Source organism: Pyrgilauda ruficollis, unplaced genomic scaffold, assembly GCF_017590135.1.
Source record: "Pyrgilauda ruficollis isolate IOZ18807 unplaced genomic scaffold, ASM1759013v1 scaffold19, whole genome shotgun sequence".
Classification (NCBI taxonomy): Eukaryota; Metazoa; Chordata; class Aves; order Passeriformes; family Passeridae; genus Pyrgilauda; species Pyrgilauda ruficollis.
The window spans coordinates 9,650,716-9,904,591 of record NW_024518095.1 but is presented as its reverse complement, the minus strand read 5'-3'; the positions used below and the strand labels follow the sequence as shown (position 1 = coordinate 9,904,591).

Sequence of the window (253,876 nt, the reverse complement as noted above, 5' to 3'; positions counted from 1 at the left end):
TAAACATCAGGGAGATAATAACTATATGGCATTTTATCATAAAGCTTGTAATGTTGTTGTTTTAAAAGAATGCAAACATAAATACCATAAGCAACCATGCATTCAACACCATGGGTACTTTATGGATAAGACATTATCCATTAAGAGCATTTGCACTTAGTAAATTTAAAATGTTAGGTGAATTTGGGTAAGGATGACTGCCTTTATGAAATCATGGTGGCTTTTAGATTTGTTTTAAAATACAAAACTGCATTTCCTTTGGCATTTTACCTTTGGCATTTTAGGTTCCTCAGTCTTGGTGGGAAATTTTTGTTCCAAGTACACAAGTGCCTTTTCTGTGCTGCTCCTTTAATCCCTGGATTTGCCATACAGTAGCTACCTGATCTTAGCACTTGGTATGTTTTTCCATGGGTATTCTAATTTTTCTCTCATAACTTAACTCTTTGTATCTTTTGGTATATTCTTTTTTCCCTTGTTCTTCTAGAAATTTAAGTGGTATCTGTGAAGTGTAACAACATCCATATAACTATTTGCTGGCTTTTCTCCTTTCTTAAAAAACCTCAAATATTTATATGAAAAAATTATCTCATACACTGAGGAATGTACTGCTGCTGACAGTTGGTTTGTGACACTTAAGAGCTTACCGAGGTTTTGAGAGGAATTGAATATTGGTAAGGATATTGAGACAATCTAATGTTCTAGTTGCACCGTAAAAAGTTCTGTTTGTCTCCAACTATGAAAAGTGAAACTTTGTGGGAATTCCACATGTAAGAGCAATGGTGGGCATTTGGATACACATCCATCTGATGTATCCCAAAATAGCCCAATCCTCCATGCAGTGAATTTCCACCTAAACCTGCAGGTTTGCAGCTGTGCCCCTACTGTCTAGCAGTTGGCAGCCCTTCAGGTATGGAAATGGATGCATATGTTTCACTTGGCATTCTTTGAGCAGGCAGCCTAATTCACACCCAGTAGCCATGGTCTCTCTTGCTGGTATCTCAGGAGGGATTTCTGTTTAAACAAAACTGACCTTCAATTTCTGCATTCACTGGAGACATTTGATGTAATATTAAGCAATTGGCACGTTTTAATAATTGATTAGGAAATTGTAACATCTTTTATGCCACATAAAAAGAGAATGTTTCATTTTCTTATTGCTAGACCTTTCCTTGAAGTGAAAGTTGCTGCCCCCAGTAAAAATTCTTTTTAACACCTTTAAGTTGGGCTCATTTTACAGCCTGAAGTACCTGAAGGTGCTTATGTCGATAAAACCAAACCCACCAGGCCTTCTTTTAACAGCAGCAGAAGTTAAAATGTCTTCAGAAGAATTAGAGGAGCAGATTTGAAGGTAAGGTCTTAAGACTGAAAGTCCTTGTTTCCTTTTGGGCTTTGGACAACCTGGTTTAGTGAAAGGCATTCTTCTGCATGGCAAGGGATGGAGGGAACTAGATCATCTTTGAGGTCCCTTATAACCCAAACCATTCTGATTCTTCATTGAAGAAAATTTGGCTAAAAAGACAACATCCAGCATTGTTTCTGAGTGATTGCCTTGGTAGTCATTGGTGGACTTCTTAGGGAGCACAGCTGTCACTTCACACTGCAAGTGCTGTAGTATAGCAGAGAATAGCAACAGAAATGTCTTAACTTGGATTTTCTACTGGTTTGGACCAAAATATGTAAAACATGCTTAGCAATTAGTTGTGGAGTTGTAGTGGATGTTGCTAATGGAGGAGCCAGAAAACTCTTACTTTTGTAGCTGTATTTTAGGCTTTCTTCAGGAAATCTTTCTGTGGCTATAATTACTGAGAGGTTAAACTGAACTTTGGTAGTAGTTGTGTAAGTTTTAGAAGGAAACTTTGAGGTAAGAAAGGCCATCTTTGGTATGTTTAGTTGATGCCTTTGACACTTAGTTATTTTTGTGGTAAGCTCTTTGTTATCTACAGATAACAAGAGATAAAAGCTTTATCTATACTGCAGAGATAATCCAAGTCTACCTTGATTTTTAATTAATATGTTGTAAATGTTAAAATATATTAAATAATATAAGAATCAAACTTTATTTTCAGATCTGGAATTCCGTTAATAGGGGAGGTAATGAAAATGTATGTATATTTTGTGCTACTGCTCTGCCTCTGCCATTTTCTGGTAAACAGAACCACTGTTGAAAATGAATGGGTTTTATAATTGATTGTCTTATTGTTGACCTCTTGAGGTGTTACAGCTGATAAAATTTATGCTTTCTGGAATACCAAAATGATTCACTTAAAAAGTGGCAGCAGCAAAAATGAGAACTCAGTCTCCTCTTAGTCTTTTAGGGTGGGAACTCAAGCAATTTTTATGGGTTGTCCTTGATTAAATGACCTGAAGATATTTAGGTATTGCAGGCTCATTAAATGAGCTATTGTAATCTGCAACAAAGTAGGATTAAATGTTGTCCTTTCTTGGTATCAGTATTTTCTAAGAATGCTAACATAATTTAAAAGAAAGACAGTGTTTTTCTGTTACACAAAATTATATTTTAGACATGTGGAGGTTGATAATTGGCATCTTGATATACTCTCCATTAGTATTTCGCCCTGCAAATCAGGTTTTGTAGACAGGTAGTGGAATGAAATCTTTGTTTTTCTCTCTCAGAAATGTTAATCTCTGCTTTTGCCTGAAGGCTCTTTATAACAATGATGCAGTTTAGAGAGTTTAAAATTTTGATTGCAACAGTGTATGTGTGTTTACAGCCAGCTACCAAATATATTTAATGGGTGGGGACAATAAAACTGCTGAAGCTTTGCAAGTTGAGACTCTCTTGAAATAACTCCCATATTTCTCTGTGAAGCAATTATAGAGAAACTGCTAATTGTTCCCAGCTGAATCACTCTTTCTTCTCATTTAATTGCTTCAGCTCACTATGGTTTGTAGTAAAATATCACTTAAACCCTCCTGTAATTCTGTTGCTTTGGCTTTGTATGAGAAGTGGCATTTAAAAGAGTGGTCACTTTCAATTTTCACTCTCCAGATTCTAGGATTTATAAGGCTATATATTTATTTAAAGCAGGGAGAAAACGAGAAAATGTGTGGGTTGAGACTATGCAGGATTGAATATTAGGGAGAGGATATCTTTGTGTAAGGATGAAGAAAATCTAGTTTTCTCCAGCATTTTTTTCACCTAATTTTCAACAAGGAAAGGATGACAAACTGGATATTTTATAGAGATCTAGAAGTGGTTCCAGTTATCACTGCAGTACAGTTCAGTGTTTTTATGAGAAAAATGTAATCTCCAGCTTTTCATTTGCTCACCTTTGCACAGACACTTAAAAAGGAAAAGAATATGACTTTCTACCCTTGAAGAAATGCAAATGACCATCTTTACCCAGGGCTTAGATCATATCTTTCCTAGACTATGCTGGGCTGTAGATGAGAGGTCAGAAATGTTGGACATTGATTTTCAAATACAATGTAATTTGTAGTATGCTATGGTAATGTTGATTAGTATGGTTAATATTTTGGGGGATGGCTAGCTCTAAGCATTTAGATCTCTAGCAGAAGCATAACAGAGATGGTTCTCAGGATAAGATGGGAACCACTTGCTAAAGGGTCAGGACTGTGTAGAGGAATTCTGATTTCCCTGTATCTGAGAGCCCTCCTGCTGCATTTGCAGAATTAAATATAGAAAATTCTTCCTTAACAACTGCTGAGATTTATGAAAAAGAAACACTCCCCCAACAAAATACTACCTGTTTTTGTAGTGTGCCAGATAGTTGTATGCAAGTGTTGTGGAACAAAATCATTTTAAAAGTCTTTTAAGAAGCACATTGAATATAATGTTACTGAGTGAAGTAATATAGTACATCTTAATGTAATTTACTGTGTCTGTGTAAAACAGTGATGCTTTTATGAATTTTTTTAAAAAAGCCTAGAATCAGAGGAAGGTTACACTTCTGGGTGCACTGGATTGTAAAAGCCCAGAACTGGATCTCAAGAAAGGTGCTTCTTGTTTTGATTGAAGTGACTGGTGCAGCTCTGCGAGCATGCTCTTCATTCAGCTCCCTGTCAGCAGTCTTCACTGAGAAACTGTGTGTAGGAATCACATCCTTTTTATTTGGCACCCTATCCACTGAGTTTACCTGGCCTTTAGAATGCTGCTAATATTGTAGCTGAGGCAGTTGAGAGCAGGAGGAGTTGCCCTGGCTTCCTTCTGTGGGAGTGTACTCCAAGATTTGGAAGCTACTCCTGATAACAACTGTGTGACTTATTCCATTGGTAGAAGAAATCAAATTGCTCTTTGGGGTTTTAATAAGAAGTGAGAATGTTCACTAATTCAGAGGCAGCAGTGACCAGCAGGTGTCCACAGGGCTGCCTCTGTAACACAGAGCCTTACCACTTTCTGAATTTTTTATGAGGTCCACCCATAGAGTTGTAAATTGACCTTAGATGAGAGGTCAAAGTATTCAAAGTAGAAACTAAGTCCCATGTCCAAAAGTGTTACTTAAAAGGATGAATAAAGCTTATGTCTTTGGTCTGTCTGTTCTGTGGGTAAGCAAAGATGCAGACCTTTCAAGGCATTTTACTTTGGTATTTTTGTCTGATCTATACATAAATAAGGACTTGAAACTTTTCAAGTCTGTTATTTCATGACCTTTTTTTCTTGAACACAATTGAAATGTATTTTATGACTTTAAACAAAGATAAACAGATCTCATTTGGCTACTTGACGATTCTACAGTAGACCAGTGCAATTGTCCTTTTTCTTGCTTTCATTTTCTTTAGTTATCTTTTGCTTTACTGATAACTCTTTGAGATTTTTCAGTGCTTAAGCTGAAATGTAGTTCAGTTTACATTCTAAATCTAATGAAGGTTATCCCAGCAGATGATTATTTATCTCTGCAATTGGAGTGTTCTGTGTATTTTACTCATTTTTTAATACCATGGAGTCAAAACCACTTAACTGAAGGGTTCAGGAAATGCCTTTATCAATCCTGCCAAATACTTACTTTTTGAATCTATTAACAATCTTTTCTGACCCTGTGAGGCTGTCAGAGCTGTGTGATTATGGAAAGTAAACAGCTGAAGTACCTGTGGAGGGAGCAAGATTTAGAGGTAAGCACTTTCTGTGTGTTTTTTTCCTCTGTCAGGCCATGCACCCCATATATTCTGCTGTCCACTATGCTGCTGCAGCTAGACAGCTGAACCAACATATTTCAGGGCAGTATCATTAACTGTGCTGATACAAAGACCCACTGGACAGGATGAATCAGCTTCCATTTATTTGCAAATTGGCAAAATGTCACGTTCTTTTTCTGCTCTTCCACTATGAAACTTTTATCCGTCTTTCCCACTGCTCTTTTGCAGATAACAGTGTGTGCAGATATTCAGAAAGAGGGAAGTTTTAAAGCAAGATACCGACTGATTTGTCAGTTGCCGTGTTGGGCACTGAGGCGGTGAGACACAGGATGCAGTTCACTTAGGCGTTGGCACCAAGGAGGATTTTCCTCCTTGTAATCTGGCAAAGTGCCATATCTCCTCACCAAAGAGATGGAAACAAAACATATTTTTCCTCGTCATTATGCAAGAATTGAAATAATAAACTGTTTTGAGATCTTGGCAAGCATCACTTTGGATTTTAATGGACTTTAATAATCTCTTAAGTAAAGTAATAATTAAATCACTTTTAATTAAATTGCTTCTTACTACATGGCTCTAGTATCCCAGGCCCAAGATGGAAAGCTGCAAGGCCAGGGTAGGCAAGCCTCTGCTTTGACTTCAGTGTCATATGGGCAAAAGTTGGCTGTGTTAGTCTTTTCTCCTTCTTCTAACTCTAATTTTATGAAGTTTGACTTCATTGTCGGTGTGCTACAGTATTTTTTGTTTGTGTGTCACAGCAAGAATTTTGGGTGTGTCAGTGAGAGACGGGAACAAAGGTCAGGCTGGATGGCAGGTAGGGCTTGTGGCTGGTGAGTATGCCTGCAGGGAGGATATTTGTATGAGATGATGATATTTGGCTTGGGAGGGGGAGTGACAGTGTTCTTTGGTTGAAGTGTTGACATGGCAGTACTTACCACAGTAGCTAGGCTCTGTTGAACCTGTGGAAGATGTTTAAAAATAAGTCCTCGTTCTTACTGATTGTGGTTTTTCTTTTATTTCTTTAGTGCAATAAAGAGCAATAGCTTTGGGGTGCAGGGGAATTAGAAGGGGACAGAAGAAAGGTCAGAGTGTAAAAGCACAGGACATTGCAAACAGGCTCTAAAGCAAAATGGTTACAGTAAATCAAATATGAGAGGAGGGTGGCTGGAGTCCTCTTGCCAGCAGACAGGCTGTCCCAGCACTCAGCAAAATAATAGCAGTCAACCAGAAAGGCATCCAGTCAACTTGGAAAGGCATCCAGACTGTGGGCTGTGAAAGGTGAGAGCTGGGGGGTTCTTCCTTTTCAGGCAGATAAGTTTTAAAAGCTACTGCTTTTGTTGGTTTTCAGTTGATAAAAAAAATCTGTATGCTGTTACCAAGCCTATATGATCCTTGGGAAATGTGACAAAAAAGGCTTAAAGTTTACTGTGTATTTTCAGTTATATTTTGAAAGTGTGTTTGGCACATGTAGTTTTTACAGCTTGTATCAGTGATATGCAAAAATAAGGAAGTATCCACAGGCACTGGAAGTGGCTCAGCAGTAGCAAATTCTGCGGAAGAGCTCTGAGCTCTGCTGGGCCTGTCCTTGAGTTGCTGTGTGGGTGAGTCTCTGATACTGGCTGATAGCAAGGTTCGTTCAGTGAAGCTGCAAAAACAGGGGAGTTTGCAAGCTCTGCAAAAGCCAGGAAGAATTTAAAAGTACATTAAGAGATTGCACAGTGGCTGTGGTGGTATTTTCTTCACTAAAGGAAAGGAATAATGCAGCAATGAGGAGTAAGGACAGGGCACTGTGAGCTCTAGAGACCGCTGTTACTAGCAGTAATAACCCATTCCTTTGAATCATAGCAAGGTAGGAATAAGAAACTAAAGAGTAGCACGGAATGAGCTAAGCAGGGTGTGATGTCTGTGCTCACTGTAGGAAAATCCCATGCCCTGAACACCTGGGCAGCATGTAGTCCTTTGAAAAAATCCTTTAAAAGGAAATAGAAATGCCATTGTGTTACTCATAGTGCCAGGTGTGTTGAAGGAAACACAGCTTACCTTTTGGTTTCTGGTCTGATGAAGAAGGATTTTGATTTTATTTAAGAGGGACTTTTTTTTTCCTCTGAAGGGGATAGATCTTCTAGTGTAAGTTTTCCCACAAGAACTCAACTTGGGAATTTACTGTGTTTTCTAACTCATGTTCAAGAGAAGTGATGTTTTAGCTATCTAGATACAATAAACACTTTTCATTCCTTCCCCTTTCAATTGGGGTGAAATGGTAGGGAAAGGATTTGAAGTAATTGTTTCTTAGAAGGGGAGAGGTGGATTTGGTGGTCCTTGCTAAGACTGTGATTTAATGGATTTTGGTGTTACCGGAGAGCTGGATATTTTGGAAAACATGCCTGTACTTTGGTTGGCTATTCTGGAATCTGGTTTGTAAAATATATTCCTAAATTACTAATTAAAACCAGATGCAGCACAAGATTAATTATTCTCCCTATACTTTCCCTTGTCACCATGCAGTCCTCCTATGAGAGCTGTATGCCAGAAAGCCAGGAAGAGGGCAGTGTCACTACAGGCCAGTACATTTTACAGGAACAAAACCTAATTCCCAAATTTCTTCACAAGTGTAACCATGTTAAGTAGAAGATCTGTTCAGGATTTCATAACAACTTCAGTAGCAATTGAAGAAAACTACATGGAAAAACTACACTAGTAAAGCATTTGTGTTTCTAGCTCATCTCTCTGTAAGGTTTTCTTTCCTTTTCTGTTAATCTAATAGAGATATAACTGTACATTCCATTTGTTCCTCTTCAGTACATTTTTTTTTCTCATTTTCTCAGTTGTTGTTTCTTTTCCTAAGTGAAATGAGTGGAGTCAGCTTGACAGAGCTAACCAGCTTTCTGTAGACCAGGGGCATGTGATTTGTGGCCTATATTTGGGAAACCACTGGTATTAAGTTGTTCATGAAATCTGCTTCAGCAGCATGATGACTAGAGAAAGATGTCAGCCCTCAGGAGGGACCAAGCTGGATGCTGTGCTAAGGAGTGGGAGAGAGAAATTCTGTAACTCACTTGACCAGTCTGCTTAAATCACTCAGAAGTGTGGTGGAAACACTGATCACCCTGGACAATTAATGGCAGAGTCTTTCTGATAACTATTTGCCCTGCTTTCTGCTTTGATGCTGAGAAAACAGAATCCCTATCCAGTTTATTGCTAATTATGTATATATTGCTAGATTACGTGAACAGGTGAGGCAAACTTCATTTTGAACCAGCGTTTCTGTTTTCAGCAGCCTGGTTACTTGTTAGAGATATTTAGATCTCTCAGTCAAGATGTTTCAGGCAGCTGTTTCCGAGAGGCAGCTGCTCCTCACAGACCTTGCCTGCCCACTCTTCAAGGTGCAGGATAGGGATGGGGCTGGTGGGGCTCTGAGCCCTGCTGAAGACAGAAATTCACAGAATTCACAGAAATGCTGCTGGGCAGCACATGCTCATAAATTCACGGTGAGTCTGGGATCAGAGAATTGTAGTGTGGGAAGCAGGCAGCTGGGAAATCGGAAGCCAGTTCAGCAATCCAGTTTTTCAAGAGAGAAAATGAGCCAGCTGCGAGGGAGTCAAAGCAGAGGACAAGGCAAAGAAAGGGAAGAAAACTTGATGCCAAGCTGCTGCCTGCCGCTGTGATCCCAAGCTTGCTTCCTCTCCTGCTGAGGCTGAAGGGGACACACCTAAATGGAGCTGGAGTGAAAAGCCCTGTCCCAAAGTGAGGGAAAAGAGACCTAATGGAAGACCCTTGTGACTGCTTGTGGTACAAGGTGAGGTGATTGGGAGCTGTGTGCTAAGTGTAAAGGGCTTCCCTGCCTTGAAATGGTGAGAGACCAAGGCACCTGGTGAGGTCCAGGTGTCCATGTCAAGCTCTATTTGTAGGGAAGGTTTCTATTTATGTTCTTCTGAAGTGGGAAAGAAAGACTTCTTTGGCTGGGGTCCAGGTAATCTTACAAGGCCGGAAAAGACCAAAACCTCCTGGAAATCTCATGCATGGCAACATTAGGTGTTGGAAAGTTACTTTTATACATGTTACATATGTTGCAGTGTCTCTTGGAACTGCAGTTTAAGATAATTTTTGTATCTCCTCTGTATTTTTGCAATCATAAGAGCTACTCTTACTTTTACAAGCAGTATACAGAACTATGAGAGCTATGTAAAAAGGGGACAAAATAGTGAGACAAAAACAACTACCAAAAACCCCATACCTAAAGGAGCCTTCATTTAAAGATTGCAGACTGCTTTTTAATTGAGGCACTCGCAAGTTTTCCTCAGAAGGAAGAGGTGGGACTTGCCTTGTTTTGTCCAGATGATGACTCACATGCCAGTTTAATTCAAAGGGGAATAAAAACTAATTGTCTGTCTTTCCTCCTATACAGAGCATTTTAATGTACCTTGATTTCTCAGAGTATATTTCAGAAGATAAAAGTTGAACAGTTCCACGTAGTCTTTAGAGGCAGAACCTGAAGGTGTGCAAGGACACAAAGTGCTGCTCTCCCAGCTTCCAAGTTCCACAGGAACCAGAATTTGGTTGAAGTCATGTCTCTTGACCAGTCTGTTTATTGTCTCCCATTTTCAACATTCTTCCCTTGACCTGCAGTATTAGTTTATGAACTCCATTACAAATTCCAGTACTGCAGGTCAGTAGGTGGGTAGAGGCTTTAAGTAATTCCAGGCTGGTTTGGAGGGGGGGTAGATAGGGTTGTGTACTGAATCAGACTCAAGTTAGGTGTGGTCTATCTTGGTTTTACTCAATTGAAGTAAACCAAATAACAGGAAAATATCCTAATAATTGTAATTGTCATCAGCTTCTCTGAGATATGGACAGTCAGTGCTGAAGTCATGATTACAGGAAACTAAAACATTCATGAAATTGCAGTTTTGGAGCTGAATCTGTTCTTGACCTTTACATGAACAGTAATTTCCAGGATAATTGAATTAGTATATATTTATAAATAATTTTCATAACATAACTCATTGCTAAACAGTACTTGTGAACTGTGAAGGCTGTGAACATTTTAAACACAGTCCTTTTTTACTGCAAATTACTGCTGCAGGTAGAGGTCTTCAGATCTATATTTGTAAAGAACAGGTGAACCAAAAATCTACTCCCCCATACCCTGCCTTTTACTGAAGACTGGGACAGAAATTTTTTTTTGTTGTGCTGGGGAACATAAAAGGACAGAGGCTCTTAATTTGAAATCCAGACTGTTCTGTTCATCGGTTTTATGTAAACTTGAAGCATTTGTGAATTAGCAGCTATAAGGGAAGAAAGTCCATCTCATAAGGGGCTAAACTTGCTGTTCCTGCAGGAGCAATTATAATGTAAAATTAAAAAAAAAAAAAAAAAGTGAATTTCTATCCATTTGGAAATAGACACCACAGTGTTGTTACTGCTCCATTTGTCACCCCACTACTCAGGAAAGATTATGGATGGGTATAAGGAAATAGAAAACAAGTAATAAAAATCTATTTGAGTTATGATCTTTTGTAGCAAGGGCAAAAGCCAAAGAGTAGATAAACACTGTAATGATAAATTGTAGGTCTACAATATACTGAACTTAGTTGTCTTTTTAGTAATCAATATCTTCTCTTGAGCACCTTGATGGGAATCTGCTGACATAAAAACTGCAGCACTCAAACACAGTTTGCTCCATGTTTTTTGGGTTCTAATGTATTGCATTAAAACCTTTTCAGTCACGATGGAGCTTTTAATACCTAGCACACAAACTTTAGCTCCAAAACATTGTTATAACACATACCAAGCAGATACCATGCTTGATTCCAGAGGGGTGGGTGGGTTTGTGTGAGCATGCATAGGTATACCAGGCATGTGTGCAGGTATGTTGCTTTGAATAAAGATTCAGGTCTCAGTGGAATGGTTCTTTTGAAGTATTAAAATAACTATTAGTAGATGAGAAATTTATTTTTACTTTTAATTTTGAGATATAACAACAGCAGAGCAGAAACTCTGCTTTCTTTTTCTCCCAAAATTTCTCCCTTAAGCATGAGGTATGGCAGGGTATTGGCAATGACACCTCTGCCTTTGCAGTGCTTTTCAGATGGGTGTTTTATTTCTGTGGATTTGGTTTCCTCGGGCATCTTCCCTGCTGCTCCGGCCCCTCGCTCATGGTCCATGGCTGACATCTTCTGGTGGCATTTCCGTACTGCACGGTAGCCTGGACGTGCAGGCTAATAATGATGAACATTTTAGGGCCCTGAAATTGTCATCCTAAGGTTTGTTTCATAACCCTCCGAATCGCTGCTGGCATGTTCTGCTTCATCACGTTATTTACATATGCAAAGTCTCGCTCAAATTTTGTATTTGCAGTTATTCCTCTGGGTTTCCTTTGCAGAATTCTTGAGTTTGATGATATTAAAAAAAAAAAAAGGGGGGGGCAGGGGAACATTTAAACAAATAAGTATCAAAAGAAAAGATGCATTTTAAGTGTATTGTGAAGTCAATGAATTTTAAAAATGCGTTTGGCCTCTAACCCACAGCTTTGGGATTACTGTCATATAACAGCAAAGCCTCATAACAGCACAGGCTTTGGATTCTCAGAAATATAGTTTCCTTAAGTAAAAAGCTTAAAGCAATGGCTTTTTGGATGCTAGACCAGTGCCTCTGATATTTCTCAGGGATTTTCTGAGCTTCTGTGCACATGTGCACAAAGCAGTGGGAAGGTAGGTATGTGTTTAATTTAAAAGAAGCTGATGGTTTTGTTTACAGGAATTGCATTCTAGTCCTTCATCTCCATTCCTCTCTGCATTCCTTTCATTCAGGAACTCAGACTGTTTACATGGTCTGCTTCCCTGACATTACACTAAAATCTGGATAGAAAGATGATTTTTCCAAAGAGGTCTGCATGGGAAACCCCGCAGATGAATGGGGAGAGCTGGTGGGAATTTAAATATTGAGACTGCCAGCATTAGAATGGGGTGTTTGGCAGCATTAGTGAAACAAAGGCTGTTGCTCATGCTCCAGATGTCTGCTTGCTTCTTAATGTGCTTGAGGATATGGTGTCCTTGGGTCTGGGACATGCCATAGCCACTTGCTGGCTGTGTTTGTTCCTTGAATTTGTTCAAAGTAAACAAAACCTTCTAGAACACTTTCTCCTCCCAACTCTGACTTCTTGAGCAGGCAGTCCCAACCAGAGCTGTGTGTGGTTTCCTGTTCCCAGCAGTGCCACTGCTGTCCTGCAGTATGAGGAACTTCAGGACTGCTGGCACTGTCCTGAAAGAGCTTTCCCATGATTTTAAGTTAGTGAGGTATCCAACCTCGTTCTTCCTTTGGACCACCCTTAACTTTTGAGTGCTCTCCCTGCATGTGTTAGCCTGAATGGACAGAGCTGCCTGTGGCACTGCTGCGTGGTGTCCATCCCTTGATGTTGCATGTGGACTTCAGAGCTCCATATGCAGTACAGGCTGAAGTACCCTTCCAGGCACTTTCCTTGTTGTACCAACAATCTTTTTACTTTTTTCCCTTAACTATTTGCCTTCCTGGAAGTTTTCAAATGCCTTGTGAAGATTATTCAGAACACACCCATCTTCTGCTCCTCACAGAAACCTGAGGCTTTCTCTTCAGACAAGGTCTTCCTGAAATGAGACTAATTACTGAGACAACAGAGTTGTGGGTGAGCATTTCAAATAACCTTGTCTGTTTTCACATTTTTGTGCTGAGTCTGGTTTGAATACAACCTACAAAGCATTAAAAGCACTGGCTCTAAAATCCAAAGCTGAGATAATGCCCTCACCTACTAAAAGGATAATCCATCTCCTCTCTCTTTCTGTTAACTATGATGTGGTTTTGATCTGATTGATGTGACCAGCACTTAGCCAGGCTTTACAGCTCTTGCCACAGTCTGACATTACATGAACTTGAAATTAAGAGAGCATGCTGTGCTGAAGTGTAGAATGGGGCCAGCACTGAGAGGGTTCCTAAACCCCTGCACAGTCAGTTCAGAGCTAAGTGCCAGAGCAATGCTTTGTCCTGTGCAGGGCTGGCTTGTCAGAGGGCAGCTCTGAATGGGTTGGGAGAGTTTTCTTTTGAAACTGAGGCATTAAACTGAGGTGGCCACTTAGAGGTCTCCAGTGATGTCTGAATTTTCATTCAGTTCTGGAGCTCATTTAGAGAACTGTGCTGCTCCCCAATGCACAAACCTGCTGCTTTGTGCATGGAATTGTTTCATTGATCAAATGTCTGCTGTGTATACTTGGAATTAAGCAGCAGCTACACTTAGAGATAACTGTATGTGGATACCTATAGTCAGATGTCTCAGGCCAAATCCTCACCCTCACTAGAAAGTGATCCTCTTTTTTTCAGCATCCAGAAGTACCAGCATTTTCTAAAGAAAGTCTATTGCAAATTGCCCTCCTGGACAGGTCATTTTAGTTTGTTGCAGTCAGTAGGTAGCCCTGTCAGAAATCCAGTCCTCTTTCTTTATATGTAAATCAGATATTAAAAACAATTTGTAAATATAATTGAAGTATTCTTAGTAATTGTTTAATAACTTTAAAAATATTCATAGCTGTAGTCCCTGAACACATGTCAGTTCAGCTCCAGCATGAACTCTAGAACTGGAGAATTTCCTTGGAGTTGTAATCCATTAATTTCTCTCAAACTACTCAGCAGCCTCCTGAGCAGATTGAAAAATATTCCACCTTCCTTATGAAAGATGAATCTGTGGTCAGGCAATTTCCATGACTGCATATGTAGATATACAGTAAATAAATTTCTCTTCAGTTTTTTGCATGCTGTATCTTACGGGTTTTTGTCTATTTACTACTGGGTAGGAGGAAGAAATATAGCAAGTTGTTGATTTGAGTGACTGCTGAGATGAGTGAATCTTAGTCCTCACTAATTGTTACTGGCTGATTCTGAATACCATGTATTTTATACACCTGCCAGGTTCAGAAACTGCATAGCCCTGAAACAGCTAACACACCTGGGTTGCTCTTTTCCTCATCTTCCACAAAGTGGAGCTACTGCTGCACTAAGAGAAGGGAACATGGAAAAACAATTTAAGCATAAGGAAATAATACTCTGCAGTGAAAAAATAAAGATGAAGCTTGACAGCTGAAAGTGAAGGAGAGATAATTCATCAATCTAGCTTTGCAATGCTCTAGATCCAGAAATCATAGAGGCTTCTCATCTTAATCCATCTTGAGTGAGCAGTGAAGTGTGTGTATGGCTTGTACGTGGCACACCCTTGCTTTACCATGGCACAAACCTTACTGGGGATGTGTTTCTTGTGGGAGACAGTGGTTGGTTTTCAAAACTCTGGTTTCATTTACAGGTAGAAACGTGTGGTGGCATGTGCCACGCAATGAGTGGTGGTGGCTGGTTTGTATGTAACCAGCCACAAGATACTGTGCAAGCAGCTTGGTGAAATCTCTAGAAACTCCTCACTGACGCTTTACAGCTGAGTGAGAGGGTCCAGATATTCTTGAGGTTTCAGCTGTGTCAGGACCAAAACTAATCACTGCTGCAGCCTTGTGTGGCCCTGTGTGACCTGAGGTCAGGTAAGTGGCATTGAGTTGCTGCCTACAGAAGTATAATAATGCTTACCACTTCATTACCAAAATAATTGTTCAGATATGATGGGCAAGGTTTATACCACACATTGAAAATAATTAGGGAATTAATGGCCTTGTTATTATATAACTCTGCTGCATATTACCTACAAAACTGCTTTTCTCAAATTATCAAAGAGCAAAATATTTTAGTTTCCTACTTACATGGAACAGAGGGAGCAGACACATAAGTTACATAGGATTCCCTGAAAAAAGGCCAGTGAGAAGTAGAACCTGATCATCACAATGTAGCATTCTGCCAGTCAGGCCATTAAGTACTTAATTAGCTTCTAAGCACACAAGAAGTTCAATTAACTAGGATAGTAAACCTGACCAAAAAGCAGCTGTAGTTGTGGTTGGATTCTGAGAAAATTTTGAAAATGCAGCTGTGGACTGTAAAGCCGAAGAGACAATACATCCAGCCATGGGGTGTAGAGAAAGGCAGTGTTTCTCCCAATTTTTATTGACAAACACATGTATGATGAAGGTGAGAAGCTTGAGGGGTGAGAGATAGTGGCTGGTGGAATTGTGGGACTGATAAGATTAATCAAAGAATAGTTTGGGTTGGATAGCCTTTAAGGGTCTTCTAATCTGACTGCCCTGCAATGAGGGCATGGGGTACAACCTGACCTTGAATATTCCCAGGGGTGGGGTATCTACCATCTCCCTGGACAACCTGTTCCAGAGTTTCACTACTCTCATTGTAAAAAATTTTCTTCCATGTAGTCTGAATCTATCCTCTTCCAGTTTAAAACCATTACCCTCTCCTATTGCAGCAGGCCCTGCTAATGCCTGTCCTCATCTTTCTTATAAGTCCCTTAAGTATTAAAAAGCCACAATTAGGCCACCAACTCTTTTCCAGGCTGAACAATCCAAATCCTCTCAGTCTTTCCTTATAGGACAGGTTACTCATTCTTGTAATCATCTTGGCAGCCTCCTCTGGACTCCCTCCAACAGGTCCATGTCCTTCCTGTGCTGGGACCCAGAGCTGGAGGCAGCACTGCAGGTGGGGTGTCCCCACAGCAGCAGCATCCCCTCCCTCACCCTGCTGGCCACGCTGCTTCGGATGCAGCCCAGGACACAACTGGCTTTTTGGGCTGTGGGGGACCATTGCCAGCTCAGGTCCAGATTCTCATCTGTCACCATCCCCAGTTCCTTCTCAGCAGGGCTGCTCTCAATCCCTCCATCCCTCAGCTTTTACTGGGGTTGCCCAACCCAGGTGCAGCACCTTGGCCTTGTTGAACTTTATGAGGTGCCCATGGGCTGATTTCTCCAGCTTCAATCCCTCTGCAGAGCATCCAGTCCCTCAGTTGTGTCAACTGCACCACTCAGCTTGGTGTTCCCTGCAAACTTGCTGAGGGTGCACTCAATCCCACAGTCTGTGTCACTGACAAAGATATTAACCTGTCCTGGTCCCAGTGCAGACCCCTGAGGGACAGCCCTTGTCACTGACCTCCACTTGGAGACTGAGCTGCTGACCACCACCCTCTGGATGTGACCATCCAGCCAATTCCTCATCCACCTAACAGTCCATCCATCAATCTCTCTTCAATTTAGAGAGAAGGATGCTAGATATCCTTACAGTACAGATACTCTGGCTTCTTGCTGTTATGTTAACCATAAACTTCTGACCTCTCTCCCTTGAATGCCTTTTAGACCAAGTGGGGAGGAAGAGGCTGGTGTAAAATCCAGTTCTGTACAAGCTGAAGTCAGGTGCTCCTCATCAGGACCTTCCTTTTTTCATCCTGCAAAGTCTGCTGAAGGGGAAGACCTGACTTTATGTTTTTGCTACACACACTGTACTTTTTAAACATGGGAAAACTACCTGCAAACTAAGGAAGTAGCTCACTGCTCCTTAAAAAGCCCTTGGTTTCTCTTATGACACCTTGGGCCAAGTCTGGAGAGTATTCTCCAGGCAATCTCTGGGAGCCAGGTGCTATGAGTCAGTTATTTTGTGGTATTATCCAGATCAGTGATTTCCAATGCAGGATTTTTCCCCCCCTTGATAAGTACCCTGTGGCTGTGTTACCAGACTTGTTGAATCATGTTGCGTGACAAGGAAGAGACCATGTTGCTGCTAATAAGACCAAATTCACTCCATGGATAACTGTTTTAGATAATTAGCAGGATAAAATGTTTTCATTATGTTTCAAGTACTTCAGATGAAAGGACACAATTCTTGCAGGATTTTGAAAATTACCTAGCTCTACTAACCATGTCACAGTAAGTGGCTGTTCTACTATGTGGGAAACATATTGTTAATGAGATGAGCAGGGAATGGCATTAATCTTTTTTTTTTTTTGTTATTAAGGAAGAGTATAGCAATCTTTAATGAAGTGAAGATCCAGATGCTTTTGAGTAAGATGATTTGGCTGATGGTAATATATCTGTTTATCAAATTATGTCAATGATAATTTCAGATTTGCCGTGTTAAAAGCTATGGACCTTTAAGGCCTTTGCTATGGCTTCAGAATTTAAATAGCTGGCATTTGCAGCATAGCAGTTCTCAGATGCCCAGACTGTGGACCAGAAGTGTGTGTTTTACAAACCCTAGGGAAAGTGAATAAGGCAACATTGTGGGTATAAATGAAAGAGGAATGTGGTATATGCCATGTATTGCACTCATCAAGGAATGGTGTATTACTGCTTACATGTGGAGGACACCTAATGTGAGGTGCTGGGGAATACAGAGTGCCAGTGCCTACCTGTATTTAGCAGCTGCTAGTCAAGGAACATGCTGTGTAATTGTGTGGGGATGTGAAATATTTTGTCATGAAGGAGCTCCTCATCTATCCTTGAACATATCAAGAGTGCGAGAGGATTTATGGAGCTGTCACCCAGGAGATAATGAATGCACACACAAACAAAAGAGTGAAGACATTACAAAAATGTTACCCAGGCTGGCAGGAGAATGAAGGAGTTGCCTGATAATGCTTTTAAGTTGCTTATTCTTTTAATGCATTTTAAAATCTAGATTGCAGTGAATTTGACTTCTGCGTCACCTGTATTTACATTCTGCTTAATGTTTGCTGTCTATTTTGTAGACATTAAAATGTAACTTCTTCCTTAAGATAACTGAGAGTGGGTATGGGATAGTGGTCTAAACAAGTTTGCTCCTCATGAGATGCCTTAAAAAGAGAATGTGAGCCAAACCAGCCTAAGCCAGGTCATGAGCAGGGGCAGTCCTCTTGGCACATAATCAGAGATGTATTAATTCTCCTAACTTCAAAAAAGGCTGGGAGGAGACTGGTGAGACTCACGTGCAGCTCATACCGATTGTTCAGCTGCCTGAGTTAAAATGCAGTGGGTTTCTGTTATGATGCCAGGTGGGGTGAGTGTTCTCCCTGTCTTAGGGAAAAGGTTACAGGAGGCTTTGTGAAGGCACTTGAGATGATGAAAGTTGTGGTGGAAACTGATGGTGAAAGTCATGGTTGGAACTGGTTTATAATTTCTGGTGCTGGGGAAAAAAACAAAGCCCTTTGTTTCACCCAGTCCATCATATTTCTTCTCTATTAAAAGTGCTACTACACTTCTTTGGAGTGCTGGTGTGACTGTTCATTGATTATTAGTTGCAGAATATGATCAAGAAAAAATATACTCTACATGTCATAGGTACAGAACATAGGTTTTATGCTGGGGGAAGTGAGTGAAGCACTGTAGCATCCTTGTAGTTTATATTCTGAAACAAGTATTAACTGGTTGCAAAGGCTTTGCAACTCAGTGTTTTTTCTTGAACCCATGTTCCTAAGAGATTGTTAGGAGTTGTTGGAGAGTAGTTGAATAAACTGTAGAAAGTTGCCTAGGCAGAAGTACAGCAAAGGAAGCATCAAGAACAATCAAGAAGGGAACAGCTTGTACTCAGCTGGGTTAGGGGACACAGTAAATACAACATAATAGCAAACATGGGATCAGAAGTTCAGTTAGAAGAGATCTCGTGGCTCTGTTGACAGAACAGTGACATGGGGAAAGACAAAACCATGTAAGACCTTATGGACCTTGCTATATGGCAAGAGAGAGAGAGATTTGGTCCCCTGATCTGCAAGCAATTTCTCTTTCTTCCTGTATTTTTGCCAGTTTATTCTTCTGTGTTATCTGTACTTCAAAAAATGTCAATTGGAGAAGCGTGCCTGCTTTCATGGTTGCTGTCATTGCATTACTAATTACTGCAGATTTAATTATGGTCACGGTGCTCAAACCTTTCAGGCAGCTATTTGTCTATGTTAAATCCAAGGAGTGAGAGCATTAACAAATTCTCCTCATGACTGGGCTGGAGTGGGAAAGCTAATTCTTTGTGTTAGGAAAAATGCTCTTTTTGGAAGCATAGAGCAAAGCAACAATGATAACCTGAATCTTCTCAGGTTTTTATTCTGGAGACTTGGAAGGCTCAAAGACAAGGCACTATGTGACTTAGGCAGGACTCATCTTTGCTCTGGTACAAATCTGTAGCTATCTGTATACTACTTTTTCTGTAGTATAGCAGAACTCTGGATAGCTAGGATTTACTCACTAGCCCTACATTTCTTTTTGCTGTTCACTTATATTGTCTCCATAAATGTCTTCCCTCAAGCCTGGATCTTTTTAAATTTACTTTTCAGAAGTTCTTTCTGCCAAGGACTCCTTTAAATCCTTTTTTATACCCCGTGTTTCAACTGCAAAGACGTACCTGATTCTGCTGCTGTGGAAAACTTTTCACTCTACACCAGACATGACGGCTCCTAATGGGATAGTATTTTCCAGTTTTCCAACAGGTATCTTCCAAGGCTTTGATCTTTGAAAAGCACTTTGAGATGCTTGCATGAAGGGTATGATGTCTCAGTGGCAGCAGTTCCAGTCTGAAGCCAGGAAGCATCCTGGCGTCTGTATAAGTACTGGGCTAGGACACAGAGCATGATCTGTCCATGTGTGAAGTCTACAAATAAACATATTCCAGAGAACATAAATGAAGGCTAAATATGTGTATCAGGATTGTAATTAGAACATCTTTTGTGTACTCCCAGTTCATCAGAAGCTTTCATTACCTTGTTAGAGACTACTGAGAAGACAAATCTCTTCCTCTGGAAGTAACTCTTGTACAAAAAAAAAGAGGTTCTGCCTTCATTTGTCTTAGTGGCTTGATTAGCTCTCCTACTTTCTCATTTGAGATCATCTTTAGTGATATTTTTGGTACTACTGTTCAAAAATTTCTCCAAAATATTTGGATGATCAGTAACATTTGAATTGAAATGCCTGTCTTGATACTTGATTCTCAATATATGAAATTAGAGATGGCCTCGTAATTTAGATTTGTTCCAGCTGAAAAAATGTTACACCACAGGTAAATTTTGCCAACTCATTCACCTGTTTTCTAGATCACTAATAAATGTTCATATGAAACAATGAACCTCTTTAGCACCTCACCTTTAATCATAGACTATATTGAAATTTGACCATTTAATCTTCATTTAATCCATGAAAAGGACTCTGTGAGTCACTCTGATTGCTTAATTTCCTTGATAGCATTCCATCAGAGCTTTTGCCCATTAATCAGTGTCAGATCATGGTGTATTGCTGAAGAAGACAAATATAGCCTGAGCTCAATCTGGAAGTCTTAAATGACAGATCCATGTTATGGTTTTGGAACAAATTCTTGGTGCCAGTGGGTGCTGCTGCTCCTTAGGAAGGCCATGAAACCTCCTAGGCTAAGGCACATGTTTGTAAACATAATGGATAGAAGAACTTTCCCTGGGCTCAGGGGGAATGCAAGCAAACTCAGGTCTGTGCAGGACTGTGGGATAATCTTGATTAGGAGAGCAGAGACTGTTTTGCCACTTCTGTGCATTGGCCTTTTGTTTATGAGGAGAACTGGTGTCAGCTGCATTTGGTGCTATAACAGCAGTGCATCATCGCCTACTGTGTGCTCTCTTTGTTGTAAGTAAAAGACACTGTACAAAGATCTGAAATTAAATGTGAGCTGTCAAACTGATGAGATTGGTTCTGTCAGAAGATGAAACTCTTCATTTGGTAAGGTAGGTGTATTTTTTTTTTTTTTTTTTTGCTAAATGGCTGTTCAAAATCTCAGCATGTTATCATTCACTGCATGCAGAGGAAAAAAAAGACTGTACTAGCTGTACCCTCCACCTTCACCCCAGAAGCATGGAAGAACTATCTTCACTTCCCCAGTTTATTTGGCCTCTGTAAGCTCCATGAAGGACATCTGGTTCATCCCCTAGTTTGTAGAACTTTCTTTTTTATCTTGAACACAGCATAATCTTGACATGCATCTCTTTGTATGGGTCATGTCAGTGACAAAGAGCTACACAGAGTTAGCGTCCTCTGTACCAGTTTGTCATGTGCTGTTGGAACTACTTTTTGATGCAATATTAAAAGTATTCTCTGTATTGAAGATAAAGATTTGATACATATAAGGTAAAGGTAATGAAGGCTGTTTAAAAACTTTGGTATTATGTACAGAAAACTCCTTTTTCATACTTTCTTCAGTGCCTAGATGAGCAACAGTTCTTGAACGGATACTGAAAAGTGGGGCTGGATGTGCATTTGGTAGGTTCATGTTCTGAAAAGCAGGTCACTATGTGTAAAACTGAACTGGCAGCCTGGAGTGGAAATGGTAAAGCCTAAATAAATAAAACAGGGCTGTTAGAGTAATAAAAAATAAACTGGTTTAATTTTTTGCTTTGCACAACTAACAGGCAATTAACTTTCATTGACTCATGATGTGAAAAGCGATCGAGAGACAGACACTTTGGTAACAATCTGACAGTTGGGAAGAATGTTTTCCTTGACAGTTGATTAGGGGTTAAATGAGCTGAATAAAATTGGTAATTTTTGCTGCTTTCCCCACTTAGTATAACAGCTATTATATGAAGCATTTTTCCTTACATTAGTTGTAATGACTGACTTTAACTGATTACTCCGTTGAAAGAACTGGTTTTGATTGACAAAGATGTCTTCTTGGTATTCCTAAAAGCTGCAAAAATGGCTGGTGCTTATAGAACCTGAAATACCTTCTCCCTGCTGCACCTTTCCCCCATAGTTTAAGCACTTACTTAATGATCTTTAGTCTACAAGAGGTTTAATTTTATGGTCATCTTAGAAGTAGCACTTGGATGTAGGTTAAAATATAGCATCTTGCTCCGAAGGAAAACTTCAACCACAGCTTTAGCACAATTGTCTGGGAGAATACTGATGTGTAGGAAACTACTTGGGAGTTTTTGTCATGGTCATGTTTTGATAGAGGATGATGGTTTTTGAGGCAAATAATCAGGCTCCTGGGTAAACAAGGTAATAGTGCTTCATCTGCAACAGAGGTGGAGAATTCATCTACTGTAGCGCTGCTGGCTGTGACTGTCTTACTGATGAAAGCAGCTTTTCACAGCCCCTCGAAACGTGCTGTGCTGTTTCACTTGTGACACTTCAAAGTATGTGATTGTGTGAAAATCCTGGAGTGAATTGTCTTTTCAAAATTTTAGATCAAAAGAGAAATACCAGAACATCAACAGGAAATAAAACATTTTTATTGAATATCTGTGTAATATGTATGTTATTTTAACGACAATTGGAAAACTCTACTGTGGGGAGTCACTACACAAAGTGAAACAAAATATAAACCACCTCATCAAAAATGAAGGTAAAATACGGCTAAAGTTGTCAGCTCGCGGGCCACGAGCGATATGGCAGGATAAAACACCCCAAACATTTCTACAAGATACAGAGAAAACCCACACAGAGAAACACTCAAGCAGGCAGTAAATATACACAAAGGCAACTAGGATCTTTCTACAGCATCAGATTCTAATACTTCACACAGCTTTGTCAGAAAGGTACATGTGGCTTCTTTGAGGATGAAAAATGTCATCTTGGTCACACGGCAGGTTCAGTCTCTGAGAATCATTGTACCTTACAAACCAGTTCTAGGGTGACGTTCAGTCTGGCAGTGTAGGAAGAGAAAGCATTAAGAATACCTTAACACAGTAAGTCAGTCCTGGCACTTTGAACCTGCAGCTATCCTGAATGAGTAACTGAAAGCTGGAGACCATGAAGCTCTTAGGCTGGAAAGCTGACTGTCTATTTCTTCTCTTTGGTGGGGTTTGGTCCTTAAGGATAAGATTTTAAAATATTCCAGCTTGATGCTTTGCATGTATGTGCCTGTTTCTATCAGAAAATGTCTCGCTTGTGTTTTTTCTATGTTTCATGTAAAAAAGAAAGAAAATGGATCTTGCTATTCTCACTTTTGGAGGTGGGGAGAGATACAGGCTTTTGTTCTCCTCCCAGTACTTTGCTGCTGCTTTTACCATCAAAGTACTGAAAACCAGGGATGCTTGGCCATCCCTGCACTGACCTGTGAGACTGTCACACCTCTCCCAGAAGCAGAGCCTTGAGGGAGGCTGTGGAATTCAGTTTGCAGTGCACAGTTCTCCGATTACATTCATCTTTGTTAGACACAGAAGACTGATAAGAACATTAATGGTTAATTCTCATGCCGCCCTCCAAAAGCAATAGCATTTCCACATTTCTAGGGTAATTTGCATTGCTGAAAATAATGACCTCTTCAAAGCATTATAAATATATTCACAGCTTGGAAAGATAAGCGAGGGGCCTCCCAGGACGGTACATGAGCTAGAGGTGATGCCCTGAATGACTTGATGAGATGGTGCAGCGGAGGTGCCATGCTGGGGAGCTGTAAGATGACTCTACGGGAAAGCAGCAGGGGCGAGGGCGCTTGGAAACGTAGAGTATTGCACAGAGCTTGACAAAATGCTGCGTGGTCAACCCATTCACTAGAGCATCCTTGTCCCCTGCATAGCTCTCCAGTTCTACATTGGTCCGTAACAACTGGAACTGCTTGTGCTATGCGTTCCTTCGGCAGTGCAGTAGAAGGGAATGGCAGTATTATTACAATATCACTACGGAATAAATTGATTGCTATCCACTGAGAAAACTACATTTCTAAGCACACACGGCAGTCACAGTGATACACAGAGCAGTCTTTCAAGACTCTTATGGAATGACTAATAGCTTCATAATAGTGCCATTTACTACATAATAACATTTAAAACATTTAAAAACTCCTCCTGAAACGAGCATCTAGTATACAGAAGAGGTTGCTTCAGTTTTCTAGAACTTGTTCTTTGTTTTCACTTTTTTTTTAAAGGACAAATTAAAACTTAAGTATAAATAGTATATAAAAGGTCACTAGCTGTTCTCTTTTGGCTTACTTTGAAGTGCATTTAGAACTATGGCTAAATTTTGTCATCTTCTGATGGGATTACAATACTGTCTGTTTACCATGAAACTATTTTGTATAATAAACTCACACGGCTGTGTCTAAAAAATATTCTGCATTCCTTCTAATCTGAGTTAGTATCATAAAATATTTTGTTACAAAGTCTAATGTGCAAACTCATTATAATGTGAAATTGTGGATGGAATTCACAGTATGCAAATTTTGTATAAAGGTGATAATGGAGAGCTACTCTTGTTTTCGTGGCAGCATTTTACTACTGCCGCATTTCCCTCTTCCCCCTCCCTGCACTTCTGCAGTGGTCTGTCTCTGTATGTTAGATGAAATTGTTGCCTCCTGTGGAACTGCTTCCTCAGCTTTGAATCTAAAGCCATTTCAGTCTGTTGTGTGTTTGCTTTGGAATATATACAAAAAAATTATATCCTGGCTTCTGGCTACATCTCCATGAGATCAACCATGGAACTGCTCAGATCATGCTAAGTTGCCTGTGAAAGAAGTCTACCCAATTGGATTTGACCCTCCAAGATTCACTGTGGACGTGAAGTGTGTTATTAGGATGGTCCAGTTGAAAGCTCAGATTTAAGTTGTCCTTTAAGATGTCAGTGTAACACTACTAGTGCCTTACAAGTTGGATATTTTTTTTTTCTGGAATGCAGACGATACAATAGTTACCCTATAATATAGTATCAGCTCTCCTATATCTCAGTCAATTTACATAATTTAAAATAGAACATCTTATTAAAAACATCTAGATATACACAGATTAGGAAACGCTTACAACATACAAATACACAAACTAGAAATAAATTCTCAGCATACTGATGTATATATACAACTGTGTGATACAATAAATAATTTCTGTCATGCTCTATCTACACATCATATTGCTTAAAAGAAGAGTAGATCTGGGGCGGGCAGTGGTGAAATGAAGCGCCTTTAAAAGGCTCTCTACATTTAAATTTGTGCAAATTAAAATGGGATTTTTAAAGTACAACTGATCTGTGTCAGAACACATGGCTGGAAATGAAAGGACCCATATTACTGAGGTATTTACAGATACTGGCTAAAGAGCACTATGTGGGCAAATGCAGAAAGGCTTCTTCGTCTTTTTCTTCTTCATAATTTAATTTAATTTAATTTAATTTAATTTGACTTAATTTAATTTACTTCTTGACTGCCAGCATGGCATCTACCTCCTCCTCGGGCTGTAGGGTGTGCCACTGTGCGATGGGCCGCCGGGGGTTGGCCAGCATGTCTGACCAGTGCCGCAGCTCCGCGCCGGTGCTGTTGTAGCCCACAAAGACCTTCCCGATGGCATCGTTCTTGCCAATCTTGTCATAGTCCAAAACAGTCACAACAATTTGCACTTTCTGTAGTGAGACAGAGAAAGAGCAGTGAGCGTGACAGTAAGGGGAAGGCTGGCAGGGATGAATGTGGGGACAGCCAGCCACGGAGAAGTCATGAAGGGGGAAGTGTCTGACAGCTGGAGTAGATTCTAGATTCCCCTAATGAGAGGCAAATTCAAACTTTTGTTTTTGCTCCTTGTGAGCCTTCCAAATAAAATCAGGTTTACCACCTCCCTGTTAGCTTGAAACTTGCCCCCTTGCACTGAATAGATTCATATGGAAATTGTTTTCCTTTAACAACTTACAGGTGAGTTAATTCAAAAGTTGTGCAATTTTACACACCCTTATTTTTTAAGTAAATAAGTTAACAACTAACATTCACAAATAGCTCTATGTTTGCAATGCAAATGTACTCCATTCTGTTAGTTGTTTTTCTACTTCTTAGCAACTCTGACCCATCCATCCAGTATGCTAGTCAGGTATTTTCAGATAAATTTAGAAAGCCCTTATGGTTACTACACACACGTGTTCTTGTCTCTATGCACATGTGAGCACTTGTGCCCATGTACAAGCATGTGTGTATACTGTGTATATTCTGTGTATTTACAGAGAAATCTAGGAAACAGGCTGGCTGCTTAAGGGAGCTGGAATGGATGCATAAACCCCTGGTGTGTCAGGGCTCTGACATGGGCACAGCCTACGACTGAGCTGATGCTGCAGTGCCACTTCTGTAGGAATGGTGACCTCTGGCAAACAGGGTTAAACAGGTCCCACATGGTTTGTGTGAGCCCATCTGTCACAGCTCGTAGACAATTTTCCATCCATTTAGGCTGGGGAACACTGGGAAGTGTTTGAGCCAGGCATTTATGTTTGTAGTTGTGTGCACATACACACAATTCCTCTCTTTCAGGTCTTTAATAATTGTCAGAAAAGCATAAACAGCTATGCCTTCAGTGGAGTGGTGTTCTCCTGTAACACCACTTGAGACTTTCACTCTTATTTTACAAAACTGTAAGCACTTCTCCTTATAGAGCTTTATTTTTAACAATGAGCATACAGTTCTTTTCCTGATTCCAGTGTCAGCTTCCTGAATAGAAGGAAGAATGCCCTGAAACACATTTCCAGAAAAAAATCCTCTATTCTCTAGAACGGGGCTTTTAAATTTAAAGCTTTAAGTATATCTACAATCTAGACCTCTTACTAGAATGATTAATATCAGGGCTTGTAATAGGATTATCTTTTAGAAGTAGCAAGACCAGGGTCATGAGGTTTATTTTATAAAGTCCATTTCCTTTCAGGACTGTACAGTTCACTGAGCCAGAGAAAGAGATGATTCCAGCAGGCACTTAAGTATTTATATAGTTGCTGATGACAAAAGTATAAATCAAACTCAAGATTTTCCCTCCCCTGAGCACTAGCAATAAAAGGCAATATTCTGAAGCAAGTATTTCTAGGTGCCAGAATTACATTTGTAAAAGTGAGTGTTGCTGTTTGCAATACACTCACTTTTAATGGTACCTCCCCAAATGAACAGTTATGTTTTACAATACATGGTACATTCACAGATGTAAAAAGTAAGCATGAGACTATTTTTTTGCACTACAAAAAAAAATGCTTGCCTGCTGTACCTAGAAGCTTGGGGATAGTTATTACTATTTTTTTTTTTTTAATGTTAATCATGAGACATAAATGAGCACGGTAAATGAAGGATCCTTTTCCTTGCTCTACAAAGACGTAAAGAACAGCCAGCTCAGATAATTAACTTGGAGATGATTCTCCCCTTGTGATCTCTGGACTAAACCTACAGAGAAATGTGAGCATCACTTTGCCTTTGTACCACATATTAAAGGAGCAGCTGCATGGCAAAACCCAAGAGGTGCTAGTAGAAAGAACTGCCTCTCCTAATAAACACTTGGATTAGCAGTTTCCATGGTGTGATTAAGCCCTTTGGACTGAGAGGGCCTGGAGACACTGCTGCCTACAGAGGCAGTCTGTTCTGCATGTGGCAAAACACGTGCCTGATCTGCCAGTAGCGACAGGATTTGACTTCCCTGTGGTGTTCTCCCATTACCCTTGAAGACATCACTTTATTCCTCTTAAGAGCCAGAACCCATAGTCACTGTAAAATTGTTGAAAATGTTAACGTTTGGCTCCTTTAAAATTACACAGATGTACTGCTATTGACCTGCTTTCCCTCCATGACCTCTCTTCGTTCTCCAACAATCAAGAAACTTGTATAACCATTATTTTTTGACAGTGAAAGTTTGCTTAATGACTTTTATATGAATAGCACAGGTCACAGTGACTCCTACCATAGTAAGTCTAAATAACATTTAAAATTAGTTTTCCTAATGATGAAATCACTTCAATATCCATCATGAAGTAGTCTAAATGTAGTCTTTTATAACTAACTCAAAATACATTGGTAAATGACCAAAGTCCATAATTGCAGATTTAAAATTGGGGCTATATAGTCAAGTGGATAGCTAAAAGGTAATTCTAATAAACTTATTTAAAAAAAGGCAAAAATTTAAACCTCTAAACCACAATACTTTAAAAATAAACTACATGCACATCAAAAAATTACTTTGAATTAGAAGGCAACATGGTCAAGTACCAAAAATGTGCCCTACCATGCCGAAGTTTTGATAGGGTAATTTGGAGGTAACCATTCCACCTCCTTAATCCTATCTCTATTTGGGAATAAGATAATCACTAGTATGTTATAAGTGGCCTAAGACTGCCACTTGATTTGATTAATCTCTTTTTGCCTCTGAGTCTTTGATCCTTGTTGTGAAATCTTCCACAAGCACACAGACCAGCTCTCATTAAAATCAACAGAAATTAGCCCCCACTGGATTTCCCACTTTTTGACTCCTAGAATCCATAGACACCTGTACATGCAGCAGGGCACGAAGAAATTCTAAATGGACCACTCATGCATCCAAGTCACTGCGCCCATGCTTCACCTTGTCTAGTTTTATTATTTTTGTTAGTGCCAAGTCAATGAAATGCAAGCTACTTGGAAGGTAGGCCTTGGCTCCTGGGCTGCTCTCCAGCCCAGTTGCTACCAAAATCCAAGATACACAATGTGAAAACCCATACCAAGCTCTCATCTAATGAAGAGAGGGCTCCAAGTTTTGTCCAAGCAATTTAAACACATTAAAAGTTTTAAACTACAAGTTTAAAAGCATGGCACCTAATTTATACTATGACCTCTCTTACAATCCACAGCATGTGTATTCCCAGATGTTTTAACTTATGGTCATTTAAACTGGAAGGCCCCTGAAAGGACCCTTTCCCCACTCAGCTGCACCCAGAAAAGCTGTTTTTTTAAAATTGCCTAACATCTCCACAGTCCTGGGGCTCCGTGGCCAGGTGAGAAGCCAGCCTGCAGTTCTTCTCCCACATGCCTCCTGAGATGGTTAAAAAAAAGCTTCTCTCTTGAGATAAAAGACAGTTAACATCAAAAAAAGTTAATTCTCTCTCATGAGAGATGGTTTGCCTCCCAGTAGCTCAAAGATAAGCGACTGAGTCCCTGAAAAAAATTACACAATGCTTTGTCCTGGTATTTTCCACTACTACTGCAGGTGACTTCCACCTCACTGTGCTGACTTCTGAAACTCTTAATTTTAGGTACTGAGCTCTGGGAGTAGCATCTGGACAACTGCTGGAGCTCTCCTGAGGAACTAAGAGAACAGGTACTGCAGTACTGACCCCTAAGATTCTCAAATGCCTTTTTCCAAGGGACATAGGAATCACTGAAAAAGTTTTCAAAGTGTAGTGAATAATTCCTGAAAAAAGCTGTGTATGAATTAGGTTTTTACTTTAAATGGTGGCTGCAGTGCTTTCAAAAAACAGGGCAAATAAATGCATAAGGAACACAAATTTATCTGATAATGCCAGTGTATTATTTTAAATATTTTAGGGAAAAATGTTATATATAGTTTTTCTTTTATCCCTACACCTTTTGGCTGGCACATTCCTTCACTATCTCCCTGTGGACTTTTTTTTTCCCCAAATCCATTTCTGTTAACAGAAAATGTCAGTTATGCATTTCTCACTGATGAATCAAAGCTTCCTAAGTACTTCACATTTTATCATTTCCCTCTTGAAGCAGTCACACTCATCTAATGTAGCACAGGGCTGGCACCTAGGTGCTAATGAAGGCATGCACATGTGATAATTAAGAAGATTCCTGTTAAATATTTATAAGGGCTGAGAAATGGAATGCAGAGGAAAGACAAAACACTGTTTGACATTACCTGAATTTGCTCGAATGGTACTTCAAAGCTGAAAGACTCATTGTAGTAGGGATTCAGAGTGTTCTTTTTAATTGTAGTCTTTTTCTTCTTCAGCCTCTTTCCATTCTGCATCAGATGGATCTTCACATAGGGATCTAAGCATTCAAGAGAAGAGGTAGAGCTAAGAAGGAGAGTTCAGTGTGTTTTCTACAAATTTTAATCCCATAGATATAGGAGTAGATTTAAAAAAAAAAAACCCAGAAACAAACAGACAACATTCACAGCTCATATTTAAACAAGTCCTTAATTTCTACTATAGAAAAACTCCTGTAGGATTGTGAAGTATTCCTGATGGGAAAAGGTACAAAGTATTTATTGCCTTGTCTCCTTAACATCATGAAGGTGGAGTAAATTCCACCTAACTTTGTTCCACAGCTTATTAACCATCCTGCAAGCATTTCCCAGCAATGGTTTGTGGGGTGGTTTTCCCAAGACCGGTGCCAAATGCACGCAGCAGGTACAGAGCTGGCATGGCCGGATGCTCTACAACCACCTGGCAACTATTCCCATCACTCCTTGGGCAGGTGTTGCGCCATGGTTTTCGTGTCCTCTGACCTCCCTGCTGAGCTGTGACTGACAGGGTCCAGCAGGGTCCAGCACTGCCTGGCAGGAAAGGACACTGTCCCTTCAATACCAGCCCTCTGCCTCAGTGCTGCACACAGCCAGAGTCCATGGGGGCCACGGTGCTGGTGTAAATTACAGATTGGCTTTGCCATTCTCTATTGAATTCCCAGTGTCATTTCAAATGGCTTCTGGTGGCAAAGGAACAGACCTCATTTGGTACCTAATCAGGTGTTCCTTGTGTGAGCAAAACTTTCCTGCACATTTCAGCGCTGATGAGGTATCTTGGTGATGGTAATTTCAATGGAAGCTTTGCCTGCTTAAAAGAACAGCACCTTTGAGTGAGTCCTTTTACGAGAGCCATGTGGCTGTCTGGAGAGTGAACTAACACTCTTCCATGGAGCTGGTAATTAGAAGTACCCTCACTGAGTTCAGCTATTTTTCTGTTTAGGCTTACCCTGAAGCAAAATTTGAGGCATCTCAAGCTCATATATTTCAACAGCCTGTATGGTACTGTCACCAAAATTTGGGTAGGTACCTCCCTGGCTTTAGGCAGCTGAACTTTGATGTAGATCAAGGCAAGCTTCCCTTGAGTGAGCTGGCAGGAGGTATATAAAATGTTGCCAGACATTAAGTCACCTGCAGCATAAATAGGGAAACTGAATAAGGCAAACTATCAAAGAGAGGGCTTCTCCTTTCCCTCCTGAGAAAAGCCTAGGGCTACAGAATAAGGACAAATGAACACTCCACTTAATATGAGAAAACCATGTTTTATGATCCTGTAATGAAATTAATTTTTGGAAGAGTAATTGCACTCTTCTACAGTCAAAATATGCCTTTCTCTGGAAGACCTGGGTGTTCAGGACAATTAAGCTACTGGAGTCACTTGATCACAGTCTACAGTTCCTCTGAAGGAAATCTAATTTTGGTAGTAGATTCTTCGAGACAGCAGACAAGGGTATAAAAAGATCCAGTGGCTGTGAGAAGGAATTTGGAAAATTCTAACTTAGGAATAGGCACATATTTTAGAAGTAAGATGGAAACAGCTGGAGTAGCTTCTCCAATGGTGAACTTTCTGTTACAGAGGGTTAAGACGCCTTCTCCCTTAAAAGACTCAAAGTTCAAACAGAAATTGAATCGGGGTAGGTTTATGCTTCAGGCAAGATGGGATTGTAAGGGTTCCTTGTGGCTGCACAATTTATGAATCAAGGAGTATCATGTGAAGAGCAAAATGCTAGCAAAAAGCCAACAGAGGTCTATTTCTTTTTCAATACTGAGTTCAACATCACTGCACACAAGGTTTTGAAGATGGAAAGGAGGTGAATCTGGAATTCTTCAACATAAGCTGGTACTTGAGAAAAGCTCATCACTTTCCCTGATGCCCCATGCAAAATGCAAAATGATTTGTGCTAACTTCAAAATGATGGTTTAGGTATACCTAATACATACTAAGAAAGTTTAGTAGTCAATGAGTCAGTAGTAAAGTGTTAAGAAATGAGAATGAGGTAAGATGCTGTAAAAATATAATTTGAGTCACCAGACTGGAAGGCTAAACAGTACAGTAATATGTTGTTATTAAGGGTATTAGAACAAAATAATTTATTAAAATAAATGCAGGTGATATAAGCCAGTTCTTTGCTGATCTGTGCCTTTGCACAGACAATATACACAGGTTTGATGATTATTCATATGTCCTTAAGGAACTGTACAGTAAGATTTATAAAGGGATGCAGAAATATTCCTATATTGATAATAAAATCCATATTTTGGAGAAGAATATTTTAAAACTAAAAATCAATGTATATGAATGCTTCTACATCTGTGAATACATTCTCTTTAAATTATTTGCTTCAAGTGACTTTCTATAGTTTCTATCTTCGTGCTTGTATTACAACAAAACCTGACCTAGACAACTCACAGCAATGGGATAAGACCCACAAGACGCATTTCTGTGGTTTCTTTTTCATGTCCTGATCAGTTTCTTCTGTTTGTCAGTCTAGGGAATTGAGTTAGGCTCAAATGCCAGTTGTTTAGAGAAAAGACCCAGTGGTGCCACTGCAGTGTAGAACTGAGTGGCAGACGTACCAAGTGGAGCACAGAATGGGGCATAACACGGTAAAAGAATCCAATTTTCTTTCATCTGAGGGTAGAATTGTCATGCTAATCCAAACAAAATTTAACTGAAACCATGTTCCTTCTTTTCTTGTTCCACAGGAAAGTATTATGTAAGTCTACTCATCACAAACATTTAAAATCAGAACAGGGTGTCCAGCTTAAGTAAGTGGGCCATTAAAGGTTTTGGCTGAGTTTATCCTCATTGGATGGTATATCCACTTCCTTGTTTCTGAAGTATCCTGATCCTAACTAATTCTCCCCTCTCCTCATTCTTCTGTGTCCCATACTTGAGCCCCTCCACCACTGCACTATCTTCAGTTACATTCTCCCATGTTCCACAGCGTTAGCTCCCCCAACTCCCCAGTAATCTGTTTGCTTGCACGCTACACAAAAATCCTGATACCTAAGCACAGACTTTCTTGTGACTTCATGAATAAATCTCTGAAAGAGACAAATACTCTTCCACTAAGTAACAGAAGCTGAACTGCTTGGAATCAATTAGTGGAAGAAGGGATGATAATCAAGAGAAAGCAGAACCTCTGGGAAGTGCCAGTCTCCAGTGATTTTTGTGAGATAAGGCTTAGAGCTAATGGAAACGTCTTTCCTCTCTACTTGCAACATAACCTCAGTGCTGGCCCCATTAGTCATTCTGAGTAATACTTTAACATGTAAATAGTCTCACTGAAGAACAGAGACTAGTAAGGATGACAGAACTGATATTACAGCCCTGCAATGATAAATTGCCTGTTAAATGCCTAGCCTGGTCATAAAGGGCAATGCCAATGAAAATAAGTATTTCTTTTTATGTACCCTGGATAGTTATCTCATTCCAGAGTAAATATCTATCTTTAGTTAAATAGATTGCACCCCAGAATATTAATTTCTCTCCATAGGTAAACATCACTGTATTTTTAGCCAGTTTGATTCCTTTCAAGTAAACAGGGATATAGAATCACATTACATCCCTGGGTATCCCTGGATGGATCACGCTCATCTATCTGCAGGAAAAGATGTTGCACCCAGATGTCCCTCTGCTGAAGGAGAAAGAATAGCTTTGTGTCCCTTGCTTAATAATCCATTTTAACCAGTGTATGGGACTAAATAAAATGGTGTGATTTATTCCCTCATTAACAGTCTAGCCAAGAGTGCTAAAACGATGTCCAGTTCACAACTAATTGTGCATTGTGGCTCTCACAGTAATGTCTCAGTGGTGGCTGGCTGAACTGCTTTTAAACCATGGAGAGGACAAGCTGACACATTTTGTTTTCCTGAAGTTTGCAGTAAGATGCCAATACATTATTTAATAAGTAATCGATATGGTATGTAATACCAAGATTTCTACTGTAATCTGGACCATGAGGCATAGATTTATAGATATTTATACATATATGTATACATACACACACACACAACTGGAACTCTCTTAAAATAATGACTACTTACAAATATGTTGTAGACAAGATGCACTTAGTTGGTTAAGAGATTTTACAAAAGAAAACCTTAAAAGGAAAAAGTACTACAACTCAAAAGAAGAAAATTGGCAAGACAATATGTCAGGAAAAGGTACAATTTGAGAACGGCTGTTTTTCAAGGGTTTTCAAGGTGAAAAATGTTAGAGGGGTAAGTAGCTAATGAAAAATCATTTTCCACATAGGTAGAAGAGAATTCAGCAAGCAAATTTCCATTTCTATGGATCTTCAGAAAAAAAGCATCATTGGAATGGTTTTACTACAATGGCTTGTTCTGAATGCAAACAGAAGGACAGTGCCCATCTTTTTTTAAATAACATGGAGGCTTCTGAAATCTAATCATAATATGAAAAGTAAAGCACCTAGAAGATGATAAATTTGAAAAATGCCACAGAGATAGCACTGAAATTGATTGTGTGTGCAGTTACAGTCCCAAGGCTGTGGGCAGGGGGAGCTTAATGGTTTAAAGAAAAAAAATCCCACGCAGGTCTGTGCAGAGAGATCAGAGAAAACCCTCTACAAGCTTTGAGAAAGCCTAACATGATTAACAGGAAAAAACATGAGCCAGAACAAACTAGTCACAGATACACCTGAATAGTTTCATATGACAAAACACTGTAATAAAATGTTCTCAACTAAAATGTAGAAATGGTGAAGAACTACGGTGCCAGAACTGCCTCCAGCTGTATTTTTGTCTTCAAAATGTTCAGGATAACTGGGTGCTCATTAGCACGTGTTTTTTCCCATCAGAAGAAAATTTATGCACAATCCATGCCAAAGCTCAACATCACTGACATTTAGAGCAAAAGTGTCAGCAGACAGTGGAGTTTCCATTCCAGGAAGCAGAATGAATTAATGAAGAGCTTGGAAATTGATTCAAGAAGTAAAGAAAATGAGGTTTGGAAATGCAGCTTTACAAATAGCTGTGCAAATGCAGTTAGGACAGAGGTGGCATGCAGGGTGCATTGTTGGTTCCAGGCTAAAGAGCCACTCTCATCCTGCAACACAGCAGCACGGTGGAAAGCCAAGGGAAGACCAAGCCAGGGGCTTAGACCAGAGCTGGAGCAGGGTCAATAGTGCATCCTTAACCTGTTCCCCTTTTGTGCAAACAAGCTTCAGGTGAAATTCTCTGGGCAGGCAGTGGGGAGAGCAGCCATTTAATACAGGGAACAACCTTATCTTCCACAGAGACTGTATCTGGGATGGAGGCTGGCAGCACCGGCAGTACCTGCATGCCTCTGGAGAGAAGCAGCAGCACAGGCCAGAGCTGGGCTATGGAAAGCAGCAGGGCTCTAAGAGCAAAGAAAAACAGGAAGAACTTTGCTGGGAGTTCCCACAGATTTGCCAATTTTTCCCAAGAACCATGGGACATGCTCCCTCTGTGGGCATATAAACCCTTCCTCCCGAGGGACGGGACAATTCACACGATGCCTGGCATCCAGGCCATGGATAATTTCCCCTGACTTTTTTCTCTTCTGTTCATTCATGTTTCAATGAGAGTGGACAAAAAAAATCTCTGAAATAACGAGTTTAGAATGATACTGGATTTTCTCAGCTAGTATTTTTTCATATTAATGGAAAGCTTTGAATGGGAAGGAAAGCCAAAAGGGGAAAAAACAATATATGGTACAATGACTAAGAAGAAGCACAAATATCTTCTAGACTGCATAAAAATTATAGTTTCTATTCACTGACACAAGCAATTGCGCCTTCTATCCTTCCTCCGCAAATGAACAAATTAAATTTAGGACATAATTTTTAAGGAGCAGCTAATGTCCCAAGAGAAATATTGGAAAACACTCTCACATTGGAAACAGTTCTGTTGGCATAAACAATATTGTTTGTAAGGTTTTTTAAATCTGATTTCCTTAAAAATACGACTTTTAAAAAAAGTTGATTTGCTACGTAATGTCCATTCTTCAGCTAATGCTGATATTTTGTTACTCTCATCACACTTTCCATAACCCACCACGCTGTGTGTTACTCGATGTTATGGGCCTAGTCTTTATCAGCAGCCAGGACTTGAGAGGTGAGTAGCAAAAGGTTATTTGCTGTAGGTTCCTGTGCAGTGTCTATGCCAGCCCTGACCCCAGCAAAACACATTTTAAAATCCCTTTTACTAAGGGGGCTGAGGATTGAGTGGTGGTGACTCTCCCAACACCAGCCAGCAGGTGCTGGCCATGGATGGGGCTGAGAAGCTGCACGCAGTCCAGATGGGCTGTCAGAATGGCCATGAGAGCTGTCAACAGTTTAACCCTAAAAAGCTCCTATCACACTTGCCAGGGTCTGTCTGTGCCACGGAGAGGTGCCCCAGAGCCAGTGCACACACACACACACAAAGCCCATGCCCATCACGCTACTTTGGGCTCGTGTGTCGCAGTGTAACAGGTGAGTTTGGATTACACATTTCCACCAGCATCTTTAAAAAAAGATACTGTAAGACTGGGTAATTTATAAATGTAAACACTTTTAATTTCATATTCAGTAATATTAGACAGATTCTCATAGGAATAATGGAGTCCAAGAATCCATTTATAGTGGATAAGAAGGGGTTGATATTTATAAAAGTAACAATAGCCTGCCTAGAATGAAGAGAGTTAAATGGAGAGTGTAGCAAAGCAGTCTCAAAATAACAACTCTTCGCTGGTGTGCAATTATAAGAACGTCAAGTTGCTATTGAAATGCTGAATTCAGAGAACCAGGGGGCTTTGGGAAGAAGGAGGTGCTGTAAGACTGTCAGCCAGCCAACGATTCCCTCACCCAAGAATCCCAAACTGAGGTTGCTGAACATGTAGAGCTGACAGTGGAAAGAGAAATGTTCATAGTGGCCTAAGGGCTATTCAGCCAGCCCATGAGTGTGCAATTCCACCCACAGTGCTTCCAACTGGAACACAACAACAAATGTTACAGTGCCAGATGGGGAAAGTAGCTGAAAATGGGAGGAAAAAAAAAAGAAAAAAAAGGCAAAAGTCTTATTTAAAATCAGCACAAATTAATGCTTGTGAATTTATGATTAAGTTTACTGCCCGAGGAAGGACAGCTGATCTGTCTGTTGTATCCAAGGTGTTAATTTCAGCACAGTTACACACAGGCAAAAAAAATATTTTCATAAAGCACAACAAATGTAGGTTGAACCAACAGGAAAATGCACCTTGAGTTTTGGGTAAACACAGAATACTCTTGTGGAAAAGCAACGCAACTCAACCAAGCACCTTGTAAATGTGATTACATGGAAACTACATGCATCAAAGCAGTAAACCTTGTTCCCCTGTACTTGCACCAAAAGGGGAGGAACTGACTGCTCATGAAGCTTGAATGTAGCGAGGAGGGGGAGAGACCATGGCATTGTAAAATTTTAACACAGTGGAGAAGGGCACCTGCAATCCTAGATAACAAATAAAGAAATAAAAATGCATATTGCAATAGCATGCTTGTATACAAGTAGGAAGAATACAACAGCTGCTAAGATGAAGTAGGTATTTATATAAAATACTGGGAAGGTATTAATTTGAGTTGCTGATACAGGCAGACTCTCCACGACAGGAATCCAGACTGGAACCAAAGCAAGCCTGGCAATACCTCAGGCAGCAAATTCCAGCAGACTGCTGAGTTAGAATTTAGGTAATGCCTTTTGATGATGTAGAGAAAGAAAAAAATGAAATTGATGGCAGTGAAAATACCAGAAGATAATACATAGAGGCTTAGAGAGATTCGAAAGACTGTCCTCAAGTGAACTGGGGAGGAGGGAAGGGGGAATACACATGGACAGCCAGAAGAGTGAAGAGAGAATCAGAAGCACAGATTACAGAACACCCCAAACAACCCAAGTTAAGAAGCAGTTCTTGTGGGATGTCTTAGCTGAAAACAACAGGGCACATAATGATGTTCTGCACCGGGCTGTCAGTGAGTGCCTTGAAGCCCGTGAGAGCTGGGCTGGTTTGGGGGCAGAGCTGCCCCAGCTCACTGAGGCACACACTGCTGAGTGAAGGCCTGTTTTTGTTATTTCCCTGTGCCCAGAACCCCAGCCATCACAAAGACCCCAAGCCCCAAATCCTACAGCTGTGAGGCAAAATAAGTCCTAACCTCAAACTTCACTGAGGACAGATAGGCATTCCAGTATTACTGGGTAATAAAGAAAACCACGTCTGAGTGAGTGTCAGTATTCATTCCAAGGAATTCCTCAACCCTGAAACACAGAGAAAGTCTGTCAAAAACACAAGATGGTCTAACTAGCATATTAGCAATTTACTGTAGCATTGAATACAGCAAGAATAGCATTGAATATAGCAAGAATAGACATTTGTAGTCCCAACTGTCCAAGACAACATTGCCACAGAAATGTTTTATAGCTTCACTGACAGTCAGCATGGCACTACTGTGCCGTGATTGTCTTTACATGGAAAGAAGTGAATATACCCTGCTAAGGGGTAATCTGTACTCTTCCACAGAGGGTTAGAAGCAACACATTCAAAACCAGGCAAAGCCAGTTATAAAGGCTGTCTCAGGTCAAAACCACCAATGGTCATATTGCTTAACCAATTTTCTTCAAATGCAGCAAACCCAGTTATGTCCCTGTATTCCAGCCACACCCTCACAGGCCAAAAAAACATTAGGCGAGCTGGGAGGAGAAGGAGAGGATAGAAAAAAAAGAAAAGCAAAGCAGCAGGGAGTTTTATCTACCTGTGATCGAAAGGGTAGGAAACACTCAATTACCTTAGCTCATACAAATGAGTCACCAGAAAAATGCAAGCCATTATACCACAAAATAATTCTGATGCTTTTAATAAAAATCTAGCCCTGCCACTTTGTAAACAGCTTCTCCCACCCGGGTAAGCTTTCAGTCCCAGACAATGTGAAGGAGACGTGTCTTTTTATTTATTCTGATGATTAAACTAGAAATAGCATAGAACTAATACTGCAGGAATGCTGCAGTAAAAAAGGCATAGAAAAATAATGTTACAACATCAGGGTAAAGCACCCTGATCTGAACTCTTCACAGCTGAGAAACCAGCCATAGTTATGCTTTATCAAGATTGATATTTATTTTAAGAGCATATAAAGACTTTCAAACTACATTTCATTTATCAGTGGCTACATGTATAAAAGGATTTCATCAGTATCCAGTCCTCAGTCTCAACTTGAAATAATACTCAGTACTTTTTCTACCAGCGAAGTTTATATAAATCCTAGTTCTCATTTTGTTTTCATTATTTTGCTGTTGGATTTGAGCTTCAAGGAAAAAAACCATAAATGGAAGGAAGAAGGTACATGAATGCAGTCTTGCTTTTAGCCTACAAAACATGCATTAAGAATTATTTGGAGAAAACAGGCAACAGCTCTCTTTCCCCTCCTATTCCTGCCTCCCAACACATCCAGTGTCTGTTAAGTGGGATTTTGAGAATTCATACAGACTATTTGTGGCACCTAATTTTAGCGTGACTTAGGGGATCTAACTCTTTACTGCCTCAACACACAGACCACCCATCCCATATATGAAACCTAAGGCAATACAGTTAGGGTTTTTTTTAACCTCTTTTAATACAGAGGCTAGAAGAAACCTTTCCCTATTTCCTACTCAGAGCCATGGTTATCTGATGGGTTTCCTGGCAGTGAGAAGACTCCTAGAACACTGCAAGGCAAGAAATGCATCTGCTGAGGGAGTGGAAAGGGCTATTCTGCATTATGCTTCCCAATATCGTTGGGAAAACCTGTTTTGTTTTGGATTAAATTTAACCACAGTAAGAAAAAAAGAGATCAAAGCAGATTTTATTGGGATGGGAATATCTTTGTCTTAATCCCATCATGAGAAGTTACAAGATAGGCTAAATTTGTCAGCAATTTCAACTGAGCTCAGCTAAATTACATCTGTTTTTCAAACATGACAGCTCAGTGAAAACCTATTTTTTAGAATCCCCAAACCCCCCAGGTTTTAGAAGCCTGAAGGTCAGATTTTTAACTTGAGTACTTGCAGAGGAAAGGCTGGGAGGCTGCACGCCTGCTCACATTCCTGTCGATTGCGCATAATGAGAAGCAGTGACCTGAAACTTAAGGCAAATCTTTGGACAAGAGTAACATTGAGATTATGTTTACTGAAGAGTCATGGAAGTGCTGAAGTCCTTGGGAGAACAAACTGTTTACTTTGTTTTTTAACTCCAGACAAGTTACAAGAAAGAACAAAATGAGGAGTTATTTAAGAGCTAAGATTCAAGGAAAAGAACAAGTGTTCAAGGCCAACACCATCTGCACAGGAACACTCTGCTGCTGAGAACATTAGTCCTGCTATAAGACAAGAGGACGAATAACTTGAAAAATGGTGCCATCAGGTGAAAGGTGGAAGCATTTATAATACAACCAATAGCTCATGTCCCAAATTCTTCTTCAAATTGCCCCAGTCAGTTAATGGCACAAATGAATATTTGACTGACATGTTCACCACTGATTCTACACCACTTTAGTTTAATAGTCAGTCCAACAACCTTTCAGAAATCCAAGGGTGCATGATAGTTTTCAGCTCAGATACCTGCAACAAATTTCTACAGCAGACAGCCAATTTGGTACAAAAGTGCTGGAGTGTGCCTCGCTGACAAACCAGATTGAATCTGGGCAGCTCAGCATATTTCTGCCTGCTGCTCCATTGAACAAGATCTTGATGCAGTCTAGTCAGTGGATCATGATCTGTAACAAAATCAAATAACTCAAATCCAAAAAGCATATATGAATTTCTGAAACCCTTGGGCTCTTCAGAATTGAAAGAAGGAGTATTTGAAAAGACAAGCTTGAGTCTTTTAGTGGTTACTAGATGAGGAGGAGGATGCTAGAGGAGGGAAACTGCTGTTTTTATTTGTAATCAATAAATGGAAACCATAGTAAAGTGGATGGCGCTTCTTCCAAGCCAAGGTAGTACTCACTGTATAAAACAGAGAACATAAATTATTTCAGTAAAACTAAGCTCACAAAAAAGTACTCTTTTCAAGCTGCACTCATCAAAGTTACAATAGATTTTCAGAAGTATCAAGTACTTGTAGATTCTCTGTTTTCAAAGGCACCTAGCTCCTGTTAAAAATCACTGGTATGAAGATGAAGCAATCAATTCCCCTGGAATCCCAGGCTTCAGCTTTCCTCTGGAAACTCCTATTGAACATTTCTCTGCATTAGTCAGTATCTAGGTGACAATAGGCTTTTTTTTTTTTTTTTGCTTGTGAACAAAGACAGTCAAGACATTCACTCAGCAGCAATAAGAAATAATTTAAATTCTTTCTGTTTACTGTATATGCCACAAATGGCAATCAGCAAGCAGTGATATTAAACTTGTGGGTTTCAGATAGACAAAACATTCTCCTATTAAAAATGAAGATCAAAACATTGAAAAGAATGTACTAAGGAGAACTGAGATTTTAAGTTAAAAAAGGGCCCCATTTAACAAACAATAAACCTGCTTTTCTGATACTTTTAGGAGAGAAGGAGAGAAAGGGGGAGAGAGAGGGAGTGCCTCCGGTTAGCTTGCCATTAGCACAAAGGAAAACAATTGCAGGGCTTAGTGAGGATTGAGCTTTAACAAATACTTATCACAAAGTAATGTCACTGCACACTATTGTTCTGTATTTGGAATGAAATTAATTTCCAACTCCACATTAACCTTTTAGAGATCCTGCTTGGTAGAAGAATTTAATCCTTTGGATTTTGGTATGTCACCAACAAAGGCCATTTCTAAATTTGGTGTGTTTGATAAGACTATTACCTGAAGAACTTTTATTAAAGGGAAAAAAAAATCAGTTTATTAACAGTGGGTATTTCAAACCACTGAAAAGTTTAGTGTTGAATCAAATAGGCAAGAAAAACAAAATAAAATCTAGGTAACCCTAAGTTTTTTTTCAATTCTTGTAACATATTATTCTTCTGTCCTATTATTAATCCACTGATACTGTGACAGCATGCTCTCGAGCCATACACTAACATAAAAAACATTATTGTGATGAAGTAAATATTTTCTAAACTTTGTGAAAAACAGGCCTTCCAATGTGACCAAGAAAGACCATTCAGCTGGGTGATGGGAAACAATCTGTAGCCTTACCATGAAGTAAGGGAAAAGTGGTGATTTAGACAGTAGCAAAAGCAGGAATTTCAGCACATGTGGGGAAGCCCATTTTCTGGTCCTTATTAGTATTAATGCAACAACTGTCTTTGTTTGCCTCTGCAGGACTCTCTCCCTGCTGCATTCCAGGAGCTGAGAGGAGCCCTCTGGAAGTCAGACAAAATCTGCTGTCGCTACCATATTAGGAATCAAACCGAGTAGCAAAAGCCTCCGGCTGAGCGGAGATAAATCAGCAGGGAACGCGTTTGCCTCCCAGCCAAATGAGTAAAGCCAAGTGATTGAGGAAACAAAGTAAATAACAATTAAAAAAAAAATCCTGAGCAGTAGGAGTGACTGATTCCTTTTTACTTTTATCATGCTTCTTACTGAAGTATTGGTCCAAACCAGATTTACAGATATGAGCACACCCTGTTCCCTATATTTCTTTATTGCTGTGGAGTGAAATAATCCCAAGATGCATATCAGTGATCAGCTTCAAATGTTTTTAACACATTCTTTTTGGCTGGAAAGACAGCATTAGACCTCAGTGGAATTTAAATTGCTCTTGACACAAATTTTGGTTTACAGCCAATCTGGTCCTTCCACCAAGATTTCCCCTAATCACAGACACAGTCACTCTTCCACTTGTGATCAGCCTTGCTGTAGTCCATAGAAAATCTCACCTGAAATACAATGTTTGCTAATGATTCAGCTCTTTCTAGAGGCAGAACAGAGGACTTGCTTTTACATTTTGTATATGTGCACGGATCTATTCTGAGCATTCCCTATTAGAGAAGGTCTATAAGGTAACTAATCTATTATGGCATTGGCAAAGAGATGCAATTCCATGTAGGTGTGATTGAAATCTATAGATTTTGTACCTGCTGTGTGTGAATGAGAGTTAGATCTGCAAGGCATGCCAGTTCATAGCCTGTAAAGGTGGGAAAGTTTTACTTTGCATGGCATGGAGTCCAAACTCAGCACGATGAACTGTCCTATGAAAAGATCTCTGTCTCTACTCTCTGCACTGCAGCTGCTGTGAGATAGTGGATGCTCACAAGATGCAGGCACTGCAGATGCCATCCCAAAAAAGAGGAAGGACTGCTGTGCCTGTACCCATGTGCCAGCCCCACATAGAGGCTGATGTGCCATATCCCCTCCTGCTCCTCAGCAGCCCAAAGCACACCCATCCCACCTCCTCTCATACTGCACAAGTACACACCCCACTGCAGGTCAGGAGGCTTAAAAAATCATGGTATAGGTAAGTTCAGGTTTCTATTTTGAACTCCAGAGAATATTTCTTCTTAGTACATTATTTCACAGAAGGAAAACAGTCTGAAGAGTAAGAAAATGTAACAAGATGGATACATTGTTAAGCCATTGTTAAACAACACCAGCATTTCAGCCTTGGTAACCTTGCACGTCACTTGTGATTGCTGTCTTTGGTTGCAATGGGTAGGAAACTGTCACATACACACATTTTTCTAATCATCAGCTATTATGCTCCCATGGCAACCCTTTTCTCACCCAACCAAAATAAATGGGGTGGTCTCCCCACAGATCCTAATGCAAAGTGCTGCACAAATAGTGGCAGAAATAATATTTTGCCCATGGAAATATTACCACCTCTTTTGAGAGGAAGGTGGTTGCTGAAAGGTGGTAGGCTAACAATAAAAAAGAAGATTGCATGTATTGCCTTGCATTCATTCAGGGAAAGAAAATTGGTAGGATTCTGTCAACCAGCAGGTTGTCTCGGTAAAAATAAAAATAAGCAGTGGCTGAGGGAATGCAGAAATAACATGGTACCCATGGCTTCCTACAGTTTTTGAGACAAGAAGAAAGCTTCAGCTTCTTAATTATACAGTGCTCACCCTCTAGCATATTGATTTCATTGTTATATTTTCTCCTTTCTTGGTAAGACGCTGTGGTTGAATGCTGTTGTCAGCCCTAGTGTGTTGTTTTTCAGAAAGCCTGTCTTAACTGCTCAAATATCCAAGGACTATATCAACATTAGCAAATAAAAACTGCGTATAACACAGCTGAAGATGCACCAATATACTTGTATTCACCCTCAAAATCCAAGAAGGTAAAGCAGAAGCTTATGGGTCCTGACATCAGCCAGTGGTATAAGACTATAAATATTCACAGAGTGTCACACCAGTAAGCATTTGTCACCAGTGGGAGCCTGGAAACTGAACTCAGGGGCCTGGGAGAGCCCTCTGGCTGAAGGTAAATTCAGGCTGATTCACTAAAAGGCATTGTGCTGGCACCCAGAGGATGGAATTGGATAGTTCAGCCTACAATCACCTTGCTGCTAATTTGAGTTCATTTTTCTTTTTTATCCGGAGTCAACAAGGAGGTTGCATCCCATTTTCTCAGTTATGTTTGTGTCTGATAAGAAATTCTGGTGTGCTGGAGAGAAGTTTAAGGGCAATAGAGAATGCTGGGGTTTGAAGCTCTGTCTGCTTCCATTTCAAGTTATGGTTTAAAATTGGTATCTGTGCTACCAATTGAAAGGAGACAGCACAGACAGGCAGGGTGGAGTATTTAACTGAGATCACACTTTGAATTAAGTTCACTAGATTTTCCTTTGCAAGACAGTTACCACATATTTTGCCATAGACACTGCTCATCTATAGAGAAGTACTGTTCAACCTAAGGAGTAACACATTTACAGCAAAAGTTGCAGGTTGCACAGAAAAACAGTGAAAAGGTGTGAAAAATTGAGCTTTCATACTGCTAAAAATTCCTGTCAATCAACTGTTCCTCAAACCTGATAGAAGATAAACTCTGAGTCTTACTGTCACACATTTGGTATCTCAATGAGGTTTTCACAAAAGAATGGCTTAGCGTGCCTTTCAAGCTCTAAAGTGAGCTCTCTTATATAAATTTGCCTACAACATGTTATGCAGTGCTCTGCAGCATTTCAGATTTATTTTTCCTAGCATCCCTGTCATTCTAGCCATAGCAAATTCCAGGCAGGGATCTAGGCAAAACCCACAGAAGCTTTTCAAAGGCTTTTTATTTTCCTGCTTCTCCTTAAATTATCAGCACTTTTTAAAACAAACTTTTGAACTTGCCATAAACATGTCTCTGTATGTTAAAGTACTGTCCTTCACCCAACCCCTGGCTGTGAAAATACAGTAGATTACAAAAAGAATTGACACGTACTTAAAAAAAAAACCCCAAACCCCCTATACTCCAGCATCATATGTTTTACTTTTTGTAAGTAAAGAGGTGACTTTGCCAACCATTTCTAAAGGATTAAAAAGCCTGCTGTGTCATCTCATATATCTTCGTTCAGTTTCTAATGCAGCCAGAGAACACAAAGGCTGAGAGAAAACCTTTTATCTTTGCAGTTATCGACTAGGCCAGAATACAGTATTAGGAACCTTAGAAACTTTTAGCTAAAACTTCTTTGCTTTGAAGAATGACTGATCTCCTGAGTGAAGGAAAGCAGTCTACCCTCAAAAAAGGTTGTTATTATTATCCAGAAACCTAACACATTTTAGGGAAAAATTGTTGGGGGCACTTTGAATGACAACCTATTTTTCTACAGCATTGACACAACAGTCCAAACTTTTTTGGATGTTTCTAATCACCTTATACACCAGCTTTGGAAGAATTTTAGCTGCCTTCAATAATAGGACTTTTAAATAAAAGGTCTTCAGTAAGGCCTTTTATTAAAAAAAAAAAAAAAAAAAAAAAGTGTATTTATCAGAAGACAAAGGCAATTTAAAGGAATTGTAACTTCAGTGAGAAAGTTAGTGTTTTGTCCTGAGGCTCTTCATCCAAGATGCAGCTGATCTTAAAGTTACGGTTTTCCAGCAAATGCAGGCAGAATCCTTTTCTCCTTACAGCCTCTTGCTCATGCACCATGGCAAGAGCAAAGTGTAAAGTCAGAGGTAAAGGCTGATATTTAATGCCAGAATACTGCCCCAAACTAGATGCCAAGATCTTTGCATAGCAATCATAGAAAATACTATACTCTTAAATTTGAAACTTATATATATATATATTTATATATATATATATAAAATCTATTTTAAAAACTTTTCTATTTGAATATGATTCCTGGGGTTAGGTTTGCTTTTGCATCCATCTTCTCTTTCAGTATGGATCAGAATCTTGACCTTATTCAAAGGCACCAGTCTATTTACTGACCAGGGGTAACCCACTGAAGAATTCTGGCATTGATTGATAGTCAAGCCAGCAATCAGCTCCTGCAGGTATTCCATAAGTTGAGAAGTGAGACTGCAAAATCACTGCATGGAAACTTTAAGAATATTCACTGCTGCCAACTCTGGTGATTTTATCACAATTCCTGAGATATTGAGTATATTTCTTGAAGCTTTAGTTTCTCAGCATTATGTTACCATCAGGGATTTGCAGCTTGCATTTCAAATAAAAAAAACCCCAAGCCTTCTCTAACTCTCATGGCCAGAAATAAAAGTCTGAAAGCATTGAATCCAAAGCTTGAAATCAAAAGTAATTTATTGAATTAATATACTTAAAGTATATCTATTTTTAAGTCAAGAGCAAAAATCTGGGAACCTAGGTTTGGCAATGTCACTACTATTTCCTTTTTACAAACAGCATGCTCTGAAACTGAGCTGCTTGTGACCTTTTTCTTATGTATTATTTCCCATTGCAACCATTGTGAACTTGCAGTGATAAAAGCTTTAAAAGCATAATTGAGAAGGGCTTTTACTTCTAGCTTTGCTTGACATTTTTCCCAGGGAATTTAAAGAACGGAGTGAAATCAGAATCAATCAAAACAAAGTCTTCAGAAAATTCACAGTGTCCTCCTTGGATCACTCACATACTGAACAGAGGAAAACATCAGAACCGACATGGAAACCCAACCAGAACTGTACTGGTTGACTCTGTCAGGTCAGCATGAACTCACTCAGGTTGCCACCATTTTGGTAAATATTTTTCTAGCTACTGCAATCTGTATTACACTGTTTTTACTGTTGGGAGATTTATCACTATATTTTCTATAGTCCTCTTCCAGCTCTAAGTGCAATAGAAAGCTCTTTTCTCCAGTGTTATTTAGGTTTCCTCCTGGAGAGAAAATAAAGCAATTTAGAAGACTAATCAGACAAAAGTAGAATTTTGAAGTGCTGGACACAAAAAACTCTCCCTGCAGTTTCCACAGCAAAATAGCTGTGCCACGTAATTCTCAGATGCTGCTGGTTTATTTTGCTTTAGTGTTGTTGAAAAATCAACCTCTGAACTGAGCAAGTGTGAAAGAAGGGTGACAAGCAAAGGGAATGGGCACAAGACAGCACTGACTCAGACATGACTGGGGGCTCCTCAAGCAGGTGGTCTCAGGGGTCATGAGGTGAGCAGCACCTGGGTTGTGCTCCTCCTGTGGATCACGCAGGAAGATTCTGTCCTTCTCTACTGTTTAGTAAGAGACATGGGGAAGAAGCATGGGAAAAGCTCTGACTGCAATTTAACTATCATCCCAAAGATTCCTGACCAATCTGGTACCCTCATGCAGATGTGCAGCACCTGTAAAAATCTGCATTTTTCATGCTGAACTATAAACCCAGGTTTCTTGCCCTGTTTTATTAATGTGGATTAACAACTTGGATCACATTCATCATGTTTCTCCTGCTTTCTCTTTATGTTCTAACTGCAGAAGGTAACTAGCTCATACCTGTTTATATTGTGCTCTATAAAATTGAATCAATCTCTTTAAGAGAGACTTTCAGGGAGCAGTAAATATCCAGATCATCATTTTATTGAATTGATTTACAGCACAGGACATTTGAATTCCATGGATTGTTGCCATGGCTGCAACCTGACTGAAGACATTTCCTTCCAGAATTCAGCAGACAAGCTCCTTTGTTTATTTTTCATTAAATTTTATCTGTACATGTAAAAGATAAGGGGCAGCACTGACCAGTCTGTTCTTTAGCATGCATGTACTCTATTTCACCACATTATTACTGCACTAAGATAGTATCTTCTGGCCAAACTAAAGAGGATCTTTTAGAAGGACAACAAACCAGATTTATGGACTTCTGCTTGCTCCATTAGCTCATATGCTCCAAGTTGGTTTCACATTAAATCTTGTGGAATTACTCTCTTATTACTTGTATTATCAACTGTCCTCATTGCTCTGAGGGCCTTTGATAGAATTTAAAGAAACCCAACAAACTCAAAAATCTCCTAATAGCTACATCTGAAAGTGATACAGTCTTTCTTCACGTAAGGATTCTCAAAGTTTCTGCTTATGTGGTAGCATTCACACATGACTTAATTTTCACCATTTCATGCTAAGTACTGAAAACAGCACAATAACACAGCTATTGCAGAGCACAAAAATTTGATTTACTAACTGAGAAAAACTTTATAGTTGAGCAACATTACATTCAGTAAAAATTTACAGAAGTATTCACAGCTATTACAAGCTACTCATGCCACCATAGATTCAGCTTGGTACAATGATGATACCAGAATATACTAAGCTTCCTTTAAAGAAACTAACTTTTCTTACCTGTTGATTGCAGCAAGTTTTTCTAAATCATATTTAGAAGAAACACTGCAAAGGCTCTCTCTATCTTTGTGGTACTCTGTAGGTTTTCCCAAGAGTAGAAACCTTGGTAGTAATGAGTTTCAAGGAAGCTGGAGTTTTGAGGAGCCCAGAGGAGGCTAAAGCTAGCCCTTTTTATAAACTGTTGTCTTGATTTCTTAAACATTTCTGTAAACATTGTAATTTTCACAGAATCACAGAATATGCTGAGTTGGAGCCCACAAGGATCATTGAGTCCAACTCCTGACCCTGCACAGCACTATTCCCAAGAGTCACATCATGTGCCTGAGAGAATTTCATGCCATTCTAGCCTGTAATGGAAATAAAAAAAAAATATTTTCCACAATCAGTGTTTGACAGTCCTCCTCTGGCACGATAAAGTAACTCTATTTTGCACAAACGAGGCATCCCAGTTGGATTTATTGTCAATTAAAAATGCTGCATAGAAAAACACTTAGATAACGTGAGAAAGAGGAACTGGCTAAGTCTGTTGCAGACTGAGTTATGGCAGAACAGGCACATGGGCAGTGCACACGAGGTGAGTCAGTGGGACTTTTGTTTGAGTAACAGCTCTGCATGGCACACATAAAGTAAAGGCAGGCACAATTACAGCGTTTATGCTTGTGGAAACACAATTCCTCAGCTAGTGCTCAAGAGACAAAGACCACTGATCAGTGAAAATTATGTGGCACTCTCCTACAAAAGAAGAATAAGGACCACGCTGTGTTACATATTTAGATGCCAGCCAGCACCCTGCTATGTCCCGATCCCAGGCTCAGTCCCCAGGCCACAAAAACCAATTGTGCTGCCCAAAGTGCCTTTGAAGCAACCCCAGTGAGAAACTGATTCTAACAAGGCAAAGACAAGGAGGCACTTCAGACAACATCAGATAATTTAAAACTCTGCACAGCTCCCTGCTAGAATAAATGGGCACATCTTCGTCATCGTTGGTGAAATTTTATCTGTTCAGATAAGCATAGAATTAGGCCAATAATGCCCTACCAGACTAAATTATGTAACTACTTATCTGTAAAGGTTACTTTTGTTATCTCTTTAATGGAATTATCTCCACAAAAACAGTTATTTAGCCACTTAGTTACAAAACCATGTAGGAACACCAGAATTTCTATCATCAGTTTATGATTGTCTTTCATTATTAATTCCAATTGTGCTATATAGTGATAATGAATCACAACAGGGGCACTGCTTCAGATATTGCAGCACAGTATATCCACCAGACCAGAACAACTACCTGCTGCATCAGGATAATGCTGACACACTTTTGTCTTTTTTGCTGACTTTTTTAGGGTTTTTTGTTTCCTGTTTATCTGCTCTCAGCTTCCTAATCTAAGCAAAACAGATGATAACATTTTCCTCTTTGATAAAAGCCCTTTTTGAATTAGTCTGCCTGTCAATAGTCAGGTCCACTAGACACACCCAGACCAGCAAGTGGAAAGACATACTTGATGGAATTTGAAAAGTCAACCCTAAACACACCACCCAACATCTAAAATACTGGGATCACTCCTTGAACAAATTATGTGACATACTCGGTTGTTCAAAATAATGGCATTAACTTTGTTTTAGACCTGGTCACAGTGCTTTGCATTTGGCTAAACTGTTTACATCTGTGCTGAATTTGTGTAGAGCCATGCCTTTACCATCCAGTAGCATTTTATATCATCTTTCACACACACCATCATGATTGAACAACTCTTTCACTGAACTAGAAAATCAGGTTCATGTTCATCCCGAGACCAATTCCCTAATAATGATTTTTCCATCTTGCAGTCTGAAGTTCAATTTAAGGACCAAGAGCAAATGAAAAGTGTATTTTCCCTCATGAGAATTTGACTTGTTCAGATCAAAACATCAACATAAATATATGTTAGGAATGTACTGTTCTTATTTATATGTGAGTTACTCTATACTTGCTCCTTCTTTCTCACTTGAGGAGGATAGTCCATGTCCCCTTCCAGCATCTAAAAACCCCACCTTACCTTGCACCAAGGAAGAAATTTACTGTTGAGACTGTAACCTCTTTTTTGCAATCTACTGCTCATGCGTATTAGGCATGACAGATGCTGCACACACTTTTCAGGCCCTTACAGCGACAGCTTCATGTCCATAAGAAGGCTGCTCAGGTCTAAAGTCAGCAGTGCTTTCCACAGTGATAGAGCCCATGGATATGTACCTCCTACAATATGTAAGATATGCTGCACATCCATATATCTGTATGCATAGAGAAAGGCACTGCGCCTGCTTACTGTCAGGAAAAAAAATAGAAAAAGATTTTATGGCACTTTTTTTATACAGGAATCTGCTAATATATGGGCTGGCTTTTATACTGATGTAATTTTCTTGGCATGTCATTTTTCAGAACTAATGATCATACAACTGTGACCATAAAGTGCTAAATTAACATGTTCTACAAAATAGTTTAATTTATCTTTGAGACTTAAGTAAGTACTTAAGGATGCTGAAATTGAACTACTTTGAAATATTCAAAAAAGCCCTAGTCCTCAGCAGAAACAAACAAACAAACAAAAAAAGTGATTGTTTTCTATACTTCCACAATAGGCATGTTACAGCAAAATGAGTATTTTTATAACCATTTTAAATGCTTAAAGTGAGAGCAGAATGCGATGGCATTTTCAGAATGGTTAAAATGCTCCTTAGTTCATGAATATTCTCAGTGGCAGAGCACATTAGTCCAAAGACTGTTGTTATCTCAGTTGTTCTGGTACTCTGAGACCCTGCTCCTACCTCCAGCTATCTGCCATAGAAAGGCTCAGGTTATTGCCCTGCATTTGCTAACACGTTCTGCCCTCTCAGGTGGGCAGTCAAGGATCTGCCTGGCACAACAAGCAGAGCTGTGCGAACAAAAGGAATTACCAGCTATTTCCTAATCTCCTTTCTCTTGGTCACATAGTAATATGAAATTCTTATTCTCTATACATGGAGGTTAAGTAAAGATTATAATAATTCTTAAAGAGAACATCTTTCTCTTCTGTTGGAAATTTTACCCATGTATGGAAAATAATGAGAAGAGTCCATTGTAGCTGTTCTTGATCCATGTCAGATCTAATGATTGTGGATTTTGCCTTTTTCTGTTGTGCTGTTGTCTATTTGTTATTTATTTTTTTAATTATTGGCACTAAGCTCTCAAGTTTTTCTTATATAGGACTGGAAAATATGTTTTTCCCTAACTTTCAAGATTCTTCTTTTGCAATGTATGCTTAGCTGGAAAAACGCTCTGTTTAAACTGATGTTCAAAAGTTTCCTTGAAGGCTCATTTTGAGACTGATGTCATTCCAGAGAGGGATTGCATATATTTTAACACTGATAAAAACAAACACAAAAATCCATACTGCTTTTTTCATCTGATGGATATTTGTACTAGCACAGCAATATTTACATGACATAGAAGTCAGAATTTACTCACAGATGGAGGCTAGTATTCATGACACTGCTGGCTTCCCATCATGAACTGTCTGAGTTGGAACCTGATCCATGACCAAGACTACTGTGCACAAATAAACAATAACATGATCACTGCACTGAAGAATCATAGGCTGAACTGTCAGAATAATGCCAACTACTATCACATTGCAGGTTTTGGGTTTCTTATAAAGAAGACAAAATGTTTTTATTTTGCACTCCAACAAAAGCATTTATTAGCAGCTCTCAGAGTTATGCTTAGCTTAATTCAAGTTAGGCATGTAATATCTGTATTTCAGACTGACCTCACTTTTTGAGGATAAGAATGAGTTGGAGAAGGAGAACAGCCAAACACTATTTCAGAATTTTGGTATTAAGCACCCTTTATACAAACAAAATTTAAAAAATATTGTCTGGGTAAGCCACGAGAATGTCATGTAAGTGTATCAGATAAAGTGATGTCCTTCTTTCACACCTGCCATGAAAGCAGAATAAACATGATAGAGGTATTTATTACTGTTCCAATTCTGTGATGATACTATACACTGGGGTATGTTAAACTAGCATGATAAAACGTGGGCATAGTTCTTCAAAATAAAAGTATTTTTATGCAAAAATTTTGTTTTCTTTCATCCACAAAGCAATTAATAAAGTGATAAAAAAGTATGCAGCCAAAAGTATTGAAATGTGGTATAAACTGGCATCATTATTGGGGAAGCCATAAAAAGGAGAAAAATAAGAAGAAGTGCTAAAAGCATTACAAAAATGGTTGCACAAGTTTCCATAAAACATGCAGCTAGACAAAATAGATGGGGAATATAGTCACAGGCTTGATTTTTTAATACTTCTAAATCAGAGATTTCCAGTTGCTCTGTTTAAATGCCATCAATACTTGACAAAGTAAAAGATTGTCACTTAACAAAAAATTCTGCATCCATGCTTGATAATTTGATGTATATGCATATCACACAGATGCAAAGTCTTCTGGGATTGGCCACAGATGACGCAGAATGCTAATTTAATATTGTACAAGGGGAACACTTGTTCATTTCTTCCAGGATGTCTTGGTTATAAGAACTACAGATTATTCTGATTTGGGAGCAGTGTGGGAATGAAAGAGGATGACACCTGTTCAGTACCACTCCTGCAAGAGGTTACTCCCACACAGGGGATTTGCATGATAATAGAAAAGCAGTATTTTCAGGTTTTATTTACTACAGAAATACCTATACACTACAGATTACTGACCACAACACTGAGCATAACAAACTGGAACCCACACCTCTGCCCACATTTTCACTTGTCACAGCTATCACTCTTTTAATTTCCCTTCCATTACTGCTACAACAACAGCTGTGCTGCTATATGCATTTTCTGCAAAGTTATACATATTGCATGACTAATCATTTAAATAATGAAACATCAGCTTCACAATATTGTTCCTATTTCTTGTGTGATGTATTCTCAGGTACCCATGATAGACCAAAACACCATCCTGGCAGTGAAAGTTTCCTTAGATATCTCTAGCATGATTCACTGGTGTTTTAGGTAACTGGAAAGTTTGAAAAATTTTTTCTAGTCATTTCACTAAGGGAATGTTTGGCTGATGCCCCTCAGAACTACTGGATGACTCACAGCTGCCTACCTCCGAGAAGCAGTTCAGCAGAAATTACTGTTCTGTTTCTATAGCAAACAGAAAGGACCGAAACTGATTTCTCCTGGAAAATGTAAACCCAATGCACACAATTTCAAAAAGTCGTGACACTACCTACTCTTAAAATGATATGGTTATTTTAAACCTACACTAATGCTAAGGCAAATTTATTTTGCCCTCCCCAAAATAAATGGCCATCTTGCATGTCCAGATCAATAGCAGCTCCAACACTTCCAGCTCAAACCAGCCAAGATCTTTAGTCAGGACTGTTGCTTCACAGAATAAAAATGAACCAGAAAGCTAGAAAGCCATTCTAGAGTTTGGGGAGGCATGTGGATTGAACCCTCCCTTAAATCCACAGCTTGGCAGCCTGGACTGCAAGGTCTTCTCTACATGTCCTCTGGGAGAGAAGGGAGGCAAGGGCTGCAGGAGCCTCATGCCATCCTTCTTGTTATTAGCTTTCCTGTGGGCTTGCAGAGCTCCTCTTATTGCCAGACTACAAACACATTCACTCCATGGCTGTAACATTTTCTGTCCACAGCATGTGAACAGACAGGCAGGGGACACCAGCTCTTCAGCTGTGTGGTGAGCATATTTTCTGTTCCATGATGGGAGAAAGATTGGAGAATTTAAGCCCTGGTGTGCTCGCGTATCAGGTGAATAGTTCCTCATTGCTGCTTCAAATTATAGACTTCAAGCTCTTTAGAAGAGCTGTGAACATGTGAAAGCTGCAATGCAGTTATTTTTCAGTTTTCCAGCTATTTCTGTATTTCACTTTTTAAATTATCTTGTTACATAAAAGAGCTTATCCCCACCCACTACTCAGCATCCTTCATTTCGTATCCCCCTCTCCCCCAACTTATTACTAAATCTTTTCCCAATTTTTGCCTTTTTTTTGTAACATTGGGCTATTTTATTTAAGACACCTTCATATATATCATTAATCTCTAAAGATTTCCTGTATAATTCATTTTATTCAGGTTAAATATTTTGGCTGATTTCAAAGAGTTAACAGTTAACAACTTAGACTGATGTACAAAGAGTCTCTTCCACACCCTCACGTCCAGTTGACTCCATGCTCTGCATAACTAATAATAAATGCCCAAAAATGTATGCATTTGAGATTAATCTGATCGATCTATTTATGCAATCCAATCAATCTGTTTGTCTTTAAATATGTTTGTATGCTGTTATTGGCATTTAGGTACCTCCTAAGACTAAAATTAATGATACTCACAGAGACTTTTCAGGCCCCAATTACTTGTGTGCCGCAGCTGCCACTAAACTGAGTAAAGAGTCTGTGTTGCAGTACAGAGAATGGAGACAATGTATTGTGATGTGGATGCCATTCCTGTGCATTAGCATAGCAGCTGAGAGTATGAAGTGTTTATACTGTGCTAACTTAAAAGAACCAGCTTCATTCCCATGTAATACACAACTAATAATTACACTGAAAGGCTGCAATTAAAGCCCTGTCTGAAAGCTTTTCAGACCTACAGAATCCCAAACAAGAAATGGCCAATGTCAAATAAAGATTAAAATAAAAAGAATTTGATAAAAACCTTAATTAAAAGTGTGTCAGAACAAATACATCTCACTTTATGTCTTGAAGCCCATTAAATTTTAGCATGACAAAGTGCCACTGGGCATGAATGTCAGAGCTTCAGTGCTGCTAGAGACTCAGTGACAGTTTCCTCAAAGCCCTCCTTGGAAAACTCCCCTCCTGTAAACCTCCCCTTTAGCATCCTGTCTCTGCAGCTGGCAGGGAAAGTGACATCTTAGAAAGTGTACCTCCAAAGCACTCAAACCCACAGGTAGCCAGGGGGAGGTGGCAGTGAAGAGACTGGTATTACTGCTTCCCAGCCCCGGACACGCAGAATGTGCTACCAGCACCATTTGCATCAGCTGGGGGCTGCTGTGCAGCTGGCAAAGATTAACAGGAGTACAAATTCTGGCCTTTAGTTTTCTGTGTGTTGAGACTCCATGTGCACATGAGTGGCCAACCAGGGCTGGCTAACCACTTAAACAGACCCTTGTTCTGCTCCTGTTTGGCAGGAGAGGAACATTAAAGTGAACCAGCAACAACCAGGGCCAAGTCCAAGCTATCTTGAGTAGACACTATGCTCTCTCCTCCCAAAATTTAAAGTCCCTGCAAAATTCTCTACTAATTTCCCCTACTAATAAGTTTCTTATCTCACCCTGAGTTCAGATAGGACACACTTTTTCAGACGTATATTTTGGCCACTGAGTAGGAAGATAAGAAGACCATAGAACCTAACTGCAAAATACATGCTCCAAAAAACTCTAGCCATGTTAGGCAGAAAATACAAAAAAGCCCAAACCAACCAAGTTGTCAAAGAAAAGTGGTTTTATTCAGACAGGTTTTATTAGTTGTTGTTCAAAATTAAGAGACTAACACAATGGAAAATGATTGTAATTTCCATACCTTGGTATTTTTTCAAAACACAAGGGATATCTTCAAAAATTTTTGATAACAAAATGTTAAATAATTCTGTTCCCTATCATAAAAATCTAACAGAAAGGGAATCTAGAAATCAGTGGCAAAACCCATAGAGAAGAAATCCAAAAAGTCATTACAGCACTATATAATTACTTGATGATTTTATAACTGTGTGTGTCAGCAGGAGCAAGAGACTGCTCTTCAGAGACAATTCTATCACAACAAGGCTTACAAAGATATTAATGTAAAAGCTTCTCATTGTCTGAAAATCCTTTGCCATGGCAACTTAAAATCAGCTGCTTCCAAGTGATTTAAAAGCTTAACCATCCATGCTAACCCTTGTGTTTCAGACCTGGTATTTCAACCACAACTGTTACATCTTCTGAACAGGTGTATGCATTATCTCTACAAAGACCTGCACGATGAGCAGGTCCATTTATTCTACAGGTAATCATTTTGGGTCTCATATATGGCAGAAATTACTGTATCAGGAATCCTGCTTTCAAATCACTCAAACTCTTGCACATGCACTACAGGAATGGCTGGGGTGTTGTTTTTTGCATTACAATGAAGCTGCTTTTCATCAAATTGTATTTTCATGCTGCTTTGAACTTGCTGACAGCATTGATCCTCTTATCATCTTCAAGGATATCTGATAAGAATTATCTGATTCAATGGAAATTTGAGACAGTTTCAGCTACAGATGTATCAAAATTTTCCTTGAAATCTACAGCTGCTCCTCCATTAATTCAGTGAGGCTGAGTATGAAGGATAAGCTGAAAAAAATTCTGTTTCATATTTGAACTGGGGAATCATGTACCTCAATTTCTGTGAATATGAAAACCTGAGGAGCAGATTTTCAGCTGTGAGTTTTTAAACTTTGTTGGCTACTGGTTCTCCAGGCTTGCACTGAGTGTAAGCAACTTAACCTCCCTGATAAAATACTTGCCTCTATGTATTTGATAAGGAGTATTTACCATTTCCTCTTTGCCCACTATATTCCTGATTCATGATCAGGTGATGGCACGAAGAAAGAATATTTAGAATTCTGCTATGGGGCTTTTATTATTAAGTTTTTCAGGACATAAGCATGATCAAACTGACTGGAGATCTTAAGTAGAGCCATGATACAAATAATACACCACAGCCTCAGGTAAGAAAGGGATCTGAGCACAGATGAAAAGAGAAGGTAAAAACAAGGAAATTCAAGACTACTATTGTTATTACTGCTACATGGGCACACAAGAAGTCCCTCTTAGTTGAACAATGGCTCTATACAACAGGGGGCAGTCCAGTTCCACACTAGAAATGTGTGGAAATGAGTGCAAATAAAGGCAGAAAGAAATGCTCTCCAAGGTCAAACTTAGTCCAAGACCTTCACATATGGCCAAAGCCCAAGGTAGTAGTAAATCTGTGGAGAGACAACTTTAAGGCTCAAAGTAGCATTCAGAACAATGCTGGCAAACTTGGGTACCAAAAAGAGTAAATGCAGAAAGACCTTACATACACAGGTGAGAGGACATAGCTGTTAAGTGTTTTTCTGGGAACTGTTTTTCTTAAGTGTCCAACAACACACCACTGCATCTCCCACAGAATACATTCACTCAGCGTGTGAAGGTGCCCTCACCCTCCTAAACATTTAGGGACATGGAAAAGTGCATGCTTTAGATCCCTCTGGGATGCACCCTGCCTGGCTCAGCTTATCCTTAGCACAGAGACAAACTGAGAGGTGGAGACTGAGCTCTGCACAGAGAACAGCCTTTGCCTGCTTGGCAAAAAAATGTAGCTGTCCCTGCAAACAGAGAAGGTCATTCTGAAGACTAGGTTTTCATGAGTAGAACATGCACCAGGAAAGCAGTAACCCCAGTCCTATTTCTACTCAATATGAGGTAATTTAATACTCCACCTTCTCTGAGAATTTCCTATCTTACCAGGGCAGTCTTGGCAGGTGACCAGGAAATTAAACCTTCTCAAATCTACACACAAGGAAATAAGAAGGTGCCTGGAACAAGGGCATCTGGCAGGCTATGTCTTGACTTTTCAAAGCACTGCTTAGGACACTTAGGCTGACGAGGACAGATAAAGGTCTTGAATCTAGGAGATTTTATTCTCTGGGATGATACAAGTATTTTATGGTAGAAAGTTCTGAGTTAAAGCCCACTCACAAAGCATACTCCAAAGCAGGAACCAGAAAATACGATTTCTTCAAAGGTTCAGAGCAGAAACTAGTACTAGATTAGTCACATTTCCATGCCACCCATATCTCCATTGCCTCATGCAACTGCATTTGCAGAACCATTTTGAATACTAACATTTAGAGACTCCCTGAGAAATGCTAGAGGTACTTCTCAGACAAAAGGAGTTTTTCCTTTTGTTATACCTTAGAAACTGAAGCGTGCTTACTAGTCTAAACTCTCCTGAAATTATTTTTATCATACGGTTCATTGACACCTTGGAATCAGCCTTTGGATGAAAGGGCTCAAGGGAATGAGCAATATGCACATTTTTCTTCTGAGTGTTCCTTTTCAAATTTGGTTATTCAATTCACTTGACAGAGGGTTACATTCCCATGCCCTCTCTCATCTTCCTATTAACTGCATATCCAAGAGACTCAGGTAAGTATTAAGCCCTAAAATACCTATTAAGCCTTGAGTATTAGAAAATATTTTTTGATTTTAAGTTTTATAATTCACTGCAAAAAAAATTTGCAGCTTTTTTGTGCTGTCAGAGCCGTGCAGAAGAGTTTATGTATAACTGGGACACCAACCTTCTGCCTTGTAGTTTATTAAAACTTGGCCCTGAACTGCTGATTCATGAAATGATGGTCCTTCTGACTGAACCAGGAAAGCTTGATATAAGTATAGTGTAAAATGCCTTTGAAAGCCTAAGTATGGATGGGATTTTCAAAAGTACACAGCTAAGCTGAAGTTCTGTCACCCAACAGAGTTTAAATTCATGCATTGTCCTCATTTGAAATAAAAATAATAGCTGAAATTTTTGCTCGCAAGTCCTGTCTTGCACTCCATTACCTTTAATTGATTAGTATGCTATCTACTGAGCTTCATGGCTACAACACTGGAATTGGAGGTCTGATATCAGCACATGCTGTTGATGTAAAGTTTGAAAATATGCAGCTGAACCAACTTTAATGCTCCAGTTTACTGGAGGAGGACTTCAGAGCTGAAAATGCAAGCTGTATGTGGATTTAGTGTATGCTTTTCTACATAGGTTTGTGTTTTATGTGACATTGTCTAAACTGTCTTCTGTGATGCAGTGATGGCAACTCTGCATATTTTATGAACCCCAAATTTTTGCCTTCTTGGCAGCTCGCACGCAATTTCTCCCAAATCCTTTTCACTGTCATCATTAGGGATTTTCCTCATCTTTATCACGCAAATATGATGAAGTCATTAAGTGATATACTGTTTCTTCTATGCCTTATTTATTCTGATTAGTTTGTGAGACACTAATTGCTGCATTTTTTCTCTTTACTACGGCTTGCAGATCACTTAGGAATATGTGCTATTTAAACTAGTTTATTACCCCCATATAAAATTCACATAGAAATTGTTGACAAGAAATAAAACTCACAGACAGTGATAGGTAGTGTGTTTTGTTCCCTAGGAGCAAAAAGGTGACATTCATTTATGCACAAGCAGACCAAATATCCAGTCAATACAGAGCACTCCAAAAATAGCCAAAGCCTTTACTAATTATGTGGCCATGAAATGCTTAAACAAAAGAGCATCAGAACATGCAAAAATCTATCACCCTTTATATAGTAAAACAGAAACTTCACCTAATGGAAATCCACCAGACAATCTGAAAATATGCCTTATTGGAATGTTGTGAAATGGCAGAATCTAACTTCATGTGTTACAGCCAGTTTTCAGTTCTTCAGATACGTGTGCAGTTTGAGAAACAAGGAGGAAAATAAACACTCAGTGTATGAGGAGAGATAAAACTGGCAGATGGAGAAGCTGGCCTTTGTGCTTCTGAGAATAAATAAAAATCAATAGAGGAAACCAAGGTTAAAAATACAAAACTGGGCACGAACATTTTGCATCTGACCAGAACGCTATCTTTCAATGAAACAACACTAGAATTAATACAGAACACTATTGTACCATATGGATGCTTGGACCTCTGCCAAAAAAACTGCACCACCTTAACTTTACTAAAAAAATTGACTGAAATGAGTTACAGCAAGGCTACCAGTCTTTCCAATACGCCAGACACAACCCTGATTAGAAAAATATACTTTGCAGTCCAGTAAGATCAGCAGTGGTCCTGAGTGCTTGTAACTGAATCTGACCCAAAGGTACTGAAGGATTATTTAATTACTGTATCACACTTTAGAAACCCTGGCCAGTAACATAAAATTTGGTCACTATTAATGAGAAATTGTCACTAATCATATTCAGAAGCAGCTCAGAGTTCTTCTCTCTGGTTGTAATAAAAATTTGTTAACAGTATTTTAGACAAAAAGTCCAAGCTCCTCCACTTTCCTTAGCAAGCTTAGCACAAGACCTTTGTTTTATCTATAGACGGCAGTGCTATCAATTTACTTACTTCACTCTGTTATCAAATACAACATAAACAGCCATAAACGGCACGTAGAGCATGCACTTATACAATGCATCTCATTTAGTATGCCTGATTGCTGTAAGTCAAATGAACAAAAACCCCACAACATTCCCATAGGGTCCTTCAATTTTGAAGCTTCTTTCACGGAATTTTAACTCAATTTCAGGGATATAATTGAACTAACAATCTGTTGTCTCAAACAGGATGTTCTCTGCTTGATATTATGCAGGGCTGAACAGATGCCAAGGCAGATTAGAATGCACCTCAAAGTACCAGTGAAAAATGACTGGGCTGTTCTGAAAGCAAGAGGCGTGTGCTGGATGGGTCAGGCACCAACTGTCTGATGCCTGTCTTCCCTTCCATTTAACCTATCAGGATTCAACTGTGCTGGAATTGTAAACAAAGAGAAAATACAGCAAGCAGAATGTAAACAAGAAAAGCCAAAGTGCTTATCCTCCAAATGCTCTGCATAAAGCAAACCTTACACAACAACAAAATGCTTGGGGACTATGCTTTTTGCTGAAGACAGATGCTGGCAACCAATACAGACAAAACCTGGTTTCTAAAATCAGGGTACAGCTTAAGATATTCAGAGTTGGGAGAGAGAGTGATGGAGTGATTTAGATTATTGGAATGATTGGAGCAGCTATCTAGAATAAAAAAAAAAAAAGTTCCTTTATACAGAGATGAAAAAGAAAAAAAAAAAAACACGACAAGAAAATGAGAATAGATTTATATATGAATCAAAGCATGTTTGTCACTGGATTTGCAATAAAATAAAATACATTTTTTTCCTTTGTTCCCAAGGAAACACAGTGTAGGTAATAATTTTGTGTTCTTTGAGTGCAATTACCAGCCTGGTGACTGACTGCCACCTTTCCATACCTTTTTAGCATATTGACCAGGCTCACAGGCCTCTTGAAGACATTAAATTCCTGTAAGTTTTCTGAAAGCAGGCAGCCCAATGGAATACAGAAAGCCAACTAAGAATCTCTGTATGAGGTGAAAGCTCCAAGATGGTCTCACCTCTTATTACACCCCAGAAAATAGACATGAGAAGAACATACTGTGGATGTTCAAACTGTGGAAAAAAGTTTCAATTGAAGCACATATTTTATTAGGCATCAGAATACCCAGTCACACTCTAAAATTAAAGGAAATCATGCTTTATAATTCCATTGCTCACAAAACTGTATTTGAAATTACCAGAAGACTACTGTTGGCCTTGGGCTTTTGCCAGTTTTTAATGTAATAGAACATTTCACAAATGCAAAACTTCCCTCAAGGCTGAAAAGCAATCAAGTCATATCCTCTGGTACCTCATGGAACGTGAAGATGAGGACCATAATACCTAGGCTCTACAGCAATGGGTATTTCATTATATCACAGATGCATTAGTTATACAAAGGAAAGTGTGCATTGGTATATGTGAAAGATGTGCTTGTCTGAGTAATATAATTTATAAACAAATGACTGTCAATGCATTGTTGTGGATTCTCTTATACTACTTCATTTTGTTGTGTGAAGAACTAAAACCTTGATCAAAGAAATGCAGTCAATCCCCAGATCAGACAAAAGCAACATCCATCTCATACTTGAGTCTATTTCTTGACTAATTCATGTCAAAGAACTCAATCAATGTAGGAATCACTCTCTTGCTGTGCCACAGGGACTACCAGACACAAAGCAGAGCATCAGATGAAAAGATTATTCTTATCAAGTGCTGGTTTTCTGACCAGAATCCAGACAGTAACTTCCTGAAGTAGATGTTCCTCAGCAGTGGGGCAATACAAATAATCTCCAAGAACAGCTGAGCCAATCCCTGATTTCCACCACCAAAGAAGTAGCTTGGCCCAAATTCCTTTAAGCTTGCTTAGCCCCAGTGAAACCTCTCTCAGAAACACCTTTGCTCCCACAGCTTTCCAGATCCAGATCCTAAACACCTCATTTCTAAAGTAACATGCACTTCTTTTAAATGAAATATTTTGCCCCATTATTTTTTTATCCACGAGGGAGCAGCCTGAATTAACTTAGCTTCCAACCAGCTGAAACAATTTGTAGCACAAGACTTGCTGATGCTGTCACATCCTTACATAAGCATTTCTTCACATCCCACATAGTCAGGGCTTCTGAACTTAAAAAACCCGTTTTGTTGCGAGCTCTCACAATCGCTACTTTTAGCATCCCTCAGATGTTGATAAGCATGTGATGGTTTGCTGATGGGAAGCAACGGATACAGCTGAGTACTTCAACTCTGCTTCCTGGGACTGACTGCAGGAATCATCCCCCCTCAACAGTGCTGGAATCAGACTGGCCCTGGAGCCAGGTGCGCTGCAAAGAGAAGAGGCTCAAAAAGAATTTAAGATGCTTTTTTCTCACTAGGGCTCAATCAGGACATTATCATATTCACTTCACTGGAAAGGTGGATTTAACCTGCAGACCTGTAGATGTAAAGGGTTCTGTGATACCACTGGGAATCTGGAGAAGGAGAGCCCATGAATTGGGCGTGATAGCTGGGATTAAACAGAACCCCTTACTTCTCTGACTTGAAGATGTTCCTACAAAGACGCTGCTGAGCTGCAGAGATTACATTTGGATCCCAAAATGCTCATACTTATAGCACAAGAATTAAATTTTGGATCTGCCTACTATAAGATCATGCATAGCTTTTATTAGATAATACATAGCTTTATAATATAGCTTTATAATATATATCTCTATTTCATTTATGACAAACTCATACATGAGAGATTACATTGAGATGAAATTCGCGACATCAGATCTTAAAAATTCTGTGTTCTGCTTTCACAAAACAGAGAGAAAACAGAGGACCTTTGCAGTGGATGGGATTTTTTATGACAGATTTCTTTTTAGGCGTATTTGTAAGAAAATTTCTATATGTTATCCATTCCACATTGGTCGATTGTATTATATAACATTTGAAGATTGCAGTCAAATAAAGAGGTTTTGTCTGTCAGTACATATGCTATCTCATCTTTGTTTTTGTCTTTCCTTAACTAGAGTTATATATTTTATTTTTCAGTAATTATTTCATTAACATCTGATTTGATGGGATGCAGCAAGAAGCCCCTGCACGGAAATTACTTTGATTTAAATAGAGTAAAAAATGTTGCTATTTGTAAACTTGAAGACAGCTGAGCAGAATTGAAAGGCATTCATGTGGGGAATGAGGAATAGCATATTCATCAAGAAGACAGAAAAAAGATAACTTCATAAACATGAGAGGACTAGAATAACGGCACTAATAACCACAAAATGTCAGGAGTTGTTCCCTCCATATGACCAATTTTACTATTTTATTATATTGGTGATAGGTGCATGAGTTGAGAAAAACACTGCCAGCTCCATCTTATCAACAAGGTTGGTATAACAGAGGAAGAAAACCCGGTTTTGGCTCCAAAAATAATCACAGTTAAAGCAGTTAAAAAAACCCCACCATTCCTCTCTTCAGCTTTGTAAAATAATTGTTTAGCACCTCAGCTGTCTTAAATCAGAATCTAAATAAAAGGCTTACTTGTGTAGATCCCTCATTCATACCCAGCCTTACCCTCCCCTTCAACAAATCTGCAGATTTCACAGAAGTGACACATACATGTTAATCATGCTAAAGACAACCCTCATGAAGAGGGGACTGTGCTGACTTTCACAGCTAATAAACAAATAGACAAAAGAACAATAGCCAGGAATAAAACCCAGATAATTTTCACTTCCACCCACATAATTCCTTCTTTGCTGGGGAAAAGTGGTATTTCTGGGCTTTGCTTTTTCACCTTGTTGGCAGGTGATCTCCAGTTAATCAAACTGCTCTCCCACCCCACCTCCCCCCACCCCATGACTGTCTCAAATACAACAAAGCGGCTCTAAAGCAGTGTGACCTGTGCTGGAAGGGAAAAGACTCCAATGCTGCCCTTCCAACCTCATCCATAGCATCATGGAAGAGAGAGTGAGGAATGGAATATTTGGAAAGAGAAGCCCACTGAGATTCATATCACTCTCCTCAGAGACACAAATGGCACAATGAGAAAAACTGAATGTTGGCATCCCAATCTCAGCAACAAGATTCTACATCTCATCTGTTACCTCAGGAGGGGTAACGGGACCTTTTTGGGGAACTGCATCAACAGAAGAGAGGGGAGGACTTGACTTTCACCTTTAGCTAGGTTTTGGAAAATAAACTTTGGAACTGGCAAGGGGAAAGCTTCTTTTTCATTTTGCCAAATAGCATCTCACAGCTGCCACTGGAGAGCTTCACTTGCCAAATGTGCAAACAGATTTGAACAGCTATGACCCAAAAAGGATTTATGTAAAGTTATTTCGACCAAGATCTACAAACACCTGTTTTCTTATCTCTTTTCTTATGCTGAAGCACATGCTTTCTCCATTGTCATGGATATTTTCAGCAGAGTACCAGGGGAAATGTGCAGTTACCTTCTTAGTATACAACCCCCGCTCCTTTCAGGAGTAATCCAGGATCAAGGGTCTAATTTGTGAAATGTTTCTTTCCACTGACGTGCACATAAAGGAGTTACACACTGGAAACAGAGGCAGGAGGTCTATAACCAGCAACAACAAAACTAATAATTTTTCTACCCACATGGGATTAAACAAACAAAAGACGCATGTGGGATTTAAAGTAATGTAGAAACTTTAAAACTGTTTCTACTTCTTCAGACAGTGCCACAAACTTCAGCAAATCTCAATTTCATCAACAGCGCTCACAAAACACTCACCATGCTGTCTTAAAAACCTGTATGACTTTACACTGTTGTGAAAAGGAAATAGCTTCATTTATACCTTTCTTACTTTCTCTGCACATTTCAGCACTTATCTAAACTGTATTTATAAATATGAAAAGGATATTTTCTTTTTTTAGTTTCTATTTTTTTTCTTAAAGCCCATTAAAAAAATGTAGGCTGCAATTTTCAGAGAGTAAAAAGAAATTAAATTTACTTGTAAGAGAAGTGACTAATTTCCCTGAGGATTTTAGAATCTATCCACAGTATTTCTACATCCGTTTTACAGCCACTCACATTGCTGTGAAATTCTTGAGGAACTTGAAAATCTAAATCATTAATTACTTATATGAAAATGAGACTATTAACACACACATCTTTACACTTGCTTTGGGACTGTACAACCAAATAAAAACTTACTATAATTTAATCACGAAGAAACAGGCATACAAACACAAAATGCATTGTTTAGATGTGGCTATTGAAATAAAAGAATAAGAAGTCTTCATATTCTTTGTTTTGGGGAAGGGAAGTAGGAGGAAATCAATAGAAATGCCAGAAAATGATGACTGTTGACTGGCAGAGTCCAGCCAGCTGGGTGCTGACCACCTGTAACTTTGGTCAGTGTCTACATGAAATAACCTTTCCTTTCTCAAGTCAAGAGGCTATTCATACAGCTATTGAGCCAAGGCACTTTTTCAGCACAGTGATTGCCCTAAGGTTTCTCACAGCAATGCCCACAGGTTTAGTACAACTCTCTGACCATCAGAAAGAATGGTCTTGTTTTCCTCGTTTTCCTCACAGTAGAAAAAAAAGAGCAGAGTAATTTGCACTGTTTCTTTGTATGAATCAACAAATGTGACTGTTCATCTAATACAGTATATTGTTGTGTGCAATAGTTGTAGCTATAATGCAGTGCAAATTGTGAACTCACTACAAAATGGACAGTTACCTGACAATTTCCTCTTAAGACTTTCCAAAATGCCCTGAAATAGGAGAGTCTGTGTATCCTTTAGCATAGCTTCTATGATGAATACATTGTACTTTAGAACATATGTTGATTTTGGCGCTTCCTTCTTCAGCTTTTAAACTGAGGAAGAAGATGGCTTGATGAGCTGGGATTAAAAGAAACAACTCCTTAATACCTTAATGATTGAGGAAGGACCGCTTCAGGCAACTGTGCATTTACTGCCCAATGTTATGGAAGATGCCACCAACAAGAATGTTCATTAAGTCAGGAGAGAAAGGTTTTAATGTGATGGAGATTTGCTGACTGATGCCATCACCACTGTAGGAGCCCACAATGAATTCACTGCAATGCTGTGTGACTGCTTTGTGAGCGTGAGAGATGCACTGCTGCAGCCACCTGCTGTTGGAAGTTCTGCTGGTGCAGTAGAGAGACTGACATGTTAGATGATGTAGAAATCCTCCACACTAAGTACAGATCTTAAAATATTTGTTGGTACTGATCTCTGCTGGATTTCTTAGGATTAGGCTAGTTGAAAATACAGCTGTGGTGGTGGCTTGTTGTTTATTTTTACTTTCACCTTTTAATAAGGCTGTTTTCCCTTAATACTTGCTGAGTTATACTTACAATTGGGCTTATAGCTAGACCATGACACTAATGATGTATTTCTTTTCCCATAATATTGCACTCATGTTAGTCAGCTTTTAAGATTTCTTATGTTTTCAATGAAGTTATTAAAGTGACTGCCCTGGCTGCATAACAAGCATTCACTTGGTCTTCAAAGAGCTGGTCTCTAAACAATTTTTAATTTCTCAATTCTTTCAACTAAGACATTGAACCAAGCCTTTTGAATCTGAATGCAATCTTTCGCATTGCAGAAAACTAGCTGTATTCCTGCTAGGGAACCATTTGGTCCCCAGAGATGGTTCAGAGTATTTACTTGGCAGACACAAAGGGGTGCTGTGTATTTTCTATTTATAACTCATAAATGCTGAGATTAGCATCCACACATAATGGGCCTGATTATGGGCTGCTTTCTTTTCACAACTCTATCTGCAGCTTTCTGCAGAAGGAAGAGCACATGGATCCAATGACAATCCTATTCTCCTTGCAGCTCTTTCTAAGCATTAATTTGCACTAAATAGTACAATTTAGGGTCCGCTACAGTGTCTGTTACTTGGCAACAGTTCCTAAACTCAATATCTGAGCCCATTCCAGCTAGGGCATCCACTACCCATTGAAACTGGGAGTGGTGAGAGGCAGCAGTGCCGAGGACATAAGGGAATTGCTTGCTTTGAGAATACATTCCTGGTAAATACACTCACTAAAAACTAAGCATACTAAAATAATACAAAAAGAACAAAATCATATTAGTTTTCAAAGATTTTTAGAAGGAATAAACCATACTGAAATTAATCCTGAAAAGATGACAACATGTATTAAGGCGTACACTTACTGAAAGCTGACTTCTTGATACAAACCAGTTTCTCACCGTAATATACAAAACCACTGAAGTTCTTAAAAAAACCCAAATCAAAACCAAAATAAGGCACTTAAGATGGGGTCTGAGTGGCCAAACACCTTATAACAATAGTCTGTCCAGGAGCCAGCCCCAGCCACTCTTGAAGGTTTAGAGGGAAAATGCTTTTCAAGATAATCACGTAATTTATTTCAGTGATTGGCTTAATCAAAGCAGGGGAAGCTGATGGAAGTTGCAATGAAAGTCTTTATTTTATGTTAGGAACAAAACTGAATACAAATAGAGGGTATGGCTAAAGAGATGGAAATCTATAGAACTGCTCATACAAATGTGTGTATGTGTTTCAGATTTTTGCCATGTAGTAAAAAGAAGCACCATATTTATCCCACAGATCACATTTAGCTACTACTCAAGTGTACTGAGGGTTACAAAATCACTTTCACTTTAAAAATTAAGTTAAAATTACAACTATAAATAAGATTAAAATGAATTTAGAATAGAGTTTTGTATTATTTAAATTGGTATCTGAAATCAGTATTACGTTGATTTAGATGAATATCTCATAGGGGAGCTGCAGACAATTCCTGTCCTTTTCTGAAGCAGAAGGGATCATAAACCTAATGAAGTACCGTAACTAACAGGCAACCATTGTGAAATGAATGGCACTGGCAAGCTGCATTGTGCCCTTATAAGGAATTAGTTGGATTATGTATCTAAGGACTGTTTGGAGAGATTAAACCACAAACTGGTTTTGAAATCTTCCAATTCTGCAAATCACCAAAAACCAAACCAATGGAGTAACTTGGGAGTCTAAGTTCCCTGTAAGACCTAAGCTTCTAAGTCTCACAGACATTTTAGGTGAAGTATGCTTATAAAGCCACCGAAGACCACCAAGTTCAGATAAAAAAAATAATTGCTTTGTATCATTAATTCCTACACATCACCTTCCAGATGTCAGATTCATTAGCAATGCATTTGAATATAATTTAAATAATTACAATGCCATTTTAGAATATGCATAATAGCTTGCCAGAGGCCCTTGCTCACCAGAAGTAATAATTTCCACTTGTTGCAGTGACTTGATGATCTCAGGCTAAATAGTTTCATTGTTTGAGCCAAGCTTTGCTCTAGTCACAGCCTGACACTGAAATTATGTTTAAGACCTGGGAGTTGATTACTCAGATGAGTGATATGGTTTTGTAAAAGTAAGTCTAATGAATTTGATGATTAGTTTGTTGCCTTTTATTGTCTGTTTCCAAAGTAATTTATGCTTGGCTTTTGACTGCTAATGAAATCTATGAAAAATGCTGGTGATAAATGCTTTTATAAAGTTTTTTATTTTTTTTTTAAAGCAGCTGTAGTAACCATTAAGTATGATATAGATGCTGACTAGGAGGATTAAGGTTTACCAGCTGAGGCCCTGTAAAAATGCTAGGAAAGGTAGTGCTCTCAATATACTTCAATCTCTCTTGCTTTGGGTACTTTTGTAACAGGGCTCTCTCTATCTGCATAACAAAAATACACATATTAAAAGAAAATCAAGCATGTTTTAAAGCCAAATTGACCACAACAGATGGATTTAATAAATTTATGTAGAGTGGTAGAAGTTCAGATGAATACTGAACCACAGTGACTGGTTCTTTTTATTGGGGCTAAAGATAATGTAAATACTGAAACCTCCCACATTGCTGAAGTGCAAAGGTATGGCAGATATTTACTAGCAGCAGTAATGCTTGAGATGTGGAGAGAAGCAGCCAGAAGGAAGCCACAAAGCTGCCCCCACTGGGCTGTGAATGCTTGTCAGTGCTCCCTCTGCAGGAGCCAGGCCCTGCTCCTTCTCTCTGTGAGGCAGGTAAACTTCACAGAGGCATAAAGGATGGGTGCAAGAGAGAAGCAGAACCCTTTCCAAACGTCTGGATTCTGCTTTTCCAGCATCTTATCAAAAATAGAAAGGAATAACTAAAATATATATCCCAAATTTAAAACGACAACAAAAAAGGTATTTTTTGCCTATTTCTGACAAATTGCTAAGATTTGTTTCCCCCATCTGTGCCAATTACAGCATTTTCACCTCTTGTTAATGGTGCTGTTGAATATATAGGTAACACTCAGTTAAAGCTCACATTTGATTGTTAACCTTTTCCCACCTTCCTTGTCATGCTAAATTTTCAGTTTTATAATATGAAAAGATATTTTAGTATCTAGAGAATGTAACAAAACTAGGGGGAAATATTTGCTAATCAAGATAAAATCCTGTCACCTTTGTTAGCACTTAGAGTAGGCAATATTTAGTGTGAATAATGACAACAGAATCTCAGCTTGATTTCCAAAGTTGTTCCCACATAATTTATTCAAAAGATAAATTCCCTAATGAAAGATACTGGATCTACTTTAAACCAACATTATTCCATCTATAATTACTGCCCCAGGAATAACGTACTAACTGCCACTTATCACTGTCAGTGACTTTTGAATTCCTGCTACAACTATGGTATCCCATTGGGTTTGTTTGTCTCAGAGAGAACATGATGTTTCAGGTTTGGCATGGCCCTAAAAATGGAGAACAAAACCTCTCTTTCCCTAGAAATTTAAATGTCCTCTATGTGCCTCAGAACACAGAGGAGATTAAGTCCATTCATTCCCTCAAAGTTATTTCCAACACAATGAACTATATTTTCCATCTGAAGTTTGTAGAAGCTCTTCAGTTCATTAATGTTTCCCCTGCCCCTCTCTTTCGTTCCTTATAAGCTGAGTACCCATTATCTATCACACTTCTTACAAAGTTTGGAGAAGAATATAGATGCTCTGGCTGTCAGAGCTAGCCTTCAGTCAAAAATCCCCATGCTTTGTCATTATGAGAATCTAATCTTTCATTAGGAAACCATTAGGAGTACATGTGCTTATGAACATTAATTTGCAATTTGTTCATTATGAGTGTTAGGGAAACTATCAGTGGTGTGTCTTAATCGAGTGTCCATTGTGGACAAGAAAAGGCTAGGCTTTATTGAGTAATGACTACAACAACACTTGTACGTCCTTTACTTTTATGTCTGCTGCTGTGCAGAGGATGACTTCAGATGCAAGTAAAACAAAAACCAAAAAATAACTGGTTATTGACAGAAGACTTTGTTTCCCCACACTATGGCAAGGTCCCCCAGTTACTCATCAAGAGTGGTAAATAAAACCTTCACAGTTGCTTTTATTAAGTTCCCATTTCTGTTTATTTTGCATATAGCTATTACCTTGTGCTAATATTATAAAAAAGTAAGAGCAAAACACTTTTTTTCTTGTCACTTGGTAAATCAAAATGAGAAATTACATCATCTATGTGTTAATGGCAGCTGTAAAAGTTTTCGCTCCTAGAACTGTGCTGGAAATAGCCTCATTCTCAAAGGTTGGTAGCAACTGTTTCTTCTAAACAGAAGGCATGCAAACCAAAATTCTCCTGGAAAGACCTCACCTTATAAAGCATCTTGTTATTTAATTTGGTCTCAACTAATTGGCAATCTATACAGTAATTTGTGTCCAAATTCCAGAGGCAGCAGAGAACAGAAACCTACAGGGAGCTGCAGAGGGTTGCTGGGACACGTCCCAAGTGCCTCCCTCAGAGGTGGCACACACACTGTCACACACACAGCGTGCACAGCCTCACCCTACGGAAAGGCTGCCAGGGCTGTTGGCAGCTCCTGAGCACGTTGGATGTATCAGCCTCTCTGCCCACCACACGCACGAGAGTGACGTTTTGACTTCTGGTGTGCACGCAAATGCAGCGCACCTCTAACTCTGCAGTGTAAGTAATCACACCTGAGCCCTTCAAATGCAGAAACAATCTTCCTAGCACCTCAAACAGTAGTCAGCACGGCAACCTGTGGAGAGTTCCTCTGTTACCTATTATCTGCAACAATGCAGTGAAATGCTCATATTTTGTGAGATTAAACAGACAATAGGAATTGTAGTCAGATTTTTTTTCTCTGCCTGAATAGTCTGTATTTATCTCTAGGCAACAGGAGAGAAGGAAAGTACAGAGAGCTTGCACTGTCATCTGATCGTGTAACACTTCAGACCTTGTCTTGGAGCGGAATGCAATGTCTTGTGATTTTTTTTTTTTTAAGCTAGAATTAGTTCTGATATACTCAGTCACGACCTAACTTTCAAGAAAACATAAACCACATCTTTCAGACAGGGAGCAAGAGCCCTTACCTTCTCAGCCAAGAGACTTCCAGCAGAAAACTAGTTGATTTTCTGCCTTTACAAGCCTGCAAAATCTTCAAGGAGATTTTCACACACATACCTGATAGTCCACCGACATCCATCTTCTTCAGGTTCTTTGCCTCCAGAATGACGACAGTCAGTTTGCCAGCAGTAGGCACATAGCGGAGGGAGAAGCAGATATCACCCAGCTTCTCTTGCTGTGAAGGCAAACAAGACATGATGTTTTACTTTAATGATTCTTTTTACCTTGTGAAAAATGCAATTTTGAAAGCCCCGCAGGAAATTAGCAGGATTACATCTCCAACTTGTACTGCTAAAGAAAACATTCAAATGAACAACATTGATAAAATTACCACAAATGTCCAGATTAAATCCTTGATAACCTCAAGTCTCTTGCAGCAACTATCCTGTGTACAACCAAATGACAAGATATGTGCTTGCCAGAAAGTAAGTGATACTTCTCACAATTTCACCCCTGACAACAGGGGTCCCACAAATACAGTTTGCTCTTTAAACTTAGCCAGGATTTTTTTGTTTTCTTCAGGCTGCATTTCAGTAGAAATCTGTTAAGAAACATGCACACACAGCTACTAGGGTGTTTTCTATGAAACAGTAATATGGATCTTTCTCATCACACTTTGTCACAAAAGCAAAAAGTATAAAAAACACACAAAGTACAAAATATGCAGTATAAAAAAATACTTGTCTCCTGTCTGTTGGAATGGGAAAAAACCAGGCAGATAGAGACCATGAAAGGACACAGTACATCCCTCCTCACATAAGGAATAGCTGGAAGGATTTGGTTTTGCCTTCCAGCCCATCATCTGAGATCCTGCCAAATGCAGCCTTTTGCAATTCAACGCTTAATATTTTCCTAACAGTCCTGGCAAAGAGGGAAAAGCTGAATGATGTTCAGAATTACAGGAACTTTGTTTTAAAAGGATGAATAAGAGATAGGAACTTGCAGATGAGAGAGGGAGGATATTGCTTATAAACGATGAGTTGGATGATCCAAGCTGCTTTCCTCCTTTTCTTTCAAGGCCCATGGTATCTCTAGGGGGGTTAACAAGGATGTTTGTGAGACAAGAAGGATGAGCTTACACCAAGCCGACCAATAAAAAATTTCAGACAGCCACGCTTCTCTTTCAAAGGCATTCGTTCTTATGGCATGTGTCTACTTCCACAATTTTTTCTGATAGTAAAGTATAAAGTACATTTTTGTGATCATATCTCTTTGCTTCTACAGTTTTCTTAGAAACAACTGAGAGCAACTTGCTCACTTGCTTATGGATGCAGTGGATATTTCCTACAGAACAGACAGTCCATGTGCAATGGACGTTACCTATAATGATTCTAAGCTGATTATTTCAAGTTGGGACTGAAATCCAGGGATGGTAATAGATAGTTCCCTGCCAGACATAATCTCAGCAATCATCAGTGATCAGGAAACATACAGAACAAGCATAGTTACATGTAGTTAAGAAATGCTTAGACAGAACAAACAAAATAGCTTGTGATGTTAAATGTGTGTTCTGTATAAAAACAATGCTGTCAGAATGCACTTGTGCCAGTATCTTGAAAACTTTTGGTGTCCTCCTCACCTCAAAAGGATATGGTAGAATTGGGACAGATTCCAAGAAAAGCAGCAGGAATAAGTAAGAATATGACAGTTTCTGCAGAAGGAATATGTAAGCAGATTAGGACTCTTCAGGTTGAAAACTGAGTAGTTGGGGAAGAGACCTCTATCTGACCCAGAAGGGCTAGAATGATGTTATTACCTTGTTCAAAAGGACTGACACAAATATAAAAAAATTTACTCATCTCTAGAACAACCCTAGATGTCTTTCAGAACATGGACTGCACTGGCATGAAAGAATTTAATATTCCTCCCTGACTGCATATACTGTCCTAAACCCCAGCACAGATTCAGATCGTGAAAATACAGATTTCATCCATGCCTGGCTTTAGCTGAGCTTTGAATGGCACAGTGACAGCAAAACATGCTCCTGTTCACCTGACATTTGGTTTTGCAAGTCCATTTTGGATAGGGTAACAGTGGAGTTGATCTATCACTTGCAGGTTGTTCAGAACAAAAGAAATCAATTGCTTATTGATTTGTGTTATCATGATCACAGGTCACCCAGCCACCTGGTGTTCTTCACAGTCACTGCTCTATTACATTGTAGAGTTGGCTTAAATTTGCCTGTGGATTCATGGGGCTCTGTGAGGGCTGAAACAAGGTATATATGAAGGCTTATTTCAGTCCCTCCATCTTAGAGATCTCTGTACCTATGTATGACCCAATATTCAAGGGCTCTGCCTCACCTCCAGATTCATTAGGCAGAGCTTTAGTTGTAGCAGCATAGGAACTTCTGTCCCCTTTTAAATCGATACCATGCTTCTAATTGTTCCTTTCAGTGGATATTTGTAAGGGCTTTTAGGTTTTGTTTGCTTCAATTTTTAGTTGGTTTTTTTAATATTTGTTTGGTGGCTTTTTTTTTTTTTTTTTCCTTGAATCTTGTGTTGAGACAAGAGTGTGTTTAGAAAGCATAAAATAGTGTTAGGATTGTTGCTTCTGATCTGAGTGCATCAGCAGTAGCTGAAGGAAGTACTTTACACTCAACAGCTATTGCCACGGAGACCATCACCTCTCACCAGCATTTATCTGTTTGTAATCATGTTATGTATGCTTCTGTGCAAATACTGTAATTGTCTATACAGAAGAGTAATTTTAAGAGGGCATTTAATGTTTTTTAGCCTCTTTTAATGTAATTTTAGCTGCTGGAAACACAAAGAAGACAGCATCACGCAAACAGCCAGTTTTCCATAGATCACCAGGAAGCCATAGGAAATGGCAGCAGACTTTGGGCTAATTCCAGTGAATAACCTGAAGTAAAAACGTAGGCACCTCATTAGATGCTTCCAGAATCAGGTTTAGCACTTCTTTTGTTGGTATGAAAATCTATATCAACTGAATTTCTACAATACCTCTTGTACTTGTAACCTTTTCTCTTCACATGACTGCAACACTTTTTTTTTTTTTTTTTTTTTTTTTTTTAAATTCAAAAAGTATTTGTCAGGCAAGGCACTGGAAGTGGCAGCACTACAATGAAGCTAAAAAACCCAATCACTAGAGGTGTGGTTTGCAGGAGATAATTACAAACCCCTGCAGGGCTACGCGGTACAGATGAGTACTGCTGGTGTGGTGATTATCCCATGGAGATGCCTTATTGTTATTATTAATTTCTTTCAGCCCTGTGTATAAATAATTTATGTTAGTAAATTATTTTGATCTCTGATGGAAACTGTAAGTTAGTGTTAGAAACTTCCAGCTGGGAGTTTCATAGTCATTAACCTATCCATGTATAATGCTTATACACCAATCAAAACATTCTCTCCATCTAAGCAACTTCATAACTTCATTACTTTTAAAGAGGATGCAATGGAGCAGAACATAAATGACAGAGACAATGCTGCTAACACTTCTTCAACTTAGGAAAGGCTATTTTTAGTCCTCTTGAGAACCTGGACTTTTTAGAAATGACTCTTAAGTGGCTCCTGCCTGTTTTGTGCTTCTTCTCCTACTTGTCAGTAATCATGTTTGCCTTGACAGGACACTTTCCTAATGAAAATGCTTTTTGTGCAGATAACTCTCATTTGTACTGCAAAATCTCTAACAGACATATTATGTCATTAATGTAAACATTCTCTACATTTTTGTGGAACATACTATGAGAGAGTTGATGCTTGCACATCTCTTAGTAAAACAATACCAAAATAACAAGCCACAGCACCATATGCTTTCCCCTAATTAGATATAAGACTCAAGACCAATCACTATAGGAACAATATAAACACAGTGAGGTGGGTTTCCAACTTTGGTACCTGACTTTGATTGTGAATATTTGCGTAAGCCTGAGAGACACACAATATGATGTGATTTATGGGCAAAGACCCCAAGTACTACCATCTTACCCTAATCAATACTTACAATGAAAGCTCATAACGTTCATTGTTTAGTTTTCACAGCTACCAAAACTCTGGTTTTAAATCTCTGTGGAGAAAACAGGGACAGCATATTTGTGGGTTATGAGCTAAATTAGTGTCTTCCAAATTCAGGAAACCCAGGTAAACTGTATTGACAGAATCCCTAATCCCAATCCCACACTGATGGACTTCAAACAATTTGCAGGCCACCACATGCTGTCTGCTCATGGAGATCTTGAATCCATCAAATCCCTTTTCTTAGCATGTGAGGCATGATTACACTAAGCCTCAAAAGGTGCCACAACAATACTAGTGACAGAATCACAAGGACGCAGAAATTGATGACAGACTGCTCCCAACTTCAATTAAGCCACAGTAGCAAGCGGGTACAATTAGCAACCTGTACACATAGCTGGGATCTAGAATTATGAAAGCATTGCTCCTCTACCCATAGAGCAAAATGGGATCACACTGGGGAAGGGCAATAAAGAAAAAAAAAAGGGTGCCCAACAAACCAGTAAACATAAAATTTTATTGCTACCACAGCTGTCTGATATTACTAGTTCCAAAGACACTGAATTTTTGATAAATACATGATTAAAGAACAAAGCAGAACATTTCAAACCTGCAATAGGCATAATCAGGAAAGAAAAAAATCTTTTTCTCTTATATTTGCAAATCAGGGTTGACATGACCCCACAATATAAAGATGATTCTGCCACAATTAGGCAAAGGAGTGGGAAGTGAGCAAGAAACTCCTAGTCCTCAGTTTGTAGAAGCAGCTAGAAATAGATGGTGCAGCAGGGAAAGATAAGGAAGGGGAAGAAAAGCTGGAGCTAACATGTGCCCTTATGACACATTGGAGACTACGACATGAATATGTATGCACACCAAGTACCACTGTACCCTAAAGTCTTTTGGGGTACACTGCTTTTGGGATAAAACACCAAGAGTGGAGAGGGGAGGCAGAGCTCTCCCAACCCTTTCAGGCAAAGGCTTATTGCAGAAGTACCTGTTTCAGACTTGCAAAATGTTATCTATGCATCCAGTCAATTTAAACCTAAGGGCTTTAACAACTATACCATTAATTTGACCAGCAGAGTAATTCCTTTGTTGTCTGAAAAAAGTTCATGCCCATGAACACAGCAGCCAAGCTGGAAGTAAATAAATGCTAAAAGCCTCTGGAGAGAAGGCAGAACCATCTTCATGATTGTACCTTTAAAGAAACTATTTTAAGACAATAAAATATGAACAGACAAGTGCCCTACTGCATGATTCCTTACTCTATGATCAGTCTGTGTTTTGTCTTACAAAACGGAAGTACAGAATGTCTGATCAAAAGTCTCTCCTCTTTGCTTTTACTAACTTTTTCTTTCAGAAGAGTCTTCATAGATTACACTCTCTTCAAATGTGCACACTTGGCCACAAAAGGAAGGCCCTGATAATGTAAGTGCAGTTACAAGACATCTAACACATAAATCAAACAGAAAAGTGAAACAGGTTATAGCATGAGACCTTGGAAGAAACAGAATTCTCAAGGCAAAGAGCCATAGGGCTCGCTTTGGACCCTGTAGAAAAGGGACTAACAGTGACAACAGGCTAAAGAAGATATGGAAAGGAAACTGATATCAGGCAAAGAAAAAACAGAAATAGAAGTAAAGGTCCATGAGGCGAATTTTAAAAGGGAGAAGTTCTAGGGCAGATGGTAAAGGTCCATGAGGCAAATTTTAAAAGGGAGAAGTTCTAGGGCAGACAGAATACTCTTTCAAATGAAGTGAATTCATTAAAGCTATTGGGAGGTGGTATCTGTAGGCATACAGTCTGTGCCTACATGCTGTAAAGTATAAGTGAGAAAGAGCCAAAAGAAAGGGTTTAATTGCATATTGCTTTTGAGTGATTTCCCTGCCACAATTCTACTCTGACTCTTTGTGATACAACCTTTTTTTTTTGCCAGCACTATTTTTTACCTTTGCTTAAAAGGAAGAGACCTATCAGGATCTTTCTCTGGAAAGAAAAAATCTACTTATTTCTCCTTCTTTCCCCCAGCCCCCTCTGAATAGCACTACTTGAAAAAGAAATTTGTGACACATCTCTGTCCTCTTATTGCAATATATATATAAAAGCAGTGGATTGCATTTTTTTAACTGCCATAACTACGTAATGTTCCCCAACATAATGGTAAATTTGACTTGAAAGCAATTTGGGCAATAAATTTGAAGCAACCAATATCATTAAAAAATTAACAAACTAGGTTTTGTCAGCTTCCTCCTTTTAGTCCACTTATTACATTTTTTAACTATTTAGAAAGAGCACTTCAATTCCTGCTTTCTAAAAACCACAGAAAATGGAAAGAGAAAACACTGTTATTATTAGTAGAAAATGACACTTCACAGTCATCAGTTTAAAAGCATCACAATCAGACGCCTCTTGCAAAATGAGAAGTGCTGTGGCCGAAGGCAGCTGAAATCAAAGACTAGCCAAACTGCACTCTTTGATTTCCAGACAAGAGACTGTGCTGCCAAACATATCAAGTTCTTAATGAAACAAGAAGGAAATGAATTTCTTAAATAAATGAGAAAGGGAGGAAAGAATGAACAGAATCATATATGGCTGAATGTCATGGCCTGGTTTTTGGTAACTTTTTGCCTACCCACAAACGCTTGCAGCTGGCTGCTCTGCTTTAATGATTGCATGTCCCTCTGTTTTGCCACTTGGCTTCTCCTTAGCTCCTGCCTGATCATATTTCTAAATGTCACTCACGTCTATGCAGGCCAGTGCACAAAACAAAATTAATTTAACTGAATGGCACACTAATATTATTACTTTTGACAGCATGTAAAACTTATTAACTACAGTATGTCACAAGGCTAGTCTTCTAGTGAGGAGTTTAAGTACAACATTGAAAGGAAATGTAATACATTTGAAAGACTTTTTTTCTTGGCTTATCAGACATTGTGAGAAGTCAAATCACAAAGCTTTTCTCTAATTATTAGAATATTATATATGCACTGCAGTCACTCTACAGAAAGTCATTGTCCTTCTGTGATAGGGTAATAGGAACCCACACTACAGTTCCCCTGCTTGATTTGAAATTTCCTGTAGTAAAGAGCATCTTAATACTCAGTTAATGTAGTGTCTACTACCAAGCGTGTCTTAGTTTCCAAAGGTGATTTAATTAAAAGCTTTAGACTATGAACTGGAATTACATCATACATCCAAAAATACATAGAATCAGTAGACAATTGTAAAGAATTGCAATTAAGAATCAAAGTAATTACCGATTTCTTCCTTGTAAGATGTATGACTGCATGTGGTACTGCAGGAAAACCTGGCACGAACAGAGTCCTTGCTACAACAATCATACATTATTGGTTACTCCAAGACAGAAACAAGCTGATTTGAACAAACCAGTAAAAGTGGGAATGATTGGCATGATGGAATGACTAATCATCTATGGCTGCTGGTAACTACAGCTGAAATTCATCAGCACCAGGGAAAGACTATCAGGCAAAATCACTGCTGCCATCACTGAAGCCATATAGTATTACATTTATATTTGTTCTGCAAAAACTATAAAGAGAAATTCAGTGGAATTCATGGATTACCTTCACAGGCATTACCTTCTTCCCTTTCCTGAAACTTCAACAAACTACAAAGACAATAAGACCTACTACTAAGACATTAAATAAATGTTGACTGATGCCCTTTCTCTCCTCTCTTGCTTGCTGAAGCACCATTTCAGCTTTCATGTTCCTCCATAATACCCCCTAGCACTACCTCCAGCTCCCTTCCATGACCTCCTCACAAACCCCACAGCCCAGAGCAGCCTCCTCCAAAATCTCCTAAGTTGGCAATTAGGAAAGAGACAATACATAGTGGCATTGTTTGCTGGCTAGCTAGGGGCAGGCCAAACAGAACACATGATGACCTGCCATGTGCTCAGGAGTTTCCCTGAGCAGGGTAAGAAGCTGAGGATCCATCTTTGTTAAGACACTTCATTCCTTTAAACTTACAGAAATTTTCTTACCTTGCTCTCCAACTTCCAGGGCAGCGTGCAACAGTTTTGCACCAAAACCAGATTGTGCCTTTATTTTCACACAAAGACAACTTAGCCACACAGAAAAACAAGGATTCCCACTGCACTGCAGCAGTGACCTTAAAAGAGCTGCACACTAAAGACTGATATAGCAAGATGAAAAGGAACTGGATTTGCTAATGGGAAAACCACAGACAACTGATCTAAGTTGACAGCTAATAGTGAAGACTTATAGCAAGACAGTTCTACAGTTCTCCATCTGTAATTTATCAAGGTGAAGACTTTTTTCATGTAAAATTTCACCCCAGCCAATATAATCTTTTTTTCCCATTCATTGCTTTTATGCACACACAGGCCTAGAAGTCTCTTTCTGTATCACTGTTTTTCATTTAGAAAGTTTTCTCACATTGTCCTATTTTTACTGATTTTTGTACTGAAGATTTTTCCAGGGCATTGGAATTGACTAAACATGAGGTAGGTAAAGGATATGCAGCTGGAAAAGAGGCAAGCTGAAAAGCTCAGAAAAGCTCCTGTTGTAGTGCTCCCTAGTTTGAGGGAAGTCAGAAATATATGAGAGTAAAATACTGTCTCAGATAATTGCAGTATTTTTGTCTTTGGTTCCACTTGAAATGAAGAAACTAATGCATATCTTCTACTACAATGCCTTGTATTATATTTCTTAAGTTCAGCATATTAAATATTTGTATTCAGTTCAAGAATGAGATGCTTCAAACCAGTGCTACATATTCAAATCTACTGACTTACCCTTACCAGGCTTATATCCACTTCTTAAACTAACCATTCAAACCTTTATTTTTATGAAACTACTGAAAAATGTTAAAGTGTTAGATAAATACATAGTGGCAAACTCCTCTTTTGTTACTGAACTTCTCACTATTTCACTTTGAAAAAGCCTCTGAACACATTCTTTAGGAAGACAAGGCAGCTCATCAAAGGTCATCACAGCAATCAGAACCACACACTCGATTGTATTAATCTCTTCAGTAAAGAGTTCATTGCAGTTAGCTAAAAATCTAGGACAGAAGACTGCACTTATCATAAGATTCCTGGCTCAATGATGTTCCTTTTTAATAAGTCTTAGACCACAAGGGAAATAAGGCTGAAACATTTTACTTGTCTTACTCAAAAAAGGCCAAATAGGATAAAGGTGGTATCTATCAGTCATTTGTGTTTTATCAAACACAGATGAAACAAAAGAAGAATTCGTATAAGTTGTAATAATGTTGATTTAAAGGATATAAAATATCATGAATGTGTAGTCACACTGTTTTATGGGAAGAAAAAGGTACTTTCAACTAAAACCAGATTCCCTCTTTGGTAACACTGGAAATTTGCTTGATGAAGGAAGCATGAACATTTTTTTTTCTTTTTTTTCCATTCAAGGTCTACTGCTGTTTTTATAGGTGGGGAAGATATTTTGTTGACAAAGGAGGCAGGTGATATAACAGTAAATAGTCATGCAACAGGCTAGTCAGAAAGAAAGTGATTAATCAGTTACCTGTAACCAGTTACAGTGAGGACATTTTCATACAGCCGAAAGCAAATTTTCTACAGTCTAAGACAAAGTACTCCAGACTTTTTATAAGTATCTTCTGAATCAGGAAAGGTATCTTACAAAGCAATACCTCCTGCTGAGGATTCAGGGTCATAAGCTACAGACTGTTAGTGTAATGCTGTGCAAAACAATCAACAGTAGATATGATCAGAAGAGGCTGGTGACTTTCTCTGCCTGCCAAAGAAATAAAGTATACTCCACACAGCTCTTGAGTACATACATTTTTTTAGATGCTGAAAACTACAAAGAAGGTAAAAAGACTCTTACTGGAAAAATGAATACCTGATTTTGAAAAAAAAGAAAAGATTAATTTCTGCAGCTTTCTGAAAAGAAGATTGGACATGACTTGATTACAGAGAATAAGTAATGTAGAGAAGAGAAAGGATCATGTATTAAATTGCTTGAATCTACTGAAGAAGGGCATAACAAGAATCAGCAACAGAATAGAATCCAGTAACATCCAAGTAACAAATAAAGTACACATTTTAAAGAGAGATAGAGTATTGCCAAAGCTATAAAAGGATGTGTTATTTTCTTCATTTACTTCTGTCTTAAAATCAGAAACTTTCAAACTCTTTGGTCTTAAAGGCCCTCTAAGAGTTTTCCAGTGGAGGTGCAAAGCTGCCTATAACAAACATTGCTGAGCGCTGAGAATCAGAGCGTCTAGCTCCTTGCTCCAAAACCAAGCAAGCTCTAACTTTCAAGCTTGTAAGAGGTTTCCTTGTGCCACTTTCCTCCCAACTTGGCATTGGTAAAACACTATTAGCTCCAGGATGCTGCCTATTTCCTAGACTAAGTTCAATTATAGGACATTCTTTGAAATGTTCCTTGAGGACCTAGGAATCCTCCAGATTTAGGGCAAATAATACCACCTTATTTAGAGAAATGTCTAAATTAATTGATAGGAAACTAGCACTATTTATAAAGCAAACAAAGGTTTTTTGAAATGGGAAACTTTTTGCAGAAAGAAAATTTTAATGTTATCTAATATAAATGACCCACATGTCATAGAAAACTTGTCTGCTCTAAAAAATCACAGAAAATTAATGTTTTTCCTGATAATTAATGTGCAAATCTGAGTGAGTAAAACCACTTTCAGCATAATCCATTCCTAAAACTGGGCTGGGCATTAACAGACAGGAGATGTCAGCTGCAGACCTCAGGGCACTCCTACAAAAATGAGCTGCTGCCAGTTTTGAAGCTGAGGCTCCACTCATCAACAAGAGGTCCTCCTGTTAATTTTCACAGTTACTGAAGAAGATATGGAAAAACAGAGGTAAAATAACTGGATTTAAGACAACCAGAAATAATTTAAGTAGCACCTAATATAAAGCATCTGATGGGAAGCTCGGGTGCTGTCTGCCCATTGCCCGACATAGCACTGAGAAGCTGCAGTGCCATGTTCTACACTGGGGGCATCAAAAGCAAATTGTAAACCCCACTTAACAGTAATCGTACAGGGAATAACTTGAGTCAGAATTTTATGGCAAGCTCTTTGGCTGAGAAGACATCTGAACTCAAGGTCAGCCACAAGTGGAGAAATGCAAAGAGAAGGGCTCTCAAATGCAGTTGCCTTTATCAGTGTTACTGGATGCTGCAGTACTTCCCAGTTCCATTCTGCTGGAGGCAAACACATGTGCCCGACCAAGCAGCAATAACACAACGCTCAACTCTCTCACTGCTAGTTAGGACAATATCCATGTCACTGGATTCAGTTTCAGGTACATGTTTTACTCTAGATTTAGGCCAGCAAGAAGCACATACAGAACACATCTGGATCCAAAAAGATATCGGAAATGGATTTCATCTGTGCATTGAAGATGGTAGCTTAAAGTGAGTTGTGTTCTGCTTTAATGAGACAGCAGTAGTAATTCTGTTGCAGTGATGACAGTCCAGCCCTCTACAGAAAAAAATCATACTCTGAAAAGTCTGCTAATGGAAGGGACAAAACAACAGCAGTAGCCCTCCATCCCTCTAGTGAGTAAGCCAGCCAAGCAGCCCCTGAATGCTTCTCTAGTTATGATGGTGACAAGCACAAAGTAAGCTGCAGAAGGCCACAGGAACGGAAGAGGAGAGATGTACCGGTGTACTAAACTTACCCTGCTGTGTTACCTACTAACAACACATGAGCCACTGTGAGGGATTTCTTTGGCCTTTGGTAGAAGATTGACTTATATGACAGACAGAACAGGAAACTGTAGAACTGAGTTATCTCTGTCTGTCGTCCATATAGCCTAGAAATAAGACCTGGTATACTTCATAAATTCATGTACTCTACCTCTTGAAACACTAGCATAAACTAAACAAAAGTCTAATACCTCTAAACTAAAAAGACAGTCTTATGTTCTGGATTCTAACTGTGATTAGGGCATTTCGTGCTAATTCCTGCCACAGGTACAATGCAAAGTGCTTCAGATACCAGTTTAAGCTCATTGTTGAACTAAAATGAAACACAACAGGCTCTGACAAGAGGTTAAATGGTTACTATGGTAATCTATGACATGGTTTAAATCAGTGTTTAAAAGGTGATAAAGGAAAAAAAAAGAAAATGGCTAATCCCTTTCTCTTTGGACCACTATTCCTAAACCTTTGCCTCTACATGGAGTGGACACAAAAAAGCAAGGATATTGGAGTAGTATACATCCCCTCCTCAACCTTCTAGTGAAAATATTGTTGTCATCTTTGTGAGACCTGCTCTTCCTTTGTGACTGTAAAAATGCTGCTCTCTGTTCTGAAGGTCTTTCTAATGACACTGTATTTTAACACAGCTGCTTTGCAGCTTCCCTTAGCTCCTGATCCCGGTTTATAACAGCAATCAGATAATGATTTTTGTCACTGCTGCTTTGGAAATGTAGGGGAGAAAGGGAAATGAGGTATTAACCTGGACTACCATGAAGCTTCTGCCTGGAATCCCAGTGAGGCCATTTCTGCCTCTGGATTATGCATTCACTGATGTTGGTAGTCAGAAAAATAAGTCAGCACATAAAGGTCCAGTTGGAGAACAATGCTGAACAATTCCAGATATAGCATATTCTGTGGCTCTTTCACTCATCAGCTGGTCCTACAGAACCATTTTCTCTCATTTATACTTGGGAGTACTCCATAATTAAGTCTAAGAATTCCTGGAATTCCTTCTGCAGTCTGGATCCAAAATATCTCTTCATACTCTAGCTACAGATGAGTTTGATCCCTTCCAGTACCTTTCTCAAAACTCTATAAAAACACTATTCAGAACATTGCTTTCCAATTGCCATTGAATGTGGCTGTGTCTTTGAACTTTAAAATATCTTCTGCTTGAGCAATAAAATCCCACACAGTAATATTAATATGTGGAGGCTGGGAACTTCCCACTATTCCTGCCTTCGGCCTTGTAATTTTCTACAAGGTTCCTAGCAATATACTTTGTCTGAAATAAATATTATTATTATTTTGTGTATTATGGGTCATTAGATACTTAGCACCAAGTGTAGGATCTACTATTTCAGCAGAGTTTAACCTCAGGATGCCCTTCTCCACACGAAAGGAAAATGGTAATAAGAACGTTTTTGGCAAATAAGCAATATATGTTTTTTCTGATCTCAGAATGAATACTGTCCAGGAACAGAAAAGCCCCAGAAGAGCCTGGATTTAACACTATCAATGAGCTTCTTCTTCTTTTATGCCGTCTTCTGTATTTGAATTTAATATCTGTAAAGCCAGACAGTTTGAGATTAATCAAGACAAGATCCCTTTTGATTTCAAGTAAGCCAATTACATTATTTTTATTATAACACAAGAAAGTGACCTCCTAAGGCATCTCTTCCAGAGAGGGAGTTAAAAAAGAGAATACTCAACAAAGCTATATAGTGGGATTGCTAGCACTTTGAGTATGAAAGGTGAGAAAAAAAAAGCATGATTCTAATGAACTGAAAACAGTACCCTTACAGCTCCACTTGAATCATATTGTTTTACCTTTAAAATCATTTTAGCACCTTCAATTTCAAGATGAAAAACAACTGATTAACTGCTGAAGAATTTTAAAGCAGGTTTGCTGATTCTCAAACTTCTGAACCTCTGTTTTGTTCCCTGTCTCAGTAAGAAATTCAGTTCCTTGGCAGGACAGATGCTTCACTTACAATGTTGAACAGGTGTTGAATGATCTCTGTTTACTGCATAAACTCTTCACAAAACCTGAAAATTAAAACCTCCTTAAGATTTAACACTTTAAAGTTTTAATTGGGAGTAAGAAGAAGTGAACTTGAGAAGATGTAAACACCATGAAGAAAACATAGTGCTCCAATATAACATGCAGCTAAATAAACGAAATCTCACATTTTAAAATCTGTCTGACACTCTGACAGCATCTCCATAGGGATAATGATACTTTCTTTCGCAAAGCACTGTGCTATCTGAAAAGCTGTAAAAGAACTAAGTGTTATTACCAGCGATGGGAAAGGCCTATTAGATCATCTGTCCATTGCTCTTGCAACTATAACAGAAAATAACAGTGATTTGCTGCTGTAATTTGACAGTGACTTTTGTAAAAATGTCCTTTCCTCTTAGATCTCTGCAAGTTTCAGTTCCAGAGAGTCAATGAGCTGGGTGACTCACTAACTTTCTGACAGTCTCTAACTTCTATGAAGTACAACCAAGATATTAAATACATATGTTTCAGGCCCACTTTTCCACCTCCTTCCTTCATCTTTTACTTTTGGAAAAGGCAGGAAAGAGCAATCCTCATGAACAGCATGGTCAAGGGTCACAGAACTGCTCCTTCCATCTGCAGAACGTTTCCCTCTCATCCCTTTCCAAGGCAGCATCCTGCACCTCTCCCGCTGGGGGCTGTGCATCATGTAGGAGTGACAGTGGTGTTTTCCAACAGACCTCCCACTCAGAAGCCTTGTATAAAATATACCCATCATCACCCACTGTGGTATGAGCATGCATCCATCATGTAAGCTAACCATGGTGGATGCCTGATCAGATAATGCAGCATCTCATGCGACGGCAATTGTGAAAGATCTGCAGAACTCTTGGTGGTGGATACTGTCAGGTCAACAAAGATCCTTCTCCTTATGGTACAACACTCTGCTTCTCCACTGCTTTCAAGGGAAAGAATTGTTTCCTGCTCTTCCTTATATTTCCTAAAATTTCTTGGCATGTCTGCTACAACCAGTTTTCAATTTAAGTGCCAATATAACAAAATGTCTGGAGGGAAATCAGCTGAAGTATTCAGTAGATGACTCTCAGTATGATTCACACTGCTGTGAGCAAAGAAGAGGTCTGTCTGGCCTTCTGTACTGGAGTGATAACAGATATTGGATGCAGTGTGTACTCAGATAAAGTTAATAGCAATGACATCTGGTAGATGACAGAGAGGAGCAAACTCTTGTGATCTGCTTTTTAACACTCTGTGCCCAAACCATTATATGTCAGACTTGGTAAAAGTGAATAACCTTTCAGTATCTACCACTCCTCCCTCCCACACTCTCAGTCAAATGAGGCTGAAGGACTACTAGACACAGGGACAGCAGATCTAAAAACAGCCAAGGAAAAAGGATTCAACGTATGCAGCTCATTAGTAGTAGCCTCCTCAATATTTAGCAGACACTGCACATTCCCAAAGCCCTCTCACAGTCATAACAAATGCTCACACAAAGGCTTGTACCTTCAAAGTGCTTCACCAACATAAATATATTAATAAGACCTTTCCCAGAAGAGAATGCAGTGTCAGAGAGATGCCATTCAAGTGACTAGGCTGTGAGAGATAGAGCTTACATTATTTCATTAAACCTTCATCCTCCGTCTTCAATTTTAAGCCCATTTTAAAAAAAGGACAGAATGTACAGTGGAGCTTTATGAACAAAAAGAAGAGTAACTGCTTGTAAAATTGTTTTGCCCCCTATGATTGAAGTGGTAATTATATTGTAATTCTGTGATGTGCATCAACTGAATCTGACATAAACTAAAACCGAGATTTTTATATTCACTTTGACTGATGCCACCTAGATAGCTCTTTCAAAGTGACTAGTGACAACTGCCACTGATTCACTTTGGTATACATCTTGTCTAGGGGTCATAATTAAAACATTATGGATACTTTGGCAACTTATACTTAATTTCATATTTAGAATCATAGTTAGCACTAGGTTGCTGAGAACTGACAAACTTGCCTAAGTGTTGTAAGGGCAAGAAAGGAAATAAAGCCTGTCATTCTTCAAATATTGCAAATCTCATGCAGATGTGCTTTTCAAGGACAAACTCATTACACAATTATAATATGTGTAATAGTCAAAAAAAGATATTTTATTAGCAATAGGTTTACATTTGTCATAAATTTTTGGATGAAATACAGTTGCTCAGGTTTTAATTTGTTATTTTAGTAAGCCAGACCGCCATATAATATTCATGATCACTACCAAGAGACAAACATGTTTCTACTGCTACATATCTGATATAGGTAAATCATGTTGGCCTTCCTACACACAGTGTTGTCTTTTCTAATTCTGAAACCAGGGTACTTCTTGGTTGCAGCTGTATCTGCCATGAATTCTGCAACATCTGCTGGGTCAGATGACAATCCCTTTACACAGGTATGATCTCTCCCATCCCTACTTATTACCACTTAAAATACACTAGAATTTGCTTGGAATCTTTTCTGTGGAGCAGGGACTGGAACATCAAAGATGGTAAGGTACTTGAATCAAATACGAAATATGCTGGAATATGCATGACATTTCATGTGAAACACAGCTCCCAAACTTCTGACAGATGCACCTCTCCTGGTTCTTGGTAGAGATTTCTCTTCCGAACTGGGCTAAGCAATTATTTGAATCTGGCTCAACATATATATGACAGAAGTAGAGGTTCCATAATAGAGCAGAATTAAGTTTGGATTAAATACACTTGTCTAATGAGTAAGTGGTTTTTGTAGAATCACTTTTTATTTGTACAGTGAGCTTATAAGCTGTTACAAACCAGCTACACATAGTATATAGAAAATTAAGATTAAAATGTCTCCATATACCCCAAGTTATGATATTTTTTCCATATTGACTGGATACCTTGCATGCTTGAGCATTGAGATGCAAAAATAAAACATGAGACCTCCTGTAGTATGAAAAAATATTTAAGGAGTTGGTCTAAGCATAGCTTTTCATGATGCTTTCATATCATCATATTGCCTAGCTCGTTATAAATAAAATGGCCATGCTTTGGTGGCAACTTCAAAAAGGTTCCATCAAAAAAGTATAAAAATAACAGTGGTTTTTCTGCATAAACAGTACCTGAAATTTGAAGAAAGGTGAGGGCAACCTAGATTTCATCTCTACAGCAAACTATTCAAAGCTCTTGCAATACTCTTCTAATATCCAAATACTTCCAGAATGATTTATTTTAATTATATCCTTCTGTTTTAATAAAAAGTATTTTCCAACTCCGAATGCATTTCTGGATGTAGCTCACACACTCAATATCTGTTTCAAGCAAGGTTTTAATCATATTGTATTAGTAGGGTATGAATTTTATGAAAGCAATCAAGTGACTGCATCAGGTCTTACTGTGGATGTTAGCTAGAACACTTAAGAAGCAACTTTCTATGCAATAAAGCAGATGAAACCCCACACTAATCTGTAACATGTTATCTGTAAGCTGCATATAGGGATATCATTGTTTATGTTCTAAAGTCCTAAAGAAGGCAAAGTGACAATTCTTTTTTGCACAGTTTGGCTTATTTTGTGTGTTTTTAAACAGAAAAGCATAAAACACTTTGAAAGTACAGATAGTAGTGTAATAAAAGACCAATTCATTACTTAATAAAATTTGGAACGATTAATACACTCCAATTTCACATTTTCAGCTTTCTAGTATGCTGGACGCTTAAAAGAACAGGGCCCTTGAACAAAAAACTTCCTTTATCTCTTTTTTTCATTTTCATATTTAACTCTGAGAGTGGAAGAAAAATGCCCCACATAGCAGGAGACTGATGTCACCTGCAGAAAGAGAGCCCTGCAAATATTGCCACTATGAAACAATGCCATGCAGAACAGTCTCAATGTAGCAGTGGCTTTCAAATCAATAAGCAGTTGAAAAAAGCCATCTGAAAATACAGTCTTTAAAACAAAGACTCAAAAAGGAAGACTGAAGTCTACCATTTCTGAAAACCTGAGAAGGCTGCATGGCTCTGCATTTGATGCTGTTTTCACCACTTTTAGTCTAAATCAATACTCAGGTTTTCACCACTTGTGAGAAGGGAAGATTTCATTCAGAGATTGTCCCTTTCATTACAGAAACTAAGATTTGAATCCAAAGCACTTCATTAGCTGAATTAGATGATGAGAAACTCAAACTCATGATTATTTCTCCTCCCACCAGAGAATTAAAGCATGCTATGCACTCTGAGTGGGCATGTGCTGTCTACCAATCAAAAGAAAAAAAATGTAAAAATTAGGACAAAATAGTCTTACAATAAGCAAAAAGTTGGATGCATCAGTATGAACAAGCTCATAGGATGCACAATCTGATGATGAAATCTTTCCAAGAAGTGTCTTGTGTACATATAGCACTATACCTAATAAATAATGAATCCAAGGAATGTTGACATTGAGAGGAAAATAAAAAAGGTGATAAATATTTGAGTAGGATGCCATTCCAAGGTTTTTGTAAAATTTATAGTTCTAATCAAAGGATATTATTGGATAGCAGTTCAACAGAACTGTAAGGTATTTCAGTGAAACCCTACCATTATCATCAGGCACAATAAGATGTCTTGAGATGCAAACCCCCGAGAACCACCAAGAAACCTAAATGCACACCACTTATAATCAAATGCAAATTCTATGTACCCAAAATGCACCAATTCAAGAAAATGTCAAACTCATGAAAACATTTTTAATATGTTGCATAAAGTGTCAAAAAGATTGACTGAATTAGCAGAGGAGAATGTTGCATTCAGTGAGTATTGGAAAAGACGCTTATTAAAAATTTATCAGGCAAAGAAAATCTGAGAAATGCTGATAACAGATGGGAGCTGTCTTGGCAAAAAAAAATATTGCTAGTTTGTCTGTTTTTCTAGGTGAGGTGAAAAGTGTTCTGGGAGGAAAAAAAGTCTGATTTTTCTTACCTCTTCTTTCTCTGCACTTTGCAAGTCCCTCCACTCCTCAGTGACATGACCGAAGTCCACTGTGTTCATTGCAACTTTATATTCCCCAATGATATCATGTTTGGAGAAACGATCAAAGTCATAAACTGCCATCACTAAAGTTTTTCCACCCAGCTCAGAGTATGGCACCTGCAAAGACAAGGAAATGACAAACTCTGCATCTGAGACAATAAAGATTGGTCCACTACAATGCAGATCTATTTCTTTGGTTTATCAGCTGTCATCTCAGGTAAATTGAACTGCAGAGAAAATTATGAGGTGTATTTGTTTCAGAGTCACCAGATGCAGTATTTCTTGAGACAAGGCTCTGGCACTCAATAGAACAATGTGGCAGCTCACTCATCACTCCTGGGTTTTTCTCATTCTACTTCAAATCATTTTGTGGGTGATGAAACTGAAACAAGAAGCCAAATTACTTGCACTGAAGACACATGAACTTTTCACACAATGTTGTTTTTTCCTCAATAAATCACCTGTCATCGCTTAGAGATGGCTAGCTCCCAGACTCATGAAAAAACCAGAACTGGCTTACTATATATGAAACAAAGTAATTAGACACTGGATATGTCTCTTACAGTACCAATACCTATTACTTACCAAGGCATATTTTTCAATACTAGATCTTTCACATGTTACACACTAAGATGCTTTTTAAGTCACAATGTGTAACTAGAAATTGTGGTGGCAGAAGGCCATGTTCTGACTAATTCTCCAGCTGTTCTCATGTGGTTCCAACAGATGCTGAACGAGATGTTTACGAGTCACATTTTTAATATTAGGATGGAGACATGCAGTTCAGGTAAGCTACACCTGAGTCGCTGTCGGAAAAGGTCTGATGTAGGAATTGTTTGGATTTATATGAACACTTGGTCAATCTGAGTATATCCTGCAAGGATAAATGGTTTCCATAGGATTCAGTAAATACTTTATTAATTAGAAAGTGAAAGCGTGGCATTACCATTGGCCTTGTTAACCTCCATGTTCTTGTCTGCTTAAACCCTAGAACTGTTGTCTTTTGTTACTGTTCAGCTTCCATTTGCTTATTAAAATACTAAGTAACAAGAAGTAATTTTCCCTTTACATAACATCTTATATAACATTTAGAATAAGCCTATCAAGTTGAGAGCCAGATCTAGCTTCCATTATTGAGTCGAATAGTTTCAGTGGTACATGGCTGTGTATCTTAGTAAATACTACAGCAAAATCTATTTTCCATTTTCTAAATTATCTGTAGCTCCTAAAAAGGGCAAAGGTATGTGAAAGGAAAAATTCTAAATAATGTTAGTTTTATTTTTATACAGCCTGGAAAACGGGAGAAGAAAAATCTTCTGAAGTTTATTTCTGTTAGTTTACAGTACCACTTAATGGATCCTGGTCACTTAGAATACAAAGACTACATTCATCATTATTTACTTTTCCGTACTTGACCTCAGTAAAGCTCATTTTAGCTACCTCCCTTTCTAAATGTTTCCTTCATTTATTACTTCTAATGTAGCCTCAGTCTCCAGCTTTGTTCTGGGCTATCAAGGATGGCCTCAGTTCTTGTGAAGGATTGCTTCCTCTCCCTGCTCTCTGCTCAGATGTAATCAGTCTCTTGACTTAAAGCAAGTGAGACCTTGGTAAAAGGACACGTATACAGGAGTGTTTTTCTGGCACAGATGTGTCACTCCTCTAGACATGAACCCTGTTCCCACTTTGGATCTGAGGAGGAACACCTCCCTCTGCCAGGCTGGTGCATTGCAGCTAGGACTTCTTGGTTCCTTTTGGCACTGCAGTGTGGGTACACAATTTAGACAGCTGCAGTTTGACAAACACTTGCACCCTGGAACAGCACCATGGATGTCTGAGAAAAAGAAATGAAAAAGGGAAGGACTAAGGTTCAGGGCTCAAGATGCAATGCAGCAGAAACACAAGTCAACTCATTCCCATTGGCTGTACTTTGGGAGGAAGGCAGGCAGCTGTGCCCTGCGAGAAGGCAACAGCACGGGCCTGGGCTGCCTGGTGGGCAGCGCTGCCAGACGGATGGGAAGGATGCCAACAGCAGCTGTGCACCACCTGAAGTGGGTCACAGGAGCAAAGCTCTGCACAAGTAAATGAGACACTGTCAACAGTGCCCACAGAAGTTGTTATTATAGTTGCAGTTCCAGTTAAATGGTCACTGGAGTCCTCAGAACAATGACAGTACTTGGTATGCTTTGCTGGTTTTCTCTCAAGTACAGACCACAGACCACAGGGGATGATCAGTACCATATTGAGATGCACCTAAACACACTGTCAGGTCTGGCATGGAAAACAAACTGTCTTCTGGAGCATAAAATTTAAATACTGAAGATGTGACTTACAACAAGTGGACATTATAGTCCAGAAGTGGCTGATCTGATTTATAACTTGTGTCTTCATCTTAGATGACAGCATTATTTGTTCTTTCTTTGCTTTTGTGAGCTGCATAGGAATACGTAATTTAGAACTCTGTTCTCTGTTAAATATTCTCTTAGGAAAGCTCAAGAAAGAAATAACTCCCCACAAAAGATTACTTTTATGAACATCTTCAAGGAAAAAATAAGCTCATATATGCAGTAGTAGTTGTGGCCTACAGGGATATCTTTCTCATTGAATGATTTCATAGCCTGAGTCTTTCACTGCTCCTGTCTTTAATCTGTAGCTGTCATTATAAGATTTGGGCACAAAGAGAAAGGCCTGAAGTAACAGCAGAGGAATGTATATAAGGAGAAGCCCTGTGAAACACACTGTACAGTATTCCTTTATACTATTTAACTGGGGTTTGAATTTGGCCATAGTTTTAGAAAAACATTATTAATAGATACTATTGGAACAATGTAAATACTGCAATGTAAGGCTTACTTACATTTATTTAATTAAACCTGAAAAAGAATTTATTTTCATACATAAAGTAGCATGGCAAAGAACTGCTATGATGAAGTCTAGCAAGATTAATCTGCCATAATGCCCTTCACCCATTTACTTCCCTTCAGTTTGAATTTATATTTCAGGAAATGTTATCCTGAATTTAATAAATCTGATATTTAAAGAAAACACTGGTCTAGTGAAATTCATATGACATTTGTCAAAGTGCCACTGTTTTCTGAATTTCTTGTACATTTTATCCAGCCATAAAACATGGATCAGATTGTCATCTATAAGGATAATCAAAGTGCCTAAAACCAAACTGTGCCTTTTAAACCTATCTGACCCTGTATTATATAGCAAGATTGAGCATCGTGGCTTTCTACAACATGAAAAATCATTTTGCTGTAGTTATCAATTAACTAAGACATGTAAATTCATAGCCAAGCATGAGATACAAAGTGGTTAAATTAAGAAGTATCAATAATTATTAAAAAACTACCTTGAATGTAAATTGCTCATTGAAAACAGGGTTAAGCGTCTTTCTGTGGACTTTTGTTTCATACTTCTTCTTCTTATCAGGCAGCAGGAAGACTTTCACATAGGGATCAGATGTACCACCCATATCTAATGCAGGCAGTTCAGCTGCTTGAATAATCCCAACCAGAAGCTGAAAAGAGAGGAAAAAACAGCAGAATGAAATTTCAAATAGATATCTATAAAAATACTGTAACAGAGGAATGCATATGCAGACTCTATTTCTGGTCTAGGAGAAACTACCCTCGCTTCTCCCTGCCACCCCCCCACTTTAAGAAAGGCAAATGAAGCAACACTATTGACTTTAGAAAAGCAATTATGGCAGATGCAGACTGTACAAAGGCTGTTTTAAAGCAGAAAAGAGGTTTTCAAAGGGCAGCTGATTACAGCTAAATACAGACTTCATCCTTTTAAAGACTGCAATCAAATAACTTTCAATTGCTCTCTCCTCTTGTGCATTATTTTTCTATGCTGAGCCCCATGAATAGAAATCACATTATTAAACAATCAAGAATGTCTAATTTTGACTACAAAATTTGTATTCTAAACCCCCAACACGTAACCTTCCCCCAGCCAAACACAAAAGGTGATAAAATCAAATGCAAATTCTCAGGCAGAGCTTGACTGAAAACAAATGAATCTTGCAGTCTTCCTTATATTTACATTCTCTTGCTATGTACACAAATTGGCCCAGGTAGGAAACTAAGGACAGCATTTTCAAAAAATATCTCATGAAAATGAACCTTTGGTAACTAAATCCTAATAATAATTTGTAATCTCATTGCAAAACAGAAACATTTTATTTTTAAATCTCTTAAACACTTCAAAGATAAGACTGAAGCACAGATGGAACTTGTAAATGTCTTGGCTGGTTTTTTGTGTTATAAATGAAGGCTTATGCTAGGTTAACATATTATGTTGTTATGTTATGTTATGTTATGTTATGTCATGTCATGTCACGTCATGTCACGTCATGTCATGTAATCTAGACACCCCGACTGCATGAGGCCTCATCAGCATAATGCAGCTGAGAAAAAGAAAATATTTTTAATCTTGTTTCATAGATACAAAACTAAAGTAAACATTGAAGTGTTTCTTCAAGATCATTCTGAAGACATTAGGAACTGGGAATGAAATCTAAGAATATTTTCTTCTAAATCAATGCTTCAATCACAATATATTTGCTTCTCTCATGGATGAATTGTTTAAGATTGGAAACAGGAACTCTTATCAACTGGAATACAGAACAATGTAGTTAATCTGTGAAAGAAACTTCTGGATTCTAAGAGACTCCTCAAAGTTGGACTTAAAAGTTGGACAGTTTTAAATTTACAGTATGGCCTGCATGCTTTCCCACTGATAGGACTCTTAAGTTCTATGAAACATTTTCCTTTTGCTGTATGAAACTATTCTTTTGTGTCTCATTTTTATTCTAGATGCATCAGTTCATAAATACACAAATAGACTCAGGATCCACACCAAGTTTTTCACATCAAAGAGTGAAAAACAAGTCTATGATTTTTAGTTAACATAGTGGAAAAAGCAATTCAATTCCCCTTTACAATTTCTCTCTCTAAAACTGAGGCACAGTGCTCTGGAGAGTTCACTGGTCATCTTGTATTCTTAACCCTGTGCAATATATTAGCCAAATTTTGGGACTGTCATTTCATGCCATTGCACTATACCAACTTAAATGAATCCCCTCTCCTACTCTTTTACATCATCTATCCTTTGACAAATTTTAAGCTGCTACATAGTTTAGAGCAGCAAAACAAAATAGAAATCCGCAACTCAGATAATTTATTATCTTAATTAAATACAATACAGACTTACAGATATGTAGCTCCTCCATCCTATTTTCCTTTGTAAAATATGGCTCATAAAATCAACATACCCTTTAATAAAATTCACGCAGAAAATTTGTTTTCATAGTCTAAGAAAACTGAAATCCATTTTTCAGAACACATTTGCAGCTTTTCCTTTCCCCCTCATTAAATCTTCTGCTTCTGAAGGGTCTACACTTCATACTGATTTCATACTGATTTCAAGGGGGATCAGTGTGACTTATCACATGGCCCAGCAATTTGCTCTGGGAGTTGAGGAAAAGCTCCTTTAGCAACAGTTTCTTGAAAGGCTTCAGAACTCTTTTTAGCTCTTGCATTGTAAAACAAGCACTGGTAGTCAGAAGATTGTTGAAGTACAGGCAAATACTGTTTACTATGCCAGGCCATAGCTGTGTATAAATACCTTCCTGCTAATAGAGAAATTTTTCTTGATTTCTCTTATTGTCTTTGCCTTGCAACAAGTAAGGGTATCACGCTCTATGAACAGCATCCAATAAAGAATATGAATGTGGAATTTATCACAAGTACATATGGAGGGCAGTTCAGGTGGTGAATAGGAATTAACTGGGATTTATCTTCAGTAGTCATTTCTTTCCCTAAACAGGAAAGAACGATGTGATTTTGACTAATATTGTCAAAAAATTAAATGCAGGATATGTGTTCTCAAGTTTACTGAAAGATACACAGTAGAAGTGAAGAACTCAGATGAGTTGGTGTGCTTTGGGCCAAAACTGATCACAGTGAATTTTAATGTGAGGCTCTGAATTGGCTTAATTGACAAAACTGATCCCTGGCAAAGAGGCCAGGGAGGGGAATAAAATATGTTCAGCATGTGGCCAGACCTGTTAAGCTGGTCAATGCCAGGCCTAGACATTACAGTGTCTACTAATTCTGAAAACTTAAGTATGCCAAAGTTTAGTCTTACTAGCTTCAGAGCAGAGTACTGAAGGAGTATCAGTCCTTAAATTCTTGTCCAACCTTCCTGTTTTTTGGGGTACAGACCTTTTTATTTGAATTTTTACTCCAGACTAGAATTTTGGGCAGTGTACTTTCATGGAGAGCAACTGAACCTGATGCAGTTAGTTACCACAGCAAAGCAAACACCTGATGAAGTGAGAGAAAGCAATCTTACCAACCTTCTAAAAGACCCAGTGAGAATCAACTTACCTTTAGGCCCCTCTATTTTTCCTGCCATTTGTGTTTACTTACATTTTAAATAGTTGAAGGCTGAAACTAGTTTTAGTGACTGCATGCAAACTCTGTAATTTATGTGGATTGACACTGGTTGGTGATGCTTTAATTTAAGTTATTAATAATCATTAGGTAAACCGGATATTCAGTTTTTGATTAAAGGTGTAATATAAAGTCCAAGTGCATCCAATACCAATTTAGTAGTATGTCTGTAACGAATTTTCTGTCTTACTTTCTCCATTTAGTCCATGCAAGTAGTAAGGATTTGGGAAATATCTACTCTAACTAAATGTATTACTTCATTCTCCACTTGCACACACAGAAACAAAATATTACAGGTTGGTTGTTTCAAACCTGATTGTTCTGGAAGTCATAATCCAAAGAATACTGTATTTTCCCTAGCTTCTCAACTTCTTTGGCTTCTTCCTTCTCTTCCCCATCAGTCAGCCCAGTCTCAGCATCATCATCCTTAAGAGCCTAGAAAGAAGAAATGTAATATTCATAAATGAGGCAAACCGTTAAGTAGCAGTTTAAAATAGACACGATCCTCAAATCTATTTTAGAGCCATTAAAAGCAAGCAAAACAGCAGAAATTCAAATATGCAGTTTTCATATATATCTCTACTTTCTGAGTTGCTCAATAAGATGTTATAAATCAGCAAGCAAGCAATGGAAGTAGGAAGAAAGCTCCTTGGACTATAACAAGCAAGGATTGTTATAAAACCTGCAAGTAGAAACAAAATATCATCTCGATGTGAAGAAATAGTTCTTCTGGGCTCAGACTGGCTCTTAAAGAGGCACAAGGAGGCAAACATGCTATTAAATAAGCCAAGTCACGCATTCATTCAACTTAAGAATCTTGGCAATGTCAAACCTGGTTGTACATGCTGTGCATTGTTTGCATTTGGCAACACATTTCTGTAGGACTACTGTGATAAAGAGCATGTGCTGTGGATGAGCTCTTTCTACAATCATATGCCAAACATTTTTCATGTTTTTTAGAATGAATATGGAAGCAAAGTTTCCACCATGCCATTAGCAAATGCATGTTCCTCCTTTTCCCTCCCTCCCGAGACCAATTTCCTTTTTATTCATTCTCGCAATAAAGCTTGGCTGAACCAAATTGATTGCAAGTTGATTTTAGTTTGCTTAGAAAGAAACACAAAAATAAAGAAATACAATACTGCTTGCAAGCTTTGTCTATTGCATATAACCTATTTTTTAAAGGACACAGCAGTTATCTTAGATTTTATACATAATTAAAATACTAAATGATGCAAATTTTTTTTCCTGTACCAGAAAGCAGAAGTATTTTCACTGCGTAAAAGGTAATTCATACATATTAAACCATATGAACCATAATTAACTACGTAGATCTTGTTCTTGCAGATTCTTTCCTGGGTAAGTGAAAAATAGACGAAAGTGATGAGGCAAATAGTGAAAAAATGTGAAAAATGTGAAAGTAAAGTCGAGAGTGTGAAAATAAAGAATCAATACTAAGCATTCATCCAGAACTATTTGCGTGTTACAGCAAATAGAGTAGATGTCTGTAAGAGCCCTATCTGAATGAAGGTTCTTTCTGTATGAAGTTTCTGCTTGCACAGACAGACAAAGTGCCAGAATAAAATGTGTTCTTTGTTGCAATGTAATTTTTCTGCAATTGTGGTTTTTTTGTGTCGTAGGAAACCTACAGCATTTCTTAACAATAGGATGCTGCTGGAGCTCTCTGAAAAGGTAGCAAGGCTAGAGAGTAGTTATGTACACAGCTGATAGTGGTTAAGGAAAGAAGAAACATGAAAGCAATAACATTCTCACTCAGCCTTGAATACAGTGAGGGCCACGCAACAGTTGTGTGGGTTTGGAAAGAAGGAAGATTCATCTCTCAAGTAGAAAATGTTCTTCTCCAGAAGCCAGATCTAAATAAAAAAGGTCAGACTCAAAACTGTATGATACTAAGCAATTATTTCTCTACTTTTGAAATTAGCTTGAAATTCTGTTGGCATAGCTCAATGAAACCAATCCAACAGCTTTGATTTTTGCGAGCTGAGGAGCTGGGTTTCATGTAAATATCTGAATGTTAGTGAATGATGGACTCTCTACTAGAAACATAAATTACACCGTACCTGAATGAGATTGCGGGGGAAAGGTCAGTGAGAGACAGAATCACCTGTGAGACTGGAAGAATAGTATTTTTTAAACTAAACCATTTCTATTTGGAAGGGCTGAACTGCCTGAAATGAAATTTGGTTTGGGACATTTTATCACTGAGCTCTTAGTAAGTTCCTTGTACCAACATTTTTGTTGGTACAACCAGAAGTGTGACACTTGCAAACTGATAGGCTCTCTGGAAGACTATACATAGGATTTTCAGGATATGGAGTGATATGATTATGCCAAACACTCTTGCTTTTGGTAATAAAAATAAGCTTAAGGTTTTGTGGTCATAAAAAAAGATGTGACTCACTCCATCTGAAGCAACCAGGTTTATTTGAGCCTGGAAACAACAGGAAACAACAGGAAGTCAGAGTGGGATGTTAACTCCAAGATCCACTGCTCTGAATCATCCCAGTATGGTCCTGAAAGAGGACTCCATGATAAAAGTGTGATATACAGTTCCAGCATATTATTGTTTCTGGGACTAATACTGGACTTTCTGCTTTTCCATCTGCTTTTGACCTGGATTTTCTTTGAGAAGAAATATCCTATGGCCATGCCCCAGGGAGAAAAGTGAGAAGGCAAAAAGAACATTATATGCTAATTTCCAAGTCACAGGAATTTGTAAACAGTCCATCAAGGCAATAGTTATATATCCATACTTTCTCTGGGAAAACTACATTCTCTTCTGCAAAGCTTTTCAGTCCAGATGACAGAGCTGTGGGTAGCTCAATGTGAAAAAAGTTCTTACTGTGACTACAGAAAATATAATGGGAAGCTAACATCTCTCTTGCAAGGGAGTTTTGAAGTGCAGGCAGGAAACACTCTGTGGTTAAGAAACTCATCTCCACAGGTTATGAGAAGCCTACTGGAAAGGTGAAAGCTATTTCCATGAGAGATGGAAAACATTGTACATTATTGACATCAGCTGAGGTGCTACATGATTCTTCTTGACCTTGACTCAGAAACACTGAATCACTAAGAAAAAACACTGAGAAAGAAATAGTGTTTTGATGTGGACAAGTTTATGGCACTGGGGGAGGAAAAAAAGGACAAATTATTATCTCTAAAGCAGTCTGTAAATAATAGTTTTTACTGTTAAGAGAGGCATTTGCCTTCAAACTAGAGGCTAATGCTTCAGGAAGAAGCTGAGTCAAAAGAAGTACCGAAGTTTCTCATGTTTGATTTAGCTTCTGAATTCCAAAGAGGAAGAAGAATTGGTTTGCTTCAAAGTACTTGGAACACCCTACAGGGATTTTAATTTTGTATTGAGATTCTCTGAAAGATCAATATTTAATGGAATACTACTACAACCCTCAATTTATAGCATACTGCATCACACTGTATTGAATCTTACTGTTGCACTGCTACAATCAATTAAAATAAGCAGCTATATTTTTTAATTAAAAAATAAAACATTTTTAATTATAAGCAAGCTTTTTTATCGAGCCTTTTCAACTGATAAACTGTAATCAGAAAGACTGGATTTAGATGATGAGGAAGGTAAGCCCTGCCTTCACTACCATCTTCTTTAACTTCATGACATTTAAAATGTTTTTTTCTGTGAAATATGCAACATGGAAATGCATAATTACATTGTGCTGGAGACTGGATTTATCTTTTCTAATTTGAGTTGACCATGAATTTTACTCAAGCATTTTCTTCATTTCTGCATTACATATGCAGAAACACACAACAGTAAAACATCTACTCCTCTCAAACCTGTGTAAGTAGCTGAAAAATAGGCTTATATGTGAACAGGTGTAGGAATGTACCAAGAAAGTGTTAATCCATCACAAACATTTCAAGGTGATACATCTGTGTCTACTGAAATCAGAACCACTACTCTGCAGCACTTCTTACAACAAAAAGTCCTAAATTACAGCAATTTGAGATCCACTGTTCAATCTGCTGGTTTTATCTTCACTTCCATAATGTTATTAAGACTGGTCCTGCAGCCTCCTCCTTTCTTCTGAGTTGTTAAAGAAAATGCCTAATTTCAATTCTTTTGAAACTCCACACCCTGTAGTAGATTTACTAGATTTTTTTACACTTCCTGGGTTTTTTCTCCCTCTCATTTCCCTAGCTGACAAAAGCCTCTCTCTGGTGACACTGCATCCTAGCACTGCAAACATCCCTTGCTTTCAGCTCAGTTCCACCAAAACCCCTGCACCTTGTCACCAGGCTTGCCCCACTACTATCAACCAGGAACCACAAAAGAGATTCTGGGGCTTTAAACAACTTTACTTTAATCCCTTCCCAAACTATGTGTAGAAAATGAGAGTCTGCAAGGGCGGTTGCTCTGCTGGTTGCCTCCATATTCCACATGTGCAGAAGCTTCAGGAAAGCAAAGTGGATATATAGAAGACTCATGTAACAAAGCTGCTGGGGGAATAAGTGTACTTTCTTGCCTCTGTACTGAGAGGCAGAGGCCACAATCATGACTGAGTCACATCTTGTTAATGACTAGTTTATGTTGCAAACCGCTTAAAATGCAAAGTGTCTTTCACTTTTGTATATAAAGAAATGCTTTCATTAACAGCAGTTTTGGGGTTCTTTCTGTTTATGGGGTGGCCTATAGCCTCACTTTTAAGGAAACAAGTTACCATGAAGCAAGAAGGAGAGACATTGTGAAGCGAAACAAAACACTGACTGCAGCCTGTAAGTTTGTTTGCTGCATGGTGCATGCTGCTTTCCTGAGTTCCATTTCCACCTGCCCCTCCATCATTTCTTTTGGAATAGTGAAGGAAATATTGTTTTAATGTTTGAATGGTGCCCAGTCCTCAGGCTTGTGCAATGCCTGGTGAGCTGGAAAAAGAAAACAGTAAGATTTTGTAGCAAGAATGTTCTGTGCCATGTTCAACAATGAATTTATTAGAAAGGCAATTTTTCCTCCACAACTAGAAATGACTGCTTTTCCACTAATGGTAGTACACCTCTTATCATTATCTTTCCCATTCAAGAACACCATAATTCTGATCTGGCCAATTTTTATCCCAAGAGAAAACAAAAGCCTTTAAAAAGTCCCATCTGGTTCCCTATCACAAAGCAGACAAGCCTGCAATTGTAATATGTTCTCTATCAGAGTCCCTCAGAAGGAAAGGCAACATTTCATTCATTCAGCATCTGCTTTCTCTCCATGAATTAATTTAAAGAGCATGTTGAGCCTGGGTTTCCAGTGGCTGCGCCAGGCTTTGGTCATTGTGAAATCTACTTTGCCACTACTGCTGTAAGAATGTCAGCCTCAGATACCAGCAGTGGGCCACACTGATGCACACAACGAGAAAAATCCTGCTGGGTTCAGCATGTGATGCCTTGACTTGCTTGATTACTCCCTTGCTTGTTATCCAGCTTTTAAATGGTCTTCATTGGGTTATTCAAAAGGTTTTCTTTCTTTAGGAGCTCTATGACATGAGGTCATCATGTTCAGCTTAAGTGTTTGCTGAGTTGTTTGGGTACTAAAATAACAACTTAATCTGGTGCAACAGAAAAATACAGAAAACGCTGCAGGTATTCAGTGTAAAATATGAATACATTCGTTTTAGTTGGAGCTTTTAAGCTCACAAATCAATCTGGTTTTGATGTTTTATAAACCCCTATAGCCAGTGTTTATAGGCTGAAAAAAGATGAAGCTGATCTCAGACCTGGGAGCCTATTTTGGAACTTCATCCTGTGGGTCAGGGTGTGCTTTGAAAGCAGGGTCCATGTGTGAACCAGAAGTAGCAGGCACTCCTGCAAGCGCTCTGCCCCAGCTGCCATATGGCAGGCAGCGCTCGCTGCGCCGAGAGCAGGCTGCGAGTGGGAGGCAGCTCCAGGCTGCTTGGCCAGTGCATGCTGCTCCACCATTGTTCTTCATCCTCCCCAAATTAATGGCAGTAGGCCAGATGGAGGCATGCTTCGGGACAGAGCTGGCTCCTTGAACTGGGAGGACCATTCAGAGTACTACATTTATTTGTGTTTGGAAAATCTGTCATACTATATAATTAGGACTATGTGCATTTGATAGTGAAAATTAACCTAAATACAGCCAGACATGATTTACTGACTGCCACTTTGATCCACAGAGAAAAAGTTGGTACAGACCTTTTCTACTGGCTTAGTTCCTTAAAAAGAGATAATTGTCTGACCATCTTCTAAATAGGACTTTATGAGGTACCTGATATTCTCATGTTTGAAGGCTGTTTGCTATTCATATTTATTATTTATCAATTTGTAAAGAGTAAATACCCTTGCTTAAAAAGAAAATTATTAAATATTCTCAAATATTTAGTTTTTATTTTAATGTTAAAAAGGTATACCCCATTTATATGAACTGCTGTTCTTGTTGTAGATTATGCATACCCACTAATTTCAGACATAGTGTAGGAGTTTAGCTCTCCATACATTCTATGGATATAGGTAAATGTCTTCAGAGTCTGATTCAAGTAATTTAATTTAAGGACTAATTGCATACTTCCTAAATGCCACTCATTAGAAACTTGCAGACTCTGGTCTTGAATAAAGAACTCCAATTTGGTCTGTTAATCAAGATAATGCAAAAAACATCCTTGAAAATGGAAGCTTCCAGTGGTAAGACCTTCAATATAGAAAACATGTGAAAGAATGAGTATGATCTGAATCTTCATGTACCCCTAACAGTACAGTAGGTTACAACAGAAGTAAAAAATTAATTACTTTACAGAAAAAAATAGTTTAACAAAGGAGGAAAACAAACTCAAGAAGCATGCAAAGCAGGGTCCTATGTTTTCTTGGAAGTGACTGAGAGGAAGACACAGGAATGCAAATAAGCCCAGTCTTGTGTCTCACAGCTATTGCTTCCATATTTCCAGGCTTCTGAAATCTAATATAAATCTAAATTTCAAAAGAGTTTTACAGAAAACCTATTTGCAGAACACAAACACCCATCATTTTATCTTCATAAACATGTTATTCACATTTTTCAAGAAGTTTTATGCACACTGCACAGTTGTCTTTGAGGCAGGTGAAAAAGCAGGACTACTGGTCAAGGCCGAGACTGAATTAATGTACAAACAAGACTCAGACAATCCATTTCGACTGCCACAGTAAACTTACTGGGTTTGTTTTCTATGAAGACTCATCCCCAGTGTTTTCTGACTAACCCTCTCCACTGCAGTGGCTCTGCAGCACATCATCTTTCTGAGTGTGAATTAGGATGTCTCACTGCATTGTGGATAAGCCATGGCGAGCATTTAACGCCACCATGGGCTGAAGATGACAACAAATGGGGACTGGCATGCTGGCACCAAGACAGGCAGTAGCACTGTGGAATAAACACTCACTATTCTCTAGGCATTCAACTGGGAAAACAAACAAGCATGTAACCAAATATTGCAGAAGAAAAGACCACTGCCAGCAACAGAGCTCCTGTCCCTCAGAAAGATCTTCTTGGGTTTTTTTCTGGTAATAAAGGCTTGAGTTGCTTCAAATGAAATCCAGGCTCTCTAGATGTCAGTGTGGATTACCCTGACTTCATCTGGGCTATTGTCTTCATGCTGCCAAGTCAGTGCACTCTACTTTGGACTATTTCAGGGCACCTAACACTAAAAATCTTGTTCCTTCAGTATTTTGTCTACATGGGGGCAAGGGTGCTGGATGATCAACAGCTAGAATTGTAAGGTGAATCAGCCTAAAAAAACCATCGTGTGTCGGAGTTCAGCTGGGTGCAACTGCAGCTCTCACTGTCATGTCACTTTACAACACCTGCTATTCAGAGAGGAACATTAATCAGACTATTCTGATTAAGGTAGTACATAACTCCAATGTAAAAGGAAGACCTGTGTAAAGGAAAAACAAATGTACAGAGAAGTCAAGTGGCTGACTGAAGGACACAGTAAGTCAGTAGCAGAGCCAAGAATATACTACTTATACTCCAGGCTGTAGTATATACACCTATAACCAAATCTCCTGTTTCACCTAACACACACATTGTAAGCAAAAAAAATTTCTTTACTAGTTACAGGGTTTTAGCCTGATGAAATTCTTAAATCTCCTTTTCTACAAATGCTTTGTGACCTCATAAAATGTTCAGACCACAACAATTATTATCCAAGTAACAGGGCTAAATCTTAGTAAGTTCTCAGTGGTGCTGTTCATGAATGATTATGTCTATTCCTCTTCTTAGCCCACAGGCTGAGCTTAATCAAGAATTTTGCTGTACCAATGCATTAAATCCAGACATAATAAATCTGAAGCTATTACACCATCTCTGAAGCAGAGTCTTCAGGGCCTTTTTTTCCCCCTCAAAGAAAAAAAGTAGTGGAAGCCACCAGGAGCATTAGTAGAGATTGAAAGTTGTGAAGATGAAAACTATGATGGGGAAATCTCACAAAAACACTAGTTCCAGTTCTCACTAGGTTGCACCAACAGAAACCTGTACTAAGACCACTTTAAAAACTTTGGTATGGAACACTAAGAATATAAGGCCTGAGCACTGTACTGAGATGATGTGAGAGCCCACAGCAAGTTTCATGAGGTAGCAGTCAATTTAGCAACACTTAGAAACTAAGACATTAAAAATACACATTACTTCTGTCTACTTTTGATATGGTGACATTTATACAAAAAGGAAATATAATTAGCAAGTTATTTTTATGCGCTGATCAATTTTCAACTTGAGCTTTCTGGTACAGTTTGACTTAATATTTTAACTGTAGAAAGAATGACAACCTCTTTCCTTCTGCTCTCCTCCACCCTCCCCAAATATATATCCAACCAAAAAATACCCAATCAATTTAGTTCAGCCTCTTGATGTGTGTATCGAAGCTACTACATGTCCATCTCTGCTAAGGAGACAGAGCTGTCAGGAGACTATGCATGAGAGCTTAAGTCTAGGTGCGTCCAAATAGCAAAATAAACCTACCGCAAGTGACAATCCAGAACAGTCATGAGACACAACATTGACAAGGAGGACATAGGAGGAAGAAATAAAAATTAAAACATCCACACACAAACATTAGTAGAAAACATGGAGAAATGACCTTTTTTACAGCTGTACCTTCATTAACAATTCTGCCTTCCCTAGAAGGAATCTAATACTCCCTGTGGCCTTTGGTAGAGCTGTATACTCAACTAGAAAAAGTAAGCCTTGTCTGCAATGGAAACAGGTCTCAAGACTGAAAACCTAAACTTATTTTCAATTCATCTCCCATTCTACCTCAGCTACATCTTTTGATAATCTTCAATAAAGACAATTTCTCTTTTGAACTGTGTTTAGGGAAGTGGATATTTTGAAGTACATTTTGAATATTCTAAAAGAGACAAAAAATTTATTCCCCTTTCTGTAATATCTAGCTATCAATGTGTGACTTTTGAGCTGACTGTGTCTCTATTTCAAAAGGATCTTCAACCATGCCAAGTTACATGGCTCTATAATGTTTTGGCATGGATGGGCATGAATAAAAGTAGTTCAGAAGTTCTCCTCAACCAAAAAATCCAGACTAAGATAAAACTTTTCTTTCCAGGAGCTGCTGCTTTCATTTTACCAAATGGCACTCACAACTTTGTGTGCCTAGCAATCTAGGCACACAAACTAGGATCCTGCAAGATGCCATATGACTAGCAACTGCTATTATGCACTTTTAGCTGAAGGCAGAAGTAATTAGCATTTGCAGGTTCAGGCCTAACAATGACTGAAATAGGTCTTTCAGTTTTTGACAACATTAGTACTATATGTTGCCCTTTATAATGGCATTACATTTACATCTTACTCTTCAATTACTTTTTAAAGAATTTGCTTCTTTGAAGTACTAAAAGGCAATCTTATTATTCCCCTTACTGTTTTATGCCAGATCCTCTAAAATGCTTCAATTCTCTTAACTGAAGTACACTATATTTAGCATTACCTTGAGTTCAGCTAGGTATATTAAAACCTGCACTGGTAAGTCAAGATTAACTGTTAGATAAAAAACCACATCATACAGAAAAAAATGACAGCCAAAATGTTGCATTAGGAATCAAATTGGCAAAAGTTACTGAATGCCAAGGACTTAAAATCTGTATACTGTCACACTGCTAGAAATGAATTTAAGATGCTAATTTAAGAACTTTTCAGCCTGGGTTTGAAATCCCAGACAGTGAGGAGAAGTACTTGGAGAGTTGGTGATCTACTTATTAAAGGTCTGACATTTCAACAACTGTCAATCTACCCTCCTTAGGTTTAACTGTGCAAAATAAAACATGCTAGTTAAATCCCAAAATATTCAAGCAAATGTAGGTTTAAATAACTATACCAAGTATTTTGAATGGAATAATCTTAAAATACCTATCTATGCAACATTTCAAAGTTTTAGCTCTTTTTGTCGACAAAAGATGCAGGATTCCGCTTTTTATCAAATTTTCCCATTAAAAAGATGCAAATGGAGCTCAATATTAATAAAATAATGTAATTTTGTATTTCAAATACTTATTTTCCAAGAATCCATGGTCATTTATCCAGGTCCTAATGAATATAATTAAAGACACTTAATAATACATTGTAAATACAACAAAGGCCTTACATGATATGGAACAAATTCCACATAAATATCAATAAACAAATTGCACATTATTTATCCTATGACAAAGTATTAGGTTTGTTATCATTAGCAGGACATAACAAAGTTCTCCAGAAATTTTTCCATCAGCTTGTATCAAAGCAGTTCTTCCAAATTATTCTGAGTTCAATAGGAGAGCTAGCTTACAGTAGCCTAGGATAAGCCAACAAGTGATGACCTGATTTTCCATACATTGAAGGGGAAATATCTCACAATTTCTTAATATTAATACCTCAGAACAGAGTCTATAAATCAAATACAGGGATGAATGCTAAATCAAAGTGCTTTAAGAGAAGGAGTTTGTTTCACAATCATCATACAGAGAAAAAAAACACCAGCATAATATCTTCTTCAAGAGAGAACTCAAAATTCTGCTCTGGTATTTCTTGAGCTCAGTCTCACTTATCTTTCTAACCTTGGAACACCTCCATCTACATTAGTGATTTTGTGTACTGAAGATGTTTTTCTCAGGTGTGAATTTGGCTTGTGTTGGTGCCACACACTCCAGTACACCAGTGTGGCACACAAAGCACTGTATCTCCAGGAGGAACCAAGGTTGAAACTGTGCACTAGCCCAGTATCTAAAGTACGCCACTTGCAATGGGGATGTAAGGGTCCCAGCATTTGCTCTTTGTCCTCTTGTTTCTGAAACTGAAACTGGAAAGAGCTTGGATAGCTCTACTCTTATCCATTATTTTCCTCCCCTTAACTGTGCTCCTTTCTGACTCTTCTCATGTGATCTACTGCAGCTGGTCATCAGACTTGTAAGGCTTCCTCACCCACACCTCAGTTCCTGATCTTGCTCTTCCCCTACTACATCCTACGTGCCTGGAAAAGCATGCTAACCTGTTCCAGGACTCTTAAGACTGGCTGATGAGCCCCACTGCTGGCTGCTCCATCACTGATCAGAGGCATTTCACCACTTGTTCTGGACTGGGCCAAGTGCCTCTTTAGCTGCTGTGCTTTAAGATTCTCTTCTTGGATCTTGTCCCTGACCAGCTGGCCTTAGTTCTCAGGTTCTCAGCTCTGACTTGTATTTCTGATCAACGTGCCTTCAGCTCAGCTTTCTTCTATGCTAGATCCCAACTTGTGGAATCATCTCCTTATTCCTGAAGATGCTTTTATTCTCTCTTTTTGACTGGGTAATTGCTCCTGCACTACTCCAGTTCAACTTCCCCAAGAGTCTTGGGAACACAGACTTGACTATGCAATATCTTTAAAGTTATTTGCTTCTACTTATGAGGGTTTGCAAAGCAGTTCTCTAAATTTCTTCAGTCCTTCCTTTTTGAAAAATCTAGCCCTTTGTCTTCTTAGCTTAGGAAATCTCAGAGCTTTGAGGACAAATAGATACTTCATGTTTATTTCCTCATTCTGCTGCTTATTCCAAACAATTTGCTCCAAGAAGAGCAGTACTAAAATCCCATGAATAAAAAGCTTTGTCTTCTCTCAAGAAGGTATTAGCTGAGACTGTGGCCCTTAGTATTAAGCCCTGCAACCTCTGCGTCTCTTCCACCAAGTAGATCTGAAGGACAAGCTTTTCTGCCCTTATGAAAATTATGCTGCTCTCAAAGGGCATTATATTAATCTTCTCCAAGTTACCCAGTTGACTTACAGCTCCAAGTAGGCCTGTTATCTTTAATCTTCTCCTCTCTAGAACAAAATGAATTCTCCAAACATCACTGTGTTGAATGTCCCTGTGGTTTTCCTTTTTCATTATATCCCCTTGCTTCTGACTCTATACTATTGTTTCCTTCTCAGCTGAACTTTTGTGCAAAAAGAAATTTAGAGTTCACAACTACTTTTCTTTATCTTGTAATCTCAGAAATACTGCTAGTAAGATATATAAAGATACATAAACACTGGCCTTGAGAGAAAAGTACAGTGAAAATCACACACAGCTGTTCCATTTCTGAAGCAAGCAGGATACCCTTGATAAACTCACCCCTTAAGGATGAGTCACTATATGCCTGCTCATGTGTTTTTAGCAGAGCAGGGAAATTGGCTGGCTGCTTCATCAGTGATGCCACACCCAGGTTCATCCCTTGTGATACCACTGAGAAGATGCTGTCAATCAGTCCACTCTTCACAGAGCCACTACTGAGACAACAAGCACAGCTTTTCCTAGACACATCAAACAGACACCTTCAAATGCAACCCAAAAGTTCAAGAAACGGAGAGTTACTTTACCTGGTCTTTCATGCTTTTCCCTAAATCTTTAACATCTTTCATGTTAATAGCATTCTTCCCTCCCTTCTCCTTTCCCTTCTTCTTGTTCTTCTTTTTGAACAAGCATTTCTTACAGAGACAAAAGCAGCAGGTGAGGATTAATAGGACTGCAACTATGGCTATGGCTATTAAGGCCCAAGGTGGCACTGGAAGAGAAAAAGACAGACACAAAAAGAAGGTAGTAAACTGTTAGTAGGGTTAAATTTAGAAACAAGCACATTTCTCTCACAGCTAAGCCTTATTCAATGAAAATGCCTTGCAGAAATACCTGAGATCCTTTCTAAAATATCCTGTCATCATTTATATATTTCTCCCAACTGAGCATTTGCCCATACAATGCCAGTTTAACACATCTATCTATATACAAGCTTGGTGACACATATCAAACTCACCTACAGCTATTTTGATTCATCAACCATCTGAAAAGAGTATATCCAAAATATTTACACTGTGCAATCTGTAAAATGCTCGGCACATTTAAGCAATTACTCATTTTTTTCTTTAATCATCTCCCCAACCCACCTGGCATTGTGGCTGACTCGGGCAGAACTGACTGGAAATTTCCCTTTTCTGGAATGGTGTCTGATCCAAGCAGTCAGTTCTAATGAACAGCCCTTTTCCTCTGCCCACTGCTGCACTTGACAGATTTGCAGATTCCCTGCAATAGCTGCAGGTCAAGGTCACCAGTGAAGACTGACCAAGGACAGAGGGCTGTCCAATCCACAGGCATTTGCCCTATTTGGCATCTTGCCCTTAACACTAGCAAAGTTTCAGCACACAGCTGTATTCTCACCTATACTCTTCTATAAACAAAAGATTGTGTTACATTTTTTCATTAAGTTCAGGCTGCAGGACATGGCTGAAGCATGAATACATAAGAGAACACTTACTAGCATAAAATGTTCTTGTTAAAGATCAGAATTTTTGGAAAAAAGCAATTAAGATGACACTTAAACACAAGTACTCCAGAAGGCAATTATCTTCACACAAATCAGCTTTAATGACTACTGATTCCCACATTTAAGCAGAACACCTGACAAAATTTTTAATCTTGTAAGCTGTCATTCTCTAAAAATCTTGAAATGCACTCGGTCTGCAAGATACTCACTACATTACCTAAAGGTCTCTAGTATGATACAGAGCTACAGAGCAAAACCAAAAAGTGAATCAAATTTGACATGTTGACGTCAGTGAAGCACAAAAGGGAATGGACAGTATAAACAGAGAAAATTAATTGCCTAAAGGAGCTAAGAGGAGTGCAAAGCATAGTCACTGGAACTTCCACTATGAATTACCAGTTCAGGAAGATGAGAGAGCATCTACACCTTCCTTATTCTATATTTAATGAACTTCTTTTCTAACTTTTATTCAAACAACCCCATTGACAGATGAAAATGTAGGAGAATAGTTAAATATTTCTGTAATATTTTTGTGCCTCCAATTGTTCATTAAATGCAGCTGCTATAAAAGGAAAGCTGTACCATATGCAGAACAAATGAGAACTGATTACTAAACAAATGAGTGGTAAGACACAAATGGTGAACAGATCAGCAGCTGTTTATGGGATGTATTTTATGAAGTCAGCAGCAGCAATTCTGCAGTTAAAGTTGCATTAGATCTGCACTAATCATCACTTAAAATATGTATTTCATGCATTAGTATTTCATTTTGTCTTCAAATCTGGTATAGTACCATTTTGTAGCACAACTGACGCTTTTACATTTTTATTTTCACCCAGCACTCAGAAATATAAACCCATCATCTTTCACAAGAACTATGTGCTTTACTCAAATTCTAAACTTCATGCGTACTTAGTCTGAAACAGCATTTACATAACACTGTATCTAAGATAATCCACAGGAGTTATGACAAAAGGAAATTAATGATGTGCCCAAATTTATCAGCTTTTTGTTTCACTGATCTGTCAGCAGTGCCTGCAGCATGAATACGGGGGGTAGCAACAATATAGGATGGGGTTCTGCCAGCAGGATGCCACTCTGTGAGGTAAGAGAAAAGGAACACATCAAGTGCAGGTAAACTGTGAGAATCAATGGGTTGAGGAGACAGGGAGTGTAGGCATTAATAGGACAAACACATATGCACCCTGCAGATGAAAAAGCTTGTGTAGGTAGTGAATTCAAGTGCCTTTGTGCTGAAAATGTCGCATCAAGTGGTATTCTGGCACTGCTGCCTTGGTTCTCTGAAGCATGAACAATGTAGGGTACCTTGGGGAACATTTGAAACACTTGCAGATACCTCAGCTTCTTTTTCACTATGTGTTGTCTGCTCTCATCTGTTTGTAATTTAATTTCAACCAATAGCTCTTGTGATGCAATTAAATGATCATTGAATTAATATCTGGGACACCAAGAGTTATGCAGAATTCCTTACTTACCTCTTCAGAAAAAATATGCTTCCTTTTTTTATTAAACAAAGCATAAGCACTAAAGTAAAAAAAAAAAAAAAAAAAAAAAAAAAAAAAAAAAAAAATTGAGGCAGCACAAAATCTGGACATTTACAAAACCACTGCAAAATTCAAAACCAAAAAGGAATGGATTATTTTTCCCTATAGAAGTGTACTATCTCTGTCAAGGAAATGGCTCATTTGAACATTGTTGTCGACAGAGATTGCCCAGTCAATGGATGTAAATAGTAGATTTAAGACAAGTGAAACATACAGTTATCACTGGCTTTGAAGAGCTGTTTGTTTTTACATAGTTGACAAAATTTTCCAGAATTACTAAAGACTTTGAGAGTTCTTCCACTTGTGCTCCCCAATTTATGATGCTGCCAGAGGAGCCTTGAATTTGGAAAAAGATAAGGTTTCAAAAGCTACCTTTCTATGAAGTAATCTCCAGATGGGCAGACTGAATTCACTAGTCAATTTGGAAGACTCAGATCTGCAGCCTTTTATTTTTTGTAGGCTGCTGTTTACCAACTATGACTAGTATCTATAAAAATCTTATCAACAGTGTAAGAAATTTCTTTTTATGCAGCGGCTCAAATTGAAGATCCATATTGATTGATTTCAGTTGGACTTTACCCATGCTTATATCAGATTTTCAAAGAATTATATTTTACCACTGGACAGCAGAGGGAACCTACAGTCTGAAGACTACCTTCATCCATACTGTACCAGTTTGACCAGGCTCAGCAGTTTGAAACCTCAGGAGGTCTCTCAACATGAACCATAGAACAAAAGACCTCTGTGGCAGATGAAGCAGGGTGGGTAACTCGAAAAATGCAGATCATGACCCATGCAGATCAAGGTGTCAGGGAGCCAGAAGCGTCTTGTACAACTTGTCTTACCGACTGCCTGCACAAGGGGGTGCTTTGAAACAAGCAATACTTACCTACCCGACCAAGCAAAAGCTATTGGTTCAAGGATAATTAATATGTGTGTAAATTTTCTGGTGTTTCAGTGGTATTTTCTTTGTTCTACTCCTCTGGGAAAATACAGAATACTTATTTTGAAGAAGCTGTCATGAATGTCTAACTGATTTGGTGATTCTACAAAGCTCTTAAAGACAAATCTATAAGAGGGGATTTGCTGAGTAGCAGTTAGTAAATAAGATCTTGAATTAGTGTTATTGATCCAGTCCAGGGTATGCTCTAGGACTTTAGTCAGAAATGCAGGAATGAAGCCTATTTGCAAAAGGAGAGTGCAGACAAAAAGAAACACATGGCTTACTCCTGGGCAATAGCAGGGCACTGAAAGGAGTAAGCTCTAGGAATGTCTTGAATCAAGGCATTTTGAGTATCAATTTTTCATACTTCACTCATGCTGAACAACAGTCAGACATGGATGCAGATATATGTGAGCTCTCTTACCCCTCTCTGTTGCTTCCTTCCACAAATGCCAGGCAGAGTTGTGTGCATATTGTGGGTCATTTTATGCACTTGATACATTTCACAAATAAAGCAGCTGTGATGCTCTTAGATTATAATTTTAGTTTGGGCTTAGGAGTCTGCTTACAAGGTTTATCTCCAGACCATACCCATAGGTCATGCTTGTATTTGTGTTCTGCAGTGATCTGTGAGGGCACAATGGACACAGTGGGAATACATGTTCCCAGAGGTCACCTAGTGATGTTCCAACTGCAAAAGGCAATTTGCCCATGAGAGTGAACCTAATCCAAAGCACTGCCCCTACAAACCTCAAGTTCTCAGGACTGACTGCTTCATTTCACTGACTTGCTTCTACTGAGCTGCACTAGGTACAGCTTGTGTCCCAACCTGTCATTAAATCTTGGTCCTTTGAGCATGCTAGATTCTAAGGGAAGGATGTATTACTGAGTTATTCAATTTAAGAGTTACAAATGTTGTCCTTTATATAAAGACATCCTTACTTGGCTTTACACAAAATACTTGGAGAGGTACAGGCCTCGGGACTAAAACTGACATTTCCGTTAGATGATCTAAAATTATCAAATGCCTCGGAGGACATCTGACTGCAGAGGAAAGACTTTAAGGGGGAAGTCACAAAATGTGTAATGGCATCAAAGTGCTGCAGTCTGGGAAAGAGAATAAAATCCTTAATCCTAATGATCTTCTTCCCTTTCTGAGTGCAATGTCAGAAGAAACTTTACCAACTTAGAGCACAAATAGAAGAAAGGTCAATGAAGAACTGAGAAGAGCTGAATTAAAAAGTGAAGACTCCCATACCAAAAATACTGTTCACCAAAATTCCCCATTAAGCAATTAAGCAGCCCCATTTAAACTGTGACAGCAAAGGACTATCAGATGATGGCAGCTTCCATATTATTCAGGCCCATAGCACATTGGAATTGACAAATACTAATAATCTGTTTCAGAGTGGGCATGATGCTTAACAGGAAGTTGCAACTGCCAAATAGCTGTATGTGAAGCACACTGCTGTCATCTAAAGCTCTGGTAGCCTGAACATGGGCTCACTGGCAGTTTTAGTTTATGAAACTGTAGTTTTTTCTTCGCTTTTTGCACTTACAGCTTCTAATCTGGGAGGAAATTCCATATATAGCCATATTCAGACTTTTTGTATAGAAATTCTCCAGGGACTATGTTCTGGAAATCAATTTGACATTCATCAGAAGTTACTTACAGAAAATGTCCTGAAAGCAAGGACCCAGGTAAAAGATACCAGTACCACAGCAGAAGGAATACAAAGGTGATCAAGACAAAGAATAGAAAATGCTGATACATGGTAAAATAACTCACGAAAGACAAAAAGTGAAAATATATACTTGCATATACTGATGATTTAAATACTAGCATTCAGGCTTATACAGCTACATTTCCACTCCAGACAATCTTCTGTGTGACCTCTTGTTTTAATAGTATGCTTGAAAAATATTACTTTTACTTTCTTACATTCACTGCAACATTTTTTTTCTGTTTAAAGTTTATGCCGCTGCCTTTGACCCATCACTAGAAAGAACCATTACTAAATAACTTAATGAATGCACTCATGTTTGTATTTCTTCCCTTTATTTTTTGAGCATGTGCAGTTGCATAAGACTCTCTCTGTGAATAGTTTATGGAAGTTACTGAAGCCTTAACTCTGCTAAAGGAGGTATGTTCTGACAGTGAAAGATCTTCACAAAAAATAACAGTCTGTGGAAGTGCACTGATTAGATGAGTTCACTGACAGAATATACCCCTGCCTATAGCTTTTTAGACACTATCATGCAAGATTATGCAAAATTTCCATGACTGAACATTCCATTCTTTACAAATAAACCCACACTGAATTTAGCAGCAATCCCTGATACAGCTACAGATTTAGCGAAGATGCTCGGGCTATTTGAGAATATGATGTGCCTACTGTACTGATGTGCTCAAAAACTGGAAATCAAAATGCATAAAAGAACCAAGATATTTACCTGAGGGCAAAACTACACCTACTATTGTAATTTGCAGGTCATTTATGTTTATTACTGCTGGTATGAATTCACCTTTTATAGCATGTGATACCTTCTGTCAAAGTAAAACACAATTACCCAACACTGTATCTTCCTCCTGCAGAGCACAACTATTTGTCTGTGTTCCTCCCTCCCTTTTTATGTGTTTTGCTCCCTCTCTCATCCAGTTCCTCACTGCTCAGTCTCATCAGCTCTCTGGAGACACATGGGGGAGAAAGCAAGATGGAAGAGTCCAGATGAGACAAGATGGTGAAGCAGCCTGAGGGAGCAAGTAAAGCTGCTGAGATATCTCCTTCTTGAAGGAAGTACCTCAGAGAGATTGGCCTTCAAAGGCCTTCAAGCTTAAATGTCAGGTTTCATCTGTATAAATATTACAATGAAGACAGCTCCTCTGTTAACCTCCACATTCCCCTCCACCCCCAATCAAAATGAGACAGAATAAGAGCAGAAGAGCATTAGCACAGACCTGTGCTCTGCTGGCTCTGTCACTGTCACTTGGGGCTGCTCTCTTGGGCTCATTTTCAGCTCAGCTAAGGCACCACCTCTTTGGTGGCCAGATGGCTCCTCAGCAAGGTCCCTCCTGTGGTCTCTAGCAGCTGGCTGCCCTTCTTCTGCAGAAGTGCCATGCTTCTGCAGGGATGTCAGCTCTCCTCTTACCCTTTCACAGCTCTCAGCCCTCCTGCAGGCTCCTGCTTCCCACTTCCTCCAGCAAATACAGCAATTTCTTCCACTGTCCTCCATGAAAGATGATACACTGCAGCTGGCACACAATGACCCACAGCAGACACCAGCAGCCCAGCTTCCTGCTGCATAGCATGTCCCTTGGGAATCACTGTAATGCTGGCCAGTGTGACAAATAAAACAGCCCCCCCCTTTCCAGCTAAACCTCTAGGTCACTTCACACAGAAAACAGTGTAGGAAAGGAATGACTTCAGGAAAAGATGTTTTCTACTCCAGTAGGGTGGCTGTAGCCAGGCGAGGGTCGGTCTCTTCTCCCAGGTGACCAGTGACAGGATGAGAGGACACAGCCTCAAGCTTCACCAGGGCTAGATATCAGTAAAATTCCTCACAGAAAGAATGCTTCAGCATTGGAATGGGCTGCACAGGGACGTCGTTGAGTCACCATCCCTGGAGATGTTTAAAAAGGACTTGATGAGGCACTCAGGGCCATGGTTTAGCTGACAAGGTAACGTTGGGTCACAGGTCAGATTCAGCGATCTCAAAGGTCTTTTCCAATCTAGTTTACTCAGTGATTCTGTGAGATAATATTTTTAGAATGATTACTCTTATTGGCTCATATATCTGTTGCCACAAAACTTTTAAAATAAAAAATGAGTTCAGGATCTAGAAAATTACCAGAGACAGTGCTGGGACACGCTGAGCAGGGAAAGATGAAGGCTGGAGCCTCCAACCATACACGGAAGCCAGAGAGGTTTGCTGAGTACTCTTCAAAAACTGTGTACTAACAACAGTTGAGGCGAGATACTTCCTTGAGAAGGGACAAAATAATCCATGAGGCTAATATTCAACTATGAGAAAAAAATATGTAGATGTCTGAGATTACTGCTTTCCATCACGTGAACAATTCTATTTTGGTTGAAATGATGCCTTAAGTTTCAGCTTTCATATTATCCAGACTCTGTACTGCATTAATATATAACTGTGAACTTCACATAAAATGCTAGCAAGTTGTCCTCATAGTTTAGTTAGACAAAACAATCCTTTTCCAGCCCAAGAACCAACAACACCGTTGCAGTTTCAGGCCCCAAAATTCTAAACAACAGAAAATTGAGGAGAGCAATCTGGGAGGACAGGACTTCATAACCTGAAGCTGTAATTGGACAATTAACCCCAATATGTAAATGGACCAAAATCATAATCTCGTGACCCATTGTCCATCTTGGGTGGAGCCTTGGCCAGGCTCCTGTATAGCCCAAGGTTCATCCTTTGAAGGCCTTTAATAAATACCTACTTTATTCCTTTAACTGTCTAGCCTCTGTTCTAGGTGGCCTCTCAAGGCATCAAAAACACCTTTAACTTTTCTTGTGATATCCACAATATATTGCACCTCTAACCTCAATTGACAGACTGTAGGAAAATAAAATAATAAAAAAATCTGACTTGAAACTGGAAGTTTCAAAGGGACAAAATTTCTGTATCAATCCCAGGACTCAAAAATTAAGAGAAGCCTCAAAAGCAATGAAACTGATGGGAAAAAATGGATTATGCTTATGTATGTTTGATTTTCTTGTTTATTCTTTCTTGCCCATACATCTTTGATTTCATTGTTTGCAATGGACACTGGTCTTATAGTCCTTTTCAGCTTTTGAATGTTTGGGTAGATTGAATCACATTTTCCAGATTTGCCCTGAGAACATGAGAGTCAGTCATGTATTTAAATGTTTGAAAGTGGAACCACATTTCCCGCATTCTATAATTAGTTATGCATACTACATATGAATATTATAAATTCCCACATTAAGTATGAACTCCACTGCCTAGGAAGAAAGAGCTAATTTGCATACATTTTTAATAAAATACTATGCTGGGGTAATGTCCTTTAAAAGAGGTACAGATTTGTGAATTCTGACCAGACGAACTTATACAAACTCTGTGTTTGCCAATGTTCTGTTAATATACACAATCTTAACACAGGATGCTATCACACAATGACTTAAGATTTAAAGGACAATAACTACTATTAAAAGATAACAAACACTGGAATAGTACATCTGTTTCCCAGTCAAAGTAAGAAACGGCTTTATTTCTTTCTGGTATTTAATATTAACTTAAAAGTTCTCAAATAAAAAATTGCTCACATATAGCAATTTTCACCAGTAGATCACAAAGTGTTTTATAAAGGAGGTAGGTATCTGAACTTCACAGGTGGAGACACACATACATACAAAATAAAATCACCTTGGTTACAACAGAGAAAACAGTGTGGGAGAATCAGAGCAGCAAAGTTCATGTCAGCTGCAGGTCCTAGGCACCCACCCACAAGTATAGGGAGCTAAGGGCTGGAGGATGTCATGCACACGATGCAAACAAAGGCAACCTTGGATACCACCAGAGGAGGCACCCCAGCACCACCCTGGGGTGCATGCACACTGCTTGGGGCCCTGGTAGCACAGAGGCCACACAAACTCAAAGCCAGAATGAACCCCTCCAGCACACCAAATCATCAGCATCGTGGACCATGAAAGGCAGCAGAACCAAGCACACATCAGAGGTGCCCTGCATCCTAGCATCAGGCCCCTTAAGGCTGCAATCTTTCCAACACATCTCTCTGGCACCTCAACTACTGCAGTGCCAGGAGCCTTGCTCAGCCCTTAGGGCACCTCCTCCTCTCTGCTTCTTCCCAAACAGCAAGTCAGAGGACCACTTTCAGATTTTCTACATGGATGTTTCATATAAAAGAATGATGCTGCTCAGAAAGACAGGAACATGGCACTTCCTACCCTAGTCAAACAGTTACTATCTGTAGGGTAGTTACTGTGCCACAGGGAATGTAACGACATGCCTTGCTCTGCAAATGTTCCAGCCCTGCGGAAGCCTTTGGGAACTTAAAACTTAATTCTACCATTATAGATCTGTAGCACTAACAAAGAGATTTGAGTTTCATTTGTCATGCTGTGCTATTGTGATGCATTAACCCTGGATAGATTCTAGGTGCCTGCCAAAGCTGCTGTACCCCTCGTCTTCTCAGCTGGGCAGAGGAAAGTAAGTATCACGGAAGGTCCTGGGTCAAGATAAGGACATGGAAAGATCACTCACCCATTACTGCTGTAAAACCAACCCAGCTTGGGGAAATTAGCTTAATTTATTACTAATCAAGTAAGGTATGAGAAATAAAACCAAATATTAAAACACCTTCCCTTCTTTGTGGGATCAACATTTCTCCTAACATTCTCTACCTCCTCCTCCTCCTCAGTGATGCAGGGGGACAGAGAATAGGGTTTGCAGTCAGTCTATCACACGTCTCTACCCCTCCCTCACACTCCTGAGGGGGAGGACTCCTCACACTTTCCCCTTGCTTCAGCATGGGGTCCCTGCCATGGGAGACAGGCCTCCACAACCTTCTCCAATACACATGCTTCCTACAGGCTGCACTTGTTCACAAACTGCTCCAGCATGTTTCCCCCCTCAGGGTGCAGTCCTGCAGGAGCACACTGCTCTGGTGTGGATCCCCCATGGGGTCAGCAATCCTACCAGCAAACCTGCCCAGTGTGGGCTTTGCTCCCCACAGGGCCTGCTAGGACCCTGCTCGGGCTTCCCATGGGGTCACAACCTCCTTCAGGCCTTCACCTACTCCCGTGTGGGGGCCTCCATGGGCTGCAGGTGGATCTCTGCATTCCTGTGGACCTCGAGGGGCTGCAGGGTCACATCCTGCCTCACCATGAGCTGCACTATGGGCTGCAGGGGAATCTCTGCTCTGGAGCACCTCCTCCCCTCTGCCCGGACCGCAGGGTCTACCTCTTACTTGAAGCTTTAAAAACAATCTTTTTCCTTCCTGATTTCCATTTTATTATCAAGACAGCAATACTGTAACCAGAATCCACACACTCAGATGAAGCACTGAGTTATATACCACAGAGCAAACAGAACTCCCTCTTCATACATACCAAACCAATGAACCTGCCCATAGAAACAGGTCTGCTGTTCCTTAGCTTTGTTGCCAGTTCAGATTTCAATTTCCCACCTCATTAAAAATTTTGGTGAAATTCTCAGTGAAATGTATTGCCTCTCCATGTGAAATCAGGTCAAATGTTAAAATGTAAAGTACTTCTATTTTGTAAACAATCAAATTCTCTTCATAAAGGTATGACAGTCTTTCCTTTAGAACGATATATTTTGCCTCCATGTGTTGCACAGCCCAGGAGAGCGATTTGAACAGATACTAAGCAGGTTTTTATGTCTGTTTTTATCCAACCCTTGAAAAGGTCTGTGATGAACCTGTTTCTTTGTCCCTCTGAAAGGTAAGATAAAGACAGATTAAAAAGACTCTTCTATAGCCTAAAATGTTATATATATATGCATTGTACATGTCCTCTGGTCATTAAAGAAAACAGATGTCTTCTGCAGTTAAGGATTTTGGGAACAGTTAATTTCAAAAATTTATTAATACTTTCAGACATAAATGCCTTTGTTGGTGTTTTTCTTTATTTTCAAATTGGTTCAACAGCAAGCATTCACACACTTACGTATAGCAAACAGCGAGAAAGACCAATTTTTAATAGGCTGTGGACCTTTTTCTTCAGTATCCAGAATGATTTACCAAAAATTAATTGCATGGTTGTAGTACTGATAAATCAATTATAAAAAACAATCAAGGAGCAAAGCAAAACCAATCTTCTTCTTCCAGAGAGAATTATGTTAATACAATTGCAGTACGTAGGCAGCAATTGACCTACAAGAAGGCAAATTTCTTTCTGTGACAGGAATGTATCTCAAAAAGAATATTCCTTGTGCTGGGCAGTAGCGTATCTCAGTAAAATCAACCAAATATCTGCATTTTTTGATCTGTTATTTTAAATGCACAGCTAAAACTTTGAAAAAGATTATTTCATTAAATATTATCTTTATTAATAGACATTCATTTGTGTGTGGGTAGTGCCTACAGGCACTGACTCAGAAAAAATGCCTCACCAGATCAGACACTGCACACAGATGAAATAAAAGGACAATCTTGCCTCAGAGGCTTTTCAGTGAAAGAGCCTAAACCTGTGTGGTGGGCACGTGCCCATCTTGGTCTGACTGCCCACAAGAGCTGTGCCCTTGCCCAACCATCAGCCTACAAGGATGCACCAGACCTGCCCATTGCCTATCTAACCAGTGGCCAAGCTTATGGCTATGGCTGGGCCCTGAAACAAAGGACACAGGAAACAAAGCTCTCTGCCAGGACCCTCAAAAAGAAGTGCCTAAACTGACTGTGCTATCGAGTGCAGTTTCCTCCAGATTAAGACTATATAGTCTTGTCTATTTTTTTGCACAAATGGTTGTATGGCCAGCACTTTCACACTGAACATTCAGTGTGAGATTAAATTCCCTGTCCCTAGTCATCCTGACTGAAAGATCTCACATGGTTCATAATTTTTGTTAATAGGCTGGCTGTAACACCAACATTGGTCCTTAGGTGCTACGGTTGCACGTACAATTAGCATGAGGCACACATGTTCATGGGGATCATCACATTTTTGGTTCAGTGTCCTCTCAAATCTGAATGCAAGTGGGTGCTAAGACTGCAGGTAATCGTGGTCTTGGTGCATGGCCAGCAATGCCTGAGGTGCACCATACACAGGCGAGAGCTCAGAGCATGTATCAGTCATAGAAAGAGGGAGAGCAGGGTGCTGGAGCTGTGACTGAGCTGCTCCACCTCAGGATGCCTCTGCTCACTGCAGTAGAACTTAGCAAGGCTGGTTGCAGTTGTATGTATGCATTTTTCCAAGGGACATCAGATTGTATATCAACAGTACAAATCATGCAGGGGTATGCAGGAAATTCCTGGCAGGCATTCTGCTCAGCTCATGGACATGACACTGGTTCATGAGACTGGGGGCATAATGCTGTGGGCTCTGCTGCACTGGTTCATGGTGTGTGCCTGGCTGATCAGGGCAGCTGGGCCATGTGTTCTGCAGTGTGGTCTGCCAGACTGCCTGGGGTGTGTGCTGAAGGACTCAGTGGTCCCAGGCTGGCACCCCAGGCATTCAAGCTAAAATTTTTTCATGACCTCTATCTATTAAGCAGAGGTACTGCTTGGGATATTTATAGCTGTTTTTCAAATTTCGAGAGAACACGTACCAACAGACCAGCTATCCTAAACCTCATCCCAGTGCTGGGATGGAAAGAAAACCCATTCTCGTGTCACACCTCACCTCTGCCTCAAAAAAGCACCACAAAAGACAAATCCCTTTGCTCCTTCCTTGCCAAGATAAACTTGCCAAGAAAGCACCACTGGTACGAATGCACACAACAGCTTTTGCCACTCTCTGCTCTGTTCCACCAGCACACAGCTATCACCATGATGTGTATAAAAATACGTATTATAAAAATGCAGTTGTGTGGAATCTGCTCGTTATTACACAGTTATACTGCTAATACAGAAAAATGAAATTTAATCTGGTTATTCACAGACTGTATACAACTCAAATCTCTCAGACAAAATGTTTTCACCTGCTATTTAATAAAAAAAGCAGGCTTTGACCTTCCTTTCTCTTTTTATGTACTCATTTTCATTTTAAAAGACTGAAGCAAAGAATCTAAACATGGGTTGGGCCCTTGCCTAGTATTTTGACCTCCTTTATTTTGAAAGAAGCTATCAAGATTGCAAGCTTGTATCAGCAGTGGCCTTTGTCAGAAAAAATCTATTTTCAAGGTATGGTTAAGGTTAATAGCCATGTTGCTTTTCTTTTTCAGAAGCTCATTTAGCAGCACAATTATGATAAGGATGATGATGATTGATTACTAACTTCTGTCTTTTTGCACAAAAAGCACCATTCCTGACTGGATAACCATAAATGCTGTAATGATCATTAACGCTGTTGCAGGAACCACTGCCAAAGTGATAAATAGATTTGGTTTACATTAGCTACCAGTCTAAAAGCATCATTTGACCTCATTAATAAATCTAATAAAATCTGGAATCATGCTCCATAAGACTGTCCTTTTTAGAACAAGAACTCAATGGCTTTTTTTCTGATCTCCATAAATATAAGAGCTGAAATTTTGTACCATCGTAAGGTCTCAATTCTCTCCAAAACACTCAGTGCAAATGCTAGGCATTCAAGTTTGTCTTACTTCTTCAGTCTGGAAGAAACTTCAACTGTTCCTGGGGCGCATTAAAAGATACCTGTACAAGACCAGTGAATCTGCATTCTTGGAAAACTGGTCAGTTTGCTGAAGGAACCAAGGACATATTCATGGATAGTAAATTTCATGTTAGTAAAATTTCATGTTAGTACTCTGAAATTGCCTAGGTATTATATGGCTGACGTATAGGCACAGCATTTTACATTTGTGAAAAGATAAAGATACAGACTGCATTTGATGTCTTAATCCACAGTTCCTACATGCTACAGTTTCTTTTTTTGTTCATCTTTAAGGTACATGTATAACACACTCCTCACTGCTTCTGTACTTCTCACTTTGCCTACCTAGCAACGTCAGAAGTTCATAATTCAGCATACCTGGAATATGTTTTCTTTCATACTGTGCTTTAGCCTTCTGCTAATTAGCCTAAATAATTAGTTTACATGAGCTCTAGTCAGGTCTTATATTCAGCTGGGCCATGAGAGTGTGTTGTAACAGTTACAGCTGTAACTCAAAGTGATAGTTTTAGTTTCACATTCAGATGATGTGGATCTGAAAGAAGACTGGCAAAGACTGTTTTATAGCTCACATATCATCCTGAAGGACAGCACTACATGTTCTTGTATAGTGAGGATTAATAGAGCAAGTATGTACCAATACTTTTTTGGTGGACTTGTCAAGTGAAAACAACCGCTATCAGTATGTCTCTTAAGAGAGAAACTCTCCCTAAAAATCTCACCTACTATTTTCATCACCCTTTTAAAAAAAATTATGTAAAGTAGAGGGTGGAGTATGACTATGCTAAGGACAGCAGAGGAACCATGAAAAAGAAGACTTTTCATCAACCTCTGCATTTTATTTGGTGATTGCTGCTGATTCTAAAATTCAATGATGTTGATAATGGGAACCAGAAATCTGTTATCCCCTCTGATTTTGGCTTATAGTTTGAATTATTTCCTACACAATGCCATGACTTAAGCATGAGTTAGAAGTGCAGTCATAAATTAAAGCTTCTGGCTAGATGAAGGAATTTATTTTAAGTCTCTTCATTTCCTGGAGGAACATTTGAACTATAAGATTAACAAATAAAGTTTATATATATTAAGAGTGGTGAGCTGTGCTACCAGTTTCATATCAGAAGACCCAGCCTTATTTTAGTCCTACCCTCAATCACCCAAAACAAGGACCGTAGGCATCTGTCCTTCAAAGGGATTTTAATTCCCCACTGTTGAGTGGGCAGGTGAACCAGTTTGCTGCTCTGAGACATGTGTTAGGGATTTCTGATGAAAACCCTCCATTTTAAATCCCTGTACCTGGCTTGTTGCTGGACAGCCAGCCTGGGAGGCTTTTCATTGTTCTGAGACCCCATGACTCCCACCCGTGCTGAGTCTGAAGGCCAGCCATGTAATACTAAATGCAGTCTGCCAAGGTTCTCTCAAATGATGCCAGTCATTCTTCCTGGATATGACAGAAATAAATTCCCTCTCTCAGTACCAGACTCCACCTTTGATTATCTGCATTAGGTGTCAGTTTTGCCTAATGCTGCCCAAATGAAAAGCAGACACATTCTGGGCACTTACATCCCTTATGGGATGTAGCTGTACGAGCTCAGCTCACAGAAAGAGCATCCTTTCCTCCATCCTATCGACCCTGACTGTGCTCAGCACAGATTGATCCTACAAGTATATCCAGAACAGACTTTTTGCACTAAGTGAAGCATTCCTGTAAGGGCACATTGAAAACTCAATGCTGAAATGTCACAGCTTCTTCTTGTAACTGGGAAGAGAACAGGAAATGGAACCATATGCCAGGTCTTAAAGTCAATTATTAGACATTCTTGTTTGATTTTGCTGCAGAAAACAGACTCAGGGTCTGACTCTGAAGTTCTATACTAGGCTTGAATCTACAGTCCTCTGGCTGACACCACTCCATGTTCACTGCTTATCTTTGAATTGCTTTCTGAATGATTTGTTAGTTGCATAATCAGAGAATAGTGTTATGTTCCTTTTAAAAACAGGAAGCCAGCAGGCTTAAAGATCACAAAGAATGCCACTAAACCTTGAGAGCAATAAATTTAGCACCAGACCTGTGTACACTCCTCTCCTGAGACAGACATACATTTAATTACAAAATAAATTTTTACTCTAGTAATAGTTTGCTCCAGTATTTACAGCCAACCTTAGAAGCTGCTCTTGATGAACATATTCTCTTACTGCTATTTAAAAGCCACTGCATCCCCTCATTTTCAAGAGTTCATCTCATTTACTAAAATCATTTAATTAAACCCTATTCTTCTTACTGGATTAGTTTCACTGATGCTAATCAGAGACTGAAAAAAATAATCAAATTTCACATTAGAAGCACACAGCAGAGTTCTTGTTACTGTCTCTCTATATGTACATTTTTTAATGGATTTGATGTGACTAATCTCTGGCTTCGCCAGAAGAGAAAAAAAAATTGGAAAGGAATGGCTAGGAAAAACAATCACTCCTGGAATTAAAAGTCAGTCTGCTGAAATCAAGGGCTGTGTTTCTGGTGACTTCTGTCCAGTGAGTTTTCTCTCCCAGGTTTCCAATTCCTCTGGCAAGTATTCTGCCATTAACTAAAGAAGCTCTCTCTTAATAAGAACTTTGCTACAGCTCATCAACCATTCTTTCAAACCTATAGCACCACCAGTAATGAACAATTAATCCTCAGCCTCCTCAGAACTGAGTTAAGCTTGGAACAGAGAGGGAAAAGCAGCAAAAGAAAATGGGTTCTGTGAAGCATGAAGAAATTAAAATAAAAAAGATGATAAAGAAAATAAACATTAATGGTAGATGAGCAATCAATAAAGTCCAAAGCTTGCAAAGATTGCCTTGGAAACCATGTGCTCTAAAGGAATTTAAATAAGTATAAATGGAATCTGAGAAAGATTTATTTAAGAGTGAATTAATTCTTCAGCGTATTTTCCTTTTTTTTCTTTCTTTGCATGATTTTCTCTTAGGCTACTTCATTTTCTGCATATGGTGCCACAGGACAGCAACAGATTTATCTCTAAGCTATATATGTTCTTCCATAGTGATTATTCCAGCAAGCAAAATGTTAACACATTTAAATTAATGCAAATGAGATAGTGGTTTGTTATTGGCTAAAAGTGCTTCAAAAAAGACTAATAGTGATACACAGATGCAACTTTGCATCTGCAGTCTAATTAAAACTAATCTAATTAAACATGGTGCCTCTGCAAATTCATTTGAGCACTACAGAGAACGAACAGAATTCCTTTTATAGTTGGACAGAGCTTCCAAGAGCCAGTGTGTCTGCCATTTCACTTCATTTGGAACTACTTTAATAGCAGGTGAGTAATCAGCAAATCAATTCTCCATGGCTGCTTTGGAACTTCTCACTCAGAGAGGCAGTGATAATGCATCCATAGATACAAGAGCAATGGAGGCCACATGGAGGCAATGTCCTTTCATTATGCAAAACAATACAGCTGGAAAAAAGAAAAAAGCAAAAAGCTTGAAGCTGTAAGTCATCCTTTAGCCTCACTTATTAAGGAAAAATTCTACAAAAAAACTACTTTTGCAAATGAGTTACATTACTGATGTGAGTTGTTCACAGCAAAGTTGGGCATCATCAGAACTTTGTCCTATCTAGCTATTCCTTTTAACTTCCCCCCCCCCACCCCGGCAAATAAACATTCCACAGATATTGTATTCACTAAGAATACTGCTCTCAACTGAAATACCGCCATAAGCTATTGTAGCACTGAGATCTAAAATGGCAACAAGATAATAAAATAACGTCTTCTCCTCTCAAAAAATTCGGTAAGAAATCTCATGTTGGAAAACTGTCTTAAAATGTTTAAACCAGCTATAGTCACAGGAAAGAAGGTCAAAGGAGGACAAATCCCGACGAAGAGAAATTGTCATCACAACAGACTTCTATAAGGTATTCTAGTAGAAAAAAATACTCTGCATTCCCACCTTGAAGAAATAGATAATATTATAGATAATAGAGAACTGTCTTGACCTATTACAACCTAAAGTAACTATGTTTGTTGAAAACCAAAGAGAAAAATGTATGGTGCTTGGCAGGAATCTGAATCCATGTAGAGTAAAGAGGCTGTCCAGATCTTATAGTTTTTCCTCTTTAATCCTTTTTCAAGGCTCACCAGATTACCAAAATGTTAAATATCCATATTAATATCCATAAAATGTTGAATTCCAGTATGTCCTTGCCTTTGTGAGACAGGCATGGTTCTATATTCCTGGGAAAATCTCCATATCAGGCCACACCTTGTGTTACAATAGATTAACGGAATGAGAGTATGCAAAAACTATACTGTGGATATGACACTCTCCTAGAGGTCAGCAAATTGAGTCTTCCAACCATTTTAGATGAAATATTCACTGTGTAAAAAACGAAAACGGGCTTGAGAGTAGAGTTCTGAAGACTTGTCTTTCCTCAGCTGGAACCCTAAGCAGTGACCAGCTTATTTACCCCACGTAAGCCAGAGACCAAGCCACTTCTCCCACAGAACAGTGGTTTTGAGTCCCTGGCTCTCCCATGGAGGATTTATGTGTCACCCTCAGAGAGACAGATAAATAATGCATTCTCCATGCAGTCTAACCTTCAGGCTATAGGCTCTCTCTCTTCTCCATGGGGTGAGATACCTGGGTTTAAACTTGTTTAGGCTAAGATGCAAGTCATGTTCTTCCTCATCTCCTGGCAGTGCCTTAGCAATTATTCCTATTACAAAACAAAACTGGAGACAACATTTGGTATTCCCTTTCTTTCTTCAGCCCCACTGTAGTTCCACAACCTCCAAGAATGAAAATACAACCTCCAAGTAAAAAACAGCAATAGATATGACAAGTAAATCCCATAATGAAAATTGAGTCTGCTGTTTGAAAAAACATACATAGAGTGCTCTGTTAGGAAAAAGAAATAATAAATGATGAAAAGTCTCCAAAATGGCCCATTAAAATAATTTTCTTTGCTGCCTGATAAGTAGAGTTCCAATTTGAGTCCTTCCAGTTATAAGTAGTTACATTAATTTCAGCAAAACTATGCTTAACAATGTTTGTAGGATTATGTCTTGAGGTGAACTTACTAATACACAGGGGAAAAGCATTGCACGTTTGTGACAGCATTCCTTTAACCTAGGAAAGATAAGTATGGTGATTTATAAAATAGGGATACTTTGATAAGTCATAACTAATTTTCAGACTGAAATTGCTAATCAAATAGTAATTTTCATGGTATTTTTCTATATCCCAGCGTGAAATTTACTCCATTTTAGAAGCTTGCATAAGGCATTTTTCACAATACAAAACCTATATTAAGGTGAGGTTTGTGTTGCACAGGCTGTCACAGAGGCCCATGCAACAAAATTAATATTCCCCTCTGTGAATATGTGCACTGAAGGTTAGCAGCACCATGCACTACACTAAAAAGCCTCAGGGCAATAGAGACTTGTAAAATAAAGAGGCTTTTTCCTCCTAAATATGTAACATGAAGAAAAGTTGAAAATAAAGAACGTTTAACTTTGTATGAGGGAAATTTTATTCAGATCTAGACTTTCTTGATGCATTTCATAATATATCTTGATGTATTACACCACTGAGGACACACCTCAAGAACTGTGTTCTTAATTTTGAGTTGCTTCAAGTCAAGTAAGACATTGAGATGCTGGAGAGAAGGGCAACAAGGCTGGTGAAGGGTGTGGAACACCAGTCCAGTGAGCAGCAGCTGAAGGAGCTGGGAATGTTTAGCCTGCAGAAAAGGCTCAGGGGAGACCCAATCACTCTCTACATCGCCCTGAAAGGAGGCTGTAACCAGGCGGGGGTCAGTCTCCTCTCCCATGTTACCAGAATAGGGCAGGAGGGAATGGCCTCAAGCTGAGCCAGGGGAGGTTCAGGACATCCGGAAGAATTTCTTCACTGAAAGGGCTGTCAGCATTGGAAGGGGCTGCCCAGGGAGGTGGTGGAGTCACCACCCCTGAAGTCTTTAAGAAACAATGTGGCACTTAGCGCTATGGTGTAGTTGACAAGATGGAGATTGGTCAAAGGTTGGACCTGATGATCTTGGAGGTCTTTTCCAACCTAAACGATTCTTTGATTTGGTGATTTTATCATGGTATCACACATTGCCTAAGGAAAGGAAAGTGAACTGTCAAATACATTATTATTATAAAATACATTATAAATTTTGTATCTATTTTTATATTTTTAATGTAATTTTATATATTTTGATTTCAGTACAATTTTGAGATTTTGAAGAGTGGCACATACATGTGGCTATAATTACATCACATTAAGGATATTCACTGCATTTACTTTTTTTACTTTACTCTTTTACTTTTCTAATGCATTATTTAGTTTATTAATTCGTCATTATTTATAATTTTTATTTATTATCTTAACTTTTACTCTTGCATTACTTTGATCTCACATTTCTCTTGTGTTCACTCAATGTACAGTATTCATAAGATGACCTGCTTTTATAATATATGAAGGCTTTATCATGGGCTCAGCCACAGTAAATTGTCTTTAAACAAGCACAGAGTTTTAAGCCACTGCAAATATAGAAAGGTAATTTATATATCATAAAAACCATAAAGGCACAAGATACAGCGAGATAGAGATTATTTTTAAAAACAACATAGGACATCTCATGTAAAGTTTCTAACTTCTAGAGTTCAAGTTAACTATATTGGTGAGCACCACACTTAATAAAATTTGAATCTTAACCTTGTGCTGCCTTTTCAATAATTTTAATAACTATGGAATGAAGCAAAATAACATTGTCTTGCCAAAATCATCTCAGAAAGAAATCTGCCAAAATTTGCCTTACTTTCTGATTGCTGACATTGGCACATTACTCTACAATACAGGAAAATTAGGGTCTGTTGGGTGAAATCTCAAAAAGGGTTTCCAGAAACCAGAAGATAACTTCTGTTTATTTTGAGATGACTGTTTCTAATCTGACTTGTCACAAACTCCTGGATCAGCTACGTGATAAGGTGCCTGTCCTCGAGCTGAGAGAAAGGAAGTCCTCATTAATATTACTTTTCAGTGGAGCTTCAGAGCCGAAGTTGTGCCTACATAGAGGAACACTATACTATGGGAGAAGTGCAGTTCGCAGAGGTAAAAAGAGGCTAATAGATTTTATTGTTATGGTGAAAAAAAGTCCTTTATTGAAGATAAAGTTTTGTCTCTGTCACCTGCAATAGGCAGTGCTCTTGGAAGGTAGTATTTTTTTTTTTTGCCGTGACTAGTATTAAACACGTCTCAAATCATAAATAATTTATGCTGGCAGTGTTGTCCCAGGAGAGACCACTAATGTAAGCGAAGCTAGTTATATTTATTCAGGCACATCATGATAGAGGTGACACTTGATGAAAGAATAAATCCTTCCCTGAAGCAAAACTAAATGCCATTTACTTCACTGCCAATGGCTCAGAGACCCAGTATCTCTGCAGTGGTTTCCAAAAACTCAACTACTGAAGAGATCAAAATACCACCCCAAATAAACCTTATTAAATAACTCTCTGGTCATAGTATTTTAACTATGGCAAACATGAAGACTGCATTTTTTTATCAATAACCCTTTTATCCCTTCATGAAAGCAGGCTCTGACAGACATACCCCTCCCAAGTGGCTAGGAGTTATTTAATTGGCCTCACATGCCTTCAAGTTGAGCCAGCTCCTGCCTGGGAACAACCTCCTGTAAGCCAGCACTGCAACCAATTTTCCTCTGGCTTCTCTCTAAACTTGGCAGTGCTGTGATTTATCCTGGCTCATCTCAATTGTTGATCCTTATCTGAGGTCACACATCATTTTTCTGACTGCCACTGACATCACAGGGTCATACACTTTCTGTCTCTCCTTCTGAAAATGTTTCTTGTCCAACTAGTAGCACAACTAGCAGCAGTTGGAAAATCCTTGAGCAGGGATGTGAGATTTCTAGATCATGGTTCAGTGCAGGAACACTCAGCATATTCAAGGAATAAAGAACTACCCCTTACAGGAGGCCTCAGACTCAAGCGAAAAAACAGCTAGTTCTTTCCTTATAACTTCTGTACATTTATTTTTATTTATAATTAGTCCTGAAGCCACTGAAAAATACACATCAGTATTCAGGTTTGCTTAGCTAAAATGTTAGCTGAAAGCTTTCCAGCCCTTCTTAGCAAGCTTTGTATGAAGTAGAGAGGAAAGTAGACAAATATTGGTTTACATTCATTCTTTTTCATCAAAACTCTCCTATGGCAGACAGCCTGGAAAGCAGAGGAGAGACTAGCATTGTCAGGAAGCTTTAAGCCTCTCATCCATACACCAAAAAACCTTTCAGAGGTTTTAACCCTCCTTCTTCCTTCTGTAACTGTATTCTCCACTGAAGTCAGCATGACAAAACTGTGCTTTTTTTCTGGAGAGGAAGGAGGTGTATACGAGAGGAGAAGATGCTGTGTGATGAGGGAACTAGGAGAAAGGAAGGAAAAGAGGCAATAGATGAAAAAGACTGAGAAGAACGGGAGATGTAAGTCAGAAATTGGTTGTCATTTACTTTCAGACCATAGATGTGACCTCTAATACTTACAAGTCATACATCCTGTCAACATGGTCTGCAATAGTAATTTTCAGGGTATCAGACATACTGGTCTGTGGAGGTTGTGAAGACATATACTGACTGTCATTAATGGTCACCTGTCTGGTGGAAGCAAATGCTGCACCTTGGAGAAAGAATCACTGACTATTACTTTTTTTTAGAAAAGGAAATTTTACATTCACCTAGCATCAGGACAGGATCAGAGATATTCTACAGCTCTCAGTCCTCTACTACCAAAACATCAGTACAAACTCTTTATTTTCTTTGCCTCATAAAATATTGTGGGAAAGCAGGGAATATCAGCATTGCTTTGCTGTATCAGGAGTTCTCACTGACACTTCAGTCTGCTACTGGCCCCCAACTCGCATGATGACAATGCTGTATGAGTAACAAACTTATGTAGTAAAATATCCTGACAATTTTGGTCTATTAAGTTATGTCTGGGAAGTGAATGGTAAGGCCACACCCCAACAATATTTATTTATTTTTGTCCTATGAAGAAAGCTTGTCTTCACCTCTTACAAAAACCAAACCAAAGTAAGATCAACTTTGAAACAGAGAGGCATTGAAGCATCTGCCAATCTATGAAAAGTGATCCATCTTAGTATATAGGATGGATACAAAGTATGCTCTAAGCACTTTAATTCCCCTGATAGCAAGGGGAAGACTACTCAAGTTTGCCCAAACAGAGGCACTATCAGCAGCATTGGAGGCAATCCTGTAATTTTGTCTGCAAGGACCAAAGCACTGCTGGGGTCCAGTCAGTGAAAAAATCTTGACCCCTGTAACAGTCTGATGCTGACTTTGAAATGCTTCTTTGAAATGAGTACCACTCAATGCTGAAAGGAGGGAGGAATTAGGGAAGCATCACACGCACTCCCTGCTCATTGCTACAGCACTCTAGTACATCCACCAAAGAACTGAACTGAGCAACTGAACTCTCATGGATGACCTAAACGCAGAAGGAAGCTAAACAACATCATCTGCCAGTATCCTGGATCCCTCTCAGGCACAGAAAGTGGCACCATGGTGGCCTGCTTCCCCCTGAGCCAGTAATGCTGGGGAACAGCAGTGGTGACATACTGATGCAAGGGCTGCTGTACTTTGGGGGAAACATAAAACCAACATCCTCAGCTTTTTTGGTGATGAGAGATCCCCTGGGATTTTCCCTAAAAGATTGTAATGCCTTACAGCCCCATCCAACTCTCATTAAACGAAATAGAAACAACCTCAATCACATCTGTGGAAATTGGATGTTTGCTGGGTTGGCTCAAGTCCCAAGTGAGGTAATTACATTCTTCCAACGGCTTCCATTGGAAAATTTCTGTGTATGTGTCCCCTTCCCAAATGATCTCAAAGTAGCACTCTACTGATCATTTAAACTAAACAACTGTCCTAAATGCTCTTTTTTTGACAACAATCATGAAAATGTGTGTTGTGATAACAGACCGTGTGAAAAGTGGGTACGACTCTCAGCAAGCAGGCCACTAAAATCAAATGGAAGGTAAAAGAATTACACTGGTATTTATGAAGGTCTGAAAAAAAATTTGCTTCTACCACTATGTGTGTGTGACACATCTCTAAAATTACATTACTTGTAGAGTTACAAATTTTTAATAAAATAAGTATTTTATACTAAAATAACCACAGCAAAAGTAAAATTAATTTACATTAAAGTAAGAATCAGTGTAGCAGTTCATCAGGTAAATTATAGGACACATTAGAAATGTTATTTACAATTTTGATCCTCCAAACCACTTGTGTGTGACAAATTAAATTTGATGCACCACTCAGGAGCTTAAAGGTTAGTACACATTTAAATATTTTACCAGACTAAACCTTTTGAGATTCTAAAACCTGCTGTGTAACATTTCAATACCTGGACCCAGCCTGCATACCTATGCTACTCTTACTGGTTGGCTCTATCAAGTAAGAATGCAATCCTACTGTCTTTTAAGTTATTTACAAGAAAGATGCAGGTCAGTAAAGAAAAAAGACTTGAAACAAGAAAAAATTTGTTCACCAATTTGCAGTTGTGCTGCACTGCAAGGTTCAGCTAGCATTTCTATGCCTTTAGGGATTTGGTATCACAAATTATTTTATGTAATGGGGACACAATTTAGGAGTTTGGTTGGTTGTTTTTAAAGAGGATATATTTTCTAACAGGATATATTTTTCTAACAGGAATTACTGGGATAAATATTTGGTTCAACAGAATAAAATGCTTCTTGTCATTATCAGTACAAAATCATCGACAGTTTTCTGAGAAGTTGTAGTGGTGTTGGATAGATCTGTGCATTCTGAAGAATCGAAGCCCAGCTGTCAGTAGGTTCCTAACAAAAATGAGCTGTTGAAAATCAAGGATGTTGCACAGTTTAAACACTTCATGCATTAATCGAACAGAAAAGAGATTGTTGCAATTAGTTTCTCTTTTCCATTTTCTCTCTTCCTATACATATTCCTCTTGCATGTCTATATTTATACCAAGAAGAGCATTGTTCAGGAATATTTATGCAGTATGCAGTCACTGTTAAATAAAATAAATGCATGGCTGTTTCAGAATAGTCAGGTCAATGTTGACATTCCTTCATGCTGTGTTATCACTATTCCTTGAGTTCAGGGAGTACCTATTGTCCATCGGTCCTCTCCACCCATCATACCATTTCCCACTGTCCTGACCACCTCATTGTCCTAAGACCTAAAACTCATCAGTAAATATTTCATGAGGCAAACAAATTTAGAAACTGATATTCTGGAATAGCTTCCAATAAAGTGATTACTATCATTGACTTGTAATCTAAAATGCTACGCTAGGCTGAAATTTAGGAGTAGTAAGCTTGCCTTATCTTTGTCTGTCCTTCTTCCCTTGCTCAAGTAAATTTGTACCCATGGCATATAATGAATAAACAGCCAAACAAACAAACAACTGACTCAAGGATTGAGATCTGAAATGCCATATTCCAGCTTAAAGCACATGTTTGATAAAAACTGAGTCCTCAGGTCTTAGGAAACATGACAAAAATAGCTATTTTGGGAGGAAACATGAGTTTGATACCTAAAGAACAAACAAGACTGAATGCTGGGTTAGCAAGTATTTTGCTTGTGATGATTTTTTCATGTGAGTTCTGGCTAGGAGAAAAGTGTTAATAAATACATAAATGAAACAACACGGAAGTAAAATAGAAAAGCCATTGAAATCTGGTAAGGAAGAAAGGACCAAAAAAGTAAGTATAAGAAAGGTGTAAAAATTATTGAACATTGTTAATTTGCTAACTATGTGAAGAATGTATTTCCTCTCTAAAAACTGTTTCCAGAAAAAAAAACCAAACAAACAAAAAACCACTCCCAAACGCTCCCTCCGCCCCCCCCAAGAAAAAAAATCCAAAAAACCAAAACCAAAACAAAACAAAAATCCCTAGTTTTGGAGGTTCCCTCCCCATTGAGGTACAGCTAAATGGATTATAGTCCTGACACAGGTCTAGGAGAAAGAAAGCTTGCGTGGAAACAACTCCAAACCCACTGGCAGCTCACCAGTTTTCACATACTCCTCCCTTCTCCCTTCCTCTTCAAGGAGCTGACACCCCTACTCCCCTGGGTCAAATAGATGGTCCGTGTGGCTGCTTCAGATTGACAATAAAGGAGCTGCCAGCCAAGAATCAGGAGTATCACTCAGGCTGCAGCCTACAATACCTTAGCCTCAGGTCCTCCTGAGACTAAAGGAAATCAAGGGATGAAGCTGGAAAACTTGGATCTACCTTTCCTATAAGAACAGCTAAAAAAGAAACGTGGGATTCATGTTGCCATATTCTGCAACCCTGTGTGAAACACTTGTTTAAGCATGAGGAGCCTTAAATACCCAGTGTTATTTGCTCATTTTGTCCAAAGACATTTCACAGCAAAATGCATATGCTGTCCTTCAGCCAGGCCTCTAGTCCAGTGAGCTCTCTTATTCTTCATCAGACTGTACATTGGTAGAAGAGATTGAAACAATCACTCTCCAAATGAGAGAAATCAGGTCTCCAAGCCCAGAGAAAGTGTAAGGCAAGAATCTCTGTGTTAAAAGGGTTTAACCTAGAGGCCTTCCAAGATATCTAAGTATGTGGGATCAGTACCACTGTATATACCAGTTTTTCCTTCTAGATGAACCTGGGCCACCTATTTCTATGTCAATCTGAAGAGGATCAACCCATTTAACTCAGATCTGTAAATTCAACTTCTAGAGCGTGATTCTTAAAAACTAAGTGTAGAAAGCCTAATAATTTCTGGAGCTCCTTTTTAAGATGTGGGTTGAAATGCCTTTCCCATTTGAAATTATAAACTTCATCTTTCATTTTGGTGGCTTTCACTGTAATAGGAAAACAGTGCCAGCTATAGTACTGAAACATGCCCCCAGATGATATAGGGGCTGCAAGCAAATTAGGGAGCTCTCGCTGAAGTTGGTAATTAAGAGTAGATTCAAATTCTGAAATCTGCACAGGAGTAGGCAGATGGCTTGTTCAGCTGCCAGCTGGAACTCAGCCTTCATGAGGCAGTCATTCAAGTTCAGCATTACATCTTTCTATGGAGTCAGAGCAAAATCTTCCCATACCAAGATTCTTCTGAATATTTGAGGCCACTTCCACAGGTCACTCTTGCAAAGTGGCTGCATGTTCTGGAAGCAGTAGTAATGTTCTGATCTAGAACCATTCAAGAGCTTGCCTGACATAAAAGCCAAGACTAAGAAAGATAAAATGAATGTATGAAAGGATGCTGTGTACCTACGGTATTCCTGAGAGCTCCACTTGGTGGTCAGCGCCTTAGTTTTTCACCCACCTTGGCATATGGCACTGATGACCAGGTACAGTAATTAATGTATCAGTATTCTTGTGTCTTTCAAAAAATGTTAAACACTTAAAAAACATATTAACCAAAGGAGGGTTATTACATATTTATAATAGCTCAGACAAGGCTTTAGTTTGGACAATTCTCAGCAGGAAACACTCCCAGTTCTGAGCAGAATAGTTAACAATAACAACAAAGAATGGCACTCTGTTCTTCAGCTGTGCCAACTTACAACAATTTCTCAGAATAACAGCGGCGAGAGAATATTTTCTAGCTTGCCACAGTGCCTAAGCACAAGTAGCTGAGGCAAGGGTGGAATATAAATCTTAACAGCAATTCTCATATTTTCACTGTGCATTTAAACTATACTTTTTTAAAAGAAAAACCACTAACCACAGTCATAGGTGCCTTTTATCTCTTATGCTGTACATTGCTGAGAATCAATCTTTAAATGTATTCTCAGTTTTAATTTCAGAACAATTGTTCCATGAACTCTTATTTTTAAAGCAAGATTAGAAACAATTATAACTGATAATGTGTGATTCTGTAGGCACTTTATATGCAGGTAAGTTTGAAAAAGGCTAACAAAGATTGTGTTTCTTTTATGCACGCAAACACAATTTTAGTGCACCTTCTCTCACACAAAGTAATGAAATTTTAAGATATATTCCCAGAACTGGAAGTAAAGCAGCAACCATGTTCAGTTTTCTGCTGGTAAATTGAATTCTCTACTCAACTTATAAGGTACTGGCACAACTTGACATATCTATAGGGCAATAAAATACCTACCAGAGTAATTGTAACATATAAAATAATAATCACAGTGATGCGCTAGAGGAGACCCCTGGGGGTAGTCTGACACCTCTTGTTAAAACACCATCACCAAACCAAAGGCAGGTGCTCACCCCTGTTTCTGCTACAGATGAATTTCATCCCCTTGGCTTTAAAAGGTAATCTGAATGTGTTTTTTTGTTGTCTTATATTTTGCTGAAATGTTTTCAGCATCACGTGTTTTATAGGAGAACTTGCTTCTCCTTCTCTGTCTTTCAGACTATACAACTCAAAACAAATGGCTGTTTCTGAAAAGGGTGTTACAGACACATGCAATCAATAATGTATAATTCTGTTTGACATTGAGGTTACCTTCCCAGTGTGCTACTGGCTTAGAGACAGCATTTCCTTTTGATGGGACAGTGCATTTTCAAGGCAATGCAGAGGAGGACATGGGTTTAGTCTAAGACAGGTTCTCTCTGTGCTGGGGATGGAGAGTGCTGCAGCTGCTGCTCTGGTTCAAGCAGCAGGAGTCTGCTCTTCTGATTTCTGCTTTCCTCCTTGGCTTGTCCAAGGAGCCAAAGTAATGGCCAGTGTAGGAACAGGGAACTCCTTCGGACATTGGTGTGTCAGATGAATGGGTTGAGTTTGCTTTGATTGGAGGAGATTATTTCCCTGCCCACAGCTGGGACGTTGCAACTACATGATCTTTAAGGTCCCTCCCAACCAAAACCATTCAATGATTTTATGTAACCTCCTGGCAAGCATGTGTGCTTGCCAGTGCTTGATCCAGCTACAGTCTGCAGCAGCAGCACTTCTAGGTCATGCTCGAGCAGCTTGTACTTCTAACAGCCTGAGGTTCCTCGCTCAGCTTGGTATGAGGATCAAACTGGCAGCTGTCATGAACCCTAAAGTTTAAGGAGACGACATGTTAAGGGGAGCCCATCAGAAGGCATATGAAAATAACTCATGGATTGTAAACTGTAATAATGTAAAAAAATAAATAAATTCTACATGGCAGTATCAATCATTAAAATATTGATGGAGTATAATGCAGTGGGATCTCAGACCACATGCTATTCCTTCCAGACAAGGATTTTCATCTGCTTCATGAGTTTTTACTTCCATTCTTCCATCCCTCAGCATCTATTTATACATTTGGGATTTAAAACTGTATTTTCAGGATTCCTCATTTAAAGCAAACAAAATATGCTGGACCCCTAAAAATAATCACAGCATTTTCATATCATGAGTTTATAAAATAACAAGAGTTGAACTGTTTTTCTCATGATATTTGTGTCTTCTGGATGTGTGTGGGCAGTATTTTCAAGCTTTTCCCTATCAGCAGGAGATCTAGAAATTTTATTTAACATTAAAAAAAAGAAATTAAGTTTTCATCTACACTCTGGGACTGGGGCATTCAGGGAAAAAACAAAGCAATCTGATATTTGCATTTATATTGCTATATTTAGAAATAATGGAGTTTTTTCCCACATCTAATATTGTACTGTAATAGCTCTGTCTTATACTTCTGTGTTCCAAAATAAATCCTTATTTCTGATTTTCCCTGTCTCTTCTGCAGTGTAAAGCTGTATGTATTTGCTTGGCATGAGTAGCTGTGAATGATTTTATGAGAGGAAGGGAGAGAAGAAAACTTGAATTCATGCCGTCCCACTTCCTCCAGCACTGCTCTTCAAACTTCCCTGAACATCAAGAAACTTCTTTATCTTCTCCAAATCTCTCATAGAGACATTCTTTGTCAAGATACCGAAATGGAGTTTGCCAGTGCCTGACTGTTCCTAAGCTGAGAACTCTGCTTATTGTTTAGCTAAATCCATGTGCACACACATATAAACATATGTATACATAGTCCTCACTCCTGCAGGCAGTCAGCTACTACTCAGGATGATCTCTGAAGCAGAAACCCAACTCTTTTCTGGCTAATCTATTAGGCAATGACTAACACTGGCAGGTACTGTGAAAATATAAATCAGAGCTATTGCTGATTTTATGGTATGCATATACTATTAATCCAGCTTCTAAACTGAAAGCATTCTATTATCAGCATTTTGTATCTTTTTTAACTTAGAAAATAATGTGCCATCTCTTCCTCATACCAGTGACACCTCTGCTCTGGGAACCATTAGGAGAAGCCTAATGAATTTATTTTCATCAAATGATTAAGCTGTAAGTTTATAAAAATTAAGTTTCAGAAAGACCCCATGAACAAAATTCTCAATCTTCTAATAATAGACATAATCTGGTAAAAACTCTTCAATAATCTTGATGCCACATACGAATGAAAAATTAAGAAATTAACTTTACTGTCATTTGTAGAGGGCAATAAACACTCTAAATACACCTCAGCTGGTCAATCAAGAAAGGCAGAAGGGAAAAATAGCAGAGACCAGCAAGGAGAAAGAAATATGAGATGTGTCTAAGATGACTGCTGAATTGCTGAAATTTGACTTAAATGGCTAAATATATAAATCCAGGATTTATTTATTTGTTTATTTGGTAAATTACCCAAATACAGCTTGGTAGTCAGCTTATTAAGATATTATCTGGAATTGAACCAGACCTGAGTCTTACAGTTATTTTTACATTTTTTGTTGCAGTTCTCTCTACAGCCTCCAGTCCCATCTTGTTTTGACAGTTATTCACTAGTCCAAGGAGAGGGAAATAAAACTTTCTCTGCAAACAGAATGTGAGAGAAGTCTGCACAGAGCATCAGGTTTTATCCGTTTTATCCTGAACTATCACAGAGATTTGAGCTTCTGGTTTTGCGGGATTAGCAGTCAGTTGAACAAGATGAATCGAATTCAGGGCTTTTGAGCACCAGCTACTGAGGCCAAATGGAGTGGCAAGCCAGCCAAACATTTCAGAATAGGGTTTGTATAGAAATGTAACTTTTTATATAATTACAATGTAAGAGAGCAACGAGCATTGGAAATATGCAGTATCTTTCTATTATAGAGGTAATGACACTATCCTGGATTCAATGCAATCAGCTATTATAGCTGCTCTAGATTTTACCACGAGCATTAACAGCACATCATTATTCAATCAGATGCATGCTGTAATTTTATTGGATTTTTGCTGTCTTGTTTACTGGCAGAATGAGGTCTCCTGTTCATACAGGAATGTGCCATTAGAAAACATATCAACAACACTTTGATTTTAAAATTATTAAGTAAACTAATGGTAATTTATGTCAATTTTTTATTTGTGTATGGCTAGTATCAGTATCTTGACATTTAAAGTCTCCACCCAAAAGCTGTTGCTGCCATTACCACAGTCTTCTTACATCACACTTACTGTAAATGTATGGCAGAGATTTTCCTAGCCTGTAGACAAAGATCCAGATGTAAGAGCACTGAGAAGGAAGAAGGAAAGAACTGACAGATCTTATAAAATCTTTTAATGAATTTTGTTTTCAGAACATTAGGTGCTGTCTTATCTGCTCTGTTTCCCCCCTTTTTTCACTTGCTGGATTTACTGTATGTAAAATGCAAAATGTAAAAGCAGAGATGGTGCCTTTTTTCACCTTCTGGTAAACAGATTAAAAATTCTGCAGATTAAAGATAAATAGGGATTGAAAGTATAAGAGCCAATTAAGTTAGAGTGACATTTATGCACAGTTCAGTTCTGGAAAAACAACTGTACGGTGATTATGCAAATCAGCCACTCACAACCAAAATGCAGGGATTTACGTAACGGAGAAAAAAATTCTTCACAGTTATGCCTCAGTAACTTACTGGGTTCTTGCACTTTAATTGTATGACTCATTGTAATGAAATTATCCCACTTGCTTTATCCAGAGTGAAATGTATGTTAGGACATTGCCATTCTGAATGATGTGTGTGCTTGTGGAAGCCTACGTTCTTCTGTCACAAAATGTGGTGTATGCTCTATTTTAAAGAGATACAAATCAAGAAAAAACCTCCAGATTTTCTGCTTGTACCAATGAAAACTATAACTTGGTTTACATTCTGCAGCACTGTTCTTGAAATAAATGCATACTGATACAAATAGGTCCTTTCTTTTTCTTGGAACTTTTATTTCCTCGTTCTATTAAATTAATATTTTTTTTTTTAATAAGACTTGTCTTGTGCATACATCACAGAAGAAAATACCAGTATAATTTAAATTGCATTAATTTAAATTGAATTTTATCTTGTAGTTTTGCAAAGCAAACTTTTAATGGGAATTCTGGTATCTTCAGTTAGCTGGCACATTTAGGCTATTTAACTTCTGACATCTGTGTGTTCTACAAAACTTAGTACTCAAAAAAATGAATTTTCTATTTTAAGCCACATGGAAGGAACAGTATTTATTCAGCTGGATGTACCTTTATTTTTGTTATCATGTATTCCATGATTAGAATTTTGTAATTTCTTTTAGGCGTGACTGGATACTATATAATTTCTAAGATAAAACAGAAAGAGAAGACTACATAAATTAGGCCCTACTACGGCTTGGCCTTTTTAGCACTCAAACCACGTTGATTGGAAGTGAGCTTTTTCACAAACTTTATCCCATTATATATATATCCACTCCATCATGACAGCTTATTTTCCATCTGCAGACATCATAAGCAGAGGCAGCTAAAACATTTAATTATTTATCTCACATATAAACAACAGAGCACTGAAAAAAGGTCCTCTCATAATAAACACTGAGATTTTAAAGTCTTTCCTGTCATGTGAGGATGAACACGAGACCTTTGGTAGTAAAAATTATAAAGCAAGTGAAGTAAAAAAGAGGCTTGTCCCTCATTTGAACTGATTAGAGAACTTGCTGACTATGACATTCCACTGCCAAATTTTAAGACTTAAATCAGGTTCTCAGTTTGAATCTACCAGAGGAAAAACGTGGTCCATGGTCTTGGGAGTGGCCTTAGACTTCCAAGCATCTCTGCTGTCCCCAATGGGGCCCATGCACCATATTTCTTCTCTCACACACCAAGAAATTCCCAAAAAAGCAGTATACAAGCAATTTGGTTTGTACTAATTTACATTCTGATCTAAGAAAGATTAAAAAAAAATAAAATTTGCAGCCAGCTGTAAGAGGTAAGTCCTGAAAACTTTTCTAGCACAATTACGTTTTTTTGGTAATAGGCTGAAAACACCACATTGACAACTTACCACTGGCATGAACTGAACCACTCATGAGAAAATGGTATAATCTTCCAACAGGGAAATGAGGTCTCCTCTGCCCTCCCATCCCCAATATTTTTTAGATAGCCTAATTAAACTTACTTGTTTTGTGTTTATGTTAGTTTATAAATGAAAAATACATACAGACGTGTGTAGTGCGATCCCCTCTTGTAGGATTTATTATTGAGGAAAATGGGCAAAATAAAGTTATTTGGAATATAAAATGTTCAAATATGTCAATGGCACTAATTCATATTTAGTATTTCAAAACTGTCCCCACACAAGTCCCTTGCCCCTCTGCAGTACAATGAACATTCAGCTTTCTTCTTGAAATGGCAACCCCCCCAGTGTAGCAGAAAGTAACACTACATAGCCCCAGCATTTGACAGAGACCCTGGGAAGATCCAATCACATTTGCAGCCTCTATAGTAAGGGCAGACAATTGGCATGGGATTTATGACTATCTTATGTTCATTTCTCCAGGACAACAGTACTGCATGATCTTGGATAAGAGACCAGATTTCTAAGATGGTGGCAATATATTCTGGTGTCACTATCAGAATAAGGTACCTTATTTTATAAATAACATGATGTATTTCATAAGAAATACAATTTGTCTTATGATCTAATATACTTCTCTAAGTAAGCACTTTCATTATGTAACAGTAGGGGCTTTTTTTCTTTCAAGAAGAGATAACAGAAGTTTTAGTCACTTCAACTTGAAAAGACTCTCCAGATTGGACTTTCCACTTGTTTTTGTTGTGGTTTTAAAAAAGTATGCAGCAGGGCATTCCAAGTTTCTCTCTATCTACAAACCTTTTCCTACACCTACCAGTTACAGAGTTCCTCATACTGGGAGCCATTCATGCCTTTGTGAAGTTAAAATCAAAGTTTAAAAATAAGAGGCTATTTACATAAAAGTCTCATCTACATTATCTACATAGCATGGTGAGACAAAAAATTACAAGACAAATGTTTCAAATTCTGACTGTTTTTCCTTCAATGTCTTATCTTTTAATTTTTCCTCTTTTTTCTTTTTATTCCTGTATTTTTGTTCTTTAATTTTGTTTTCCCATGACATCATCAGACAATTTCATTTCAGTATGGTCTGCACTGGACTGCAAAGATCACCAAAATAATGGCACACACACTTCTTACTGCTGTAACACCTTAATTCTTGGCAAATGGGAATTTTGAGTGACAGAGCAAAGCTGTTTGCTACCAATTTTTCAAAAACTGCATCTGCCACACTGCCAAGATTCATTTAGATATAGAAAAAATAGATTAATATTATAATTTTTTATCTGACTTTATCAGTCACAGACCATTTCTTTACACAAAGGATAGCCTTCTAAAAATAAAATCTCTTACATATGTTAAAATACTTCCTTGGAAATATTTTACATTTACTTTTCCTTGTAAAGAAGAAGTTATTACAGATTGAATTACTTTCTAATGCTTGCTACTAAAACACACACACACAGCCTTCACCTTCTTGTCTATAGAAGTGCCAAATGATCTGCTGGTAGCGTTAGGTAATTTTTCTGTCAGTAACAAAAAGGATTTTTTCTGTATTATACGAAATGCCAGTGACAATATTGAATTAGTCCTATATTTGATACCAGTGTATGCACAGTAGAACATATCAGACAGACTCAAGAACCCCAGTATTATCATAAACAACAGCACAAAGATAATGCTTGTATTTTTTTTTAAATGTGAATAAATTGAGGCCTCAACTTTAAGTGAGTACTTTCTAGCACCAAAGACCAAAAGAGAACTTTACTTCTGTTAACTTCACAGAAATATACATTTATACTTTTATGTTTTCGGCACAGGTACATGAACTTGTGCAAACAGCATTCAGTGGCTGATCTACTAGAATAACTAGTGGGAAAAGCACAGTTATCTCCATACATTACAGATGCATTACCGATTTTCTTGTTAAAACTCGATTTTCACATTTCTTTCAACATTTTCTAATCCCCAGAGATCCAAAGTTTCCTTGGTTTCTCAGTATGTATGAGTTCTGGCCAAATACTGCTTTAAGGCAATATGGCAACCCACATTTGTGATAAACATGAAACCTTAAGTGTTACTGATAGGAAACATTTTACTTATTGGTCCCACAGCCCCAATGAAGTTCTCTAGCTTCAGTTTTAATGATTCAGCAGTAATTCATCAGTAAAAATTACTCAGCTAATCTGACATACCAAGAATAGACATAAATTAGAGTTGGACTCTATTTTTTTCTATTTCAGTTAACTTTGAGGAACTTACAAAACCATTTTAATCTTGCGATTTTTCCAGCTTTGACTAGAAAACATTTAGTATGCTGTCTAAATAAATCTCAAAGCAGAAAATGTCAAATTAAACCTAGTCTACCAACAGAAGCTTTATCATCAATCAAGTTTTACTTACGTGGAATTTTGTTCAGTTCATTCATGAATTTCTCTTTTAGCTTAGAAAATGCATCTTCTTTTCCTCCTCCTCCTCCTGGACTGGCTGGCTCGGTGACATTACTTGGAGGGGCTGCTGCTACTGTGGTCGCTGGCGGTGCTGCCAGGGCCTCATGATGACTTTCACTCACCATTTTAACTCCTGGGTAAGCTGTTTGAATAAAAAAAAACAAAAACAACAAAAACCAAAAGGTAATATGATTGAAATGTATTTCTCATCAAGAAATGAATAAATAGGCATAATATCACTTGGTTCTCATGCTTACTGGGTAAATATGACTTCATTTGCATACAGTTTCAGGTTCTTCATAAAATATTTATTAGACAAGAGAGAAAAGTATTTTGCAGGGTTAATTTCAGCCAGAATAATTTTATTGCTTAGAGCACTTTTCCAATGGTTTGCACTTTGGAAGTGCTAAATTTGAAACCTCAAAATTTCTGTAAAAATCTCATACAGATTTACATTTTCTCTTCAGTTTGAAAGTATAAGCAAATTGGGTAATAAATGGTCCCTATGTGCAAATTTCAATGTATTTACATAATTATTTTTCTGTGAGAATTACAGAGGTGTGGATCATAGACAGACTTTCTATATATGAAATAAATAAGGTGATAAGGACATAATAAAAACACTTTGTGATTTCCTGTCAAAGTAATAACCTATTGTTTCCTGTTTAAAACTGTGTATTAAATAGAAATTGATTTGCATGCATTTTTGTCTTCACTAAGTGAAGACAATTTTCCTTCCAGTTATTTTGTGTGACACTTGCTACTGACAACATTCTTTTAAATTATTCAGATGTCTTACTGTATTCATGAAAATACAACATCTGTAGGGAGTCTAAATGCAGCCATTTTGAAATATCCATGAGGCTGTCACAAGCATGATCCCACATCAGCATATCTTTAATTTCATGTTGTTTAATGGGCATTTGGGAAAACCTTTGTTTGAGTGTATATTGCTGCATTGGGTGTGCACGGCCAGGTGTTAATAGTGGGGTGGCTACTGGCTGGCATCAGTGAGAAGCTGCCAGAAGCCTCCCCCATGTCCCACAGAGCCAGTCCCAGACAGCTCCTGGCTGGAATCACTGCTGACCAAGGTCGAGCCATCAGCAATGGTGGCAGCACCTCTGGGATAACAGATTTAAGAAGGGAAAATACTGCTGGACAACAGCTACAGGGAAAGAGGAGTGAGAATACGTGAGAGGAGCAGCCGTGCTGGCGCTGCGGGCAGGGCAGGAGGGGCAGGAGGCGCTCCAGGCACTGGAGCAGAGATTCCCCTGCAGCCCCCGGTGCAGGCCATGGTGAGGCAGGATGTGACCCTCCAGTCCATGGAGGTCCATGGAGGAACAGAGATCCACCTGCAGCCTGTGCAGGACCCCACACTGGGGCAGGTGGAGGCCTGAAGGGGGCTGTGACCCTGTGGGAAAGCTGTGCTGGAGCAGGGTCCTGGCAGGAGCTGTGGCCCCATGGAGAGAGGAGCCCGCACTGAGCAGGTTTGCTGGCAGGACTGGTGAGCCCATGGAGGACCCACTCTGGAGCAGTGTGCTCCTGCAGGACTGCACCCTGAGGGAGGGACCGTGCTGGAGCAGTTTGTGAAGAGCTATACCCCATGAGAAGGACTCAAATTAAAGAAGTTTGTGGAGGCAGGCATGGCACACTGGAGCAGAGAAAGGGTGTGAGGATTCCTCCCCCTGAGGAGGAGGGAGGGCAGAGATAATGCGTGCTAGACTGACTGCAACCACCATTCCCCATTCCCCTGCACTGCTGAGGAAATCCAGAGGGAAGTTAACCCTGGAAGAAGGGAGTGAGGAGGGAAGCTGTTTCAAATTTGGCTTCATTTCTCAATATTTTACTTTGCTTTGCTCAGTAATAAATTAAGCCAATTTCCCTAATTCAAGTCCAGTTTGACTGTGACAGCAATGGGTGACTGATGTCTCCCTGTTCTCATCTTGATCTAGGAGCGTTTGGTTGTATTTTCCCTCCACTGTCCAGCTGAGGAGAGGAGGGATAGAGCAGCTTTGGTGGGAACCTGGCACCCAGCCAGGGTCAGTCTATCACAGTCACATAGCAAAGAATTTTGGGCTAGTGGGATGAAGATGGGAAGATATGATAGAAATTCCTGCAACACAGGAAGGCTAGCTGAGATGTTTATTCAGGTTTTGTAAACACTGTTCTGATTTTCTGCTGCATCATAAATATCACTGATCTGAATAATTTCAGAAAATAGAGGAAGAAAGGGTTTGAAAAATAACAAATATTCATTATTGCTCTGAGGGTACAATTGCTCTCAGCCTTTGAGCTTTTCCTGAAAAATTTAAACATCAACATAGGAATAAAACACAACACATCAAAATTGAAGGGGCATAAGAGCACCTGACTGCATGCTGTATGATCAAACATGACCTTTCTTGTCTTACATGATTGTTTTCATGGATGTTGCTAAGAGTTCTCAAATCACTAAATCAAGAGAAGAATTGGCTTTTTGTCCTTCAACTTCAGTTCTCTGAATCTGCCGCTGTAGAAGAGCTGCAGACGGAGGCCTGACTGCAGGCAGAATGAACTGTTTTGAAATCACCCTCACCATTCCTATCATTAAAAAGGGGTTTGCACACAAGTGTAGTCTGAATAACAAAAGCAATTCTCCAATACTGCTGTACAATGAAAAACACTTTAACAAAATAGGGGGTTGGTATTGCTCAATTTGGTGAATATTTTGTAGTAATTTTATTGATGCAGTAATTTTATTGATGCAGATTAATTTTATTAATGAAGTGGTATTCCCTGCCTACCCCTCACTTCTGTCCTTGCCCTCACGTCCCTAGCCTAATATAAAATCATGTTGATGTTGACACAGAATATGTATACAACACGTCTCCATAAATATTTCATAAGCATGTAGTCTTGACTATTTCCCTGCAACGACATGGGAGCAGTTCACTATCAAAAGCAGATCAATGTTGATGGAAAGATTCTAGTTAATATTCATAAATTTGGCTCAAGCCCGAGATATCTGTATTTCCCCAACTGCCTCACAAAACAACAAAAAACATCAAGTAGTACATAATTTTGGTAACAAATAAAATGCCAGCTATTCCAGACTAAGAGATTTTTTCCATATGCTCTGATGAATGCCAAATACTATGAAGCAAAACATGCAGAGTCATAAGCTGTAAACACTAGTGCTGTTTTATGTTATAGCATTTTGTCAATGAATGTCAGTTAAATCAGAAGGAAAGTTGTACATCATACTTAAAACAAAATTAAATTGCTTAATTAGAATATATTGCTTAATTATTTCAGGACTGGCAGTTGACTATTCTATTTAGCAATGGAAGACATAATTTGCAATGATGACTTTCAGCTAATTAAAAATTAAGGCAAATGTAATTTATTTTCTTCTAGTTTTTGAACTATATTTTGAAAATATATTCAAAGAACAAATTTGAGGCATTACATTTTGATTTACTTAAAAGGAGGAAAAACCAACAACACAGACTATTCCTGTGATGTCCAGGAACAATCCTCAGTAGATTCCTAGTACAGTTGGAGGTCACTACGTCTAATGAGGCACACACAAATGAGACTTGCCACAGAACCTTTGACCTTTACATGCCAATGACACAGTCCTGATATTTCAAAAAGGTGTGAAGGAAGTGAAAAAGAATCTTGACTCAGAAAAAGCTTTCTGCAAAGAGCACGTGCCTACTTGCTTATAAGATCTGACGCCTTTTTAAGTGTAATGCTGCAGCTTTTTAATGGTATAAACACTGTGGTAGTATTAGAGACTGGAATATAGAATAATTAGATTTAACTGGCCTTTTAAAACAAAAGGGGTTACTTGAATGCTGCAGTTCATCACTGAAGGTAAAGATCTACAAATCACTAGCAGGTTATCTGCCATTTATGAAATGATAGTTGCAAGCAAAAAATTCTTTTAAGTTAAAAATGAAATGTCATTGCACTCAACTATGATTTTCAGTTCAATGTTCACTGTAATGTTCATAGTGCTATGTATGTTTCATGTGCAACATATGGTCATAAATAAGAGTATGTTTTTAATTGTAGAGAAAATTACAATTTAACTTCCATGCTTCTATAAAATGTAGCGCAGACTATATTTCCCCACCACATCAATTCTTTGGCATAACACTGCCCAGTAGTAGTGCCATATAATCATTGTAAGACTTGTAAAGTGACACAATGGACAAGCACATGGAATACTTCAAAGTAATGCTTGTGTCTATTCAGAAATAGGTATATGTTGACTGAAAATCCAGTTGAACCCTTGAGATCAGGCATTTCAAGCTTTACTGTTCCCTATGCAAGAATAACTCTGACAAACATGAATTATCAGCTCAAACTTCTACATAATTTCAACATAATTTCCTCTGAAAATGAAGCATTTGAGAAATACACATATAAACACTGGAGATTTGTAAGAAGCAAGGGATTTTCTTATGGAGGTACAAAGTATTGGCTGACTGCCCTTGTATGTGCTGGTATGGATCCTGATGGAGAGAGTGCCACTGGAAGGCAACTCTTAAGAAAACTGTAAAGCAGCAATGTCTCTTAGGAGAAGAATAAAGAGGTATAAAACTTCAGACATGGATGAACTGAACAGAGCATTGAACAGATTCTGGAAATCAAAATTGAAAGAATGTGCTCGAAGGGCAACAGTCTGCAAACATTGTGGCATATGCAAAGTAAGATGTGGACAACTTGGGAAGACTAATCTCACGGGAAATTTTAAACTTTTAAAAAAAATAAACTGAATAGTCAGAAAATTAATGAGAACTCTGTGGGATGTCCATATTGATTTACACAGAAGGGGGATTTTCTGAAATGAGCAAAACTCAAGAAAAATGTATCACCTGGAAAATAATTTCCTCCCAATGAGAAATTTTCTGTAAAGTGTCCTTTTACTTTTGCCTCTCTTTTCTGCAATACTAAAAATTAAAATTAGTGACATTACTAAAAACATAGAACTATAGTGTTGCTATGAGTAGTTGATTAAGTTTTCAGAAGTAATTGTCATCATTCTTTCAATGTTTAATGCTGCAACTGTAGTAGAGCTATTGACTATACTCAAGATGTAAATTGGGATCTATACTGTTAAATGGTATTTCCCGGAAAGCTTATCTTTTCAGCATACAAAATATGTTCAGCTCAGCAGTCACATCTAATGTAATGGATGAAATGTAATAACAAAACTTCTCCAAGAAAGAAGAAAAATCTCACAGTTGTGTCCCTCGATCATTTTTGTTTACAACACTTGAGCACTGAAAGAGAAAGCAACTATTAGCTTTTAGTGCCAGTATACCCAGGGTAAGTATGCAGTATTGCCAGAGAAAGATGTGCACATTGAAAATACACCTCATTCCATTAGAGTGTTTTTGATGAAATTAATTAATCAGAAGATGGAATCATTAGCAGAATGTTTAAAGGTACCTACAATAAAGGATCTCTTCCTAGATTTAAGGATTCTGAGATGTTAATAATACATTTTTTACTCATTCATCTTCCTACTAATGAAATAGGTTATCTTTGTAACTTTAGTAAAGGACAGTTTAAAAGACAAGCTCAGAAAAGAGACTTTCTTGGCCTTTTATAAAGATGAGACTGTAAGTACATTTTCAGAAGAATGGAAGATCATGGTAAAGATGTATCAAAACAGCCTTTTCATGACTACCACAAAGGTTTACATGCAATCCACATTTAGTACTGCTTTAGAGAAGATACATGAAAGGCCAACAGCTCATGGGGAAAAAAGTTCTGAAGAACCTTGGTGTCAGAATTCAGGTGTCCTCTCTGTAAGGCACAAGAAATGTCCCAGCAACATCCCCACCTGCCCCAGAGCGATCCGTGCACATCTTTCAGTGGAAAAGAGACACTTCTCCTGCTGCCATTTATGAAACATGAACTGACACTTCCCAGACACCATCCGTACATCAGCTCTTTAACACTGCTGTCCAATGCTTGCTACTAACACCACAGCAATATCAACTGGCAGAATGAACTGAATAAACAAGATAAAGCACCTAAATCTTTTCCCCAAAACCTACGGCTACATTATTGCTCAGTTTTAGAAATGCCCATGCCTGCATGTCCTGCCAAAGGAGTATCACTTGTCCTGGAGCAGGCTGGAGGAGCACAGTGTTGCAGACAAACAGAACTGTGAGATGGTGAGCCAGGGGGATGAGGATCCCAATACATGGAGGGGGAGACATCTGAGCCAAAGTTTAAGCAAGTGCGGTGGAAGAACAGCAATCACATACCAAGTCAGGCAGAAGTGCTGCAATCTCAAAGCAACAAAGAGAAGGAGAGCCTGGCAGAAATATTTTTTTGACATTTGGCAAAAACTTTACGTTTTGAGGCTGACAGTTATCTACAGCACATTCCTGGACCAGGAAACAAATCTTCCCATTGTTAGACATGAACTCCATATCAGTCTCCAGAAGTCACTTAAAATAGGAACAAGTATTTTTAGAAAAACATCTGAAAGACAATGAATTGATGGTCAAATATAAATTAATCCTCATGAGAAAGTGAAATATTCTCAGATTTCCAGTCTAACATTCACACTGCAAACCTATTATTTGAATATGAGTTGTATCAAAATAATAGCCAAGTCTCTCTATACTCTTCTTAGCCTAATTCACTTTTTTAGTATATCTGATAAATCTAGAAAATATGAAGAATAAGCATAGAATAGTTCACAGTTCTCTGTTACAATAAAACAAATTCATTTAATTGAAATCATTATAATGCAGCATTTCATGTCTAAGCATGTTTCAAAGCTAACTATATAATGTCACAGAAAACAGTTTGTCCAGGGACAGCAAATCACCTGCAAATTTTTGGGAGGGATATGGACACTGTGAACAATGGAGAAAGACAAATTCTTCAGTCCAAACTGCATGCTTCTCTTTCAGCTTCCTGTGCACCCATCTATTAAATATGGCAGAACTGTTTGAAGTATAAGGCACTGAAATATCTTACACTAAAGTCTGTGGAAGAGAAACTTTGTCTCGAATTTTCAGGAAGCACCAGAGTCTGATATGCAATCTATGAAAAGATTATCACTATATTTTGGAGTACCAAGATATGCAAGATGGTATTTTCAGACTCACTCCTTAAACTGTTGATAAGACCACAACTAATTTAACTGAGAGCAGCGAAGTTGACACTATTTTCTTTCCAGCTAAAAGCCATAATTTTTGACTGCACTTCAAATTTCCGTTCCTGCAATGCAGAAGAGCACATGGGAGCCAGAGAATTCACAGCAGCTACAAAGAAACGTCTCTGCTTAGGTCACACTGCAAAGTAAGTCAAGAGTGGTGTCAAGTCAAAGTATGTCAAGATTCACTACATAAATGCCTGACCATGTTCTGAAACTTTTATTTTCCTCCAATTATATGATATTTCTTAGTCATGTGTTTCCTTTGATATTTAGAGGTAACAGGGATAGAGACAGCCCTGTGTCTCTGGATGTTGATGTTATTGTCATGTTTCAGCAGCAGTGAGGTTACCTGTCAAAGCTTCACAGTATGTATAATTTAAACCCTCTGTCTTCACCTACTACAGCAATTGCTGCTTTAAAATGTCTGAGCTCCTTGATAATAGCTAGTTATTAATAGAAATAAGGGAAAGAAGGCAAGAAACTACAGTAATTTCCTCCCACATGATCATTCTGTCATCTTTCACACTTGCATCTCATTTCCTGAAGCTGCAATCTGTGTTTCTACTCCCCTGGTATTTACTTCCAGACTTCCTTTATACAGCAGTATAAGACAAAAGAATTTATATAAAAATTAGTGTTCAACTGAATTTAAGCATGAAATTCAAATGCAGTCCACAGAGTGTTCTTGGTGTTCCAAAATCATTTTAGAGTAATCTTACAAATAATGAAGCCCTTTACATCAATACATTTTTTGTCGTGTACATTGCATAAGATCAATTTATATTCCCATATGTGGCTCTTGTCCAATTAATGGCTACAATAAAGCCTATAAACTAGTTAAGTTCCATAGAGTTTAACTATGACACAGTAAAATTCACAAGGAATGACATAACAGAAATTGTAAAATAATGCAGAGAACTGTTAGTAATATTCTTCCTTTGGCACAGCCTTAAATTCACTAATGCCCTTTGAATTTTAATTTTTATTAGTATTTCTTATATGCTCCAATTTCTGCAGTCAGTAACCATGGGGCTAGCAAAATTAATTAGGCACATGCACTAAGGAACCAAACATGGGCAGCTGAGATGTGTAGTTCAGGGCTACCTCTCACATTAGTTCAGGCTTGGACTTAGGTTGTGAAGGTACTGGTACCTCAGAATGTGATTCTGACAAGTGACTATATAAAAATGGCACCGTTTTCCTGAGAAGGATCTGCGCTCTACATATGTTCAGTCATATATGCTGAATTTAATGAGTACCACACTCCATCATTGAGTGTTTTTTCACCATTACATCTGCAGTATTATAAGGAAGCAAGGAGAATGCAGTAAGATTGTATTCCTCATCTGCATCATGAATGCAATTACGAACTGAACTTCAAAGACCTTTGAGAACTTACTACAGATCACACAGTAAACTCATGGAATTTGGCCTACATCACTTGGTGGTAGGTGGGAAAAGGCAACAGCTCAGCTAGTTTTTCAGATCCTGTGATAAAATTATGCTTATGGCATTTAGAAAAAATGTAAACAGTTGGTATTTGGCATCATTAAAGCTTTAGATGCATCACCCTAGTGTACTAATGGGAAAAATACCATGTGAGTGAATTTTGTAGATCAAACTTTGCAAATTCTGTATGATCAAGATTCAGACTTTTCAGGTACATTCATTCTAGTTTTAAAAAAATCTCAGTATGTCATCACACAGATCTCAATCAGACATGTATAAAGTACCCATGTGAGCATAAATACATCTTTCTCTAAATACATATCATAGGTATATTCCTCCCAGTGTGCATTAATTATATGTTACTATTATTGCAAGAAAGCAAACAATGACAGTTTGAGTCCAAGACTTTTCTTGTGAACAGATGGAGGAAATACACAATTTTTATAAGTTGTGATGCTGTCAAGAAGATTTTTCAGGGTTTTCTTCAGCCACATCACTGCATTACTGAAATCAGGAACAATGATGCAAAACCATGAAAAGAAGCTGACTGATTGTGACAGATTCTGTTAATTGCAGCTACATGAAAATTACCGTTCCTTGAATGTTACCAGTGCAGGAAAGAACATGGGGACACAGGATGCATCTGCACTTAGATTTGGTTCTTAACTTAAAATATTCTCTAAAAGAAGTTATTTGATATTTATGGTTAATTACTACACATAGATTTTTAAGGCAATCTTATCAGCACATGGAAGTAGAATGGTGAAAATTGAAACTAATTGTCCCATAATGACTGATACTTTTTCCTCCTGTTGAGAATGCTATGCCATCATCCAATAGCCTTCTGCACACAGCAGGAGAGAAAATTACCAATCAATTACATGACATTTAATTTCCAACTTGAAACATTTTTCTACTGAAAGAAAGAAAGCAAAAAATCCTAATTTGAGACTAATAACCATGCATTCCCTACAGTGTTTTGGAAAGATGTCTTTTAAAAAGATGCCCTTATGCATATCTGATTTTTTTTTAATAACTGATAACCTTAAAATGAGTCAGTTTATAAAGTATTAGTACAAGCACTGATTTCTGCTGTTAGTACAACTATTGCTTGTTCTGCAATTATTATAGATGATCAGTTTAGCAAGGATCCCAACCACAAGAATGTTGTAACCAGTTCATGCATGAGCAATACTAGAGAACAAAACTCCAGAATAAAAATAAGGAACTAATAAAACAAAATTAAAAAGAGAAAACCAATTACTTGGTTTTCTTGTTGCTGTTGAAATAAAGTTAAGGATAAATGGTAATTTGGGGATTTTCATAGGTTTAAAACTTTTAGGGATTTTTGCACATGGGAATGCTTGGTATGGTCATATTCCCTTCTCTTCTGTAGACCAGAGAGAACTTGTATGATGCCTTGGACAGAATACAGACTAAGCCTAAGGTTATCTTCAATGAGCAAGTTCCCATCACTTGGGTTTTGCATACCCAGTGTTGCTACCTCCAAAGGAAGAGTCATCACTGTTCAGCTTTTGCAAAAAAGGACATGCATGCCCGTCTTCTGGCATCACCTCTAAGAAGGTGCTGGAGGCAGTTCAGAGGAGAAGCAAGATTTATGAGTCACTTCTGTTTTTAGCACACCCTGCTGACTAGACAGCTTCTCGCTCAGCATGCTGGCTGCTGAGCAACCCATTTTGAGCTACTCACATCTTCTGGATATTGTACAGGAAGCTTACTCTGAAGCTGTGACACAGTCCAAGGATGGAAGGAGCATGGGTATTCGTAAGCATAGCATCAGGAATTCTCTATTCTAACCCACAACCTCAATTTGCTCTGCTTTCAGAAATAGGATGACAGAAGCAGTCTGGTGTCTCTGCCTGACGGTATGGCACTTCTGCGTCATGAATATTCCCACCTCCATCTGGAGGTTCTGCACAGGTTTGAAAGAAATTTGGTGGACTGAGGCCAACTGACATGCCTGGGCTGCATTCTGAAAGCAGCCCTTCTGCATGCCTCTTTCAGGATGGCACACCCCAGAGCATCATGCCCTTTTAGACTGAGGGATGGATCTACTCCAGATCTGGACAACAGTCTGCTGCAGCATTCTGACTGAGGCAGTGATTGATAGATCATTCTGCCTCATTAGCCACTTACTCCTGCAGGAGGGCAACTAAGGTTTGTGTTATTGCCAAAACAACCTGAGGGAGCTAGAAATCCTACTTAATAGGCAAGGCTGATTTATTGCTACTGCTGGCTTTCTCAATTTTGTTCTGGGCACTTCTTTCTTCTTACCCAGTACAGTGCTCTTTGTTTTAAACCACTGATTCAGTATATGTTCAGGGGAAAGTGTTGTTCATTAAAAGTGTTTAAGTAGGATAATTCAGTTTTTCAAGTTTGTGGATGGAAACTTGAGCAAATTTTACTTAACCTACGGGTAATTACACTTAGAGTACTCTGAACAGCTCCCTGGTTACAGGATGGTTACAGGAATGTTATTTTAACGCAGCACAGTAGATACTGCTATTGCACTTAAGTCTCTAATAACTAAACACCTTGGAGCATGTTGTCACACATCCTAAGTTTTCCTGTAGATTTAACTGATTGAGTTAATTGTCCAACTGAGACATCAGAAGAAGGGTTCAGTGTATACTAAGTGCTATGCAGTTAACATTCACACAGAAAGAAAGAGGTTTTGAATAAGCAAATTAACATGAGTGAACCTAAGAGCTCTACTTTGTATAGACTTATTGATATAATTTAAAAACCAATCTGTTATGTTTCAGTTTTTATTTTCTTGATGGTCACGTTGTTTAATTGACTGCTTCCACTTTTGTGACAGTACTTTGTTATTTTGTGGTTTCCTTTTTTTCTCCCCTATTTTGTTTACTGTATACCTCTATATTCAGGTATGAAATTATCACCATTCAATGGTCAATACTCCTTCTATAACCACAATCCATTTAAAACAGAAAAAAAAAACAAAACACCTTACTGATCATATTTGCACAGGAAAGTAAGATTATCTCTTGTCACAGAATGAAGACAATTAGTTACGTGTTCAGTTTCCACCTTTTTTAAGGTCATCATAGCCAGTGTAAAACGATATATCATCATGTAACTTTCAGCTGAAAAAAGTAACTTCTGCTATTATGTGATCTGTGGCCTTCTTGGTGTGACAGAGCAGAGCTGAAGCTGGGGAGAGTTTCAGCACTAAGGGTAACATCTTCTGAGCTCATGTGCTACCCACTGTTTGGCTGGAGAATTTGGCCTGCAAGGAGGATGATACACAGCAAGAGGTTCATGCCTTTTACTGCTCAAGAGGAGTAGCCAGGATAAACAAGTGATAATTTTAACTTCATTTAGATCTTCTGGTAGCTGGTTACTTTTTGCCCTCTGCAGTCTCTAAATCAAAGTGAATTGCTCTGGAAAAGGATGAGGGTACTGGGCCAAACAAAAGCACAATGTAGGGAGGCCAGCATGACCTTTAAGCTCTTTTCAGTACATGTGTTTCTGCTTTGTGACATGGGCATTTTGTCTTCATGAAAGCATGTAAACACAGGACTGGACTGAAATGATAATGCCAGCACTACTTGCAAGAGTCTGGTTCTCTATAATGAATGCAGAACTAATTATTAAAGAAAACCTTGTGTTCTTCTAAAAATCTTGCAGCTAAGAGCTTTCCAGAGATTATACCTACATTATAAAAAATGAGAACAAAAGAATTCGACATGACTGATGAAATTGTTTGCTTTTTCTTTAGAAGAAAGTAATAAATAAGCCAGCATTTCAAAGTTCTGTGAAGAAAAAAGCTATTTGAGAGAAAGCACATGGATGCATTGTTCTGTAGCAGGGGCATTTGATGAGCTCCAGAAATCTCTTTGGAAGAGAAAAGATGCATTATAGTGTGTGAAAAGAAGAAATCTTCAGTAACAGGCCGTTATCTAGCTGCTAAGGGCTGGTTCTCAATGAAAACAGAGCAGAATAGAATGGATAGTTTAAGCACTGTGAGGTAAAAGCAGAAAATTGGACTTGGAGCACAAGGGACATTCACAATGGAATGAAAGTGGATGCGGTAAAGTGTTAAGAATGTAACAAGAAGAAGATTATCATAAATATGAAGAGACAAAAGTCAAAGTTTTGCCTTCACTTCAACAAAGCCCTTGGAGAAAAAAAAAAGGAATTAGCCCTGCTGGAATGTACATTAGCAAAGAGAAAAGAAAGATGAAAAGCAGAATACCCTTTCAAGGTCATTTTTTTAAACTAAGCAGCAACTACTAAACCTCTAATTACAAGCCTGCAATTCTTGTTTATTTATTAGCAATTGCTAGCAAAGAAAGAGATAAAAAGCTTAGTTCAACATAGTTTTGAAGTTCATTCTGTTCATATTTTTGCTGCCAAAAAGCAAATAGAATAATTTAAAATTATTTAAACCTAGAAAATAAAGACAAGTTTGTAAATGGAAAAGTTTATTATCTGTTTTACCACACATTAAATAACCGATTTTTTCTTGTCTTCTGCCCTTTACAAAAAAACTAACAGCTTTAACTTCACAGAACACCTAAATAAATGAAAGCCAAGGCATCTTCTCAGAACTTAGGAACAAGTACAGCTTCCATGCTGTACACACATGCAGTCCACTTTTTGTTGAAGAATTTAACAAGCCTGGAGGCAAGTTGAGAAGTCCCCACCAAAAGCTCCTTCCTATTGAGATCTCTGCTAATGCAGCAACCGTGTTTCAGCCATTATCAGCTCTCACAGTAGAAGAGAGAAGCAGCATTTATGGCAAGGAGTGATATTTGTTTTTAATCCACAGGCATAAGCCATATCTGGAATTTTCATCACCTTTTCAACCATTTGAAAACAGTAATTGTTATCGCTGTTAAATGCCTTCCCTTTCTAAACCAATACTCTCCAAATGTAAACTGTAGTCACAGCTGCAAAGGAAACCTACTGCCAAAATACACCACTGGGAGAGAAGAAAATATAGTGGCAGGTGGCTCTCTCCCAAGTGGAGGGTGCCATCTCCCAGAAACACTGTTGGCTCTTGCAGAAGAAATGCTAAAGAGCAAAGAACTGCAGTATCAGCCAGGCATTGTCTGTCAGTGGATGCTATTAATGGGAACAAACTGAAGGCTTTAACTTTAGTAGAAAAAGATGGAAAGACTCAGGAGGATTGAAGCCTTTTCCTGCACACAAGGTGAAAGTAGTAAAGATTTTGTAAAGACACTTTTTTAGTTAGGATGGAACTCAGCAATATTCTTTACTTCCTTCACTCTTACATTTCTTACTCTTTCTGTTTGCAGATTCCTGACTAAAGCCTGGTGATTGCTTCACTAGACGTTTGCCTGTCCCACATCCCAGTCCCATGAGTTTATCACCAGCAGGAGACAGTTTAAGGAATCAAGCTCAGGGAGGTGATGTAGCCCTTTAGTGCAGCTACACCAAGCAAACTGATGGCACTACACAATGCCTGTGACATGGGAACAGCTCAACACAGCAGCTTTTCCTGCTGACAGAGTGAACTTAATTAAAAGTGGAGATCTACGAGGTGAGACAGTGCAGCTGAGAACTGCCCTATAGCACAAAGTCCTCTGGTCAGAGCTCACTTCAGAGGGAACTTAGCTGCAGCTGTGCCAGAAGAACACTGAAGTTATCATCTGAAACTCTCAAAAGACACTCCTGAAGCCTTTTTATTTCTATCTTTTTATCTAGCATAACAAGAACCTATAGTTATATGCTCATTATATATTTTACTTGGTCCTTTGCAATGTTCAAATCAAGAACTTTAGATTTACAGTACAGCCACTTACTAGCTCATTTTAGTATTAGCAGTAGTAGATTCTGAATCTAGTCTTTGCCTTGTTACAAAACCACTTGTAAGACACTAAATAAATGGATACTGGATGTTAAGTATCTATATTCTGCTTATGAAAGGCAACTACTGCCTTGCATTTATAGCAGGGATTACAAGCATGACAGTTAGGCACATTTATTCCTTCTCTATGTAATTATTTCTAGCAGGCAAATTTGAACTTTGCTTTGAACTTTTTGTCAAAGCCTACTCACACTCCTTGTGACAAACCATCCTGGAACAAAATGAACAAGTGACACCTGCTGTGACATGAGATCCTGATCAATCATAAAGGTTGTGAATTATGTTGAAATATACTGACTAGCCTAAAAGGTTTTTAGGGCTGCCTTTATACCTTTATACATGTGCAGCCTCAGTGACATATTCTAACAGGCCTTCAGTCTGGATATCAGAACTAGCACACCGTGGGGCATTGAAGGAGCATCTACACACAGGAGAGGTTACACTCACTTTTTATCACCTGATATCCCAGCAAAACCTGCATTAACATTGGGTTCTTCTTCTACTTATTTGGTGGTTTTAGCCTCTTCCCCTTGCTCATGGCAGTTTTTCACTCTCCTCTTCTTCATTTTGGTGTGTGACTCATGCAATCCTAAGAATCACATTTCTCTGCTTCATTAACCAACTTTATTGCATCTCTTCAGATCCCTTCTCTAGAAATTTTTCTGTTCTCTGTATTCTTCCACTCTATCTGTATCTCTATCCCTGCAGTCACCGTGCAATCTTAATAGATTTAGGTATTCATGCCTTTGAAAAATCTCCTCCTACACCTTCATAATTCTCCTGCTATGCAGCAAAACTCTTTCCTACTTTTAACTCCCCTTCCTCTCATCACTTCTCCCTTCCTGCCTCTGTTCTATTTATTCAATTTCGCTTATCTAACTGGGGCCACAGTTATGTCAGCAGATCTCTGCAGAGCAGACATGTCAGCACAACTTCTAAGCTATGTCCTTATTCTCATAGAGACAGTTTTTGCCATCCTGTATTACCCAATTTCAGAAGACAGTGTAACTGCACCAGCAAACTCACCTCCTCTTCAGCACTTGTTCTTCCTACACCCGTGGTGCTAATGGGTCAGCAGCTACAGAACAGTCAGGCTGTTCAGCCACACTTGTCAGACAGTCCTTGATGCGGAGACTTTACTTTTAGAACAACAACAAACATGAATAAGCAACAAAGAATGGTATTTATGGTGCAGGAAGAATACCTGCTTGAAGGCATGTACAGATCCTGATATACTCTGTGTCAATCTAAATGGGCTAAGGAAGGGGCTCAGTTTGCAGAGTATATCATCAACGCTCAGCACTTCAGTAAAAGCAAATAAATACATGAATTTAGCATAGTTGGAGTGAATAATAACCAATTATTCCCAGGTCTCTTTTCATAAGTTGCAACTGCTTAGGAGTGATAGAAATTTTAATTTTAAATGGCTCTTGTTAGAACACAAGACTGCAAAAAGATTTGTGTAAGAAAAGACATTACAATAGCAGAGAAGACAATGGGCTGTTTTTAGCAAGCCTGTTCATCTAATTGTGTTTTGCAGCCTAATGATGCTGTACAAAACTTAATTGACTATACTTCGAGCCCACCACTTCCAATGGAAGCTAGTAATGAAAAAGTAAAAGGAAACTGGATCTTAAGAAAGGGAATCAGGGATGATTTTTAACTTCTGTTACTACAGATCTCTGTAAACTCTTTCAGGTTTATACTCCAAAAAGTTTCTTAGATTATGTTCTAGGAATAGAACATAGACAAGAACCTTTCTATGCTGGGACATGAGAGAGAAAGTATTTGAAAGAAAGAATTATGTGTAAATAGAATGTACTGGATGTGACCTTTGGGAAGAGAATCATAATGTGACCTAAACAGTCTTCTCTCATCCTCTTGGAAGCCACTTTCACAACCCTCATTCTCAAAGCCACTCCTTCCTTTGTCCACTTATAAAAGTGTCAGCAGTAAAGGATTGGAAGTAACTTCCCATGCCAGATTACTACACAACAAGCTGGTTAAGGATTTCTTGCATGTCTGTTTGAAGCATTTGATTCTAAATACTGCCAGCCAATATATACTACATCGGATGGGTACTAACCTATATTATACTAGATGGAATATAGATTTAATCTAGTAGAGTAAATCTCTATAATTCTGTATAAACAGTACTTGGCCATATTCCAAGATCTACTACATTTCTATTGCATTCTTTATACACAAACCGTGAATCATGGTTAGGCCCTGTAAACATGGGAAAGTAATAGTCATCCAACTCATCTTCATTTAATTATACTAAAATGGCTATAATGTTCAAGAAGCCGAGAAGTTAAACAACCCAATTCACTCCTGGTGTCAGAATAGCTGCTTGTTCCACCCTACAGTACTGCAATGCATGCTGCTTTGAAGTAATTTTAAGTGTCACCAACTAGGGCCTGTGATATTCAAGGCTAGCCACAGTTTCTTGTCTGCTTCTGCCTATTATCCCTTCCTTCAAATGAAACTTTCAATTTTTATTGCCTGGTGAGGATTTTTTTGTTTGTTTGCTTTGGTTAATTTTTGTTGAGTAAGACAGGGATATAAATCAGAGGAAGAAGGAAGAGTTAATGTTTGAAAATAATCTCTTCACACATTAGCCACTCAATCAGAAGTCCTTGTTTTCAATGCCTGAAGACAGTATTTTCTGAGTACATCTTACAATGCAGATTGTAGCAAATTTGTTATGCTTTCAGTAGGCCTGATTGAAATGCTCTGCTGTTTAAAGAGAATATAAGTAGTTAAAAATGGGATTCTCATTGTATGAAGTAATCACCTTCCTTGTTTTGGGAGCAGCTATGAGAACCATACAAATCAAATACATCAGTTAAAATTCAGATTTTGCAACAGAACAGAGTTCTGGGCAGGTGAACAGTAACTGTCCAATGCAGAGAAGAACAGTTTTTAACCAAGAAAACCCATCTGTAGTGAAAAAAAAAAGGAAGCAGAATCTATTCTGACATCTTTGTAGCACTGTACAGCTTGTAAACTGCACAGCAGTGGTTTTTTTTGTGTGTTCAGTTTCCTAGCACAGGAGAGACACTCTCTGTGACATACTACATAATCATTGAAAGAGCAAACTGGTGAAAATTAATTCCACAAGCTGTAAGCATTGGACATACCTCAAAGATCTTACAGTCCCCACAACTTAACAACCTCAACTTTTTCCCTTGAAAACAGGAAAGTAGCATGTAAGACTTAAAGGTACCAGGAGAATAAGACTAAAACTGCTTGCAAATTCTACCTTTGAGTATGAATTTCTACTTGTTCATATCAAGATGCTTATGTTTCAAAATTAGGAATAATTTCTAGTCAGTATTTTTTTGGCTTTATACTAATAGCTGGAAGTAGGCCATTATTTCAGTCATAAACATGTAAACATAAAACAGGTTTCACAATAGAAACTGCAGTTTGTTTGGGGTTTTTTGAGAAGTCAGACAAAATATTTGTAATACAAAATACTGTAAAATTTAGTAAGAATAGATTAGCAATGGCCTGTGGTATTTAATTAACATTTTAAATTTCTAATTAAAGTCATTAATTTGTAAAGACTTTAGATTTGTACATCTGTGAGAGTTGAGAGTTAATAAAAAATTTACAACTTTACAAGAACTCCTAGTGGATTTTCACCTGCTCACAGAGCAAGTATTTCCAGCAGAGGGTATAATACTGTCACATTTATCATGTATGTATTAATAAAGCACTTCAATGCTAAAATTTATTTACGTCAACACAAAATGTTGACAGTACATCAGATTTTCTTTTGGTTTGTGTTTCAGTGAATCCTGATATATAGAACACAGATTATGTCAGGATACTTCACACCTTTAGTGATGTGGCACGGAAAAACCAATATGCAATAATATTAAAACTACCACAAGCTACAAACTGTAGGCATCAAAACTGTCATTTTAGCTTATGTTTTGCACTTCCCATCTCCTAAAAATTAAGAAGACTTCTCAAGATTTATGCAAGATAGATTCTCTCTCTAAAGACACATTAATAGTAGCATTTTTATTGTCTACATTCTAGAGGTCTTATATGATTTGATTCCCAAAATATCTTATCAGAAATCTTGATTTATAATTCATCTTTGAAGTTTGGATGCATTTTTCATAAGTTCTAAAAATAAGGAGTTCTGTCTTTTGCAGAGGCAGGTCATGCATATGTATGAAGGCACTGTGACAAAATTCCAAAGCATTTTAAGAAATGTAAATGGAAGGAAAACATAGTAGCAAATTATGATGCAGCAGTTTAGTCTTTTACATACGGGGAATCTTCAAGTATATCAATATAATTATGGGCAGCCTAGTGACAATGGCAGAAATGATAGGGTCATGCACTAGTGTTACAGACTGGAAACTGTGACAGGTATAGTCTAAAAGTGAAGTACTCATTTTCTGGAGCATAATATCTTATTGGAATGTGTGGATAACCTTAAACATGCTCTCCAAATTACACTGAAAAGCAAGAACAGAGGAAAGAAAAAAGCTTCTGAAAACTGCTGTTATTGAGAATGACTGAGCCCTAGAGGTGTGCAAGTTTACTTCACTGTTTACATGTTAAAAGAACTTGGTCTGTGTCAGATGGGCAAGGTCCTATGAGCAAATATATATACAATTTTTAGATAAAAAAAATCTAGGCTGATTTCAGATGCAAGTTTCCTTCTCCTCTTTACAGGTGATGCAATCTCAGGACAGAATTAGCATCTGCCCACTTCCATTCCTCCTACTGCAGAGAGAATTCAGTATCACTGATAATGGGAAGCAGACCAATCTGCAGGGAAAATGTTAATCTAGAAATGCCTATGATGGGAAAGAGAAGGAAATCCTGAGAGGGGTAAATAGGGTAAATATCAAGGGATAAAACCATAGGATAAAGAACTTTAAAAGTGCTGGAGGTAGTAAAATAGTCATGGAAGAAGGTGGCAGACAGAGAGGTGTGACTGTTGAGTGCAATTCAGGAGAGAGAACAGGAAAGCAAGAGGAGAACAGAGTGAGAGAACATTCTCAGTAGAAAAGTTAAAATATGGAAGATGGGAAAGTGCAACAAAAGAGTGAGTCACAAGTCCTATGAAAAGTCAGAAGAAATAAAATAAAAAATAAAAATTACAAGGCATGAATAAATAAAAAAGTTTACAATGCTGAGGTTCTTTCATGTGGTCTTGGTATTTTAATCACCATGCTTAGAACACATTCTACAGATCCTTCAGTTTAACCAGTGAGAAGTCTTGCTTTGATCCCTCTGTTGTGTTGCATATAGGTAAAACCTTACAGAAGGACTGCCTTGTATAAAATCATGTCTCAGGGCAGTTACTCCGGCTAAGTAGAAAAGGACTATGGGAAAGTGATGCAGCTGAATTAGAGGAAGAAAAACAAGTTATATAACCATTGTGTGGTCACACTGTGGTGTACGGTGCTTGGTTGAATTATGTTATGATTTAAAACTATGTAGCTGATGATGGGATAACTGCTTAAAAGGCCTGGTTTTTGCAGTGAAGTGGCTCTGCTTTGCACCTGGGGACTGCGTCGCTCTGCTTCGCGCACTTATTGAATCTGCTGGTGTACATATTTAAATATTACATATTTAAATAGTGAAAGAAGAAGAAAGAGAAACATTTATTTTTACTGTATGCCAGAAAGCACCACCCATGCACCATCTTGCAAGTAGGAGAAGCAGAGCGAGCAGGACAGCTCTGAGGGATGGGTAACTTTTCCATGCCCATTCAAGGCTTCTGCTCTGTCACAGGGACTGGGGAATTTTGCTGGATTCTGCCCATTAGCTGGTGTGATCCCTGGGGACACACTTAGTGCCCCCTAGCCACTAAGTAATCCTGCTCTAATCCATGCCTCTAGAAACCAAGAAGATTGGCTTGTTTGGCACAAAGGTTCATTTAAAGCGATCAAATTTTATGAGGCAGTTTTAAACGGGCTTTCATGTTGCATTTATAAATACAACTTCTTTATGAATTCTCTTTACATGATCTTCATTCATCCTTCACAGCTGGCCATTATCACAAAATGTTAAGCATTTTTTCTGAAACCAGCACCCCAGTTTATAACAGCAAAGGAAGCACCCATGCTTGTACATTCTGCACAGTGTGTAACGGAGCTGTCTGAAAATTCCTAGATACGGCAAACAACAGCGAGCTCTCTACCACATACAATGCTGCAATGACCTTCTGTATTTTCTCCTATATATCCTCTGTGAGGACCAAAAAATGTTCTGAATATAAATAATTCCACTAGGGAATCCAAATTATTTACAAAAAACAAAGGAAACAACAATATAATCAGTTCAATGAATAAAACCCTACCCCTATCTCCATTCCATTGTTTTTAAGTAAACAAAAGTGGAAAAAAATCTCACCTGTGCCAGAAAGTCAAAACTTCATGTTAACCATAGAAAAAATTAGACAACACTTTACCTTCACACAAGAGCAGTAAGAATATTGCACATTTGTATCAAAAAATGCTTTTGATTATGAAAACTTCAACGAAGTAGAGTATCTTGGTAAAAATATATAAAAATATTATTTATGTATGTAGAGAGATATATTTCTTTTTCAAACCTCAAAATAAATGCATCCTCAATCTCTAAAGCAAAGGTCCAAACAAAAAAGGTAGGAGATGAGCAGTAAAATCGACAGAAATTTTCTTTGGGTCCATGGTACGTAACTGAAAACAAGAAATCTCATTCTAAAGACTACAAATATTTTTACAAGGATTTTGGAGCTGCCATAAATATCACATAAATAGTAAATTATATAAGCAATTAAATAATTAATAATTATACTGAAAAAATTATTTCTCAGTTAACTAGTATATTCTAGACAAATTGCAATCCCATTGTAATTGTAGCCAGCCTCATGCAAACCTTACTTATCCTTACTTATTCACAGGCATTGGAGATCTTAATCCAAGATCAACAAAAGAGGTTGACTGCATAGAAAGAGAAACTCAAGACTGAGTTGCTATTTTGTAAACACCTCTGAAACAGTACAATCCACGGCATTTTGAAGACAAAACAAAACAAAGCTGATTGAAAGATATGAAAAAAGTTTTACAATGGCTATTATTCCACTAATCAACATGCTTACGCTTAGGTGTACTGTCCAGAACATGTAACCTAAATTTTAAAAGTAATTCGATCTCGAGGGGTGAAAAAAATCTTAACAATGAGTACAAAATGTTTTAACAAAAATTTACATGTCTTTTGGACTTGTTCTCATCTACAGCGACTGGGCAAAAAAAACAAACCAGACAAAAAAAATCTGTCATAAAATTGAGAATTGTAAGGAGATTATATGAGTCTTTAAATATCTACTATATAACAGACATAAGGGAAAAAAACTCACACAGAAGTAGTGGAAGACATCTTCTAAAATGTTAAATATTATATAAGGACTTTTTACCTAGGTTTTTTTATGACAGATATTAGAATAAATTTAACAGAGTAAGTAATTAGACTATGGAGGGACTTTGGTCAAACTAAGACTTATTCTGGTCTGATGTAGCAGCAGGTGGTCTGGGAAATGCTACTTCAAGTCAGGAATGAATACTACTTGGTAAAATGTCATGCAGATTTAATATAGTGGAATGAAAATTAATCTGGCCAAAAAGGTAAAATTATGTGAAAGTGGAACTTGTGAACGAATTCTATTAATTGAGCTCATTCTTTTAATTAAAGAAGCTGTAGAAGATGACCTGAACAACATTAACATTAATATTTGATTCCACTTGAGTCCATATCCTAATACATTATGACACCTCCTTCATAGTATTCCTTTTCCTTGTTTCCTCAAAATGACTAAAGATCCTTTTCATCAGAAAAGGTGATAAAAGTGGATAAATTGTGGCAAGCTCCTTAAAATTTTAACCTGCCTCTGTACTGAGGCTACAGAGTGAAGCAGCAGTTCAGATGCTATGAAGAAAGAATGCAGTTCCATTTTGGAATATGAGGAAATGTACAGATTTGCTGCAAAGTTGTTACTATTCCAGATGTGAACTTTGGATATTTGATGTACAAAAAACAGAAAAAAAAAAAAGACAGAGAATAAGGACAGTAATTAGCGAGTCAGTACTTTAATCCAGTCAGGATTTTTTGGGGTGAAAGGCACCATCTCTTTCTATGAAGCTATCGAGTTCCAGGATCAGAAGGATTTTGCCTCAGAAATTTTAGCACACACAGAAGTGACCCAGTAAAAGTGACACCACCCCACTTGAGAACATACTGAAGTACATTGTCTGCTTTAATGAGACTTTGATTTATAATTTAATTGTCTCAAAAGAGCACACTGATTTGCTTTACTGTGCAAAATGGCTATTCATTATTAGAGGGAATGTCCTCTGTTATTAACCGGGAGAATGCTGGTATCTTATATGTAATCCACTTTGCTCAGTGAATAATTTTAAGCAGGAAATGTGGCACTTATTCCAAATGCAAACTTCTCTGCATATTGCATCGAAGCCACGTACTTATTATTATAAACACAGGAAAAGATATTTTAAGTTAAGTGGTTATTTGCAGGTATCATAAAGTAACAACATACTTAACACTGATCATGTCTTCATACTGAGAACAAAAATAAAAAGCTGAGTCTCACTTCTGAGAAGAAAATAATAATTTATAACTCACTGCAACAATGAATGGCGATGAGAAAGGGCAATTCTTTTACTGTTTCAAATGACATTCAGCATATAAAGTATCTTTAGCAAACCACTGTCACCATGGATTTTCAGAGAGTCTGAGAAGATACAAACCTCTCTAGAAGACAATGGAAGAGAAGGTACTCACCAATTTTGAAAATCAGGCTACTGAAAGGCTTTCCTAACACCAGATTATTTTAGCTTTCCTGCTGCAGAACAAACTTATGACAAATAAATCCTGATTTCTCAAGAACCTGGTTTAACTTCTAAGCTTATATTTAATCAAAGAGGTATACATAATGTTCTGATCATTTGTAATGCTACCAGCTCTGCAAGCTCCTTTTGAGGCTGACTATCTCAGTGATTGTGTTATTTTAGTCAGTAGATGGCATTAGCTGCCTCAGTGTTAGTTACGCTGTGTGATTTATCAAGAAGTGGGTCAGCTACAGCCTGTGGCTCTGTGTATGCTCCCAGCAGGCTGAGGAAAAAAAAAAGATTTGGTTTTCTTTTGTTAATTACTCTTACCATATTTTAGTTGTTTCACTGGACAATATAATTAGACAATAAGGAGCAGATTCAACAGCAGGCATGCATTTTCAGACAACAGTGTAAGAAATAGGTAGGATAGCACAGGCATTTCTGTTCAGACAGCAAATCCTGCAGTAGGTATTGCTCAGGATTACAGGGGGATGGCTCTAAGGATAGAAAACTGTTCAAAGCCACGAGGGGAAAGACAGCTGACACAGCTCTAATGCTCTTTCAACTCCCCTGCTCCACTAGACTCCTCCCAGCTCCTTCTACTAATGAGGAGAGGAAAATGTTACGTGTCATATAAATCCATCAGCATTATTTCCATTCTGTAGATATATTTGCATCTAGCAGTTCTTAAAAATTATGTATTTTAGTAATTTCAGTAATTCTTATGATAAAACTTAGGCTGTAAAAATACACACATGTATATACACTATATACAAAATCTTAATCCTGTATTATTCAAATATCCAATGGGAATGCTCAAATATTCCTCTGAAGTGATTCCAAGCCAAACCCTGCAGTTAAACACCACGAAAGTGTGTTTGTACGTGTTTGAGACCACAATCTGAAAATGCCTAGTGCTGAGCAAGAAGCAGTTCTCCCCTTATGTAAAAATAATTCAAGCTGATTTTTTTCCCCCTTCCATAACAGGATGAATTTGACAAACTTCAAAGTCCTTTTTTTGTAAAATTTGAAATATTTTCACTCCCTGCTTCTACAGCCAGTGATCAGAATATGCACCGCGAATGTGGGAGAATCCGAAAAAGCTGTCAGTGCATTTGCCACAGCCCTGTAAAATGCCCTGGCCACTCTGCTGGGGCTGGAGTGACTCTGCCAGCTGGAAATTCCTTTACTGCCCCTCAGCCCTCACAAACCAGTGCCTACATCCCCACTGACTGTTTTCAACTGGCAGAAAGCAGCTGCAGAGCTGAAAAAAAGTGCATTTCATGGGAAGGGAAGGGTTTTTGTAGGGCATGAGGAAGGATAAAAGGGTAGATGACATAACTGCCTTTCACTGTATTGAAGGACACTGAAAATATTTTCAAGCACGTTTCTTGCCATTTTATTTTTTTATATTTGATTTTTTTACATGGACTTAATGGGTTTTCAAACTTGTATTTTAAAGGCAACAACTTACAGAATTTCTCATTTGCAGTTAGTGATTCCTCTTGAAATTTCAGGTGTTTATTTTGGTTGTGTACCAAAACTAAGGCAAACTTTCAACAACAAATGTAAGGATTTTTCTGAGGAATACGTATTTTTAGTTCACAATGAATTTGCATATTATGTTTTGCATTTTATGGCAAGAGTAGTTTTATTTCAGAAGAACAGCTCTTTTCCTTTATCTTACTTGCCAACTATGATTATTGATATTTATGGCAGGTGAACTCATATAGTCAAATGTTTATATGCAAACAAGCAATTCAAGAAGTGACTGCATCACTACCTTTAGTCCAACTGCACTCAATCAGAGGCTCAGCTAAATTTGGCCTTGTTACTCCATATTCTATCGACCCAAATGCTGAGCCAAACCAAGCCAGACTTTTTCTCAAACTGGCACTGCATCTAAATGCAATGAGTAAGTTATAAACAAATATCAAATGTTCCCTTTTCTTAAAACTCTACATTAGCAGGATTATCCTATTCCAACCCTCTAAATAAAATGTTTGGAGTTCCTTTACCTAACTATTCCAAGTATTCTCTTCCTGTAGGGAAAGAACAGCATGTCTGGCAGCAGGGAAATATTAACTCAGGTTTGTATGCGGCAAACTGAAAGATGTAAAAATTAAAGAACTTCTTCAGGCTTATACACGGTACTATGGAAAAACACATTCCCACATTCCCCATTCCAGTATCTCTGGGAAAAAAAAATGCTGCCATCTGTAGCTCTCTAAATGCCAGAATAAAACAAAATCACTATACTGATAATAAAGCCAGAAGATAAAAACAAATAAGCAAAATCAGCAGCACTGTCAAACAGACAAATCTCAAAATGCTGCCTGATGCATTTTCCTCACAAGCATATTTCCTCTCCCTCAAATTTCAGCATCTCTGATAGTTCAGTTTTCTATCATGCCCAACAGCACAACACAGCTTCTTCATAACTGGAGTTAAACATGGATTTAATGTTTAAATGAGACATTAATATACAGTCAGCTAGCTAGAACTCAAAGGTGTGATGCTGCTCTTTTCCATAGTCAGTGCTCCAGAGAGTAACATGACATGGAGGAAAATGAGTATAAGAAGTCCTTATATATACAGAAATGCAGGACACTATTTCATCAAGGACAAAAGATTTTGCTTCCTGCCATTAAAAGAGCCAACACTGGAAGCACGAACCCTTTTGCCAGTCTAAATATGGCATCAGACTAGAGAGCTCATAACACACAGAGCTTCCCACAAGGAATTCTCAGTTAAAGACCAGGAAAAATTACTGCTGAAACAAACCAAGAAAATACAATCAGGATATTTTAGGACTGTAACCCATCTTTCTCTGTTCTCACAAAACTTATGACACATGCGAAAACAGCCAACTATGTCGGGATAATTATTTATTCTACAAAAAAGGACTTTGGCTTCAAATTTTGAACATAACATTTTTTTTCAACAACGAAGAAAAACATTGACAATTTCAGTCCCAAAACACTGACTTCACAGAAGACCTCAGTTGCTGCCTGCAAATTCAATGGCATTGAAAGCTCGAAAAAGTAACTTTGCCTTGGCTCTCACAGGACAGGGAGAACAAAGAAAAAAGACCCGCTTCTAAAGAGAAAAGAAGAATTTACAAAGATTCACAGCAATGATTGTTCTAAAAATATTTTTCAGGGTTTAAACTGGTACTTGCTATTTTAGGTAGAAAATTGGAAGAAATGAAATTTCAAGACAAGCAGGAAAGTATCAGATATGAATGCATGTCTAGAAAAAGACAGATAATCATTCATATATACTTAATTCCCTGAAAAATGCAATGACAATAAAACCTCTGCACACATTAGGACAAGAATTATTAGATAAAACAAGTATGACGGGTTTTTTCAAAACAGAAAAAAAGCCCTCCAGCAACTCTTCAGACATGAAATGACAGTCCATATAAAAGATTAATTAATTTTTTTAATTGGCAGTCATTTCCAAATTTGCAATTTACAATGACTTAAACATCTGCTGAAAATTTAGTGCTGTATCTGAACAGCCTATTTCACACAAAGTGCATGTTAACATTACTAGGCTATTACATATGAATTTGTAGACCTATTTTAACAGTTAAGCATTTCATAAAATGCAGATCCTTTCCTATAGAGAACACAGGCAATAATGCAAATTATCAGTGAGAAATTATTTAATTTTCCAGGTTTCTGTTTTACCCATCCTGTTGCACCTCCCCAGCAAAGTCAGGCCTAAGTGATTCAGACAGCTAGAACCTTTTATACCAGCTGAATTTCAATCTTTTTTCAGATGTATTTGCCATTCTGGAAGATTTGGCTTGAGTTGTACAGATAAACACCACAAATATTGACTCACATCTGGCATTTCCACAGCTTCATAATGTGATTCACATGGAGTTTTTAGTCCTGGAGCAATCTTGAACAACAAATAATATGTAGGATGCCCAGCTACGTGTAAATAACAAAATAAATAAATAACTGAAGTACCTCTTCAAAATACGGCCCCAAATGTAAGAGTAGCGGAATATTATTCTGAAATGTAAGTATTTAGTACAGAGGGTATTTTTCCAACAAGTTGTAATGCAGTTTTTCCCTCTTATCGCTTAGCTGAGCTCTGTACTGACAAGTCCCTTACAAAAATACTGAAATACTGTTACGCAGAACAGCAGCTAGAAAAGATATGACTGAACTCACAGGGATTTTCTACTGCTATCTTTTACTAATGAAATTGCACAAATGCAAGGAGGAAACAAATTATCCAGCAGTGAAAATGCCAGTCTTGCATTTCTGATTCAGTTCGGTCACAGAGAACTCATATGAGTACCCATATGGGTCAGTACCTCCTAAACCTGTTTTAGTAGGTGCTGCACATCTTGGTGCATCACAGTGTGAACACACCTATTCTTTGCTGCAAGCGACTAAAATGCCATGAATATACTGCTTAAAGACAGACACCTGAACAAAGTTTAATGCACGGTTTATGAAATTTGGTAAAAAATTAAGATTAAAAAAATGCCAAAGCTGGAATCATATAATTTCTTATATGGAATACTAAGCAACATAGAAAACATAGCACAAGGATTCAAACACTACTTGAAAGTTATGTTTTCCATGTGAGAATTACTGGAATTAATTTTCCTGCCTGTACTGACTCTTGGTTATTGGGACAACTGTGACTCTTCCTCGGTCATTTCAATAACACTTCTCTTTGTCTGCTTCAATAGGGAACTATCTCCATGAAAAAAATTATGGTAAGAACTTTATACAGCATTCCAATTTCGATTTCACCTTTGTCTTTATAAATTAACACATCTCCGCATTTCTTGAATGTCTTGTCCAGTAACTCCTCCTTCAGTTTTCCATGATGTTATGTCTACTCACCCACAAGCTGATTTTTTTCTTCTTTGTTGTTTTCAAGGGATGAGAATCAAAATGGGGTAGAAGTATTTTATGACTGGTTACCTTTATTTTGTACTTACACACTTGATCTATTTCTAATGATCCTCTCCTAAGTCTCTAGATATATAATTTCTTCTACAAGCTGCCAAAACCCTCCAATATGTATCAGAAAAAAAAAAAATCTTTAATGTTTTCAAACTTTTGGGGGCAGTTGTTAAAGGAATATTATTGATTCAAGACCAGTGTTCCTTCAACAGTCTCACTAATAACCTCCTTCCTATCCAGTAACTTTAAATACAGATCATCATGTTTTCTGCTTCTGATAGTTTTTTTAATCACCTTACAGCTTTTTTCCAAATTTGCAACAAAACTACGATCTATTTTTAAATACGCTTCCAAAACAAATGCTAGAAAGTCCATATAAATAAAATTTACTGAGGTTCCTTTCAAAGAACATGGGCAATTTAGTCTGGCATGCTCAATATGTGGCAATTCCATGTGGGCTTCAATTACTTCCATATCCCTACTTAGTGTTTTGTTAAAATATCTTCTAAATCCCTGTATTTTATTGAGGTCAATGGTCTACCATAGTCCAAACTGTATTTTAACATGAAAACAAGAAAATTCTTGTGAATAACTAAGTGCCTTTTCCAGGCACACTTTCTTTAATAGATTTTTAAAACATAGTTTTCTAAATCTAGGACATCTCTAAATTATTTACAGTTTTTGAAAAACCACATGCAATAGGAAATGAAAATAGGCATGACTGATCAAAAAGAAAACAAAAAGTAAACAAGTATGGTACAATTTCTTAAAACTCATGCTAATTATCAATGATGATTATTAAGATAATATTAAAACAAGTAAGTATTTTAATTAATTTATTTTCCTTTTAAAAATGTGTTTTTAAATAAACTATTAGAAAATATTAGAAATAGCTTAACTTTAATCTTGCTTTTCTGGTAAACTAATATCTCTTTTAACATAACCCCTGTCTTAAGCAAAATATAGTGATGGTTCCCAGATATGGAATTTGTAGGCTACAGTGTTTTACATCTCAGCTGAATATAGGCCTAAGTTTGTCATTTCATGATGTTCACAAAGTAGACTTGGTTATGAAGCACAAAGGTAACTCGTATATTACACTGGTAATCTGGCAGACTGATACCTTAAATTAGTATCTTAAAAATAATTTGATTTTCAAAACAACTTCCAAAGAACAAGGACTTAAGTGAACAATGTCATATTCAGAGTTGATGCACACACAGAGCTCTCTTTGAGATGAAGAGAGGCTTTGGGTTCTCACCATTATTTCAAGGAAGGGCTCCCACTTAGGTAGCTTCCATGTCCTCAGCTTTAATAACTCAGGAAAGAATCTTTAACTAGCACGTGATAAGCATAGAGAGTAAAAATAAACAATTCTTAACACAGACATTATTTCCATAAAGTGAACAGCAACATGCTATTTGTAAAATGGTCTAGATGTGGTTTGAAGTGAAAATTGCATATACATATAAATAATACAAACCTTTACTATTAGTTTTAATATAGACATGTCTACTCATAAAACAGCTTATATAAATCACTGATACTTTAGTGACAATCAATGCTGTTTTACACTTCTGTAGGAAGGTTTGAAAGATGTTAATTAAGAATTATCTGAAAGGGCGTTAATATCCTATTAAAAACTGCCCATGGCTTTGTTTTGAGTAAATCCTGAAGGGAGTAGAAGAAAGTTGCAGTTATCTCTGTAGATCAAGTACCAGTCCGTGGGTTATTTAAATGGAAAGCACGATAGATATTCATGTTCTGTTTTTAATGACAAACGGTAAAATAGAATATTGACTATCACAGACACTGAAACAAGCTCACTCATGCCTCTGAAGAGAGGAAATCTGTACCCCAAATTGGTACCTGACAGCTGGCATGGAAGTGCAGAATCTTAATTTAGAGCCAGTGTGGAGGACTCAGATGCAATCTCTTGTGTTTCTAACAGTACAAATAGAACGTCTGCAAAAAAAGAGGATCTATAGGATGAGGATGGTACAGGGTGAGGAAAGAACAAAGTTCCTCAGTTCTTTAAAGCTAACGACTTCTCCTAAGGCTGACTTTTAGCATAAACTTCCATATCTTTTCATTATAAAAACTGTTTTACAAATCATTATTAGCACTTTTATGTCCAGATCAACAACCTTTCTTCCAAAATACAATTTATATGCAAAAATAATGTGCCTGATTTAATGTGTTTATCAGTTCTTGTACTAATTAATGCATACATATTTTCCATCAACAGTTGAGCTTAGTAACAGTAATTAAAAAAATATGCAAACAGTATTGCAAAGTAATCACTAAGTTATCACTAAGTTTTTTTATGCATGGCGACATTTGTACCCTTGCAAGTATGTTTAGGATAGAATTCAGAAGTTTTTAGCACAGTAATTTAAATGGCAAGACTTTTGAGATGGAAATGGAAATCTAATAACTACACATCTTGGTCATCTCTGGAATCACTTCTGTCAAAGCACAACAGATACATACTTACATAGAATCCTTTCCCACAATAAACAGAAGAGATTTACAGAGGAAGCCTGCATCAGATGTGTGTAACAGGCTCTGTAATGCCAAGAATTTAAATTATTGCCTTTGTCTGTCAGCAGGTTGCTGGACACAAAGACAGGTGTCAAGAGTTGTAAGGACCCCCAGTTAAATGGCCCAATTTTGTGTAAACTCTTAATGTTATTTTATCTGTTTCTCTACGCATAACCTAATGAGTTGCAGAGAGCAGCTACAGCACTGAACCAAGACACAGCTCCCACTTGCCTATACAGATAAAGTATTTTGAAGCTAATCAGGGAGGAATAATTTCTTTGAATGCCATTCAGCTATGGAATCCACCACAAGTACTGTTTATTTTCATCTTTGGTCTTTGTGGCATGCAGGTTAAAAGCTGTACTTCTTCGATAAGATGTAATTCCTTGTCCCCTAAGCTGTGCTCAATAATTATTATTTAAAATGTTGCTCAAGCACTTTACAATACTGTTCCAAAATGAATTTCATTTTACTTGGAAATATCTCATTTAAAATTTCATGGACCCCATAAAATACATTTGTAATAAATTTCATACACATGATAGCGACATATTAGTCATATAGTAATTATTACTGTGTGTTGCCTTTTTTTCATATAGCTTCAATAGTACTTAGATTAATATTTCAACCAGACCTCTTAGAGCACTGAGGACTTAAAGAGCGGTATTTATCTCACCTGATTTCAGATACTAAGCCTGATCTAACAGCAGACTAGGAAGAAAAACTTATTGAAAAAAAGACATGCACAGAGGAAAACTTGCAAAATGTTATCTGTTTCCTAAATGAATTTATATGATGTCTGACTTCTATAGATCTAGAATTAGGTAAGACTAATTCAATGATGGCAAGTTTGTGAGATGCCATACACTGAAGTGTAGAACATATAAACAGAAAAGGTAAATTTCCTTTGGCTTAAATTATTTTATGCATAGCTTTAGTATTAACCTCAAGGGAGAAAAATGGAAAAATATAAAGTTCAGTATTTTTTATTTTATATATTGTTGTATTTAGACCATAGCATATATAAATATATATGTGTGTGTGTATATATATATATATATATATACACACACACATAAAAGTTTTAAAGATTCATTTTATTTGGTTAGAAAGAGAATGAAAAGGAATGTTTTTTTCCATGCATTTGGTGTTTGGAAGCATTCACTGTAATTGAATCCATGTGAAAAACTGGGTTGCTATTTACCAGTTTCATTTATATGAAAATGACCACCTGCTACGGTAATGAAAAAGTCAGTATGTTAAAACTTGAGAAATATCTTTTTTATGAGCTATTCCTTCACTATCCTTAAAAATACCACAGAAGGGTAATAAAAGCTATTTTTCATGTTTTCTTCTTGAAGTTTGAAAAGAAGATAAGAACCCTTAACATAAAACAATACTCTAGTACGAATGGAAAAGAATTATTTGACCCCAGTATCCCATCACCTCCTCAAAACAAAACAAATAAAATACAATGAGTTTTTGGCTACCACTAAAGCAATTCCCTACTTTGTATTCAAGAGCTGTAACACTTTCATATAGCCCCAGATATGAGAAACTGAGAAATGGCCAAAAAATCTACCTCATTCCCTACTGCCACATAATCCTATGGAAGGATATGAAATCCTTGGTTGAACACTATTGCCTTAGTTATCAATCTCTCATCTGTGAACCTCTTCTGCTTACCTATTACTTGCTATCCTAAGATAGCTATGTTAATACCTATTACAGCTAATATAGTTCTGTTCTGGAAGAAAGTCTTTTACACTGGAGATACTGTGGATATCTGTACTTACAGGATTGCAATTATGTTTCAGTAGAAATAGTATAACAACAGTCCTGATTTGAAGGAAAGGAAGCCAAGGGAATATTGCCAAGCATTATACTTGTTCCTAGCCTTTGGAATTCATTCTTATCCTCTCTCTAGTTTACAGGGGACCTTACATGCCACTTGTTCAGACACATTCCACAAACTTCTAAGTATACTAGAGCATGTGGCATTTCAAAACTGAGAATTTTGGAAATATTTCTTTTAAAAATTTTTAATATATATTGAATATTCTTTCCAATTTGGAAACCAAAGATTATGCAGAGGTTGGTGAATTTTAACAAAAAGGTATTTACCACAGCATTTCCAAAAAAATGAAACACAGACATGTTGTATTTTGTTTAAGTTTTTCATTAGCTATCTGGAGATGGCTATAGCCAATATTTCTTAAGAAGGAGATCTCAATAGGGAATCCAAACACATTTGGGAGATTTAGGGTTGCAGAAGCTTACAGCAGCAGCTGAATCACTGGCATGTGTTTTATACATTAGAACTGGATCTCAAGTTAGTTATAAAAAGTAACAGACTACATGTATGGAAATGCTTTAAAAATAAAAACAAGTAATTGCCCAGAAAGTAAGGATAAAAGGTGGCCCTACCAGAACTTAGGGCTCACAAAATATGTGATACTTTTCTCATAAAATAAATCTGCTCAGACCTCATGCTGCCCTTATTAGAACCATTTACGTTTCTAAACAGTTCAGCGGCTTAGGATACAAATGTGTGGAATTTAAGCAATTAATCAAAGTTTGGCTTTCATTTTTCCTATGAGGACATGGAAATTTTAAATTTCCATTTGGTCCTGTCTTCATTTTGTAGAGCTCTTCCATGTCCTGAAGAGACATAGTAATATTCTCATTCCTTGGAGCATTTGTGTAATCTCCTTCAGCCACAACCAGGTAGAGGATTATTTCACTAAAAGAACCACCCTTGCAAATTAGAACACCTTTCTGAAACAGCGATCATTTGACTCAGTCACTCTTCCAAGCACATCCCACTGAGGCACCAAAGCAATCATCAGCCACCAATCCAAGAAATCAGGTTCAAAGTCACAGAGGCACTTGTTATAGTTGAACTTTAGGAAATATGAAGTCTAGACAGGGTGCATCTTATTTTTAACAACCTGCCACTTCTACAACCTGTTCCCTAAGAAGAATTTGCTGAAATAAACATAAAAGTTTCCTATTGCTTTCAATTAACTTTTTATCAAGCTTTAGCTACTTCCTCTTATCCTCACCCTCCTACTCACCTTCCCAATATATGTATCTCATCCTTCTGCTCTATTTTGCTGCTTCCAATTAGTTGTGCTTTCTATCCCACTGACTCTCCTCTGTTGACTATTCAGACTGATTTTTTTCATTCTCTTTTCCTTCTCGAAAACTTTACTTCTCTTACCCGTATGAGTCATGTGTTAATCACAATCTCCTTACCACATCCATTACTTAAATGCCTTGTTATGACCACCTGAAAAGAAAAGCACTGGTGAGACCATATCTGGAGTGCTGTGTCCAGTTCTGTGATTCCCAATTCAAGAGAGACATGGACACACTGCAATGTTCCCAGAGAACAGACATGAAGACCATAAAAGGACTGCAGCATCTGTCATCTGAGGAGAGCCTGAGAGAGCTGGGACTGTGCTCTGCAGGAGCTACAGCTGCTCCATCCCAGTGAGCGGGAAGCCAGAAAAAAATGCCAGGAGGCTTGCATGGATGAAAAAGGAGCTTCCAGCAAAACTCAAACAGAAAAAAATGAAGCATGTAGAGGTCAAAAACAGAGAGAGGAGACTTGGGAGAAATACAGAGATTCTGGCTGAAATGCAGAGATGCAGTTAGGAAAGTGAAAGCCTACCTGGAACTGAACCTGGCAAAGAACAGCAACAAAACTTGCCTAAGTATGCAATGACAAAAGGAAGACTAGGGAAAATGTGAGCCTGCTGCTAAGTGTACCAAGGGACCTAGTGTCACAGGGCATAGCAAAGGTACTGTGATACTGTCTTCAACTGAGTCTCTACTAGCAACACTGGCCTTCTGCAATTCCATGCCCTTGACACCACTGGGAAAATTTGGAACAAGAGAATGTACTCTTGGAGGAAGATGATCAGGCCAGGAAATACTGCTGTCCCTGATGGTACACACCCACAAATGCCGAGGGAGCTGCCTGCTGCCATTTCTAGGCTACTCTTGATAATCTTGAAGTACTGTGGCAACTGGGAGAAGCATCCAGATACTGGAGGAAAGGAAATGCCACTTCAAACTTTAACAATGACAGGAAGGAGGACCCAAGGAACTACAGACTTGCTAGCCTCACCTCTATCCCTGCAAAGGTGACAGAACACGTAATCCTGGAAATGATTTTCAGGCATTTTGAGGCCTTTACTGCCTTTCAGGACAAGAAGGTGACTGGGAGTAGTCAGAATGGGGACATCTTGCTTAACCAACCCGACAACCTCCTATGATGAAATGCCTGGCTTTGTAGATGAGAGGACAAAACCAGTGGCTATTAACAATTTTAACTTCAGGAAGGCTTTTAACATTGTCTCCTGTAAAATGCTCATAGAGAAGCTGACGAAGGAGGAGCTAGACAAGCAGCAATGAGGTGGACTGAGGACTGCCCAAAGAGCCAGGCACAGGAGGCAGTGATCAGTGGTACACAGTCTGCTAACTCGTGGTTGTACTCCAGGGGTCAAAACTGGTCTGGTCCTGTTTGACACCTCCATTCATGGTCTGGAGGATGGGGCACAGTGTCACCCTCAGCACATCAGCAGTCTGCTGAGAGAAAGCATTTCGAACAGAAAGTGGTAAAAGGACAGCAGGCAAACAATAACATATTCTTCTGAAACTCCCACTCCGAGAGCTGACTGCTATCATCTGTTACCTCTTTTGTCTAATTTTAGATTGCAAACACTTCAGGGCGTGGATGACATTTTTTATTTGCCTAAGACATGAACAACGGCTACACATTAGCTATATAAATGATTAATAATGATAACAGCAGCATCCCAACAGCAAAATACAGCTCTGTCTCCACCTCTCATTTAATAATCAAATAGTCTGAAATAGAAAATCAAATAGACTATATAGGAGTAAACATTTTTATTAATTTTGTTACTGTTCCCTATAATTGTTATCTGGATATAATGGAGAGTATTTTCCACCTTAATAATGATACACTAATTTAAACAAAATATGAAAAGAGATCCCAAATTTCACAAATTCAAAAACAACTTGACTTGTTCTGCTGAATAAAAAGGTTTTCTAATTCATAAGTTCAGATAGAAAATATTAATGAAAAGAGAACCCAGTCAAGTCAAATAAAATAAGGAAATAAATAGGGATTTTGCTTCAGGCAGCTTGAATCTGTTTTAAGCAGCACTCTTGGAAGAATCCAGCTGTTGTTTACTGAAATGTAAAATAGTGTACTTATTCTTTTATGTGGCAGCATTCATGATCCTTCAAATATGAAGTAACATATTTCTTCTCATCAACAATAATCATTTTATGTACAGTTACTAATCTGATCAATTACCTGAAAGCTAATTACTCAGGCTTTACAGAATAAGATAGCTAGCCCAATGTATTTTGATTTTAATTACTGGTATTTAATAAGGAGTACTGCCAAATACATCCATAACATTAATATTTTACAGCAGCATTACAGGTATTTTGTTAGTGATTGAACCAGACTATGATCATCTTTGTTTTATAGCCTCAGAGATCAATCTAATTTCAGCTAGTGCAGAGCTGGACTATGAAAATTACAGTGTATTGTTTATGTTCACAATTTACCTCTTTTCTCTGTATGTACACTGAAGTTTCACATTGAGACACTGTTATTCTCTCAAGACAGCAGGATAACCCAGGAGGTTCAAAATGATGCAGTAATAAGAAAAAAAAAAAAGACAGAGCCTTCCTTCCCCAGCAACACAGCTTGTGGCAAGTTGGAACAGGGACTTACTCAGCCCAGATCAAGTGAGCGCTCAGAGTTACAAGAGGTGCAAACCCCATCTGTGCTTCTGCCTAACAAACCTTTAAAAACATGTAGTCTATCCCCACTTACAGTTCCTCATTTTTATAGAGTATTAATAAAAGCCTAGTGCTACTAGAGAAAACACTTTCCTTTCAATATCACTGTGCTAAACGATGTTCTACGTAATTGCCTATATTATATATTCTATATTATCACACTATACATTCAGTGCAATTCTGCGCTGCCTATAAAAGCTAAAAAAGGTCAAAAGAGAGGAATACATTCCCACAATCCATGCTAAAACGTTTATTTCAGTCTCATGGTCTCCAAGCTTTCACAAGTACTTTAAGAGGAGACTGGAAAGAATTTGCTGCCCACTCACGATGATGTCTCATAAAAGGTTCTTCAAAAACGGATCAAAGGCTGTAATTTCCATGCCATTTCTGTCCAATTTCCTTTTCTCTTATGTTTTCATTTTTGAAATGGCTATGATTGCAATCCACTTTTGCCCACACAGCACTGCAGGTCTAAATGAACCATTTATCACAAACTTTTTGTCTTTTGGCTGCTCGTGATTTTATTTCCTTTGCAATTTTTTTTTTTCATTTTTTAGTACTACTTAACGCTGCATTGCAATTACCTTCATAATTATACCTGCAGTGATTTATGTTTTCCTGCACCCAGATGCAGCATTGAGACTTCTGATCCCACCCAACTGCACTTTATTATTTATGTTAATTTTAACTCCTCCTTCATTACCAAAAAGAATTTCATATGGATCTTTCCACAGGAAGAGCTTTTCTTTTTGCCCTTTCCACAGCACACGGAGAATGCTGATGTCTTGTATTGCTTTTGCTGAATGCTATAGCCTTACATCTGAACCTCACATGTTTTTTTATTTATTTAAAAAAAAAAACTGAGATGAAGAAGTTTAGCATATATTCAATTGAATCTCATTATCTCACTAGACAGCATGTCATACTTTGAATAACAATTGTGTTGCTCTTCGTTAATATAAATAGTACCAGCCATAAGCAGACAGGTTCTCCATCATTTATCTAAATATGCTTGACTTGCCTCTGAATTACAAAAAAAAAAAAAAAACACAAACCAAAAGCTAAATATAAATTCTTATGACTCAGTTTAACCAACAAATGATCTTTCAAAATAGATTTTAAAACCCTCTCATCTTTGGGTTTTTCTAAGTTAGGAAAGAGATTTCAAAATTCATCTAGTCACTTATAAAAAAACCCCAAAGACAGATTAATTTTACTTCAGTATTTACTGTTTTCCTCCAACTTCTCCTCTCTCTTCCAAAAATTAACCTTTAATAATAATGTTATTTATTACAGCTCAGCCATACGAAGAGATTAAATAATTTTGCAAGGATAAATTTTATTGCTATACTTTTCTTCAAATTTATCTTTCAATATAAAACAATAGGGTGTATTACAAAATGCAAAAGAAATTAGTTTCAGATTTAATGGACTTGAAGTGAGAAAAATATACTATACATAATCATTAGGCAGATGATTAAGTGAGACAGAAAATAAAATAATAAATACAGCAATACTAAGAAGTTCCTGCAGACTAGTGATACATTGCTGGAATACCAGATTGTTTTGGTGCCACAGTGTTCACATCACCAAGTCTAGAACCTCACAATATTTAAGCTACATATGCATGCCTGAGAAGGCTAAATGAAATTGTGGCTGTAATTCTCATATTTGAAGGCAAAAGATTAACTAAGTAACTATATATAAAAACCAAATAAAAACATAAATATGTACCTATGTGCATAAATGTATGCTTTTTTACACAAAATATACCTAATAAAAGCTCAGAACACATCTTAGAGATCTGTGTTTACTACTAAAGTTGTAAACAAGGAGCAAAAGTTCCCCCTGAACTTTCATGGATGGATCTGTTTTACATTTGGCCAGACTGACACAGCACAAAACTTGATGTCCCATCTGGTGAGATGGTGGAAATCACCGGATGCCTTATTGAACTTTTACACAGATGCACACACTTCACACACAGCTTATCACCAAAGCTACAAGCAAACAATAGTAGCTTGTTGTTTACCAAAGTGAACTACAATTCATATGAAAGTGAATGGACAAGAACAGATATCAGATAAAATAAAACTTACAGTTGTTTTAATATAGACTTTTCCCATAAGCAAGGATTCTTGTTGTTTCATAACAGAATGAACAAAGTAATGGAAATTATTTGAGCTACTTTGATTTGGAGGTAGGAGACGTGCACCACACAAGAATTAGCTGAAAGACTTCTCTGAGATATTCAGCCTGGTGAAAAGGAGGCTCATGGGGGGAGCTCACTGCTTTCTGCAACTACCTGAAAGAAGGCTGTAGCCAGGTGAGGGTCAATCTCTTCTCCCACATAACAAGTGACAGGACGAGACAAAACTGCCTCAAGGTGCGCCAGTGAAGTTTTGGTTGGAGAGTAAGAAAAGATTTGTTGACTGAAAGTATGGTGAACCACTGGAACAGGCTGCTCGGGAGCAGGTGGAATCACCATCCCTGGAACTGTTAAAAAAAAATGGATATGCCAGTTGAGGATACAATTTACTGGTGAACATGGTGATGCCAGGTTAATGGTTAGACTCAAGTCTTTTCCAACCGTAACAAATTCATAATTCAGCAACAATGAACAGGCAAACAAAATTGTAAGAGGAACAAAAAATAAACTTTCAAATGAGAGAAACATTCTGCAGGACAAAAAAGAAAGACTTTCTGTAGAATTCTGTGCAATGTAGAAAGAAGTAAACAAGCACTTTTACTGGGTCTTAATGCTTCCAAAATCAGCTATGAAAGTAGATACTTAAAGGAAACAAACCCTTCACTGGTTTTTTACTTAATTTAACCAAGGGAGATTATGAGGATAGAAATACTAGATGTTATTTCTAAAGTTTCCTTTCACATTTTTTATCTAAAAACATTCAGGCCACATTCTACCACCAGAAATATCACTAGAACACATAAAGTGAAATATGACATTGATTTCAATAGAACAAATCCAGATTTATACATACATAACTCAGAGAAAAATCTATCACAGTATATTACATATTATATGGTGAAGAATGAGAAGTTCATATGATTTTCTGTAACACTGCGTTCTTTTCAAAGAGCAATTAAAATAAGCAATCAGTGAAATGACACTTACTAAAGTGACATGAGAAGCTGTCCCTATTCACCTTAAGAAAAAAATTCCAAGTAAACAATAGTTAATTCAAGATGGTAATTTTGGATTCTTCTGGTATTGGGGAGACCAGCCTTTGTTCCACAGCAATTGTCAAAATCTCATTACTATTACTAGAAATGTGATTTGTCCTCCTAGATTACTATGACCCATCTTGACATAAGCATTTAGGAATTGCTAATATCTACTAAATCTAGATTTAAAAATGCCTTGTGAACCTGAGCCTTAATGTATTTTCTCTTATCAGATTAATTTCAGTTTTCCCAGCTCTTATGATTGTTGTTCACCTTTTTGTGGACAAAGATAAAGCTAAGTGATGTTTTGCCCTCCTGACTTTCAAGACAAAAAGACCAAAATGATGGCTACAGTTTCAACAATAATGGTTTTGATTTCTGTCTGAGCCTACAGGTCACAAGGAGATTATAATGGCAGAGATGTTTTCTTCATTAAGAAAAGAAAAATCATAACCAGTAAATAGTTACTGTATTACAGTAAGAAGAAAATAAGAAGTAAAATAGCATATTATTTTTTGCAAATTGCTCTTCTTTTCCTGACAGGTGTGATGCTGACCATACAGGACAGTGTAATATGTAACAAAAGTAACAAAAAAAAGGCTATTCAGTCTAACACACACAAAAGCATAGATGCACACACAGCTGCTGCTTCTTACATGGGAAATAAACAGCTCCTGACAGTATTACTTACTACAAAATTAATGTAGCAAAGCTGGTTTAGGATGCCATATCTATGTGTGGGTACAGTAAAATATATTTCAAATAACTTATTCAACAGTGAAGGATCTCATCAATTGAGAAGTAAGTATAAAAGCAAGCTGTATGATTAGCTTTTTGTTTCATGTCTTGTACCCAAATCTGCTGTCATAGGCTGCATTTGCCCTAGGTGTACAAAGGCATATGTTGATATGGACCAGTGGTCCTTGCAACTTTGCTGCATGCCATCTTTCATTACCAAGGCCAAAGAAAAATTTTATACTTCCTTCTATGTCTAATGTGACTACTACAAGCAAATATATTAAAACATGCTACACTGCATGCAGATGGAAACATTCTCAAATTTAATTGGTAGAAAAAAAATACTGAACAAAAAAGCCCTCAAGCAACAGTTCATAGGCATTTCAATGGAATTCTAATTCTCACAATAGTCCTGATTAAAAGTGTGATGAGAATGAAACTAACCTCACAATGGGATTACACATGAGCTGAATGGTCAGTAATGGGAGACTGTTACACAGTTATGTTCCTGGGTTTCTGTGGGATTTTTCACCCAAGTTCCACTAATGTTGCTGTATTTGATTGATTGCAATTTTCTTAATTTCTAAGCTTTGTTCCAGAAAGCAACATTTTGTTCCAGTCATTTTAGCAAGTGGCACAATGTTCTTTGGCATAAGATATTAATAAAAAGCCATGCTGCTTGTCTCTCTTGGTTGGTCACACCAAGGTTGATTTTTGGAAGCATTTAATATTCAATTACATTGGCAGTCACATCTGTATTTAAATTTGAAATAATCTTCTGAAAACAAATACAGCTATGGGGGAAAAAAGCCAAATTTAGATAATTTACACTGAGACCATTTGCATTTCATGTGTTCCCTCAGCACATCACATTCTGCCCTCAGTGTCTGTACAGAAGTAAGAGAAAGACCTTTGGTTCTCTTTTTATTCCTTGGTGGTATCTTCAGCCACAACCTGAGTTTAGATTCTGACCTGGCCTCCCATACAGACCCTGTTTGAAGCTCTACCAAGATGCTTTGTAAGTGACCTAGCACTGACTTCCCAGGTGACAAACCTGCCCACCACTGCTGCTTGCTACTCACTGAAAAATGATCCCAAAGAGCTTTCCTGGGGTTTTAAAATAAGCACAGCAACTCAGAATTATTGCATACTGCTTGAAACAGAATTTCACCCTTTCTGCAAACAATGCTGCTCACGTCTCACACAAGACAGCTACTGGAGCACATTCAAGGGCATTCCCCAAGAAACAATATGCTAATTCCCTATCTCCAGCTAAGCTGGATCCTGGTGCACATCCAAATACAACTTAAAATTGATGATACGGACTGTATAATATAATGAACTACAGTGGCAAGGTAATATATTATTACCATATAATAACAGAACACATATTAGCAAAATTGTGTTGGAGTACAAAGCTATACTAGAGATTTACTATAGTATCAGTCCAGAGCTGATTTTAGTCCACACATTTCTTATGCACTACTTTGTTTAAGTAATAAAACTTGGAGATGTTACCATTTTAATATCAAAGAAGACACAACATCCCTACATTACCAATTTTATTATAGATCTGCAACAAATTCATAATTCCACATTATTCATACTGGGGTAAAGCATCAGCCTATTTTTGGCTGGTTCTATTCTCTTCTGAAACTTGTCTCTGTGTGTCATATTTAAGCTCATCTGTATTTTATATGAATGCTTATTGAACAATTACATAGGTATGAATATACAGAAACACAAGGAACAGTAGACAAGGTACTTTATAATGGAAGAAAGTCAGTTGTTTTCTTCAGGAAACTACACATTCCTATGCACAGGGATAAAAATAATGTAATCTGTAGGACTAGCAAAGCATGCAAGACAAGTGTAGAAAAGTACAGTGCAATGTAAGGACTCAGCAGAGAACTTCTGGAAACTGAGTATGTTCCTTCAGTGAAAAGGCACAGCCCATTTTCATGCAAAGCACTCAACCTATGGTCAAATCTGAAAAATGTACTAACTAGCAATCCCACAGCTGACATCAGAACAAGGAACAATAATTTATCTCTAGTAAAAACTACAGCTGTGTCTTCTAAATGATTTTATAATTTGCCAGGCATTCAGTTATAAGTACAAAAAAAATTCATTACTGCTAGAAGGAAATACATTGACTCCTGGATTACCTGTCTTGACCACTAGTGTTTAAGGGGGTAGTCCCACAGCTATGGCTCTGTGGTTTAACAAAATGCATGGACAGGCAAACACTGCATTGAGAGAAGATGTATTTCATGAGGTAAGCTGAGGTAAAGAGAAATGGGCATGATTTTGGATATACAAGATCAAAAGGAGCAGGGGGGAGGGCTGTAAGGAACTGACCTGATTTAAGGGCTTATTGGTACTTTCCACAAACTTTCTCCAATCTCCTCAACATTCAGGGGCTCCTGCTATGAAATAGTTCTACTTATTAGTACAGCTCTAAACTACCCATCTTCTTTTGTTACCTTACCTATATCCTAGATTATTAAAATGTATTGGCTCACAGGAAGTCCCACAGTTTTGAGAACTGGTGAGCATATAGATGGAGAAACTAGATTCTCCTGATCTTGGTGGCAGGGAACTGTAAGGTTACAGACAGAAACAATGAAGGACAAATAAATGGGCAAAGAACATCAACTAACATTAATACTCTCCGTATCTACTGGCAAACATTCAAAAGAGGCAAGGATGGGGAGATACTTCTTTTTTGTTCTGGAAACATTACATAATGCTGTGAAAAAGGTTTTAGGATTTTGTATACTCTTGGTTCCTGCCCTGTACACACCCACACCCATTACACCATGGACACCTGTGCAGAGTTAACCTGGGCCCTCTAGATGTATGCAATTCTTCACAATTCCACATCACTGTTTAGAACTGATGAATGGCTTGGACCACCCTGTCAGCCTACAACCAACACGAGATGCACACGTGACGAAGCCTCTTTTTTTCCCTTTTAATTCAGACAGGAAGGAGAGTGAAATAGTGTGAGACGCCAGATGCTAAGTGGAACAGAGCCATGCACTCCCAGGGCAGACACGGGTTACAGCGAGCTACAATGACACGACACTGCACTGGGACTTGCCATGGGGTGATGAAGCGCAGAAACTCAGCCACTTTGTGTGAGAGAGCAGGCTGCTAGTTGCTGGCTGCTACTAGGTTTGAAAGGAAAGCTGTGTGTTCTTTCTCATCCCTGGGATGGGCACTCCCTTTCACACCACAGTTGAAATTTTGTTTCATTTCCTTATCACTCAAGCAAAACACCTATCACTGTGAATCAAAAATGTAACTCAGATCATAGTTTCCAGTCTTCAACCTTTTCTGCTCTCATTTTTGTCTATACTGCTCCCTCCATTTTATTATTTTCAGGCAGCATTTTCTTGCAAATATTCTCATTTTTAATAATACTTCAAGTAAGCAGCTACTTACTACAGTAATTACTTTTTAAAATTAATTAATACAAATAAGGCATTGATTAAGAAATGCTTAATTACTTGCACAGAACAGATACCACAAGAATTAGGGCCTCTTTTGTGAAATATACTGTAGTTCAAGTGAGCAAAGAAGTCTCTGTACCATGTATTTATAGATATATATCACATGGAGTCAGGAAGTCAGTATCTCCTACAGACAGAAAAAGAAGACTGGAGATGAGGTCACTTGACCATATTTGTCCTACAACAGTTACAGACACAATTGAACTTGGCCCTCCACAGCTTTGTGACTCAGAGAGCCTCAGAGAAGGGCTTTTTGTACGGTGCTGATACAGGTTAAGTCTGTTGTTAACCAAAACACTGTTCTGATTTCATATTTGCTGTACATTAGGTTTCTCAACCATTCCAGTAGCTTCAAATAGTAGTCTTTGGCAAAGATTTCAATATTTTATCAGGAGCTATCATAAGACATTGAAAACATACTGTTTTCTTCCACAGGTTTTCTACATCTGAGATATCCATTCATATGCCCTTAAATGCTTGGTCACAGAGTACATGGACAGAGCTTTTGTGAGCATCAATGACAAATGCTGAGAACCTCAAGAGAAAATGAAGGACCCTACAGCATATCCTACAGCTGCATGTGTTCTGTAACAATTCAACTAAGGCAAGTCATCGTGGGTTTTGTAGTTTCTATGCCAGACCTGCAGCTCTGACTGGTGATCATAAAGTAAACCACTAAGCTTTTCTCTCTCAACTAAAAAACACCACCAGCAAATGGAACCAAGACAAAAACATCAAAAATACTGTTACTTTGCACTTTTTATCTGTCTCCTCCACAAAAGAATCACCAAGAAGAGCTAAAGAACCTGAACAAAGTCTTTAATCCTCAGGCAATAAATATCCATTTCTGATACCATCCTATTCTGGGCCACAGAGAATCTGTTAGCTACTCAGAGACTAGGTTAGGGTAATGAGTGAATTATTTTACTATGCTACAGTTATTTTTATAGTGGTTTATACTCTACATTTTTTTTTTAACCAGTCAGATAATTGCTTGAAATGTGCAATTATACATATGTCTTCTGCAGAACCTGAAATCAAGGGGGGAACATTCAGTAATCACAATGACAGAGAAAAAACTCAGTTTGCAAGTTTGCAGAACTATTTCTTCTTAAGCATTATCTTTTTGTTTTCTGTTCTTTTTAAGGTTCTCCTCCTTTCTTTCTTCTTTATTAAGTTCATGTTCCATAAAGAGAACACACAAAGTAGATAAAGATGCCAATGTTCTCACACATCTACATAAGCAATTTTTATAATTAATGCAGAAATTGCCCAAGCATAAGGTCCACCTGCTGCAGAAGTGTAAAAGAGCTGAAAAGCAACCAGATGTGGGCAAGTGTGAATTCTCTTCACATTCCTCACTCTCATATAGCTCCCACCTGTCAGTATCAGCAGAACAGCCAGAGCAAACCTCACACCAGCTTGCACATATGTGATGGCATTATGGCCAGGTGGTGTGAATTCCTACAGTCCCCCTGACATTCCCACCTACTCTCAGCTTCAGCAGAGCCTTGTCCTGCCACCAGGGCCAGAATGCTCTCATTACACCAGTGACATCAGTAGAGCAAAGTCCTAGCTGTAGCACGTTTTTACACCAAAAAAATTAACTCAGATATTAAAATGTAAAATTCTATTAATGATAATTAAGTGTGCTCACCTGATGGATTTTCTTGCCTAAAGGCCAGCAGTAATCTGCAGACTGCTCAAATGCCTTTTAATTAGTATGACATTAATACTATCACTCATTCAACTATGCTTTCTTACTTTAGAGCCAAGAAAGTGAGTGGAAAAGTGAAGTCCATACAAATTTGAAACAGTCTTGAATATTTTATTACTTTAGCACATTTACTCACCACAGCCTTTTTGAGATCATGTTCACTTGAAGAATTCCTACAAAGAACTAAAAGGAGACAGGGCAAAAGAAAATTCCTAAAATTTCCTAACTTACACCTTGCAATATATTTTGGTTCATTTAGAAAGTCCTGAAATATGAACACATAGGCACAATCAAATATTACATTGCACATGTCTATTTTTCTCACAGGGTAAATTAAACAAAATAAACACTCCAATGAAAGTATTTTTTAAATGGAGGAGATATAGGTACTCTGTAGTTGAAGTATCTCATTTAAAGAAAATGTTGGCAAATCTCTGTACCACGAACAATAAAATGTATTTTGTTCTTACAGCTGCTATGAGCTCTTTATTTTTCTGTGATTATGCATGGGTTTTTAGAGATTCATGCAGATACTTGCAATTGTACTATTTAAAATTCATTTTCAAAGGAAAAGCGTATTTATAGGCCAAAAAGGAAAAACATTAAAGTATTTAATTTCAGCTAAAATATGCTTCTTTTGATAACCAAAATATATCTGCGAGAGAAGTAAAATGTGTTCAGTTTTGCTCTTCATAACTCCTTCAATATTATTGTTATATTCTGATCAATAAGAACTCCTAGTAATTTTTAACAGTAACATTACTGGAAGTAATGTAAATAGTAATGACTGAAAATGTCCTATTCTAAAGCCACGGGCTAATAACTGCACAGAGAAGCTAATGCCAAATGAGTCTTTCAAAATTACCAGGTGTTCCCTAAACAGCATGTGGAAAGATTTGATGGGGGATCATCTGCAAAGCTGGAGAGATATTTACCCATAGGAAACTAAACTAAAGTAAATGGAACAAATGTTACAGAAGGCGGTGCTGACACTTGTAAAACCCTCTTTGTGAGTGAGAAGAGACCTGAGACCTTCTCAGATTTAAATTTCTTATATGTCTTACTCTTGGCTCTGAAAGTGAAGTGCTGAAATTAAAATACTGTGCTTACTGTTAGTGCTAAACTGATATGACTTTTCAGTATTATTCTTGTGGTCAGGAGTCAAATTGGAAGGTATTCCCCGCAGGCCAGCGAGTGTCTACAGAGGCCTGTTCTAGCTCAACAACTTGTTCTGAGACCCTACTGTCAGCACAATCAAAGCCATTCCTGCTTTGCTGACACCCCAAGGCAGATCGGAAAGCCAGAAGGGACAACTCTTACCATGCAGTCTGACCTGCAGTATTACAAAGGGTTTGGGAGTTCCCAGAAGAAATTCCTGTTTCTAGCAGATATTCAGTCTTAGAGAATCACGACTTTGATTTATAAACTACCTTCCTTAAAAAATTCACCATTGCTGTGTTCAGGCGCCACCATGGTTCATTATTTATGGCATGAGTCACCTACTTCCAAATGCTAATCTGCTAACATGTTTGTCTGCTAGGTTTTAAGCCTTCAGTTTTCAGTTTTCTGTTCTCCACATACACAATTACAGACTAATCTCAAGTCTTCCTGTAATGATTTTGTTTTCTAAGCGAATTGAGTGAAACTCATTGAGATAATATATCACCATACACAACATTTTCTAACAAGTATTGTGGCTCTTAAGGACATCAGGTTTCCAACATCCTTACTGAATAGTGGGAAATAAGATTAGGCTTTGTATTCTCTAGCTGCACAGAGCTGAGAGATAAAACAATCTCCTTAGTTTTATTCTATATTGCCCTGTTCATACCTTTTGTGATTATGTTAACTCTTGTTGGCTACTGTTCTGGATGAAAAACTTCTGTTATATCCATTATTATTACCCATTAAGGCACCTAAATGCTTTTCCTGTGCAGCACGCCTCATTCTTTACCTTGAGCTGTCTTTCTTACATTTTAATGGCTGAGCTTATAAGACATATTGCTTCCCTCAGTAGAGTTCAATCCTCTATTATTCAAGTCCCACACCTGCATTTCCATTATTTTGCCTGAGACTGATGTCAGACTGACAGGCTCATAATCACCTAGGTTACCTCAGCCATTTAAAAAAAATGTTAGTATGACCTTTACTCCCACAAGCTTCTGGAACATCCCCAGTGCTCCAAGTTAGAATGAAAATCAATATTAAAAATCCAGAGAGTTCTTCTGCCAATCCTTTGAAAATATTTAGCTACCTGTTATTACCCCCATGTACTGACTAAAGATTTCCAGCATCAATAGCTTTAGTCACTGTTGGGAGTAGAAAGAATTGCATAATTACAATACAATGTGAGTATGGCAACCTGCTTATCCTCACATACAGAAGAGAAGTATTCATGAACACTCCTGGCTTCAGCTCCAATTTAACTGCCACAGACTCAATCAATCCATCAATCAATCAAAGCCATCAATTCTAAAAAGCTCCCTGAACCATTATTGCTTAGAATCCTTCACAGTGGGGCCAAAATAGATCAAACTTAAAAAACTCTACAGGTCTATGTGAACATGTATCTCTAGGTGATAACATGCAAGTGGCAGGAGTTAGCCAGAGAACCATAATTAAAGGCAGTTTTAAGATGAAGGAAAGATTGTAATAAGAAGACTCATGATAACAAAAATCAGTATCCAAGAAGCTTTTCCTCAAATGCTCTGAAGTTCAGGCTGTTCTGTGTTAGCTCTCTATGTTTACAAAACATTATGTTCTTCTTTCCCAAGAGCTAAACTCCTGCCTAATTATCTGTAAAAGCAAAAAGTGCAAATACTTTGAAATTCTACTACAATTTACTACCAATTCTACCTAGTAGAATTGGTAGTAAATGGTAGTAAATATTGCAAACTTACAGCCAAGTAAGTGAATTTCATAGAATGTTAAAAACACCTCATACTAGGCCTTTAACACTGAGAAATGCAAAGTAAAGGGGTTGCAGAGGCACAGAAAGCAGTTCTAAAACAAACTCCTGGTAACACACTGCTGGAAAGAATTTCTTAAAAAAGGTAACTCTTTACATAAAAATCCACTCATTTTTCCTGTCTGTAAATTCAGAATTTATGAACAGTTCAGGATAAAGCTTTTATATTAGAGATAGATGTAGTACCATGGAATTAGCTATCTTTATATCGAATTGGTGATGTTCACAAGTGGTAGGGATATTTAATAAGCAGAACTTTAGACTAACGTCAGGCCTAGGATGTGCAGCAAGAATGGTAAGGTTATAATTTAATTTTTTTTTATACAAATGGTAAATAATTTATTAGAAATAGTGGAAAAAAATAATTCTACCAAAAAAGCAGTTTTAATAGGCTGATTATGTGGTGTTCAAAAGTATTTCTAATGGAGCCTGAGATCCCTCAATTTTCACTGAAATTGTCAGCAAAAGGACTTCTATCCTGGTTGCAACATTAGACCCGTGCATGGAAGGGCAAAGCTGCACAGTTAAGAAATTAGACCCATGCATGGAAGTGCAAAGCTGCACATTTAAGAACAGAGCATTATTCCGCTACAGGCATTTTTAAGCACATCACCTCAGTGTTCCCTGGAAATCAAACATAGAGCATGTACAAATTTTACATATCAACATAGTCATATTTTCTAACCTTTTGATCGATACTATTCCATCCAAATACAAAAATATTTAAACTCCTTGAATTAACTATTTCTTTACTACTTATAATTCAGGTGATATCAAGACATGATACTGTCTGCCTGCCTTTAAATTTTTTCCCCTTTGTTATTATGTAGTGACAGGCCACTACCAACAGCAAACTTGCAAATATAATCATCAGCAACAATATGAAAATAAAGATTGAGAGAACTGTTCCAGTTCCCAGTCTATTCAGCTGATGATGTGCTCTTTTTGAACTTTAAGCTGCTAACCTTTTAATCTCACAATGAGACTGTCAGTGGTGAGTGATGAGGCAAACACATGAGTAAACACCTTTCTCTAGTGCACCTGCATGCACCTGGCTTTGACTGACACGTCATTCCTTTGAAGGGATGTTCTACAGAAAGGTGTCCCCAAACACTCTCAGGAATTGTCACAGCCAGCAGCAGTTAAAACCACACCAGGACAGATTGGGGGCACGTATTTTACACTGACTATTATGCAAAAAAAAAAAAACACCAAAAAAACAAAGGTAAAAAAAAGAAGTAATCCAGTCAGGAGATTAACACTCAAAGAGGTGACAGCTTGCTCCTTTCATACTTTAGCTAGATTTAATCTTATATTAATTCATTGGCTTAAAATGTTCAAAACTTATTTTTCTGTTTGCACAGGAAGAAACAGGAATTTATGAAAAGTTAACTGCATTACAAAGCCTCCAAAGCAGTTATGTCCTTATTCTTCTGCAATATATTTTTTGAAAGAAAATAATAGCAAAATCCCTAATATTTTTAATAGAAGAATTTAAACCTTGAAACAGATTCCATCAAACTTCCTTAAATCCAAATACTTTTATGTGAATGTTCATTAAATTGAAAGCCATTTGCCTAATATAGCCATAGGAATACACTGAGAATGGGTGATTCTGAGTTCTGCAGTAAGAAACTCGGGCAGAGCTGGGTCACAACACTGAAACTATGGTGAGAACTCCGGAGAAGGAGAAACCACAGTGTGAGGCACTGTTTCAGAGGTGGGCAGGAGCGTGTGTCTCAGTAATGAACCTGTGTAAGCACACAGCTTCAAGTGAGTGCACACTGCGGTAGAAACATGGATGTGGGATCTCACCTATCCCATGTGCACCCTGAATCTGTTTCTTAATCAGGTGAAATTAGTTCTCACCCTGCATTAGACCAGCAGGTTAGATGTTTTCTAGTCACAATGGCGTTTTGACAGGGTTATTTTTGTATGTGCAGTTTAAATCGTAAAACATCCTTTGTAGTATTTGAGCTGCTTCATTGCTAGGTACTGGAAACATAAGTAAACACATAAAAATAAGCAAAGTAAGCGAACCAGATATGAATAAAAAAATCAAATCAGTTTCTTAAATTTTTCTGCATATAGCACACAGAAGAAATCTATGTATATTCTATACACCAGATATCCTCATGAATTTAAGAGCATAATGTGCATTATGTATGAACTAAAAAAGAATATGTAATAGTAATTGCAATACTATTCTTTAGAAGAAAGTTCTTCCTGTGACAGCCTCATGACAGAGGACTGAGCATGGATCAGACCCCCTGTTTATCATTCCATATTTTAAAAAGTATTCTGTAATCATTATTGCCTTCAAATCCAAATACTGCTTAAAAGAGGTGTGTATTTCCTCTAATGATCTGGAAAGAAAAGTATTTGCTTGCTATTAGATATTAGCTAGAGACAAGGGAAGCAACAGCAGTTAATGAAAGGTTTTTCACACTGAACAAGTCACCTAAAAATGACAAATAAATGTATAAAACAATTTAGATGAAAAGAGAAGATTTAATTACTGAATATTTTAGCTTGTCCACTATCTTTGTAAATTCTCTGTCTTTTCAAGAGACAAGAATTTCTAGAATCAAAAATATTTAAATAACTTTTTGCACAAAAAAGATTTGCTTATCCATCACTTCAAAATTTCAACTCTAACACAGAACATAAAGTTTTCTGCAAAGATTCTGGATGTGCATGCTTTAGTAATTTATATACAGACACATCCACCCAGGGAAGAACATAAATGTATTTCATAAGTTGCAACGTGATAAATGGTAGATTTATAGGAACTGGTGCATACTGCAAACTGGCTGAGTGCTCTGAACATAAAGTGAGAGACATCATTATTGGTGCTATAAATACTTTGCACTGTAAAATCATACTGTACTTTATGTTGCAATACAGAACAAATAATACAAAAATTGTATCTGTTTCTGCCTCAACTTAAAATGTAATAACCTCTGATGATCTCAACAGAAGCTGAACTGAATAGGCACGGGCATAGTTTCGTTTTTACAGGACCCAAAATCCATTGCATCATCACAGCTGCAATAGAAGTAACAGCATTATCTGATTTCCCAACTAAATAATCTAGAGCTCTTTCTTGAAAAATTAAATGTTTAAGGCTCAGTTATAAGCCATATTCTTTTCTACATCCATCAAACTCTACAAGATCCTTTCTACATCATGCCTTTAAAGAAAAGTAGGGATGTGTGCCTGAGTTCTTTGGGACTTGAGGAAAACTACTTTGGCGAAGACTTTAAAGAGAAGTGTCTGAAACATCATTCTAATGACATCCTCAGTCAAGCATCTGAGTGTAGCAGTACCATGAAAAAGTTGTCTGGTAAGACTAATCAGGGAGATGAAGACTTCCTGCGTATTGAGTTCATCTGCTCATTCCCTAAATGTGTGACTGTTCTCTACTCATCCTTTCCTGTTTTTTAGGCATACTGAGCTCCCACAGCTATCAGGAGGTTCAGAGGGAACTTCAAGGCAGTTACCTTGGTAAAGCTCAACCCAGAACTGGAATGATGAAAGGGCTCAGAACCCTGCTCCAAAAGTGAGCTTTTTTCAAAGAGCACACCTAAATTTATCTGTTCCACTTTTTCTGGCATTTGTTGAACAATAATAATACTGACTCGCATTTACAAAGGACTTTGGGATGTCCAGCTTAAAGATACTATTCAATTAGTCTCATGAAATCACTGTTAAAAATGAGATTCCCTATTATACCCATTTTCTAATCAACTGAGGAACACTAAGTGCAAAAGTTCACCTTGATACAGAATCTGTTTAGGAAATTAAAAAGAGAAGGCAGAAAAGGGGCAGGAGAAAAATGTCCAGAAAAAAAATCCAGTGATAACTAAACAAAGGGAGAAGAGCAACTAAAATTAAAGAGATTGTAAAATCACTCTGAGAAGGCATTAAGAAAAAAATCACATTATAAGTATGGTTGATTTAACAGAGTGTTAGCAATACTGCCTTTCTTTATTCCTACTATCACACATCACAGACATTTCCTAATAGTTTTTTTTTTTTTTTAATTCTTTAATGAACTTTCTTTATCAAAATTCTAAAGAGAAGAAAAGGTTGAGAAACCAAATGATTTGGGAACCCCGACCACTCACAAAATACTTTGAAAGATTAATTTAAGATATGTCATATCGTAGGTGGTTTCTCTAATTATGATATTGATCTCATATAGACACAAAGCCATCCCCTCAGGCTCACAGCTTTGCAGTAACCAGCCCAATTGCTTCCCATGAAAAGCAAGAATACAAGAATAAGGTCATATTGCACATACCAAGCAGCCATATTTCTTATACTGAAATCTGTAAAGTAATGTTTTAAAGGTAATTTTAATGGTCTTTATTTAAAATTTCCACTGCAAAACACATTAAATGGATATTATCTAAAGAAATTATTTGGCACAGTTTTTACAAAATTGATCACTGTGATTTAAGTACTAATCTTCATTAAAAATGCAAGCAAACTTTTAGTAATTTTTCCTTCTAAGATTTGTTTTCCTAAAGTAACATCTCTGTTTGGTTTGGTGAAAGACCCAACGAGTTCATGTTTACACTAGATAGGGGTTTTATGTGTCAGAATCAAGCAAAATAATTTTATACTTTTCAGATACACTCCCATGTTCTTTTTCAAAATATTATACATCCATGCAGCAAAAGCATGCCTGACCCATTCACTGAACCATCTCCCTAACAGGATGAAAAGTATCTTCCTTTTCTTCTGACAAAAAACCCAACATACACTGTTCACTGGGGAAAATTAGGCAACTATTAAAAAATCAGATCTGTAACAATAAACATTAAGCAGTTTTGATTCACTACCAGTTATTCACTACCATACAGCTCCACCAAATGACTTGCTGTTTCCACTTCTGTGAACTACTTCTGCATTTCCCTTAAGCACTTTGAGTTTCAGATATAGCTTATATTTTCAAGAGATGTACACAGCAAGCTGCGGTAGGTTCATCTGCCCTAATTTAATTGACAGACACTATGTTCCTTCACAGTCAACAGCAAGAAACAGCTCCCTCAGAAGATGAGTCATCCTACCCTATAATGGAGGTTGAATTAAAATAAGATTAATTGCCTATCTGCTGGCTGTAAAACCAGCTCAGATCTGTACTGCAAACGTACACCCAACTAATAGGCATCTACAACTGGACAAAATGAATCCCAGTCCTTATTTCTCTAATCATTAAAATTAAGAGGATAGGGATCAATCATTTAAAAGAATATACTGCAAACAATCAGTTTACCCTGCCCTAGTAATTTTTTTTCCAATTTCAGCAACAGCATTAATCCATTTGACTGGCACTGCTGACTGCAGTTTTCACCTTCACGCTTCACATATTAAAATATGTCAAGCCAGCCTTGCTGTCTGATCTCCTCCATGCTCCAGGAGTGTGGTATGGTGCAACAAAATCTAATCTATGGAAACAAAATAGCTAAAAAAATATTTCACAGCATTGCAAAGGTGTGTAAATGTTTTAGAAAATGAAGATATTGAAGAAGGGTCAGAACATCCTTGCAATACTGCACTGACGAGGTGCAATCAGATCTCTCAGAAATACACAGCAGTAATTAATACTGCCTGTAAAAGAACTTATTCATATTGGGTTAGAATTTTTGAGGTGAGTTGACACTGCAACCAGGCAAGGTAAATCAAGAACATAGAATGGAGTCACACATCAGCACAGTATGCTCACACTATTTACACATAATGCTTACCCCGGCCACTGACAACCACATGCAATCAAAGATACAGATTTGGCACACAGCTATCTGCTCCATTTTGTCCTGCATGTGCTTTGGGTCAGGAAGTGCAAAGTGAAAACTGCAGTAAAAGATGTAGGAATTTTGTCTAAGGAAAGTGAAGCAAAAGCTTTAGAATTTGACCTTTACATGCTAGACTGTAGCTTTCAAGCCTTTGCAATTATTTTTAATTGCTTATATTGTGCAATATTGTTTCAGTGCCATTCAATGGGAAAGGTATTATGGTTATTTAAAAAAAAGGGGGGGGGGACAAAAATATTTTATATATATAAACAGCCAAAGTGACACTACACTGCAAGTATCTGGCAGGAAAAAAGACTGCTTATATCAGTGCAAGTTTAAAAGTTCTTCAGGAAAACTGATGACATTGTCAATTCTAATTTCATTTTTTTAGGAAGCAGTAGTTGCTTAGCAGTGTGACATTATTTAATCTTATCAGGCTGTTTTACGTTTGCACTGAAGAAACAACAGATGAGAATATAAGGGGTATAATTTGATGATACAAATATGGAATCAAAATGGATTGACTGAACACTTTTTAAGACAAGTTGTGTTAATAGAAGAAATCAGAACAAGACTTAGCCATCACGTTGATTTCAAGCTGCAGGTCTTCAGAGAAACTCTGTCTGGTTATTCTTTGAGGCCGTACTGTCTTTTGAGCTTCTGAGATGTAAGTTTAAGGAATTTGTCCAGTGAATTTAGTTGCCGAGACCTCTTCCACAGTCATTAGACTGTGAAGTGGCAAAAACCACACTTTGGAACCATTCCATCCTTGTTTCAACTTCCCATCTTTCTGGCAAAGGTGGTAACCAGCACGTTCAGTAAAGCCATTCCCTACTTTGCTCTGCCTGCAGAACCTCCACAAGCTGTGCGTGCCAGGAGCAGGAGTGCCCCCGGCAGGGACAGTGGTGGCAGCAGACTGTGGCTGCCCTGGGACACTGTGGAGCCCAGGCCACTGGAGGCCAGACCTCGTGCTTCTCCCCCTACTGCTATTACTGTGAAACTTCCAGCTTCACATAGACAAATTTACATCCCGTCTGTTATCAGAAGCAGTTACAATCCGAACTATGATTTTTAGGTTCTACCATGACAGTAAACAAAGAAAGATATTTTCCCTTTTGTTTGGAAAAATACTTGTATTTGAGAAAAGGAGGAAAGGACAACACTGCAGAAAGGAAGAAAATTGCTTCAACTTGTGATAACATATCTCCTTTTTCACACTTGCAGTGGGGAAACTTTCCTACTGTCTTGGCCACAATTTCTTTGTTGTCTAGGTCTGATACACTGAAAAGTAAAACCTTTTCAGGCACAAGCAGGGGGCTAACTAGCAAGCTGAGAGAAATTGCCTCCATATATACTAAGAACAGGGTAAATACCCCCCAAAAAACTGCTTTATATGATAGGGTTATAATCTCTTGAAGGACATAGAAGCGTTAATCAGAACAGATGGGTCTTTGATGATGTGACTACTGTACCAATTCACTACATGATGACTGTGCCCACCTAGTACAAAGTTAATGACAAGGTGAGGAAAAATCCTTTTCTTCATTTACAATGAAGAAAATTAATGAAAAATCCATTTACTAACTTTGTACAAACCTATTTGTGCTCTAATGATACATTTATATCACAAAGTGTTTGTGCTACAGAAGCCTCATTTCAGTAACAATTAGGTAGTTTAAAGAAAGTGAGGGTATGTATGTTCACCATTTCCCTGTTTTGCCAGGAGTCCTCTACCATGGCAGTCAAACATCCCAGAAGGTGTCAAGTAAATCTACCATGCAATGGAAAAGATTTTCAGAATACCCTTGGAACAGAAAGATCCAGTCCACTGTGAAAAATGTTTTCCTTGAAATGGTTGTTAGTAATTTCATTTTTTTCAAAATGAAAAATGACTGTATTATGCACATGATATTAGGGACTACAACAAGTTTGTACAGATTTTCCATGAATGTCATATTTGATTTTTGAATTGCTGCAGAACAAAGGTGCAAAACTACTTTTCTCTCCAGTATGTTTTTTTCTTTTTCTTTTTGGCATTGAAAGATAACTACCTAAAGATGATGAAGATGTTCATTCACACATCCCACTGCAGTTCATTCTTCTTCTTACTTCTGTTGATGCTTTTGAAAAAGTCAGAATAAATTCTTATTTCTAATTTATATGCCCTTCCTATTCCTGCATACTGCCAGTTTAGATACGTCACCTGCAATAACAATGAAAAATTGCTGTGTGCCTCATGCTCTGTTTTCTTCATCTGCTTCAGAAGCTCGCTCCAGCTACTGCGAGGGAGTTCACTTGTGAGTAGTAACAAATCTAATTTAACTGTACCAAGTCACAGTTTTTTTATCTTAATAGCTATTCTGCACAGCCCAGAAAACTCATTAATGGAAAGACTCTCAAGTCTAGTTCATGTCTTTTATGGGAATGAACCAGCTTACCAGAAAGAACACATTTCAAAAAAAGACAGCTTAAAGACATCCTCAACTACAATTGTCAGTACTCTACAATTATTGACAGAAGCAGCACCTCCGTGCTGCTTCTTGTAGTATCCCAAAGAATCAAGTGTGCTTAACAATGACATACAGAGAAATTTAAACCAAAGACAAGCAGTAATCTTAAGTTTGGAGGTCACCTCAGGTACTCAAATTGCACAGGATGCAGCAGCATATTCTTTAACTTACCATTCTGACAAGTGATACTAGCTAGACTGACATTCAGAAAGCATGAGCAACTAACATGTCATCATTTAAATTTAAAGGTAACTAAGGAAGCAGCAGCTCCTGCTTCCTTCCATCTTGAGACAAAAACAGTGTTTCACTAATGTGAACCTTAGGATAACTACAGGAAAAGCTGGATAGCTAGGTCTAGCCTGTGAGGTCAAATTTACTTGGATACGTCAAAAATAACAACTGAATGTCTGAAGCCCTTTCACCCTTTAGTTGTGTAATTCTTCCAGGAAAGGAAAATGAAAATAGTGAGAAGAACAGAGCCAGATGTGGAGGAAAACAGATGATCACCATTAAAAACATGTTTTCTAGAGATGACTAAGGAGAATCAATACTTCATGGGAAGACAGGAGAGCAAGAGGAAGGAAGGAAGGAAGGAAAGAAAGAAAGAAAATTTTATTTAAATCTATCCCTGATGTCTTTATACTACACTGATCCAGCAACATATACTAAGAGTGTAGATCCTGACCATGGCTTTTCAGGGGGTACAAGCAAATCAAACAGCAGAAGTAAGATTCACCACTTGTGGAGAGAGAGGGAAAGATGTGATCCACAGTGTGTACCTTAAATCTGTCATCGGATAGCAAGAATATTCATAATGTAAAGAAGAGGTTTCTCATTCTCACCAAAATCCATGAAATGACTCTCCTATTTCATTTTCATTATAGAAATCATTTAGGCAGTACATTTCTGTTCTGAATGTAAAGCTATTTCCTTATTTGCTAAATGGATGAGGAACTGAACAAATTTTAGTGAAAGACACAACCCAGAAAACCTTAAAAAAAATCCCTCAGAAAAAGAAAGGTGTAAAAAGGAAAACATTTTCAAATATTATCAGAGTAATGTACGCTGTAGAATTTTACATCATAGCTCTGTCTCAAGTTATTCTGGTGCCTACTTTGCTTTAAAGAATGTGCTCAATATGCAAGGCTGCAGGCTTGTGTGTTCAGTTTTAATTGAAGGAAATTTCACTAATTACTTATTAATCCAGTGCAGTGATTTTTCATATGCTCTGTTCATACAGAATAAAATCTGTGCCTTTAAAATTTTCATAGATGGAAGCTAGAATGAGGAGATTGGAATATATAAACAGATTCTTTCACACTCGTATCAGCAGTTCAAATCCACATTATCTTTCTGGGGACCAAAAGAAACCATCTGTTTAGAAGCCTACATGAAATGAGTTGATGATCTCAAATATAACCCCCAGCAGGCACATGTTCATCACCTGCTTGATTGACATACACGCTGATAGATGGCAGGGAACAAAAAAAATGAGCTATTTTCACATCAAGAGCTTAATCCAAAGTGCAAAAATGAAGTATATTGCTACGACAACCAGAAGTATTAATTCTCTTTATAGTAAAGTTGCTCTAGAGATAATAGATAACTTCAGCTGTCATCAGTTGTGTTATGTACTAAATTACATAACAGAACTGGAATAAGGGACAGTCTGTTATTTTAAGTGTCTGTATACTGTTTTTCACAAATGTTTTGTCAATCCATGTAACCAAAAATGTTTCTCTAGTTCAGAACAGTCAACTTCAAAATTTCATTACAGTAGCTGAAAGCTGGTTGAATTTTGACTCAAGGTACAAGTTAAAACAGGCTGACCTAAATGCAAAGCATTCACTTTTCACAGTAGCCCATGTTTTCTGTCTCCCCATTTACATTTTTCCCAATTCTATTTCCCTTCTCTACATGGTAATTTACTCTCTGAACAAACCAGATTTTACTATTATCTCAAAAGTAATTTAAAGTTTGTGCTTATATTTAATTTTTATTAAACCAAGCAGAGAAAATGACATTATGCAAATAATTCTGAAACTAATACAGAAGCCAGAGAAAAATGGCTAACTGGAAAAAAATTTTTGGGATCCACTGAAATCCACACATATTCTTCCTTTTTCACGTTCTAACAAAGTAGAATGCAGTGTATAGTTTATGCACTCAAATATGGTTTGCAACCACCACTCCCCCTTTAATGAGAAGTCACATTGTAATAGAAAATATTTTACAGATTTTTCCACTTCATCTATCTTCTCACCAAGAAAAGAAACTGTCTTCCTCAGTAAAGAGGAACTGAAACAGTGACAATGTCTAAGATATTCCACCTCACACCTTCACCTTTTGGCTGCCATAATCTGCAAGTATCCCCATGAAGTCTCCAGGCAATTTTTCGCCTGGACAGTTCAAACAAATAATTGCTAAAGGCAACGGCAGCTTTCTTGTACTTGCTCCTTTTTTAATACAAAAAGGGAGATTTCAGTAATCATATGTAACTTTCCCGCACTGTAGCATTCCTGTAGAAAATACTGTAATGAAGCTTTGGTTGCTTACCTGTGGCCTAAAGTAACAATAAAATAATGAAGAGATATTAGGAAAAAAGCTCCCAAGTTCTGCTACACTGTTTATTTATAATTTGTGTATAGATCATGACAAAAATTATAAATAAAAATAACATGTGTTATTTATTTGTGTCTAGATCATGACATTACAAATCCACACTAGCAGTAGAGTGTGGGCTGCCAAAACTGCCAGCAAGCCAGGCTTGCTCCATAATGATGTCTAATTTTTCTGCCCATAACTTTACAAAGTGTTGCAGCAACGTGGCAGAAGTTAGTCACCCTCCCTTTCACGATGCTACGTGTGATCTGGGAACCGTCATGGAGGGGGTCAGTTCACTGCCTCCCTACACATTCCTGAAAGACTTAAAACAGCATTTGTCTGGAACGTGTTCTTCACCATAAAGTTATTTCAGATAGGGACAGTGTTTTTTGTTTAAAGTTTCTGCAGCATTTAAACAAGTTGACACTTGATCCTTCATGAGTGCTTTGCCTCCTATACAATAGTAATCAAATTTCATTAAGCAGTAACTGAGCTAAAATTCAGCCCAGCTACTAAATTTCTGATGAAAGCAGAATGCTGGTTTTACAGCAGGCTCAAAACAAAAAGAAAGCACAGCATCATCATAAGAAACCTAATTAACTTTTAATTTCAGTAAAGAACAAAGACCACAGAGAAATACTGTTAATTCAGGAGAAAACATACCTGTTCATAGGTTAGAAAGAAAATAATTCTGTATTCCTGTGACTTTGGAGCAATAAATGTGAGGCCTCCAATCTGGAGCTTTGGTTGGAGCTCCAAAATGCAAATATTCACCACTCAAAGGTGACCTACCTTAGTTGTCAATGCTTATGGAAGAAAACTGCCAGCAGTGACTTCCTTCTGCATTCACTGCCCATGACCTTTTTGCTTTGCTTTAAGAATGAAGGCAAGATGTTTACTTCCTTCTTCTGATCACTCCTAAAGTATCATTATTATCATATTGGAAGACATGATTTAAAAATGCATTTTTTACCCTGCCATCAATTGAGTAAGACGAAGAGTAAGTCCATCTTTATCCTTTGAACAAGGCAGTCACAGAATGGTAGATGAGTCATAGCAAAAGCACTGTCTCCACGCCTGCTAACAAATACAGTACCCTGCATGGAGGCTCTTTTCATCTCACAGGGTCTTTGTGATTACTTGACCATATCTACACTAGGAATACTTTACTGGAATAAGTGTTTTCTCTGCCAGTGACTCCTGATTGGCCTTGACAGGCAATCAAAGTCTCCCACCAGGTGATCTTTTATTTAGTTATCAACACACCAAAGTGCCAACTTCAAAAACTAGCTTGATGTGTGTGACTTCAACCTTTTAGTGGTGGGGGTTCGAAGTAAATAAAGAAGCATCATGTTTAATGAGAGCTGAGTATCACACTCACCTGTTGCTCACTTCAAACGGAAAGCGCAAGGAGAGAGAAAGATCTCTGCTCGAAATGGATTTTGCAATGTGAAAGATACACACAGAGCACTCTCAATATCAGTTACAGGAAGACTGCCAAAGTATTGTGGGTTACTGCCATTTATTAGAAAGCACCTTTCCCACCATGTGCAGTATCTTGTTCAAATCCAATAGCAGAAACTCATGAACAGTCCAACTTTAGCCCTTGAGTAATGAGATGCAGGTTTATGTGCCTCTGACAAACTCAGCTCTCTTCAGAACTGTAATTTTGGTATAGCACAATTTCATCTGAACTTCCTGAGAAAATACAAGCCAGACCAACTCTTGGACCTAAACTAACACAATTTTCTTCTAACTGCCCAGAGTTGCAGCCTTAGACCTTCCCCCACCTCTTACTGTGAAATAGAATATAATTTACAAAGTAAAAAAGGTGAATGTCATCACATGCTTAAAATGGCCACTGATTCCTTCAGACAATTTTTTTGGTAAGTTAGCATTAGCTTAATATTAGATGTCAAATCCTTTTCTTCCACCAAAAATATTTTAAACTCCTTTAGTAGCTATCGTACTGTTTAATTACAGTTTATTTTAACAAATACATGAGAAATAAAAGCACAAAAAAATTCAATCAAAGGAATTTCCTATAGTTAAATTGAACTGAGGAGTATCTCACTCTTTAACATGCATCCCCCAAATCCTTTATTATTGACTATCCAGTGTTTCTATAGTAACTTTATGGACAATTCCATTAGTATTTGATTTTTAAGTCTGGAAAATAATTTTAAATTTGAATGGGATGCCTGAGAAATATGGCTATAAATATAGGTACTGAAATATTAAATCAGTTCATCAAAACCAGGCTTAACCTAAGCAAAGCTGCTAAATTAATGATTTGGATAAGATGCTGCAATTTAGTGCTTATACATGTTTCAGGATTTAAATATCTTTAAATGATTAATTGATAAAGGATTTTATGAGTCAACTTGCTGTTAGTCTCTTTACAAATCCACCTACTGACCGTACAGTAAAATGTCAATATTCTGTGGGGCTATTTTCTCTTCAGGCTGTTAATTTTTTTCCTCAAGAATCTTCTAGTCTAATCCTCACACAAGAAGTACAAGGTACAGGGAAAAGTATTTCCAAATTAAAAATATTTAGCTCTATAAAATCTGACTGTCTTTAACCCTATCTCTTGCCATCTCTTCTCACAGTTGTTTATCCTGGTTCCCTATTTCAGTCCATTACTGGATGCAACATTGATTATGAGATTGGTAATAAATGAGATTTTCTTCCAAAACATAACATTCCAGATCCACTTAGTCCAGAACAACTTCCTGTAACAGAGATATTTCTTTGGTACCTGCAGACACCCAATTCTAAAACCCATGAAGAGGATTAGGAACTCAAAAATATGAGTAACAGAACCATTTTTTAATCACTAGAGAAGATAGTAAAAGTTAATTCCTCTTTAATCTGTTCCTACATTTATAGCGAATTTCTGCAAGGCATTTCAAAATAGGTATTCTAAAATCATAGCAAATTTGAATGAAATTAGATTAGAAAAAAAAATTAGTCATTTCAAACTTTTTCTTCATACATAAGAAATTATTTACTACATTAATTATAACATCTATATTTAAAAAAAAAATAAGTATTGGGTGAGTGGTTATTAAAGATTTCCATGAACTTACAAAGGCAAGACTACAAGTATTTTCCAGATTTGAAAATCACACACTTAAGCTTTTTTCCCTAGAGAAGGAAAAAAAATCATTACCTCCATATACATTGTTAGGTCTCAAAACAGCACATTTGCAATGATGTTAAGAGTTTTTGGCAAATTTTCAATTTTCAGTTAGTCCACAAGGATTTGGAGGGGAAGCAATATTTGAAAGAGGTTCTAGAAAATTTTCCATTACATGTCATCTAAGGTGAACTGTTTTCATGAAATTAAAGAACAAAGGTTTATACTGTTGAAGCAAGAAATTTTCAATATCTGCTCATATCTGACAACACGAAATAAATGGCTTTTGCTGAAGACTGTGCTTTGTGCTGTACTGAACTTACCCTGATTTAATTTTATTGCTGTCTGGGTATCAAACAAGTGCTAAACATAAGCAGACCACTGCTAAGTAATGCACTTACACTGACAGTGGCTTCTGGTTTGTGCTTCATGCAGTTCCTTCCACATTTATTCAGGGAAGCTTGAAAGGACAAAAAAAATCAATACTAATGTAGTGGACCAATTCAAATTTGTTCTCCAGAACATCTTGCTCAGTGTGCTGCTCACACACTCTGAAATCGTCTGAGGAAAGTCGTCAGTTTTGAGATCATGAAAACTCTTGTTTTTCTTAAATCAGATCCATCCAAGGAAAACGCGTATTAGCTTAGGAAGCAACAGAAGAACTCCACAGAATTCCAAAATCTTTAAGAAGATCAGAACTACACTGACAAGCTGTGGTTCTCCACCTGGATGATAACAAATGTGCTACATCCAATTCTTTCTCAACTGAGGACTGTTACCACCACTTAGCTCATGTAAAAGAATTGCTATTTATCACTGAATAATGTTCAGTGTGCACTGTCACGCTCCTTTAAACCCTCAGAAGTCATATATGACACGTCACTACATTTTCTGAACATGTCACTAAGAATGCTTGACCCTCAAGTGATTAGAAAACAAAGCAAATGAAATCATCTCTTGGTAGAGACATGGCCATAATTGCTTGAAGGCAGGTAGATGAAAGGAGGGCTGGAGTAGGGAAAAAAAATTAAAATAAATAAAATAATGACAAACTTTCTGGAAAATACAGTTTCACAGAAATTATGGTCACAGAGGTATCTTACAAAAACGATGTCAATTCTCATGCATAGGTGGATACTTCCAAAACCAGTAACAGAATATGTCCAGTGGAAACATAGTTACCATTTTCAAAGCTCAAATAAAACAAGTACAATTTTGAAGCTTGAATTTAATATGAAAAAGTCAATTTTGGAAGTCAGAAAGGTTAAATTATGAAAATAAAACGTATCCTCTAGAAAGGAAGAGTAACTCTGTTTAAGAGGATGTGTTTAGAAAGCATGATTTTCTAAAAAAAAATAAAGAGTTGAAATAAGAGTTGAAAGCAGCCATATTCCTTAGAAAAAAGATTGCCTGGAAATCCTGATACGTTCTGTAAGGGATAATGCACTGCCTCACCTTTAGACAAACAATGTATATAAAACTTGAGCAGTGGCAGGTTTTGTATGTGCACCCTTGGAAAAATATTGAACCACAGTGAGCTCAATCTAGAGAATAATTATTTATATTTCAATACTTACTACGATATAAAATGTTTTCAAGAGAACACTAAGTTCTCTGATGAGAACACGAAACATATTTAACTAATACTAGAATTAATGTTCCAATACTGTTATAACTGGAAAAGATTGAAGGTTTTTCTTTTGCTTCTGATCCAGTTGGTTTATTCGGTACATTTGACAACAGTTCACGAACAGTTTGTCTGCCATGTACTTTTCCCTCTCTCTCCTATTCTTCTCTCCCCCTCTTTCATGCTTCAAGGGAAGATAAGGAACACTGAAACAATTAATTATTTTGAAGAATTTAGAAGAAATTAAATTAAGAAGAAAAACTCAAGCAGCAGTGGTGTTCTTGAAACTACCTGAAAATAGAAATCATTACATTGGCAACATATTACATAGTAACGGTGCATTTATGATTACCAGCTTGTAATTCAGTTGAGCTAACAGGTGACAAAGTGATTAATCCTAAATAGTCTGACAAGATGGCGTCACTAAACTTAATTTCTAGCTTGTAAAAAAAAGAAGTTAGTACAATACATTCTTCCTTGGAATTCAATTTGGGAAGAATTAACAAAATAGTCTAGGTTATTATCTGATATAAAAGTTAATGCAGAGGTTTTTCTTACCAAGTTAACAACATAATGCGGAGGATTTAATAAAACCATAATTTCATAAGCCAGGGCTAAAAAACCCCATGTTTTCTGCTAACAGCAAGCAGCAGGTACAGTGAACAAAATCTTACTGAAAAGACAAGTCTAGGGCAAAGTAGCAGTGAGGCTTTGACCATTTTGTCCTTCCCTGTAGGGAGTTATTCCCCACAAGACTAGACAGAGAGATCATTTTCACCCCCAAGTTGTTACACAGTCATTACCGGGACAGTCCCTGCAGGCAGCAATCAATGAAACACAAACGTTTCAATATGGATTGGCATGTGGTTTTTGTCTCCATCTAAAGTGAACAGAAAAATAAAACCTGCATGCAGAAAAGATGCCACTGTTATTTAGTCCAGGCTAGCTGAAATTCAGCTACTATAGGAAATAATGGTGATTCTGTCTTGCCTATACCAGATGTCTGTTCTCAGTGCTGACATTTATTCTTTACATCATTCATTGGAATAGGAGACTTGTGCAATAAGTAAAATATGAGAAGATAACATCTATTTCATTTCAAATTTGCACATCTAAGGTATCTAAGTTACTAAGCCCCTGAAATACTGGGGTTTTTTTAATTCCAAAAGGAATATTCAAAAGAAGAATCCTAACAAGGAAGGAAAGTGATAAAAAATATTAAAAAATGCTGTTAAAGCATCAACTTGTCCAAAAATAATGCTACTTAGCTACACTGTGGCATTTCCCCATGGTTTCTGTGTACAACATGTTACATAACAGAGCTGGATTTCATTGAGGGCAGGAACAGCAAATGCTGTTTATATTTCCTCATAATTATAGCTAAAGAAAGAGTTCAGTGCTTCATAAAAAAAAAAAAAAACAAAACCCCAAACAAAAAAAAAAAAAAAACCAAAAAACCAAAAAAACAAACCCAAACAAAAAACAAACCAAAGAAAAAACTTACAGGTCTGAAAGCTTTCATCCAAGAAGTAATTGAGAAAAAAAAAATTCTACACTTGCATAATTTAACAGCTGCTAAATCACTAGTTTTAGGCCATTTTTACTACTTCATAAAACATATTTGTGACTGCTGTATATCATAGTTAGATGCATTGAGACTTATTTAACTCAAGAATACTATTTTGTGAATGATTTTTCAAAGTGGCTTATTAATATAAAATGAAAAAATTAAGTAGGGTAGGTGGAGGAATATTTTACACATTCATGCAATCATCATGCTGGATTATAAACACATGCATGTATGTGTGTGTATAAATACAAAATATAAAAATTATTTAACTGAGAGTCTGCTGTATGCAGCACATTATGGCCTTGGGAAAGAACCACGTCAAATGCCATTTGATGATGCTCAGCCAGGCACATATAAAGGCACATTGCACCAATAATATTTGACAACACTGGCTGTGCTTTTTCTGCTTCAGTGGCTAGCTTGCTCAAATTCTGGGCAAAGCAACACACAAATAAGTCTATAAGCAGCTACACTGTCAGCATCATCCTTTCAAAGCAATGACCACAGTGGTTCCCAACAAACATACTTCACATTTCAGGTTTGAAATGATGAAATATCAAGGGACAGAAAAGAAATTTATTAGCCCAGGTCACCAAAAAGATGTCATTGAAAACAAAATTACCAGCAGTTAGCTTGAAATTCAACTTTAATGTCCAGTAAGCTCTTACTTTTCTTTGATGGTGCTTCCAATGCATTTTTTTTTCTCCCAAGGAAATACTGAGCACAGTTCCTGCACCTGGACAGCCGGTTGAATTGAAATGTCTTACACTGGACAATCAAAACTAGATACATCTCAAAGCACTGAGTTTGGTAGCAGTATTGTCCTAACTATTGGTAGGAATGAATATGCATTATGAGAATGATGTATGTGGAATTCATGAAGGGTCAGGCTTCTTCCACTACTTCAATAGCCACAGCTAACAGATCTATCCAACCTAATCATGACCAGATGCAGTCCAAAAGAAAATCACCTTTAGATTTTTGCTGACTACATTGCTTGATGGCAGACACCAAAGGCTCACAGTACTTGTGAAGACAGACCTTTGCTAAAATTCATCCATCTACAGTGATGCACAGACTGACTAGATGTTTCCTCCCCAACTGTTTAAGTTCATGGCAGGATAAGATGATCTCTTTTGTTCAGCTTCCTCTACTGAAACGGCACAAAAGGCTGCATGGAAAAAGTCAGTCCCAACAGTGAGAGAAGGAGAGGGATGAGACCACAAAATGTGCCCAGAAACTGAAATTGTGAATTATTTCTTGGAGAAGAGGAAAAGACATCTGACCTGTGCCTGGGTGATTTTGTTCTCCATCTTGTCTGAAATTATCCTGTCTCTCCCTTAAAACTGTATTGTGACTGACAGCCCAGCCTCATTCTGTCTGCTGGCTGGGGACTGTCCATGCTTTGGGACACTCATTATGAGGATGCTCTCACACAGTTCTCCCTCCCAGCTCCACTATCACATATGGCACACAGGATGTAGAAAATATGAGGTGAAAATGAGAGTGCTGCACTAATTAACGGTTTGGATTTTTTTTGGAGATGTTCATTTTCCTTGGTTTCAGAGCCCATAATCAATGATAACCTAAGATCACCACAGCAAATTGCTAAATCAGACTTGTAGGTTTCAATTTGTTATGATTCTTTTGACAAGTCAAACAGCTCACAACACTTAATTTTTTCCCCCAGGAATCTGAGTACAGATGAGAGCAGGAGTGGCCAATAAACGGAGCAAAATGTTGTTAGCTTTGCTCAAACTCTGACATTGAGTCTCTTAACTTCTAACCTCGCAGCGCTCTGTAATACATGGATCAGCAGTTTTCTCACTTCCCACCATCCTACATCCAGCCTTTGCACTGCTAGAAGGATTTAAGTCAGTACATTGCAAAAATAATTTTTGCTAAATCAGTCCCAAGCTCATTTCTGTTTATATTTACTCACATAACTCCTTTGACATTATACTGTCCAAGTCTTCAATGCAATTACCACTGTAGGATAATATATTGCACGTAACCTTCTAACCAATATTGTGGGTTTATGTTTAAAAATTAATGAAGGAAAATGTCTCCATTCTGCCATAGACTCATAACTTACAATTTTTTTACAAACACACATTATAACAGATTTTCTTGAGACCCAAATAATTAACTACACATTTTATTTAACTTTTATCTTCAAATATGGAAAGAAGAAACTAGTCACGGACATGGAGCCAAACAGTAATGCTTCAATAAAACACATATTCTACTCAAAACATTGTGGGGGAGGGGGTGGGGAGTAGGGTGGAATTGGGGAGGGGGCAAAGAGAGAGAAAGTATTCTACAACATTATTCTACATAATGGTGCATTCTGAAGATGAGATTTAGATAACAAAGAGGAAAAACCTAGCTTTTTTCTTAGAGAAAGATGTTAGACCTGTATCTAACTTTATTTTTTTTCTAACTTCAGCCTTATTTACATTATATTTACAGTATATTAAATTACTCTTCACTTGTTCACTTTATTCCTTTCAATACTTCTATGATGTTCAGTGAATGGTACTCTTTCTTGAGCTGGACATGAAGTCCAGCTGGACTGGAAGTGTTAAATATTAGCTTGGTTGGTGCTTTTTTCCCAGTTCTGGACTGAATCATATTTGCAGATTTCTGTGAGCAAGCCTGCATAGCACCCAAGTAAAGTGTTCCAACTCCAACTAGTAACATTAAGCTATCATTTTCAGCTCATTAAATTCACTCTTCTTACAATTAAAAAATTATAAGTGTAAAAATAGGAACATTTCAGTAGATCATCTATCAGTATATTAGATACATTTTTGCATTAATTTGCAATTCTATGTTTGACCTTGATATTTTCCAAGGTTCTGACAATCAAAAAGCAAAACAGCTTGCTGTAAACACATACTAAGTTTCTTGAGAAAGGAAGATGGCACAATATTAAGTGAGTTTATTAAAAAAATTAAGTTCTTCAATAGAAGTAAACAGTGACTTATTGACAGCCCAAAAATACCTCATTATCCTTTCATGACAGTCACTTAAACCTCAACAAAATCTTCTATTAGACCTTATAATCAAATTTTTTTCTTGCTTTTTCCTCCAGGTGAATAAGTATGATTTATATATCAATTTTAAGAAGTAAATTCAGCAGTTTACTATAGGAGATATCTATCTTCAATCTACTGTTTATGAGTTTTGTCATATGGAGCAATATACACAAAACAATTTTAAACGCTATATGATAGGCAAAAAGCTCAGACCTATTCTTATGAACTGCCAATAGTTCTGATTATTTCTGAGTCTGTTTGCTATGCCAAAACTGTTGAAATTCACACACTGGGTATCTTCTTCAAATTGATTAAAAATATAATACTAGGGGAAGAAGACATTTTAAGAAAAAAAGAAATCTCATGAATCTTTGAAGAAGTTTTACTCCCCCCTGTTTCCAGTCTGGCAGAAGGTTCAGCCTGGCACCAGAAATGTGTTGATTTCTGTGAAGTGTCTAAATCCGTCTAATCAACATGCCTGTAGAAAAAAAAGTCCTTGGTTCATCTATTTGCAGTAGAGACAAAGTATCAGCAGCTACATCCCTATCAACCAAATTTCCACCTGCAATCAACTTTTCCTGCTCAGAACTGGAAGAATGAAGCATTTGTACTGCAGAGAAGGAGAAAACGTAGAAACACTGCTACATACAGAATTTCAGAATAAAAGACGCACTTTTTCTTATGAAGCATTACAGGTAACCAGGCAATAAGAGAAAGAACAACACGACTTGACTAGCTTTCAATCACACAGATTGAAAGAATAGATGAAGGTATCAATCACCTTCTATGGGGATGGCTGGTCAACATGTATAGGTCTGTATGCCCTGGAACCAACAATGGGCAAAGAGACTGCATAGGGAGAAGGGATGGAAACTAGAGGCCAGCCCAATAGCCAAGGGTGGAATGTGAGCCAGAGAAGAGAATGAAGAGGCAGAGGGCAGGAAGTGAGCCGGGACAGAAGCAAGAAGGAGCAGCCAGATACAGTATAGAAAAGAGCACACAAGCTAGCATGAAGAATTCACAGAAGACTCTGTGTGTCAAGACATTAACTATTATAGGTGGAAGAAATCCAGAGAACAGCAGCAGTACAAATAGAAGCAAAGAGCAATGCTATAGAGAGGTGTTTCCCCACCAGTACCTGGCTTTGAACTGTTTCTCAGCACTTTTCCACTCTCCACAAATAACTATGGAATCTGCTAACAGTGTGTCTTGCCTCCTTTCAATTTTAAGCCCCTCCAAGAGAGGCTTTTAAAGCATTCTATGCTACAAAAATGTAGCATTCTGAAATAATCAAGATGTTAAAGGTCTTGTGCTAATTGGACACACAAAATGAATGGACACATCTTGTACATTATGTGCCTTACTGACCCTTTTGTAAAACAGAACTAAAACCTTTCCTCCTCTCACATGGGTGCTGCAACTTTCTTATATCCAAGTACCCTTACTAGATAATAACGTTAAGTATCATAGAAAAGCCCAGAGAAAAACATTAACAATCCCATCTTCAGAGAAAAATGTGAATAGAACATGAATATCCCATTAAACAACAAGGATGAAATAAAAGTATGAGCATCTGCTGCTTCTCTGAGCATTCTGCATTTTGCTTTTATTCTGGAACCTTCTGCCTTAAGTTATTATATGATCATGCAACTAAAATTGCATATGCTGAGGCCAATGGAAAGGCTTACTTATTACTAGCAATTTGTATTTTTCAATGTTTGATTTCAAACCTGTAGTTTTCTGACAATGTATGGGGCTATCTACAATGCATTGTAGATATATTACTGTTTAGTATAATTTTGTGGTTTAGGAATGGTATTCTCCATATTAGTAGTCCCGAAAAAACCATGCAGCCACTCACTCCCACTTTCCCCTCCAACTGGAAGCACAAAAGGCATAGATCACAGGTTGAGATAAGAACAATTTACTGGAAATAGCAATAAGATACAGCTAGTAATAGCAACAATTTAAAAAAAAAAAAAAAAAGGTGTAACACAAGGAAACTACAAAGAAAGCCCTTCATAATATGACCAGCTCTTCCCCATCACATTTTCTCCCACTGAAAAGAACACCTTTCTTCTCAGAAACAAGAGTCCCTTACTCCCCCGCCGGCAATGAGATGAGGTGGTATAGAAAAATCTTCAAGTCACAACCCCCCACAGCCACACTCCCTCCCAGCTACTGCCAAAAACATAACTGTCCTGGTCGAAACCAAGACAACTACATTATGATGAGATTTAATAAATTGTATGAAAAGTACACAGAAATTTTGTTGGACCCTTTTCCATGTTAAATTATTTCCATTTCAGACTCTGATTTGTGGCAATTAAACATCAAGAACTACTTTCAGCATTGTCACCATTGCCTAACTGTAGCTTATTAATATGGAGTTCTAAGATAAACTGGAGGAAGTGTTCATTCTCATGGAGAGGAATTTACATGTATCAATATACACAGATGTACAGATACAGATGAATGATTTAATATACATATTAAACATACATATTTTCATAAAAGAAAAATAAATGTGCAGCAATTCCTCTCTCTGTCTCTCCTTCCCTCCCCAACACATCAGGATAATTTTATATAAACATATCTCAATGGGAGAAAGACTGTGTTTGGTTGACAACCACAACCCACAATCCAAATTTAATCTTCTTCAAAATTTTTTTTTTTTTTTTGCACAGGACTGAAAATGTGTTTTGTTTCCTATGTTAAAAGGACAGTTGTTCTTGCATTACTGGTTGGATACAAAATGAATAATGAAACATGATACGATGAAATTGTAAAACTTTAAATCATCTGTAGAACATCACTTGACAATGCAGTCTGCTATGATATGTTAGACCCAGGCTCAGCAACTCCTGTTTATAACATTATTGTAAAACTCTGAACGGATATCTAAAAATCCATCAACACAAAGCGTATTTTGCAAAAAAAATTAGTTTTTTGTCTGTACTGGTGACCTTTTCATACTCATTATATATTCACTAACCTTCCATTCTACTTTGCTGCTACTCATATATGAAGACAAACACTAATACACAATGAAATAGGTTATGACAGCACAGATTTCACTTGCACTATTTTTAGACAATACTGAACTCATGTTTTCAGATTATTCTGGAGACTGCTCCATGTGTTTTCTCACCTGAAGTAGCCATTGCATCAGATCACTACTTCATTTATTCTGACACATGGAAATAAGCTGAAGGCTAGTTTTTTCAAGCCATTAAAAGTGCATTTATTTGTAACCCACTAGCTCACTGTAAACATTTAATTTGTCCACGTATAATTTCAATCCAAACACCTCCATAACAAATCACAGGCACTCATTCAAGGAATACTCTGTTTCTTCATGAATCTTTTGAAACTGAATTGATTTCAGTGTGCAAACTTGAAAACGAGAGTTGCCACTTTGCTTGGGCCTTCCTGACACGTGCAATACAGGAATTATGCTTCACTGAAAAACCTAGAGGAAACCAACCACAGTGAAATACTCTGATTTCCAAGGTAAAACCAGCATCAAATTACATACAGAATGAACATTAAGCACTTACAAGGGAGCAAGTAGTTAGCTGAACAAAGTCTGTGCTTTAAACATGCAAGGGAATTGAGGTGAAAAGCTCAATTTCATTTCCACTTCAGTATGACAAGAAATTGTCAATTAACACATGGAGGATTCTGGAGTATGGTTCTGTTGTCCACTGTAGTGTAATTTCACATACACAAACTGGGTCTGGCAGTTTCAGCCTTCCACAACCCAGTATTTTTCTGAGTGAGCTCTGTGGAATTCTTCAAGCTAAGTTTTAGGCTCAGGAAAAATTAAGCTCATAAGATCTTCCGGGGCAAAATGGGTAAGCTGCAATCTCATATTGTAGCTGAAATGTGACTGGAGGGGGAAAGTGGCAACAAGAAACTAGAACCAAGATAGGATGGAAGAAGAAAACACAGAGCATAGAATTAAGACAGGAGTCCAAATGGGCAAGCCCATTAAGTGAACGCTTAAAAGGGAATAGATTCCTCAGTGAAAATTTGGTGTGAAGAGGAGTATACTGACATAGAAAAATAAAAACAGAATAGGGAGATTGAGGGGGTTTTTTTGGGAGGCGGGAAGCTACCTAATTTAGCTTTTTGAATTTAAGACTTAGTAAGGAACTAGCTACTTCTAGTAACAAAAATACACAAGAAATGATGACTTTTGGTGAAGAAAGTATGGCATGCCCCCTTCAAACTCATGCTACATAGCTGTGTGGTCACTCCTATTATTCCCTACTTGAAGAACTGAGAGGACAGAAATGCCTACAATCCCCTTTCAAGTTCATTAATATTACTAAAATCCAGATAAGCTTTACATCTGTTTCTCCAGAGTTTCAAACTGGAAGCTTTCCAGACTGATAAAGGATGAAAGATCTATTGGTGATAAAGAAGTTTCATTTTGCTTGCATAGCAAATCCAAATATATTTTTCTTAATGCAGCCCAGATGCTGCGATCTCATAATGCAGCAGCTCTGAAAAGCTGTAAGAGAAGCATCATTTTGAGAATCTGCTTGTGCACATTTGGACAGAGAACTCTTCCACTGGAGATGGAAAAAGAATGTATTTGTGAAAATTACACTGACCTTTATAAAACTGGCCTAAACCAAGAGATTTAAAAGTTAGGTATGGAATATTTAACATTAAAATACCATCCTTGAAAGTTTTATAACGAGAAAATTCTTGGATTTTGCCTTAAAAGCTAATTTTTAAATTTTATACATTATATACTTCAATTTGTACTTTTTGTATACAAATTCAGGTGAAAACATGACATGACAAACTTTGTTATTCCAGTTGCATGTAGCACAAAAAGTAACCTGTATTTATGGATCACAATGATTTTTATTTGTACATAAAGTGTTCTGTGGAAGAACAAGAGAACATGACAAACTGAAACTTGGAGGTTCAAACTGAACATGAAAAGAAAAACCCATTTCCACAACAGGATAATTAGGCAGTTTGCCCGAGAGGGTTGCAGAAATTCCATTCTTGGAGGCTTTCAAGACTTGCCTGGAGAAAGTGCCAAGCAATCTGGTCTAAACTCAAAAGCTGATCCTGCTTTGAGCAGGAAGCCTGGCTGGAAGACCTCTCAAGGTTCCTTCCAAAATGAATGATTATGTGATTCTAAGGCTTCGGAGTCAATCAAAATGTTTCTCTTGCTTCCTCTGCCAGACACCTGCTGATATGGTACCAGCCTCCCTCTCAGTGCGCAAAATGTGGAAGCAGCATTGTGACCAAGTAGAGAAAATACACATCCGCATTGTTTAATGGTTTATCATCATCCTAAAAACATCATCACAACTCATGGTAATGAGAAACTAACATGTTAAGACTTCAAATCACAAAATAAAATAATCAAAGTGCTATGAAATCAATTACTGTATATCCAAATCTCTGTGTTGAACTGAAAGAGAAAAAAACAGTTAATCTATTTAGAAATTGAATGCTTATACTTTAGAAATAAAGTTACAATAAAAGGTCAAATAGAATATGTTATCACATATTAATTACATAAGTTGTGATTTATTGTTCCAATACCAAAAAACTTTGTAGAAAAATGACAAGACAAAACAGGAAACCAGTGAAGCTTATGTGAGATGACGTCTCTTGTTATACCTATTTCTGACAAATCATAAAAATAATGCTGCAAACAGGGAAAGATTTCACACATATCTAAACAGCAAGAATCACCTGAAAATTCTTCATATGTAAGTGTCAAAATCCTTTCACTACAGAAGTTCAGAATTGTGATCAGTGTGAGTTCTAAGCGATCTGCTGTGCTTTCCTAATTCTGCCATGACATGAACTCTGCAGTTCCAAGACAGGCAACGTAGGGGACTTAGGAAGGCAAAACTTCCAGTATGTTTGTTAATTTAGAAAAATTTGGGCAGGTCAGCCTAATCTGTTTATTTTTCACATCATGCTAATGTGGTACTGCAAATATAATAATCATATTACTACTATTATTAATAAGATAAACTTTCATTTGTTATTAATGAAGTGCAACAGAACAGTGGGGTCTCTTATGACCAAGCTTCACAGAAAGATGCATTTTCATCTTTGTGGTTTCCTGGACTGAAATGGTTTTAATAAAATTAGGTACACAATTTAAAAAAAAAAAAAAAAGCCTTAAGAGGAAAGACCAGAACTCTTAAATGTAAAATAAATGCTGCTTTAGAAAATAATAACTTTTCTTTAAAGACTTTCACAGCCTACTGTAAAAGTTGTGGAGGTAATAAAAAACTATGATATGGACCTGATATTATTCAAGTTCAAGATTATTCAAGCCAGACAGAATTGCCTAACTGGGAAATCTGACCTTAGTGAAGCCAATACAAATGCAGTGCGTATGTAGAGATGTAACATATGTAAGCTAAGATGAATTTCAAAGATCAAGGCTTAACAATTTACTTCTTATATAGCTAATTATAACTAACGGCTGAGCACTTATCTGCCTGGAAGTAAGACTGCAAAAAGTGTTTTGTGTTTTAAAAACTGCATAATTATTTGCAAGTAACCATGGGAACCAGCATTAACCAAAATGTCTTTTTTAGTGCAGCTCTCCATTATACATATAAACTTCACCACTTCCCTCCCAAAAGCCCTTTCTTTGTTCCTCAAGCTTTAACATAAAATATTAATTTAGGTCTAAAGAGTGAATTTAACTTTTACTGTGGAATAGAAAATAACAGCACAGACAATAAGAACTGATAGTTTTCACAGCTGCCTGTAACCCCCTCTGAAACTGGGATAATTATATACAGTCCAAAATACAACTGCTTTACATAGTGACTTTTGATATAGGGCTAATACATATTATTCTCACTCCTATTAAAGACCATCATTCACTCCCTTTTATGTATTGCAATTTCAAGAGACTCTGAACAGGCCCTACAAAAACAGACTTTTAAAAACATACTTGTAAATTTAAAAAATAAACTCACAACTTTGTCACTTCCAGAATACCACAGAATTACAGAATTTAACCCCTCTGTATGGGGGAAAAAATGGTAGATTTTTTGATTCTCATAGTCAGCAGCTAAAACATCATACTGGGAGAAAATTCAAAGTTTCATATATCCATGCTGTTGTTTAGGCTGCACTGTGACCTGGAAAGTCCAAACAGGTATCGTTGAAGACATGGAAAATAATTGACCTTTTCTTCCTTAATCATAAATATGTAAATCATTCACATGGAGAAATAAGGCTTAAACAAACCAAATATTTACTAATTGTCAGCAACTGACAGAATGGTGAACTACAGGGAGTTAATTAGGCAAATGCCTTTTGCTAGGTTACCTCAGATATGCATCTTTAATTAAACAGCTAAAAAAATCTACCTGTGTATCTTACAGCTTTACTGAAATAAATGGGTGCCATTTTAGCAATTATATTTCGAAGGCATCACACAGTGCTTTGAATTGGGTAGGCTCAGTCTCTGGGGAAGGACCCTCTATTGGGCTTTCCTCAAGTAACACACAGCTGCTAGTTTGAAAAGTAGCATTACTGTAACCTGGGGGTGAACTGCGTGATTGTCCTGACAGCAAGGGTTGTTCACTGTACGCACGAGAGAAAACAGTGCCGAGTTTCCACATCCAGGCATGAAGACAAATCACCTGAGTGGGTGGGATAAGAGTGCACAGCTAAACACAGACAGACCACGCCAGGGCATCTGACTTCCTGCTCTGTGTGTGACAGCTTTGGCAACTGCCCATCCCACAGTGGTGACTGACAAATGGAGCGACGACTTTCTTGAAGTAAAGGGTCTTCTGTTTCTGTAGCTATTTTCAAGATGAAAAGTTTCAAGACTCATAAGCTTAGACAATACTTAGTATTACTTACTTACTAACAGATACTTGGTAGATACCTGCATACCCAAACACAATAAAAAAACACTAAATGTAAAGACGTAAATAGTAAGACACACAACATGAGGAAATAGCAAAAAGTGGGGGAAAAAGCGCCAGAAAAATCACAGAGGAAAACCCTCACATACCATAACAGAAGAAAAATCCCTTAGAAGTGACTTTGTATCTTTATTAGCAAGGTTTATCTAGCTAGAAATCACATCCTACCATGCACCAACAATTAACTACAGTAGAAATGTGCTCTATTTTCTACTGAAGGAGAGAAAAAACCTCTCTTCAAAAATTAAATTAAGAGTTTTGTGAGAAGTGAATAGAGTTTTAATGTTTGCCACAAAACTTTTCTCCACCAGACAGAATTTTTTCCAGTGCACTGCAAACTGTGCCAGCAGGTATGTACTACACAGGATCACCCCCTTGCCACAAATCCCACTGTTTTAACAGCCTGGAATCTGCTGGATACTTCTCCACACATGAGAAGTATATCCGAGCACCACTCAAAGCATTTGCCACTTCTATATGTGATTGTAAACTATTCACTTCTAGAACTGCTAATGTGAAGAATACCTTATTTATATGACTTAACAAGGCACTAGGGATACATGACCACAGAAAGTGAGTGAATCAGAGCGGAGGACATGTTAACTTACAGTAAATATGTAAACTCCCATGAATTGTATAAGGACTGCAGAGCATATTACTGGTGATCCCATTATAAGGTGATAAAACAATTAGCAGTATTAATAAATGAAACTCCAACCAAAACCAAAGCAACTTCAGATTTCTCAAGCAAAGTCTTGTATTGCAATCCATTGCTCCAGGGATAAAAAGAGCAAATGTCCAAACGTCATGCAGCAGAGAGGCCCCGCTCCCCCAGCAGCATCAGAAAATGACAAGGCAACCAAGCTATGGATAAGCTCTTATCAAAAAGCCTTAAGAGGGATAAAAGATGGTGCTCACCAAGAAAAAAAGATTTTTCTCTAAAAGAAATAGAAAGTCAAGTCTTAACCCTCAGAAATACATACTCTTACATAGTCAAGCTGCTTCAGTCTGCTCTCCAGAAAGGTACTTCAGTTGAGAGATGTGCATGTACCATTATTAGTTTCCCTAAAACCCAACTGAATTAGAGTTGTGTTTTAGCCATGCACAAAATCTATACATCCGAAACACACTTGACATCATTTAGTATGTGAGCAAGCATCAGTATAAACCACAGACACCTAACTGTGAAAACACCTGGGGCAGCCACTTCAGACTACAGTAACTGCTGCCTACAGATCAGGCAACATTTGTCACTGCCAAATATTTCCACTTTTTTTAACCAGGCACAGTCTAGAAGAAAAATGTAAAGCTTTCTGAATGGCTAGTCATATTTTGAATGAAAATGACAGAAGCTCAACAGAAAATATACTAAGGTCAAGGCAACGACAAGAAAACTAACTAGAGGCAATTTTTTATCAGAGTATCTAGAGCTCACTAATATTTTGACAAAACCTATACCTTCATTCTTCTAGATCTGAGTTGTCATTTCTCTGCTTTACCAATATAGCTAACACACTGGTAGCAAATAACTTTTTCATTACACCTTTTTTACATCTTTCAGATGTAAATAAATAAATATTCAGCCTTAATGTATTTCTTGGCCATATTCTTTTCCTACATATACTTCTTAACTTACCAAAGAACACCACCATGCTCATCTTATTTTTACAATTTCAGTCTTTCATTGTTTCTGAGATAAATCAATGGTACAAGTCACATCAAATTCTAGGCAACAGAGTAAGTTTCACCCAATCAGAGAAGTAAGAGCTAATAATACATATACTAAGTATCTTAAGCGAATACAGTTCCTATGGAGATACCTTTTAAATCTAAATAACTGTGAACTTTCATCCTCCCTGCAAGTACCTAATCCATTCTTTCTTATCCAGTCAGCCTACTGTATTTTCTAACTATTTCTACATGTGGCCTAAAAAATACTCTGATCACTTGAAAATAAATGAGCAAATCCTTTTTACTGGCACCACACCAAGTCCAAACGTGATAACTGAACTTAAAAAGTCAGCAACGTGACAGCTGATGAATGCTTCCATTTAGAAATACTCTTGACTGCTCCTATTCTCTAATTTTGGTGGTTTTTGCTTGGATCAGTTGAGTGTTTGACTGTTTGTGACATCAAAAATTGTGTCTTAAACCCAGATTTCTCTTTCTCCTGCTTGTTCCCACGAGAAGTGCTTCAGTTACTTTAAGAATACTTACATATAAACACTGTTTCCTTAAAAGCATTTCTAAATCCCCAGATTGAGATAACTTTCATACAGCAGGTTGCACCATAGTATAAAATCAACTGACGCAGCTCCAGTTGTTCTAAATTGATGACTTCCAAAATGTTACACGAATTGCCTAACTACCCTGTCATAACTTCCTGCTAAAGAAGTTGTGACACCATATATATTGTACTTCTAAGCTAAAAAAAAAACCAATGAAGCAACGTTTTGGTAAGCAGAATATACATCTATTAACAGGCAAAGTTAAACCGTCTTGTATGGCCAATGATGATTCACCTCCCAAAAGCCACACGTGAAGTGTGGCAACACAGTGGTGTCAAGGGTCATGGAAATGCCTTTACTCATATCTCAATCAACATATTAGTGAATCCTGAGAGAAGACTTCAATACATTTTCATAGCCATGGTGTTTTTAAGTAGCAATGATTCACAGGCGTCATACAGTTCTAGTGTTAACGGCTTCCCTTCTACCATGCAATTCACAATAGTCTATAATGCATAAACTGCCTCTTCCTCTTTTGTTTACCAATGGATGAACTCAAAAAACAGTTTATTAGTAAATAAATTGTTCAACAGTTTATTGAACCCTGTACACAATTTTAAACTCTCCTCTTAATGCTACACAGAAGTGCATGTGCTGTTTCTGAAAAACAATACCTTGCTTAATTATCCATATTTATTTTCAGGTGGTATCTGTAGCATTCAGCTGGCTGATAGCTGCACTTTAGTGATGTTGTTCCTGGGAAGCTAATGCTGAAGAGATGCTGCAAACCTGATATAATATATGGCAACAAATAAAAGGACAATTAGGATTAATAAAACAGAGCTTTATTTTCCCTCTAGAAACAAGCTGACGATTCAAATAACCCCTCAAGGTTGCATAATCTTATCATATCTCCTTTTTTACATACCAAGTATCAGAGATTCTTCTTCACATGCCTAATACTGTACTTTTAAAATAATACACATTTTTTCATTTAAGATTCACAAAATTCAGTTTCACTATACAAATTACTCATCTGCCAGAGTTTCTGGGTTGATTTCTTTCAATCTAGCTTTGGAATTTTAACTGAGAGAAAGCAATTTGACAACCGAGGACATAACGTTCCAGCAAAGCAGAGGAAAAAAGCGAGAGACAGCAAAAGCAAGAGAGCACGCACATGTGCATCCAAGAAGAAAGGTCACACAAACATGGGTTTCTTTGGTGCTCTGAGTAAAATATCTGATCAGCAGAAATCAGAAGCTCTTCAAACAAATCAGACATTGCATGCTATAGGTAGATAATTTGAAGAAAGCAGTACATGCTAAAGCTAAGGGTTTAACAACAACAGCAACAACAAAAAAGGCATAAAGATAATGTATTCATGTATCATTTATAAACAAATTTACTGTATTCTATCTGAAGTAATGTAACATTATAGTCCCATACCCACAGCAGGTAGTAAAGGAAGAAGTAGGAGCAAAGCTATAAAGACAGTTTGCTGACTGGGATAAAGAGATAACCAAACTGCTCTGAGCTTACGTTAAAGAAAGAAATGTTTGCAGAGGGAAAAATACAAACCTCAGGTTCATTCACTGTTCTATAATACAACATGAAGATATCTGGTCATGGGGAGGAAGGAACGTACACATAAAAACGTACACACTGCTTTATGTCTAGACACATTTCTGATCGCATGAATGGGCACCATCCCAGCTTGAGCCCCTCTTCGCAAATTCAGTCACAACCTAGTTACAGTACTCCAGCAAATGTAAGTTATGTTTTATTCCTATTGTTATCTTTTTGAAATTCCTATTATGAAGAGATGAAGAACTATGAGAACTACAAGAAAACAAACTAGGTGACACTCATTAATGAGGGGTCTTCTCATAAGAGTATCATCGAAGTAGCTCTAGAAGGGCAAATAAGATTCAATAAGCAAATCCAGGGGAGCGCCACTAAGATTCTTCATTGTGAGGCTGGTGAGGCATTGGAAAAAATTGCCCAGAGAAGCTGTGGATGCCCCATCCCAGCATGTGTTCAAGCTCAGGTTGGATGGGGCTTTAGAGCAACCTGGTCTAGGGGAAGGTGTCTCTGTCCATGACAGAGAGGTTGAAACTAAATGATTTCAAGTTCACTTCCAATCCAAACCATTCTATGACAATATGACTTAGGTAGAGTAACCAATAAGAAAATAGTAAAGGGAGAAAAATGGGAATATGAACAAAGGATGAAAGGAGAATCAGAAGAAGAAACAATATAGGCCTTATATTAGTATAATCATACCAGAGCTTTCCTTTACCTAGCCCCATCTCATTATTCAGGCTTGAAAGGGCTGCTGTTTTTCCCAGGAGAATTAATAAGGGAGGCAAGGAGAGCTTTTATTTGTAAAAAGGGCAGCAAGAAAAGCTGTTTGATATTTGTAGGACTTAGTCTTACACAGGTATGTTCAAGATTAGGAACCACCAAGTAGGAAAAAGGTTTTTTTGAGGCAGTTCCTTAATAGCAGATATAATCTCAACTTCTTTTAATATGCATCAAAAATAACTAGGTACTAATGAACACATTTCTCAAACACAATGGCACCTTCTAAGAAGCTTGAACTACTGGACAAATCAATATTCAGAACAGTCTCAGAGTCTGAAAGAGTAAGATAAGGAATGGCAGTACACAGTTCTGTAGTTCTTCAAGGTCTTTGCAATACTGAGATGGTATAAGCTTATTCTTTTCACACCAGCAACAATACTATCAATTTCACCACTGGAGTGAATTCCAACCCTCCAGAAAGTTACTGTGTGCCATCATACCAGTTTTGAAAAGGAAAGCTGCTCAAGAGAGTTTAAGCAAATGATTTATCTCCACTAACAAATCTTGAAAATTTCAATACCAAAGACACTGATTCTATTCTCCTTAAGAAATGTCTAAGGACAAAGCTATTAAGTTTAGATGTAATGCCCATTTTAAAACCTACCTATATATTGGGTGTATTTGCCCAATATTCTGTAACTATCCAAAAGGAATCCCTGTTACCCACAGGAAAAACAATTAACAGTTTAATAGCTAGTGGTTTATTAACCAATTGCTTAATGCAGTTTGAAGTCTTAAACATTATTATCCCTAAAGTAAAATTAGATCTTTAAGCAAACCCTGACCCTGTTATTAATTTTATTTAAACTAAAGATTCAACTGCTGAGACATGACTCGAAGAGCAAATACCATCAAAAATAGTTAAGGTTGCACAGTCTAAATGCCATCTAATTCCATTTTTCTCATCCTTCTTCCTAAAACCAATGTTCTTACTTGGCATCACAACTTATAAGGATGAGTGAAATAGGCTTATGGTATAAGAGCAGCCTGGGCACTATTTCTGTTAGAAATGAAAAGGTATTGGGAGACCTATTACGTGAAAGATCAAAGTGTACCTCTGTTCGGTACTAGCAGAGACCTCCAGGCTATCATGCATTTCACACAGTATCACCAGAATTTGCAATAAATGTTTGGGAGTTATCTTTTGAAGCTTCAGTCCCTGGATCCATGCAACTGAATAAAAATCTCATCTTTCAATAAAATATACACTTCTAAACCTTGAGATTTTGGACCGACTAAAGCAGTCATAGAAATTGAGCAGTAACAAGAAAAACTCCCAAGCACATGGCTTAAGGAAAAACAGAATCTCAGCATTTATAGTAAATTGACTAAAGCTTTGCAATTGGTGAGACTGGTAAGATGACCTAATGTTATGTGCTTTATGAACAGCATGTTCAAAAACTTGTGCTCTCAGCTCAAAGTACTGTTTCATTTATTAGCCCAGCTACAAGAGTCACTAGTATGAAAGACATCAATCAATATTGCTCTCAGAGCTGTCATGCAGAGGGTCCTCTCACAGCAAAACTATGTCTTTGTCTCTATAGCTTGAAGAGCAAAACTGAAGGTGTACCAGCAGCACACTGAAGACACACTGCTGATGAATCTGATGTTCCAGAGCACTTCAAATCACTCCTAATTTCAGGCTGTTCTAATGGATATCCCTCCACCCAAAAATCCTAATGCAATGAATAATGCCTTTCCAAATATATTAAATTTTGAATTCTGTGTTTTCAAAGTTGTTTACTGCAAGAAAAATTCTACTGTCCCCATTTCATGTACTCCAGATATTAATATAAGCATAGAAGACTGACATCAGAAAACATATTTTTATGTGCTAATGGTTTTGTAAAACATTTTTGTTTACATGGAAAAGTAACTGAATTTCCTATTTTCTTCCAATTTTCACAGGTAAGCGTTGCCAATATAGTTGGAACTTAGAGATGTAACTGTAAACAGGTCTAAGAGGCATCTTTTCTCATTTCTGAATAAACTTTTGAATGAGTTTCATTTGCATAGGGAAAGCAGTCAAAATGAGATGCTTATGATGGCTAGATGTCTTCAAAGTAACTTTTATAGTATGAAACTTTAAAAAAGAAAAATAAATAATTAAAGAGAAAAGTCATACTTGGAGATGATCCAAAACTGCCAAATAATGTCACTTAGTGATCACCAACTCCATACAGGGGAGTCATCTTAAGCTGTATGTTTCATAACCATTGTACCATATTAGTTATTTCTTGAGTTAAGCTTCATGTATCATAAATGCAAAACAGCAGAGTTGACAAGAAAGTCTATCCTCTTATTTCCTAATCAAAGCATAAGCCACAACAAGAACAGTGACAGAACAGGCTGTCTCCAAGACCTATTGGAAATTTGGGCTGGAAGTGACCTACCACGAATTACTAAGGTATGTGTCCACAGCTAACCTGGTAGTCTTTAAAAGGGCATTGCGCAACAAGATTTAGAATTAGAAACAAAAGCAAAATACTGATTAAAGCTTGCTCTCACAAAAACAAAAACAACAAAAACAAAAAAGGAACACAAATTTACTCCCAAAAAGCATGCAATGCTGCAGATGTCTACTAATTTTGTTTGATTGTATTTAGAGATGGGACTATAATAGCAGTTACCAACGTCAGCAAAGCTGCATTATGATGACACATATAATTCTTCTTATTGAGAGATTTTAATCACAAATATTTCACAGTAACTAAAAGTAAAAAAAAACCCTAAACAAATTATCAACTTCCCCATTCAAAAATACACAGAGCCATAATAAAAACTGCAGTAGCAAAGAAAATGTGACATTAAAATTTCTTTGATATGTGGATCATAGAAGCAATTCATTATAGTAGCTTCTTGAAAGTTGCCTCAGTAATTGTGTGGAACTGCTGCAATGTTTACACATTGTATGACTTAACGCCAAAAACCAACCCTTTTTTAAATGGAAATGATATTTCTCTGAAAGAGTCTGATTTAAAATCATAGCCAAGTTGATATTCAATGTGATGTTTAAAAATAGCAAAGTACAGGAACACAGTATACAAGAGAGGAGAATAAGGATGTTAACCCTACTGACTGAAGCTGGCTTCTGAAATTCCAACAAGCAAATTACACTAATTAATATTTTGCTTTTGAAACCTAATGTGCAAAGGTGGTTAAAATCTACTGCCACAGCAGCAACCCAGGCATTTGGCTCCTACACTTAAGAGATGCTGACTTCCTTTAATGTTTTTTAGTGGACGAAAAAGCAGCTGGTAAATACACTAGTATTTCAGAATAAATATATATACAATAACATTGAAAAATGGAAAATATAACACAGATTTCCAGTTCAAAATTTCCAAGTAATAGACAAATATCAGGCAATATTTATTGAAGCCATTAAATGGCTCAAATGGTTAAATTCCTAGCTGGTAAAAAGATGATTACATGACTTCTGGGGCACCTGGAAAACACATAATTTGAAAATGTGTCCAGAAAGGTACGTGTTTACCAATTAAAGAAAAAGCTTAGAAGCTGCAGCAGATAAATTAAATAGTAGAGACTAATCAATCACAGTGTTAAAATGATAGATGACAACTAAACTGAAGCCCCAGGGAGCTATAACTACAGAGCCTTTTTGAAAAATCAGGCTGCAGAACTAGCATACCTCAAAGCAGTACAGAATCTAAATCCATGTCAGAGATGTCACATTAAAAAACACAAAGCGGTGTCTATAATACAGGAATGATAAAAAGAAAAGAAAAATAAAATTTTGTGGCACAGAATTTTGTAAGCATATAAGCCATAAAGAGTAGACTTTTCTGAATAGTCTTGAAATGATAACCAAAAGAGAAGCAATATAAACAATCTTTAAATTATGCAAATGCTACTATATAATTTACCAGAAGTTCATACTTCCAGTATGTGAGGGGGAAAAAAAAGAGTGAAACTAATTTAGGGGAAGACCTCATTAAAGACTTAAGGTAGTGGAAACACTCCAATGAACAATTTTATCTAAGCCTGCAGTATATGCACATGAATTTTAATTTTCAATGACAAAACCTGTGACAAAATGGCAAAGAACAAGGAATGAGGGCACTTCCATGCTGCTTCTAGATTACTATATTGCATGAAAGACTGAAATAATAACGTAAGGGAAGGGTATTGTGATTACTACAGAATATTCAGGAACCACAGGTTCATTTCTTTTTGAATACTCATAAATTCAACTTTTACAAAACGGACCCTTCCAAAGCCAAAAAGCCCTTCATTTAGCTACTTCATCTCTGGTACATTACATACCTTTATATATAATATTATAAATGGTAAAATATAAAACACAGTAGCTTTTGAAATAGGTATTAGGGCAAAGAAGGGTAATGTTGCACACTCATGAACTAATGGTAAGTCTAACATTAATTTAGTTCTTCTACACATAATGGAGTCAAACTGCCCATACAATAATTTTCAGCAGGCCAAGCCTCCTCTCATCTGCTCACAGTAGAGTCTGTATTCTGGCCATCCATCTCCTGTACTAGTACTGTGCTCGTGCAATCTCCTAATTTATGTCACATTACCTGAACTTGCCTTTATCAAAAAAGAGTAAAAAAAACCAAAAACTTGTTATCAACCAGCCATCAATTATTTGCCACTTCTTTGATAAACCGAAGTTGTGGCAGATGAAATCTGATTGCTGCTGACCATGTGAGGACAATGGACACCTTTTTCTGAACACATGTTGCAAGAATTTTTCCCTGTTCCTTGAAGGGTTTCTGCAATCTTTTGCAATATCAAACAAATGACAAAGGCCCTTACACTTAAAATAAAGTTGGGAACATGTAAAACCCACAAAATATACTATACATTATGACTTTTATTTCATCCTTTAAAAAATAAGAACAATATTGATTTTAATTATATTTTCTCTATATGCGGGGAATCCAATCTTTTTTTGCCTCTAAGCACCAGATATTTTAAATTTTAGACTTTAATTCAAGTTGAAGGGAAAAAGGTATTCTGAAACACCTCCACAATTACAATTTGTCAAACCCAGTGTCAGAAGAATGACTGGTTACTTCACGTATGAAGTTCTCAGGGGTGTTGTTAGAAGGCCCAAAGGTACCAGACATGAAGTTCCCTCTATGGGAGAATGTACAGCCTGATCAAGTTGGTAACATTGCTTCTCACTGATGATGGATGAGAGGTAAGAGTAATTTTATTTCTGTTTTATTATTCTAATTTCCCATGTATATTCCAAAGAGAGTGTTGAATAAATTTCACATCACAAATGTTAAATAACCACTGCAGAGTTTCATTTTTGTAATTATATATTCATTATATGTTAGATAATTTGTAGTTTATAATCATAATACTACAATTGATAAAATTAACCATGGATAATATGAAAAGGTCCTGTCAACCTATTCTGCCAGCAGAAGAGAGAGAATTTGTATGTGAAGGAGTACCAATAATAGTTGATTAATTTTTTCTCACTATACACAAATAAATCCGCATTATTTTGAAAGAGCTGCCTGTGAGTTCTGGCTGCTTGACACAGAAACACAACTGGGGAGAAGATCTTCCAGAGTCTGCAGTAGTGAAATTTATTTCCTACAAGTAGGTCTGTAACAATTTGTATATTTTTTGTATATATAGATCAGTTGAATTATACAAATTGCTTGGACTTGCTAGCACTTTTTCATGCAACTACCAGTCACCTGCTGCCAAAACTTCAGATCCAGAGGCATAAAGCATAATTTATTAGGTGGGAGGTATCCCAAGCATTAAATAACAACTTCCAAAGTTCCACAGTGTCTTTCCACATGTCAAATAAAATTGCAAGACCTGACCCATATTACACTACAATGTAACCCTTTATGAATTCCTTAGACATAGGCATATGGCATTATTCTATGCCTTATGACCCGAAAACAGCAATAACGCTCTTGGTCTGCAGAGAACCTATTTGATACTAGAAATAGCAAGCTCAAAATTCGCCCAAGATCAGAAACATTCTGCAATGCAGCTCTGCCAAGAGTAAGAGGAGATGGCCCTACGTGGGAGACGCGAGCAGAAAATGTGAAGCTCGAGCAGACTGACTATGTGGCAAAAAATGGAAAGATAAAGGGTAAAAAGAGGTGTGATAGCATGTAGGGAATATAAACCACAGGAAACACACGGGAAAGAAGAGAAAATGAAAGGAAAGTATGACTGGAAGAAGAAGAAATGAAAAAAAAAATTAAAGGAACAGATAAATAGGAGTTTTGAGAAGTTTTCTAGAATTCTCTGGTACATATGTATCATTTGCTATATATCTAGAAGATGCCCACTGGTAACATAGTTTAGTACAATGTACAAACATTGTAAACCTGTAACCATACAGGTTCACAAACAAGCATTGTGTTGTCCTTGGCTTTGTGAAATGTCACACATTTCATTTCATGTTAAAGCCCATCATCAAACTTGTCAGCCCAGAGATATAACAGGTATTTTTTTGCTATTGAGATTTACACACATTTTTTTCCAACAAAGAATATTATTTTTATTATTTCTCAAGAAATATTAAATATTTATAGCTATTCAAAACTAGTCTGTTCCATGCACCAGTTTGGTTAAATGAATAGGGATCTAATATACAACATTAAAATTCCTTAACTTGTACTGCGAAATGTATATTCTAAAAGCAGAATGATGCTAAAGGACACATATTCTTTGCACATTACTTACTGTCCACAATTACCTACCACAAAAAAGGCAGGTTCTATTGGCACCTAGCACAGGGGAACTGCTAAGAGAAATGTGTTACCCAAGTCCACCTGCTCTGGTTCTCAGAAGCTATCACCACCTGTTAACACCCAGTAATGCAGTACACCCGTATAATCAGCCACACTTCCTGGGGCACACTACTTTGGACTGGCACTGAAAGCACTGTCTGTGCTCTACTTTGTCATGACTGGTACTTCACCAGCAGCCTAAGATATTTTTCTAGGGACAATGTCAATAATAGCACCCACAACACAAACGTGGCTCATTTTCTTGTCTCAGTAAGCGATCTTAATTTCTTGGTGTTTGATAATGCTGCAGCTGTCAAAGGCCAGTGCAGCCATGCACTGCGATTGGTTGGACTGTGCAGTGAACAGCACAGCTATGACCAGGGCTCTTCAGAACAATTAGCCAGGGGTTATGTGATTAACACAAACTCATAAAAGTCTTTTCCTCCTACACTAACCCAGCTGGGTCTGACTGCAGTGGTGTAATCTGTTTTTGTGCAAAATTTCACATGTGAGCAAATGTTGGTGTAATATTGTTTTTAGCTTGGTACTGTCAATTTCTATTGCAATGTATTTTTACTGAGAAAAAAACCATAATATTCTCAGTATGAGCAGCAATGAAGGTACTTTGTGTGGATTACCTGGGCCTCTTACCTGAGATGATTATAGAATTTATAAAAGTCTACCCCTGTGAAATGAAACTAAGTTGGATACAAGGCAGAGATGTTCACTGCACTAATTTCTTGCACTTGTTGGAAGAACTGCAAACATGAAAGAATAAAAAAGAATTTAAAAGGAGGTGCAAGTCATGTTTAGCTTCAGAGTATATAAGTTGGTCACTTACTGTTCACAATAGAGAATGTGTGCTTAACTCTCTTCTCTTTGTTTATTCAGGACTCCACGCTTCTGTAAGAAAAACAAATGCATGTGTTTATCATCCATTTAAAATTAACTGTCTAGTTTCATTTGTGCTACAGAAGTTTGCTATTTTCTGACTTAGTTTTGGCTTACTCCAATATTTAAAACCCTGGGCTTTTGTGAAAGCACCCAGCAGAGAAAGTTCACATCATGCCTTTTCCTTAAAAACCCGTTTTTCAGTCTTAGATACTACAATAGCAGCAGAGATGAGAAATCTACAGGTTCAGGGAACAAATCTCTCTTGAAACCTCAGACTGGCTGAATGCTGGGCATCCTAATTTTATCTGAGCACCTGCAGGCCTCCCCAGTTCCAGGGAGGTGACAGGCTTTCACATTTCTGAGGCTGTCAATCCTCTTGTCAAAATCAAATTCTCATGGTGTATTAGATCTTGGCTGAATTATCCCATTAGACTGAGGAGCCAAGGAAGAAAGAACATATGCCTGCAATGACAGCCACAGCCTCCCTCACCACTTTTGGAGGAGAGTGGAACATGCTGCAGAGGGGTGTTTGATGCCTCACTCCTGCTGTTTCATACAGGAAATTTGTACGGTAAGAACTGAACACAGCACACCAGCTGCTTTAGCCTTTCTTGGCCAGGTTACAAGCATCACAACAGAGGTGAGTTTTAAGGCAGGATTTGAAGGAACACAGCATACTGCCTTTGCAGATTTTACTATTAACAATTTTCTTTAACAAAGGCTGCTTGAGAGAAGGGAGAAAATTGGAACTGCTGGGCAATAAGGGTTACAAAAAGGGCAACATTGCTGTGAAAGGCCAAGCACAATCAAGCTGTGAAGGCATTAATTGTGAAGATGATCAATTTGGATGCAGTTAAAAAATTGAGCCAAATACATAATTACCAAGATAGACAAATGCATTTTTAATTTTACATCAACTAGAAAATGAAAATGTTATCTGAAACTGTCACACAACAGCACACCAACACTGGCCTTTAAAAAAGGCAAATCATCATTCCATCTACCATCTCACTCTAATCAGCAAGCCATCTTTCATGACTCAAATCATACAGGACTCAAACTATAACTAATTATAAAATCTAATTTCCCCTTCTATTTTAGCAAGAAATTAATATTTCTTTCTGTATCATTCTGTCAATATTTATGACATACCAAGAAATCACTCATTTGCATATCAGTCTACTGAAGAAACCTGTTAAACAACAATTAAGAACTGTTTGGAGCTGAGGGCTATGTAATACGTTAGTCAGAAGCATCTAGAATTTTGATGTTATTAAGTTCTAAACTTTTTTGAACCATAGGGATCAGCTCTTCTATCTAACAGCCCATTTTGTTATGCCCTAGATATCAGTGAGGAGCCGAACACTTAAAATGATGCCAGGTTAACTGGACAATGATTTGAAATCTTATTCTAAAGGGTTTAGAATAATTCAGATGCTGGTGTAAAACATCGCTAATGTCATAACTCATATCAAATATCAACTCATGTCAACAGCCTTAGCAAGCCTTACCTTGCTTGGTGCTCAGTATTAGCTGTATAAAATGTTCTGGCACAGACCATGACAGACCTAATCCAATCTACTGTACTCAAATGTATCTGAACGGGTTCAACCAAAACTTTGCCTCTTGCTGTCAAGTCAAGTCCTCCCAAATGGAGGGATTTGAAATTCAGAAACACTCAGAAAGAGGGTTCAATAAAAGGTCCTCTAATCTCCAACTTCTCTTGGGGTTCAGAGCCAGGGTTTAGGTTCAGGGCTCTGTGTATATATTGCATTTGAGCAGAGGTAGCTGCAAGTGCCTTAGAGAAATTAACACCCAGAGTCACACCTGCTCTGTGGTGCACTGTCTCAATCTTTCCCTGTTTCTCTAAGCCGTCTGTGTCAAGCTGTGTCATATTATTACTGAGCCTTTCAGGAGGTTCACTGCTTCCTTCTGCAGCAACGACAAAATGGAAAGACAAATGTTTACTATACTATTAATTGTAAATAACTGAATTAAAATACAGGTTATGCATTAGAGAAGCAAATTTAAGTGAAATTATGAGTAAGTGTGGTGCTGCATTAAGCGCAGAGACAGCCTGCCTGCTCCTTTGAAGCTCACAGTCTGAGTTTCCAAAAGATATGAAAAATGTAATGGACATCTGGAATAAGCAAAAACCAATCAATAAAATTCAACAGTTGTCCAGGAAACTAAATACCATCACTCTTTGCAAGGATTTGCAGAGCTAAAATATAAGGAGATAAATACACTGGAAATATTTGCATTTCTAGAGGAGGATGCACACATTACAAAAGAAATTCAGCTGTGTTTCTATCACTTACTATTAAACACAGGCAATTTTTTTTTTATTAGATGTGTTGGAAGATTAATTCATTCACCCTTGGTTATGGACTCCTGTGGGTCTTCAATGCAGGAGATCCCCTGCAGTGACAACTATATTTTCAGAGCTACAAATAGCATCTGTCATAGTGCTAGTATCTTCCAGGGCTCCGTTTTCATTTCAATATTTGCAAGAGAAGATGTTTCCTAATGAAACCATTGGAAATATCAACAGAAACACATTTTGATATGTGTGACTACATTTTGCAATATCCCTTTGAAGTGTAATCTACATTTAACAAATGTTATCTACAGAAGATACTTTAAGGCATTTAATTTCAGGGTACGTACTCATTTAAATGATCTGCAGCTTTGATTCGGTTAGCATATAGATAGCAAAAGTAAGAACAACAAAGCCTTTTTTCATTAATTCTAAACTCTCTGATCCCAGTCACCTTTATGGTAAGCAATTATGGAAACAGTCCCACTAAACTTGGGCAGGACTGGAGCTCCAAAATAAAACCAGTTCCATCAAAAACACTGTATTTAAGATTATACATTCATATATGCTCATGAAATTAAACCCTACTCCACTGCTAGGAAGGAAGTCTGCAATTTTTCTCAGGAAGCCTTTGTTTAACTCATACAGAAACCAAGTGGATTTACATTTATTACAGGTGACAAAGAACATTTTTAGCATCACAGAATCATGGCAAAAATAAGCCCCTTTTATTAGATGCTTCACTTTTCATTGCGAACTGTGATACAAAAGATGAAAGGGAAGTTGCATGGTAATTAAAAGATTTCTCAAGGTATCTTAGGCCATCTGCAGTTTCTTTATTCCATTACTATTTTTAAAACCAGGAACAACTATGTGATCTTTTACAAACTCCATGAAGAAACAATTTTTATCTATTTAGGATTATGGGCTAAACACTCATTAGTAGAGCATATGGCTGTTATTTCAGTATTATTCTTCCCTCTCCTCTTTCAAACACTGAGGAATAATTTTGCAAACTGAATCTCTGTACTCTGGAGTAATAAAGAGCTGCTAATATATCATCATTATGGTTCAGTGACAGTTCCAGAGCACAACTGGACAACATGTTTGTCATGAAGGAATAAATGCTCTAGAAATCAGTTTCAGGAGGGTTTTGGTTTTGACAGAGCTGAAACTTAGCCCAGGTTTGTTTACTTTATTGACTGTCTTTCAGACCTGAGGAGATCCACTTATGTGGCATATCTGGAAGGTTTGGAATAAACTATCTTGAAATTTTGTGTGGCAAAATGAAAAAATATAAACTGAACCTCAAACAAAAAGCAGCTGTTGTTTAGCCTACTGAATTTAGCAGCACATCCTCAAAACACAAGCCCAATAGTCTTAGAAGTGAAAATGGGTATTTCAAATTTTATTCTCTGCTTTAGAATTATTTATGAGAGAAAATCAGATTAATTGAAAGTGGAGGAGGTCCATTATGAATAGACTGACATCCTGTAAAACACAGAACTGATGTCTGGAAAAATGAGGCTAGCATTCGATTATGAAGTTTAAATTAGCTAATAACCAGTACAGAGTCTGGATAATTTCCAGTTGCATAATGTGCAGCAAATTAAATGTATTTTGAAAAAAATGCAGTTGCGGGCATTTATTAATCGTTTCACATATTGAAACAGAAATTGTCATACATTATGGACTTTACAGTCCTTAATCATATGTATATTCCACTATTTTATGGGCTTAATTTGCTCAGCATCAACTGTTACTGTGAGTAACATTGATTTTGTCGAAACCTCAAATAAGTCACAGAACAGATCTGAGGATTACTTCAGAAGGGATTTAAAGCACACACTGTGAGTCTCTATACAACCACCACTTAAAACACTATCCGTTCAGGCCCAGATGGATTGCTATGGCAACAGAATCCCAAATACCAGGTTTGTAACTAACAAAAATGTAAATTATTGATGAACTCAAGAGTTGTCTCTCTTGGACACCCTCCTATTCAAATACCAAGCCGTATGGCTAGAATACAGAGAAATGGTTGATATGCAATTTCCCCAGCCCACTGAGCACTAATCCCAAAGGATTTCATTAAATCTTTTGGCTTAAATTTTTATTCTTGGAACAGCAGTCAGCAAGCAGGGATTACATTAAAACAGGCACTATTGAGGTCATTACTGACTGAATTCAGGCCTGTAATATAACAAAACAGGAACTAATTTTAAATATACCTCCATACACACCCCCCTCCCCCCAAAAATAGCACTGCTCTAAGTCACTATATATTTGGTGACAGCACTTTTTCCACTCACATCACCATCCTTCCTCCTTGCCTACAGGCAATGATGGAGAACAGTACTAAAGAGTAAAAAACAGAAAGACATATTATTTGATAAAGAGGTGCACATGTCATGGTAGAGGCGACTGTGCATAAACAACTGAGTTGCAGAACAATGAATGTGAGGAGGCTCTGCAGCCTTTGATATTCTGTAAATCAAAACCAAGAATAAAAACTTCTCTAGCAAATGAGCAAATCAGAAGAGAGGAAGTACTTATTGGTGTTTTTATTGCAAATTTCATGAACAGTCTGATAAGGGACCAAATACTGGTAGGAAAGCCAAACACCATTGGAAAGCCTCTCAGACTTTATACAGCATGTGATTAATACAGTGAGTGTCAGTCAAAAATCAGTTCTCATATTTTGGACTGTGACAATCCAGCTTGTTTTTAAAGAAACTATGGCTCTAAAAACCCCAAACAATTCTCAGGCATGTGCCTGCTGTTAGGTGTCACAGTACACAGACAAGAAATGGCAAACTTCTGACTGTAAGAGTTACCAGATCCATTGTCCACCCAAAACTCGAAGGAAAAACCAGGACAGGGGTAAATTTGTGGAGATGGGTAAATATGGAGGGATACTTCTGCTGACAGAAAGGGAACAATTATTGAAACAGAAAATGAAACAGATAAAACCAAGGCATAGAGTCATTTCCTAAGACAAGGGAGAAATTTAAAGCAACAGAATGAAAAGAAGATAGTGGTTTTACCACACACTTCCTGGTGGGGCAGGAGAAATTCTCCCATCCTCATTCATACAGCTGAGCATTTACTCAACACAGTACATAAAGACAGAGGACCTACTTAGGAGAGCTGTCATTTGAACAGTCATTTAAGTTATTAAGATATTCACTAGATTGCAAGCCTTTAGGTCTCAACATACAGTGTTTAAATACTTCAGAATGCAGTTTACCAGAATGTATGTGCATCACTGTGGACAACAGAGACAAAACCTAAAGTATTTAGATCCTGCTTTTCTATATCCATTCAGTCTGTGGCCTGGCCATTCGCACCCTGTGATCCATATATTTTAAAGGTGAACAGTTTTCAGCTCTACAGATTTCTCTATTTAGCAAAGGATTCAGCTCATTGTGGAATTTCTCTGGAGGTCCCTTTTACAATACTAGCAATGAAGCTGCTTTTTCAGCCTCTGTTCACTTGTTTTGAGCTACCTGCCACCTAAAATTGAAAGATCTTCCCCTGTAACTTCCTCAGAATTTCAGTTCTTAGCAGAACCAGGTGCTTCAACTTCTGACTAGCTTTTTCTTGTTATTTCCATACACCTTCATCAGACATGCTGTGTTTCTGCTACACACAACTCTCACACGGGCAAGAGCAGCCCCTAACCCTCAGTAAGTGCCAGCCACTCCTCAAACACCCCTGCATCACTCTCCCAGTCACATGATGCTTCTCACATTCTCAGATTCTTTCTCCTACCAGTGCTGCCTGGAATATGCCTTGTTACCTTCTTTGGTTCTCAGTCCTGGTGGATTCAGATCTCTTACTGCCCACCAAAAGCCTTTCCCAGCTTCTGATTTATCCTTACACTTGGCTTGATGTTAGAAGAGCCATCCACTCTGAACTTCCACCAACCACACCTAGGTCAACATCCTAAGTTCATGATCAATAAATAATCACATGAATCAGTAGGCACTATAAGAGTCTCTTTTCAAGAAAGAAAACCTATTAATGGTGATGAGAGGGTCAGTGACAATACAGATGTAAATGGGTGTCTGAATCATCTTGAGATGTTTTAAGAATCTTATGTGGTCAAAGGAGTATCAGAATTTGGGGCAACAATAGCATTTCCTCCCTCCAGCAGCTATCCAGGACAATATATATATCTCTTCTTCTACCACTCATTTCATTGTGAAGCTATTGCAGTCCTGCTTTAGAAATGGGATGGCACAAGTGCCAGCAATATGGACGCATACCAAACACGGCAGAGATTTCCAAGAAATCTTTGCATGTAACAGACCGTTAAAGTAGATAAGCTGGATGTGTTCCCACTTATGTAGGGACACTTCAACCACTACACTGTATCTGCCATGTGGAACTGCTCTGAAAGGAATATATCTGTGGAGCTGCTCTGGAAGGAAACTTCCCAGCACGCAGCTTGCCATTTCCGCTCTGTGATTGCTGGGTATGTCTCAGCCATTTTCTCAGATAAGAGTAGAATTTTCAAACTTTACATGAAACTTCTTTTTTTCCAATTGCAAATATGAACATGTGAGAATACTAACATTTATTAACAATAAAAAGCCATAAAAACTTCATCAGAGTGAAGCTTAATTTTCCTAAGTGTAAGTTTTCAAGACTTCAGCTGAAACAACCAGCACTAATAACATGGCATTCCATCAAATTTAATTCCAAATATTTTCAGTGTTTTCTTGACAATAAGATATAAAGCTACAATTATTTTTCTGAGACATTTTAGAAAAAAAGAAACACAGTTCTCCAAAAGTTGCTTTATAACACTATTTAGACTAGGCATCTTGGATCACATGAAATTATAAGAAAACAGTTCCTAGCAAAATTGGTTTCAGATGTCATATTTAGGTTGCTTGTTACAGCTGTAGACTAAGACTTATTTAGAAGCACAATGGAGGTTTTTAATCAGTCTCCTAAATCCTTCCTAGAAAGATAACATATCTTTACATTAGTAGATACACACTCAGGTGCATTCCAGTGTTTAGAGATTCAAAATCTAATTGCTTTTATCACAGGACGAAAGAACCTGCTGCAATATCCACTGCAGGAAGTGATTATATGTTACATAACACAGCTGATCTTTTTGTTCTGGTGTGAGATGTTTTATTTATTTATTTATTTATCTGTCAATTCTGCTTTATGAAAATATACTAATATGGGTAAGCAAATCACCCCTAAAATCTGATAGTGAGTGTCAACACCTCAGCAAATTAAGCTACATAATCTATGGGTGAGTTGTTCCAATACCCTTTCTAAATTACTCTAGAGAGACCTACTGTGGCAACAACTTCAGTATTTCTTGGCCATTTAAATGCATCCCTTCAAAGGTAACTTTTCAGATAAAAAGAAAATTCTAAGCAGACTTATTTTGTACTTCATCTGGATATGTACACAAAATGTACAGAGATGATAATTCACCACTGCTATAATGTCAGCCCACATTTTCTATACCATACAGCAAATTTTACTCATGCTGCTGTTTTCTTCTAATGGAAATTATTAGAAAAAATGTGAAAGTCTACCAAGTCTAAATACAGACAAAATCAGGTTACTGCCTACCCCCCTCCTGTACTAATCCAAGAAGTAATGGACTACATGCTGCTCAGATTTCTGGTAAGCAGCAAAACAAATCCCATAAAGACAGGCACATCACTTTCCAAAGCTGGTACCCTTGATTTCTCACATTAATTTTAATGTTGCTTGTTCAGCATCCACCATGCAACAAGCCCTTTTGCTCCACACAGCAACTGCTCTCTGCTCCCTTTCACCTTTTTATAACCATCTGGGTTCTTCATATCCCAAGACTACTATTATTAAACTTCATGTGCAATTTCACTACTCTCATGATCACAGTTGGCTTTTCTCCTTTTCATTGAGCTACATTTCGAACTACTAAGAGTATGAAAAGACGAAGAGAAGGAAAACACAACAATTTGAATGAAGATTTTTTAAATTTTTGTTTACAAGAAATATGGTATTTTGTACCTTTCTGTGGTCAACAGGTACAAAGAATGAAACACTCAAAATTAATAATGAAAGTGGACAGCACTGACCCCTTGCACTGGCACTAGACTTTATTAATAACATGATCATTAAATAAAGTAAGCATACATGGAGATTTTAAATGTTTATTTTCAGTTACAACACATAATATTTCATCATCAAAAAATGTTTCTAATCACTCTACTATGTTTAGCATTAAAACAACTTCATTGTAACACCGTAAGAGCAAGCAAACATTTATACCAACATTGGTGGAAATACTTTACAACCTTATGGATAGATGATTAGGACAAAATTATGAGCTATTAGTTAAAAATTTAAAAAAGTGTTTTCAGCCTCCAAATTATTTATGTTAAAAAAATAACTGTGGTATTTGTCTTTGAAACATTTATGACAAGAATGGATTATCATTATGAGACTGTTTTATAAACATCACAAAGCCTGCTGGAAAAAACAAATTCGCCTTATACCATGTTCTCTATCTTCCTCAGCATGTGAGAATATTAGACCTCCTTACAGTCAGTAAAGAAAACCCCAAACTTGAACAATCATTAAAAATTGTGTCTTTCTTATTTAGTGCTGTCCAGAACATTACTTTCTCAGTGACTGTCATTGTGGTATATAGGGCTGTCTCCTGGAAGGAGCTGTATGTAGCACCTCTAAGAGATGCACTGACCAGCGTTACTGGTCCTCAAACACAAGTAATAGGCTGACCAGTCACTAGAGCTTTCTGGTTCTTCAGCATTTTAACTTCTGCCTAGACACAGAGGCCAACAAATAAACTAAACCCAACAAAAGAATAGTGGACAGTGCACTGCATGTGTATAAAACAGGTGAATGCCAAGAGCAACACAAACTGGAGTTTCTTGTCAGGTTATAACTTGCTGAAGAAACATGTAACCTAAGTGACAAGAGTGAACACTGAGTGACATGTAACAACAGCCTGCGGAAAGCATGAGATGGGCATGTAAGCGGCCGCAGCTGCAAGAGCTACCTTGATTCTCAGAAGCTGCAAAGTCAACTCAGCAGCAACTGCACATTTCAGTAGGAATGTCTCATATCTCTGAGACAAATGGTTGCCAGCCTGGCTGCCTGTGCGAGGGAGAGAATTTGGTCACTGGAGCTCTTAACCGAGCGCAGGTGTCCCAGTGTAGTGTGTCTAAGCCATGCTACTTTCCATAGTTAGTGGCACAGAGTAACATCCTACCTGGCCACCTTGGCTTCCTTCCCTGGTCAACTAACAGGGTTGGGCTGGTATCTACAGTAAAGTTCATCTCCACATTTATAGCACAGTGAAAGTTTTAACTAGCCTATAGCTGCTGGTATTTGGGTCTAAATTTATTATTACAGAACATTCTCTAGAGATACAATTTCCATATCTTAAAGCTTTTCTTTACATATTATGTGCACATGCCTGATTTTGCAATACTAAAGATGAACTGAAGTATCATGACTTTTTTTTCATCTTGAAACTACAAGCAGAAACCTAGAGACTGGGGAATTGAGGCAGACCTTTTAATCACAGGTGTCACTTTGGGCTGCAACAGAAGCGCTTAACTGCCAATCCTTGCAGATTACATGCAAAGATATTCTTAAAAAAAAAAGGAGGATAAAAGACAAGTGGTGGTTTTGCAAGTTTTCATAACAGTAAAAGGAAGCATCAAGTCCACATTCAGCAAATCTGATAGCCTAATCAAAAAGCAGCACATCAGACAGTGCAGTGTTGATGTGCAGATGGCTAGGAACATTAAAAGAGGTAGTTATCATTATTGTTCCTTACGTATTTGAGTAAAGAAAAGACATCATGATATTGTATCTGCCTATAAAATCAACTTCCTCAGCTAGACATTGCCAGAAGGAATCTAATGGAAATGTCTATTTAGTGAAAATCAAATAATTACCTTGTAATTACCATCTCATGTGTCACATTTAATGTTAGCATCTCTAAATCAAGGAAAATTCAAAAAAAGGTCTATTTGAAATCCTTAAAAAAAAATATGGGCAAATATTTTAATTGGGCTACTTTTGCTAATGAAGCTAAGTATTCCACATAGCAATATTTCTCCCTTTTTGTAAAGCCAAATGTTAACACAAACCACCCTTTAATTTAATCTTCCTACCCATCTTGACAAAACCTGCTTAATTTTTGATTATTAGATTCTCTGAAATACAGCTTATTCGGACCAAACTTTAGCCACTTCATAAAAACAACTGATTTGCACTCAAACAGCACACTGGAGCAGTCTGAAGGAAAAAACCATTTGTTCTGTCTCAGCTGATGTATAGCATAATTTTCTGAGATTCTTTCATTGCAATTTGCAAACACATTAGCTAAGTCTATGAAACAAAAGCAATCTGTACTACCCATGGCACAGAAGAAGCAGAAAGTTAGAAAACATAACAAGTGTCTGAATCATCTTGAGGCAGGGACATACCCTACCTCAACACAAAACATCATTATCCAAAATGTGGCTCATCTATTTTTCTGACAAAGGAAGCCTGACCACTGAACACCTAATACTGAATACAGTCTTAAAAGAGGCTGTATAAGAGTTTTAAGGAGGGGCCTAGAGAAGGCAAACTTACCCTAGATTAACTCAGGGAAGCAACATCGCAGTTAGCTTATGAGACTTCCAGTCCCCTTGTCCAGCTCCTGCAGTTCCACCCTCAATTCTATAGCCACACTAGCCACTCATCCCAAAAGGGGAAAGCTAGTTAACACTGCCAAGCTGAAGTTCTCTGCTCAATAGTCCAATGCAGCTTTGATAAACAGCCAGATGAGAGCATAACTGTATTCATGAATAGGAAGAGACAGCATAATACACACTGTTACACAGAATGATTGTTACAGCATCTCACAGCACGGATTTTAAACAAATCAAGAAAACACCACATGATGTATCTAAAACTTCATTTCAGCATCTGGCAAAAAGGAAATATCTGTTAAAGATCATCTCGTTCAAGGAAACCCTTAATATGAGTTTCTGTAAAAAGGGAACTTGAAATTGCCTGTCAACAAATCAGCAGATGCCCTTTCTGAAGCTGACAGGTGCTTTTTGGCACTATTGTAATGACCATAAGTACTTCATTGCACCGGGTAGAATCAATTGCTTTAATCAATTTCTACTATCATTTATGAAGTATGGAGACAATTTTCTGATCTATGCTTTGCACTGACATAAAATATGCAAATTCAGCATACTCAGGCAAAGCCGACTGTCAATACATTTTCCTTTTGACAAACATCAGCATTTTGCCTGTAAGGTTTCAGTCCTATCTCAAGAACAACCGAAGCAAGGGATCTTAAGCAAAACTGATTCTCCTAAAATACAGTAACACAATCCACAGCAGTTGTCAGTCTTCAGCAAAGTTCTATGACATTGAGATTTCAGGATGCAAAATGAAATGCTGCTTTATGAACAGAACAACCTGACAGCTTAAAACAGGAACATCATGGATTCATTCAGGTACATCAATAAATCCAACATCTCTGTCAACTATTTTCTTTGTGAAAGCTCTCTGTTCATATACCAGAAAATTTAGGAGATTAGAAAACAGTAAGAGTAGGAGAAAGGAGAAAATAATAAAGAAATCAAACATCTCCTTCTCTGGCCCTGGTTTCATTTGTTCATTCCTGATATGCTTTCTCTTCTTCTTCTCTACCTTCTCTTCAAACTGAAATGGGCATCTAACAGAGCTGATAGTTGCCATTCTTTGCACCTAAATAGTTCCTTTGAGCATACAGTAGGAAACTGTCTTGAAGTACTTTTATTCTGAATCTTGCTACACTCGTAAGTGAAAACAGAAGCTGAGAGATTAAATTACCCTAACTGCAAAGCAATTCTTGCTTGACAAAAAAATCCAGATCTGCTTGTCTTGCAATTTGTCCAGTGCTCTCTCAAAAATATGAGTTTGCAATGAGATATAACAACAGAAACAGACCAATGTGATTTTTGGTGTTTCAGCTGCCATCTTCCATGCCCATTAAAGATAATACCCTTATCTTCGCTTGTTGAAAAATACATCTGATTTCCTCTTTAGCTTTGCAAATATGAATCATAAATCATTGGAAGAGATCACTGAACATGTTATGAAAAGCAAAGAGGAGTCTTAAGAGGTAGATTTTGGAGAAATGTGGCAGGCAGATTGATACTGTTAAAAAGAACCAAACCAGCCTGAAGAGAGTGGGAAGTATCTGAAAGGCTGAAGACTCAACAGTATTTGGCACATGACCAGCACTGTAAACAAGCATAACAAGACAGAACAGGGAAAGAAAGCAGTGTCTGGATACCAAAAACCCCTTATTTTGCTCTGAAATATTTGAAGGGAAATAGTAAAGTCCACCTATTCCTGGACCAGGAAAAGCATAATAAAGTAGGTAGCTGAAATCATCTTACATTAGTTGAGCTGAGGACTACTTGATCTAAATGTTTATTTTCTTCTTTCCACCTTATTCTCCAGTGAATACCATAGTGTTATTGTGGAGGTGAATGGAATTAGTGGAGCTAATACAGGGTTAGAAGTCAAGAACTCTAGAGATGTAATACTGGATTAGTCTCTGACTTGCTCTGGTACCATGTTTATGTCACTGTTGAGTTTCTCTACTAATAAAGCAGATACAATAATATAGAACTCATGAAGGACCTTGCAGGATTAAAGTGTGCAGTATTTTGCAGCAAAGCTGCCAAATTTAAGTTTCCTGCACCACTTAAATGGATCAGCCTAGAGGGACTGGGCCTTAACTTATGTCTGTAAAAATATTAACTGCAGTAGAAGAGAATCAAGACAATCCTGAGTGTTTTAAAAAATTTTACCATTGCATTACTCAACCATTTGCCATGTGGACTGAATCTTTGCACTTCTGGGACTTTGCTGGATTTCCAGGTTTATACTGCAGGACAGGTGAAGTATTCCTTTGGCCCTAACACCTTAAGATTGTTCTTCTAAGGCATTATAAACAGAAAAAAAAAGTACCACTCTCTAAATATCCTTCACCATTTTGTTTTAAAAAGTCTTTGAAGCTACAAGTGCCTCTTACTATTCATCTGTAAATGGCTCATCACATTTGACTCTCTGGGCAAGGTGGTATTACAAATAAACAACATGTCTCATAATACATTTAATGTGGTTCAGTTGCCACCGCTAATAACACTACATTTATCCTACTAAATCCCAAAGTATTATCTTTTCACCAGCATAGGAATTACTCAGCCAAAACTGAAATATGCTCTTAAATGGAGCATTTTAAACAAAGATGAAGGACCAAAGGACTGCAAGAATATTAACAGTATTGTCTGGATTGTTTAAATACAATAAAGTAAATTCAGCAACAATTCTAAATTCTTCACTGTTCCATATTTCCCTATCACAATGAATTTCTTTTTGCTGTTTTTTTTTCTCTTGTTGCACTCAGTGTGTTACATAATTCCAAATATCAAGATAAGGAATTTATTGTAGCCCTAAATGAAATCACAGTACCTTATGTATAAGCACTTATCTGTATTTGTAGGCATGCATGCCTTTTTCAAGCTGTATCCACTCACACATATATTCCTTCTTTATTTACCCAGCTTCCCCAAAAATCAAGGTCCAACTCTATTGCATATAGATGTTGTCTATTTATTTGAGAATTTTTGGTTACAAACTATAGTACACCAAACAATAACTAACTGGATTAAGCTAATACCCATGCTTATGTCAGACATTAATTATATTCTCTATATGATTAAAAGGTTGAAATAGAAATATTTACTCTGGATAACAAGGTGCAGTTATACCAGCACGAGCATAAAACTGAATATGTGAATAAACAACACATTATAAATGTAATTATTTTAGTTTCTGAATATATACAAATGTATAGCATTTAAAATATGATGTCATGAGACCTTACATAAAAAAAATATACATTATCAAAGGATCACCTAAAACGGATCACCCATATCTAAGATAATGGGAATACAGAGTCTTGAATTACACAAGGGAAATGTGAGACGAGCCCAATTTAGATGCCTCCCTGGTAGCAGTAAAGAGATTTATAACACTCTGTGCAAAAGCAGGGAGGCCTTTGACACCCAGGATGTTCAAAAACCTTCAGTTAGATCACTGTACCATTCTGAAATAACAACAAACTCTACAGAATGTACAGCACAAGAATAACACAGGAAGATGGTGCATTCCAGCCCAGATACAGCACATAGAGACTGAGTTAGAGATATTCTGTAGCAGGGTACTATGCTTTTATTATGCCCAGATGCCTTCTGAAGTCTTAAAAAAGTAACTAAAATAGCTATTGAAAGATACCGTAATTGATAGTGATAATTACCTTGGTAGGACGCAAAAGGCTATGCTGCAGCAGTACACAAACATCTCTTTTGCAAGCCTGCTAAATGTATTGATTTGGTATATTCTGTAGCATAGGCCTCTTTATTAAATACAGCACTTTACTTACACTAGTCTTCCAAACACCAACAGAGAACTTGGTCAGAGTCTTCTGATTTTACGCAGTACAGATAATATCTCCCTGTTCTTTTCCACTCCGAATGAAATGGCTAACTCATTTCATAGGAGCGCCAGAAGCCAAAGAAATTATCAGCTGTCAGTTATTGACTGGGCATCAAAAGTATATTTGGAGGCAATACTATGCAGGGAAACCTATGTTAGATCTACTCAACCACACAGCACAGTTTTCTGCATCAAGGCAGCTGCAAGGCCTGCCCTGGAGATGGCAGTCCCACTAAACCCACCTCAGATGTTGGGATTTCCCCTTGAAGCAGGGTGGCAAAGGCCATGTACCACCTGAAGATAAAAAGGCAAGACAAAACAGAGTCAGGTATGGCTGAGCCAAGAACCTTGAAGGAAGGTTTTCAACCTCTGTGGGCTCCAGGGATAATATTAAGCTTGCCAGATTGCTGGCTTTAGCTGGTCCTCAATACTGACTGAAGACTGACCTGGCCTGAAATTTTTCGTAGCGCATGGAAAAAAACTTCTGAGAATTACAGTAGTAGGATTACTCAAAAAAGTAGAGGATCCGATTTGTCTGGTTGTTTTTTTGGTTTTTTTGGGTTTTTTTTGGGACCATATAATTCATCTTCCTGCTTAGTTCAGCCTACCTTCTTTAAAGCAAAGTCATTCTGTGGCTTTGATGATTCTGTGTAGTTTTACAGTTTCCTTCATAACCAAGCCTAAGACATCAATACCGCTTTGAAATGACATAGAACTAAATGAGAAAGTCCCAGGACTTCCAATACTTACCGAGGAACTGTATCACAACAAGGAAATTATTTTCCCCAGTACATGGAAGATATCACCCTAGGCATTAACTTCAGTCCCCAGCAAACACAGATAAACCTGGAAAAACCTCTTGAATATTCTGCCAAGCAACAAGTTGCAGAACACCTGAATTTTTTCACACAAGGAGTCAAAAGGTATCTAAATCTCTAAGCCACTGGAAGGCTGTAGGAGAGCTCAAGAACATCCAAATGTCATTAGGCTTTGCAACAACAAAATAATTTGTTAGTTGAAAATACCCAGAGCCTAGCATGGTGGGGCAGGACTTTTTAACTTTTTCCACTATATGTGGGATGGAAGGGAAAACAGAGCTGTTTGTATTAGCTTTGCCCTTCTACAGTAATCATGTAGCTTTTGTGAGTTTTTATACTGTTTTCACTGGAATAAAGCAACCAGGTTGCTTCACCATTTTCTACCATGGGTCAGTAAAGCCATTCTGTGCAATCTTCATATGCCATAACTGCTTTCCAAAGTTTCCTTCATGCCTCACACTGGCTCTCTTTGTTCCTTTCCCTACATAATGCTCCTCCTTATTTATAAGGAGCTAGTACATGAAATGTTTGGTTTATTAGATTTATGTTTGGCAAGTTAACTCCAATCACTACTCAGCTCCAAACATTTATGCTTCCCCCTAGATCAACAAATATCTATTCACTTCATATTTATCCTGTTTAACATGATCAGAAGGATTTTCCTGTGAGATGGTGAATTTCCTAAATAATAGCGATAGCTTGTGAAGAGGTATAAACACTCAGCAAGATGTTTAAGCACACAGACAACTACTTTTAGTAGTCAGGAAACCTTTGAGACTACTTCTGTACTTAAACATATGTATGTGTAACTGAATCAATGAACAGTACTCCCAGTCAAGCTAGAAGAGAGACATAACAGTAAAATTTGGTGGAAAAGGCCCAGATGGTTTCTGACAATAAATCAAACATAAAAATACAGGAATTCAATTAAGTTTTGTTGTTCTACTCAGGGATGCTTACAGTTTTGTGTTTTGATGGCTGTATTTTCATTTAACTCTGTTAGTGGACGAAGCATGCCCTGAGACACACAATCTATCTCAAGCATTATTTTCTCACACTATCTGACATAGATATAACACAAGAAAAACACATAAATTTTGGCATGTTGTTGTCTCATCATCTCGAAATTAATCCCACCCTCAGTATGGTAGTAAATGGTAAACAAACAAATGCTAAAATCCCTACAATTCTAGCATGCAAGAGAGGCTGGATCACCTCCTGCATCTTCCATAGAGACTTGAACAACCTGTTGTTCACTTGGTCAGTATTGGTTGTGGAACCTCTTATACTAACCACATAGTTTCATTCTTAACTTTTGGCTATACTCCTTGATATCTCAAATTGAACAAAATGCCACATCCATTTGTTGGTAATGATTATACAGACATAAAGAAGTGCTTTTAGATTATTTTAGAGATTCTTTTTCTTTCACTTTAAAATATTAAAATTGTAAGAAGACACTCATCTCCATTAGCATTTAAATCCAAAACTAAAAATGATCCTATGTTGCCAAAATTTCAACTTTAAAATGTCCTGGAGAAATTGATCTTGCTATTTCAAAATAGAAAATACTACCTTTTGAAATAAAAAATAAATTGGGCTTTTCTTGAAAAGTCTTTATCTTTTACTTTCTCAAGCTAAGCATAATTAAATACAGGTGTATTTTTAAAAATAAAATAAAATTACAGAGAATATTCCAATATCCTCAATTGCCCTTATTGGTACTTTACCTCTAAATTGTCCCTATCTATGAGATATTACATTATTTGAGAACTATTGATAGTTCTTTGTCATTCACAACAGTACCAAAAAAGTATCTGATGTATTAATAGAAAAGAACACAAGTTATAAAAGACAAATAAATAATACTGGTATAACACTTACATTTGAATCTTTTTATCTATACTAAATATTGCTATACAAGATGCATCTTATACCTTCTTACACTTAAATTTGAATCGCCAAGAAAATGAGAGGACCCGTCAATCTCTTTTTTATGTACAGACAAACTCTAGTAGCCAAATTTAAAGAACTCTATAAAACTTCATTGCCATTGAACACCTTTATCTCTCAAATGCTACCATTTTATGTTTGTCTTGGTGATTTGTGAAAGAGATGAGAAGAATTTTCATCTTTATTGTAGAATTAAAGATAGAAACAGATTCAAATGTGAAAGAAACTAACCTTATGTGAAGGAAGTGAATGAGAGTATCAAAATCCATTAAAACTCATTTCAACCTTAGCAGGATCAGATTTGGAAAATCAGTTATTTTAGGGACAAAGGTTAGGCTGGTTCTGCTATCCAGCAATTTCTCATTCTGTTTTAAGTAAAAAAGACATTCTGTAATGAAAACTAAATATTCATACACCCGAAAACACTTCAAGTAACTAATTTTGATATTGAATGGGGTCTTCTGGTGAGTTGTGCAAAATGATACTGGGGAAAAAACAATCTTTAATGATTTAAAAATACTGCATTGACAAATAGAATATTTATTAGGAAATTATGTATTAAATATAAAATGGCTCCTTCATGCCATTCATTCAGCATGCCTTTTCCTATATCACAGAAGGACATTTGTAATACTGACACTGATACCATGAGAAAGTTTTTAAATGGAAATTTTATAAAATTTACTGTGGCTTGAAAGCAGGCATAATTTTAGACAATCTAGCACAATTTCATTGTCTATAGCTACCTACTGTATTAGAAGCACCAGAACTCTTAAAATCCTGAGGTGTGCCTTTCACTTTAATCTTTTTAATCTTGAATCTGAAAAGTTATTGAAAGAAGAATGTGTCATTTGGGTTTGTATGTTCCCCTTGTACAAGCAAGGCTGGTCAATAATGCTGAACCTTAGTCACTGCTACAGCAAGAACACATTGTATCAGATAACAACCATCCTCCTCACTGCTGTTAATTGCTCAAACTTCCATTTGGTTTGGCTCCTTAGCCTCGCACATTATACAGTATCATGACAAAAAATAAAAAGGGAAAGATTTATGCTTTTAGCTATCCATTTCCTTAATTTTCAAGAATATAACTTTGTAAACATTGACACAGAAAAAGATATTATTTTGTTTTTATTTAGTTAATTTGGTGGATTTTTTGAAAGCCACTTCTATTTTGATTTTATTATTTGAAAACAAATGCTTTTTAAATAGATGTATTTATAGCACTGACAACACTGCTCAGGGACTGAAAAGACATCTTGTACTCTGCAAAAAGTAAATTGCCTGCTAGTTCTCTGCTAGATGAGTTTTAACAGAAGACGTATGTTTTGAGGTCAGGATGAAGCTGATGAATTTCAT

At 37.7% G+C, this 253,876-nt stretch overlaps 1 protein-coding gene across 1 annotated transcript; it reads right to left on the bottom strand.

Moving 5' to 3' along the window:
• Positions 1-22,205: 22,205 nt before the first annotated feature.
• SYT1 (synaptotagmin 1) lies at positions 22,206-234,853 on the bottom strand. Its single transcript, XM_041465580.1, has 9 exons — positions 234,819-234,853; positions 145,505-145,693; positions 109,990-110,174; positions 97,451-97,573; positions 94,027-94,194; positions 90,621-90,788; positions 72,001-72,118; positions 29,564-29,697; positions 22,206-25,322 (listed from the first exon to the last, which is right to left on the bottom strand). Exons 2-9 carry the CDS (start codon positions 145,674-145,676, stop codon positions 25,116-25,118), a joined length of 1,275 nt encoding a protein of 424 aa, XP_041321514.1. The 5' UTR covers positions 145,677-145,693; positions 234,819-234,853; the 3' UTR covers positions 22,206-25,115.
• Between the last annotated feature and the right edge of the window lie 19,023 nt (positions 234,854-253,876).

Excerpts from the sequence above, each read along its gene's own strand:
- SYT1 (XM_041465580.1), bottom strand. The coding sequence starts at position 145,676 with ATGGTGAGTGAAAGTCATCATGAGGCCCTGGCAGCACCGCCAGCGACC. Across the intron at positions 110,175-145,504 it reads TGAACTGAACAAAATTCCAC|TGCCACCTTGGGCCTTAATA; the intron begins GTAAGTAAAACT and ends TTTCTCTTCCAG. Across the intron at positions 94,195-97,450 it reads ATGACTTCCAGAACAATCAG|CTTCTGGTTGGGATTATTCA; the intron begins GTTTGAAACAAC and ends CTCTCTTTTCAG.